The sequence below is a fragment of the Tachyglossus aculeatus genome, chromosome 2 (assembly GCF_015852505.1).
Source record: "Tachyglossus aculeatus isolate mTacAcu1 chromosome 2, mTacAcu1.pri, whole genome shotgun sequence".
Lineage (NCBI taxonomy): Eukaryota > Metazoa > Chordata > Mammalia > Monotremata > Tachyglossidae > Tachyglossus > Tachyglossus aculeatus.
The window spans coordinates 51340572-51628929 of record NC_052067.1 but is presented as its reverse complement, the minus strand read 5'-3'; the positions used below and the strand labels follow the sequence as shown (position 1 = coordinate 51628929).

The following is a 288358-nucleotide window of genomic DNA, read 5'->3' as shown; positions in this document are numbered from 1 at the left end:
TATTGGGGTAGCGCTCTCCAAACAACCAATTCAGCCGTGGGTGCTGAGCAAAATCAACCTTCCCTGCTGATGGAAATTCATGGGCTCCCAGTCATTTCAAAAACAAAAATACTGGAAATTAAGATGAAGCCTTGACGTCCAGACTCAATCAAGTTTCTACCACATTTCCAACCCTCCCATCGCTTTACTGTTTACATCACCTCCTTCACAAACACCACCTTACCCCTCAACCACCTTCCCATCTCTAACACACCCATCACTCCTTCACTTCCCAAACTTCCCTCACAGCCACAACCTCACACCGCTATAATCTCCCCACAGCTATTACCCCCACCTTCCACAACCCTCACCATTTTCACCATTGCCATCAATGGTATTTATTGAGCACTTCCTAGGTGCAGAGCACTTCACTAAGTGTTTGGGAGAGTACAACAGAGTTGGTAGGTACATTCCCTGCCCACAATGAACTTCCAGCCTCCCATTTTGCCATCACATCTCCAGCCCAATCACCTTATTTGCTCCCTGATGTAAATGGGTTTGTATTTGGAACCAGCTCCACAGACTTAAGTGAAAGAATCAAGGTTTCTCCACACTTCCACTCCTTAGGCTGAACCCTATGGAACCATATAGGGCAGGTCACTGTTCCATATATTACCTCTGCTAATCTGACAAAGTTAGAGAGGGCAATCTCAAGTAAATTTGCAAGTCTCTATGCTGACCCAAGTTTGGGCTTGAAATAGAAGAAAGGCATTTGTATTATCTGTATTAAAGTGTAAATTTCTGCCCCCAGATTTTGATGATTTCCTATTTTCTTTTTAACCTTATTGATGGAGAGGGTTTATACACTGACGGGGGGTGTCCAAGAACAAGTTTAAGGGTGAACTGAAAAGCAAATTAGGATCCTAGTCATCATCTTTTAATTAAAGTTATCAAGCTGAATCAGGGGAGGGTCAAGGTCCTATAAAAATGTGTGGATACATTCTGGGCACACTTGTGCAGGGAAATGAACAGCCTATGCATAAAGGACCACATATATCACAACAACCTAATGCATTTCTCAAAGTAGGGATGACCAAGGAAAGGAGAGAGAGGCAGAGAGAAGGGCAGAACCAACGTAAGGCAAGGGCCTCTGTGACCTCCACTCTGTATTAATGTTTGATTGTTTTATTGACTGATAATGGAGTAGCCAGAAGAAAGACTTACACAACATGTGCACAAGGAAACAGGAATCTGGATACCTCCATGACTCCAATGGTTCAACCAAGAAAGGCCGTCAGACTCCCCTTTTCCTACAGATGTATGTTTGGTCAGAGGGGAGAACACTAAGAGTGGAGAGAAGGTGAATGGAAAGAGGAGGTCATCTCACAGAAGGGGATATTATAGGGGGCAGGGGAACTCTAGGGATGGGAACAGATTTTGGGGAGATAAGAAATTGGGGTCAGGATGCTGGGTTGCTTCAGGGTCACAGGTTTAACAGGAGGGCAAAGAAACAGAGGATTCGGCCAGACTGGAGAGAGGATGGGGTGAGGGAGGATTGGGAAATATCAAAACGGCTTCCCTGGGTGACAGACAAAGATGACAGGAAGATTTTCAATGCCTCGTTGAAGCAATTTAGTGAAGGCAACCAGCTGACCCTTAAGTGACCAGGTTGTAACTTTTACCAGGCTGTAGTGGTAATAAATATTAGTTACATAGTTACATAAGGGCAAATACCTGTACATAATATAAACACGCACACATATATGTGCATATATATATAAATATACAGGGAGTTGTCTGTCCTACTTGCAGCATGCAGCCCTGATGGTGAATACATTACAGGTACGCACGTAAGTACTGTGAGTCTGGAAGGCGGAATCACTACAGGGAGCAAGTCATGGCAACACAGATGGGACTGGGAGAAGAGGAAAGGAGGGCTTAGTCAGGGAAGGCCTCTTGGAGGAGATGGGCCTTCAATGAGGCTTTGAACTGGGGAAGAGTAATTGTCTGGCAGATATGAGGAAGGAGGGTGTTCCAAGCGAGAGGCAAAGACACGGGCAAGAGGTTGGTGGTAATTAGATGAGCTTGAGGTACAGTGAGTAGGTCGGTATTAGGGGAGCAAAGTGTGTGGGATGAGTTGTACCAAACTAAGGTAGGAGGAGGCAAGATGATTGAGTGCTTTAAAGCCAATGGTGAGGGATTTCTGTTTAATGCAGAGATGGATGGGCAACCACTATAAGTTCTTGAAGAGAGGGGAAACATGTCCTGAACTTAATAGTAATATGAAGATTAGAGGAAGAGAGAATGCTTGGGGCTGGATAGCCCCCAAACCCACTCTTCCTCTCCTCCTGGATTCACACATCCATCCCCCAGGACAGGACCACAGGCCACAGAAATCACTGGCAGCCAGAGCTTCTTGGAATGTTTTAGAATCATTTCAGGCTGCTAGAGAGCATAAATGGTGTATCTGGCATTTGATAGGCCCTGGCTTCCCTGGCTCAGTCCAGCTTCAAATGCAGCTAAATTGTTCAGAATGGATTTCCTCCCATCTTTGAGGGCCAGCTCCCTCTTGCATATAGCTCACGTCAGCACGTCTAGGCTTTCTGCAAGTCTCCACCTTAAATCGCTAAGCTACTTTCTGGCTCCGCTAGTGGAAAGTGAGTTGGATCTTGTTCGGGGCAAGAAAGAAGCGGTGCTTCAGACACCACCTATAATTAAGGATGTATTAGAGCAGGGTAGTACTCCCAGTTAGACAAAAAGTGATGTTTACCTGCTTAGGGCTTAAAAACAAATTTCCGGTTGGATGGCTAACCTTGTACAGAGAACAAAGAAAAGGATTAAGGAAATGAGTGGAAAAGGGTTAACGCTAATTCATTCGACAGCCTGTGATGGAATTGGATTTGACTGCATTCTGTTCACTAGTCTTCCGTGGGTTCCTTTAAAAGACTAGAGCCAAGACAGAGTTCAAATCAAGCCCAGGTTTTTGAATACACTGTTGTGGAGAGAATCCACAAAGGAAACCCTGAAACTATCTCGGAGTTTGGTGTATGAACATTCCTGAAGGCAGTGTTTCCAAGTGCACTGGCGGAGCCTCAAGTTTACCAACTTATAAAGTGTCACTCAGTTTCCAACTTTATAGCTTGTATCTAATCCAGTGCTTAGAACAGTACTTGGCACATAAGTGCTTAACAAGTACCATAATTATAATTATAGGGTGTAACTCAGGGTTTCTTAGTGGAAAGGGCATCTCAGTTTTCAAGCTTATTTTGGAGAGCAATCAACTCAATCAATTGCATTAATTGAGTGCTTACTATGTGCAGAGCACTGTACTAAGCTCTTCAGAGAGTATATTACAACAGAATTAGCAGACTCATTCTGTCTTTAGGGAGCTTATAGTCTAGAAGGGTGATACTTGAGTGGCTAAAGACAAATAAGCAGCTTCCCCCAGTTACTATACTGCCCCAACGGGAATAGCTAAACCAAGGGATGAAGGGATGACAATTCCGCTACCTCACTTGTCTCCCGGGCTGGTGTTCAGACCCAACCTCCTCCCCTGCCCAGATGTTCCCCATTTCTGGACAGACTACCAGGTCCTCTTTGTCTGGGATTCCCCTGGATTTTATAAGCTACCCCTGGAACGCCTACAGAAAAATACAAATGTCCTACACTTTTCCAGCTGATCTTGGAAAACATTTATGATAAATGCTTGGACAGCCTTACCAGAGCTAAAGTATGCTCAGTTTGTTTTCGGTTTAGGTTCCAGAGCATTCTGGGACTTTTAGTGTAGATGGCCTTAAATGTACGGTGGCTTTAACCCAACCTTTCTTGCTCTCCCTGATCTGAAAAATAAAGGATGGGCAGGCAGACTTTTGGCAGTGTTTTAGTGCCCCAGAAGAAAGAAAGAAGAAAGAGAACAGCCCACTGGTGTCACACCCAAACCTCCCGGGAGCTTGAGATTCATCACTCTTGGCTCTTCTTCTGTGGAAATTGGAAATTTCTTCTCCTTCCTCAGTTGGGTATACTGGAAATCCTGGGAGGAAATCCTGATTGCCTCCCTTTCTCTATGTTCGAGGTTTCAAAATCCTCTACCAGCTTTCAGTGGAGATCTTGGTATTTTCCTTCACTGTCTTTGGAGGCTCTAAAAGGTTTTTTCCCCCCCTAACCCTTTCATAGTGTGGCAATCCACATTGGCCATGGTGCTCAATTGAAGACTTGACTAATGCTGAGAATGGGGAAAAGATTATTGCTGTAGGCTGTGCTCCAGTTTAGTAGGCTGTAATCCTATTAGAGCATCCTGAGGTAAAATCTGAAAACTTTTTTTTTTTTTAAAACCAGAAACACTTCATTGTTTATGCTCAATTTGGGCTCTAATTTAACATTCCCTCATCTTCTTTTGGTGCCTGGCAAGTTATCTTCCATACTTTATCCCTGTAGTTCATTCTTGATATCCAAATTCTTTAGCACCACTCCATATTTACAGATCATTCCTCTGATTTTCCAACCCAGGCATGACAATGGCCAGAAGCCAGTCAAACCACACAGCTCCTCCAAAGCTGTTGACTGCACCAGCTATAATTTCTGGAGTTCATTGAGCCAGAAATGTCACAGCTCTGTGCCTGCTCATGCAGAATAATTTTTTAATGGTATTTAAGCATCTATTACATGCTAAGCACTGTTATAACCTCTGGGGTAGGTACAAGTTTATCAGTTTGGATGCAGTCCCTGTTCTACACAGAAATCACAGCCTAAGTTGGAAGAATGAGGGTAATAGTAATAATAATAATGATGGCATTTGTTATTTGCTTACTCTGTGCCAAGCACTGTTCTAAGCACTGGGGTAGCTATAAACTGACCAAGCTGGACACAGTCCCTGTCCTACATGGGAGCTCACAGTCTTAATCCCCATTTTACTGATGAGGTAACAGGCATAGAGAAGTGAAGCGACTTGCCCAAGGTCACAGAGCACACAAGTGGTGGAGTCAGGATTAGAACCCAGGTCCTTTTGACTCTCAGACCCGTGTTCTATCCATTCATTCAATTGCATTTATTGAGCGCTTACTGTGTGCAGAGCACTGTACTTCCCAAGCGCTTAGTACAAGTTGGCAACATATAGAGACGGTCCCTACCCAACAGCGGGCTCACAGTCTAGAAGGGGGAGACAGACAACAAAACATACTAACAAAATAAAATAAATAGAATAGTAAATATGTACTATTTACTATTCCCCTATAATTTATTTATAATAATATAGGTCTCCCTCTCTAGACTGTAAGCTTGTTGTGGGCAAGGAACATGGAAACCAAGTCTGTTGTATTCTCCCAAGGGCTTAGTACAGTGCTTTGCAGACAGTAAGCACTCAGTAAATACCATCAATTCATGGATTGATTCTTACCATCATTTTATTACAATCTTCTTATATTTTGGTATTTGGTAAGCATTTGCTATGTGACAAGCATTGTCTTAAGCACTGGAGTAGATACAAGATTGTCAGGTAAGACACAGTTCCTGTCCCACATGGAGCTCACAGCTTAAGAAGAAGGGAGAACAGGCATTGAATCCCCATTTTACAGATGAGGAAACTGAAACACAAAGCAATTAAGTGACCAGCCCAAGATCACACAGCAGGCAAATGGAAGAACCAGGGTAAGAACCCAGATTCTCTGATTCCCAGGCCCATGCTCTTCCTATTAGACCATTCTGTTCCTCTTCAATAGATACAAGATAAACAGGATTGACAGTCCCTGTTCTACATGGGGTTTATGGTCACTGCACATAATTAATGATGGCATTTATTAAGCGCCTACTATGTGCAAAGCACTGTTCTAAGCGCTGGGGAGGTTACAAGGTAATCAGGTTGTCCCATGGGGGGGCTCACAGTCTTAATCCCCATTTTACAGATGAGATAACTGAGGCCCAGAGAAGTGAAGTGACTTGCCCAAAGTCACACAGCTGACAAGTGAACCCAAGACCTCAGACTCCAAAGCCCGGGCTCCTTCCACTGAGCCACGCTGCTTCACGTAATCAGTCATAATTAATGAGTGCATACTATAGGCAGAACACTGTACTAAGCACATGGGAAAGTACAACAGAATTAGCAGATGTGTTCCCTGCCCAAAATGAGCTTACAGCCTAGAATGGGAGACAGATATTAATATGAATAATTTATGATACATAAAGATATGCACATAAGCACTTTGGGAGACTATCAAGTGACCAAAGGTCACAGATTAAGCGGTCAGTCAAGACCATAGACTAATTGATTGACTTGCTGGTGAATCATTTTTACTGCTGCTTCTTCCTTGGCTGGAAACATAGTCATGTTGACTGAGAAGAAAACTAAATCAGTCTGACATCCTAGTTTTTCCCAAATGACTTCCCCACAGATAACGCCCTAAAGGAGTAACTGGGTTGAATTGCTGTTATAAAGTGTCAACATAGGGTTTGTGGCCTGGGTCTCCCCAGGGGGTGGGGGGGGTTTGGGGGTCTTGGCCTGGATTCCCAAAGACCCAGGAGACCATTTTTGGAACCAGCTCCAATCTCATGCAGAAGGAGAAAACCAGAAAGGGTAAGCCTCCTCTCTCTCAGACTTTCTGTTTTTTTCCTGGTGTAGTCTATTTTCTTTGGTTAGGAGGGATGAGAAGCCTCTTGGTCAGAGATGTTAAATGAGTTGAACAACTCATATTGGTTCTGCATGAATAATACTAATTGGAAGCTGATTTTCTGTTGCTCATCTAAGATAACTGATTTTCAGTTTAAACTGAACATTAAAAAAATTCACTCTAAGTTCTGTACAAGTGGTATCTTGTTACAGAAATAATAATAATAATAATGGCATTTATTAAGCACCTACTATGTGCAAAGCACTGTTCTAAGCGCTGGGGAGGTTACAAGGTGATCAGGTTGCCCCATGCGGGGCTCAAAGTCTTAATCCCCATTTTACAGATGAAGGAACTGAGGCCCAGAGAAGTTGAGTGACTTGCCCAAAGTCATACAGCTGACAATTGGCGGAGCCGGGATTAGAACCCATGGCCTCTGACTCCAAAGCCCGGGCTCTTTCCACTGAGCCACGCTGTTAAGCCCTTTTGGCTTAGTAAAAAGAGCACAGGTCTTCGGAGTGAGAGGATCCGAATCCTGACCCTGGCTCCACTACTTGCCTGCAGTGTGACCTTGGGAAAGTCACTTAACTTCTCTGTGCCTCAGTTTTCTCATCTGTAAAATGGGGATTAAATGTTTGTTCACCCTCTTCCTTAGACTGTGAATCTTATGTGGGGAAATAGCGTGTTGTAGTATATACAGCATGGGTTTGTGTGATTCTTAACCTTAGTACTGTCCATGGCATAAAGTAAAAAGCTTAACAAATAGCAATTATTGTTATTATTAATCATAACGTTTACAAGAATTGGGGTGATTAGAAGATAATCAGATTGCCACAGTCTCATTCCACATGGATAAAGCACTTTGTGAAGTGTTTTCCGTCTTATCTCTGTTTCAACTCACTCTGCGCGCCATGAAAGTATAAAAAATTTGCCAACAGAAAGCAGCAGGATGATGCTTGCAGTGCACATATTCAATAATGATCTGACGTATCTTTTCATGCATGCATCCTGGTTGGGGAAACAGGTGTGTCTGACAGCTCAGGCTGACTCCAGCTAGGAGGAACGTTGTTGGTGAGATCAGGGTAGCGTGTGGGTGGGACCAGACAGTAGGTCTACAGAATCCAAAAAGGAGCCAGTGATGCAGAAGGCCACACCCCTGCAGCAAGAGCAATATGTTCTACCAGCAGATGTGCCAGGTTTGTCCAGGGAGGCTGACTAGTCAATGCCCTTGCCTTCTCTGTCACTGGTCCTTTTCAGAATTTCCTTCTGCCTGTCTTTCCTCCCCAGTAGCTCCCTGTGGATTTAAACTCTCAGTCTCCAGTCCCTTCCCTCTTCACATTGTTCAGCCTTCCTCTCCTCCCATGGTCCAGACCTCTTAGCCGATCTCTACCCAGGAGGTGGGTCTCAGACAATTAAAGCACTCCACTTTCATCTAGGTGGAGACAACTTCCCCTTCATCTTCGTTCTGCACATAAACCGCATGGCTTAGTGGATAGAGCACAGGCCTGGGAATAAAAAGGTCACAGGTTCTAATCCTGGCTCTGCCTCATGTCTGCTGTGTGACCTTGGGCAAGTGACTTCACTTCTCTGGGCTTGTTACCTCAACTGTTAAATGGGGTTTAAGAGTGTGAGCCCTCTTTGGGACAAGGACTGTCTAACCTAACTTATATTTACCCCAGTGCTTAGCACACTGGTTGGCACATAAGGACTTAAGTACCATAATTATTATCTCACCATTCCTCAAAATCCCTCAGTAGTTTCCTATCCCTCTGCAACAAGCAGAAACTCCTTGCCATTGGCTTTAAAGCACTCCATCAGCTCTCTCCTTGCCCCCCTTCTCTCCCAACACGTCCCAACCCACACATTTCGCTCCTCAAACACTAGCCTACTCACCGTGCCCCCATCTTGTCTCTATCAACCACTTGTTCATGTCCTCCCATCCCCTCCTTATCCAACAGTCTACTGCTCTTATCTTCAAAGCCCTACTAAATAAAATCTTATCTCCTCCAGGGAGCCTTCCCTGAATAATCATTCCCTGCCTCCTGAAGTTGACTCAAGTTGGGACTTTTGCTTTGGGCCTTGAAGTCTTGATTGGGATGAGTTCCTTTGCTTCTTCCACTTCCTGAGGAGAGAGTCTGCGACTGACTGACTCTTCTTCAGGTATTGGAATGCCAAAGCCCCAATCAACACAACTGGCTAGGCCTCTGGCAGATAGTCTCCCTTTGAGCTGGACTTTCTCTGCTCTATTTCAGCCTAAGAAAATCACTCTCAGTCTTGGCTGGACCAAACTACAGCGCAGGTTTTCTAATCCAAGCACTCAACCATAACTGGGGAAGGTTCTCACATTCTCTCAGCCTCGTCACCGCAAATACCAAGAACATCAGCAAAAGCAGCAGTGTCTGTGCAGTTATCCTTGGGTGAGTAGAATGAACTAGAGTTTTATCTAACCAAAATGGGCTCCCTCAAAGTACAGGCTTTCGAGTTCTTAAAGGTGAATATGTACCCAGAGATGCACCATGCAAAAGCAGGTGAAGTGCTTTTAGGATTGGTTCCTTTGGACACTCACAAGAGAAGATATCCTTTAATTATGCTTCTAAAACCCCATTAGCTATTCTATGTGACTTTTTCATGACAGGCTCAGCCCATGGAGCTGCAGAGAAGCACTGTGGCCAAGTGGAAAGAGCACAAGTCTGGGAATCAGATGATTGGGCTCTAATCTCAGTTCTGCTATTTGTCCACTGTTGGATCAATTAATCAATCAGTGGGATTTACTGTGTGCAGAACACTGTACTAAGAAGAGCACAGTATAATAATAATCATCATAATAATAAACAGCATTTATTTAGCACTTACTATGTGCAAAGCACTGTTCTAAGCACTGGGAGGATACAAGGTGATCAGGTTGTCCCATGTGGGGCTCACAGTCTTAATCCCCATTTTACAGATGAGGTAACAGGCTCAGAGAAGTTAAGTGACTTGCCCAAGGTCACACAGCAGACATGTGGCAGAGTAGGGATTAGAACCCATTAACTCTGACTCCCAAGCCCGTGCTCCTTCCACTGAGCCATGCTGCTTCTCCCCTAAGAGTTGGTAGACACATTCCCTGCCCATAAGGAGTTTACAGTCTATACTATAAATTGTGGATATATATGTAAGTGCTGTGGAGTTCAGGGTAGGAGGTGAATATCAAATGTTTAAAACATACAAATGCAGGGGCATAAGTGATGTGAGAGGGAGTAGGAGAAATGAAAGCTAAAACAGGGAAGGCCTGTTGGAAGAGATGCAATCTTAGGCAAGTCAATTTCTGTATCTTAGTTTCCCCATCTGTAAAATGCGAATGCAATATCTGTTGTTGGTTGGTAGCAGGCATGAGGAGGATGTGGGGGAGAGGAAACAGGGATTGTATCTACTAACTCTCTTGTACTTCTCCCCTGGTTCTTAATACACTGGACTGCATAAGCTGCTACTGACTGAGTGATTGATTTCAATATGTGTCTGCCTGATAGGAGGAGGATTCATTCATTTATTCAATCATATTTACTGAGTCCTTACTGTGTGCAAAGCACTGTACTAAGTGCTTGGGAGAGTACAACATAACACATTCCCTGCCCCCAATGAGCTCACAATCTAGAAGATGGATTGTACGACCCTTCCTGTACTAGCATTCTTTTTTTTTTTTTAAATGGTATTTGTTAAGCATTTACTGCTCCAGGCGCTGTTTGAAGTGTTGGAGAGATGTCATTTTCGCTGATGGTTTCCAACAGGAACATAGCAATCAATACAGATCCACCCCTGACCTCAGAAATGGACAGCAGGAATTATGATCGGTAAAAGCCTAACTCCTCTGTCTCCCCATCTAGAAGGTAAGCTCCTTATGGGCAGGAAATGTGTCTGCCAATTCTATGTTATTCTCTCCCAGGGACTTAGTACAGTGCTACGCATACAGTAAGAGCTCAACAAATTTGATTGATATCTCCTCCAAGAGGCCTCCCTCAATAAAGTACTTCACCCGCCCCTGCCCCCCCACTACTTCCTCTCCTTTATACTTCATCTGCACACTTGGATCTGTACCCTTTGACAATTTGATATTCATCCAACCCTCAGTCCACAGAAGTTACATGTTGATGGTATTTGTTAAGCACTTACTATGTGCCAAACACTGTTCTAAGCCTTGGGATAGATACAAGGTAATCAGGTTGCCCCTTGTGGGACTCACAGTTTTAATCCCCATTTTACAGATGAGGTAACAGGCACAGAGAAGTTAAGATACAAACAAAGCAGGTTGAACACGGTCCCTGTCCCGTATGGGGCTCACAGTCTTAATCCCCATTTTACAGATGAAGTGACAGAGAAGTGAAGTGACTTTTCCAAGGTCACACAGCAGACAAGTGGCAGAGCTGGGATTAGAACCCACACCCTGACTCCCAAGCCCATGCTCTTTCCACTAAACCAAGCTGCTTTTCAATTTATGTGCACATCCATAATAATTGTAGTACTTATTAAATACTAAGCACTGTACTAAGTGCTGGGGTAGATACAAGATAATTGGGTCCCACATGGGCTCACAGTTTAAGGAAAAGGGAGAACAGGTAATGAATTCCAATTTTGCAGATGAGGGAACTGAGGCAATTTATATTAATGAGTTATTTATCTTTATCAAAGTCTTTCTTCCTCTCCAAACAGTAAGCTCTTCATGAGCAGGAAACGTGTCTACCAAGTCCATGTATTGTAATCTCCCAAGTGCTTAGTAGAGTACTCTGTACACAGTAAGAGCTCAGAAAGTAACATTGATTGATTCTCATTCAAAATTCTGTAGGAGAATGTCTGATTCAGTTTGAGGTGGGATTTCAAGAAGAAAGACTGCCTACAAGAAAGGATCCAAACTAAAAAACAATCAACCAAAACAACTTTTCCACGTGCCTTCTTCGGCACTGAAAGACCTACAGTATCTACTTGTGGACAGGAAAATGAACAGCTGGAAATAAGGCCCACGAAGGATTCTGAGTTCACCTCGTCCCCTCCTACCTCACCTCCCTTCTCTCCTTCTACAGCCGAGCCTGCACACTCCACTCCTCTGCTGCTAACCTCCTCACTGTGCCTCATTCTCGCCTAACCCACCGTCGACCCCTGGCCCATGTCCTACCTATAGCCTGGAATGCCCTCCCTCTGCACATCTGCCAAACTAGCTCTTTCCTCCCTTCAAAGCCCTACTGAGAGCTCACCTCCTCCAGGAGGACTTCCCAGACTGAGCCCCCCCTTTTCTCCACTCCTCCCCTCCCCATCTCCCCTACTCCCTCCCTCTGTTCTACCCCCTTCTATGCCCCTCAGCACTTGTGTATATTTGTACATATTTTTTATTCTACTTTTTATTAATGATGTGTCTATATCTATAATTCTGCTTATTCTGATGGTATTGATACCTGTTTACTTGTTTCATTTTCTGTATCCCTCTCCTAGACTGTGAGCCTGTTGTTTGGGTAGGGACTGTCTATGTTGCTGATTTGTACTTCCCAAGCACTTAGTACAGTGCTCTGCACACAGTAAGTGCTCAATAAATACAAATGAATGTGGAGAGGCCACTACAGTTGGATCAGCATTTCAAGCAAGATGGCCCTGAGCGTTGGGGAATTCCTGCAATCTACCACATGCCCTCTCTGGGCAGTGGGGAGGGGGCACGGTGGGGGTGGGGGGGTGGAGAGAAGCAAAAGACCGAGTGAGCAAGAGGAAAAAAGAACAGTCAGTGTTTGGAAGTTCCAACACCTCTGACACAAACCTGTCATCTGTGAAATGGGGATTAAGAGTGTGAACTCCATGTAGGACAGGGACTGTGTCCAACCCAATTTGCCTGTATCTACCCCAGTGCTTAGTATGGTGCCTGGCACATAGTAAGCACTTAAATACCATAATAATAATAATTATTAGCAGCATGGTAAGGGGGATAGAGCATAGGCCTGGCAGTCAGAAGGTCATGGGTTCTAATCCCAGCTCTGCCACTTGCCTGCTGTGTGACCTTGGACAAGTCACTTCACTTCTCTGTTACCTCACCTGTAAAATGGGAATTAAGACAGAGCCCCATATGGGACAGGGACTGCCTCCAACCTGATTTGCTCGTACCTACCCCAGTGCTTATTATAGTGCCTTGCACACAGTAAGCGCTTAATACCACAATTATTATTATCATTATTACCAGACACACCCATCGTAGCTGCAACTATGACTTTGGTCTTTTGTGGCCATGGATCTTCTGTGGCCACTCTCTGGAACATATCACCCTTTGTCTTTATTACATTTTTGTTTGTCTTTCCTCTTGGGTCTGTCACTCCCCTCTACCCCCTACCTTAGTCTTAGATCGTGAGCCCATTGGGGGACCAGGGACTGTCACTACATCTCATCCCTCTACAGTGCAGTGCTTTGCACATAGAAAGTGCTCAGTAAATACTGCTACTACTAATGAATTCTGCAAGAGAAACAGGGATTCAACTTCCATTGTTTAGATGACAGTAACTTTAGGTTACTGGACTTTTCTAGGTCTAACCCATTTTTCATATTTCTTTTTCTTGTTATTTTCTATTTGTTAATGGTATTTGTTAAGCACTTGTGTGTCAAGCATTGTTCTAAGCACTGAGGTAGATACAGGTTAATTAGGTCAGACACAGCCCTGTCCCACATGGGATTTGCAGTCTAAGTAGGAGGGAGAATAAGTATTGAATCCCCATTTTACAGTTGAGGAAACTGTGATATAGGAAGTTGTTTGCCCAAGGTCACCTAGCAACTAATTGACAGAGTGGGAACTAGAACCCAGTCCCTCTGACTCCCAGGCGTATGCTCTCTCTCCTCTAGGCCAGACTGTTTATCTGTTTTTTTAACCTTTACAACTTTCTGCACTTTGTTGTTATTGTACCTGTAGAAAGATCCTTTTTTTTTATTAAGTCGTTCACAGAGACAAAAGAGTTTGAAAAGGGATTATTATTTTAAATTAGGCTGCCCTCAAGATGTTATGTTTAGCAGATACAGATTGAGATGAAGATAGATGGAGAAAGTTCATCTAGCCTTGAGCTGGAACAATGGCAATGGAGCATAAATTTTTCTAAACCCTTTGTTATGTGATGGCATCTGGCTGCCAGTAAGATCACTGTGACAACAAAATTAGGGTTTGCACATATGAAATACAACCTTGGGAAAAGAACACACACCAAACCCATCCCAAGGAACCTAGAGGGCCTGTCTGCCAAGACCAACCCCTCAGTGGGTTAGAAATAGCTGCCAGAGGCCTGGATTTACCTTCACAGATGCCATGGGTCCACCATCAGCTGGGTCTGGGTTGGTGGAAGACTTCTCAGGCCTTGTGATGGTCACTCATTCTAATCCCGCACATAGCGGAAGGCAGGAGAGGGAGAAACTGGAGAGAAGCTTACTTGAAGAGGAGGACAATTCCCTCTTGATGGCTACCCCCGCAGAGGGAATTGGATTAGGGCCAGGTGCTTCACTGATACCTCCACCTGGAACATAGCTCATCAGAGAGGACTGGAAGAAGAAAAGGCACCCAGTTAACCAAGGCAGAGAATCTTTCCACCCTGTTAAGTAGTGAGCTGGAAAGCAGCCCTAGAAGGGTATCCACCTTGGGGCCCAGAGGTTAGCATCTCAGAGGAGTGAGCCTCCTACCTCTGAGTGGAAAAAACAATCCTAGCAATTGACACATTTCACCTTGGATTTTTATGTTATTCGTTAAGTACTTACTATGGTGCCAGCCACTGTACTAAGCACTGGGGGAGATACAAGATAATCAGGTTGACCATACCATTTGACCCCACAAGCAGTAGCATGTTGAGCAGATTAGAGCACAGGCCTGGAGTCAGAAGGTCATGAGTTCTAATCCCAGCTCCACCACTTGTCTGCTGTGTGACCTTGGGCAAGTCACTTCACTTCTCTGGCCTCAGGTACCTCACCTGCAAAATGGTAATTGAGACTGTGAGCCCCACAGGGGACAGGCACCGAGTCCAACTTGACTTGCTGGTATCCACCCTGATGCCTAGTACAGTGTCTGGCACAGAGTTAGCACTTAAAGACCATCATTATGATTATTAGGGCTCATAGTCTTCATCCTCATTTTGCAGATGAGGTAACTGAGGCATATAAAAGTTTAGTGGCTTGCCCAAGGTCACTCAGCAGACAAGTGGCAGAGCCAGAATTAGAACCCGGGTCCTTCAGACTCCCAGGCCTGTGCTCTGTCCACTAGGCATTGATGCTTCTCTTTAATAATAATAATAATAATAATAATGGTATTTGTTAAGCACTTACTATGTGCCAAGCACTATGCACGGTGGAGGCTCCCAATTCTTTCTTGTTCCCAGAAGGGAACATGAGGGCTTTAAGACCAGACAGACACTGTCAGGTGGTTTGAAGTGTCTCCTTGGGGCTCCTAGGAGCCCTTCCTCTTTCACTGTCCTGGCAGCAGGACTGGCGAGTGGGTAGGACATTTTTAAGAGCTGCAGAAGTCTTCCAATAGGTCCTGGAAATTGGAATGAATTGGAGGGGGGCAGAGGGAGATGGACAGAGCCCTCTCCAAGAGCACAGAGCTGCGACAAGTCCAATGTCAAGAAAACCCAGGAGGATTCCAGGCCCCCTGCCTCCATGCTGCCCAGTTCTTCCACAAGTCCAGTCTTCACTCTGCATTTTGGACAGAGGGCTATTAGGGAACGAGGGAATGATCCTTCAATAATGCAATGCACGTCTGTCAGAATCCGGCAGAGTGAGATGTTGGGAGAAGCGGTTAATTGCACTCTGGGCAGGCATATGCAATTAAAGTTCTCCGTTCTAGAACTGTATCACCCTAGCCCCCCGAAACCAGAACAAGGTGAAGAGTTTGCCACAGAGGAAATACGATTGAATGAATGAATGAACTTATACAATTTCACCGACAGTTTCAATGTACACTTGTTCTAGACGTAATTGGATCTCCAGTTTTTATGATGAGCAGTTTAGGCCTGAAAAATCCCAGAATGGCATCATTGTTGCTTGTTACACCTAACCTTCTTTAAGTGTTTTTGAACACTGAACTAAAGGCTGGGGTGAGGCTGCTGGTTTTATTCTGATGACTTGACACCTGTCCACATATTTTGTTTTGTTGTCTGTCTACCCCTTCTAGACTGTGAGCCTGTTGTTGGGTAGGGACCATCTCTATATGTTGCCAACTTGTATTTCCCAAGCGCTTAGTACAGTGCTCTGCACACAGCAAGCACTCAATAAATACGACTGAATGAATGAATTGAATGGTGTAAATTCAGGTGTCAGTTGACCATGTCCATCTCAAACTCATCCTCACCTGCCTTATTAACTCTACCCAGCACCAAAACTTCTCCATCTCTTGATTTTCATGCCCACACCAACCTTTTCAAAAACTTAATTCCTTCCTCAAACTCTCTGGCTCCTGCCTCCCCTTCTTCTGGGCCTAATGATCTGGCTATTTCACTGATAATATTGAAACCATGAGGCATGATCTCCCTAAAATATCCCCTTCACCTCTCCTAAGCCACCTTCCTCCTGCTCCCTCTTCTACTCTCCCATCCTTCCAAGCAGGATCTCAAGAGGACATCTCCCACCTCCTCTTAAAATCTAGAAAGCACTTAAATACTGGAATCATCATCATACCCCTTAAGCATTTGGTATTCACCCCATCCTTGGCCCAATACCACCTAGGTACATATCATTGTACTCTGCCATTTCCCCTGTCTGTAATTTATTTTAATGGCAGTGTCCCTCTGTAATAATAATAATGATGGTATTTAAGCGCTTACTATGTGCCACACACTGTTCTGCGTGCTGCAGTAGATCCAAGGTTATCAGATTGTCCCACATGGAGCTCACCATCTTAATCCACATTTTACAGATGAGGTAACAGGCACAGAGAAGTTAAGTGACTTGCCCAAAGTCACAGCAGACAAGTGGCCTAGACGGGATTAGAACCCATGACCTCTGACTCCCGAGCCTATGTACTTTACATTAAACCACACTGATTTTGTAACTCTAAGCACTTGAGGGCGGGGATCATGTTCACCACCCCTGTTGTACTCTTCCAAGCACTTCAGTGCTCTGCACATAGTAAGGGCTGAATAAATACCACTGTGAGTCGCTGATCTATTTGTGACATTTTAAATGGAGGAAGGGCCATATTCTGCAATAAGTGAAAACAATCAAATTAAGCCATAAGAACAATTTTAAAATATACTGTATATACAGGGCCAAGAGAGGGCAGTCCAAAGGTCCTTCTGGGCTCCAGGCAAACAGTCCTTTTGCTCCCTTCAGAAAGCTGGGAGAGCAGCTTGGACTGTGTCATGGTGGGTGGGAGTCTGGACAGTGGAGGGGAAGCAGTGTGGCTCAGTGGAAAGAGCCCAGGCTTTGGAGTCAGAGGTCATGGGTTCAAACCCTGGCTCCACCAATTGTCAGCTGTCAAGTCACTTAACTTCTCTGTGCCTCAGTTACCTCATTTGTAAAATGGGAATTAAGACTGTGAGCCCCCCATGGGACAACCTGATCACCTTGTAACCTCTCCAGTGCTTAGAACAGTGCTTTGTACATAGTAAGCGTTTAATAAATGCCATCATTATTATTATTATTAATAAATACGATTGAATGAATGAATGGGCCTGGGAGTAAGAAGGACCCGGATTCTAATCTCTGATCAGCCCTTTATCTGCTGTGTGACCTTGGGTGTGGCACTTCCCTTCTCTGGGCCTCAGTTACCTCATCTGTAAAATGGGGATTCAGAGTGTGAGCCCCATGTGGGACAGGGAATGTGTCCAACCTAACTTGTATCTACCCCAGCATTTAGAACAATGCTCGGCACATAAGTGCTTAACAAGTACCATAATTATTTTTATTAGGTTACCTCCTGGTATCTGGAGCTCTGGAGGCTTGGGGACTCCTGGGTACAATGGCCCCTCACTCCTGCCCACCCTGCTCCTCTCTGGATGGGGGTGGCCTAGAGCATAAGTATGAGAGCCAGAGGAGCTAGGATCTCAACCTAGCTCTGCCACTTTCCTGCTGTGACCTTGGGCAAGTCACTCACCTTCTCCAGGACTTAGTTTCCTCTTTGGTAAAATGGGGTTTAAATACCTGTTCTCCCTCCTACTTAGACTGTGGATCTGATGAAGGACAGGGACTGTGTCTGACAGAATTATCTTGTATCTACCCAGAGAGACAAGTACAGTGTTTGGCTCAAAATAAGCACTTAAATACCGCTCCTATGAAGTAAACTCCTTTGAGTTCCTTAAGGGAAAAATACCTTCCAAGGGCCAAAAGCATCTTTCTCTCTCTTTCTCTCTCACCCTGCAGTCATCACTGATAAACCATTCAAAATTCAACAACCTCACCATCTACTTATTGATTCGGCTTTTCTGAGATCTTAAAACTAATGACGCAGAGAGGCCTACCTGAAGATTTACTTTTCAGGTCAGTACATTTTCATGTTTGCTGCAGAACAGTCAATACCTCCGCTTCACGACAACTCAGGGTGGCCTTAGAGAAGATTGAGGGATTTTTCTGCTTTCTTCCCAAGGCAGAGTCATTCTTCAATCCTGCCCTGAGTGTCTTTATGAAATGAAGCTCTGATAAATGATCCTGCCTCTTTCACTATTAAGATACAGGTCATTGTCTGCCTTCCCCAGCAGTATATCTTTCTCCTTCATTTGGAAGAGCCTTGTCAAAGCTGGATTTCTTTCCTCCACTTTCCCAGTGGGCAGGCCTTGTAATAAATATCACTCGTAAATGATCTCTCTTGACGAGAATGGACTTGTTCCTCCTCTGAGTCATGTGTGGTGAAAGCTGGCAAGTCGTGTTTGATCTGAGGAGGTAGAGCACCACGCAGCATCCAGAATGGACATGATGAACCAAGACAAGGTTTGGGGAAAACTTGTTTCACTCAGCCAGCTCTCTCTGACCTCCTACCACAGCCCAGCCTGCACATTTTGCTCCTCTATCACCAAACTACTCTCTGTACCTCAGTCTTGTCTCTCTACTGACCCCTTTCTCACAGTGTGGCTCAGTGGAAAGAGCACGGGCTTTGGAGTCAGAGGTCAGGGGTTCAAATCCCCGCTCCACCAGTTGTCAGCTATGTGACTTTGGGCAAGTCACTTAACTTCTCTGTGCCTCAGTTACCTCATCTGTAAAATGGGGATTAAGACTGTGAGCCCCCCGTGGGATAACCTGATCACCTTGTAATCTCTCCGTGCTTAGAACAGTGCTTTGCACATAGTAAGCGCTTAATAAATGTTATTCTTCTTATTATTATTATCCTCCCTCTGGCCTGCAACTTCATATCCAGCAGACCATCACTTTCCCCATCTTCAGAGCCCTCCTATAATCACGCCTCCAAGATGTCATCCGGGACTAACCCCTCATTTCCTTACCAGATCAGTGCTTAGAACAGTGCTTGGCACATAGTGCTTAACAAATGCCATCATTATTATTATTATTCACCCTCCCCTCTCTGTCACCTATGCCTTGCTGCAGTTCAGTGAAAGAGCTTGGATTCAAACCCAGTTGCCCTCACTAGATATTGACCCCACCCCCACCACACTGATATACACATCCACATACTCTGGAAATTCCTCTATCTGTAATTTATTTTAAAGTCAGTCTCCCCTACTAGACTGTAAGATTCTTCTGGCAGGAATTGTATCTACCAACTCAATTATATTGTGCTCTCCCATGGCAAACAAATCAGACACTGTCCCAGTCTCACAGGACTCACAGCCTAAGGAGGAGGGAGAACAGGTATTTCATCTGCATTTCAGATCCGAGGAAACTGAAGCATAGAGAAATTTAGTGATTTGCTGCAGGTCATTGAAAGAGCTTGGATTAGAACTCAGTTGTCCGGACTTCCGGGCCTGCGTTCATGTCAGCAGGACACAATGCTTCTTGAAACAATCCTTGTTTTAGTCTGACCTGTTCAGGTTGACCGGAGGCCTGTTTACCCAGCTCAGTGCACCTGGGTGATTTGGGGCAGCCAAGCGAAGAACATGAGGACAATCACATTCTGGGTATCATCTGCCTTCCAGAAGCACCCTTCATCTTACTCCTAATAGAGGAGTACTGTCCCTCTAGACTGTAAGATCATCGTGGGCAGGGAAGGTGTCTGTAATATTGTTGGGTTCATTCAATCATATTTACTGAGCACTTATGTAGTGTGGAGCACTGAACTAAGTGCTGGGAGAGTGCAGTGCAACAATACGCAGACTTTCTCTGCTAACAACAAGCTTATGGTCTAGAAGGGAGACAGATGGACATCGATGCAAATAAATGACAGATACGTACATAAGTGCTGTGGAGTAGGAAAGAACAAAGGGAGCAAGGTAGGGTGACACAAGGACGTGGGAGAAGACTAGCAAGACTAGGCCTCTTGGGGGAAATGCTCTCTCAATAATGTTTTGAATGGGAGAGTATTTGTCTGTCAGATTTGAGGAGGGTGGACCTTCCAGGCCAGAGGCAGGATGCAGGTGAGGGATCGGCGGTGAGATCGAGGCACAGTGAGAAGGTTAGCATTAGAGGACCGTTGCGTGTGGGTTGGGTTACAGAAGGAGAGAAGTGAGGTGAGGTAGGAGGGGGAAAGGTGGTGGAGTGCTATAGAGCCAATGGTGAGGAGTTTCTTTTTGTTGTGGAGGTGGGTGGGTAATCACTGGAGTTTTCTGAGGAATGGGGTGACATGTCCGGAGCATTTTTGTAGAAAAATGATCCAGGCAGCAAAGTGAAGCACAGACTGGAGTGGGGAGAGCAGGAGGCTGGGAGGTCAGCAAGGAGGCTGATGCAGTAATCCAGGCAGGACAGGATGAGTGATTTTATTAACTCTCCCAATTGCTTCGTACAGTGCTCTGCACATAATCAGCCCTCAATAAAGACGGTTAATTGACTGAACCAAGGCAGACCCATGGGAAAGAGAGAAAGAAGCCAAAGTAGAACCAGGTGAGGAAGTCAGGGTCTGACCAGAAGTCTTGTGGGCTTTGCTCCTGGAGCAGGGATCTGGCCCCCACAGTGCTGAGCCTGGCTGGATTCGAGACAGGTTCAGTCAGGTTCCCTTCCTTTCCAAGCCCTGTAGCTGCTGCCCGCTACCTGACTCAGCAGCAGGAGGATGAGGGGGTGGAGAAAGGGCTAACTGCACACAAACATTTATTCTTCATTTTTGGTTCATTCTGTTGTATTTATTGAGTGTTTACTGTGTGCAGAGCACTGTACTAAGTGCTTGAGAAGTACAAGTTGGCAACATATAGAGACAGTCCCTACCCAACAACAGGCTCACAGTTTAGAAGGGGGAGACAGACAAGACAAAACATGTAGACAGGTGTCAAAACTGTCAGGATAAATAGAATTATTGCTATATGCATATCATTAATAGAGTAATGAATACATACAAGTAAAATAGAGTAATCTGTACAAATATATGCAAGTACTGTGGGGAGGGGAAGGAGATTAGGGGGCGATAGGGAGGAGGAGAGGAAAAAGAGGGCTCAATCTGGGAAGGCTACGTGGAGAAGGTGAGCTCTCAGAAGGGCTTTGAAGGGAGGAAGAGAGCTAGCTTGGCAGATGTGTGGAGGGAGGGCATTCCAGGCCAGGGGAAGGATGTGGGCCAGGGCTCAACGGCTGGACAGGCAAGAACGAGGCACAGTGAGGAGGTTATCGGCAGAGGAATGGAGGGTGCAGACTGGGCTGTAGAAGGAGAGAAGGGAGGTGAGGTAGGAGGGGGCGAGGTGATGGAAAGCCTTGAAGCTGAGAGCACCACCTACTTCAAAGGACACCTTGGCCCCAAGCAAATTCTATTCTAAACTTGAGGTTTCATTCATTCAATCATATTTATTGAGCATTTTCTGTCTGCAGAGCACTGTACTAAGCACTTGGGACAAGATAATACAATACGCACTTACTATGTGCCAGATACTGTACTAAGCGCTGGGGTAGATACAAGCAAATTGGGTTGGACACAGTCCCTGTTCCACATAAGGCCCACAGTCTCAATCTCTATTTTACAGATGAGGTAACAAGCACAGAGAAGTGAAGTGTCTTGCCCAGGGTCACACAGCCGACAAATGGCAGAGCCGGGATTAAAACCCATTAACTTCTGACTCCAGGCCTGTGCTGTATCCACTACACCATGCTGCCCGAGTGCAGAGCACGGTACTAAGCACTTGGGAGAGTAGGCTCCAACTGAGTTGGTAGCTCACAAGAAGCTTACAGTCTAGAGAGGGAGACAGACAATATAAATAATAAATTATGGTTATATACATAAGTGCCAAGGCTTAGAACAGTGCTTGGCACATGAGTAAGCACTTAAATACCATCATTATTATTAATAAAGGATACAAATCCAAGTGCAAGGATGATGCAGAAGGGAGTGGGAGAAAAGGACATAATGGCTTAGTCAGGGAAGATCTTTGGAGGAGATGTTTCAAACTAGGAGAAGGCTAGACCAGGGAAGAAGTCAGTTTCATGGAGAAGAAGGGGTGGATCCAGGAAATGTGTGGAAAAAAAAACTGATAGGATTTAGCAAAACCCGGGATATGAAAGTTGAGAGTGAAGAACCAAAGACAATGTCAAGGCTGTGGGCTTTGGAAACAGGAAAGTTAGTGGCAATGTCAATTATGTTGAGAAAGTTGGGTGGAGAAGAGAGTTCAGGGGAAAGGTGAAGAATTTGGTTTGGGGAGCACTGAGTTTGGGGTGCTCGCTTCACTGCAGTGCCCCAGGTTGCACTTGTAATGTGGAAATTGTCAGTAGAGAACGCTGAAGCCAATGGTCAGGAATTTATGTTTGATGCGAATGAGATGAGCAACCATTGGCAGTTTTTGAGGGGAGACAGGTGCCAAGTGATGATGCAAGATGATCACCTTGGATGGTAGACTGGAGTCGGGAGAAGCGGAAGGCAGGGAGTTCTCAGGGAAGACGGGTGCAGCAGTCTAACCAGTTGGGTGAAGAATCAGTAAGGTTTACTAGCTGATTAGATGTGAGGCCTGAAAAAACAGTGAGGAGTCAAAGATAACCCAAAGCTTATGAGGCTTCCAGGACCAGGGGAATGATCATGGGATCAACAGAGGCAAGATAGGAGGACGGCTACTTTGGGGAGAGAAGTTTATAAATTCCATTTTGGACATGCTAAGTTTGAGATGGCAACCAAACATTTCAGTGGTTCTGCCTTCCTGAAGGCAGAAGGAAAGGCAGGAATACAGATAGGTGAGAAGTCAGGGCTGAAAAGATAAACTCACCATGAGAATGAGGGTAGAGAAAGAGGAGGGGATCCACAATGGAGCCTTGTATGACCTCAGGAGTTAAGGATGAGAGATGGAAGAGGAGCCAGTGAACAAGGTAGAGAAGGAGCAATCAGCAAGGTAGGAGGAAGATCAGATTAATCAATCAATAGTTTTGATTGAGCATTTACTCTTTGCAGAGAACTATATTTGGCTCTTGGGAGAGTAATAATAATAATTATTATTCTTATGGCATTTGTTAAGCGCTTACTGAGCACTGGGGTGGAGACAAGCAAATTGGGTTGGGCACAGTCCCTGTCCCACATGGGACTCACATTTTTAAAGATTAAAACCCCCATTTTACAGATGAAGTAACTGAGACATGGAGAAGTGAAATGACTTGACCAAGGTCACACAGTAGACAAGTGGCTGTCAGGATTAGAACACACAGCTTTCTGAATCTCTACCCACTACACCTACAAAATAATTAGTAGCTGCAATTTCTGCTCTCAAAGAGTTTAGAATCTAGCAGGGGATTCAGGCACCAAAATAAATTACAAAACATTTTAAATTAGATTTTCTAATGTGTATATATGTAAATATTAATGTTCAAAGTGTTATCTATCCCAACTCAGAATTGAGTTGTCTTTACAGTATCTAGTGCTAAATAGATGTCATTACCTCCTGCTAAATTAAAATAGGTTTTCGGTTCTCTCTCTAAGATGGAAATTAAATACTTTTTCTTCATCTTAGACTCTGAGGCCCATGTGGGACAGGGACCGTCTCTGACCTGATTATCTTGTATCTTCTGCAGTGTTTAGCATATGGTAAGTGCTTAACATATATCATTTTTAAAAAGCAGCAAAGATTAAAGAGTGCATTTGTTGCATATGTTCTATTAGGGATAGGGTGCTTAGGGGGTGAAAACTCAAGTCCTTAGGAAGTACTGAAAGGCAAATAGGGTGGGGAGATCATATAGTAGCAAGAAAAGACCCCCTGGTGGAAATGTGATATTAGAAGGACTTTAAAAATGGGGAGAGAGTGGTCTGTGGGATATGAAAGAGGGATGGAGTTCCACACAGGAGGGAGTGCATGAGAAAGAGGTCAACAGTAAGAGAGATGAGAGCAAAGCACACTGAGTAGAGAAGCAAAGCCTAGGGGCTGGGTTGTAATGGGCAAGAGGTGAGGAAAGTAGAGTGAAGAGAGCTGACAATGGGAAAGGACAATGCGCTGAGCACACAGTTTCCAGCAAGTTTTTCTTTGATGATCAGCTTAGAAACATTATGGCCCAGTGGGTAGAGCCCAGGCCCATGAGTCAGAAGGACCTGTGTTCTAATCCTCGCTCTGCTGTGTGACCTTGAACAAGTCATTTTCCTTCTCTGTGCCTTAGTTGCCTCATCTGTAAAATGGGGATTAATACTGCTAGCCCCAGGCAGACAGGAACTGTGTCCAACTTGACGAATTTCTATCTACCTCAACGACTAGTACAGTGCCTGGCACGTAGCAAGCACTTAAATACCAGAAATAAACTGGCTATCTCCTTAGCACTGCTCTCCCAACAAATAGTAGCAGCAAGAGGACAAACAAGGGTATTCATTCATTCAATCAATCGTATTTATTAAGCACTTACTGTGTGCAGAGCACTGTACTAAGCGTTTGAATATTTAATGAGCACTTACTTTGTGCAGAGCACTACACTGAGTTCTTGGGAGAGTTCCTAAACTGTAAAATGGGGATTAAGACGGTTAGCTCCACGCAGACAGGGATTGTGTCCAACCTGACAAATTTCTATCTTCCTCAGCGACTAATCCAGTGCCTGGCACGTAGGAAGCTGGCCATCTCCCTAGCTCTGTTCTCCCAACAAACAGTAGCAGCAAGAGGATCAAACAAGAGTATTTACTGAGCACTTACCCTTTGCAGAGCACTATACTGACTTCTTGGGAGAGTTCCTCTAAACTGTAAACTCCTTGTCGACAGGGAATGTGTTTCCCTGGGAAACTCCTTCTGGACAATAAGCCTCTTGTTAGTAGGGAACATATCCGTCAACTCTGCCGTATTTATTCTCCCAAATGCTTAGTACAGGGCTTTGCATACAGAAAGCACTCCATAAATACCTCTGATTGATTACAATAGAGCCCGTTGACTTAATTCCTGCCCTCCGGGATTTACAATCAAGAGGAACAGAGGAAAGCAAAACGCTCCTTACAACCCTTGACATCCTGCAGCCCCAAACTACAAGGTGGTGGTTAGAGCTTCTGAGCATTCCCAGGAACACCCCACTCTCTTCCCTGGGCCATCTCTAGGGGCTATGCGGCAGGACCACGGAGCAGGACAGTGTCTGTGAACAGAACCTGTCAACATGGGGAAGCTAAAGTCAGCAAATGTCCAGAGAAGCAGAGTGGCCTCATGAAAAGGAACACAACCTAGGCATCAGAAGGACCTGGGTTCTAATACCACCTCTGCCATATATGTGCTGTGTGACCTTGGGCAAATCGCTTTCCTTCTCTGGGCCTCAGTTAACTGTAAAATGGGATGAACTCCTCCACCCTCCCATTTAAACTGAGGGACAACCGCATTATTTTGTAATGTTGGAGAAGCAGCATGGCTTAGTGAAAAGAGCATGGGCATGCTGAGTGAAAAGAGCATGGGCATGCTGAGTGAAAAGAGCATGGGCATGCTGAGTGAAAAGAGCATGAGTCAGAGATTGTGGGTTCTAATTCCAGCTCTGCCAATTACCTGCTGTGTGACCTTGGACAAGCTGCTTAACTTCTGTGCCTCAGTTCCCTCATCTGCAAAATGGGGATTGAGTGTGAGCCCCAAGTGGGGCAAGCTGATTACCTTTTATCTACCCCAGCACTTAGAACAGTGCTTGGTACATAGTAAACGCTTAAATAACATAGTTATTATTGACACCAGAGCTTAGTTCGGTAACTAGAACGTAGTATAAGAGCTTAACAAGTACCCTTACAAAATATGATTGGGGTGGTGACTTGTGACAGCAAATTAAATTGAAGAAGGGTCTGAGCCCCTATCCCTAAACCCTCATGGTGTGTCGTAGTAGCTCTAGAAGGCGGCCTGACTGCCGTGTCTTGCTGCCTTGGGAGAACCAGGATGCAGTGATCAGTCAGTTGTATTTATTGAACACTTATATGCAGAGTACTGTAATAAACTCTTGGAGGAATACAATATATCAGTAAACAAACATATTCTCTACCCACAACAAACTTGGTCAGTCATATTTATTAAGTGCTTTCTTTATGCAAAGCACTATACTAAAGGCTTGGGAGAATACAACAACAGGCAAGGTCCCTGCCCAAAATGGCTCCAAGTCTAGAGGAAGGAGACAGACATTAAAATAAACAAATTACAGATATGTACATGAGTGCCGTGGGGCTGGAAGGGGCGGGGTGATGAATATAGGGGGCAAGTCAGGGTGATACACAAGGGAGTAGAAGAGGAAAGGAGGGCTTAGGCAGCAAAGGCCTTTTGGAGGAGTTTTACCTTCTATTAGAGGAGAAGAGTCATTTCCTGAAGGTGTTTCTCCACCACTTGCAGCGTCCCAAGTGTTTGTGACCCACAAATGGGCACCTGAAGGCATTACCCAACCCGGACATTCTCTCAGAGAGAATTCTTGGGCACCAAAAAGCCTTACTTTGCCTCAACTTAACCTCCAGTCCTGGTACCTCCTCTGAGGTCCGACTTCACTGTCCAGACAGTAGAGAGGCCTGAAATCAGGGTCCACAAAAATCAAACTACCTAGTTTGAAGCTGTAGAGATTATTTTTACCCTGAGTTCTCACTCTGACCCTTCTCAAAAACGCTTTTTTATCTTTCCCTCTCTCCAATCATGGAAAAAACAGTCAAAGGTAAAACTTTACTTACCCCACAGCAACCTGCAGAATCAGTGGGCACTCGCACACAGTTTTCCTCATCCTTATGAGAGATTTATCCACGCAACCCCCGTGCTCTCTGCTCACTGCTCCAAAAGCAGGAAAACTCTTCAAGGATGTTTTAAATTACAGTGATTGGTCTCTGACTACTCCCAGGTGTTAATGGCCGTAATTACGCTACCTATTGTAGGATATCAGGTGAAGATAATTAGCATTTGTTGCCTGCAAATCTGTTTACCTTTTATTGTTTCATTTTGAGCAATTGGCTGGATTATAAAAACTTGACCTTTCCCCCAACAGACTCTTAATAAGAACCTAATCACTCTTCTTCTTCGTTCTACCCTTGTCATCCACCCCTTTTTTAAAAATGGTAGTTATGAAGTGCTTACTATGTGCCAGACACTGTTCTGAGCTCTGGTGTAGATACAAAGTGATCAGGTTGGACACAGTTCCTGTCCCACACGGGGCCTCACAGTCTTGATCCCCATATTATAGATGAGGGAACTGAGGCACAGAGAATTCAAGTGACTAACCAAAGGTCACACAGCAGACAGGTGATGGAGCTGGGATTAGAACCCAGGTCCTTCTGACTCCCAAACCCTTGCTCTATTCATTAGGCTACCTAACTCACATTCTCCCTCCTATCTGGATCTCCGTCTGCCTTCACATCGGACAGACGGCCATTCTGTCCATTTTCAAAGCCCCACCAAATTCATTCCTCCTTTAGGAACCTTTTCTGTCTAATTTCTTATCTCCCCATCCTATTCTCCTCCCTACTGCATCACTTATAAACTTGAGTCTGTACCCTTTAAACACTTAAGTACTCACCCCAACCTCATAGCAATTACAAATGCATCTTTATACTCTATTGCTTCCCCTTTCTTTGCAAGATCCTAAGCTCCTTGAAGGTAGAGATCATGCTCGTGACTCTGCCGAGAAGCAGCGTGACTTAGTGGATAGAGCACGGGCCTGGTAGAAGGATCTGGGTTCTAATCCCGGCTCTGCCTCATGTCTGCTGGCAAGTCACTTCACTTCTCTTTGCCTCAGTTCCCTCATCTGAAAAATGGGATTGAGAGTGTGAGCCCCATGTGGAACAGGACCTGTGTCCAACCTGATTAACTTGTATCTACCTCCAGTGCTTTGAACAGTGCTTGGCACGTAGTAAGTGCTTAACAAGTAGTATTATTATTATTACTATTACTTTTCAGCCTTAGCCCCACAGCAATTGCACAAATCCATAATTTATTTCTTTATAGTAAGGTCTCTCTCTCTCTCTCCCTCTGGACAGTAAGCTCCTTGTGGTCAGGGAATGTACCTACTAACTCTTTTGTGGTGTGCTCTCCCAAGCGTTTAGTACAGTGCTCTTCACACAGTAAGCGGTAAATAAAAGCAACTAATCTATTCTATTGTACTCTCCCAAGCTTGTAGCATAGTGCTCTCCACAAAATGAGATTAATTGATTGATCTTACTGCTTCTTAATTCTGAAATAATAATAATGGTATCTGTTAAGCACTTACTGTGTGCCAGGCATTGTCCTAAGCACTGGGGTGGATATATGCAAATCGAGTGGGGCTCACAGTCTCAATCCTCATTTTACAGATGGGGCAATAGAGGCTCCGAGAACTGAGTTGACTTGCCCAAGGTCACACAGCAAACAAATGGCAGAGCAGGGAATAGAAAACATGACCTTCTGACTCTCAGGCCCGTGCTTTATCCACTATGCTATACTGCTGGCATGGTATGCCCTGCCTCTCTACTGGACTTCCAGAACCCAATTTGGTTCTGTTCCTTGCCAATGCACGCCCTTTCCACACAAGAGGAGATTGTATCTGAAGGTTTTTTTTACCAATCTCACCTACTGTTTCTTGTTACTTTATTTCCTCCTGCTGCTAGCAGCCAGAGTCTACACCACAATTATTTTAAAATGCATGAAGCAGAGATAAGGAACTAAGACATCCACAGCCCAAAACTGAACTTGCTAAGTGAGTTGGAAGCAGGTCACTATTTTTTGTGACCAAATTAACTTCGATCCTTTCAACACTTCAACATCTCCAAGCTGCAAATTGTAAGTAAGAGCCCAAGAATCTGCAAAGGAAATACTGGTCTCTCCCTGGCCAGCTTTCCACCGCCTGTCCTAAAGGAAATTTCAGTCCTAACAGGACATTTCCACTCATTGTAAATCTTTCCATTTTGTTAAGCGCAAGTATGTCTGGGGCCTGATGGAAAAAGCTTTGGGGCTTCTGTGTCCCAGTTCAGGTAGCTGACGCCTGTCATTTAAAAGAAAAAATCAAGACCCAACTTTGCACGTAGTCAGAAGAGAAATGTAATCAATGACCTCATTTTCCAGGATAATAAAAAATGAAACATCAGTATTCATCACAAGCAATTTAATATAATGTAATGTTGCAAGATTAAAATAGGATATAGGGTTCCTTAAAGAGGTGTGTAAAATCTCAACCCCGTAGACATTCCTGTAGCCATACTAATCTCTGGGTGGAACAACTCCTGATACTAATTTACAGAGTTTCTGAACAAAGTGGCTGCCACTTATTTCACACCCATTTTCTTGGGAAAAAAAAAACAAGCACACCTTAATCCAGTAAACTCATAGAGGGAGCTGCCAGTTGAAGTGCTAACACTTAATGCCTCTGTGTAACACTTAATGCCTCCGTGATCAAGGGATTAGAAAACCCAACACCTGCATTGTATTTAAACAGTCTGAGCCTGATTTTCAGTTCCAGCTGCAGTAAAACTCCAATCAAATAATAATAACAATAATGTTAACTTGAATTGGTGGAGTGCTTTCATTTATCCAAAGTACTAGTATGTTAATTATCTCCTTTCATCCTCACAACATCTCTGGTGAATCATAATCATGCCCTCTTTACAGATATGAAAACTAAATCCCAGAGAGGTTATTATTAATTATTGTGGCATTTGTTAAAGTCCTTACTATGTGTCATGCATTGTCCTAAGTGCTTGAGTAGATACAAGTTAATCAGGTGGGCACAGTCTCTGTCCCACCTGGGACTCACAGTCAAAGTGTAAGGAGGAAGAGGCATTTGATGCCCATTTTACAGTTGAGGAAACTGAGGCACAGAGAAGTTGAATAATAACAATTATTATGGTATTTATTAAGCATTTACTGTGTGCCAGGCACTGTACTAAGTGCTGGGGTGGATACAAGCTAATTGGGTTGTACACAGTCCCTGTCCCACAAGGGGCTCACATTCTTGGTCCCAAATTTACTGATGAGGTAACTGAGGCACAGAAAGGTTAAAGTGACTTGCCCAAGGTCACACAGCAGACAACTGGCAGAGCTGAGATTAGAACCCATGACCTTCTGACTCCCAAGTCCACACTCTATCCACTACATCATGCTGTTGACTTACCCAAGGTCACACAGCAAGCAATTGGCAGAGCCTAGGTTAGAACCCAGGCCTACCCATGCTCTTTCTCCTAGGCCATACTGCTTAAGAGATTTGCCTGATTATCTTTCTCCTAGGCCATACTGCTTAAGAGATGTGCCTGATTATTCTTCTAGAGAAGCAGATGGAGGGTGTAGGAGCACGGGCCTGGGCATCAAAATGTCATGGGTTCTAATCCCTGCTCCTCTACTTGTCTGCTGGAGGACAGACACTTACCTTGGGCAAGTCACTTTATTAAGCCCTGGGGTGGATACAAGCAAATTGGGCCAGACACAGCCCCTGTCCCACGTGGAGTTCACAGTCTCAATCCCTATTTTACAGATGAGATATCTGAGGCCCAGAGAAGTTGAGTGCTTGGTACATAGTAAGCGCTTAACAAATACCATAATTATTACTATCTTGTACACGGGGATTGTGTCTATTGTGTCTACCAACTGTATTATACTTTCCTGATCACTTAGTACTGTGCTCTGCATGTTGTAAGCGCTCACTGAATACCATTGATTGATAGACCTAGAATCAATACAGGAGAGTATATCAGTCCGGCCTAAATCTTGTCAGATAAATTTTGGTGCATGGGTAGAACCTTCCCATCAAAAGCACCATCTTTGAGTACAAAGGGGAGCTATATGCGCTCACAGATAAAGAACATTTCCTTGTGTTAACCTGGAAAATGAGCATCAGTTTTGCCCCACCCATATTACCAGGGAGTGACTATATGAGTGGAGGCTTTCCATTTCACCATTCGTGATGGAGAGAGGGGTCCGGGAACCCTAAGACCAGACTACCCAGGATTGGCTTCCTTGACTCACTCTCTTCTTCCAGTCTCTGTCATGAATTGCAGTATCATTCCTGTAGGCGAGGGGCATTTTTTTGCCGCCCCACCCCGCCCCAGCCCCACCATTCCTCTCTGAATGAGCTTAGGTTATCTTAAGAAAATTAGTTTATCATAATAATAATTGTGGCATTTTTAAGTGCTTACTATGTGCTAGGCACTGTTCTAAGCGCTGAGGTGGGTGGATACATGCAAATCAGGTTGGACCCAGTCCCTGACCCACATGGGACTCACAGTCTCAATCCCCATTTTACAGATGAGGTAACGGAGGCTCAGAGAAGTGCAGTGACTTGCTCAAGGTCACAGTGCAGGCAAGTGGTGAAGCCAGGATTAGAACCCATGAACTTCTGACTTCAAGGCCCGTGCTGGATCCAATAAATCATGTTGCCTCTCATGACTGGGTGTTCTAGGTGGGACAGGGACTGTGTCTGATCTGTTTATCTTTTCTAATCCAGTGCTTAGCACAGTACTTGGCATGTAGGAAGGGTGTAATAAACAACCTCAATATGATGCTGGTACAGCTGGGTGCTCTTAATCCTGTCCCGATTCTCTTAGGAGGGTCTGGTGTTTGGAGAGAATCACACACTCCCTCCTGCAGGCAAGGGCTTCTCTATCAAGAGAAGCAGCATGGCTCAGTGGAAAGAGCAGGGGCTTTGGAATCAGAGGTCATGGGTTCAAATCCCAGCTCTGCCACTTGTCAGCTGTGTGACTTTGGGCAAGTCACTTCACTTCTCTGGGCCTCAGGTACCTCATCTGTAAAATGGGGATAAGAGTGTGAGCCCCCATTTGAGACCGGGACAGTGTTTAACCTGATTTGCTTGTATCTAACCCAGTGCTTAGAACAGTGCTTGGTACATAGTAAACACTTACCAAGTATCATTATTGGTAGTATTATTAGGTGCCAGGTCACAGGACCTAGGGGCTTCAGTATCCCAAGTAAAATCCCGGCTGGCCCAGGAGTACTCCTGTCTCACCCTCTTGTCCCCTCTGAGCCTGTTAATTCATCTTGAAAAGTAATTAAAGAAGTCAGAGCTCCATGGAAAACCAGATGGTTTTCTGAACTATGTGTTCCTGGGAAACTTCGTTCTCATCTGTATTTTGGTCCCAGAAAAAAGAATCCATCGTGGAAAAGCATGCTCGATTTGAGCTTGGATTACTGCATCCTGTTTATAACTTCCCGGATCCATTTCAGGGAAAGATTTTTCAAATAGACACATTCATCTGAAGCTGTTATAACTGGAAACTGATTTAAGCTCTTTGGAGAGAGGCACCGGCTTCTGCTGTTCAGAATCATTTAGCTCAATTGGCAAATTATTGACCGTCGTATTTCATTGAAAGAACAAGAGACACCCTCAAGCAATTAATCCAAGGTATTTATTGAACACCTACTGCCTCTGCAGTAGGCCCTAGCACTGTAAATAGCTCCTTCTGCCTGCCTCTTATAGTGCCGTCACACCTGGTCTCTGGACCTCTGCGGCTTCCTTGCCCCTAGGAGCTGATAGAAGTGGAAACTGAGGCAACAGTGAATGGACGAGGAGGAAGTAGCTCTTTTAGTAAGAATCTCAATGATGTTGCATCAACATTCCTGTGTTTTCTGAGCCAGAGACTTGACCACCATTATAACAAAATGCAATCCACCCTCTCCCGCCCACAGAATTTATGTACATGTCATTCTTCTCAGATTCTTCCCCTACAAGTAATCTACCTCGATGTCTGTCTCCCCTACTTGATTATATTATTAGGATTTTTTAGGCATGTACTATGTGGCAAGCACTGTACTAAGCTTTGGGGTAGATACAAGTTAATCATGTTGGACACACCCTGCCCCACCTGAGGCTCACAATCTAAGGGGAAGAGAGAATAGGTATTGAGTCCCCATTCTACAGATGAGGAAACTGAAACACAGAGAAGTGACTTGCCCAAGGGTACAAAGCAGATAAGAGGCAGGGTCGGCATTAGAACCCAGATCCTCTGATTCCCAGGCACCTCTGTAGGGATTGTGTCTGCTAACTTTGTATTCTCCCAAGCACCACTTAATGCAGAGTAAGCGCTCAATTAGTACCGGTGACTGATTGATTGCTCCTTTATCCATCTTAGAGTCCGAGGGTTAGAAAGCAGGGTTTGGCATTGTGCGTAGTTGCAAGTTCAGTTTCTTTGGAATATTTGTAAACTGAAGTCAATATTTCTCTGATTTGACAGGAGTGTCTTGTTACAGTAATTAGTACACCTCCCCCAGGATAGCCAACTTTGCCATCCTAAGCTTATGCCTTTTAAGTAAGAATGTTTGAGTGATGTATTGACGCTGTTGAAAAAAAAAAAAAAGGACCTTCCTTCCAATGGGTTGAAAGAAAAGCAGTGGCAAAGAACACATTATCACTGCCACGTGGAATGATTTGTAATATTTTCTGTGCTAAACCTCCAGACTTCACTGCCAGATAGGAAGAGATTCAGAGTCTATAATTTAAAGAAATGTGGGTGGCCAAAAGAGGGTTCAGTGAGGTGTCAATCCCAGAAGCCAATCTCCGCCCGCCCCCAATTCACAGCAGCATGGCCTAATGGATAGAGTACGGGCCTGGGAGTTGGAAGGACATAAATTCTAATCCCAGCTCCACCGCTTCTCTGCTTTATGACCTTGGGTAAGTCACTTCATTTCTCTGGGCCTCAGTTACCTCATCTGTGAAATGAGGATTAAGACTGTGAACCCCATGAGAATCAGCATGGCTCAGTGGAAAGAGCACGGGCTTTGGAGTCACGGGTTCAAATCCTCTCTCTGCCAATTGTCAGCTGTGTGACTTTGGGCAAGTCACTTTACAGATGAGGTAACTGAGGCCCAGAGATGTTAAGTGGGGATGAAGACTGTGAGCCCTCCGTGGGACAACCTGATCACCTTGTAACTTCCCGAGTGCTTAGAACAGTGCTTTGCACATATTAAGTCCTTAATAAATGCCATCATTATTATTTATTATAGGAACTGTGTCCAACCTGATTTGCTCAGATCTAGTGCTTAGTACAGTGCCTGGCACATAGTAAGTGCTTAGCAAATTTTATTATTATTGCATGTTGATATGAAAGAAGCACCAGAAGGAGCACTTAGTAAAGAGTCATGGAAGAAGTTAAAGAAGGGAAGGGCAAATCTTTTGGGTTTGGAATGTTTTATAAAGGTCTCAAAAGAAAGCATTGCCCATTTCCCACATATTTTCCAGTTGTGTTGTCCCAATTTTCAGCTGGGTTTGGGAAAGACCATAGCACTTCAGATGCAGTTATTCAAATGTAATCCTTAAATCCCTCTGTAAGAATTGTATAATGGCAGTTATTAAGCTGAAGTGGTGTACTAAGTAGGCAGGGTGGGTTTTAACTTGGGTTAAACGTTATGATGTTCTGACAAAGGTATCTTTGCTGCTGTTACACCAGCAAAAGTGCCCATTTAAGTGAGCACCCAAAAGCTGCATATGTGAAGAAGCAGCATTAATTAGTAGAAGGACTGCAGAACTGGGAGTCAAAAGACTTGGGGTCTAATCCTGCATCTGCCACTTACTTGCTGGGAACCTGAGTTTCCTAATCATGGGGATAAATGGGGATAAAATATCTCTTCTCCTTTGTCCATGTGGAACAGAGACTCAGTCTAATCTGATTCTCTTTTATCGACGTGATTAGTGCAGTTCTTGACACAGCCTAAACACTTAACACATACCATTACTAATTACAGTAAATATGTGCGTTTCTAGATGGCTGCATACTTAATTACCCAACTGGCAGGCTCGGAAGCAGTGTTCTGTGAGGTCAAAGGATACAGATCTCCCTGTTATTTGCTTTTTATGTGAGCAACACATGGGTTCTTTAGGGAGGAAAACTTTCATTCTTGGAGTCAAAGATTATCATATAAAATTGTGAGCCAGGATAGAGAACAGGAGAGACTTTATTCAGCAGCAAATGGATAGCAAATGTGTCTGTTATACTGTGTTCTCCCAAGGGCTTAGTTAAGTGCTCTGCACAGAGTGCTCAACAAATGATTGAATGGATGGGACTTTTTACTGAAAGGTTTCAAAGTGAAAATCATGAGAGCAGTGTGAGGGAATCTACCATGCTGATACCAAAGGCCCAGACAAGGACTCTAAGGGAAATATGCCTGGCGAGCACAACTTATCCAGGTGTCCCCTTCAGCTGGGCAAGGAGAAGCCATGGATTGCAGCCACGAAGGTCAGAGGAAGACTATAAAATCACTTGACAGACAGCTCTCCACGGAGCTCAGGTTCAACCAGCTGGCATTATTATTATTATTATTACTGAGTGCCGTCAAGTCGTTTCCAATTCATAGAGACTGTGGATATATTCTCTCCAGAATGTTCTGTCTTCTGCCATCATCTGTAATCTTTCTGATGGTTCTTCCGTTATCGTTGTTATGGTCTCTATCCAACTAGCTGCTAGTCTGCGTCTTCCACATTTTCCCTGGACTTTTCCAATAATTAGTGTCTTCTCCAGAGAATTAGTCCAAAATACACTAATATAAATTGAGTCATTTGGCCTTCCAAAGACCACTTTGGCTTAATTTGCTCCAAAATCCAGTGGTTTGTTTCTTTTCAGGCAGTCCATGATATTCGTAAAAGCCGTCTCCAACACCACATTTCAAAAGAATTGACGTTCTCTCTATCCTGTTTTTTCCACTGTCCAGCTTTCAGATCCATAAACTGTCACTGGAAACACCATAGAATTGACAATTTTTGTTTTTGTGGCAATTGTTACATTAGCACATTTCATGACTTTCCAGCCTCTTCCTGACATTAATCTTCAGCATATTCCTTGACTAGTTCCTTTATTGTTGACTATCATTCCCAGGACTCTCCATTTAAGAGTAGCAACAGGTATTCATGGAGGAAGTATGTGTTGGTCACTTGCCGTCTTCAGAGGTACTGCATTTGCACTAATAAAATAAATCAATCAATTAGTCAATCAATGGTATTTACTGAGAGCTCACTGTGTTCAGAGCCCTTTACTGAGCAGTCAGAGGAGACAATACAACAGAGTTTGCAGACATGTTCCCTGCCCACAACAAGCTTACAATCTAGCGGGGGAGACAGGCATTAATATAAATAAATTATGGATATGTACATAAGTATTGCAGGACTGAGTGACTACCAAGTGCCCAAAAGGAACAGATCCACAAAACTGATATATTCCTTCAGTCAGGAATTGAAAAAGAGGCATGAGGTATAACATGGTCTTGTAGAGAGAGCATGACCCTGGGAGTCAGAGGATGTGTGTTCCACTCCCAGCCGTGCCACGTGTCTGCTGGGTGACCTTGGGCAAGTCACTTAACTTCTCTGTGCCTCAGTTCCCTCATCTGTAAAATGGGGATTGAGACTGTGAGCCCCATGTGGGACAGGGCCTGTGTCCAACCTATTTTACATGAATCCACCCCCGTGTTTCGTACAGTGCCTGGCACATAATAAGCACTTGAATGCCATAATTATCTTTCTCTACCCATGTAGACACAGTGTTCTCCCATGTCTCTTAATGAGTGTGAGACACAACCCAGACATTTCCAGAGGCTGGTTGTTTGAGATGATGGATCATTCTCTGAGTGCCAGACTGCATGTACCTTTCACAGTTTTGTCAAAGCCAGACGCCCTGGCAGGGCTAGCCCGGGATTAATAGCATTAAAAACCCCGTTGTTCAGCAGAAACGAAAAGCAGCAGAGATTACGGTGTGATCTTCCTTCTCGTTGGCCAGCATAATCCACCACACATCTATGCCAATGTTTAAAAGGTTCTCATCAAAAATGAGTTGGGGTTTAGCGTGGGTTAGTTAGGACTTAGAATTCAAAGCAATCCTCCCTTGAGTTTACTGAGGAGACTTGTCTCCTCATCCCCTGAGCTGGCATGAATGTGATCCCCTGACTGGGCAATCCTGGTGGATGGTTCTGCACTTGAGTATTCATTCTAGACTCTGAATCCGTTGTTGGGTAGGGACCGTCTCTATATGTTGCCGATTTGTACTTCCCAAGCGCTTAGTACAGTGCTCTGCACACAGTAAATGCTCAATATGAATGAATGAATGGATGGATGGGCAAAGCACTGTACTAAGTTCTAGAGAGTACAATGTAACATAAATAGACATGTTTCCTGCCCACAGCAAGAGTGGTCATTTTGGGTGAGAGTCTAATATTCCAGTTTGCTTTCACCCTCATCCAAGTAACTGAGAAGGAGATGCAGGGTTCTCCGCAAAGAATCAGACTATCTTCTCAAGTACATATCTTCTATTCCTTTCTTCCCCTCTTCTCTATAATTGTTTAATATTTCCATTTTACCATGTCCCCTTTCTCCCCGCACCCTGCTGCTAGACTGTAAATTTCTTGAAGGTGGACCAATAATAATATTAATAATAATAAGAAGAATGACATTTGTTAAGCACTCACTATGTGCCAGGCACCGTTCTGAGCACTGGGTTAGATACAAGAATATGAGGTTGGACAGAGTTCCTATCCCACATAGGGCTCACCGTCTTAATCTCTATTTTACAGTTAAGGGAACTGAGGCACAGAGTAGTGAGGTGACTTGCTCAAGGTCACAGAGCAGATGAGTGGCGGGGCTGGGATGAGAATCAGGAGAATGAGGAGGAGAACAATTAGGAGCACGATATGCAGGCTCAAAGGAATAACCACTCTTCATTTCTTTATTTGATCTTACTGGATCTTGTTTCCCAACCAGGCTTGGCCCTGGCTTTGGAAATTTGGTCATCTTCAGGCAGTGGTTAAAACACTGCCCCTTCCAACACAGATTCATCACACTCGAAACCCCGAACCCAGAGCAATTCTTCAGTGGGCACCTGGACCAATCCCCAAGGCTTAGAGGCCTTGGGCAACTCTTCCCAAAGCCCCCACCCACTTCCAACCAGACCAGGAGCTTTGCCATGCTCATCACCGGCTCCTCCTGACATTAATAATTAATAATAACAACTCTGATACTTGCTAAGTACTTACTATGGGCCAAGCAGTGGTCTAAGCAGCAAGATCTAGTGGAAAGAGCACCTGGGAGTGAGAGGACATAGGTTCTAATCAGAGTTCTGCCACATATCTGCTGTGTGACCTTGGGTAAAACTGGGATTAAGACTATGAGCTCCATGTGGGAGAGGGACTGTGTCCAACCTGATTATCCCAGCTCTTAAAACAGTGCTTGGAACATAGTAAATGCTTAAGAAATACCAAACTTATTATTGTTTTATCATTATTATTATTATTATTATTATTATCATCATCATCAAGTGCCAGGGAACACTGCCAACTCTTCTGACTTTGTGCCCTGAGGGAGTTGCTGACTGAAACCAGCCATGCAACTCTTAATGGTTTCACAAAATAATTCAACTTCCAGATCAGTATTATAGAATATATGTCATTATTTGCATTAGTACTATTACTACCAACACTGACAAAAATAGTATTTGTTAAATGCTTACTATGTGTAAAGCACTGAGGTAGATGCAGGATATTCAAATCAGACATAGTCCCTGTCCGATATAGAGCTCACAGTCCAAGGGGAAAGGAGACTGGACATTGAGTACCCACTCTACTGATCAGGGAACTGAAGCATAGAAAAATGACTTACCCAAGGTCATCCAGCAGGCAAGTAGTGGTTCCAGGATTCAGACCCAGGCCTCCTGACTCCCAGTTTTGTGCTGTTTCCATGAGATCACTCTATGTTGTATTTCAGGGCAGGCCACAGAGCTTGAGAAAAAGGTGCCACAAACTGGTTTGTTTAAAAAATTGAAAAGTTATCTCTGGGTTTGACCTGGCTTTGGAAAATAGCGATATTTTTCTCAGTCAGGCACATATTTTCACACATGCATGCCGCCACCTGCTCCTACAAAAGTTCTTGCATTGCTAGGTCTTCCTAAAAGATCTTTTAATCCCAATAATCACAACATGCATGATAGCTGGCACAACTATTGCACTTTCATTCCTGATCCATCCACAAAAGCAAGCTTGAGAAGATTTGTTTCCCTTGAGATGTCTGCTCTGTGAATGGATGGGTAGGAACCTCTCCAGGCTGAATAAGGAGGGAAAAGCAATGACTACATGATGTATAAATTCCATCCGAGTGAAGATACCCCAATGGAAGTTCAGGAGATCACAATGGTTTGGAGAGAAGCTATAAAATAAAACTCGCATGTTCAAGATGGAATCTATGAAAATGCTGGGGAATTAGAGACAGGGAACGCACCTTAAGGAAAGATTAGGGCAACAGCTTCAGTGTTGTGATTTGCTAAACAATAGCCAGCATATGATCATAAAAGAGAGATTTAAGTTCAGACAGGAGGAAGCTGAGAACATTAATCTCCAAGATTGGAAAGAACATTTTTAGAGCATACAGTTATTTAGAAAAGACTGTCTCATGGAGTCAGTAAAGGTTACCTGAACTCAAGGAGATCTCAAACTTCTACGGAGTAAAAGAGGTGGTCAAAGGTTTTAGGAATGTGTCAGCATCCACTACTGACTCAAATATCATCCATCGGACCCACAGAATCTGAGTGGTCTTCTGAAGTTTAAATATTTTCTATAAACCAGCCCAGTGGGGTTCAAGACCCTCATGGAAATATAGAGCAGGCCACACTTTTGTCTGAAATGTTCCCCATGGTGGGGAATATTTAATAGGTATCAAGAAAGGCCGTGATCTTTATTTTTCATAAAAGCTCCAAGAGACATGATGGGCAACCAATTTGAGCCTGTCAGCAGCTGTCGAGGTCATTTCTGAGCCCAGACTGAGCCCCCTCCTTCCTCTCCCCCTCCCTATCCCCCCGCCTTACCGCCTTCCCCTCCCCACAGCACCTGTATATATGTTTGTACATATTTATTACTCTATTTTACTTGTACATATTTATTCTACTTATTTTATTTTGCTAATATGTTTTGTTTTCTGTCTCCCACTTCTAGATTGTGAGCCCGCTGTTGGGTAGGGACCGTCTCTATATGTTGCCAACTTGTACTTCCCAAGCGTTTAGTACAGTGCTCTGCACACAGTAAGCGCTCAATAAATACGATGGAATGAATGAATTTCTTCTCTGGCTTTCTATGAAATGGCTTTGGCCTGTCACTCTCCCCCGTTCGATTTTAAGCTCCTTGAGGGCAATCATTCTGATTCGGTCAAGCATTCATCAGTGTTCTGCACACCTTAGGCCCTCAATAAATGCTTTGGCTTGGTTGATTACTATGGCCACAATGAGGAATTCTGTTTGGCTGAGCACTGGAGGGTTGACCTGCATTTAAGTGGCCAGTAGCCACAGCAACTGGCATGCTGGAAATAAAAGTAAAATGGCGCACCTCTGTGCATAAGCCTTGTCAGTTAGAGCCATGTGTAGATTCAAAAAAGGCCTGCAGCCCTGTAGATCCCAGGTCCCCAGCAAACAATCGCTCCAACGATCAATGGTATATTTATTGAGAAGTTTCTGAAGCCCGAGCACTGTACTCTGCATTTGGGAGAGTGCAGGAGTTGGTAGACTCGATCCCTGTCCTCAAGGAGTTTATTAATAATAATAATGGTATTTGTTAAGTGCTTACTAGGTGTCAACAACTGTTCTAAGCACTGGGGTAGATACAAGGTAATCAAGTTGGACACAGTCCCTGTCCCACAAGGGGCTTACAGTCTTAATCCCCAGTTTACAGATAAGGCAACTGAGGCACAGAGAAGTGAACTGACTTGCCCAAGGTACACAGCAGATGCTTGGCTCCGCCACTTAACAATAATAATATTTGTTAAGCACTATGTGCCAATGTTCTAAGCACTGGGGTGGATACAAGGTAACCAGGTTGTCCCATGTGGGGCTCATACTCTTTTCCCCACTTTATATAGATGATGTAACTGAGGCACAGAGAAGTGGAGTGACTTGCCCAAGGTCACACAGCAGACAAGTGGCAGACATGGGATTAGAACCCACAACCTTCTGCCTTCCAGGCCTGTGCTCTATCCACTAGGCCACACTGCTTCTCATTTTTAAACAGTGGGGTGGGAGTGATAGACACCAGCCATTCCCAAATAGCTGGGGAAGAAATGAACAGCAGCCAGCACAGAGCTAACACCAGGGAGGTCAATCCAGACTCTGAAAGCTGGGCAGCTGCAGAACTGGACTCTGCCCTGGTACTCCCAGAAATCCTTGGGGAACCCTTATTTGCCCCTGACAAGGAGTTTCCATTCACTTTTGTTTCGGCAGGGCTGGGGGTTGGGCTACCATATACAAGACAAGGGCCATTCCAAGGTTTAAGCTGGCATGGGCTCCCAAATGTTCGCCCAGTGGAAGGCTCAGTGGCTCAGTCCTGCTCAGTGGAAAAGAATGGTGTAATGTTTATTGTCTGATCTGGATGACACTAAACCATGTGTTCTCTAAATTTGCTTATAAAACCTCCCCAGAGTTGGCATAATGTAGTGGAAAGAGCACAGGCTTGGGAGTCAGAGGACCTGGATTCTAGTCCTGCCTCTGCCACTCAGTAATAATAATAATTATGGTATTTGTTAAGCACTATGTGCCAAACACTGTTCTCGGTACACAGTTGTCCCACGTGGGGCTCACAGTCTTAATCTCCATTTTATAGATGAGGTAACAGGCACAGAGAAGTGAAGTGGCTTGCCCAAGGTCAGACAGCAGACACATGGCAGAGCCTGGATTACAACCCATGTCATCCGACTCCCCAAACTGCGCTCTTGCCACTGAGCCATACTGCTTCTCTAAAGGCTAAAAGAACTGGAGGATGAGGGGGACTTTATAATGAAATTCAAGTTCATGTAGAACTGATCAGCAGAGCCTGCTGTGAAACATTCAAGCTTCTATTGGAGCAATGGCTCTCCCCTCCTTCAAAGCCTTATTGAAGACACACATCTCCTCCAAGAAGCCTTCCCTAAGCCCCTTTTTCCTTTTCTCCCATTGTCTTCTGCATCGCCCTGACTTGCTCCCGTTATTCATCCTACCTCCCTCCCAGCCCAGTGGCACTTAGGTTTATATCTGTAATTTATTCATTTATTTATGTATAGTAATGTCTATCTCCCCCTCCAGACCGTGAGCTCATTTTAGGCAGGGAATGTGCCTATTTATGGTTGCATTGTACTCTCCCAAGTGCTCAGTTCAGTGGTTTGCACACAGTAAGTGCTCGATAAATGATTGAATGAATGAAAGGAAAGAAACAGGGAAAGCTAAGAGGAAAGTCTCACCTGGGAATGACTTGGCAAATAATACACACAATAATAACAATTTAAGTCGTTTCTGATTCATAGAGACCCCATGGATATAGTTTCTCCAGAACGTCCTGTCCTCTGCCATAATCTGCAACCTTTCTAATGCTCCTTCTGTTATCGCTTTTATGGTCTCTATCCATCTAACTGCCAGTTTGCCTCATCTACGTTTTCCCTGGACTTTTCTTAGCATTCGTGTCTTCTCCAAAAAATTAGTCCTCCTGATTATGTGTCCAAAACTTATTTTTGCATTTAATAAATATCATTCATTAATTATAGAGGGTAGGTGAAGCCATGTGCATGGAAGAAGGCAATGGTAAACCACTTCCATACTTTTACTGAGAAAACTCTATGGATACAGTACCAGAATGAGTGCAGATGGAGGTGGGGAGCATGGGAGAGATGTGTCCAAGAAGGGGCTATCGGTCGAAAAAGACTTGACAGCATAAGACAAGACAAGATGAAGCCATGAGAGTGGGAATTCCCCAAGAGAGGCCATGTAGGAGGGGAACAAAAGCAGGCTCAGAGTGGTGGAACCTTTCATAATGTCCATGGTGAGGGCTCGGGAGGTGGCAGAGGAGTCGGAAAATGAAACAAAACCCAGATGAAATGTTTGGAAAAGGAAGAGGAGAAGCAGGAGAGCAACGAGTCAAAATCAAGATCCGATCGTGTTCTAAGAAGAAGGGTAGGGTCCATGGAAGGTGGCTGAGAGGAATAGGGCCACCCGTTACATATGGCTATGAGGAGATCATTGGTGATTTTAGAGAGTGTAACCTCAGTAGAGTGGAGGAGATGAAAATCCGAATGTAGGGGGTCAAGGGAGGGAGTTGGTGGGGAGGAAGTGAAGGCAGTGGATGGACAGAACCCTTTTCAAGGAGTTTGGATAGGAAAGGAAGGAAGAAGATGTAGACAAAGCTGGAGAGGAAAACTGAATCCAGAGAAGGTTTCTTCAGGAAACTCTGGAAAATATCTTGCCCCCTCCTACCTTACCTCACTGATCTAATAGCACAGCCCAGCCCTCACATTTCACACCTCTAGTGTCAGGTTTCTCACTCTGCCCTAGTCTCATCCATCATATCACCAAGCAGCATGGCTCAGTGGAAAGAGTGCAGGCTTAGGAGTCAGAGGTCAGGGGTTCGAATTCCCACTCAGCCACTTGTCAGCTGTGACCTTGGGCAAGCCACCTCATCTGTAAAATGGGGATTTTACATGAGCCCCATGTGGTCACCTTGTATTCCCCCCCCAGCGCTTAACAAATACCATCATTATTATCATTATTATTCCTACATCCTCCCTCTGGTCTGGAATGCCCTTCCCCTCCACATATGCCAGACCACCATTCATTTCACCTTCAAAGGCTTACTAAGGTCACATCTCCTGCTTCGTGAGAAGCAGCATGGCTCATGAGAAGCAGCATGGCTCAATGGAAAGAGCCCGGGCTTTGGAGTCAGAGTTCATGGGTTCAAATCTCTGCTCTGCCAATTGTCAGTTGTGTGACTTTGGGCAAGTCACCTAACTTCTCTGGGCCTCAGTTCCCTCATCTGTAAAATGGGGATTAAGACTGTGAGCTCCCCGTGGGACAACCTGATCACCTTGTAACCTCCCCAGTGCTTAGAACAGTGCTTTGCACATAGTAAGCACTTAATAAATGCCATCATTATCATCTCCTCTAAGAGGCCTTCCCCAATTAAGCCCTCTCTTCCCTAAAGCCTATGTGGAACAGGTATTAGGTCCAACCTGATTATCTTGTATCCATCCAGTGCTTTGCACAAAGTTCCTTATGGACAAGGATCATCTCTACCAATTCTTTATTGTACTTTCTCAAGAGCCTAGGACAGGGTTCTGCACACAGTAAGTGCTTAATAAATACCATTATTTGATTAACAGTAAGCATGCAATGAATAAAATTATTATTATTTCTTCTTTCTGCAATTTATTTCAGTGCCCATCTTCCCCCCTAGATTATAAGTTCCATGTGGGAACTTATATTATCTCTATTACACTTTTCCAGGTGCTTAGGACAGTGTTCTGCACAGAGTAAGTGCTCAATAAATACTATTGATTCCAAGCTGGAGTAACAGCCTAAACAAGGGGACCGAAGCAGGCTAAGGGAAAGCAAGGTGACTCCCTGAAGAGTTACAGTTTAATTGTTGAATAGTATTTATTAAGCACTTACTGTGTGCGGAGCACTGTACTAAATACTGGAAAAGAGTGCATAAGTGGGAATTAGACACGGAACCTGTCCCTTGAAGGATTCACAATTTATGATTAAGTTGGAGAATGTGCTCAGTCACACTAGGAACAGTAAGAATGGCCTCCCAGCTCCTCATCCACTTACCAAAATTCTCCAGAAATATGAATATTTAAGCCAAGAGGCCATGAAACTTGTCTTAACTGTATCATTTGAAGCCTTATTCTGCCACCTGCTGGAGTTGGATCTGTGGTTAAAAATTTCAACTTTAGAAAAGGGTGCATTTTGCCAAAAGAACATTGTTCCAATCAACAGCATTTAACACTGTACTGAACACTTGGGAGGGTACCGGCACATGTCTGCTGTGTGACCTTGGGCAAGTCACTTAACTTCTCTGAGCCTCAGTTACCTCATCTGTAAAATGGGGATTAAGACTGTGAGCCCCACGTGGGACAACCTGATCACTTTGTACCCCCCCCCCCCCAGCGCTTAGAACAGTGCTTTGCACATAGTAAGCGCTTAACAAATGCCAAAATTATTATTATTATCATAACATTATTAGTAGACAACCTCTGCACTTCAGGAACTTACAATCTACTGGAGGAGAGGGACACTAAGGTAAATTACAGGTATGAGAAAATGATCCCAAGCATTTAGTACAGTGCTCGGCACACAGTAAGCGCTCAATAAATACAATTGAATGAATAAGACTGTAAAAATATGTACATAAAGTGCAATGGGAGGTTATGATAAGTGCTTAGGTGATGTAAATGTGGCAGTTGGGAAAGTGGCAGTTGGGAAATATAAGTTGGGGAAGAAGATAAGAGTAATCAAGGAAGACCTACTAGAGGAGATGTAATTTCAGAAGAGCAGATGGGAAGAGAAGGGAGCAGGGATCAAGATTGAAAATTCCTAGAAGTCAAGCTACTGCATTATACTCTCCCCAAGAATTTAGAATCGTACTCTTGAACATAGTAAGTGTTCAATAAACTCCATTGATTGACATGAGGGGGTGGCTATGGGAAGGAAGGAAGTAGTATCCTATGGAAGGGAGGGAGGGAGGTGTAGAAGGAGGAAATGGAGGAGGAAAAGGAGGAGGAAAAGGTAAAAAGGAGGAAGAAAGAAGGAGGAAAAGGTAAAAAGGAGGAGGAGGTAGCAGTGTAGTCTAGTGGAAAGAGCACAGGCCTGGGAGTCTGAGGTCATGGGTTCTTATCCCAGCTCTGTCACTTGCCTGCTGTTTGACTTTGGGCAAGTCACTTCACTTCTCTGTGCCTCAGTTCCCTCATCTGTAAGATGGGGATTAAGACTGTGAATTCCATGTGGGACAGTGACAGTCTCCAACCTGATTTGCTTGTATTCACCCCATTGCTTAGTACAGTGTCTGGCACATAGTAAGCACTTAGGAAATACCATTATTATTATTATTCAGCTATGGTTTCAGCTGTTTATACCTCCCTGCCACCAATTTGGGGTAGTGAGCTTGCTTGGTAGAAACAGAGACTTCAAACATCAAGTAAGAGGGCAAGGGTCCTGTCTATCCTCTGTACTGTACTCTTTCAACTGTGCTTCAACCTGTAATCATTCAAGAAATATCACTAATTGTCGAAGGGGAAAAGGTTTGAGCCCTGTGCGTCTTTGTGATACTGCTCTACTGGAGTCACAAGAGGGAGGCAGAGGATAAGAGGTAGAAAAGCATCTTCTAGGAAGCTCTTGGACTGTTCTGGAGAAAAGGTCAATTTTACAGGCTGGCCTCTCGTAGGCCAGAAGCAGCCTGGCAGAGAAGCAGTATGCATAGTGGATAGGGAAAGGGCCTGGGAGTAAGAAGGTCAGGGGTTCTAATCCCAGCTCTGCCACGTGTCTGATGTGTGACCCCGGGCAAGTCACTTTACTTCTTGGTGCTGCAGTTCCTCATCTGTAAAATAATAATAATAATAATAATAATGACATTTATTAAGCACTTACTATTTGCAAAGCACTGTTGTAAATGCTGGGGAGGTTACAAGGTGATCAGGTTGTCCCACAGGTGGCTCACAGTTTTCATCCCCATTTTACAGTTGAGGTAACTGTGGCACAGAGAAGTTAAGTGACTTGCCCAAAGTCACACAGCTGACGAGTGACAGAGCTGGGATTTGAACCCATGACCTCTGACTCCAAAGCCCGTGCTCTTTCCACTGAGCCACGCTGCTGAGGATGGAGACTGTGAGCCCCACGTGGGACAGGGACTCTGTCTAACCTGATTCGCTTGTATCCACCTAGCGCTTTAGTACAGTGCTTGGTAAATAGTAAGTGCTAAACAAATACCACAATAATTACTATTAATCGGGAAGAAACCTGAGAGCCATTCAATAGTATTTATTGAGTGCTTATTAGTGAGAGGAAATAAGAGTTTGCAAGGTAGCAGAAAGAAAAGTAAAAGTGGTCTAAACATTAAGGAGAAAAGCAGAACCTTGAGGTTTGGGGCAGTGAGCGTGATTGTCTTTGAGGGCCGCATACTGAAGGGCCAAAGAATGAACAAGTGAATGATGCCATGGCCTCATGGAAAGAGCACAGGAGACCTGGGTTCTAATTCTGCCTCTGCCACCGGCGTACTTTGTGACCTTGAGCAAATCGCTTGAATTCTCTGTGCCTGTTTCCTCATCTGTAATAAAAAATGGTATTTGTTAATTTCTCTGTGTTAAGCACTGTTCTAGGTGCTGGGGGAAGATACAAGATAACCAGGTTTGACACTAGTCTCTGTCCCACATGGGGCTCACAGTCTTAATCCCCATTTTACAGATGAGGGAACTGAGGCCCAGAGACATTAAATGACTCATCCAAGGTCACACAGGCAGTAAGTGGCAGAATCAAGATTAGAACCCATGACCTACTGATTCTCAGGCCCCTCTAGACTGTAAGCTCATTGTTAGGAGGGAATGTGTCTGTTCAGTGTTGTATTGCACTCTTCCAAGAGCTTAGTACAGAGCTCTGCTCACAGTAAGAGCTCAATAAATGATTGAATGAATGCTCTATCCACTAGACCACACTGCTTCTCCAGCCAAGGGAGCCTACAGCTAGCCCTCTTACATCGGACCCTCAGGGCCTTCCACCCAGGAGACAAGCTGCCTCCCCACTCCATCATGCCATTGGAGAATCAGTGTATCCTAGTAGAAGCAGCAAGGTCCTGGGAGTTACAGGACCTAGGTTCTAATCCTGGATCCGCCACTTACCTGATGTGAGACCTAGGTCAAATCATTTAACTTCTCTGGGATTCACTTTCCTTATCCGTAAAACGGGGATTCAATTTTTGTTCTCCCTCCCAGTTAGACTATGAACCCCATGTGGGACAGGGACTGTGTCTGAAAGCGCTGGCTCTACCCCAGCGCTTATTACAGTGCTTGGTACACAGTGCTTAACAAATGCCATTATTATTATTATGTCCTCTCATCAGCACTTCATTTCTCTCTGCCTCAGTTACCTCATCTGTAAAATGGGGATGAAGACTGTGAGCCCCCGGTGGGACAACCTGATCACCTTGTAATCTCCCCAGCGCTTAGAACAGTGCTTTGCACGTAGTAAGCACTTAACAAATACCATTATTATTATTATCAGCCCCTGCTCCAGTCCAGGGAGGACTCAAACACCAGCAACAATCCACCTACTTAGAGAATGGCCCAGCTGTGGCTGTGACTTGAAACTGTTGGACAGAACCAGGAGGAGTTTGAAACTCTGCTCCTCTAGGCCCAAAGCCCAGCTGCCCTTTGTATAATGATGATTGTATTTGTTATGTGCTTACTCTGTGTCAAGCACCATTCTAAGCACTAAGGTAGATACATGCTAATCAGCTTGGACACAGTCACTATCCCACATGGGGATAGTGACATCAGAAGCAGCACGGCTCATTGGAAAGAGCCCGGGCTTTGGAGTCAGAGGTCATGGGTTCAAATCCCTGCTCCGCCAACTGTCAGCTGTGTGACTTTGGGCAAGTCACTTCACTTCTCTGGGCCTCAGTTCCCTCATCTGTAAAATAGGGATTAAGACTGTGAGCCCCCAGTTGGACAACCCAATCACCTTATAAACCTCCCCAGCACTTAGAATGCTTTGCACATGGCAAGTGCTTAAAAAATGCCATTATTATTATTATTATTATTATTATTATGGGACTCCCATTCTTAATCAGTCATCACTGTCTTTGTCTCATATTTTTGGTTTCATCTTTCCTTATGTGTCTGTTGCCAGCCCATTCCCTGTTCAGATTTTTTAGCTCCCTTAAGGTGCTCTACACATAGTAGGTACTTAACTTCCACTACTACTACTACTAATGATGCTATTTGTTAAGCACTTACTCAGTCTCTTCTTTCTTCTATCCAGTCAGCCCACCTGCTGGAGTGGTGATTAACACAAATCCACTAAACAAGGCCCCACAACCCAGCTCAGCTGAGTGCCTCCATGAGGAATCCTTTGGGTTTATTTCTTGGTCAAAGATGTTACCAGATAGTGAATAGAACAGGAATACCGGTAGGAAGAGGGAGTGGGATGAGAGGCTACCAGGAAACACCTCAGTCCCTGCAGGAGGTCTTTTGAATTCCCATTTCCCCTCCCCACAAAAAAGGCCTGCCACCCATAGCTCTCCTACACCTCTGTGACACTCTGACTGATATCATCCAGTGAGAGAAGGCACCATTAGGTATACCTCCAGGCCCCAGCCAAAACCTCTCTGTCAATTAGAACCCAGTCACTGACTTAGACAAGGGTCCTGATTTCTCCAGTGAACCACCACATACTATCCACCACCACCTGACTCTTCCCTCTCCATCCCTGACTCTCCCCAATGACCCAGCATTGACAATCCAACACACCTCATTCTCCTCTTTGGCCCTCTTTTTTTTTTGAATAGTACCTGCACCATGACCTTCAGGGCAGACAAGAGCTCTCAGGCTAAGGTCAGGGCAACATGGAGAGGAAGGCTTAAGGGAACCCCTGCCCCAAACTGTTTGGGACACTGGCTGTAGGTCTTAGGTCTAACTCTAACTGTCTGTGACCCCAACAGGTCATTCCTACCTGTTCTCAGCTCAGAGATTTTGACTTGGCAGAAACCAAGTTATGGGTTTGAAGAAGATCATTTACTTACCCTTTTTTATCCTCCTCCTCCTTTTCCTCCTTCTAACCCTCTACTTCCTCCTTCTCCTCCTTTTCTTTCTTCTACTCCTCCCCTTCCTCTTCCTTTCTAATCCTGTTCACCTGAGTTTAAATGAAATGAGAGTCAGCTGTTCCTCTCTAACTAAATGAGATCTTTGGCTCAGTCTCTTCTTTCTTCTATCCAGTCAGCCCACCTGCTGGAGTGGTGATTAACACAAATCCGCTAAACAAGGCCCCTCAACCCAGCTCATACCAGTGCTTCCATGAGAAATCCTTTGGGTTTATTTCTTGGTCAAACCCCTGAGTCTCATGACTCAGACCAGTGGCGTTATATGGAGAAGTTATTTAGAGAAACAGCGTGACTTGGGCGTGGGAGTCTGAGGACATGGGTTTTAATCCCAGCTCTGCCACTTGTTTGCTGTGTGACCTTGGGGAAGCTGCTTAACTTCTCTGTGCCTCAGTTACCTCATCTGTAAAATGGAGATTAAGTCTGTGAGCCCCATATGGTACCACCTGATTATACTGTATCTACCCCAGGGCTTAAAACAGTGCTTGGCACATAGTAAGCACTCAACAAATACCCTAATTATTTTATTATTTATATGGGCCAGTGAGGCGGGGGGTCACTCTGGATAGGCCCCTGCACATCTGATGGAGTTACTGCTTTTCCCAAATCAGATCCTTCCCAAGCTGGATTCAGAACCCAAATCTCTTGGGAAGGCCGTTCCTTGGGCAGAGTTCTAGAATTTACCCTGTGTCCCTGGGAGAAGCAGGCCCTGAAATGTGCAGGTTATCATCATCATCATCAATCGTATTTATTGAGCGCTTACTGTGTGCAGAGCACTGTACTAAGCACTTGGGAAGTACAAGTTGGCAACACATACAGTCCCTACCCAACAGTGGGCTCACAGTCTAAAATGCATGCATATGTAGTTTATTTATATGAATGTCTGTCTCCACCTCTAGACTGTAAACTCATTGTAGGAAGGCAGTGTGTAGCCCACTGTTGGGTAGGGACCGTCTCTATATGTTGCCAACTTGTACTTCCCAAGCGCTTAGTACAGTGCTCTGCACACAGTAAGCGCTCAATAAATACTATTGAATGAATGAAATGAATGTGTCTGTTTATTGTTATAGTATATTCTCCCAGACCAGGAGCTAGATGGATAGGGACCATAATAACAAAAACAGAAGAACCGTTAGAGAGCTTATGGATTATGGCAGAAGACAGGACATTCTGGAGAAAATATATCCATAAAGTCACTATGAATCAGAAATGACTCGATGGCACTTGATAATAAGAATAATATTTTCACAAGTGTTTAGTACAGAGTTTACGGATTATGGCAGAAGACAGGATGTTCTGGAGAAAATATAACCATAAAGTTGTTATGAATCAGAGATGACTCGATGGCACTTGATAATTGGAGTAATATTCTCACAAGTGTTTAGTACAGTGCTGTGTACACAGTAAGCACTCAATAAATATGAATTAATGAATGAGTTTGGAAGTTCAGCTCAACCCCATAGTCCTAAAGGAAAAGGGAATCTAGAGATGCGGCATGTTTAGTGGAAAGAGCCCGGCCCTGGGAGTCAGAAGGTCAAGGCTTCTAATTCCGGCTCAGCCACTTGTCTGTTGTGTGACCTTAGGCAAGTCTCTTCACTTCTCTGGACTTCAGTTCCCTCATCTGTAAAGTGGGGATTGAGGGGACAGGGGACCATGTCCAACCCAATTTGCTTGTATCCACCCCAGCTCTTAACACAGTGCCTGGCACATAGTAAGCACTTAACAAGTACCAGTATTGTTATTATTAGTGAGTCACCAGCTGCATTTAGCATATCAGCACTCCTTCTGTAAAATGCATCTTGTATGTTCTGAATTCAGGAGTGTCAGTGAAAAAGGAAGAGGAACTGGGAAGTCTCCAGGCCCTGATTGAGGGGAGCTGGATTTGCAAATCTTTAGGGATCCATCCTTTGCCCAATTACTTGGGCATTCTGTGACCACTGTCCTATGTCTCCCCCCTAGACATTCTCAGCAGCCACAGGTTATGTCAGTGGAACAAAAAACTAAGCTAGTGGGCAATTCTCTTTCCTCCTTTCTGACCTGACGCCAGTCCTCTAGACTGTAAGCTCACTGTGGGCAGGGAATGTGTCTGTTTATTGTTGTAGTCTACTCTCCTAAGCGCTTAGCCCAGTGCTCTGCAACTCAGTAAGTGCTCAATAAATACGACTGAATGAATGGAAGGGGAAGCAGGGTTAAGGATCATGAGCATCAGGCTTAGAGTAGTGGCTTCAAAGCTCTCCAGCCCCTCGCCCCCTCCTACCTCACCTTCCTTCTCTCATTCTACAGCCCAGCCTGCACACTCTGCTCCTCTGCCGCTAACCTCCTCACTGGGACTTGTTTTCTCCTGTCCCACCACTGACCCCTGGCCCATGTCCTACCTCTGGCCTGGAATGCCGTCCCTCCACACATCTCTTCCTCCCTTCAAAGCCCTGCTGAGAGCTCACCTCCTCCATGAGGCCTTCCCAGACTGAGCCCCCCTTTTTCCTCTGCTCCTCCTCCCCTCCCCATCATCCCTACTCCCTCCCTCCGTTCTACCCCCTCCCCACCCCACAGTACTTGTGTATATGTGTACATATTTATTATTCTATTCACTTTATTAATGATGTGTATACATCTATAATTCTACTTATTTATATTGATGCTACTGATGCCTTTCTACTTGTTTTGTTTTGTTGTCTGTCTTCCCCCTTCTAGACTGTGAACCCATTGTTGGGTAGGGATTGTCTCTGTTGCCGAATTGAACTTTCTAAGTGCTTAGTACATACAGTGCTCTGCACACAGTAAGCACTCAATAAATACTATTAAATAAATGAATTAATGAATGGTGAGAAGTCTTAGAGTGGCCGGACCTCCTGGCTTGCTTGCCCTCCTCCTCCTCAGACTTCAGGAAATGGACACCCTCCCCTCCTACCAGCTGGACCCCTTACTTTTACCTACCAGCCACACCCCTCCCTCCCAGCCCTTTATTTATTTATTTTACTTGTACATGTCTATTCTATTTATTTTATTTTGTTAGTATGTTTGGTCTTGTTCTCTGTCTCCCCCTTTTAGACTGTGAGCCCACTGTTGGGTAGGGACTGTCTCTACATGTTGCCAACTTGTGCATCCCAAGCACTTAGTACAGTGCTCTGCACACAGTAAGCGCTCAATAAATACGATTGATTGATTTAGTATTAGCCATAGTAGTATTAGTAGCACTAGTAGCAGAAATAGTAGTTGTAATAATATTTATTGAATGTTTTCTGTGTGCAGAGCATTGTACTAAGCACTGGGAAAGAATACATAGGTGGGAATTAGAGCCTCTGGCTATTACTGACACCATTTCTCTGATCCCCGTGGCAGGGGGAGGGAAGAACAGAAGCAGCAGTGATGATGGCGTTCTTTGCCCACTCTCTGGTCACTCTGCACATCATCAGAATGGCCACATCCTCTGGGTACTGGAACCAGACTGTATATGTCACCATTCAATATGAATAAACATCGACGATGCCCGCAAGCACGCACACACACTGGTGTCATTGTGGAGGTGGGGTGAAGCAGCCAGAATTAAAGGAATGCCAGCTTGGATTTATATCCTTAGTGGTAGATGGTTTTGATCAAAGGACTGGCCCAACAGAGATCCATGAAACATCTGGGTCATGTGGGCAGATGCCTGGTAGTTTGTGACCCAATATGGCATGGCGTCGGCCCCAAGCGGTGGCCACTTTGGCTGTCTCTGCGTTTTGTAAGTCAGCTTTGCAATAAGATGCACCCCGTCCTCCGGTCCGCTTATTGAACCCCATCGCTCTGGCAGGAACATGAGAGAGTGGGAGTGCTGCTGTGCTAAACTCTCGCTCTACAATCGATGTTCCCCCCTCATGTTCTCGGTCCCCACATCTTTGTGGTGGGACCCAGGCTTGTCACCCTGATAATGGGAAAGTCCTCCCATAGCCTCAGGAGAAGCTCACCGGCTTGGAAGTCAGGTGACCTGGGTTCTAATCCCGGCTTTGCCACGTGCCGGCTGTGTGACCTTAGGCAAGTCACTTAACTTCTCCAGACCTCAGTAAAATGGTGACTCAGTACCTGCTTTCCCTCTTACTTAGATTGCGAGTCCCACGAGGAACTACATCCAGCTGATTATCTTCTATTTATCCAGGCACTTGGGACAATGCTTGGCACATAGAGAGTGCTTAATGGATACCACAATCATTATCATCATCTTCATGTCAATAACTGTGAAAGACTGAGAAATGTGGAAAAGAAAAAAGCCATCACACAAGGAACCCAAGTCAACAATGGTTTCATTCTCTGGTTAAGCTCCGGTGACCAATGGCTTCTTGGGGTCAGTCGGCCAATCAGACTTGGAGTGTTGCCGAACTGTATTTTCCGAGCGCTCAGTAAAGTGCCCTGCACACAGTAAGCGCTCAATAAATACGATCGAATGAAAGTTATCGCATCCAACAATTATTGGATAAAGAGCGCTTTCTCGGCACTGCCAGAACCAGCTAAGACTCTAGCCGGTCTCAGAATCCCTTTCCTTGACTTGGGAACATGGAACACCCCTGGATAATCCTCAGTTCCCGGGAGGGCGGTTTTAATCACTTTCAGGGGGAAGAACGCCGTCTCCTGCACCTCCATGCTCCCCTTACCAAATTAAAGAGGTCTGGTTTATTCGTACATTCCTCCAACGGCTTACAGATTAAGGTCCTAGAAATAATACATAAGCCTTTAGCAAAAAATAAACATATAATAATTCATCCTTCTATGGTTTATAGAAACGCCGTATGTCTTTGTATAGATATCTGGATTATGTATATACACATTTACGTATATATGTTCTGTGCGTGCATGGCAGACTCTGCCTACAAACACGCAGTCCTTCATTGGCGGTGAGGAGTGGGGTTCTGGGAGTTCCCAGTCACCGTTGCGGGCAGAGGACCGGCTTGATACACCTCCCTTTGTGATGGACGAGGTTCGCCGGGCAGTGGCACCCGGCCACACAGGGCTGGTTGCACGGACCGATCTCGTTCCAGTTGTGGCACGTCTTCACGCAGCCAGGGCCGCACGTGTCATACGTGGCGCCGTGTCGGCACTGGGTGGCTGCAAGGCAGGAAAGGAGGCCAGAGATGTGTTACCGGGCAGCTTGCGCTCACCTAGACGTCCACACACCCATTTCTCCCCTTGTGGACCCACTGCTGTGGGAAGGAAAATGGTACAGAGCAGAGGATGTGGTGGAGAAAAGTCCAGCCTGGGATCTGCTGTTGTCATAGGCGCGGGGCTGCAGGCTCTAGACTACTAGCTCCGTGTGGGCAGGGATCTGGTCTACAAACTTCCAAGCTACAGTGCTCTGCCCACAGTAGGCACTCAATAAATACCATTGATTGAGAGTGCTTTACCATGTGACAAATGCTGTGCTAAGCACTCAGACTGATACAAGTTCATTAGATTGGACCACAGAGTCCACAGGCAATGACGGGGCTCGCTCTTCCCTCTCACGGACTTCAGGGCCTTGGTCTGCTGAAGGCAGATATCCCAACATCTAGAATGGCTTCTTCCTCCAGCAAACGTGAGCTAGACCAGGAATGGGCATAGGACACCAGGAATGGCAAAGTGACAGGAAAGCTTATGCCCCTGAGGGATTCTGGGAAACATAGTTCCAGGATCCCTAGATGCATGCTAAGCATTTCTTTGAGTATCCTCAGGGTCCATTCTCACACTGTCTCCTGAGCAGAAGGTCAGAAATTCCCCAATTTGGCCTACCATGTGGGCATTCATTCATCCTGAATCCAGTGCCGTCATGGTTCCTGGTGACCACCGAGAGGTAGTCCCCACTGTTAAACACAATGGGGTAATCTGAGGGGTTAGTGGGACTGTCCTCCAAGGGGAGGTGAGACCGAGGGGGCCGTGGGACGGCCCTCCAGGGGACTGTGGGGCTGAGAAGGTTGTGCGACTGAGGAGATGTAGTACTGCCTTCCAGGGGACTGTGAGAATGAGGGGGCCGTGGGACTGCTGCCCTCCAGGAGATTGTGGGACTGAGGGGACTGTGGACTGTGAGATTGAGGGGGTTGTGGGACCATGAGACTGAGTGGGCTGTGGGACTGAGGGGACATAGAACTGCCCTGTAGGGGACTGTGAGACTGGGGGGACGAGGGGGCCATGGGACTGCTGCCTTCCAGAGGACTGCTGGACTGAGGGGGGTGGGGACTGTGAGACTAAGGGGCCTGTGGAACTGAGAGAACATAGGACTGCCCTCCAGGGGATTGTGAGACTGAGGGGGCCACGGGACTGAGGGGACATAGGACCACCCTCCACGGGACTGAGGAGAAGACCATGGGGCCTCCCTCTAGGGGACTGTGGGATGGAGAGGACCATGGGACTACCCTCCAGGGGACTATGGTACTGAGGAAGCTGTGGGACTGCCCTTCAGAGTATTTAGTGACCACTTACTAGGTGAAGAGCACTGTACTAAGCTCTTGGGAGAATACAACAGAGTTAGCAGATACGTTCCCTGCCCATGATGAGCTTAGAGTCTAGTGAGGGAGACAGACGTTAATGTAAATAATAATGATGCTCAAAGCCCATTTAGTTGGAAGTGTTTCCCAGAGAAACAGAAGCATCTATTCTATCACCTCCATCCAGGTCTCTCGTCTCACCTTCCGGCATGGTCATGGAGAATAAAAAGAACAAGACTAGGACAACTATTGCACTCTATCCCCTGGCAGTGAGGAACGGATTGGATGGGGCATTGTAAGTGTCTCGATTGTAAGTGCTTCATGGGTGGGTTATGTGCCTACCAACTGTCTTGCATTGTACTCTCCCAAGTGCTTGGTACAGCGTTTGACTTAGAAGCAGAGTGTGGGAGTCAGAGGACGTGGGTTCTAATCCCAGTGGGTTCTAATTCTGCCACTTGCCTGCTGTGTGACCTAGGGCAAGTCACTTCATTTCTCTGGGCCTCAGTTACCTCATCTGGAAAATGGGGATTAAGACAGTGAGCCCCATGTGGGACAGGGACTGTGTCCAACCTGATTATCTTGAATATACCCAAGCCCTTAGAACAGTGCTTGAGACATAGTAAGCACTTAACTAATACCATAATTATTATTATTACAGGGTTCTGCACAAAGTAAACAATCAAGAAATACCACTGATTGACTGATCAGTTGGTCTCAGAATCTTCAGTGAACTTTAACAGGGCAACAAACTACTAAGTCTTTTCAGAGAAGCAGCGTGGCTCAGTGGAAAGAGCACGGGCTTTGGAGTCAGAGGTCATGGGTTCAAATCCCGGCTCTGCCAATTGTCAGCTGTGTGACTTTGGGCAAGTCACTTAACTTCTCTGTTACCTCATCTGTAAAATGGGGATTAAAACTGCGAGCCCCACGTGGGACAACCTGATCACCTTGTATCCCCCCCAGCGCTTAGAACAGTGCTTTGCACATAGTAAGCGCTTAACAAATGCCATCATTGTTATTATTATTCCAGTGTCCAGATCAATTGCTTGTGTCAAATAAATCTCTCTGTAAGGTCTAGGGAAACTGAATCGAGATCTTGTTGCTCCTCCCTCAAGTTTTCCTGGAAATGGCGTGCTGTAAGGATCATGTCCACAGCTGGCCCACGCTGTAGCCTGAAGCCCAGTCAGTGATGATCTTCAGTATTTGATCCAAGGAACCTCTAGCTAATCAATCAATTAATAGTATTTGTTGAGTGTCTGCTCTGTGCCGACCATCATCATCATCAATCATCAATCGTATTTATTAAGCACTTACTGTGTGCAGAGCACTGTACTAAGCTCTTGGGAAGTACAAGTTGGCAACATATAGAGACAGTCCCTACCCAATAGTGGGCTCACAGTCTAAAAGGGGGAGACAGAGAACAAAACCAAACATACTAACAAAATAAAATAAATAGAATAAATATGTACAAGTAAAATAAATAAATAAATAGAGTAATAAATAGGTACAAACATATATACATATATACAGACCACTATATTAAAAACTTGGGAGAGTAAAATAGAGAGCCAAGGTCCCCGCTCTCAAGGAATAAAATAATTCTAAAATAGTTTGCTGACAGGAGGAAGAAGGAAGAGGGGCTATGCATATGAATTAGTAAGTAAGCAGAGAAGCAGTGTGGCCTAGTGGAAAGAGCATGGACCTGGGAATCAGAGGACCTGGGTTCTACTAAGACTGTGAACCCCCCATGGGATAGGGATTGTGCCCAACCTAATCATTTTGGGCCTATACTAGGGCTTAAAACAATGCCTGACACATAGTAAGTGTTTAACAAATACCATCGAAAATGTAAGATAGATAATAATAATAATGTTGGTATTTGTTAAGCGCTTACTATGTGCAAAGTACTTAAGTGCTGTGGGAGATTGTGCTCAGATGGGACTGAAGTGCTGAAGGAGGCAACTGAGGGGTAGAATCCGAGCCAAGCAGAAATTAAATATGATAAGCATTGTGAGCTAGTGGAAAGAGCTGACCCTGGGTGTGCCCAAAGCACCTGTCCTGTAAATGCTTCCTGTTCGACCCCATTGGCATCTGATCTGGTAAAGACTTCCTGGAAGCCTGGAGGAAACATTTCCTCTTGAGGAGATTGCCACACCGGTTTCCGCTTCGCCTCGGGGTGGACAGGGTTGGATCGACATGCCTCATGTGGGTAAGTAGGGTGGAGGCAGGGAAAAGACCCTGTGGGTAATCTCTGGGGTGCTCAGCGCTGAGAAATGTGCTTTGCAGATGGTTTCTCCCAGGTGACAAATCCAAAGAGGGGAAGAGGTATGGGCCTCCAGGTAATTAGGAGACGGAGCCAATTTCTGAGGGATAAATCCAATCTGGGGGACAGAAGTTGAATCCCTTTTACACATGTGTGGGCTCTGTTGGTTTATCACAATTCCCCATGACTCTGCGGCTGTGACACCCAAAGGGACCGCACTTGCAGGCCTTGAATTGGTATTTGGTCATTTTTAATCCAGCCCAGGAGCAACGAGGCAGCCATCTCTTTGAGGCCCACCATTCCGGGCCTGAATTTGGCAGCCTGGTGAATCCCTCAAGGCCTCTTACCGGCGCAGGTCTGCTCTGGCTTCCAGGATACTTTGACTCCCTCCCTCTGACAGGCTCGGGCGTATGCGAGGAATGATTCACAGTAGCAGTTTTTATGAACCGGACATTCACACATGTCTGTCACACAGGATCTGTAGGACCCAGAGGGGAAAAAAGAAAATGAAATTTCCCATGTCACCACCCTCAGAGCCTCCAACCCCATCCTCAATGTCTCCACACCACTGTCACCACCATAGTTATCCCCACGACCACCACCGACACCATTATCACCAGTACCATCTTCACCATTATCGTCATCACCATCCCCCCCCATCATTGTCACCGTCGTCATAGCCTTCAGCTCTATCATCATAACCTCCCTGACCGCTATTATAGCTTTCAACATCACCGCGGTCATCGACCCCATTATCACAACTACTATCATCATCAGGTCCGCGATCACCATATATCTAGGAAAGTTTTCACCATCACCATAGTCATCAACATCATCACTGTTTATCCGTGTTTGGTACCCACAGAATCTGGAGCTCTGCTCTAGGTGCCAGCTTGCTTCCAAAAATTGAAAAAAAGTCCAAAGGTGAGAGGTGAATCCTGCCCCTAAAGAGTCTTACCTAATGATAATAACTGTGGTTATTCATTCAGTCGTATTTATTGAGCACTTACTGTGTGCAAAACACTGTACTAAGTGCTTGGGAAGTACAAGTTGGCAACATACAGAGACGGTCCCTACCCAACAATGGGCTCACAGTCTAGAAGGGGGAGATAGACAACAAAACAAAACTGTGTTGTTTGTTAAGTGCTTATTATGTGCTAAACACTATACTAAGCACTGGAATAAGTACGGTGTCCATCAGATAGGAAACAGTCCTCATCCCAGATGGGGCTCACAGTATGGGATTGTAAAATCCTTATGGGCAGGGAGTCAACCCTATTGCACGGTACCCTGAACATAATAAATTCTCAATAAATAGCATTTATTGATCAACTGAAATAAGAGAAAGAACAGGTAGGGACTGTCTCTATATGTTGCCAACTTGTACTTCCCAAGCGCTTAGTACAGTGCTCTTCACACAGTAAGTGCTCAATAAATATGACTGAATGAATGAAAGGTTTGGGATCCCCATTTATCAGATGAGGAAACTGAGGTCCCCAAAAGTAAAGTGACTTGCCCAAGGCCACACAGCAGGCTCGTGGCAGAGGCAGAACTAGAACCCAGGTCCTGGCTCATCTCTCTACCAACCTGAGAGTGTTTCAGAGGCAAAGACCAGAGTGGGCACTGGATTACTGGGATGGGTCATGGTGCTGGGCAAGGTGGGCAGATGAGGCGGGGTGGGTGGTGGGGGGGAAGAGGAAGGTGCTCTCTTTTCCCTCCCAACCCAAATCTACCCTATGCCCACCCTAAGCACCTCCCTCCCCAAGTGGACAGCCTGTTTCCACCAAGAGAAAGTAGAACCCGCGTCAGAAGGACCTGGGTTCTAATCCCGCTCGGTCATTTGTCTGCTGAATGACCTTGGGCAAATCGTTTCACTTCTCTGGGCTTCAGTTAGCTCACCTGTAAAATGGGGACTAAGACTGTGAGCCCCTTGTGGGACAGGGGCTGTGTCCAATGCAGGAAACTTAAATCTACCTCAAGGCTTAGAACAGTACCTGGTGCATAGTAAGCACTTAACAAATGTTACAATTATTATTATTATTATTGTTATTAAGTAATGTCTTGCGTGGGAACCTCAACATCCTGTAATGGCTCCCAGGATGTCACTATTTATCACTGCTATAGCATTTATCAATGCTATGTATATATGTTTGTACATATTTATTACTCTATTTATTTATTTATTTTACTTGTACATATCTATTCTATTTATTTTATTTTGTTAATATATTTGGTTTTGTTCTCTGTCTCCCCCTTCTAAACTGTGAGCCCACTGTTGGGTAGGGACTGTCTCTATATGTTGCCAAATTGTACTTCCCAAGCGCTTAGTACAGTGCTCTGCACACAGTAAGCGCTCAATAAATACGATTGATTGATTGATTATTATTATTATTATTATTGTTATTAAGTAACGTCTTGCGTGGGAACCTCAACATCCTGTAATGGCTCCCGGGATGTCACTATTTATCAATGCTATAGCATTTATCAATGCTATGTATATATGTTTGTACATATTTATTACTCTATTTATGTATTTATTTTACTTGTACATATCTATTCTATTTATTTCATTTTGTTAGTATGTTTAGTTTTGTTCTCTGTCTCCTCCATCTAGACTGTGAGCCCACTGTTGCATAGGGACTGTCTCTATATGTTGCCAACTTGTACTTCCCAAGTGCTTAGTACAGTGCTCTGCATACAGTAAGCACTCAGTAAATACGATTGATTGCTATCCAACTTAATAATAATAGTGGTATTTATAAAGCACTTACTATGTGTCAGGCACTGCACTAAGTGGGGGGTTGGTTACAAGCAAATCAGATACAGTCCAACTTGCCTGCGACAGGAAGCCGATTATCAAGTTCAGTGACAATCTATAATGCATTTCAATGTCTTGGCTAAAAGCAAACTGCCTTTCCGAGCCACATTCAGTGGAACGCAAGGGAAGGACTACCAAAGGGCTTGGGAACTCTGTCCTCTGACCAAGTTCCTTCAGGAAGTGAGCACTGTCATAGTATCAAACCTACAAGTGCAGTGGGGACACAACTTGATGCATTCATTCATTCAATCGTATTTATTGAGCACTTCAGCGTGGCTCAGTGGAAAGAACACGGGCTTGGAGTCAGAGGTCATGGGTTCAAATCCAGGCTCCGCCGCTTGTCAGCTGTGTGACTTTGGGCAAGTCACTTCACTTCTCTGGGCCTCAGTTCCCTCATCTGTAAAATGGGGATTAAGACTGTGAGCCCCACATGGGACAACCTGATCACCTTGTATCTTCCCCTGCATTTAGAACAGTGCTTTGCACATAGTAAGCATTTAACAAATACCAAAATTATTATTATTATTATTATTACTAAGCGCTTGGAAAGTACAATTCAGCAATAAGAGAGACAATCCCTGCCCACATTGGGTTTACAGTCTAGAAGTGGGGAGACAGACATCAAAACAAGTAAACAGGCATCAATATAAATAGAATTTTAGATATAGACACATCAAAACAAGTAAACAGGCATCAATATAAATAAATGGTATCTTAGCTATGCACGTATAGACACAAGTGTTGTGGGGTGGGGAGAGGGGAGTAGAACAAATGGAGTGAGTTGGGGTGATGTGGAGGGGAGAGGGAGCTAAGGAAAAGGGGGGCTTAGCCTGGGAACGCCTCTTGGTAGAGGTGAGACTTCTTTCCATCTTTGCCCATCCTGGTTCTCTTACAAAATCTGAAAGATTTGACTTTCTGGACTGCTAGTTCTCTGAAGTCTGTCATCAATCAAGCAATAAATGACATTTATTAAATGGCTATTCTGTGCAGAACCCTAAACTAAGTTCTTGGGAGAACACAATACAATAGACTGTTGGCAGACTGTGACCCTGAGAAGCAGCGTGGCTTAGTGGAAAGAGCCCAGGCTAGGGAGTCAGAGGTAGTGGGTTCTAATCCCAGCGCTGCCACTCATCAGCTGTGTGACTTTGGGCATATCGCTTCACTTCTCTGTGCCTCAGTTACCTCAAATGTAAAATGGGGATTAAGACTGTGTGCCCCACGTGGGACAACCTGATTACCTTGTATCTATCCAGCATTTAGCACAGTGTTTGACACATAGTAAGCGCTTAACAAATACTATCATCATCATCAAGGAGCTTAAAATCTAATGGAATTTACTGAGATACCCGAGGGCAGGGATCATGTAGACGAACTTTTGCCCTGTACTCTCCCAATCACCTACTACAGTGCTCAGCACACAGTAAACACTCAAAAAATACTGCTGATTGATTGAGTGCTACTGTGTGCAGAGCACCGTACTAAGTGCCTGGGAGTGTACAATAATCTATGTAGACATGATCCTGCCCCTCAAGGAGCTCACAATGTAGCAGGGGAAATAGACTTTAAAATAAATTACCGACAGTGGGGACAACCAAGTATAAAGACATGCATATCAATTCTGTGGGGGTGGGTTCTAGTCCTCGCTCAGACATTTAGTACTATTCTGCAAATAGTGAGTGCTCAATAAATACCACTGAGTGATTATATGTTGTGTGACCTTGGGCAAGTCACTTAACTTCTCTGTGCTCCAGTTATCCCAATTATCCCCTTGGTAAAATGGGAATTAAAGATTATAAGCGCCAAATCTGATTGTCTTGTGTCTACCCCAGCACTTAGTACAGTGCCTGGTGCATAGTAAATGCTAAACAAATAAGAGTTTTGGGGGGTTATCTCAAGATAATGAGCGATGCAGTAGAGAGAAAAAAATAGCTGTTTCCTCCTAGTCCCCATATCCACTAACGTCCCCGCCTCTTTCTTGTCTCTGTCATACAATAGGGATGGTGTCTCTAAAACATGACGCAGAGCAGTGTACGGAAAAAGCAGATAATTTGGGGGGAACAAAAGCCTAGTAAAGCAGCTTCCTCTGGTGGCTAATTTTGCACATGCCATTCTGTGAGCACTCATGCAGGCATGTTTTCTGGCAAATTCCCTCTCAGCCAGTCAAAGGTATTTAATGACCACTTTAAGTACTAAGTGCTTGGGAGAGTACAGTACAACAATATAACAGACACAGTCCCTGCCCACAATAAGCTTAAAGTCCAGAGGGGGAGTCCGACATAATTATAAATTAATAGAATTACAGTTATGTACATAAGTGTTGTGGGGCTGGGAGGTGGGATGAATAAAGGGACCAGGTTCAGGGTGATGCAGAAGGGTGTGGGAGAAGAGGAAAGGAGGGCTTAATCAGGGAAGGCCTCTTGGAGGAGATGTGCCTTCAATAAGGCTTTGAAGCATGGGAGAGTTTTTTCTGTTGGATATGAAGAGGGAGGGTGTTCTAGGCCAGAGGCGGGATGTGAGCGAGACGGCGGCGGCGAGATTGACGAGATCGAGGTACAGCGAGAAGGTTGGCATTTGAGGAGTGAAGTGTGCGGGCTGGGTTTTAGTAGGAGAGAAGTGAGGTGAGGTAGGAGGGGGCAAGATGATTGTTTTAAAGCTGATGGTAAGGAGTTTCCTTTTGATGTGGAGGTGGATGGACAACCGCTGGAGGTTCTTGAGGAGTGGGGAAATGTGGCTTGAATGTTTTTGTAGAAAAATGATCTGAGCAGCAGAGCGAAGTATGGATTAGAGTGGGGAGAGACAGGAGGCAGGGAGGTCAGCAAGGAGGCTGATACAGTAATTAAGGGGGATAGGATAAATGACTGGATTAACAGGGTAGCAGTTTGGATAGAGGGGAAAGGGAGGATTTTAGTAATGTTGTGAAGGTTGAGCCGACAGGATTTAGTGATGTATTAAATATGTGGGTTGAATGAGACTTTCCCCTGACTCTCCCATCACTTAGACGGCACACCACCCTTCCTGTCTCACAAGCCAGTAACCTTGCCACTATCCTTGACTCCTCTCTGTCATTCAACCCACATATTCAATCTGTCACCAAATCCTGTCAGTCCCACCTTCACAACACTGGATTGAGAGGAAAGGGCAGAATTTAGCAAACTGCTTCCACGTTAGCACAATCACTCATCCTATCCCACCTGGAGGAGAGGGAGTGGAGCGGAGACCCCTCTGCCCTTACAGCCTCTCTCAGGTTTCCCATAGTCCCTTGGGATGACTTTGGAGATCCTGATGTGCTTCCAGGCTCCAAGGGAATAAAAAAACCCCTTCTCCTCCCCTGCTGATGGAATGCCCGGGGTGAGGCAGAGTAATTGGTGGGTGGGCCCACGGTGGGTGTGGGGTGGGGAAATCCATGCCAGAGAGGGCACTGACTCTGCCAGGCGGGCACACCCCGGAAGCCTGCCTGGGCCACCTCATCCCATAGCTTCGGAGCGGTTGTTGCCTCTCACCACAGGCCTCGTCGGCATTCCATCCTGGCCTGGGCCCAAGCCACAGAGGGAAGGGAGAGGCCTGCCAGGCCAGAACTAATGAGAGGGCCAGTGGCCATGGCTGTGGTAGTGGTTGCCCTCACAGGATGCGCTGTGGTGCAGAAGAGAATTAGCAGATGCTTGGCTTTCCGGCAATATCTGCAGTTCCCTTCCCCTCTAAACAAAGCGTTCCACATCAGTGCCTGGGAAACAGGGGCTGGGGTCCGGGGATTAAGGCAGTCTGGAGTCCCGGGATCGGGGTAGACCAGGGATGGAGGAGGAGAAAGAGTAGCAGCATTCTCTGGACCAGGAAGGGCAGAGCCATCATCCCACTGAGGAGCTGGAGAAAGGTCTGAGGTAAAATCAGAGCACCCAAGGCAGATGAGCAGCGAACGAAGAGGAGTGTTAGAGTGGACAGAAGCCCTTGGGTTGGTTGAGCCGAGAGGAAGACTGAGTGTGGGTGGGCATTTTCAGGGAGAACAGCGAATTAATTCCCTCAGCAACCATATGTGTGGGCTGAGGTTGACTGAGGAAGGGGAGGGGGAAATGAACTCTAAGGCAGGAAACGGAAGCCTCCTGTGGAGGAGTATTGGTCTCTAGATTGGAATGGGAGAGGAGTGAACTCTGCCCAAGGCTTCAATCAAAGATGTCAGCGTGCGAGAATAACGGGCAAAATTCAGTCATGGGAAGATCTGATCCAACAAGTCCTGGGCTAGATCCATGCCAACACAGTGGAGAACCTTCACCTTAATGAAAGTTGCCAACCTTGCGGCAGGAGATGGTAAAAAGAAAGGTCTTCTGGTCCAAGCTCTCATCATTTCCTGTTGGAAGACTGTATCAATCTCCTCACTGGCCTTCCTGCCTCCAGCCTCTATCCTCTTTGGACTACCTAAATCGTATTTATTGAGTGCTTATTGTGTGCAGAGTACTAAGCACTTGGGAGAGTACAATGTAACAGACACATTCCTTGGCCACAACGAGTCTAGAGGGGGAACAGACAGTGTAAAATAAATACATTACGGATATGTATGTAAGTGCTGTGGAGCTAGGAGGGGGGATGATTAAAGGGAGCAAGTCATGGCAATGCAGAAAGGAAGGGAAGAAAAGGAAAAGAGGCTTAGTTAGGGAAGGCTTCTTGGAAGTCTTTGAAAAGATTTTGACATGGGGGAAAGTGTCAAATATGAAGAGATCAAGATGCTGTACTGTTATCAAGCACTTAGTACAGTGCTCTGCACACCGTAAGCGCTCAATAAATTCTGTTGACTGATTATCAAGAAAGGAGTAGCTCTTTTTGAGCAAAAGTTCTGTAAGGAACAACAAACAAGGAGAAGAAAGAGAAAACAGCCCCGGATGCTGCAAATGGAATACAGTAGGTGCCCAGTACAGTGCCCTGAACAAAACAGACACCCATTACAGTGCTCTGTCCAACAGTTAGTACCCAGTATAGACCACAATTAGTGACCATTATGATGATGATTTTTAGAAAGGGGTTTTTATAGAAAGGAATTCCTTTTCTGGCTGAATTTATTTGGAACAAACCTTGGAGAAGCAGCGTGGCTCAGTGGAAAGAGCCTGGGCTTTGGAGTCAGAGGGCATGGGTTCAAACCCTGGCTCCACCAACTGTCAGCTGTGTGACTTTGGGCAAGTCACTTAACTTCTCTGTGCCTCAGTTACCTCATCTGTAAAATGGGGATGAAGACTGTGAGCCCCCCGTGGGACAACCTGATCACCTTGTAACCTCCCTAGCGCTTAGAACAATGCTTTGCACATAGTAAGCGCTTAATAAATGCCATTATTATTATTACTCCAAACACCAAGCCCAAGTTGGCCATGACTGCCCATGGAGACACGGATTTGGTCATCTTGGACACTAAACTCCCTGAGATACACTGTGAGAACCGCAAAACAACACATACTATCGACTTTAGGGCTTTCAGTTTCCATCATGCTCTCTTTGATTTCCTGCTTACCTTCCCCTATAATAATAATAATATTAAGGTATTTATTAAGTGCTTACTGTGTCCTAGGTGCTGAGGTAATAATAATAATGATAATTATGGTATTTGTTAAATGCTTACTATGTGCCAAGCACTGTTCTAAGGGCTGGGGTAGATGCAAGGTGATCAGGTTGTTCCACATGGGGCTCACAGTCTTAATCCTCATTTTACAAATGAGGTAACTGAGGCACAGAGAAGTGAAATGACTTGCCCAAACAAGTGGCCTAGCCGGGATTAGAACCCATGTCCTCTGACTCCCAAACCCGTGCTCTTGCCACTAGGCCGAGCTGCTTCTCAATTAACCGAAGGAATTGTTTGAGTGTCCCCTGTGGACAGGGCACTGTGCTAAGCACTTGGGAGAGTGCAACAAAAAGAGACAAGAGCAGGGTCTGGTGATCCTTCTTGCCTCATGATCTCTTGTGCCATTAAAGATTACTTTCCTGGCGAGGTCTCCAGAGATCCAGCAGATCTGCTCTGGATCTGCAGAGATCTAACAGTAAACAGAGGATACCTGGCTAGGTAGCATGGATCGGTCAAACAATCAAGGGTATTTATTGAGTGCTTACCATGTACAGAGCACTATACTAAACACTTGAAAGAGGATGACGACCAAGGAGGTCTATTCTCCCAGGTTTACTGAACCCTCTCACCAAGGACCTATATTGAAGTCTGTTTATTTGTATCAGTGTCCATCTCCCCTCCCCCTGCCCCAGAGAGCGAGCTCATTGTGGGCAGGGATTGTCACTCTTTATTGTTGTATTTTACTTTCTCAAGTGCTTAACAATGCTTTGTGCACAGTAAGAGCTTAATAAATACATTTGAATGAGTGAATGAATAGCCATCATCCCCCTTAGTGAAAAGCAGCATGGCTTAGTGGAACTAGCATAGATCCTGCAGTCAGAGGACCCAGGTTTTAATCCTGGCTCCACCACCTGCCTGTAGTGACCCTGGGACAGTCATTTAACTTCTCTGTTCCTCAGTTCCCTCAACTGTTAAAGGAGGAATCAATTCCTGTTCTCTCTCCTACTTAAATTGTGAGCTCCGTGTGCGACAGGGACTGTATCTAAGTTGATTGGCTGTATCTACCCCAGTGCTTAATACAGAACTTGGCACATAGTAAGTGCTTAACAAAATTATCATCATCATCATTATTAATATAAGCGGTGTGGCCTAGTGGAAAGAGTATGATCCAGGGAATCAGAGAACCCAAGTTCTAATCCCCGCCCCTCCACTTGTGTGCTGAGCAACCTTGGTCGAGTAATTTAAATTCTCTGAGCTTCTGTAGCCTCATTTTTAAGGAGGACATTTGTAAAATAAGGGCTCAATGTCTGTTTGCCCTCTTTCTTAGACTCTGAGCCACTGTGGGACAGGGACTATGTCTGACATAATAATAATGACGACATTTGCTAAGCGCTTACTATGTGCCAAGCACTGTTCTAAGCACTCATTACAAGGTAATCAGGTTGTCCCACATGGGGCTCACAGTCTTAATCCCTATTTTACAGATGAGGGAACTGAGGCACAGAGAAGTGAAGTGACTTGCTCAAAGTCGCACAGCTGACAGGTGGTGGAGATGGGATTAGAACCCATAACCTCTGACTTCCAAGCCTGTTGTCTTTCCACTGAGCCAAGCTGAGATGATTATCTTGTATCTATCCCAGGACTCAGTAGAGTTCTTGGCACTTAAATACCACAATAATTATATCTCTATCATTGTTATTATTATTAATAATGATAATATTCTACTATCGTACGATAATATTGCCAACTTGTACTTCCCAAGCACTTAGTACAGTGCTCTGCACACAGTAAGTGCCCAATAAATACGACTGAATGATAATATTAAGTGTGGTGTGGAGAATAACTTGGGGAGAAGAAGAGTGAGAGGCCCAGGCAGTGACTGCCTCCTGCTCGGTTTAAGGGCTGAGCGAGACAGTAATGTCTCTGGGGGTTGGGAAGAGGATTCTATGATGAGAACAACAGCTGGGCTCCGGTACTAGAAATCACAAAAGAAACATGTCTGTTGCTTTTCTCATCCCTGGCGCATGCACTTTCGGGGTTTGCACACAGACCGTTCCCGTGATATTTGGAAGAAGCTGAGGAAACGGATTGAGCGGGGAATGGCTCCGTTGTGCTGAGGCTCTTTGGAATGTGTTCCACTCTCCGATGGTTTTCTGGGATGGAGGTTGGTCCCGGAGCCGGAGGTGCTGGCTTCATACCCTGGGAAGTCCGCAACACCATCTGGACTGGATTTTTCTACTACACTGAAAGTGTTGTAAAGAGAGGGATCCTCTGGGAAGATTAGGGAGCCAAGTGGCCCCTGTGTCTGTGAGGTGCTGACCTTTGCTGTCCTAAGGGCAACTAGTTAGGGATCTAGGGAATCTTGCTGTGGACACATATGTGTGTGTCTGAGCCATGGAACATGGTGGCAGGAACTGAGGCATAGGGCCGTGGGCACTGAAAATAGAAATGATGGACAGAAAGAGGTCAGGCATCATATCCGTTATAGAGAATAATAATAACAATTATGGTACTTGTTCAGTGCTTATTATGTGCCAAACACTGTTCTAAGCACTAGGGTAGATGCAGATTAGTCAGGTTGAACACAGTCCCTGCTCACACTCTTAAACCCTATTTTACAGATGAGGTAACTAAGACCGAGAGAATTGAAGTGACTTGCCCAAGGTCACACAGCAGACACGTGGTGGGATTAGCACCCATGGCCTATTGACATCCAGGCCCGTGCTCTATCCACTATGCAATGCTGCTGGATAGGAGACAGACCAGCTGGAAGCTGAACTGACGAATCTAAGTCCAATATAAAATGACAGGGGAGGTAGCTCTACTCTTCAGTGGTGCTGTGACAGCGTGTGAAGCAGTGTGGCTTAGTGGATAGAGCACGGGCTTGGGAGTCGGAGGACGTGGGCTCCAAACCCAGCTCCACCACTTGTCTGTTGTGTGACCTTGGGCAAATCATTTCACTCTCTGTGTCTCAGTTCCCTCATCTGTAAAATGGAGATTAAGACTGTAGGCCCACGTGGGACAACCTGATTACCTTGTATATACCCCAGAGCTTAGAACAGTACTTGGCATTAGAGTAAGTGCTTAACAAATACCATAATCTTTAGTATTATTAGTTGCATTTATTAAATGTTTAGTCTACGCAGAGCACTGTACTATGCACTTGGAGAGGATATACAGATGGGAATGAGACATGGTCCCTGTATCTAAAAGCATCGAAGAGATGGGGAGGAGGCATTGGAGGCAGTCACATCGAGATGAAGAAACATTAAAACACAACACAGATATATACACAAAATTTAAACAATAGCAGTAAGGTGCTGTGTCTAGAGCAGCAGAATTTCTGGTCTATTTTCAGTTGTGATGCTGTACTGTCTGAGGCTTAGTTTCACCTTGTCCTTAGAACGCTTCCTCTGTCCTCCTTGTTTTTGGCTTCCTAATTCCCGCTCTTCATATAATAGTGGTTTGGGTACCCTGCTCCTCCTCATTTTCTCCCCTGTCTCCTCCCCACCAGTTTAGCTGTGTTGAGGTAAGCCTACCTGTGATTTTAGGAGACTGGCTCCATTCCAGAACTTTGTAGTTAATCATTTTATATTGACATACAATATTGAGCATGACCCATAAATGATACTGATGGAACTGCTTAAAAAGTCAGATGTAGTACCCAGTTAGAAAACACTCCAGCTCTTTGGGTTGACATTTGGTCTACAACTTGATACTATAGCCCACTACACTCTTTTTGACAGTCTCCCGGACGATGTGCTGGCTTTCGACTTCCTTGTCTTTTGTTGCACCGTGGGTCAGTGTTATGCTTAGACAACATAATTCTGTCACAGCATTTGACTCTGTGTTGCCTATGAACATTTTTGGTCATTCGTATGACTTCATTCATTCATTCAATCGTATTTATTGAGCGCTTACTGTGTGCAGAGCACTGTATTAAGCGCTTGGGAAGTACAATTCAGCAACAAATAGAGACAATCCCTGCCCATGACGGGCTCACTTCCCTGGGGCAGGCTGCTCCGTCATTTGGTTTTCTTTAGACATAATCAGCCCTAAATGTCTGGTTGGCTCAGTAAAGTGGTATGAAATCAGTGGTGAGTCCTCCTGGGTGTGTACTTTCAGGGCACAGAAATCTGCATGTAGCAATTTTTGAACAAATGTTTCTAGGATTTTGGAGGGCGCACAAAAACAGTTAAGTTGGATTAATTTCCTGGAGGGACGGAACATACATCCAGATCTCATTTTTCTAAAGACTTATCTGGTACACGTCTCCCCACTCCTCAGATACCTCAAACCCACCCATCTCTACAGCAAGCAGATGCTCCTTAACAGTGGAATCAAGGCACCCCATCGACTTTTCCTTCATTTCTCCTCCATCTCCTGCTACAACCCAGCCCGCACACTTTGTTCCCCTGTGCTTTACTCTCCCCTTGACCACCACTGACCCCCTGCTCAGTCCTTCTCTCCAGCCTGGAACTTTCCTTCCACTTCATATCTGACAGACCATCACTCCCCCCATCTTCAGATCCCTTCTAAAATTGAATCTCCTCCAGAAGCCTTCCTTGAATAAACTCTCATTCTTCTCCTTCGTTTTCCCTCTCTACTGCATCACCTACACAGTTTTCTTTCCCTCCTAAGCACTTTGATACCTTATTCCACACCACAGCTCTTATGCATACATCCTCATAATCTGATGCTTCCCCTACCTGTAAGTTATTTTCATGTCTGCCTCTTATCCTAGATTGTAAGCTCCTCAAGGGCAGGGGTCATGTTCATCAACTACTATACTCTCCCCCAAGAGCTTAGAACAATGCTGTACATTCAGTAAGCACTCAATAAATAAGATTGATCAATTGATTTATCAGTCACTCAGTCAATTATATTGATAAGAGTACTTACTGTTTGCAGAGCACTGTACTAAGTGGATACATTCCCTGCCCACACCAAGCTTACAGCCTGGGGGGACGAGGACAGACATTAATATAAATAAATAAATTACAGATACGGTAAGTGCTGTGGGGCTGAGAGGGGAGATGAATAAAGGGAGTTAGTTAGGGCCACGAAGAAGGGAATGGAAGTAGATGAAGTGAGGGCTTAGTCAAGGAAGGCCTGATCATTTTGCAACCTCCAACTTGGCTGTGTAGACTAAATTGAACAGCACTGGATCTACTAGCCGTCCCTGCTTCACTTCACTGGCAATGGAAAATGCCTTAGATAAAGCACCCTTGATGATGATGATGGTATTTGTTAAGCACTTACTGTGTGCCAAGCACTGTTCTAAGCACTGGGGGAGATACAAGGTCATCAGGTTGTCCCACGTGGGGCTTCATCCCCATTTCACAGATGAGAGAACTGAGGCCCAGAGAAGAGAAATGACTTGCCCAAAGTAACCCTACCAGGCAGGCCAGTGTGAAATAGTCTCAGAACTTTGGTGAACATTTTGAGGAGCCAAATTTGGTGAGTAATTTCCAGATCTACAGATGGCATCAAATACTTTGATTAGGTCTAAGAAAAGTAGGTAGAGACCACAATATTGTTCCCTGAACTTTTCCTTGTATCTGACATGCGACAAAGATACTGTCCCCTGCAATGTTGTGGTCTGAAGCCACATGGTGACACTGTGAATGTTTGATCAGCAATACTCTTCAGAAGACAATCCAGGAATACTCTGGCTGGGATCTTGCCAGAAAAAGAGAAAAATAAGACAACTCAGTGATTTCTGCAGTCTTAACATTTTGTGTTTCTTCTTGAAGATGGTGATGGCTGTGGTATCTTTGAGAATCTGTAGCATTTCGTAGTGGTCCAGATTTGAGGAAGTTTGTGAAGGCAAGATGACGTCTTGGGAGAGTACAATAAAAATTAAACACAGGCTCCCTGCCCTCAAGGAGTTTGTAATCTTCTAGATACACCCGATCATTAGTCCAACCAATCGATGCTAGAACTAAAATCCATCAAGTAAATGAAAATGAATGCAGTATTCCACTGCAGAATACAGATTGCCCAGCAATGCGCTGATGTTGTTGGGAAGGAATCGACAGTGGGTTATGTGGGATATTAGTCATGAAGCACTAGAATGATCCCTGGACACGGACAGGTGAAGTGAAGAGAAGGATTGAGTTGGTGAATCTGGTGAATATGATTTGTGTAGAAAGCTAGCCTGAGAAATGTGACCCATCTTTCCTTCTTTCCCTCTCACTTTTTTCTTCAAGGGTGAATTAGCCTGATAATTATCTTTGGCCAAATAGATACATTCTATTGGCAAGGAAAAAGAGGTCCCCTTCTCCCCAGGGCCTGGACAGGGCCATGACTGTGATCTGACTTCCTGTCCCCAAATTTCCAGCTCAGCAAACTGGAATGGGAAAGGGTCATTAGGGAGTGGTGGTGGATTAGCTAGTGGGAAAGATTTGCCCTGAGCCATCCCCAAATGTGGCATCGCTCAAGAGATTGGGGAGGGGAAGCTGAGGGGTGGGATTCATTCATTCATTCATTCAATCTGAGCACTTACTGTGTGCAGAGCACTGTACTAAGCGCTTCCGCAAGGGTCACTGTTCTGTTTTCGAAGCTGGAGATGGGCAAATGTCTCAAGGCATGCTCTACGAGGGTCTGGGCATACCAGGCTAATGTAGACCAGACAGAGAGAGAGGAAGGCTTCCACGTGGCAGAGGGGCAGTATCACAAAGGCAGCGGCCTGGCACTCGGGGACAAACACCAGAAAAATGAGAGAGAGAAACCCTGGGGGTGAGGCAGGACTGTTTTTCCATTTCCCTTCCATAAAGCTGAACTCTAAATTCAAGGGACAGAGAGCCAAGCCCTCAGCTTGACCTCTGCTTTCAGACCGAATCAGCATCTGCAGGATGACAGATGGCACGGGCGCTGAGGCTTTGGCAGATAATCGCAGAGTGTTTTTTTCAAAAGATTAGGAAAATGGCCACGAGCATCCGGCCCTGATTCTGTTAGAAAGAAGCCAGAGCAGAGGACCGCTCGCCTAAAAGGGAAAAGCAGCTTGTTCCTTATGTGGTTGAAAGAGCTCTGTCACTCATTGCCTCCCTGATCACTTTCCCCGAAATGCAGCTCTTTGACCCCTGTTTCTTGGTTCTTCGCAACATTGCCAAGATCCGCCCTTTCCTCTCCATCCCAACCGCTACCCTGCTCATTCAAGCTCTCATCCTATCCCGTCTGGACTACTGCATCAGCCTTCTCTCTGATCTCCCATCCTCGTGTCTCTCTCCACTTCAATCCATACTTCATGCTGCTGCCCGGATTATCTTTGTCCAGAAATGCTCTGGGCATATTACTCCCCTCCTCACAAATCTCCAGTGGCTACCAATCAATCTGCGCATCAGGCAGAAACTCCTCACCCTGGGCTTCAAGGCTCTCCATCACCTTGCCCCCTCCTACCTCACCTCCCTTCTCTCCTTCTACAGCCCAGCCCGCACCCTCCGCTCGTCCGCCGCTAATCTCCTCACCGTACCTCGCTCTCGCCTGTCCCGCCATCAACCCCCGGCCCACGTCATCCTCCGGGCCTGGAATGCCCTCCCTCTGCCCATCCGCCAAGCTAGCTCTCTTCCTCCCTTCAAGGCCCTGCTGAGAGCTCACCTCCTCCAGGAGGCCTTCCCAGACTGAGCCCCTTCCTTCCTCTCCCCCTCGTCCCCCTCTCCATCCCCCCATCTTACCTCCTTCCCTTCCCCACAGCACCTGTATATATGTATATATGTTTGTACATATGTATTACTCTATTTATTTTATTTGTACATATCTATTCTATTTATTTTATTTTGTTAGTATGTTTGGTTTTGTTCTCTGTCTCCCCCTTTTAGACTGTGAGCCCACTGTTGGGTAGGGACTGTCTCTATATGTTACCAATTTGTACTTCCCAAGCGCTTAGTACAGTGCTCTGCACATAGTAAGCGCTCAATAAATATGATTGATTGATTGCAGTAGGAGAGTAGCAAGGTGAGGTAGGAGGGGGCAAGGTGATTGAGTGCCTTAAAGGTGACTGATGAGAAGGACTTTCTGTCTGATATGGAGGTGAATAGGCAACTACTGGAGGTTCTGGAGGAGTGGGGAAAAATGGCCTGAACATTTTTGTAGAAAAATGATCCGGGCAGCAGAGTGAAGTATGGACTGGAGTGTGGTGAGACAGAAGGCAGAGAGGAGTAATCAAGGCAGGCTAGGATAAGCGCTTGGATTAATGTGGTTGCAGGGATTCATCAATTAATCACTGGTATTTATTGACTGCTTACTGTGCACTGTACTAAGTGCCTGGGAGAGTCCAAATTCAACAGAGTTGGTAGACACATTCCCTGCCCACCAAAAGCTTATAGCCTGGAGGGCTAGAATGACATTAAAATAAATTATGGATAAGTACCTAAGTGCTGTGGGGCTGGGAAAGTGAGGTGAATATTAAGTGCTTAAAGGGTACAGATACAAGTGTATAGGCAATGCAGAAGGAAGAGGGAGTTGGGGAAAAGAGTGTTTTGTTGGGGAAGGTGATGAAACTAAAAGGGAATCAGTAAAGGAGCCTGTCTCTTCTTTCCCCAAGAAGAGGGTCTGACCCTTTCCTAGAAACAAGCCCAGATTTTAGAGCTCCCCCTTGTCCGAAGTTGGTAGGCCAGGCCTGGTGCTGACTCTCCAGTGTGAATTCTCTTTGCGCAGAAACAATTATCTCTGCAACACCCCGGGGCAATATTCTGGCTGTTTTGCTTTGGAAGCGATATCCTCATGAACTCTGGACCAGCAGGAGCGGGGAAGGAAGGAAGGACCAATAGCAGCCGCACTCCCGAGCCACGCCTGGGAGAGTTTGGATCAAGAAAAGGGCACTGATTTCAACAGTGCACGCGCAATCCAGCCCCAGCTCTTAAGGATGCTTCAGAGCCGCATAAAATTCTCCTGACAGTTTCACTACTCTGGCTTTCCTCCCATCCAGCAATTCCTGTCTCTCCTTACCATCACCTCACTATTGGGACTAAAGCAGAGCACGTTGGGAGTACAGCTCCACCAGGCTTTGTGCCAAAACAGAGGCTCCCTCAGAGTCGGGCTGCCACACCACCACCCCCTATCCACCCCTTCTCTCACCCAGACACCCACACAGGGGAAACAAATCCAGAAGGCAGACTAGCAATGCGTAATTAAGACAGCCGACATCAGCCGCACGTGGTTGGGATCACCTCTGAGGAATCCCTCAGGTCCAGTGAGCCTCCATGGCAGATGTCGACAAATCAACTGCTCACATCCCCCTTTGATCCACAATATGGTTTTCAGCCGCCAGAGCCCAGCCCAGCCGAATTCAACAGCTCTTCTCCTCCTTTCCCAGCCCCAGGCCCTATGCCGGTGGGGAGTGTGGAAAGGCAAGCCACTTAACTTCTCTCTGGGGGAAGCAGCACGGCATAGTGGATAGAGCACAGGCGTGGAAGTCAGAAGGTGGTGGGTTCTAATCCCAGCTCCACCACTTTGCTGTGTGATCTTGGGCAAGTCACTTCACTTCTCTGTGCCTCTGTTTCCTCTTTAGTAAAACAGGGATTGAGACTGTGAGCTTCACGTGGGATGGGGACTGTGTCCAACCCGATGTCCATGCCAAAGCTTTGTACAGTGCTTTGCACAAAGTAAGCTCTTAAATACCAGAATTATGATTATTATTTGTAAAGTGAGGGTTGAATACCTGTTCATCCCCATACTTGTCAGCTCTCTGTGGGACAGGGATGGTGTCACATCTGATTGTCTCACACACCAGAGCCTAGAACAGTGCTTGACTCATAGGAAGCACTTTACAAATACCATTAAAAAACCCCAGAAAATTAAAAAAGAAACAGGTCAGCCCTTCAGGTGGGTGGGGATCCCTCCACATGGGACTAAGGACATTCAAGGAAGTGACTTTTTGGGCTAGACTGAAAGCGCACTGTGGGAAGGGAATGTGTCTGTTTATTGTTATATTGTACTCTCCCAAGCGCTTAGTACAGTGCTCTGCACCCAATAAGTGCTAAATAAATAGGACTGACTGACTGACTATTTTCTGGTGCTGCTGCCCCTAATTACAGCCCCATATGAGCAGCGGTAGGTTGGACTGCTGGGAAGTGCCACACTTCCTTTTCCTAGATTAACTGGAATCCCTGTCACCACAGAGCCTCGGGCACATAATAATAATACTAATTATGGTACTTGTTAAGTGCTTACTATGTGCAAAGCACTGTTCTAAGCTCTTGGGTAGATAGAAGTTAATCAGGTTGGACACAGTCCCTGTCCCACATGGGGCTCACATCTTAATCCCCATTTTACAGATGAGCTAACTGAAGCCCAGAGAAGTGAAGTGTCTTGCCCAAGGTCACACAGCAGACATGTGGCAGAGCCGAAATTAGAAGCCAGGTCCTTCTGACTCCCAGATCTGTGCTCTATCCACTAAGCCACACAGCTTCTCTGGGGGGGAAATGAACTGGGTCATCTTGGCCCAAAGGTCAAGGGGGAGAGCATTCCAAGGGGACACGATTTCCAAGGCAACAACCCACCAGTTGTCCAGAAGAAACACGACCTCCAGTTGTGGACACCTGTCCGCAGCTGGACACCTCCTTGGTGGTCCTCAGGGTCAGTCTAACCCCTGGATAGTTCCGTGCATTCGTTCCTGGGCCGTATTTACTACGCAGTCACTCTCATGACTCACTTTGCAAACTACCCCAGGGAAGGGATCACTCTTTCTGGCAGCCCTGTAGACCTGGAAATATATTCTCCCATGGCCGCACCTGGAGCCTACCAGCCCCGGCTCTTAAAAAAGAAAAGAAAAACGAAAAACACTGCAGTGTGTTCCCAGAGCTTCCTCGCAGATCTGTTTCTCTACAGGCCCCAATCTCCCCATCATTGGGAAAGGAAAGAGGAAGAGAGGAGACATGCCAGAATCAAGTTTACGAAGTATCGAGGGGATTGCTCCAGGTTTAAAACTCGAGGCAAATAATCTCATGCTAGACTTCATTGGAAGGAAACTCAGATGGAGTTTCAGGAGGCACTTGCTCAAGTCAAGGGACTAATGCTTCCCTAAGGCAAAAAAACCTCTTGTCACTCCTGCCCCTGAGGATATTCCATTTCTAAGTGCATTGTTTCAGGGAAAATATGAAAAGGCCTCAGAATACATACTTGGGTTTCGAAGTAAAGGACATCGTGTCCCTTCGGAATGCCACGGAGAATTCTGGGTCAGCAGACTATGGCTGGACACAGCTTATCTGGGGCTTTGTTCTTTTGGTTTTTGAAACCCTCATCCTGAACATATTGCCAGTTTTCGGGGGGAAACGCAAAGACCTGGGCATCAGGGAAAAAGTGGAATGGATCTCCTCCTGAGCATAGCGAACCAGAAGCAGAGGACTGAACAGACAGAAAATGAATGCCATTTCACTTTCTGGTTATGGTGGGGACTGATAACTGCAAACTAACTCTCCAAGGGGATTATTGCCACACCATTAGAACCATGGATTGGGGGCCCGCATTCAATTTTGCCCCAAATTGATTTAAGGGTGAACAAAAAAGTAGGCCAGATCAGGGAAGTAGCAAAATGCTGCTTTCTCTGTCCCTAGCATCCTGAAAGATCACTCAATCAATGGTATTTATTGAATGCTTACTGTGTTCAGAGCACTGTACTAAGTACTTGGGAGAGTAAAACAGAATTGGTAGACGCATTCCCTGACCATACCCAAGATCCTCCATTCCAGGGGAAAAATTCAAGTGGAAACTGAGGCAGTGCCTGACTTTTTGCATGGCTTCCATTTACAGAAACCAGACTGATTTCCACAACAGGTTTTTGTCCAAAGTGCTCACTGATCCTTAACTTTCTTTACAATTCGAGCAATTGGCCCAAGAGAGAAGTGAGACTAGTCTATAGTATCCAGGATCTCCTCTGGAGCCCTTTTCTCATAGAAGGAAGTTAATACTGGTGATTTATCTGTCTTCTGAGGGAGGGGCTGTTGGAAATGAAAGGTCACCCACTCTTTCTAGGTATCCCAAGATCTCCTCAGAAAGATTCTTTTGAATTTGCATGTTGGGGCCAAACAGTACCTGGTGATGTGTGGGCATCTAGTTTATTCACTGGGTCTAAAGCATCCTGAGTGGTCACCACAGATTGAGCCTGTTCTTTCCTAGCTGCTACCAAAGAGAAACAATTGGGATGGGTGGATTTCTCCAGCAGCTTCTTGGAGAAGGAGCACAGCCTCATGGGGAGAGCACGGAACAGAGTTAAGAGACTCAGGTTCTAATCCTGGCTCCAAAGCTTTGCTGGAGTGTGAATTTGGGCAAGTCGTTTAAATGATCTGTGTCTCACTTTCCTCATCTCTAAAATGTGGATTACATTCCTATTCTCCTTCCCCCTTAGGCTGGGAGAGCCATGGGGGTTAGGGATTGTGTCTGAACTGATTATATTGTATGTAGATATGCTCCCTGCACCATGTGAGCTTACAGTTTAGATGATGATGACGATATTTGTTTAGTGCTTACTATGTGCCAAGCATTGTTCTAAGCGTTAGGGTAGATGTTTTGTTTTGTTGTCTGTCTCCCCCTTCTAGACTGTGAACCCGTTGTTGGGTAGGGACTGTCTCTATATGTTGCCAACTTATACTTTCCAAGAGCTTAGTAGAGTGCTCTGCACAAAGTAAGCGCTCAATAAATACGATTGAATGAATGAATGAATGAATGAATACAAGGTAATCAGGTTGTCCCACATGGGGCTCACAGTATTAATCCCCATTTTACAGATGAGGTAACAGGCACAGAGAAGCTAAGTGACTTGACCAAAGTCACACAGCTGACAAGTGGCAGAGCCGGGATTAGAACCCATGACCTCTGACTCCCAAACCCATGCTCTTTCCAATAAGCCAAGCAGCTTCTCTGATTTTGCCCCGTTTTCATTCAGACTTTTGCACAATCTCCTTTCAACCAGCCTTAGGCTCTTTTAGACCCCAAAGGTCAACATTTATTTTCAAAACTAGTAATCAGTCTTAGGAAGTTTTGAGGGTTTAAAAGCACATCCTTCAAAATGCAGTGAGCTTCTTTATAAGTCAATCAACCAATCAGTGGTATTTATTGAATGCTTACCATATGCAGGAATTGTACAGAATGCAATAGAGAGGTATATTGGACTCTCCCAAGAGCTTTGTAAAGTGTTGTATGGTACAGAGTTGTGTTGCGTAAAGGAACTTTCTGTGCCAATTTTCTATTTCTTGACTTTTATCACGCTAAAGTCATTATATATGCAAAGCTGTTTAGTTTTGAATGAGCCTAGAATTTTTTTTTTCAGGACCTTTAAGAGGTGGATGATTTCAGTATTATCTACATGAACAATACTGAAATTATGGGAAGCAGCAAGGCCTAGTGGAAAGAGCATGGGCCTGGGAATCAGAGGACCTGGGTTTTCATCCCTGCTCTGCCAGTTGCCTGCTGGGTGACCTTGGGCAAGTCACTTCACTTCTCTGTATCTCAGTTTCTTCAACTATAAAATGTAGATTCAAAACCAAATCCTTCCCTCTCACCTTCATAACATTGCCAAGATCCGCACTTTCCTCTACAAACTGCTACCACCTTAGTACAATCACTCATCCTATCCCGACTGGATTACTGCATCCGGCTCCTATCTGACCTCCCCACCTCCTGCCTCTCCCCATTTCAGTCCAGACTTCACTCTGCTGTCCGGATTACCTTTCTACAGAAATGTTCAGGGCACGTCACCCCCCCTCCTCAAAAATCTCCAGTGGTTGCCTATCCACCTCCATATCAAACAAAAACTCCTCACTATTGGCCTCAAAGCTCTCCATCACCTTGTCTCCTCATCCCTAAATTCTCTTCTCTCCTCCTACAGCCCAGACCACACACTCCGCTCCTTTGGCGCTAACCTTCTCACTATGCTTCCATCTTGCCTGTCTCACCACTGACCCCTGGCTCACATCCTACCTCTTGCCTGGAATGCCCTCCCTCCTCAAATCCTCCAGACAATCACACTTCCCCACTTCAAAAACCTACTGAAGGCTCACCTCCTCCAAGAGGCCTTCCCAGACTAATCCCCCCTTTTCCTCAGCTCCCCTCACCCTTCCTAGTCACCACGACTCACTCCCGTTGCTCTTCCCCCTCGTCTTCCCACCCCCCAGAACTTACATATCTATAATTCTATTTATTTATATTGATGCCTGTTCACTTGTATTGATGTTTGTCTCCCCCTTCTAGACTGTGAGGCCGTTGTGGGCAGGGATTGACTCTCTTCACTGCTGTATTGTACTTTTCAAGGGCTGAATACAGTGCCCTGCACACAGCAAGGGCTCGATAAATATGTTTGAATGAATGAATGAAAAATTATTCTCCTTCCTACTTCGACTGTGGGCCCCCTGTGTCCGACCTGATTAACTTGTATCTTGTTGACACATAGTAAGGGTTTAACAAATACCATAAATAAGGGAAAATAAATAAATAAATCTACAAGAATGTTCAGATATTTCTAACTCCTAGTGTGTAAAGTATATTCGAATGACATAGGAAGTGAAACAAACTGTAATTGTATTCAAGCTTAATAGCAAGAGCTTAACACACATGAAATATGTAACACTTCACATCCCCAGCTGCCCAAGTGTATAATGACTGCAACATAATATTTCCGATCGAGAGATCATGTTTACAATACCCTTATCCTAGAAAGCGCAATTAAAAACGAAACAGTTTTCTTTCAGCAGCGGGCTGGCGAAGTCTGTCAGATCTTCCAACTCAATAGATAGAAAATCTTCACATCGCACAACAGTAAAAAGCCAGTATCCAGCTCCGGAAATGGTCCGTGGTCAGATGGCCAAATGCATTGTTTCAGAACTTGTACATCTGACAGAAACGTTTTTACCATCACAGTGCTACGAATGGAAATTTCAAGTAATGTTTCCACGTTTTGCGCTGGCTGACTGCTTTGCTTATAGAATGAATTTTTGACTCCGGAATGCTATCTTCATTCCCACCATCTGTGTCAACGAGCACTGTTGCTACCTGGTTTGTGCATTTAAGCTCCTTTCATTTGATTGTATTTCCCAAGGGTTTACTGCATGCAGAGCACTGTACTAAGCACTTGGGAGAATACAATAAAACAGAGACACAGTCCCTGCTCACAACGAGAACATGTCTACCAATGCATGCAAAGCACTGTACTAAGCGCTTGGGAGAATACAATACACAGACACATTCCCTGCTCACAACGAGAACGTGTCTACCAACTCTGTGCCACTGTACACTCTCAAGTACTTAATACAGTGATGTACACACAGTAAACACTCAATTAGTACCATTAATTGATTGGAAACCTGTTACCATTCTTTATGTCCTGCATTTGGCCCTGTGCAGGCTACATCAATTTCTTCTTACATTTTTGATCTGGTACCATTACCTGAATTATTGACGATGATGATGATGGTATTTGTTAAGCACTTAAAATGTGCAAAGCACTGTTCTAAGTGCTGGGGGATACAAGGTGACCAAGTTGTCCCACGTGGGGCTCGCAATCTTAATCCCCATTTTGCAGATGAGGTAACTGAGGCACAGGGAAGTTAAGTGACTTGCCCAAAGTCACACAGCCAATAAGTGGCGGAGCCAGGATTAGAACCCATGACATCTGACTCCCAAGCCCGTGCTCTTTCCACTGAGCCACGCTTGATTCATTCATTCATTCAACCGTATTTATTGAGTGCTTACTGTGTGCAAAGCACTGTATTAAGTGCTTTGGAGAGTACAACACAACAATAAACAGACACATTGCCTGCCCACAGTGAGCTTACAGTTGAGAGAGGAGCTTGCCGTCTACGTCTGGAAGGAGATGCCCAGATATCCTGCTTGAGGCTTGGCATAGCGGTTAAGGCACAGGCCTTGGGAGTTGGAAGGTCATGAGTTCTTCTCCCAGCTTCACCTCTGGCTCCATGACTTTGGGCAAGTCACTTCACTTCTCTGGGCCTCAGTTACCTCATCTGTAAAATGGGGATTGAGGCTGTGAGCCCCATGTGGGACAGGAACTGTGTCCAACTCAATTTACTTGTGTCAACCCCAGCACTTAATACAGTGCCTGGCACGTAGTAGGCACTTAATAAAAACCACATATATTATTATTATTATCTGCTGCTCCTTAGTACAGTGCAAACTCTTTGAGGGCAGGGAACACATCTTGAGCATCCACTGTATTTTTCCAAGCAGTTAGAAATAATAATAATAATGATAACAATAATTATGGTATTTGTTAAGTGCTTACTATGTGCCAGGCACTGTACTAAGTACTGGGGTGGATACACGCATATCATGTTGGACACAGTCCCTGTCCCATGAAGGGTTCACAGTATCAATCCCCATTTTACAGATGAGGTAACTGCCCACCAAGAGCGTACTGTTTTAAGGGGAGACAGACTTTAATATAAACAAATAAATTATGGATATGTACATAAGTGCTGTGGGATTCTTCCAGTATCATAACGATCATTTTATGGAGCGCCTATATGCATGGGTCTTGGGAACATGTAACATTAGTAAAAGAAACAGTACCAACCTACCCTGCCTCTACACATGAGGGAAATGAATGTTAAACTTATAATACATACAGACTGTAGCTATACAGAAATTTACTGTGAGCCCCTCGTGGACACGGTCATTTTCACTAAGTCATTTGTAATGTGTTCTTCCAAGTGTTCTGCTTAGAGTAGATGCTCAGTAAATACCATTATTGACAGATTCACATAAGTAATTTCAGGAGCCATGATGTGGCAGTTCAGACAGGTGGGCCTCAAGGAGGAGGTGGGTCTTCAATTAATCAATTATTTTTATTGAGTGTTAATTGGGTGCAGCCTGGGGTTTTTCCAGTACTCTACCAGTCTCAGCTACAAGAGGGAGAGTCAAGCAGAGGCCTACCCATTCTACTCCTGGCTTGTGGCTAGCGAGTGGAAGGCAATCTGCTACAAGTCAAAACTCACCCATGCTGGGCAACAGTGGCATGGGAGAGAATCGAGGGGGGAGACTCAAGTTTACTGCGCAGAGGGAGGAAATGGTAAACGACTTCTGGATTGTGACCAAGAAAACTCTAGGGGTACACTACCAGAACGATTGCAGTTGGAGGAGGGGCGTTCTGGGAAAGATGTGCCTTCGGTGTTGTCATGGGTCGGAAATGACTTGACGGCATAAGACGAGACAAGAAGTGGGTGCAGAGCACTGTACTAAATGCTTGGGGAAGAACATACAAGAGAGTTGGCAGACATGTTCCCCACAGTCGTACTGTGAAACGAGGGAGAGCAGGAGTCAAGACAGATGCTGGAAACTTGAGACAGAGAGAGCCAGGACCCAAGATCATCCTTGGCACATCTTCTTTGCCTCTAGCCTCCCACTCTCAAATTCCTCTTTTTTATTTTTAATGGTATTTGTTATGTGTTTACTATGTGCCAGGCACTGTACTAAGCTCTGGGGTAAATACAAGATAGGTTGGACACAGTCCATGTCTCATAAGGAGCTCACAGTTTTCATCCCCGTTTTATAGATGAAGTAACTGAAGCACAGAGAAGTAAAGCGACTTGCCCAGGTCACAGAGCAGACAAGTGGGAGAGCCGGAATTAGAACCGGGGAAACGTTGCCCAACCATCCTGGGGGCTCCTCTAATGCAAACCACCTCACTGTACCTTGATCTCATCTAACTCACCACCAACCCCTCGCCCACATCCTGCCTCCAGCCTGGAATTGTCCAAAGGACAATTACTCTCCCCACCTTCAAAGACTTACTGAAGGCACATCTCCTCCAAGAGGCCTTCCCTGACTAAACCCTCCTTTCCTCTTCACCCGCTCCCTTCTGTATTTTCCTGACTTGCTTCCTTTACTCACCCGGACTCCCAGCACCACAGCACTTGTGATAATAATAATAATAATAATAATTATGGTAATCGTTAAGCGCTTGCTATGTGCCAAGCACTGGGATAGATACAAGTTAGGTTGAACACAATCCCTGTCCCACCCAGGGCTCAAACTCTTAATCCCCATTTTACAGATGAGGTAACTGTGGCCCAGAGAAGTGAAGTGCCTTACCCAAGGTCACACAGCAGCCCATGACCTTCTGAATCCCGGGCCCACGCTCTAGGCACTTTACTGCTGCGCACATAGTAAGCGCTTAATAAATGCCATTATTATTATACCTGTAATTGATTTATTTATATGAATGTCCGTCTCCCCCTCTAGCCTGCAAGCTCACTGTGGGCAGGGAACAGGTCTGTTTTTTGTTCTATTTTACTCTTCCAAGCACACAGTACAGAGCTCTGCACACAGTAAGTGCTCAATAAATACAACCGACTGGCTGACTGGGAGAGGCCAGTGCTGCCCAGGTATGGGAGGCGGTCAGAGACTTCTGCTACAGAGGAGGCAGTTCGGATTCTCTGCTAGGACAGCCCAGCAGGTCAGCACCCACCTGTCAGCAGGGAAGTCCAACCCCACCTGCTCCCAGGAGCGCACGGCCATCACAGCAGCTGCTGACGTGCCCTGGCACGCACAATCCTCTCTGGCAGAGCCGAGCCCCTCATCTGAGACCCTGAATACCGGGATCAGCTAACGGTCTCCCCCGCTGCTCCTTCTGGCTACCCGGCCAAGAGAAAAATGCCTTTCATTAGTTGATTTTCACATATGAGCTTTGGTTTTAATGCTCGGGGATATTCTCCAAACCCAAACCAGCTCGTAGGAGGACTCAGGAATGTAGAAGCCTCTCCAGCCTTCTTCCTCTCCTTCTCAAACCTACTGTACCTCAATCTCATCTATCTCACTGCCGACCCCTCGCCCGTGTCCTCCTTCTGGCCTGAAGTGCCCTCCCTCGCGCCCTCCCTCTTCGTATCAGACAGATGATCGCTTTCCCCACCTTCAAAGCCTTATTAAAAGCACATCTCCTCAAGAGGCCTCCCCCAGCTAAACCCCATTTCCTCTTCTCCCATTACTTTCTGCAACACCCTTTGGATTTGCACCCTTTATTCACCTCCCTCAGCCCCACAGCAAGCATGCATGTATCCATTAATTTTTTAATCTACATTAGTGTCAGTCTTCCTCTCTAGACTGTGGGGGAGGGAGTGTGTCTACAACTCTGTTATCTTGTACTTTCTCCTCTAGACTGTAAGCTCATTGTGGGCAGGGAATGTGCCCGTTTATTATTTTGTACTCTCCCATGCACTTATTACAGTGCTGTGCACCCAGTAAGTACTCGATAAATACGATTGAATGAATTCATGAAAGTGAAGTGCTCTGCAAATAGTAAGTGGTCAATAAATGTGACTGATTTTCCCTCTCCTTCTCTCTCTGGCTCTCTCACTGTGTCTCTGTCGTTCTCTTTCCACTGTCAGTGCTCCATACTTCAGTTGATTTCACTGGGCTGGGCAGGAGAGACGCTCCGGAGCAGAGACCTTCCACCACTGCCTGCCAAGACAGAGACTTCAGCTCTCAGAGGATCTTCCCCTCTGAGGGGCATGCAGGTTCAGCTGCTTCCTTTAATAACAATAATTATTATTATGGTATTTGTGAAGCACTTACTATGTGCCAGGCACTGTTCTAAGTGCCAGGATGGATACAAGCAAATCAGATGGGACAATCCCCACTGTAAAGATGAGGTAACTGAGGCTCAGAAAAATGAAGCGACTTGCCCAGATCACAGAGGAGACAAGCGGTGGAGCCAGGAGTAGAACCCATTACCTTCTGACTCCAAGTCCAGTGCTCTATCTACTCTGCTGGGGGTCAAAAGAGGCTTCTCCTTCAGCAGATACCTTTGTGAATATTATCTGCTTGGGAGCCAGAGGTCATGGGTTCTAATCTCAATTCCGCCACATGTCTGCTGCGTGACTTTGGGCAAGTCACTTCACTTCTCTGGGCCTCAGTACCTCATCTATAAAATGGGAATTAAGATTGTGAGCCCCCTGTGGAACAATCTGATCACCTTGTAACCTCCAGTACTTAGAACAGTGCTTGGCACATAGTAAGCACTTAAGAAATACCATTATTATTATTATTATTATTATTATTATTATTATTATTATTATTATTACTATTATGACCTCTAGGGGTCCCTTTCAGCCTCAGACTTGCTAACCCCAGAAATTTTGCCATTAGGCCAGAGTCTCTGATGGGGTGGTTGGTCTGTTTTCATTTACTAGGGACTGAGCTTCCGAGTGACATACTGGATGCCCACAGGGTTGAGACCAACAGAGGACCTAGGTTCAAATCTTGGCTTCACCACTTACCTGCTGTGTGACCTTGGGTGAGTCACTTAACTCTTGGCTTCTTCATCTGTAAAATGGGGATTCAATACTTGTTCTCCCTCCTTCTTAGACTGTGAGCCCCATGGGGGACAGGAATGGTGTCAGACCAGTACTTACCCCAGGGATTAATACAGTGCTGGGCATATAGTAAGTGCTTGACAAATACCACGATTATTGTTATTTTTAAAATCGTGCCAGGGAGACACTTTTTACATTGTCAGAAGACGGTCGACCTCCAAATAGGAGCTCCCTCTATTTTGGCAGACACACAGATGCAAGTTGTATTTATTCAGCACTTATTTTGTGGAAGGCACTGTACTAAGTACATAGGAGAGTACACCAGGTAGTAGAAAATAGGGTACATAGAAAGGCATAGTAAATATAATATGGGGAGCAGAAAAAATGATTTAAAGACACCCTTTCTCTTGTTCTATGCCGAGTCATCTCTGACCCACAGCGACACCATGGACACATCTCTCCCAGAATGTCCCACTTCCATCTGCCAGCATTTTGGTAGTGTATCCCTAGACTAACCTAAAAATCATGCTAAATAAATGCCCCCCAGATTTTGGAGGGGGAAGGCCTGGGCCAGGGTCACTCCTGGAGGAGCGCTTAATTCAGAAGGAATCCAGATGATTCACATGATAAAAGGGAGATAGAATGGGGAAGGAAGTGGAAGCTACCCTGGAAACTCCAACACTTGATCCAGGGTAATGTCTAATCTAATTCAGCAAGTCCTCTCAGTCTCATTAATTGGTTGATCTGTCTTATTAGGAGATTGACCAGAATCTTTCTTATGGAGACCTTGGAAAACCAGCTCAAGCTTTTGACTCTTCCTCTTCTCCCTTGGGTCTATGATAGTGGGTGTTCATTTATTCATTCAGTCAGTCAGTCATAGACCATTGTGCTAAGCACTTGGGAGAGCACAATACAACAACAGACATATTCCCTGCCCACAGTGAGCCTACAGTCTAGAGGAAGAGGGAGAAGGACAGTGTGGAGTTAAAGTCCTCCAACATTATGGAATGTCATTGTACCTAGACTGAGTGGACTGAAGAAACACCAACTTGGAAATAGTGGGCGAAACATTTAAAGGGAGTAGGGGTAGTGTGTGTGTGAGTGTGTGTTTGTGTATATGTGTGTCATGTGTGTGTGTGTGTGTATGTGTGTCGGGGGAAGGGGTCAGTACAAAGTACCTGACCCATTTAGCTGGGACAGTGTCAATTCTGGAATATTTGGTACATTTTCTGAAACTTCTAGGGAAAGCTGACAGAAATCTGGTACTCTCCCCGCTGGACTGGCTCATAGGTTCAACCTGGAAATGCATTAAATATCCCTGATGGGAAGAAGAATCCTCTACCACAAGTGATGCTAATGCTGATGAGAGCCCAGCGGCTTCCAAATACTGTGGATTAGCCTAACTTCATAATAATGGGGGCGGTGGTGATATAAATCTATTGGCTTTATGGCATTTTGGATCTCAGTTGTCTGGAATTCCTGGAGGCGCAGTGCAGAGTTTATATAACAAATTCCTGAGGCAGGAGGAATATGCCTTTCCAAGCTGTATTTTTCACAGGCTCCTTGGGTCTCTCGCTCCTCTACTTACCTGGTACGCTCTCTTCCCAAAATTCCCTGCTGCTGCGAAACCACTGACGTCCCAGCCGGCAGCTCACCTTACCTAGTCCCTAGAGAGTAGCCACATGAGGGAAACTGAGGGAGCAGTCTGCTGGGTCTCTACCTCGACCCAGAATCCAGGGTCCCTTGTGTTCTTTCTTTCTGTGGGGGTGGCAGGAGAGGATCTCGATAAGGTTGGACCTCAGAGAAGCAGCATGGGGTTGGAAGTCAAGAGTTCTAATCCTGCTCTGCCACTTGCCTGCTGTGAGGCCTTGAGCAAGTCACCTAACTTCTCTGTGCCTCAGTTACCTCATCTTTAAAATGACGATTGAGACGGCGAGCCCCATGTGGGACAAGGGACTGTGTCCAACCTTATTTGTATCTAATTCAGCACTTAGTACAGTGCCTGGCACATAGTAAGTGCTTAACTAATACCATAATAATAATAATTATAATTTTTATTTTCTCTCTGGCACTTTCTGAGGGGCAGAGAATTGCCTCTTCTCACCAGTCCTTCTGTCATCTCTCTGCTTATCAGATGCTACCCCAAGGCCTAAACACTAACTTACAGGCTTCTGTTCTTGAATGAGGCCTGCGTTAAGACTGAGAGGAAGCCAGTATTTTCTGGAGTCTCCCCAGTTCTTCATCCCTGCAACCGTTGTGTTCATATCCTTATTTTCTCCTATTTCCCCGATCTGTAATTTATTTTAATGTCTGCCTTCCCTTCTTGATTGCAAGCTCCTTGTGGGCAAAGAACATGTCTACTAACTCCACAAACTGCATTGTACTTTCCCAAGTGCTTAATACAGTGCTGTGAACACAGAAAGAGCTCAATAAATCCCACTGATTCATTGACTGATTGATCGATCCAGAATGAGGAGTGGATTCAGGAGAGATGAAGGAAGAAAAAACTCAAAGAGCCTTTCACTGGATACTGCAGAGAAATGGACAAAAACTAGTCAGGTTTTCTTCTTTTTTTCAGGTTTCCCAATGTAGTCTCAGGATTATGCAGGGAAAGGGGATGAGAAAACTCTCGGTTGCCAAAGTCTCCTAAACATAGACCCTTGTCTCCAGCCTGATAGACAGGAGAGGGAGCATCCCAGCTCTTCCCTCATCTAATAGTGACCCTCAAGAGGTGCCTCAGGTTTCTCATCTGTAAAATGGGAAATTCCCCCCTCTCAGGGCTGGAGTACTGAAAAACAACAAAGCCAAAGTCATCCTTCGTTAACCAAATGCAATACATCTCCTCCAGCCCCAGGCTGACCCTTCCCAAAATGCTCTCTGGTTTTTGATGCTCAAACTTTCCCAAATGGAATCACAGATATTCCACCCCTAGTTCTCTGAGAGCCCAGAGCAGGTTCACTGAAATTCCGGGGCCTCAGCTAACTCACCTGCAAATTAGGGCCCGGAGCCTCCTAACTTCTCTGGGGAATATCGGGAAGGTAAGGGATACAATGATTGGAAAGGATTTTTCCGTAACACTGCCTGAAGGTGAGCAACCCTGAAATGACTCTTTATTGTTCGTAAATGGAACCTCTCTTGGGGCCCAGTGACAACCCAGTTACCGTTTTCAGACAAATAACTGCTCTCCTCCCCTTCAAAACCTTATTGAAGGCAAGAAGCCCTCCCTGACTAAGCTCTCCTCTCCTCTCACTCCCTTCTGTTTCATTTTCTCCCTTCATTAATCATCCCTCCCAGCCCCACACCACATACATATGTATCAGTAAGTACAGTGCTCCATAAATACAATTGAATGAATAAATGATTTCTTTCTCTTTCTTTCTTTCTTTCTTTCTTTCTTTCTTTCTTTCTTTCTTTCTTCCTTCCTTTCCTTCTTCCTTTATTTATGTATATTAATGTCTGTCTCCCCCTGTAGATGGTGAGCTCACTGTGGGCAGGGAATGTGTCTGCTCACTGTTGCATTGTACCCTCCCGAGCACTTAGTACAGTGCTTTAAACTCAGTAAGCACTCAATAAATGATTGAATGAATGACTGAATGAGACGCAGAGTGGGTAGATACGTGCAGACCAGAAGACCACTCCCACACCTCAATTACTACAGGGAATCACTACTTTAAAAGATCGAATAATTTTATACCAGATCATAATTGGAGCCCCATCAATTAGCACAGCAGGGGCTGAGTTACAGTGCAGCCAATTAGAGCTCTTACAACATGGGTGATAATGAAATTATGTGGCTCACAGTTAATTAATTAAACCAAATCATTTTCATTACATTGTCTTAAGTATGCTATTTGCAAACCAAATAAGGATGTGATAGGTGGAATTGAATGGAAACAAGAAAATCGACAAGCCTGAAAACCATTTCTTAAACATGAATCAATCGTATTTCTTGAGTACTTACTATGTGCAGAGCACTGTACTAAAGGCTTGGGAGAGTACAGTACAACAAAATAAGCAGACACATTCCCTGCTCTTAACAACCTTGCAGTCTAGAGGGGGAGAGGGGCATTAATATAAATAAATCATTTATAAAATATAATTAAAAATATGTACATAAAATATGAAAAGTGTCCTAGGCAGGTGAGTTGGCATCTGTTGTGAACACATACAGAAGCTTTAAGGGAATTTAGCTGTCCAATACTGACACTTTTTTTTCTTGCAGAGTAGAAACGGAAACTACAGTCCGCAGGAGAATCAGCAGCAAGTACCACTGACTGATTTTTGGCATTCATTACAAAACTAGAAGTCACTGTGTGATCCTAGAATTCCCCCAGATATCTTGATTTTGAGAAACGCTGAACACATTTTTCACAAATTATCAGCCAAATTATCAGACAGGGGGCCTTTCTGACCAAAGTTGATTTCAGACGCTATATAGTTCTTTCTAGACTATAATAATAAATAGTTGTATTTGTTAAGCGCTTACTACATGTCAAGCACTGTAGTAAGATAATTAGACACAAGGTAATCAGTGAGTCTCACATAGGACACATAGTCTAAGTAGGAGGGAGAACAGGTTTTGAATCCCCATTTTGCAGATGAGGGAACTGAGGCACAGAGACGTTAACTGACGTGCTCAGCCACAAAGCAAGGTCATGGCAGGGCCAGGACTACCACTCACGTCCTTCGACTTCCATGCCCATGCTCTTTCCATTAGGCCATGCTACTTGTAGGCAGGGAACATATCTACCAACTCTCTTGAATTGTACTCTTCCAAGAGCTTAGTTCTGTGCTCTGCGCACAGCAAGCATTCAATAAATACCATTGATTGTACAGCACTTGGAACAGCATTAAGGAACTGGAAGTTCTGGCTATTTCTTTGTATCACTCTCCCTGCCTCCACCAAGTTCCACCCAAGGTAGTCATCCTTCCATCAGCAGTGCCTGGGTGGGATTTACCCATTCTGTAGCTGTGCTGTCTTCCAAGGGACCTGTAAATGTTCCTTGATGACATCAGAAGAGACGCAAAGGAAAGAAGGGTGCTCCCAAGCACACTTGGACCCCTCCATCCTCGCTAAAGAAAAGTACCGTGTAAGCACTGCCTTCCATCCCATGAGCAAGGGTCCCCCTTCCCAGCAAGCTCTGGGTCTGCCAGGCCAGGGAGAAAATTGGTCAGGCATTCTCTCAAATTCCTCCATCTCCACCGAGACTTTGAGCCTATTTTGTCTATTTGCTTGGCGTTTTAATGTGTCATCATTCCTGATGTGTCTGCCTCCAATTCCTTCTTCCCACTTAAACCCTAGGATCGTGAGAATGCTCCACACCCCTACCCCCATCCCCTGTGGAATAGGGATGGAGTCTAATTCCCACCTGTTTATTCTTTCCTAGCACTCAGCAGAGTACTCTGCCCACAGTAAGTGCTTAATAGATACTAATAATGCTAATACTAGTTTCAATATTTCTAAAGGTGATTTTGCTATTTTAATGGTATTTGTTAAGTGCTTACTATGTGCCAAGCACTGTTCTAAGCGCTGGGGTAGATACAGGATAGGTTGTCCCACGTGGGGCTCACAGTTTTAATCCCCATTTTACAGATGAGTTAACTGAGGCACAGAGAAGTTAAGTTGCTTGCCCAAGGTAACAGAGAAGACAAGAGAGAAGCAGTGTGGCTTAGTGGCAAGATCACGGGCCTGGGATCAGAAGATGTGGGTTCTAATCCCAGCTCCACCACTTGTCTGTTGTGTGACCTTGGACAAGCCACTTAACTTCTCTGTGCCTCAGTTACCTCATCTGTATAATGGGGATAAAGACCGTGAGCCCCACGTGGGACAACTCAATTACCTTGTATCTACCCCAGCACTTAGAACAGTTCTTGGCACATAGTAAGCACTTAATACCATAATTATTATTATTATTAAGTGGTGGAGCCAGGATTATAACCTGCATCTTCTGACTCCCAAACCCATGCTCTTGTCACTTAGTCACACTGCTTAATTAGTCAGTCATTGGAATTTACTGAGTACTTACTTCCTGCAGAGCACTGTACTAAGCAGTTGGGAGAGGCCACTATAAAAAAATCGGTAGACATGCTCCCTGGCCCCACCATCCTAAAGGTTCGGTGAGGGAGAAGAGCATGGGGCTAGGAATCTAAGAGGTTAGAGTTTGTCCCACCTTTTCCACTCACCTTCTGAGTGACCCTAGGCATGTTGCTTAAACCTCCCTGGGCCTCAGATGATCACCTATAAAATGCAGATAGCAGTACCCTCCTCACCCTTTTTCACAGGGATGGTGTGAGGATGGGAGAGGAAGCCCCATGACGGTTCAGACTTTGGGTCTTGAACCTCTGGGAGGCCCTGAATCTCCACTGATCGGCGGAGGTGGAGCAGGGAACATCTTTTGGAAGCTGCGCTCCTCAAAGGGGAGGCCCAGGGAATTCCCCTTGCTTGGCTTCCTACTGACAGAGATAGCCCAGGTCTGAATCTGGACAGTGGTCAGGCGGGAGTGTGACCAGGATACCCACAGAGTCACGGTCTGAGGGTGGCCATCTCTGCCTTAGGGGGCAGGGGAGGCGGTGAACACGAGGATGGATTTTTGGTGTTCATCAAGGTGCTCCTTGGGGATTTTCCCCGGGGAACAGCTGCTGAGGAGGAAATCCCCAAATCTTCAAGGACCACACGGCCACCAGAAAGCTACTGCACCAGCCCTGAGGCCAAACCGCTCTCATCATTCAGTCAGTCAGTCAGTTGCATTTATTGAGCACTTACTGTGTGCAGAATACTGTACTAAATGCTTGGAAGAGTACACTATAACAATAGAAGCGGCATGGCTTAGTGGGTAGAGAATGAGCCTAGACGTCAGAAGGACCTGGGTTCTAATCCCGGCCCTGCCACATGTCTGCTGGGTGACCTCGGGCAAGTCACTTTACTTCTCTGTGCCTCAGCTACCTCATCTGTAAAACGGGGATGAAGACTGTGAGCCCCATGTGGGACAGGGACTGAGTCCAACCTGAATAACTGGTATCTTCCCCAGCCCTTATCACAGTACCTGGCACAGAGTAAGCACTTAGCAAGTACCATAATTATTATTATCACTCTAACAGATGCATTCCCTGCCCACAGCAAGCTTCCAATCTAGAAGATGAGCATACAGTTTAGAGTCTCCACCCAAAGACAACAGGAATTCTCCCTGTTTGGGGCCACAGGGAAGGGCCAGGGTTCCGGATTGCCTAGGGCAGAGCCAAACCTCCACAGTGACCCTGCAATTTCCACAAGTCTTTCACTATCAGGTCAGCCAGTCCCTGCCCGCTGGTCTCCCCAGCTGGGCCTCTCCAGGGCTGGATAAAGGGCTCGGGCCCAGACACTTCCTCTCCTCCCTCATCCCTTGCCCACCAGAGGCTGTACATACCGGTAGAAGTTAGCGTAGTCTACAGTGGAGTGGCAGGTCTGGAAGTCCAAGGCCTTGAGTTTCTGGCACTCCCTGTGGGCGCGGAGTTTGACCTTGACTGTGCCCTGGCAGAGGTCGGGCACCGGTTTCCTCTGGGGCCGGTTACAGAACTCGTTCGACTCCACCCGCCAAGACTCAGCGAAGTCGTCCACATCAAACTTGAAGTTCCCGTCTCCTCCGATTAGGTCATCGCGCTTGTGCCCGTTATAGTTTCCGCACAGCCCGCAGAGTTTGCCTTTCAGGTGCGGGGCGGCCGTGACTTCCACAAAGCTGTCCCCGTCCCAGGAGATTTCCAAGCCTGGTGGGGAAGGGAAGGGAAAAGAAACTCATGGTTTCCTTTTGGCTCATGCTTCACGGGTCCCCCCCAAGCTGCTGTCCATGACCTTACCTTCCAAACTTCTTGATAGCCCCCATCCCTGCAAGCCCTGTGATTTGGGCTGTGGACATCACCCCATGCCCAGGGGACTCAGACACCAATGATTTTTGGGTTTCCAGGAGCCCAAATAGTATAATACAACTATTTTGAATTGTACTCTCTCGAGTGCTTAGTGCAGGGCACTGCACAAAGTAAGCACTCAATAAATGCCATTGTTTAAATCGAGATGCTGGAAATCTATGGTATTTACTGAGAACTTTCAATCAATGGTATTAACTGAGAACTTTCCCTGTGCAGAACACTGTACTACATGCTTCTGCTTGAGATTGAGTGCAGAATTCACTCAATAAACACTTTTATTTTTCAGGCCAGAAGTACCTTTGTCTGATATTGCAGGGTTAGAGTTTTCAGAAGTAAAGGGATTTGGCTTTCAAAGGTCGGTTATTTCCCGGACAAAGAATCACCTCAGGGCATGGTAGGGTGAAGCCAAGGAAAATGCAGAATTCTGGTTCACCAAAACTCACAGCGTTGGCAGGGCAGCTCTTGGGGGGGGCAGGGGCATTCCAAACAAATAAAATGAAATGTTTCTTCCCCCAGTGAAGTGGAAAACACATGAACAACATTCTCTCAGGAAGTTGTGCATGCACAAAAATATCAGGAAGGGAAAAAGGAGTTTGAACAGATATATGGACAAGCAGTCCATAATAATGGCATTTGTTATGGGCCAAGCCACTGTGCTAAGCGCTGGGGTAGTTACAAACTCAGGCATAGTCCTTACCCCACACAGGGCTCACGGTCTAAGACGAAGGAAAAACAGGTATTGAATCCCCATCTCACAGCTCAGGAACCTGAGAAGTTAAGTGATTTGCCCGAGGTCACACATACACAGAGTCAGGATTAGAACCCAGGTCCTCAGACTCCCAGGTTTGTACTCTTTTAGTAATTGTGGTACTTAAGCACTTTCTACGTACCAGATACTGTACTAAGTGCTGGGGTGGATACAAGCAAATCGGATTGGACACAGTCCCTGTCCCATGTTGGGCTCACATCTCAATCCCCATTTTACTGATGAGGTAACTGAGGCCCAGAGAAGTGAAGTGACTCACCCAAGGTCACACAGCAGACAAGTGGCAGAGCCAGGATTAGAACCCCTGACCTTCTGATTCCCGGGCCTGTGCTCTATCCATGCTGCATCACTGGTGGGAAAGTTAGAGATGGAGGAGCAGGGCAGCCTAGTGGAAAGAGCCCGGGGGGTGGTCATAGGACCTGGGTTGTAATCTTAATTCTTCCACTGCAGCATGGCATAGTGGAAATATCAGGGGCCATGGGTCCTAATCTGGGCTCCACCACTTGTCTGCTGCATGACCTTGGGCAAGTCACTTCACTTCTCTGTGCCTCAGTTACCTCATCAGTAAAATGGGGATTGAGATTTGGGCCCCACATGGGACAGGGCCTGCGTCCAATTTGATTTGCTTGTATCCACCCCAGCTCTTAGTACAGCTCTTGGCACCTCATAAGCATTTAACAAATACCATCATCATCATCATCATCATTATTATTATTGAATAACCTTGGGCAAGTCACTTAACTTCCCTGTTTCTCAATGAGAAACATTTGTAACATGGGGATTAAATCCTCCTCCCTCCGATTTAGACTGTCCAATGTGGGACAGGGACTGTGTCCAACCTGATTTTCTTGCATCTGCCCCAGAAGCACTTCTGCCAGCAGAAGCACTTAACAAGTACCATTTATAAAAATAATGGAGAGGGGGGGAAAAAAGTAATGGGTGTTGGATGGATATCCAAAGCCATAAGGGCAAATGTCCAGCAAACAGCATTTGGTTAATAATAACGATAATAATGGTACTTGTTAAGAACTTTCTATGTGCTAAACACTGGAGTAGACACATGTTAATCAGGTTGGACACAGTCCCTGTCCCATGTGGGGCTCAAACTCTTAGTCCCCATTTTACAGATGAGGTAACTGAGGCCCAGAGGTGTGAAATGACTTGCCCAAGGTCACACGGCAGAGAAGTGGTGGATCCGGGATTAGAACCCAGATCTGGCTCCCAGGCCCGTGCTCCATCCACTAAAGCCACCCTGCTTCAAGTCACTGCCAGGGACAGAGCCCAGGGCCATGCGATCCGTGAGCTGTGAAGCACAGCCAGTTATGTGGGTGATCATATTCCCGGAGTTTTGTGGGACGCACTAGCTCTCTCTAAACTCCTGAGGCTCAGGGGAACACAGAGGGCAAACGAGGTGGAAGAGTAAAAGATGATTTATGCTCAAGTAGCCTCCTGCTGTGAAACACTCCCCCAGCCCCATCCCTCCGTAACCGTCACATTAAAGAGAAGTGGCCTCTTCAATATGTGATTACGGCCTGAAAAAATGGCACTTGGTTAATGGCACAGACAGTTTCTGTTCCCCACGTGCCTCTCATATCTATCCCTTTGAGATTCTCCCAGAGACAAGTCTTTCATTTTGTTCTCACCAGAGCCCAGCTGAGCCACAGCAAAGAGCGACTGGATTCCCTTTCTGGGAAGGCTTTGAGACTGCTTCCCTGGGAGATCAGGGGAAGCTGGTAATCATAAAGGCCAGGAAAGGGGAGAGAGATTGGGCCTTGAACCAGAAAGCAGGAGGCAGCTGGGGGATTTAACCTTCTCAAATGGATAGATGGCAACATCAGGATGAAACAGATCCAAGGCAGACCGCAGAAGGGTTAGCCTACACCCTGGACTCCATCAGTTGGAATGCTGATCAGGGGCTGGAATGCAATTCTCAAATCCAACCCCTGCCACTTGAATGCAAAATAGGAATCAATCACATCAGGGAAATGATGGTGGTTCAGAGACCCGAACCTCCAAAGAGCTGATATTTGCATTTTGAGCTTTTTCAGAGTATTCAAGTGAGAGTGTTATCGTATCCCCTCGGCCCCATTCAGAGTTTGGAGGGAGCAAACAGTGTAATCTAGTGGAAAGTACACAGAACTGGAAAGCCTGAGATCTTTGGCTCCTGTGTGACACTGGGCAAATTGCTTAACTTCTCTGGGCCTCCCACGCTTCCTTATCCTTACAGATTGGAGAAAAGTTACCTTTTCTCCCTCCCCTTTATCCTGTCAGTCCCGTGTGGGTAACAGACCAGCTCCAACTTGCTTATATTCTGCCTGCCCCAGTGCCTAGCAAAGTGCTTGGCACCTAACAGATGCTTAACAAATATCACAATTATTATTGTTAAATGGAGTCTCGTGCCACATGACTAAAACAGAGTTTATAGCACAGAACTTACGTGAGGTAGTTGCACTACCAACCCGATTTGTTGTGTCTGCCCCAGCACTTAGTACAGTGCCTGCCACCAAGTAAGCGCTTAACAAACACCACAATTACTGCTCAGCACTTAGTATGGTGCCTGGCATAGAGTAAGTGCTTAACAAATGCCATCAGTATTATTACTAATCCAGTAAAGCTCATTGTGAGCAGGGAACATGTCCACCAATTCACTAGTGCTCTCCCAAGTGCTTAGTACAATGCTCTACACACAGTAAGCGGTCAATTAAATAATGCTGATTGACTGGTTGATTGATATCTGTTCCAAGGAGAAGGAAGTGCTCTGGACAAGAAAGTCCAGCCACATTAACTAGTTCACTTTTTCTCTCTTCTCATAAAAAAAAAGCTCTTACCAGCTGTGGCGACAGATTGTCACAGCAGTAAAGAATGAAATAATCATTATTTATGCTTCCTTTCTTAGGATTTCCTCTACTGCTCTTAGTATTTCTGGGTTCTTCACACCCCTGTATTCAGGGAGTTCCCAAGCCACTAACCTAGCCCCATTTCCACTAAGGATGCTCTTTCCAGTAAGTCCTCTTTCCACTAAGCCAGAGAAGCAGTGTGGCTTAGTGGAAAGAGCGCAGACTTGGGAGTCAGAGGACGTGGGTTCTAATTCTGGCTCTGCCTGTTGTCTGCTGTGTGACCTTGGGACAGCCACTTAACTTCTCTGTGCCTCAGTTACCTCATCGGGAAAATGGGGATGAAGACTGTGAGTCCCATGTGGGACAACCTGATTACCTTTTATCTATCCCAGTGCTTAGAACAGTGCTTGGCACATAGTAAGCGTTTAACAAATACCATAATTATTATTACTATTATTTTCATAAAACCTATGTCTTAACTCTGTCCTGTTTGTTGAGGTAAGCGTCTTGATGGTTCCATGGGTAGATAGCTACTTATGTTCAAGATAATGAACTCGAGCTTAGAGGTTGATGCTCTGAGGTGGTCTTTAAATGAAGTATTTGGGCAGTTCACCAGGTCCACTGATCGACTGGGTCAGTATGAAAATTAAGAGGAGGCAGGAGCCAGCAAGCTAATTGGGGAAGCAGTTAAGCTGGGCATTATGGGCTCTCAAAGAATTATTCACAGAAATGAATTTGAGGGGAAAATTGAAAACTGAACATAAATACCATAATACAATCCATCTTGCCTCCCCAGACTGGATATGAATAAGATGCTTATGCGTTTGGCTTGGCTTTTTGGAGAGGTCTAATCCCTGGAATCGTGTTCCGTTTGGTAAGTCTATCCCACCCAAAAGTAGCCCAGAACAGATAATCCTTAATGAAGCAGGCTGTTCAGGTAGACAGAATCCATGCCTCTGAGCTGTGAGGGATTCAGTGCCTTCTGTTAGCTCGTTAACAGTAAGAACCTCATTAATAATATTAATAATTGTGGTATTTGTTAAGCTTGTCTGCTGTGTGACCTTGGGCAAGCCACTTAACTTCTCTGTGCCTCAGTTACCTCACCTGTAAAATGGGGATTAAGACTGTGAGCCCCACGCGGGACAACCTGATTACCTTGTATCTACCCCATCATTTAGAAAAGTGCTTGGCACATTCTAAGTACTTAACAAATTCCATAATTATTACTATTAAGCACTTACTATGTGCCAGGCTCTGTTCTAAGCGATTGGGTGGATACAAGCAAATCAGGTTGGAAATAGTCCAAGCAAATCAGGTTGGAAATAGTCCCTATCCTACATGGGGCTTGCAATCTTAACCCCCATTTTCCAGATGAGGTAACTGAGGCACAGAGAAGTGGAGTGACTTGCCCAAGGTCACAGAGCAGACAAGTGGCAGAGCCAGAATTAGAACCCAGCCCAAGCCCATATTCTATCCACTAGGCCATGCTGTACCTCCTCATTATGGGCAGGAAACTTGTCTACTAACTCTGCTATATTGTACCCTCCCAGGAGCTTAGTAGCGTGTTCTGCACATAGAAAGTGCTCAATAAATATGATTGAGACTGACCCATTAATTGATTCTGCCTCAAGTGAAGACAATTTGCTCAGCCGGCAGTCAATGAGCCCCCCCACAGGCTGTGAATGACTGTCCTGGAGTCCTGGCCTGGCTGTGTTGTTCTACAAAGGACACAAAATGTTGCCACCTCGACTCTGAAGAGGGAGAGAGGCCTGAGCTGGGCCCTCCACCCTGGGATTTTGCTTGCTGCAGGAAGGATGGCGCGGAAGTGGGCAATGGTAAACCACTTCTGTATTTTGACCAAGGAAACCCTAAGGATCCACTACCAGAACGATTGGAGGTGGGGCAATCTGAGAGAGATATTCCATGGTGTCGCTATGGGTCAGAGGAGACTTGATGACATAAAACAAGGGAGGATGGACAGGTGCCAAAAATTGCCCTCCCAAAGAAAGTGACAGAGGACAGACTCAATCACCCCCATCGGCCATCACGGTGTCATGAGAGAACAAATAGAAACTTCCGTGTCCTACAAAACATGCTGCCCGAATTCCTATTCACCAGCATTACCCCAGTCACCATGCCTTGCATTCAGCCACGATTATTATTATTATGGTACTCATTAAGCCCTCACTGTGTGCCAAGCGCTGTTCTAAGCATTGGCATAGATACAAGTTAATCAGGATGGACACAGTCCCTGTCCCGCATTGGGCTCACACTCTCAATCCCCATTTTGCAGATGAGGGAACTGAGGCCCAGAAAAGTTAAATGACTTGCCCAAGGTGACAAAATAGACATGTGGCAGAGCCTGGATTAGAACCCATGACCTTCTGATTCCCAGGCCCTTGCTCTAACCGCTAAGCTAGGCTGCTTCATGATCAGTGTTGGCCCCCAAGGTGGGACCCAGGCTAAAAACCTGCACCTGAGCCTCCCTAATGAAAGATTGATTTATTGGTCCCCACTGCACTCAAAGAGTCCAACCTGAGCCCCTGTCATCGAATGATGGATGAATTCCCCCAGAGCCTGAGGGAAGGAGAGAAGGAGCACAGCCCAGTGAAAAAAGCACCTGAGTTCTAATCCCTCAAGTGCGAAGTACAGTTCTCTGCACAAAGTAGGTATTCAATAAATATCACTGATAACGCTAATCCTGGCCTCACCACTTGCCTGCTGTTTGGCCCTGGTTAAGTCATTTAACTTAACCGGGCCTCAGTTGTCTCACCTGTAAAATGGGGATTCAATATCTTTTTTTTTTAAATAGTATTTGTTAAGCTCTTACTATGCGTCAAGCACTGTAAAGCTTGGCACACTACAAGCAAATCAGGTTCCATACAGTCCCTGTCCCACAGTGGGTTCAGAGTCTCAATCCCCATTTTACAGATGAGGTAACTGAGGCACAGAGAAGTAAAGTGATGTGCCCAAGGTCATACAGCAGACACGTGGTGGAGGCGGGATTAGAGCCCATGACCTTCTGACTTTCAAGCCCTTCATCTATCCACTACGCTATGCTGCTTCTCTGTTCTCCCTTCTACTTCGACGTGAGCTTCCTGTGGCACAGGAATTGTGTCCCATCTGCTTAAGTACTTAATAGTATATGTTCTCAACAAATACTAAAATTATTAACAATTAATGATGACGAGGTTAATAATTATATAAACACGGAACAGGAGAAATCGAGTGGCTCTTTTTTATCGTATTTTTTAACTTCTTACTATATGTCAGGTACTGTACTAAGCACTGGGCTAGATACAAACTAACTGAATCAGGTTAGATACAATCCATGTCTTCATGGGGCTCACTGTCTTAATTCCCATTCATTCATTCATTCAATTGTATTTATAATAATAATAATAATAATGGTATTTATTAAGCGCTTACTATGTGCAAAGCACTGTTCTAAGCGCTGGGGGAATACAAGGTAATCAGGTTGTCTCACAGGGGGCTCACAGTCTTAATCCCTATTTTACAGATGAGGTAACTGAGGCACAGAGAAGTTAAGTGACTTGCCCGAAGTCACACAGCTGACAATTGGTGGAGCCGGCATTTGAACCCATGATCTCTGACTCCAAAGCCTGTGCTCTTTTCCACTGAGCCACGCTGCTTTATTGAGCGCTTACTGTGTGCAGAGGACTGTACTAAGCACTTGGGAAGTACAAGTTGGCAACATATAGAGACGGTCCCTACCCAACAGCGGGCTCACAGTCTAGAAGGGGGAGGCAGACAGCAAAACAAAACATATTAACAAAATTAAATAAATAGACTAAATATGTACAAGTAAAATAGAGTAATAAATATGTACAAACATATACACATATATACAGGTGGTGTGGGGAGGGGAAGGAGGTAAGGCGAGGGATGGGGAGGGGGAGGAGGGGGCTCAGTCTGGGAAGGCCTCCTGGAGGAGGTGAGCCCTTCCCACTGCAGAGATGAAGTGGGGTACAGAAACATTACATGACTTGCCCAAGGTCACACAAAGAGACAAGAGGCGGAGTCAGAATTAGAACCCAGGCCCGTGCGCTATCCACTAGGCTACGCTGCTTCTCGGCCCTTTCTGAGGCAATGTCCTGTTGGGGCAATGGTCAAACAAGGCAAAGGCCCCACAGTGGCCGGCTTTTTCAGAAAAGCTGCTTCAGCCAACCAGAAGATCGCCTCGGTGTTCCCACACGGAAGCAAGGCGTGTTGGTCCTGCCTTGGTGGTCACACCCATACCCTCAAAGGGAGATCCTGGCTGTCGAGGCTTTGAACAGGGAGCAGGGGAACAGATGTGTGTAGACAGACACCCACAACCACACCCACAGCTGGGAAATAATTATTAGTTGCTGCGCAGACCCTGTTTTTGTTAGCCGTGGAGGGGCTTCTGGGTAATTCAAACATGGGCCCCTTGGCTTCCCGCGCCTCTTTTGAGCCCGAGGGGTGTCTCTCTGCTTGTTTGCTTGGTTTTGTGGAAAGGTGCTCACTAGACAGCATTCCTTTCTGGCAGACGGAGAACCACACGAGGCAGAGCCGGATGATGTCTGAGGCTTCCAGATTGCACCCTGTTTACAGCCCAGAATGGCACCAGGACACGGGCCCGGGCCAATCTGGGGAATGCAGTGGCCGCTGAAGCATGAGAATGAGACAAAATGTGGAAGCCATTTGGCTAGTACCCTCAGAGACAGTAGCCCATTGAGCGGGCCTGATGCAATGCCACACCCCCACAAAGCATCCCCGAGAGGCCTCTAATTACTCAGGCTGAGCACCCCTGGCCTGGTGGAAAGAGCACGTTGCCTGGGAGTCAGGCTAATCCTGGCTCTGCTGCTTGTCTGTTGTGTGACCTTGGGCAAGTCACTTCACTTCTCTGTGCCTCAGTTTCCTTACCTGTAAAATGGGAATTCAATACCCATTCTCCCTCCTACTTTAACTGCGAGCAGAGACTGATTGTTTTGAATCTATTCCAGTGCTTGGCCCACATCACTGCTACATATTTTCTATTTCCCCTGTCTGTAATTTATTTTAATGCTTGTCTGCACCTGTAGATTTTAAGCTCTTTTTGGGCAGGGATCGCAACTACCCAATTTTACTGTCTTGTACTTGCCCAAATGCATAGTACAGTGCTTTGCAGTCCAATCAGTAAATCTTATTTATTGGGCACTTAATGTTTGCAGAACACTGTACTAAGCAGTTGGGAGAATGCGATAAAACCATATGATGGGCACATTCCCTACCCGCCACAAGCTTCATAATAAGAACTGTGGTATTTGTTAATACCTCTCCATCCCCCCCATCTTACCTCCTTCCCTTCTCCACAACACCTGTATATATATATATATATATATATATATATATATTTTGTATATATAAATATACATATACATATATATATATATGTTTGTACATATTTATTACTCTATTTTACTTGTACATATCTATTCTATTTATTTTATTTTGTTAGTATGTTTGGTTTTGTTCTCTGTCTCCCCCTTTTAGACTGTGAGCCCACTGTTGGGTAGGGACTGTCTCTATATATTGCCAATTTGTACTTCCCAAGCGCTTAGTACTGTGCTCTGCACATAGCAAGCGCTCAATAAATATGATTGATGATGATGATGATGATGTTAAGCACTTTCTATGTGCCAGGCACTGTTCTAAGCACTGGAATAGATACAAGATAAACAGGTTGGACACAGTCCTTGTCCCACACAGGGCTCACAGTCTTAATCCCCACTTTATGGATGGGGGAACTGAGGCACAGAGAAGTTACGCCACTTGCCCAAGGACACTGCAGATAAATAGGGGAGTCGGCATTAGAACCCAGATCCTTTCAACTCCCGGGCCCGTGCTCTAGGCCATGCTGCTTGGCTAGAGGATGATACTACCGACCGACCGATTAAGGAAGAGGAGGAGGAGGATGGCGCCAGGCCCCCAGCGGCCTGACTCCAGGAGATCACACCTGCTTTGGTGGTCACTTTCAGCAGGTAGCCATCAAGGTCAATCTGAAACTGGGGCGTCTCAGAGGGCAGGGCAATCCGGGTTCCGTTCCACTTGACGGTGAGGTGCTGCTGTAAACTCAGCGTGCTCCCGCCCATGACGAGATCCACGGATTTAGTCCAGGAGAAGGAACGTGTCCGGCGAGCATCATTCTTCACCAGCACCTGGAAGGGCGGGGCAGAGGAGGAGCAGTCTTTCGTCAAAACGTATTGACACGTTCCCTGAAAGTTAAATGTCCGTCCGTCAAAAGTGTTGTAGTGGGGATCTCCGAACACGGTGCAAACTCCGGGCTCTGTAGGTGAGTGAGAAACAAGAGCAAGATCAAAACCGGCATGAGAGACATCGGAGAGCAGAGTTATCAAACCGGAAGGGGTCCCGTATGCCAGCCGGGAGGGAACGGTGGGGTTGCTGCCCAGGATCATGGGGAGAGACGGATGGTTTTCCAAGTCAACAATCTGATGTGCAAGGACTGAGCAGGATTCTGGAGCTTTTCTAACCACATTTTGCAAGCTCACTGAATTCTGCTGGAAATGTCTCTTCCCAACCGCATGCCCTGTGACTCTAATGCAGAAGACGAGGGCTAAACAAGGTCTCATAGCCCCCCTGGTTCTATGATCTGCCCCAGGGATTACACCAAACAGAAAACAGGGGCAGGGGTGGTGAGACCAGAGGTGCCACCCTCCCCACTCTCCCTGAGATTCCCTTGTCTGGTCCTCTACATTATACATTTAGAACCCATTGACCAAATGACCAAAAGCCCATTATTAATATTATTATTATGGTATTTGTTAAGTGCTTACTATGTGGCAAGCACTGTTCTAAGTGCTGGGGCAGATACAATATAATCAGGTTGTCACACGTGAGGCTTACAGTCTTAATCCCCATTTTACAGATGAGGTAACTGAGGCACAGAGAAGTTAAGTGGCTTGCTCAAGGTCATACAGCAGACAGGTGGGTCACACAGGCAGGGGACGTGTCTACCAACTTTGTTGTATCGTATTCCCCCAATCGCTCAGTACAGTGCTCGGCACCCAGTAAGCGCTCAATAAATACAATTAATTGGTGGAAGATAACTGCACAGGAGGACGAGTTATGTTGATGGGAGCAATGCACTTGGTTGCCTGATTTCCCTGAACTGCAGTCCAAAACTGGATCAGTGCTCCCAGATCCCAGCCTCCTGTCAATCAATCAACCAATCAATGGCATTTATTGAGCATTTACTGTGTGGAGAGTACGGTACTGAGTGCTTGGGAAAGTCCAATATAAGAGAGTTGGAAGACACATTCTCAGCCCGCATTGAGTTCACCATCTAGAGAGGAGGTCACAGTCTGACATTTGAAAATAGGGGTGTTTCAAACCCCTCTATGGGTGAGGGGAAAATGCTCAGAGGTGAAAAGTGACCAAATGAGGTCCCTTTTTCTCCAAAGATCCTTGATGTCACGTTCCTCAATTCTGCCTCCCTCGTCCAGATTTCCACCGTAGTTCAAAAGGGTCCAGGAAACAAGGAAGGAAACAGGGAAATTGTCCAAAATAGCATTACTTAATCAGACCTCTAGCACCATTTATTTTTATGGCATTTGTTAAGCGTTTACTTTGTGCCAGGTACTGTTCTAAGCGCTGGGGTAGATACAAGGTAATCAGGTTGGACACATTCCCTGTCCCACATACAGTTCACAGTCTTAATCCCCATTTTACAGATGAAGGTAACTGAGGCACAGAGAAATGAAAGTGACTTGCCCAAGGTCACACAGCAGGGAAGTGGCAGAGAAGGAATTAGAACCCTGGTCCTTTTGATTCCCAGGCCTGTGCTCTATCCACTAGGCCATGCTGCTTTACTTTTTCTGCCTATGTAAAGGAAGGGCAGGAAGAGGCAAGTAACGGGATAGGCTCAGGGAATTAGGTAACTCTCCCACCCCGTAGACCCATCTCTTTATTGTCATTTGAATGATTACGAATCAAACTTCCAAGAAACCATGACATTTAGAGATGAGTCTGCTCATCGAGAGCACCGGCAAGATCCAAAAGAAATATTTGTTTTTCATTTCTTGCATGTTCTGTAGAGCAATGTTATTTTTTGTTGTTACATCGTGGCACGTCATATGTCAACTTGATGCAACACAGTGAAAATAAGGAGAGTTTGTTTGGATATCTGGAGAGATTAATGTCTGATCCCAATTCTGCTTTCTTTGAACAAGGACACATGCAGTACAAGTTCAAAGAAAAACAGAGTTTCAGGTGTCTGGGAGAGTTTGAGTGCATAGCTTTTATTCCAGAGCCTAGGTAACCTTCTGGAGACAAAGCCAGCTGTTGCCAGCATGGTCGGATCAGGGTGGGAATTGGCCCCTCTGGCCCCGGATGCAGCCCCATCATCACTGTGGGGAACGGACCACCCTCTCTGCTCTGCCCACCGGGTGTGGGGTTAATCAACCTGCGATCCCTCCCCTGCCTGAGAGCGGACCACGGAATCTGAGCTAGCTCTGGGGCCCCAAAACCAACAGAGTTAGTCCTGGATCAGGGCTCCCCTGACTCAGCTCTGGGTCAACAGGGGAGGTTGGGGTGGGGAGATGACCTTTCTGATGCCTGGCTGAAACTGCTGGGAATGCCAGCAATCTGGCATTTGGGCCTGGTTATCTGAGGTCTCTCCCTGACAGAACCTTTATCCCTAAGAGTGGCAAGTAACAATAATTACAATAAGGATCATTGCCCCCTCCTACCTCACCTCGTTAACATCGCCAAGATCTGCACTTTCGTCTCGATCCAAACTGCTACCACGTTAGTACAATCACTCATCCTATCCTGACTGGATTACTGCAACAGACTCTTTTCTGACCTCCCAACCTCCTGTCTCTCCCCACTTCGGTCCGTACTTCATTCTGCAGCCCAGATTATCTTTCTACAGAAACTTTCTGGGCATGTCATCCTCCTGTCCCGCTCCTCAAAAATCTCCAGTGGTTGCGTATCAACCTCCATATAAAATAAAAACTCCTCACTATTGGCTTCAGAGATCTCCATCACCTTGCCCCTTCTTTCCTCACTTCCCTTCTCTCCTTCTGCATGCCAACCCCCACACTCTGCTCTTCTAGTGCTAACCTTATCTCTGGGTCTCGTTCTCACCTGTCCCACCATCGAACACTGGCCCATGTCCTACCTCTGGCCTGGAACGTCCTTACTCCTTAAGTCCTCCAATCACACTCCCCCCTTTCAAAGCCCTACTGAAGGCTCACCTCCTCCAAGAGACCTTCCCAGGCTAAGCCCCCATTTTCCTCAGTTCTCCCTCCCCTCTGTGTCACCCCGACTCACTCCCTTTGTTCTAACCTCCTTTCCCCACCCAACAGGACTTGTGCATATATGTACCTAACCATAATTCTATTTATTTATATAGATGTTACTTGTTTTGATGTCTATATATCTATAGTTCTATTTATTTATATTGATGCCTTTTTACTTGCTTTGATGTCTGTCTCCCCTCTTCTATACTGCAAGCCCGGTATGGACAAGGGTTGTCTCTCTCTATTGCTGAATTATACTTTCCAAGTGCATAGTACAGTGCTCTGCACACAGTAAGTGCTCAGTAAATACAATCGAATGAATGAATGGATGAATGGATGGATACTCTCCTTCTACAACCCAGCCCTCACAATTTGTTCCTCTAATGCTAAACCTTCTCACTGTACCTCGATCTCGTCTAACTTGCCGCCAACCTCTCACCCACATTCTGCCTCTGGTCAGAAACACCCACCCTCCTCATATCAGGCAGATAATCGCTCTCCCCCACTTCGAAGCCATGTTGAAGGCACATCTCCTCCAGGAGGCCTTCCATGACTAAGCCACTAAGAGGAGTGGAGACTCCTCTTCTCCCAAGCACTTACTTCGGTGCTTTGTGCACAGTAAGTGCTCAATAAATATGATCGAATGAATGAATGATCATGCTATTTGTGAAGCACTTGCCATAAGCCAAGCACTGTACTAAGCATTGGGGTAGGTACGAGATAATTAGATTGGGCATAGTCTCTGTCTACATAAGGCTCACAGTCTAAGTAGGAGGGTGGGCAGGTCTTGAATTCCAGTTTTACCAGTGAGGAAACTGAAGAACAGAAATGTTTGGTGACTTCCCCCAAGGGCACACAGCAAGCAACTGGCAGCGTCAGAATTAGAGCGTAGGTCCCAGGGCTCTTTCCACGTTTTCCAACTTCTGCCACTCAAAGAAGAGGATCCATTCTGCAAACAACCACCCTACATTTCCAAGACCTGCAACAGCCCCTGAGGCAGATGAGTTCCATTCTGGGGAGGAATTCTTCCTTTGCCGATCAGCCTGTTCCAGGGAATCTGGGCATTGCAAAGGAGGCAGGCCCCGCTCTCTGCCTCTCTTCTCTTTCCCCTGACAGTCGCTCATGGCTATTCCTGAGGTTGGAGTCAGAGGCAGTGGCAAAGGTCATCAAAGGCAACGCTGCCAGCTGCGGGCTAAACTAAAGGCTGAGTCCACAGCATCTGTATGAGGGTGCAGTCTATTCAGGCTGTGTGGTCTTCTAGAAAGAGCACACAGCTGGGAGATGGAGGTTCTAATCCTGGCTCCATCACTTACCTATTGGATGACTTGGGCAAGTCACTTAACTTCTCTGTGCCTCAGTTTCCTCATCTGTGTAATGGGCTTGCATACTTGGTCTCCCTCCCTAAACTGTGGGACAGGGATTGTGTCCAGCCTGATAAACCTACATCTACCACAGTGATTAGTACAGGGTTTGGCACATAACAAGCACTCAATAGATATGATAATAATAATAATAATACTAACAATAATACTATTATTATGGTGCAGCAAAGCCAGCTCCTTTCAGAAAAGCTAATGGCTTTCTATTAATAGGGTCTTGTGGTCAAGGGGCAGTAGGGGCATCCATAGAGGATGCCCTGATCATGATCTGGGACAGAGCACTGGCCTGGGGGTCAGAAGGTCATGGGTTCTAATCCTGGCTCTGCCACTTGTCCGCTGTGCGACCTTGGGCAAGTCACTTCACTTCTCTGTACCTCAGTTACCTCATCTGTAAAATGGGGATTGAAACTGTGAGCCCCACATGGGACAGGGGACAGTCTTCTAGACTGCGAGTCCGTTGTTGGGTAGGGACCGTCTCTATATGTTGCCGACTTTTACTTCCTAAGTGCTTAGTATAGTGCTCTGCACACAGTAAGTGCTCAATAAATATGATTGAATGAACGAATGAATGAATGACAAGGACTGTGTCCAACTCAATTTGCTTGTACCTACCCCATTGCTTAGTACAGTGCTTGGCACATAGTAAGCACTTAACAAATACCACAATCATTATTATTTGGATATCCCTGATGGGTGGGAGCAGAGTGGGGAGCATAGGGCAGACATCCAGACTTCTGGCCAACTTCTCCAATCACAGGGAACCCAGAATCAGAGCAGGCAGAGATCTCAGTCACTGACGGAGACATCGGGGTCACCTCAATCCATGGGAGGGATGGGGGAGAGGCAGTTAGAGGTCAGTCTATGTGAAATCCAGATCAACAAGATGATGGGTTCCAGCCCGGAATAACGCCTGTGGACTTGTGGGGATTTCACTGTGCACGTGGGCAGCTGTGTGGCCCACAAGGATTCCAATAAAAACTGAGGTGCCTGAGTGCAGCCAGTTGTTTCAGTCCCATAATCACCCCCTCCCCCAGAGCGAGAGGAGCAGGACACCCTGTTTAGCCTGCCTGGTCCCGGCTAGGCCGCCAGCCAGGTCCCCTGAGAGGAATTGAGGTTTGGGGGGGACTGGCGGGGGTGGGAGAGACGGCCTGAAATCGAGAAGCCCGGAGTTGGAAAATCTGCTTCTCTAGCAGAGGCGGCTAGAGCGGCAGTGGGAACAAAGAGAAACCCAACGCTTCGGCTTCCCGTGATCGCTCTCTCAGGACTCAGTGGAGCGAGCTGTGGCCAAGATGTCCAGATGCTGGGTCTCGCTCTCCTGGGCTGGCCTGAAGCAAGCTGGAGGCGGCCAAGCCAAACAGACCTCAGAGGAGGGAAGAAATACCAGCTTCTGCCCTTCCTTTTGCTGAAAGGAATGGATACCGCTTCCCCTTTCTGAAATTTATTTCAGGGCCCCGTAAGCTCCTTGAGGGGAGGGATCTTGTCAACCAACTCTATTGGACTTCCCCAAGTACTAAGTGCAGTAAGCACTCAATGTATGCCCTTGATTGATTGACTGATTGATTTTTCCACCCAGGAGGCTGTGTGGTTTGTTGAGCAACACCTGTGCCCTGGAAGGGTCGCTGAGCCAGGCGTTGTTCAGACCAACCTAAACTGCGGCCGGGGCCAGTTGCACAAGAAAAGTGGAGGGAAAGGGAAGAGAGGAGAGAGAAAGAAGTGTTGCCTCGTGGATAGAGCATGGGCCTGAGAGAAGTATCTGGGTTCTAATCCCAGCTTTGTCACTTTGCTGAATAACCTTAGGCAAGTCACTTCATTGCTCTTTGCCTCAGTTATGTCATGTGTAAAATGGGGATTGGCACTATAAGCCCCATGTGGGACTGGGACTATGTCCAACCTGATTAGCTTGTATCTATCCTAGCGCTTAGTACAGTGCCCCACACATAGTAGGTGCTAACAAATACCTTAAAAAAGAGGGGAAACAATTAACCTTGAACCAGTCCTGAAGATGAACCTGGTTGCCACCTCATCTGATGCCCCTGCAACCCAGGAATTGGGCATTTCCTGAAAGCTTGGCAGCAGAGGATTGTGAGATCAAGGTCAAAAGCCAAAACAGCTCTGGGGTGGCGGGGGAGAGGGAGAGGGAGAGAGAGGGAGGGAGAGGGGGAGAGAGAGGGAGAGAGAGAGGGAGAGGGAGGGAGAGAGAGAGAGAGAGAGAGAGAGAGAGAGAGAGAGAGAGAGAGAGAGAGAGAGAGAGAGAGAGAGAGAGAGAGAGAGAGAGAGAGAGAGAACCCACCTCCCATATTTATCTCTTCAGCCACCCCTCACCCGATTGTGACTCCTTCCCATTGGGAATCTTCTTCAAATAGGGATATTGCTAGGTAATGGGGATTTATATATATATATATATATATATATATATATATATATATACACACACACCTGAGGGTATAGTTTATCTATATCTACATATCTATATATTATTAATATATATTAATGTCAATCTAGACTGTAAGCTCATTCTGGGCAGGGAACATGCACACCATCTCTTTTAAATACTTAGAACCGTGTTCTGCACACAGTAGGGGCTCAGTAAATTCCACTGTTTGATTATATATACATATATATATAGATATACACACACATATAGAATGTGTGCATAATGTGTGTATTTTTTATATATTCTTAATATATAGTAATGGCATTTGTTAAGCATTTACTGTGTGCCAAGCACTGTTCTAAGTCCTGGGTGGGGATACAAGGTGATCAGGTTGTCCCATGTAAGGCTCACAGTCTTAATCCCCATTTTACAGATGAGGTAACTGAGGCACAGAGAAGTTAAGGGACTTGCCCAAAGTCACACAACTGACAAGTGGCAGAGCTGGCATTAGAACACATGACCTCTGACTCCCAAGCCCAGGCTCTTTCCACTGAGCAACCCTGCTTCTCATGTACATGAGGTATGGTTTCTATATGTATGTGTATAATATGTACAGGTGCTTGGTTTATAAATAGACATGCACAGACATACACCTCAATAGTAGGTTAGTATGTAGCCTAGTGGATAGAACATGAGTCTGCGAGTCAGAAGTAACCGGGTTCTAATCCTGGATCTGCCACTTGTCTGCAGTGTGACTTTGGACAAGTCACTTAATTTATCTGGGCCTCAGTCATCTCATTGCAAAATGAGAATTAATACTGTGAACCCCATGTGGGGCAGGGATTGTGTCCAACTTGATTAGCTTATATCTACACCAGCACTTAGTTCAGTGCCTTGTAAAGAGTAAGTTCTTAACAAATAACATCAAAAGAAAAAAAGAGGGGAAGCCGCTATATACAGACATATACCTCAACTGTAGGTATGTAGTATGTAAGTAGCATGTATATAGTATGTATGTGGAGAGGTAGTAACGAAGGCACTGTGGACTAGTTCCCTGTGGACTGCTTGACCTCCCTAAAGCCCCCAATTCCGGGTTTATTTTGGCATTGGCTGTTCAGGGCACTGGATTTCCAACAGAAGCTCTTTCTCTCTCTCTCTCTCTCTCTCTCTCTCATTTCTCTCTTTCTTTCTTTACTTTTTTTCCTCTCTCTCTTTCTCTGTCTCTCTGTTCCCTACCACAGGGCTGCTTCGTAGTCACCTTATCCCTCTGCTGAATTGAAGTGGAGCTCTGCTATTGCCTGGGCCAGAGCCAACTGCCTGAGTCTGTGCATCCTTGGTCTCGGGCTTCGAACAGAAGGAGGCTCTGGAGGTTACCAGGCACTGTGCCAGCACCCAGATAATAATAATAATGGTATTTATTAAGCGCTTACTATGTGCAAAGCACTGTTCTAAGCGCTGGGGAGGTTACAAGGTGATCAGATTGTCCCACAGGGAGTTCACAGTCTTAATCCCCATTTTACAGATGAGGGAACTGAGGCACAGAGAAGTGACTTTCCCAAAGTCACACAGCTGACAATTGGCAGAGCCGGGATTTGAACCCATGACCTCTGACTCCAAAGCCCGGGCTCTTTCCACTGAGCCACGCTGCTTCTCCACTCTCACACTTGTATCCCGGGCATCTCTGCACACTTCTGACTGGGCAGAGTTGGGGGTGAGGGTGGGTAGGGTGCAAGGGAAGGGCTCTGCTGAGGCTACTGGGGTCCCCCCAACCTCTGCCACCCCATCTATTGGGGCAGCTTTTCCTAAGGTGGCTGGCCGGACCCCGGGATGACAGGTACCCGTTCCCCAGCAGTTGATGAGGGCACCACACCCAGGCCCGGACTCCCGGATAAGCGAGGTGGGCAGGTTTTGCAGACCTGCATTCTTGCTCTGCAGGATGTCTTGCCTGCACACAAGTTTTAGGAAGTTCATTTGGATTGCTTGAAGTATTTTTTCGCAAGGCTGTTCCAACTGAACCTAATTCCTTCCATTTGGAAAAGAAAGAGCAGGGGATGGCCAGGGGGATTGGATGCCGAGAACACTTTCATAATTCCTTGGGGACAGGTCTCAGAGGGAATCTCTCCCTTTCCAAATGAAATTCCCTTCCATCCCTTCCCCCACAGCACAGTTGCCAACCACAGATAGAGCCCATTCAAGTCCCTTGATTCTGTGGGGCTGTGAGTCACTGCCAATTTCACCCTCAGATTTTTCTGACACTAAACATTTTCAGTATCCTTAAGGGGTTGTAGGCTACAGGGGTCAAGGGTCACAGCTCACCATCAGGCTAGGATATGAGTCTAGTACCCTGGTAGACTAGTCCAAGATGGTTTGAGTCTTTAGAAAGGTATAAGATTTATTGCTCTGCCTAAACCAGCATGGGGTCTGAGGATGAACCTGTTGGCCTGGGTTTGATGCAGGGGGACCGCTCACTTTTCTGGTGGACTAAGTGGGTCTCTCATTGTCTCAGCTCGGACATGGGTTCAGCCCTAGTTGACCGCCTCGGTCAGTCTGGGAGAATCGGACGGTGGTCATCACTTTGACAGGGAATGAACGGGGCAGCAGTTTGGGTCTCGATGCATCCACAGGGTTGCCTTCCTGATGAAGCCCCCAACTCCAAAATCTCTCCAAGTGTCTCTGAGCCAATGGAGGTGGCCAAAATGGTTTGGCTCAAAGAGCCTGGGAGTCAGAGGACATGAGTTCTAATCCCAGCTCCACCACTTCACTGCCGTGTGACCTTGGGCAAATCACAACTTCCCTATGGCTTCAGTTTCCTCACCTGCAAAATGGGGATTCAGTACTTGTTCTCTCTCCTGCTTGGACTGTGAGCTCTATGAAGATGAGGGACTGTTTCCAGTATGCTTGGAACATAAATACAGGGCTTGGCACATAATCAGTGCTTAACAAATACCACATTTATCATTGTTATTATCTCCCTGTAGACTGCAAGCTTCTTGTAGACAGGAAACACGTCTAGCAATTCTATCGTACTGTATTCTCCTAAGCATTCAGTACCTTGCTCCACACACAGTAAGCAAGATTGATTGATTATTATAATTAAGACCAACCAGCTAGGAAATTCTGACTTCAGCAAGCCCTGCCCAGCCCAGCCCCTGGCTTCTGCAAGGGCCACACACCTTCACCAGGTCAGACCAGAGTAATAATAATGATGGGATTTGTTAAGCGCAAAGTGCAAAGCACTGTTCTAAGCGCTGGGTACAGAAAAGCAGTGCAGCCTAGCGGATGGTGCCCGGGCCCGGGAGTCAGAAGGACCTGGGTCCTAATCCCGGCCCCTACACTTGTCTGCTGTGTGACTTTCGGCAAATCACTTCACTTCTCGGTGCCTCAGTTACCTCATCTGTAATATGGGGATCGAGACGGTGAGCCCCACATGGGACAGGGACTGTGTCCACCCAATTTACTTGTATCCACCCCAGCACTTAGGACAGTGCCTGGCACATGGTAAGTGCTTAACAAATACCATAATTATTATTATTATCATTATTATTACAATGTCTGGCACACAGTAAGAGCTTAACAAATACGACAATTATTATTCAGGGAGACCCAGCCTTGTACCCGAGGATGGCTTTTCTCCCAGGAATGAAGTGTGGTATGGCATTTTCCCACCTGGTTAGGCTACCCACCACTCCTGGCCCTTCCCAGCCCTTCCTTCTTTGAATAATCAGAGATAAATTTCTGGGAGCTCCATTTTTGGGTGCTGAGTGGCTCCTCTACCATTTACTCTGCTGACTTCCAGCAGGTTGAGAAGCTGCATGGCCTAGTGGAAAGAGTACCGGGCCTGGGAGACTAAGGACCTGGGTTTTATTTGCTGTGTGACCTTGGGCAAGTCACTCAACTTTTCTGTGTCTCAGTTATCTCACCTGCAAAATTCCTGTTCTCCCTCCTACTTAGAGCCTTGAGTGGGAGAGAGAATTGTGTCTGACCTGATTATCTTGTATCTACACCTGTGCTTAGTACAGTTCTTGGCACAGAGTAAGCTCTTAACAAATACCACAGTTGTTATTATTGAGGAGACAACAAATCTGATTAATGGTTCAGAATAGGCTGGATTCCTTCTGAAGCTTGCCTCCCTCTGTGTACCCACTGGCACAGAGACATGGAAGAGAAAGGGCGGCATGAAGTGAAGGGTGAAGCCAGGGTTTGCAGGTTGCACCCTCTGAGGAAACATCTTTAAGTATAGTGCCTGGGATCGTAATAATAGCAATAATAATAATGATGATATTTGCTAAGTACTTACTATGTGCCAAGCACTGCTCTGGGAAAAACACGATAATCAGGTTGGACACAGTCCCTGTCCTATGGGACTCACAAACTAAGTTGGAGGGAGAACAGGTATTTACAGGTACTTATCATAGCTGCAAATGACTCTGCATCTTAACACACAGTCAGGGCCTGGCCTCTTGGAATTCTCCTCTGGCCACCACAAGGCTGAATGTCTCCCTTAAACGGGAGGGGAAAATGCAGCAATCAGATTTTACAAGGTTGGAAAAACGGCCCTTCTGGGGTGCATTAGGCTGGGTTTACCAAGTCTGGGGTCTCGACTGGTCTGTCTGAAAATGCCGTTCCCCGCTGAAATGGACGTTAAGAGTTATCTCATCCTCTTTAAGATCTCATCAGGCAGTTTGCCTCTCTGACCTCCTGCAACAACAAATGCCCATAACTCAAGCTCGCCGGCAACAGAAGCTTTTTCTTTCATTTGTCTGAGACGTGTTTCTCTGGGGGCCTCCAGATTGGCTTTGCCTGGAACTCCCTGGCTGGTCAGTCCCACCCCCAGCTCCAGGAGTTAAGTGGACATAATCACCATCCTTGTAAGAGTTTGAACTTCACGACTACTAGGGAGAAAGACGACGAGAACTTACTCACTTTCAGTGCATATGGGGCAGCATCCTTTTTGGTTCAGAATTTTACCCTGGAGCAGAGAGAAACAAGAGATGGCTTTTAGTGGCAGGTTTTATCAAGTTGGCTGGGTTTGCGCTGAGCCTAGATAAACATTTGAAATCAGTTCTTGGGCTGTAGGGACAGAGGTGAGAATGAGGCCACCGCTTCTGGGAAACTAGTTCTAAACCCAGACTCGGCGATCCAGAACGTCCTTCTGAGTGAGACATTAAACTTCAAAGAACTTGGCTGGCTTTGGACTCTCACTATAAGGAAAGATGGTGACCCTTAAGACTCACATCTTTTCCCTGACAGCATCCTGAGCCCCTTCTTGTGGCACAGCACACCTCTAGCTCCAATTTTTGTAGAAATGTGGGCAGGACTGGGGATTTCCAATTAATCAATCAACCAGAAGTATGTGAAGAAGCGTGGCCCAGTGGAAATAGCATGGACTCGGGAGGTGGGCGACCTGGGTTCTAATCCAGGCTTCATCACTTACCTATTTTGTGACCTTAGGCAAGTCACTCAACTTCCCTGTGCCTCAGTTACTTTATCTGTAAAACAGGGATTCAATACCTGTCCTCCCTCCCATCTAGATGGTGAACCTTGAGTGGGACAGGGACTATGTCCAACCTGATTAACTTGTATCTTCCCCAGCGCTTAGAACAGCACTTGACACAGAGTAAGTGCTTAAAAATAGCATAAAAAAACAATTAATCAATGGTTTTTAGTGAGCCCTATTGGGTGCAAAGCACTGTCCCGAAGAGATGCAGCATTGCCTAGTGGCTAGAGCATGGGCCTGGGAGACAGAAGGACATGGTTTCCTATCCCAGCTCCACCACTTGTCTGCTGTGTGACCTTGGGCAAGTCACTTCACTTCTCTGTGTCTCAGTTTCTTCATTTGTAAAATGGGGATTAAGGCCAAGTCCCATCTGGAACAGGGACTGTGTCCAACCCAAGTTACTGGAATCCATCCGACAGCTTAGAACAGGGCCTGGCACGTAGTAAGCACTTAACAAATACCACAGTTACTATTATTGACAAATGCTACAGTTATTAATGAGCCAGGGGCTTCCAATCAATCAATCAATAGTATCAAAAGCAGCATGACCTAGTGAAGCGAGCATGAGCCTGGGAGTCAGAGGGCCCGTATTCTACTTTGGGCTCTGCCACATACCTGCTGTGTGACCTTGGGCAAGTCACTAACTTCTCTGTGCCTCAGTTCCCTCATCTGCAAAATAGGGATTATCAATACCTGTCCTCTCTCATACTTAGAATGTGAGTCTCATGTGGGCCGTCATTATCTTGTATCTACCCTAGCTCTTAGTACAGTGTTTGGCACAGAATAAGCACTAAACCAATATCTCAACCATTATTATTATCTTTAAGCGCTTGGGAGAGTGCAGATATATAAATATAATGGTGGGAAGTGAGGTGGTAGCACTTGGGAAAGCACAAGAGAATTAATAATAATAATAATAATAATAATAATAATGGCATTTATTAAGCACTTACTATGTGCAAAGCACTGTTCTAAGTGCTGGGGAGGTTACAAGGTGATCAGGTTGTCCCACGGGGGGCTCACAGTCTTAATCCCTATTTTACAGATGAGGTAACTGAGGCACAGAGAAGTTAAGTTGACTTGCCCAAAGTCACATAGCTGACAATTGGCAGAGCCGGGATTTAAACCCATGACCTCTGACTCCAAAGCCCGCGCTCTTTCCACTGAGCCACGCTGCTTCTCTAGGCATGACCCCTTCTCCTCAAGAAGCTTGCAGTCTAATGGGGGACAACAGACTTAAAAATTAAATACAGGCAGCAGAATGATAATAATAATGATTATGGTATTTGTTAAGCACTTACAAGTGCCAGGCACTGTGCTAAGCTCTGGGGTGGATACAAGCAAATCAGTTTGGACACAGTCTATGTCCAATATGGGGCTCACAGTCTCAATCCCCACTTTACAGATGAGGTAACTGGAGGACCAGAGAAGTGAATTGACTTGCCCAAGGTCACACAGCAGACAAGTGGAGGGGCTGGGATTAGAACCCAGGTCCTTCTGACTACCAAGCTCGTGCTCTATCCACACCACCATGCTGTTTAAAGATAGGTACGTAAGTGCTACCAGAGGAAGCGGGGAGAGTGAGGAGCCAATTGCTTAGGTGATGTGGAAGTACGGGGAATGGGATAGAGAGATGAGAGATGAATCAGGAAAGGCCTCCTGGATGTGATGAGCTTTCAGAAGGGCTTTGAAGATGGCAAGAATGTTGGTCTTCCGGATGTGAAGTCGGGAGGGAGTTGCAGGTGGGAGGGAGGGGGTGAGAGTGAGGTTGGCAGTGGGAGAAACAGTAGGGAGAATGAGGCCCAGGGTTTTGGTTCTATTAGCCAGCAGAGGGACTTGGTAATGAACTTCTTCCCGAGGCAATTATCCATCCACCAGTGGGATATCAGCGATTCCAACTGGGTTATTCAAATTTCCTTCCTGCGGAAAGCAGCATGTTACCCATTACGAAATCATTTCTGCCCACCAGAGCCAGGGCAGTTGTGAGTTTGGTAAAAGTGAGTAATTTTCCAGCCGTCCCTGGGTTCTCCACTATCTATCAGTAGGCATCAATACCCTAGGGGGAACGCTGGGGCAGGGGGTCACTTCATCTCCCTGACCTTTTGATTCTTCATCTGTACAATGACCGTAACAATGATAATGATAGAAATGGAATTTGTTAAATGCTTATTCTGTGCCAAGCACTGAACTAAGGTATGGAGTAGATACAAGACAATCAGATTGTTCACAGTCCCTATCCTAAATGGGGCTTGCAGTCTAAAGGGAAGGGAGAATAGGTATTTCATCCCCATTTTAAAGGTGAGAAAACTGCGACACAGAGAATTAGGTGACTTGCATAAGGTTGCCCAGCAGGTAAGTCGGAAAGCAGAATTAGAAATCAGGTCCTCCATTTCCCATATAAACCTCTCTCCTTCTCCAGGGGGAGGAGATGTAAATCACCTGCCTAAAGCAAGTTTGCAATCCTTAACCCTGTGTGATACAGTGACCAATTCTGATCTGATCATCTTGTATTTACTCCAGTGCTAAGTATCTAGTGAGCACTTAATAAATACCATCAGGATAGAAACCTCCCCTCATGTAAACACAAATCCCCAGGCTCTAGGGATTTTCCTTAATAAGAAGGTTGGGAATCTTCCCAGAGTCATCGACCTCCAGAGCTCATAGCCCAGGGCATGAAGGAGCCTGATTATGAGGGGTTTTAGGAGGCAGAATGTGGTCACGAAAGCTCTGAAGTTATAAAGACTGCTTGCCGGAATATCCGGGGACAATAAAAAGGTTTTGTGAGGCCTGGAATGCAGAATATTCATGTATTTATTTTGCTAACCATCTCCAACGGACTGTACAGATCAGGAAAAGGACAAGATTGTGAAAAGAACCATGGGCTGGCAAAATGTGGGGTCTTATCTGCAAGGTGGGTTTATGGCCCTGGCTAAATCCTCAGAGGCTAACTGTTCAGAAAGCATAGGGGGAGGGTGACAAGCTGGAGGTCGACAAGGCCAGAGGAGGGCTTTATGACAGGATGTGTGGCCTTTAAGGAGAAGCAGCGTGGCTCGGTGGAAAGAACACGGGCTTTGGAATCAGAGGTCAGGGGTTAAAATCCCAGCTCCACCAATTGTCAGCTGTGTGTCTTTGGGCAAGTCACTTAACTTCTCTGTGCCTCAGTTACCTCATCTGTAAAATGGGGATTAAGACTGTGAGCCCCCCATGGGACAACCTGATCACCCTGTAACCTCCCCAGCACTTAGAACAGTGCTTTGCACATAGTAAGCGCTTAATAAATGCCATCATTTAAGGGAGAATAAACCTCAATCAATTTATTAAGCACTTACTACATGCAGAGCACTGTTCTAAGCGCCTGGGAGAGTACAATACAATAGAGCTAGCAGGCACGTTCCTGCCCAAAATGAGCTTACAGTCTAGAGGGGAAGACAGATATTAATATGAATAATTAACTCACAGTAAATAATTTAAAGGTATGTACAAAAGTGCTGTGGGGTTGATGGTGGGACATATATAAATGCCCAAAGGTCACAGATCCAAATGCATAGATGAAGCAGAAGGGAGAGCGAGGGGGGAAGAGAGGGCTTAATCAGGGAAGACCTCTTAGAGGAGATGTGATCTTACTATTGCTTTACAGGAGGAGAGAGTGGTGGTCTGACATATATGGAGGGGGAGGGAGTTCCAGACTGGGGGAGGATGTGGGAAAGGGGTCGGCAGCAAGATAGATGAGTTAGAGGCACAGTGACGCTAGAGGAACGGAATGTGCAGGCCGGCCCGTAGAAAGAGATTCGTGAGGCAAGGTAGGATGGGACAAGCTGATCGAGTGCTTCCCTAATAATAATATTATCAATAAAAATAATATGTGTTAAGCACCTACTTTGTCCCAAACACTGTATTAAGTGCAGGGGTAGGTGCAGTATATGCAGGTTGACAGAGTCCCTGACCCATGTGGAGTTCGCAGTCTAAGGGGGTGGGAGGACAGGTCTTGAATCCCCACTTTGCAGATGAGGGAACTGAAGCACAGACAAATTAAGTCAGTTGCCCTAGTCAAACAACAGGCAAGTGGCAGAGCCTGAATTAGAACCCAGGTCCCCTCGGTCCAGGCCCGTGCTCTTTCCATTAAGTTACGCTGCTTCCATTCTTAGTTTCCCTCCACAACGCCTGGGGAGTGGGAAACCGCTCTGAGGAGGAGAGCGTCAGGGAGAGTCAAGATGGTCAAGCCCGAATTTTGGGGCAGGGAGTGGCATGGAGGCCTTGTACAGGGAAGCATCAATTTAATGGATACAATCCTACAGCCCGCACAATTTGTTCCTCTAATGCTAACCTTCTCACTGTACCTCGGTCTCACTTATCTCACCACGGACAACCTCTCCCGTATCCTGCCTCTGGCCTGGAATACCCTCCCTCCTTATATCAGGCATATGATCGCTCTTCCCCATTTCAAAGCCTTGTTGAAAGCACATCTCCTCCAGGAGGCCTTAATAATAATAATAATAATTTTGGTATTTGTTAAGCGCTTACTATGTGCCAAGCACTGTTCTAAGTGCTGGGGGAGATACAAGGTAATCAGGTTGTCTCACATGCAGCTCACACAATCTTCATCCTCATTTTACAGATGAGGTAACTGAGGCCCAGAGAAGTTAAGTGACTTGCCCAAAGTCACACAGCTGATAAGTGGCGGAGCCAGGATTAGAACCCATGACCTCTGACTCCCAAGCCCGTGCTCTTTCCACTGAGCCACGCTACTTCTCAGGAGCTTCACGCTGAGCCTTCCATGACTAAGGCCTCCACTCCACTCCTCTTCTCCCACTCCCTTCTGTGTCGCCCTGACTTGCTCCCTTAATTCATCTTCCTTCCCAGCCCCACAGCACATATGTATATACCTGTAACTTATTTGTGTATTTATTTGTATTAATATCTGTCTCCCCCTCTAGACTGTGAGCTTATTGTGAGCAGGGAATGTGTCTGTTTATTGTGTATCGTACTCTTCCTAGCACTTAGTTCAGTGCTTTGCACACTGTAAGTACTCATTCATTCATTCAGTTGTATTTATTGAGCACTTACTGTGTGCAGGACACTGTGCTAAGTGCTTGGGAAGTACAAGTTGGCAGCATGTAGACAAGGTCCCTACCCAACAACGGGCTCACAGTCTCAATAAGTATGATTGAATGAATGAATGATCATGTTATTTGTTAGGCATTTGCCATATGCCAAGCACTGTATGAAGCACTGAGGTAGATGCGAGATAAGCAGTGTGGCTCAATGGAAAAGAGCACAGGCTTTGGAGTCAGAGATCATGGGTTCAAATCCTGGCTCCACCAACTGTCAGCTGTGTGACTTTGGGCAAGTCACTTAACTTCTCTGTGCCTTAGTTACCTCATCTGTAAAATGGGGATGAAGACTGGGAGCCCCCCGTGGGACAACCTGATCACCTTGTAACCTCCCCAGCGCTTAGAATAGTGATTTGCACATAGTAAGCGATTAATAAATGCCATTATTATTATTATTAGATTAGGCATAGTCTCTGCTCTACATGAGGTTCACAGTCTAACTAGGAGGGTGGGCAGGTATTGAATCACAGTTTTACCAGTGAGGAAACTGAAGAACAGAAATGTTAAGTGACTTCCCCAAGGGCACACAGCAAGCAACTGGCAGAGTCAGAATGAGAACGTAGGTCCTCTGGCTACCGGGCCAGTGCTCTTTCCTTGAGAGGGATGTAGGCCTTGTGAAGGGAGGCACCGATTTCCCATCTGGGGAGAAGTGATCCCTGCAATTCCTCAGAGGATGGAGAGAGCTCGGGCCTGGGAGTCTGAAGGTCATGGGTTCTAATCCCAGCTCCACCGCTTGTCTGCTGTGTTACTTTGGGCACTTCTCTGTGCCTCAGTTACCTCATCAGTAAAATGGGCATTGAGACCGTGAGCCCCACATGGGACAGGGACTGCGTCCAACCCAATTTGCTTGTATCCACTCCAGCGCTTAGTACAGTGCCTGGCATGCAATGAGCACTTACAAAGTACCATGATTTATTATTATTAAGGAGCCCTTCCCAGTAGAGCACCCCTGCTTTCAGGCAAGGAGAGATACACCTTCTCTGGGTGAAAAGGAACAAAGATAACCAGAGACAGTGGGCAGGCAAGTTAACTCCTGTGGCCCCAGGAGAGAACTCCTGAGCTGAGCTCCTGGTGACAGGGAGAAAAGTGGTGTCAACTTGCTGGCACAGACTTCCGGAGCTGCCATGTTGGCACCAGCCGAAGAAGGAAGTTCATTATTGCTCCCTCGGGCAGCCAGGGTTCATTAGCTGGGAGGGTTCCCCGAGGCCGTGTGATCTGAGTTTTCCCTATGAATATTTATAAGCAGACCACGTTAGAATCTATTTATTGCTTTTCTCTTTTCCCTCCGTGTATGGGAGGTTTTCGGTTTTGTGTCTGAGCTTTCTGAAAGCAGGACTAATTAGAGTTTTTCTCTTCCCGCTCGTTCGGTTGTGCAATAGCCACAGCTGTTGTTTTTGTGTACCTCATTTGGCACTGGAGTAAAAACAGCAACTTTCCTGTCTGTAATAATAACAGATGTGAATACAATTAAATCAGACTCTACCAGGAAGGGGAGACGTAGTCTGAATATTTCTGAGATTCACCTCAAGCTTCAGGGGGGCGGGGAGGGCAGATCTGATCTGAGTCTGCGGATCAAATGGGTTCACAACATACTTTGAAGGTGTTCTCGTGTGCCTGATGAGGCAGAGCTCTGATTTTCTGAAGGTGACGCTTCCACCCGGAAGCTGCTTTGGTTTAGGGGCTGGACCGAGGCCAGCGCTATTAGAATCAAGTATGTGAGGGGGTGGGTTTGGAAGGTGGGAAAGGAAAAATGTGAGGATGGACAAGGGAGGGATGTGTTGAAGTGTGGAGAACTAGTGCTGAGCTGGACGGGCTGATCCAAGGAAGGAAGCTTGTAGTGGAAAAAAAATTGATGGAGAGGAAGCGGTAAGAGCGAATGGGGCTGGGGGAGATGATGGAGAAAAGGGCCCTCCGGAGAAGGCAGGAACAGGAGAATCAGGAAAGGGGGAAATCAAAAGAGAAACAATGTGGCCTAGTGGAAAAAGGACGGGCCTGGGAGTCCGAGGACCTGAGTTGTAATTCCGGCTCTGCCACTTGTCTGCTGTGTGACTTGGGGCAAGTCACTTCATTTCTCTGGGCCATGGTTACCTCATTTGTAAAACGGGGATTAAGACTGCGAAGACTGTGAGCCCCATAAGGAACATGGACTGGGTCCAACCTGATTAGCTTGTATCTACCCAAGCATTTAGTACAGTCCCTGGCACATAGTAAGCACTTAACAAGGACCATTAAAAAAAAGGCACAGAGGGTGGGGCTGACCCTCAAGGTGCCAGAACCCCTTAGAGTTCTGAATGGGGGGAGTTTGGTTCACGCCTTCCAAAACCAATGTAATTACTCTCCTTGAGCTCTATAAAGGATCAGACAGCGAGACGGGAAAGCCACGTATATATCCAACTTACGTGGGGACAGCTGTGGATCGGAATGCACTGCTTCTTGCGACACTCAATTTTGCCTTTCACACAAGCACAGATGGTGCAGTTGAAAGAGGACCACATCTCTCCATCCTGTAGGAGAGAGAATACGGGGCGGTGACTGGCCAGAGCCATGGAAGGTGGGAAGCAACAGTCATTATCTGACAGGAGGCAGCGCTTCTCTCTCTGAACAATGCCATTGTTTAATTTAAATTCCTCTGAGGTGTCCATCCGCACCCAGGCCCACTTCAGGCAGAGAGCAGAGGGGAGGTCTCCGATTCTCTCCGCCGGGACACAAAAAGAATTCTTCTGAGTCGACCCAACTCACATTTGCCGTTCCGCTGCCCGGCTTGTTTATTTTTGCAGCCCCACTCTGGAACGTGAGCTCGCATGAATTTTCACGTGCTGTAATTAGGAGCTGCGTTTTCCCTCCTCTGACATGACTGAGGTGTTAAACTGATTGCATGCGAACATGTTTGCTGAAGAGGCCAAGAGACAGTGAGTTGATTCCCAGATGGGACCTACTAGTAATGAAGCTTAATTCTGATTCCTCCCAGGCTGCAGTGGAGCACTGACCCTTACCAAATCTCTGCACATGCTGACCTCATACAAAAACCGCCAGATGCCTGGGAAGGTCCCTCTTGCAAAATTCACTGCCTCGGACAAGGAATCCTAGCAGGAAAGACCTCTTCCATTACTGGGTCGGCCCTGGGCCCCACCATTTTGCATCACTGAGGGCTGTAGCCAAAACTTCCCAGTGTGCTTCCAGAGTATCGTAGGGTGGGCCGCGGGGCCCTGCAAGTCTGGCTTTGGGATTGAGGACGGAGAGCAGGATTTGAGGACAGAGGTCCCAAGAATCCCCATCCAGCTTTATCATCCATCTGATCTGCACATAGCTGTAATTTCTTTATTTATATTAATGTCTGCCACCCCAACTCTAGACTGTAAGCTCACTGTGGGCAGGGACTCTGCCTGTTTATTGTTGTGTTGTATTCTCCCAAGTGCTTAGTACTGTACTCGGCCCACAGTAAGCACTCTACAACTACAATTGAATGAAGGAATGATAACTCCACGGGGCCTTCGGGCCATTTACAAAGGGCCTGGAAGGGCAGCCATTCTTTGTGCATCAGGGAGCAGCGAAATCTCCGGCTAGTGCCCAGCCCACTTCCAAGTAACATCCTCCTGGGCATCAACAGTGACCAGAAGTCTTGTCCCTGGAAGCCCCAGGCGAAGCTCTGGCTGACTTGCTGGCTGTAAGATCCTGGGATCCTTTACCACAGGACTACCAATTTTTCAGAGATATTTGTAATGCTTAATGTATGTTGGACACTGGGCTGCCCTTGCCCATTGGCCTGCATCCAGATCACAGCCTCTAATCATCATCATCATTGGTTATTTATTGAGCGCTTACTATGTGTACATCACCAGACTAAGCACTTGGGACAGTACAATACAACAGTGTTGATAGATACTTCCCCTGCCCACAAACAGCTTACAGTCTAGGGGGGAGACAGACATTAATATAAATAAATTATTTATTTATCATTTAAGTTGCCTCTGCCCTTAGGCAACCTATTTGGAAGGGGGAAAACCCTTATGGTCCCACCCACTGGCATCTTAGGCTCATGGCCAATGGAAAGAAAATAGACCAGGGAGCCTGGATATCTGGGTTCTAATTCTTACTCCCCCATTTGTCTGCTGTGTGACCACAGCTTCTTTGTGCCTCAGTTTCCTCATCTGTATAATGGGGAGTGAATACTTTCTCCCTTTCTCATAGCCCCAAGTGTGTCCAACTTGCTTATATTGTATCTACCCCAGTGCTTAACAAATGCCAAAGTTATTATTATTATTATCATTATTAAATGCATTTTGTTGACCCTTCTCCCTGAGTTCCTCTCCTCAGGACAAGCAACGGGAGAGTTCCTCCTGCCACCTGCCTAGCTACCTTATTATTTTTTATATTATTTCTTAACCTCTTACTGTTCTAAGCACCGTGGTAGATACAAGAAAATCAGGTTGGACACAGTCCCTGTCCCACATGAGGCTCACAGTCTAAGTTAGAGGGAGGTGGACTTAATCCTCATTTTACAGATGAGGTAACAGGCACAGAGAATAATGATAATAATAATTAAGGTATTTGCTAAGCACTTATTATTTGCCAGGCACTGTACTGAGCACAAGGGTAGATATAAGCATATTGGATTGGACACAGGTCTTGCCCCACGTGGGGCTCACAGTCTCAATCCCCATTTTACAGATGAGGTAATTGAGGAGCAGAGAAGTTAAGTGACTTGCTCATGGTCACACAGCAGACAGGAGGCCGAGCCGGGATTAGAACCCAGGTCCTCTGACTTTCAGGCCTGTGTTCTTTCCAATAGGTCACGGCGCTTCTCAAGAGGGATTGGTGGGGCCCGTGAGCTCCTCGCTTGACATTTACCCGAAAGATCTTGTTGCCGAACTTGCACACTTTGATGTCCTCGGGGACGGCGTGGGAGAGACACTTCTCACAGCAGGCCTCCCGGCTTTGGCTGCAAACTCCAGGCTGAGAGCACCTTTTCTTGCAAAGCACGGTGGAATCCTGGGGAAAGTCCCAGCAGAAGTAGAAAAGAGTTTGAATTTCCCAGCGTAGACACCCCTGCTATTTCAATGCTCTTCCCGCCTCACCTCGTCCCTTCTCTGCACTGATGGGAAACCCACTCTTGCAAATGGAATTCCCATTCATTTAAAGGGAAGAATGTTTCCATTCGTCCTGTTTTATTGTGTATGAGGGAGAACTGAGGCTCAAGGAGTGGACTTAGCCCAGCACCATCTAGACTGGTGGACTCCTCATCAATCAATTGTATTTATTGAGCAATTACTACATGTAGGGCACTGTACTAAGCACTTGGGAGAGTACACTACAACAACATAAGTGTTGGTAGACGTGTTCCCTGCCTAGAGTGAGTTTAGAGCCTAGACATTCTTATTAATGAGAAGCATTATAGGAGAAGCAGCGTGGCTCAGTGGAAGGAGCACGGGCTTTGGAGTCGGAGGTCATGGGTTCAAATCCCGGCTCAGCTGTTTGTCAGCTGTGTGTCTTTGGGCAAGTCACTTCACTTCTCTGGGCCTCAGTTCCCTCATCTGTAAAATGGGGATTAAGACTGTGAGCCCCCTGTGGGACAACCTAATCACCTTGTAACCTCCCCAGCACTTAGAACAGGGCCTTGCACATAGCAAGTGCTTAATAAATGCCATTATTATTATTAATGTCTGTCTCCCCATCTAGACTGTAAACTTGTTCACGAGCAGGGAATGTGCTAATTCTGTCGTATTGTACTCTCCCAAGTGCTTAGTATAGTGCTCTGCACACAGTAAATGCTCAATAAATCTGTAATTTACATATTTAATAATAATAATAATAATGATGATGATGATGGTATTTGTAAAGTGCGAACTATGTGCCAAGTGCTGGGGTAGATACAAGGTAATCAGGTTGTCCCACGTGGAGCTCACAGTCTTAATTCCCATTTTACAGATGAGCTAAATGAGGCCCAGAGAAGTTAAGTGACTTGCCCAAAGTCACACAGCAGACAAGTGGTGAAGCTGGAATTAGAACCTACGAGTCTGAACTCTGACTCCCAAGCCGGTGCTCTTTCCACTGAGCCATGCTGTTTCCATTAATTTCTTTTATATTAATGTCTGTCTCCCTCTCGTGATTGTAAACTCGTTTATGGGCAGCAAGTCTGTCCATTATTTTATTGTATTCTCCCAAGTGCCCTGCACACCATAAGAGCTCAGTAAATGATTGAATGAATAAATACGACTGATTAACTGATAGAGGGAGAGACAGACATTGATATAAATAAATGAATTACGGATATATATCAGTCAATCAATCGTATTTATTGAGCACTTACTGTGTGCAGAGCACTGTATTAAGCACTTGGGAAGTATAAGTTGGCAACATATAGAGATGGTCCCTGCCCTAACAGTGGGCTCACAGTCTAGAAGATGTATGTAAGTAATATGTATGTAAGTGTTCATCCCAAAACTCTTCCCTTCTTCTCAAAATCTGTTGGCTCTGGCAGACATGAGCAGTGCCCTCTGCTTCCTGACAGATAAGGAACACTCCCTGGGACTCAGGCTGAGGGAGAGAAGTAAAAGTTGAGGACAAGCTGGAAGGAAGATTCTGCTCCTAATAGCTGGAGGGTTTAGAAGATTTGGGGGCTAAAAGGGAGGGTCACACGGAATTTTCCATCTGCAAACATCACAGGTAGGGCTTCTACATCCAAATAGAGGCCAGACTCCTTTAGGAGAGACAGGGAACAGAACCCCTGACTAAGAGACAATAATAATAATGATAGTGGTATTTATTAAGCACTTACTATGTGTCAGTCACTGTACTAAGCACCAGGGGGAAACAAGCAAATCGGGTTGGACACAGTCCCTGTCCCCACATAGGGCTCACAGTCGTAATCCTCATTTTACAGATGAGGTAACTGAGGTACGGGGAAGTGACCTGACTTGCCCAGGGTCACACAGCAGACAAGCGGCAGAGTCAGAATTAGAACCCAAGACCTGGTGACTCCCAGGCTCATGTGGTATACACTAGGCCATGTTCTCGGAAGGTTTCCTTAGGATGTTCCCACCACCCTTGAATCTTGGCCTAATGTGGCTGTCACCTCAGGCCTCTCTGTGAATTGTCCCGGCAGACACCAGTTTCACCAGTTGTCTCGTGGGAAAGGAGGAAAAGGACAGGTTCTTTAGGGAGCCTCCTTCTTTAGCCCCTAAATCCACTCTGCCCCAGGGCTGCCCCGATGGATGTGTCCAGGATGGACAGGGTAGCGGTCAGATGTGTCCAGCTGTTGACAGTGGATGAGATTCCCAATGCTGCCAACATCACTACAATAATAATAATAATTGGCATTTGTTAAGCACTTACAAGCCATTCTGGGGCATCTAAAGGAATAGGTCAAGGAGTCCAGCCAGGTGGTGACCTCCCTACTGCGTAGCTGCAATCTGAATCCCTATGGGCAGTGATTTATTTGTGAAATTCCTAGAGGGAGAGGAGCCAAACAAAGGTCTTCGAGCTTCTGGCCAAAGTAAATAGTGTCTCGCAATATATTCACCATATGATAATACAAACCACAGAAAAGCCTTGAGAGGAGCAGAAAAACACATTCCCTGGCAGAGTGGTTACGGAGAGTTTTGTGCCAGGGAGAAAGAGTTCAGCACCCTCGCCTCCTCCCCCTCTCCCACAGCTGATGCCCTAGGAGTACCCAGTCCTTGTAAACTCTGCTTGCCCCGAAGAAATGGGGGTTCTGCTCCCAACTGACAATCTCTCTCTTTTTGTGTCTATCCATGTCCCTTTCTCCCTGTTTCCCTTCCTTGCCCCTTCTCAACTGGAAAATATAGATAATGCAGATCGACACAGATGACATGCTCTGTAATTAACAAATCACCCCAAAGTGCCATGACGAGGAGGAGGAAGAGGAAGTGGAGACGAGAGAGGAAGAACCGAAGGAGAGACAGGAAGAGGAGAGGGAGAAAGAAATCCTGATTAAATCATACAAGTGACGTGCTCACTAATTAACAAATCCTACAGTTCTATGAAGAGGGGAAGGAAGAGAAAGTGACTGATTGATTGATTGACTCAAGTATACATAGGAAGGGAAGACCAAACTCCTTTAAGTCATTTGGAGTCACTGTGAGGGCCCTGAAATGGACAAGCCAGAACAGGGCACATAGCTAGACAACCCTAGGCTTGCTTCCTAGCCTGTGGCCACTCTGAAGTGTATCAGGCCCTTCCTTCCATCCAGCTTCAAGCACATTCTCCCCGGGGCACCCCCATGGTCCCGGCCTCCCTCGAGGCAGATTTTCAATCCCTCCACCAACGCTGGCCCGCCCCACTTACTCGGCAGGTACATCTTGTGCAGTTGTCGTACAAGAAGGAGGATCCATTATCGTAGACGTCGCTGTGAAACAGGCAGCTTCCAAACGGGAGGTCGAACACTTTCCTCTGGCCTGGGAGAAGTGACAGAACAGCATAAATCTGGTGGATCCTGGGAATGAGGCTGGATATCCCCCAAGCAGGCTCAACCCCAGTGACCCCTCTCTTGTCAAACCTGCTGCAGTTTGTGAATCCCCAGACATGGAGTTTCGAGGACGAACTACGGGCTCCCACTCAACACCCCCAATCCTTGACCCAAGCAGCTTGGGAATGATCAGAAATTTGTGTGTGTGTCATCTCAGGGGTGATTTGAAGTGCCCAGAGGGTACATCCTCAGCCACCCAGCTCTAAGAGCTCTCAGCTTCTCTGCTAGACCGTAAGCTCCTTGTAGGCAGGGAACGGGTCTACCCACTCTATTGCATGGTAATAATAATAATGATGGTATTTGTTAAGCGCTTACTATGTGGCAGGCACTGTATTAAGCACTGGTGTGAATACAAGCAAACTGAGCTGGACCCATGGCCCTAAATAAGAAAGAACAGTTCTGTTTAGGAACATCTAGGAGCATTTCAGATAGGCTGGTCCCACTTCCTTCCCCTTGGATTTAGCCTGACCAAAAAAATGTCCTCTTTTCTTTGGGTTTTGATCCTCATATTTCCATAAACTTTGCTGTTCCTTCTGCGGCATGTCCTGGGACAAGACAGTCAACAGAGCAGAACTCAACACCGCAGCCACCGCCTGAAAGGCAAACCTAGGGTCAAACATGGGCCTCGGTTGTCTCTATGGGACTAGACCAGAGCCGAGGTTTGGGCTGTCCGATTTGGGAAGCACCCAATGTGAGGATGAGGTGGAGGGCAGCGTTCGCGACCATGGAAGGATCCATCTACCCACTACCGGGGCAGTATTGGAACCGTTGTCTGCCCGTCTGGGCTCCAGGTTAATTCCTGAGCAGGCGGGACTGGGGCTGGCAATCTGAACAAATGAGGAGCTCTTTGAGCCATTTTGTCGATATAACAACAGGGTAGTTATCATTCCAGCTGCCAAAGTACTGTACACCATGTAAATCCCTCATTCCTCCTTCTACCCTCCCCTATCCCTGCCCTTCTTAATGGCTCTCTGTTTACCCCTCTTGACCCCCTCTGGAGCCCAGGCTTCTAGCCCCACCCTGGAGATATACACCACCCTTTCACCCCACCAAGTTTCCCACAAGTGACTCCCACGGCGGGGGAGATATGTGTGTGTTTGTGTGTGTCTCTGATTCAAGTGTAACCTGTTTCCAAACCTGATTCTACCATTAGCTCTGGTTCTGAAGGGCCAGGTGAAGCAGCAGAGGTAGGATGAGATGGGGGAGACATATGGCTGTTACTGGGTCAGCACCAATGAGCTGCCCAGTTCCTCACGCTCTGTCCAGTGAGGAACCATTTTCTTCAGACCTTTCTTTTCATCTTTTTGTTTCCCACAACTTCTGTATCTTGGCAGGCCTCCCATGCCCTTTCCTTTGGGTGAGCTTTGTTGGCTCAGGAAGAAGCCTCTGGGGCAACTGATAATAATTATGGTATTTGTTAAATGTTTACTGTGTGCTAAGTACTGTATTAAGTGCTGAGGGGAATACTGGATAATCAGGCCGGATAAAGTCCTTGTCCCTCATGTGACTCACTAAGTATGAGGGAGAACAGGTATTAAATCTCAATTTCACCATCGAGGAAACTGAGGCACAGAGAAGTTAAGTGACTTGCCCGAGGTCACACAGCAGGGAAGTGGTAGAGTCAAGAGGCAGCACGGCGAGGTGGATAGAGAACTGGCCTGGAAGTCAGAAGGGCATGGGTTCTAATCCCAGCTCCACCACTTGTCTGCTGTGTGACCTTAGGCAAGTCACTTCACTCCCCTGGGCCTCAGTTGCTTCATCAGTAAAATGGGGATTGAGACTGTGAGCCCCACGGGGGACACGGACTGTATCCAACTCGATTTGTTTGTATCCACCCTAGAGCCCAGTACAGGGCCTGGAACGTAGTAAGCGCTTAACAAATACCACATTATTATTATTAGAGTCAGCATTATTTGACCAAATTTACTGAGAGCTTACTGTGGGCAGAGCACTATACTAAGCATTTGGGAGAGTACAATACAACATTAGAACCCAGGTCTTTGACTCCCAGGCGCGTGGTCTATTAGACCACACTGTTTCTTAAAGCAGTTGTTTGAGTGTGGGCCTGGCGCCCTGGGGTCACGCTAGCTGCGGACTGGAGGCGGCTGACCCTTCTGGGACCCCCATCTGACCACTGCAGACCCAATGTCGCCGAAAGCCGGGACTCTCCAGGCCCCCTCGCCCCCATCCCCGGTCCCCAAAGCAGCAGTGGAGTATCGCCACACAGTCACTCACCTAGACATTTGGGGCAGCACTGCCCGGGTGGAGTGTAGCTGAGATGCCGCGGGCACGAGAGAACGGGGCAGACTTCTCGAACGCACTGGGTTCTGCCTCCCTGCGGAAAACAGGCCGCGTTAGAGACTCCGCCTGGCTAGGGCTCTCTTGGCTCGCACCGTTTCTCCATGGGGGCCAGGATGGAGGTTGGGGAGTGTACTTCGGCTAGCCAGCTTCAGCCCTGGTTCACTGTGGAGACTGCTAGCTCTCTCTGCTCTCCTTTCCTGTTCATTCATTTAATCATATTTATTGAGCGCTTATGGTGTGCAGAGCACCATACTAAGCACTTGGGAGAGTTCAATACAACAATAAACAGACATATTCCCTGCTCACAAACAGCTTACAGTCTTGAGGATGAGTGCACAGTCTTTTCATGCATTCAATCATATTCATCGAATGCTTACTGTGTGCAAAGCACTGCACTAAACGCTTAAAGGATGGGCTTACAGTCTACCCTTCTGGGTGCTCAGACAGGGGCTCCAGCCCTGAGGCAGAGGGGGACACTTGGGTATGTTGTCATTTATTTATTTATATTAATGTCAGTCTCCCCCCTATAGATTGTAATCTCGCTGTGGGCAGGCAATGTGTCTTTTGTCATATTGTACGCTACCGAGTGCTTAGTACAGTGTTCCACACACAGTAAGAGAGCAATAAACACGACTGACTGACTGGCTGACACACACTTGGGATTATTGGCTCATTAGAACGACACATCCCTTCTCAGGGTCTCACCTGAAGAGTTTCTAGTACTCTACCAGTCTCCGCTACTGGGAGGGAAAGTCAAGCAGAGGCCTGTCCATTCCATTCCTAGATTGGTCAGTGGCTAGTGAGTGGCAGGCAACCTGCTACAAGTCAAAACTCACCTATGCTGGGCAGCAGTGGCCTGGGAGAGAGTAAAGGCAGTGACTCACGCTTACTGCACAGAAGGAGGCAGTGGTAAACCACTTCTGTATTTTTACCAAGAAAACACTAAGGATCCACTACCAGAATGATTGCAGATGGAGGTGGGGTGCTCCAGGAGAGGTGTGTCCATGATGTTGCTATGGGTCAGAGATGACTCGACAGCGTAAGACGAGACAAGAGTGGGACAGGAAGGCTGCTGTTTCTTTGTCGCTATCCCCACCACCCATGCCCTCCGCAGTGAGGGCTTCTCTCTGCTGCTCTCTGGACTAGAGCGAACCTCCCTACAGCTTGGGGATTTGCCCCCAAGTCAGCCACACACCTGCTACAAAGCAGGGGGTGGAAGTGGCAGGGCTCAAAGGCCTTTCCCAATCAGTCAATCAATCAATCGTATTTTCTGAATGCTTACTGTGTGCAGGGCCCTTGAATGAGAATAATAATAATAATTATGGTACTTGTTAAGCACTGACTACGTGCCCAGCACTGTTTTAAGATACAAGGTAGGCAGGTTGGACACAGTCCCTGTCCCATGTGGGGCTCACACTCTTAATCCCCATTTTACAGATGAGGTAACTGAGGCCCAGAGAAGTGAAATAATGTGACCAAACTCACACAGCAGACGTGTGGCAGAGCCAGGATTAAGTGTTTAGGGGAGTACAGTATAAAAGAGTTGCCTTACTCCCTGATGCCCTCCATTGCATTAGCTCCAGGAGCTAGACATTCATTCATTCATTCATTCAATCATATTTATTGAGCGCTTACTGTGTGTACAGCACTGTACTAAGCACTTGGGAAGTGCAAGTTGGGAACATATAGAGACGGTCCCTACCCAACAGTGGGCTCACAGTCTAGAAGGGGGAGACAGACAACAAAACAAAACATATTAACAAAATAAAATAGAATGGAATAAATATGTACAAATAAAATAGAGTAATAAATATGTACAAACATATATATATATATATATATACAGGTGCTGTGAGGAGGGGAAGGAGGTAAGGTGGGGGGATAGGGAGGGGGAGAGGAAGGAAGGGGTTCAGTCTGGGAAGGCCTCCTGGAGGAGGTGAGCTCTCAGTAGGGTTCTGAAGGGAGGAAGAGAGCTAGCTTGGCAGATGTGCGGAGGGAGGGCATTCCAGGCCAGGGGGAGGACGTGGGTCAGGGGTCGATGGCAGGACAGGCGAGAACGAGGCACAGTGAGAAGGTTAGCGGCAGAGGGGCGAAGGGTGCAGGCTGGGCTGTAGAAGGAAAGAAGGGAGGTGAGGTAGGAGGGGGTGAGGAGATGGAGAGCCTTGAAGTCGAGAGTGAGGAGTTTTTGCCTGATGCGTAGGTTGACTGATAGTCACTGGAGATTTTTGAGGAGGGGAATAACATGCCCAGAGCATTTCTGCACAAAGATGATCCGGGCAGCAGCATGAAATATAGATTGAAGTGGGGAGAGACAGGAGGTTGGGAGATCTGGGGGAGGCCGATGCAGTAATCCAGTCGGGATAGGATGAAAGATTGAACCAGCAGGGTAGCAGTTTGGATGGAGAAGAAAGGGCGGATCTTGGCGATGTTGCGGAGCTGAGACCGGCAGGTTTTGGTGACAGATTGGATGTGAGGGGTGAATGAGAGAGCAGAGTCGAGGATGACACCAAGTTTGCGGGCTTGTGAGACGGGAAGGATGGTAGTGCCGTCAACAGTGATGGGAAAGTCAGGGAGAGGGAAGGGTTTGGGAGGGAAGATAAGGAGTTCAGTCTTGGACATTTTGAGTTTTAGATGTCATCAGCGTAGAGATGATAGTTGAAGCCACGGGAGTGAATGAGTTCACCAAGGGAGTGAGTGTAGATAGAGAACAGAAGGGGACCAAGTACTGACACTTGAGGAACAGGGTGGTCTGAAGCTGGGAAACCTGACTTACAGGAAGCAGAGTGGGATAGTGGTTAGAATATGGGCATGGGAGTCAGAAGGTCATGGGTTCTACTCCTGGCTCTGTGACTTGTCATTCACTCAATTGCATTTATTGAGTGCTTACTGTGTGCAGAGCACTGTACTAAGCACTTGGGAGAGTTCGATGTAACAATAGACACATCCCCTGCCCACAGCAAGCTTACAGTCTAGAGGGAGAGAAAGACATTAATATAAATAAATACATTACAAAGACATACAGGAATACTCTGGGGCTAGGAGGGGTGGATGGATAAAAGGAAGGGAGTGAGAGGAGCAGAAGGGGGGCCTAGTCAGAGAAGGCCTCTTGGAGGAGATGTGCCTTCAATAAGGCTTTTTAGTGGGGGAGAGTAATTGTCAGATATGAGGAGGGTGGCCATTTCAGGAGAGAGGCAGGACGTGGGCGAGAGGTTGGCAGCGAGATTCATTCATTCAATCATATTTATTGAATGCTTACTGTGTGCAGAGCACTGTACTAAGTGCTTGGGAAGTACAAGTCGGCAACATATAGAGATGGTTCCTACCCAACAATGGGCTTACAGTCTAGAAGGGGGAGGCAGACAACAGAACAAAACACGTAGACAGGTGTCAAAATCGTCAGAACAAGTAGAATTAAAGTGAGATAGATGAGATCGAGGAACAGTGAGAAGGTTAGTATTACAGGAGCGAAGTGTTCAGGCTGATTGGTAGTAGGAGAGCAGCGAGATGAGGTAGAATGGGGCAAGATGACTGAATGCTTTAAAGCCAATGGTGAGGAGTTTCTGTTTGATGCAGAGGCGGATGGGCAACCACTGGAGTTTCTTGAGAAGTAGGGAAACATAGCCTGAGCATTTTTGTAGAAAAATTATCCAGGCATCAGAGTGAAGGAGGAAGAGACAGGAAGCGAGGAGGTCAGCAAGGAGGTCGATACAGTAGTCAAGATGGGATAGAATAAGTGCTTGAATTAACGTGGTAGCAAGTTGGCTGGAGAGGAAAGGTCAGATTTTAGCATCTCTCTCTCTTCTGTCTCTCTCTCACCATAATTGACTCCCTTACTCATGCTCTCCCACCTACTTGGAAGTCCCACCCCCTTCACATCTGATGACAAACCACTGCTCTTCCCATCTCCCAAGCCATTCCACCAGGGAGTCTTCCTGAATTAATAATGCCCTTAGCTCTTTAAAGGGCTTTTATGGCCAAAGCCCTTCAACATTATCTATTTCAATGTATTTCTTAGAACAACCTGAGAGTTAGGAAGAGGGGTCAGGTATTACAACTCCCATTTTACAGATGGAGAGACTAAGGCATGGAGAAGTTCGAGATCAGAGCCGGGACTGCAACCTCCAGCTTTTTCCAACATGCCTCACACACCTCCCCAGCCTCCCTCCGTTCTGTCTCACCTGTCCACTTGAGTCCTTACCCAAATCAATCAATCACTGGTATGTATTGTGTGCTCCCTTTATGCAGGGCACTGTATTAAGCACTTGGAAAAATACAATTCAGTACAGTTGTTAGACAGGATCTCTACCCACAAGGAGCTGATCGTCTACAGGGGGAAACAGACTTGAGAAAATTCCAGACCAAAGTGCTGCTGGTTCTGAGTGGAGGCGTGGGGGCTTGAGAGTGTCTGAGGAGTGTGAGTGGTTAACATCCAGGATTCCAGGTGACCCTTTCTCTGGGCAATCTCTGACCATCTCTGAGTGTGGGCCTGAGGATAACTAAGTGCCCTTCTAGTCCCCCTTCTAGACTGTGAGCCCATTGTTGGGTAGGGACCGTCTCTATCTGTTGCCAACTTGTACTTTCCAAGCGCTTAGTACAGTGCTCTGCACACAGTAAGCGCTCAATAAATATGACTGAATGAATGAATGAAAGTGCGGGCCCGCCACAGCTGCCCGATCTAAATAAAAAACCCAGGAAGTAAATGAGCAAGACCACCTGAGGGGAGAGTCGGCCGAGAATCCTGAAGGCCTCACCTGGACCACCCAGAAAAGATGTGCCAAAATACGAGGGAAAAAAAAAATGAAACCCCTCTCCTTGCCACTTAAAAAAAAAAATCAAAGTTGAATCTGTCGGTTCCACATTAACAACAAAGCTGTTGGGGTGTGCACAGACCTTTCAAAAGGTTTACCTCAGGTCTGGCTTGCTTCCAGGGAGTTGAAAAGAACAATCATTCGGGAATCATACCTCCCAAGTGTATCATCCATGCAGGGGGGTCGGAGGGGCACACTTTTATGCCTGAGATGAGTGGGCTTAATTGTCCACCAGGCTGTCTCCACTGCCCAAGCTTCAGGAGCATAGTGTGGACTGGGAGGGAAAGTCTTCAAGAGGTCCTAAACCAGCAGAGGCCCATTCACATATCCAGAAGCCCCACAGGGCATCTCAAAATTTCATGCATTCTAACAATTTTTTTCCCAGTGGGGCTCTATAAGTAACTTGAGGTTCATTATTATCACTGTTGGTATAAACAGTAATACAACAATAATAACAGCAGTAATAACTGTAGTATTGGTTAAGTGCTTACTCTGCCCTAAGCCCTGGGGTAGATACAATATAAGCAGAGGGGACAAAGTCCCTGTCACACAAGACTCACAGACCAGAGGGAATGAGTGTAGTCTAGTGGAGAGAGCACAGGTCTAGGAGTTAGAAAACATGCATTCTATTCCCGTGGGACCTAGGATAAGACATTTAACGTCTATGTGCCTCAGTTTCCTCATCTATATGATGGACATTACGTATCTGTTCTCCCTCCCCGCTAGACTCTGAACCTCATTTGGGCTAAAAACTTGGTCCAACCTGCTTATTTTGTATCTAACCACACCTGGTATACACTAGGTGCTCAGCACAAACCACAAGAATTATCATTATTATTATTCTTACCATTTAGTATTTTATCCAAACTCGACTACTGATTCAGCCACCTCACAAACCTCCCTGCCTCCAATCTCTCCCCTCTCCAGTCCAAACTTCATTCTGTAGCCCTGATCACTATTCTCAAAGGTAGTTCTGCACAAGTTTCCCCCGTTCTCGAAAACCTCCAGTGGCCCTTTCCACGTCAAGCAAAACTCTTGTTCTTCGGTTTTAAAGTCAATGCTTACCCCAGTACGGATCCTCACTCCTCTCCCACTACACCCCAGCCTGCTCACTGCTCTCTTAAGTCACTGTTCTCACTGTGCTGCATCCTAAACCTTTTTCTGCCAAACCCTTGCTGACACCCTACCATCTATCTCCCCTTTTACAATTGGTAAACTACTATGCTCCCTATCTTCAAAGCCCTTCTGAAGTTGCATCTCTCCCAGGAAGCCTTCCCTGATTAATTTCTCTTTCTCCCCCTACTATTTCCCTCCTACTGCCACATCAGCACTTCCTCATCAACTAAATACTTGGGTTCTTCCCCCCCATCCACCAAACCTCTAAAACATAGGTACATTTTTTTCTGGCATTTCTTAAGTGCTTACTGTGTGCCAAGCACTGTGCTCTATGCTAGGGTAGATTCAAGATTATCAGGTTGGACTCAATCCTGTCCCACATAAGGCCCACAGTCTAAGTAGGAGGGAGTAGGATTGAATCTCCATTTTACAGATGAGGAAACTGAGGTACAAAGGAGGTAAGGGACTTGCCCAAAGCCACTCAGAAGGCAAATGGCAGAGCCAAAATTAGAGTCCAGGTTCTCACATTCACAGACCTGTATTCTTGGGAAGCAGCATGGCCTAATTGGATAGAGCACAGGCCTGAAAGTCAGGACTTGGGTTCTAATTCCAGCTCTGCCACTTGCCTGCTGTGTGACCTTGGGAAAGTCACTTGCAGTCTCTGGGCCTCAGTTACCCCATCTGTAAAATGGGGATTAAGTCTGTGAGCCCATGTGGGACAGGGGCAGTGTCCAACTTGATTAGCTTGTATCTACCTCATTGCTTAGAACAGTGCTTGACACAGAACAAGTACTTAACAAATACCATTATTATTATTATTTCCACTAGATGACATGGCTTCTGATTTCTTTAAATGTTGTTGCTTCCCCCTACCTGTCTAGACTGTAAGCTTCTCAAGGGCAGTAATCCTGTCTACCAACTGTACTGTATTTTATACTACTGCTGCAAACCTCTTGCTTACACCCTTCCATCAACCGCCCCCTTCACAACTGGTAAACTACTGCTCTCCCTATCTTCAAAGCCCTTCTGAAATTGCATCTCTTCCAGGACCCCTTCCCTGATTAATCTCTTTTCCCCACCCTATTTCCACTTGACTGTCACTTAGTACAGTGCTCTGCACCCCAATAAACACTATTTTCTACTGATTGATTCATATCTGAAGGCAACAGGCAGGCAAGGCACCAGCTTTGTCCATCCCTGGGTGTCAATAAATCAATGAATGGTATTTATTGAACAATTACTATGTGTTTTTTTTATCACTGGGCCAGGCTTGCCCACTTGCAAAGCCAGATGAGAAAGATAGGGCTTACATGAAGAGGTCCTCTAGCCTCAGTGGAAGGATGGGCATATGGCTGGGTAGAAGAGCAGGGACACTGAATGCCAAGGTCCTTGAGTGACTTTCCACCTGAATTTATTGGAGAGCACTTCATTTTCATTGGCACCAAGAAACCTTGAAATAAAGTATTCTGGACTTAAGAGGGGTACATACATTGCTCTGGTATTTTTCAATAAGATAAACAGAACTATACTGATATTTGCACGGTGATACAATTTACAATGTGATACATGCAATGGGATGTATTGTGCACATTGCACAATTTGGTCATATAATAATAATAATAATAATGACATTTGTTAAGCACTTACTATGTGCCAAGCACTGTTCTAAGTGCTGAGCACTGTTCTAAGCACTGAGCAATATTCTAAGCACATGTTATGTGTTTAACTTATGTTAAACACATAAGTTAAACATAGATTTTATAAAATAAATCTTGCCAATGGCTGTCAACCTAAAGAGATTGTTTTAGAGACTTGGGGGATGTGGTCATAATCCCTAGGTGTGAGGCTTACGGGATGTGATCTCCTGATCACGATAATGATACTGAAACTAATAATAATAATTGTGGTATTTCTTCTTCACTCCTCGAAGCACTGGGATAGAAACAAAGTAATCCGGTTCCACAACAGCCTCACAGCCTAAATAGGAGGAAGGACAGGTATCGAATCCTAATCTGCTGATGAGGGAAGTGAAGCACAGAGAAGATAAGTGGCTTGCCCAAGGTCATTCAGCAGATAAGTGGTGGAGCTGGATTAGAACTCAGGTCCTCTGAATCACAAGCCTACGCTCTTTCCACTAGGACATGTTGCTTCTCTAACCATCTCTGGGTATGGCACAGGGGCTGGTGATCTTTCTAAATTCATTCATTCATTCAATCGTATTTATTGAGCGCTTACTGTGTGCAGAGCAATGTACTAAGCGCTTGGGAAGGACAAGTCGGCAATTTATAGAAACGTCCATTGGACATCTAAATGTCCATTCAGGGCAATAATAATGGGATGGGCCACACCATTGCTGAGCACTGTACTAAGCACTGAGGTAAATACAATATAAAGCAGATTGGACACAATCCCTATCCCACTTGGAGCTCACAGTCTAAGTAGGAGAGAGAGCAAGTGCTGAACCCCCATTTTATAGAGGGGAAACAGAGGCATAGAGAAGCAGCTGGCCTAGTGGAGAGCAAGCTCCTGGGAGTCAGAAGAACCTGAGTTCTAATCCCGGCTCCGTCACTTGACTGTTGTGTGACCTTGGGCAAGCCACTTCACTTTTCTGGGCCTCAGTTACCTCATCTGTAAAATGGGGATTAAGACTGGGAGTCCCATAGGGGATAGAGACTGTGTCCAAACTGATTAGCTTGTATCTAGCCCAGTGCCTGACATATAGAGAAGCAGCGTCGCTCAGTGGAAAGAGCACAGACTTGGGAGTCAGAGGTCATGGGTTCTAAACCCGGCTCTGCCACATGTCTGCTGTGTGACCTTGAGCAAGTCATTTAACTTCTCTGAGCCTCAGTTACCTCAGTAAAATGGGGATTAAGACTGTGAGCCCCACGTGGGACAACCTGATCACCTTGTATCTTCCCCAGCACTTAGAACAGTGCTTTGCATGTAGTAAGCACTTAACAAATGCCATTATTATTATGATATAGTAAGTGCTTAGCAAATACCATTTTTAAAAAAAATAACTTACCTAAGGTCAAAAAGCAGGCAAGTGACAGAGCTAGGATTAGAACCCAGGTCCTCTGATTTCCAAGGTCATGCTCTTTCTACCAGGACACTCTGATTACATCATTGTATTGCCATTTTATAAATATCTTTTCCCCAGAAATGCATTAATTGGAAATGCAGGCACCGCACTACACATGAGCTCAATGGCTGCTGACAAGTATGATCAATCAATCAGTCATATTAACTGAGAATTTACTGGGTGGAGAGCACTGTCCTAAGTGTTTGGGAGGGTACAATTTAACAGAGTGGGTAGACATGTTCCTTGCCCATAAGGAGCTTACAGAGTGGGAGAGCCTGGAGGTGGAGACAGGCGTTAAAATAAATTACCACTATGTATGTAAGTGCTGTGCCACTGTGAATAAAGGATATAAATTCAAGGGCAAGAGCAACACAGAAGGGAGGGGGAAAGGGGGAAATGAGGGCTTACTCAAGAAAGACCTTTGGAGGAAATGTGATTTTAATAAGACTTTGAAGATGGGGAGAGTGGTGCTCTGTTGGATATGAAGACAGAAGGAGTTCCAGTCCAGAGGCAGGACGTGGGAGAGGGGTTGGCAGTGAGATAGACAAGATCGAGGTACAGTGAGTAGGTTGGCGTTAGAGGAGTAAAGTCAGAGTGCTGGGATGTAACAGAAATTCAAAGAGGCTAGTTAGGAGGAGGCCAGCTGATTGAGTGCTTTAAAGTCAAAGGAAAGGCGTTTCTGTTTGATGCAGAGGTAGACGTGAAATCACTGAAGGCTCTTAAGGAGTGTGGAGGCTTTTTCCAGCCTCACTCAACCAGTAACCTGCATGTGATACCCACCCCTCTAGACTATAAGCTCATTGTGGGCAGGGAATGTGTCTGTTTATTGTTATATCGTCTCCTCCAAGCACTGAGTTCAGTGCTTTGCACATAGTAAGCACTCAATAAATGCAACTGAAAGACTAGGCTCCGCTGACCTCGGGGGAGACGGAACCTGGGCCTTGCCAGAAGGCACAGCCTAAGCCCGTGGTTCTGGTGCTGGGCATAGGGGACAGACTTTAGTAGCCTCATGGATGACCGTAGCCCTCCTCTTTCCCCACCATGGCACCAGTGTACTGATCACCTCAGAACTCACCTTGCTTCTCTCTTACTAAAACTGAGCCGACACGTTTCCCTCCTTTAATGCAAACCTTCACTGCAAACTTTCTCACTGTACCTTGATCTGTATCTATCTCACCACCAACCTCTCGTTCACATCCTGCCTCTGGCCTGGAATGCCCTTCCTCCTCTCATCCTACAGACATTTACTCTTCCCGTCTCCCCCATCTCTTCAAAGCCTTTATTTTTATTTTTTTTGATGACATTTATTAAGCGCTTACTATGTGCAAAGCACAGTTCTAGGTGCTGGGGAGGTTACAAGTCATCATGCTGTCCCATGGGGGGCTCACAGTCTTGATCCCCATTTCACAGATGAGGTAACTGAGGAACAGAGAAGTTAAGTGGCTTGCTCAAAGTCACACAGCTGACAATTGGCAGAGCCGGGATTTGAACCCATGACCGCTGACTCCAAAGCCCATGCTCTTTCCACTGAGCCACGCTGCTTCTTTATTTAAGGCACATCTCCTCCAAGAAGCCTTCCCTGACCAAACCCTCCTTTCCTCTTCTCTCATCCCTTCCACATCACACTGACTTGCTCCCTTTATTCATCCCCCCGTCCCAGCCAAACAGCATTTATGTACAAATCTGTCATTTATTTACTTACATTAATGTCTGTCTCCCACTCTAGACTGTAAGCTCATGCTGGGAAGGGACAGTTTCTGTTTATTGCTGTACTGCACTCTCCAAAGCACTTAGTACAGTGCTCTGTAAGCACTCAATAAATATGAATGGATAATAAATACTATTAGTACTAATCAAAATATCTTCCTCTGAACTCCTCATCTTCCCTCCCAAATCCACACCTCCACCCAACTTGTTCATCACAGCTGCAGACACCACCATCCTCCTATCTCAGAAGCCTGTGACTTTAGTGTTCTTCTTTGAGTCCTTGCTCTTTTTCAACTCCTATATTCAATTTCTTGCTAAACCCTGTGGGTTTGTCCTCCACATTTCTCCAAATTAACCTCTTTCTCTCCATCCAAACCATTACCACCCTGGCTGGACCAGGCAGCTCTCCTCTCTCCAGTCTGTATTTGACTCTGCTGCCCAGATCACATTTCTAAACCATAATTCTGTCCATGTCTCCCCTCTAGACTGTAAACTCATTTTGGGCAGGGAACATGTCTACCAACTCTGTTATACTGTACTCTCTCACGTGCTTAGTACAGTTCTTTGCACACAGTAAGCACTCAATAAATATGATTAATTGATAGTTGCCCCATATTTCAACCACCTTCAGAAACTCCTGACCATTACCTTGAAGGGATTCTGTCTGCTCTCTTACCTACCCACTCTCTTCTCCTATTTTGATCCCGGAATCATCCTCTTACTCCTGCCTGGAATTCCATCTTCTTTCCTTCAAATGTTCCAGGTTCCCAGCTCACCCCATCTTCAAAGCGCTTCTGAAAATTCCACCTCCCTCTGGAGGCTTTCCATGATTAATTTATTTAATCTGCTGGTTACAACTTCCCTAATCTCATCTCAATCCTACTGTTCCTCTTTAAGATTAACATAGTTGCAACCTCCTCTACCATGTTTATACATGTCCATTTAGAGCAGGGGCTTAGGAGTCAAAGGATGTGGGTTCTGATCCCGGCTCTGGCACTAGTCTGCTGTGTGACCTTGGGCAAGTCACTTAACTTCTCTGTGCTCCAGTTACCTCATCTGTAAAAAATGGGGATTAAGACTGCGAGCCCCATGTGGGACAACCTGATTACCTTGTACCAACCCCAGTGCTTAGAACAGTGCTTGGCACAAAGCAAGCGCTTAACAAATGCCATAATTATTTTTATTATTCACGTACCCTACTGCTGTAGTGCTTCTTCCTTCTCTCTAAAATATTTTGTGTGTCTCTTCCATTATATTGAAGTGAAGAATCCCATTAGCCTGTAAACTCTTTGAGGGCAGGGATTTTAGCTACTAGAACTATTGACCTCTCAAGTGTTTAGTATAGTACTCTGCACACCATAGGCACTCAGTAAGTATTATTGATTGCCTTTATGTCATTCACTCATTCTCAGGAATGTCTGATTTCAATTTCTACAAATAGAAAACACAGGTGCGTAAACTATGCTTATGTTTCAAAATTCAGCAAATTGTGTGCTTTTGTCTATCTAAAAGCAACCTTGCCTGCTCTAATCTCAAAGTTTCAACTACAGAAATGTTCCACGGGCCCCTGTGGAAACAAAACATTAGCAAACCCAAAGACACTCTTGCAAAAGCAGCTGTCCAATTTGGCCCTGCCTGTTTCACTCTAGGTCATTTGATAGCAGCTAGTATGGTAGAGTCACAAATTCTAATGGAAATATTTCCACAGAACTGGAATTCCAGCACTGGCGATTGCTCCGGATTTGTCACTATTGCTATGACATTCTCGTCCAGGTATGAGCCTGTTAAACAGTAGAAACATTTCCACATTTCCCCACTGCCTGGGCTGGGGAGGGGGCCGCCCAGTGCTTGGCACGGGTTCTGAGGTTGAGCTGGGCGATAAGCCTGGAGAATCCCAGCTGGAAGAGCAGGGACTGGCACCGGGGGAATGACACCCTGGCATCACACCCAGCTCTGTACCAAGGTCTCTGGGTGGCCGTCAGTCGGAGTGGCTGGATAAAAAAAAGGGCAGGGCAGGGTGAGGGCTTCCATATTCATCTCTCCTTCCCTGTGCCCGTGAGCCAGAGGCCCAGCCCTTAGTACAGAGATGTGCTCAGCAGTGGAGGCTGCTTGGGGGGCATGAAAGTTTCACTCCCGTCAAACATTCATTCATTCATTCATTCAATCATATTTTTTGAGCGCTTACTGTGTGCTGAGCACTGTACTAAGTGCTTGGGAAGTACAAGTTGGCAACATATACAGACGGTCCCTACCCAACAACGGGCTCACAGTCTAGAAGAAGGCAATCTGCTCACCACCATGGTAAAAAGGCTCTCATCGGTTCCTAGGGTAGATAGATCTCCAGTGGCTACCAGTCAACCTACGCATCAGGCAAAAACTCCTCACTCTCGGCTTCAAGGCTGTCCATCACCTCGCCCCCTCCTACCTCACCTCCCTTCTTTCCTTCTACAGTCCAGCCCGCACCCTCCGCTTCTCTGCCGCTAACCTCCTCACTGTGCCTCATTCTCACCTGTCCCGCTGTCGACCCCCGGCCCATGTCCTCCCCTTGGCCTGGAATGCCCTCCCTCTGCACATCCGCCAAGCTAGCTCTCTTCCTCCCTTCAAAGCCCTACTGAGAGCTCACCTCCTCCAGGAGGCCTTCCCAGAATGAGCCCCCTTCTTTCTCTCCTCCTCTTCCCCCTCCCCATCCCCCCCACTGTACCTCCTTCCCCTCCCCACAGCACCTGTATATGTTTGTACAGATTTATTACTCTATTTATTTTCCTTGTACATACCTACTATTCTATTTTATTTTGTTAATATGTTTTGTTTTGTTGCCTGTCTCCCCCTTCTAGACTGTGAGCCCGTTTTTGGGTAGAGACCATGTCTATATGTTTCCAACTTGTACTTCCCAAGTGCTTAGTACAGTGCTCTGCACACAGTAAGCGCTAATAAATACGATTGAACGAATGAATGGATAGCTGATAGTTCATGCTTAATTGGGCTATCTGATCATAAAAAGGAGAAACCTGAAATTCTGTTCCTCAAGCCACAGGGCCCTAGAGATCTTTGTTTTCATTTTTCTATCTTTCTGAGTCTCTATGCTGCCTTAGTGTTTTGCTTCATCTCTTTTATATGTCTGTTGCCAGTTCATTTTCCTGCCTTATATTCACAGACTGTGAGCCCCCTGAAGGCCAGGGCACTCCCACTTCTATACTCTTTTCCAGTGCATATTACAGTGTTCTGCACACAGCAAGTACTTAATAAATACAATTTCTACTCCTCCTCCTACTACTATTGAGAAGCAACGTGGCCTAGTGGGAAGACCATGGGCCCGGGAGTCAAAGGATCTGGGTTCTAATCCCAGATCTGCCAGCTGTTTTCTGTGTGACCTTGGACAAGTCACTTTATTTTTCAGTGTCTCAGTTTCCTCTAGAGTGGGGATTAAATCCCACACCCTTCTACTCAGACTGAGAGCCCCATGTGGGACAGGGACTGTGTCCAACCTGATAAACTTGCAGCTACCCCTTAGAACAGCACTTGACACATAGCGCTCAACAAATACTGTAAACCAAAACAAACCAAACAATCATCTTGCCACAGCTGATCTGCTCCCTGTGCTGCTTGACCCAGGTGTACAGATATGTTTAGGGGAAGCAAACCATCTCCCCTTCTCCTGAACCACTGTACTTGGAATTGGTGGTTGCAGCTGCCAACCTGAAACGCTTTGATGCCACTGTGGCTGTCACCTAACATGGGTTAGCCACTAAATCGCCAGCTGCGGAAGACTCAAAGAACAAACGTGGTAGACCATATCCGCTTATCTTGCTTTCTTCTTCTTATTGTTATTATTAATCATACAAATTGAGCTCTTACTGTGTGCAAAGCACCATATTAAGCACTTGGGAGAGGACAATAATAATACCAGACACAATCCCTGCCCGCAAAGAGCTCACAATCTAAAGGGGGAGACAGACATTAATATAAATGAATAGATAAAACATTTTAATGGTATTTGTTAAGCACTTTCTGTGTGCCAGGCACTGTACTAAGCACTGGAGTAGATGCAAGATAATCAGAATGGACACAGTACATATCCCACATGGGGCTCACACTCAGTCCTCATTTTACAGATGAGGTAAGTGAGACACAGAGAAGTTAAGTGATTTGTCTGAGGTCTTACAGTCAATCAGTCAGTCAATCATATTTATTGAGTGCTGTGTGCTGAGCACTTAGGAGAGTACAATATAACAGATGCATACTCTGCCCACAATGAGCATATAGTCAAGAGGGGGAAATAGACATCTATATAAATAATAATTATAATTCATTCATTCAGTAGTATTTATTGAGCTCTTGTGCCAAGCACTGTTCTAAGCACTGGGTACAAAGTACAAAGTAATCAGGTTGTCCTACTTGGGGCTCACAGTTTTATTCCCCATTTTACAGATGAGAGAACTGAGACTCAGAGAAGTGACTTGCCCGAGGTCACACGGCAGACAAGTGGTGGAGCCGGGATTAGAACTCACATCCTCTGACTCGCAAGCCCGTGCCCTTGCCACTAAACCACGCTGCTTCTCTAAAGTTACAGATATGTACATAAGTGTTGTGGGGCTGGGAGGGAGATCAAATGGTGGAGCCAGGATTATTACACAAAGTCCTCTGATTCCCAGGCCTGTGCTTTATCTACCTAGCCATGTTGCTTCCTTCCCTTGAGAGCTAATCGCCTGTTAGCCTCGGGGGTTTTCCTGAGGTGTAAGCGTTTATCCCTCAGGTAGCACTGTCATATGTATCTTTAAACCCCAGTTGCTTCCCCCTATCTGTAATTTATTTTAATAACTGTCTCTTCCACTGAGTTTTAAGGTCCTTTAGGGTAAGGGCCCTGTCTCTTGACTCTACTGTACGTTTCCCAAGGGCTGAGTACAGTGTGAGGCACACAGTGATGCATGATGGCTTGATGATGATGATGGCATTTGTTAAGCGCTTACTATGTGGAAAGCACTGTTCTAAGTGCACATCAATCCACAGACAGGAGGGCCTGACTCCCAAATGCCAGAGCCATGGGCAGAATTCCCTCTCCCCTTTGCATCACACCAGCTCTCTCCCTTTGCTCTACACCCCCTCCCCGCCCCACAGGCACTTGTATATATATGTACATATCTAGAATTCTATTTATTCATATGAATGTCTGTTTACTTGTTTTGATGTGTACATAGCTATAATTCTATTTATTTAGATTGATGCCTGTTTACTTGTTTTGATTTCTGTCTGCCCTTCTAGACTGCAAGCCCAGTATGGGCAGGGATAGTCTCTCTTTATTGCTGAATTGTACTTTCCAAGAGCTCAGTACAGTGCTCTGCACACAGTAAGCACTCAATAAATACCATTGAATGAATGAATGAATGAGAAGCCCAGCCAGCCCTTGTTAATGTAGAGTGGGACTAGTTCTAGATGTTAAACTCGCTGTGAGCAGGGAAAGTGATGGCCAAGTCAGTGGTTCCACACTCTCCCAAATGCTTATAGTACAGGACTTGAACTCAGTTAAGTGCTTATTAAGCAACACCGATTGCTTGACTGTTAGCTAAATCACCATTTGGACTTTAGACATTGTTGATCCCCTTGGCATTCCACTTTCCTAATAATAATTCATCATAATGGTAGTATTTGTCAAGCAATTTCAATGCACCCAGCATAGTACTAAGCAGTGGGGTGGAAATAAACCCATCAGGTCGGACACAATCCCTGTCTCATATCTTCATGCCTCACTTTCCCGAGGTTACACTGAATAGTGGCAACTCTCTCTGTGCCTCTGCAGGGACGGGTTTCCAAATGAGCACTCCTCACTGCCCACATCACTGAACTCAGCTTTTCCCCCATGTTCCAATGCCATAGAAGGGAAAGAGGAGGGCTATGGTCATCCACTAGGCTATTGAAGTCCAGCCACTACATCCTGCCACGAGAGCCAGAACTGGTGTCAAGCCATAAAAATGTCAGGCCTCAAAATCAATCATTCCCACCAGGATTTTTAGACTCTCTGCAGGAATAAAAAACTCTGCCAGGGCGAAAAATGAGGTGTGAATTGAAAGCCTGAGCTGAAACAGAGCAGAGGCTGATTTCTCTAGAGGTCATCTGTTGCCTTAAAAACAGATCTGGGTGGGCCTCCACTCCGAGGGGCAGCAGGACTTTTTCTAAATTAACCTGGCGGATCTCCATCGCAGGACAAGTGTCTTTCTAACAACTCTTCAGAGACATACTGAACTTCAGAGACACACGTGGAGTCGCTCACATTTCTCCAGACCACAGCACTACTTATTTTTGGCATTTGGTAAACATTTCTTCTACTAAGCGCTGATGAATATACAGGTTAACCGGGCTGGATGCAGTCCTTGTCCCTCATGGAGGAGACAGTCTAAAGGAGGGAGAATAGATGATGAATCCCCATTCTGCAGATAAGGAAACTGAGGCACAGAGAAGTTAAGTGACTTGCCCAAGTTCACACAACAGGAAAGTGGCAGAGTTGGGATTAGAACCAGGTCCTTTGCCTGGTCCGTGCTCTTTCCCCTAGGTTACACTGCTTCTCTGTGCTCCTGTATGTGATGACATCCTACAGATACCATTTCTGCAGAAGTCTGCTTGATTTCCTTCATCTAGGCCTGAACCTAGGGCATTTTTCCAGAGTACCTCATCCCTCCCAATGCTTCCAGGATCTTTGCTCTCCATTCCCAGGTCCACATAAACTTGGACACTGCATCTGAGCCATGGAACTCAGCAGATGAGGAAGGCTGTAGGCTAAAAATAAAAATGGCAGATATAAAATTTTCTGGATTGTAGCTTCATGGAAAGGGCACGGGCTTCGGAGTCAGAGGCCGTGGGTTCTAATTCTGGCTCTGCCACTTAGCAGCTATGTGACTTCGGGCAAGACACTTAACTTCTCTGTGCTTCAGTTCCCTCATCTGTAAAATGGGGATTAAGACTGTGAGCCCCACATGGGACAACCTGATTATCTTGAATCTATCCCAGCACTTAGAACAGTGCTTGGCACACAGTAAGCGCTTTACAAAAACTATCATCATAAGTAGATCTATAATTCTATTTATTTATATTGCTGCCTGTTTACTTGCTTTGATGTCTGTCTCCCCCCTTCTAGACTGTAAACCCGGTGTGGGCATGGAGTTTCTTTATTGCTGAATTGTACTTTCCAAGCACTTAGTGCAGTGCTTTACACACAGTAAGTGCTCAACAAATATGATTGAATAAATGAATGAATGAATTGTGCAGAGATCATGTCTACCAACTCTGTTATACTGTACTCTCTCAAGTGTTGCTTCGTGGAAAGAGTACGGGCTTGGGAGTCAGAGGTTGTAGGTTCTAATCCTGGCTCTGCCACTTGTCAGCTGTGTGATTTTGGGCAAGTCACAACTTCTCTGTGCCTCAGTTCCCTCATCCGTAAAATGGGGATTATGACTGTGAGCCCCACGAGGGACAACCTGATTACCTTGAATCTACCCCAATGCTTAGAAGAGTGCTTGGCACATAATAAGAGCTTAAAAAATCCAATCATTATTAAGAGCTTAGACTGTGAGCCCATTGTTGGTTAGAGGCTGTCTATAACTGTTGCTGAATTGTACTTTCCAAGTGCTTAGTACAGTGCTCTGTACACAGTAAATGCTCAATAAATATGATTGAATGAATCATCCCCATCCTCTCCCCATCACCCCGCCCTACCTCCTTCCCCTCCCCACAGCACCTGTATATATGTTTGTACAGATTTATTATTCTATTTTACTTGTACATGTTTACTATTCTATTTATTAATGATGTGCATCTAGCTTTATTTCTATTCTGATGACTTGACACCTGTCCACATGTTTTGTTTTGTTGTGTCTGTCTCCCCCTTCTAGACTGTGACCTGTTATTGGGTAGGGACCATCTCTATATGTTGCCAACTTGTACAAGCGCTTAGTACAGTGCTTTGCACACAGTAAGCACTCAATAAATACGACTGAATGAATGAATGAACAATGCTCTGCACACAGTAAGCGCTCAATAAATACAATTAATTGATTGATTCCAGGATCCCATTCATACCAGACAGGGGCAGACCTGCTGAAAATCAGAACGTCCAGTATACAACTGGACAAACGATGACCTTTTCCATCTCAGAGGCACAAAGGCTAATAGGAGGTGGCAGAGAGACAGCAGGAGGGCCAGTCCAGATCATTTCTGAACAAACATCCTCCAGTGGCAGAAGTGAGTCTGGGAGGGAAAGCCAATAGCCCCCTTCTAGACTGTGAGCCCAGTGTTGGGTAGGGACCATCTCTATATGTTGCCAACTTGTACATTCCAAGCACTTAGTACAGTGCTCTGCACACAGTAAGCACTCAATAAATACGATTGAATGAATGAATAGCCCAGAGCATTGTGAGATGGAAGAAGATGGGAAAAGTTATCAAGACGGAAGGAAAACAAAACAACAGCCTGGCTCCAGTGATGCTGCCCTGCAGGAAGTGGCAAGGAAAATGTTCCCAGATCTTAGCTCCGTCATTAATGCCTTCCACTAGCTGGTGGAGGGGTGGGGGGTGGGGGCTTTTAGTACTATTCAGTTGAGCTATAGAAGCAGAACTATGGTTGTTTGGGCTGGAGTTGGGTGAGAGGGTCTTTAATAATAAGCATGAGAGCAGCACTGTATAGTGGAGAAGAAAGCACAGGTCATGGAGTCAGAAGGTCATGGATTCATTCAATCGTATTTATTGAATGCTTACTGTGTGCAGAGTACTGTACTAAGCGCTTGGGAAATACAAGTCAGCAACAGATAGAGACGGTCCCTACCCAACAACGGGCTCATAGTCTAGAAGGGGGAGACAGACAATAAAACAAAACATGTAGACAGGTGTCAAAATTGTCGGAACAAATTAAAGCTATATGCACATTATTAACAAAATAAATAGAATAGTAAATATGTATAAGTAAAATAAATAGAGTAATAAATCTGTACAAATATATACACGTGCTGTGGGGAGGGGAAGGAGGTAGGGCGGGGGGGATGGGGAGAAGGAGAGGAAAAAGGGGGCTCAGTCTGGGAAGGCCCCCTGAAGGAGGTGAGCTCTCAGTAGGGCTTTGAAGGGAGGAAGAGAGCTAGCTTGGTGGATGTGTGGAGGGACGGCATTCCAGGCCAGGGGAAGGACGTGGGCTGGAGGTCGACGGCGGGACAGGCAAGAACGAGGTACAGTGAGGAGGTTAGCGGCAGAGGAGCGGAGGGTGTGGGCTGGGCTGTAGAAGGAGAGAAGGGAGGTGAGGTAGGAGGGGGCGAGGTGATGGACAGCCTTGAAGCCGAGAGGGAGGAGTTTTTGCTTGAACCGTAGGTTTGACAGGCAGCCACTGGAGAATTTTGAGGAGGGGAGTAATATGCCCAGAGTGTTTCTGCACAAAGATGAACTGGGCAGCCGAGTGAAGTACAGATTGAGGTGGGGAGAGACAGGAGGATGGGAGATCAGAGACGGGTATCATGGATCATGATGGATCAGAGATCATGGATAAGTAAGTAACAACTCTGTGCCTCAGGTACCTTATCTGTAAAATAGGGATAAAGACTATGAGCCTCATGTGGGACAAGGACTCGGTCCAACTTAATTACATTGCACCTACCATAGTGCTTAGAACAGTGACTGGCATATAGGAAGTGCTAAACAAATACCACAAAAAAACCCCAACAAAATAAAGCAAGGAGAACTGCAGTCAGGACGAACGACCCTGGCCAGCCTTTCCTCAAGAAGAAGTTGTCCTGGGAGTGTCAGGGGATATTGGGGAATGGGGAGGAGGGTTGGAATACCTCCTAGTACAAGGATACTCCTGATCTTGGGAGCACCATAAGTTATTTGCTCCCCCAATTTTCTAGCAATGTCCAGGCTGCCAGAAGGGAGATGTTTGCCTGTATCAATCAGATAGGTGATGAGTGATTCCCCACGGGTCCAGCTGGCTACCATCCCCCATCCCATCCCCACCCCCAGGTGGAGATGCTAATAGCTTTGTCAATGAGTAAGTTGGGCTCCTGAGCCAGCCTGCCAATGAGAAGCCAAAGTGGCTACCCAATTCCTGCCGGGGATGATGCCACCCACAGGTCCTCTTTCCCAGAGATACTCCAGGTGGCAGACAGCCACAGCAGACGGGCCCCTCTTTGCTCTGGGACCAAGAGGGCATCGCAGCTTCCAAACACAGTGGAGAAGGAATCATAAATCGGTCCTTTTCTCGTGTTCCCTCCGCCAGATTCCCCATAGCCCCTTGTGCCTGTGCTCCGATGGAGCAACTCTCTCCATATGCCAAACCTTAGCCTTCGTTAAGACGTGAGCCAATTAAGAAGAATGAGGCCTTTTAACTGAGCCCTCCTTCTTAGCCTCAGCCAAGAGTTATTTGGTGAAGGAAATGTACTTGATAACAAAGGCCAGCATTCAGGAGGTGAGAATCCTTTTTTCCTGCTTGGAAAAGCCTCTGTGTCGAGGCCAAAACCCCTCCTGATTCTCCCGGTGGGTTCCTCCAATCTCTGTTGCCCCCGAGAGTTGGACTGATCACGGCCGCCTTCTCCAGCCTGTCTAGAAGACCCCTCACCTCGTGAAACTCCTAGGCCAGAGCACAATAGCAGGGACCACAGGAGGGATCGGGGCTGGTGTTATTTGGAGGCCAGTAGGCGGGCAGGAAGGCGGCCGGACTAGGCTGAGGGCAGGCTAGGGGACGGAAGGGCAACCGAGCCAGGTCTGAGGTGCCAGTGACTGATTCCAGAAGCCCGGTGAAATCACTCCCTCAAAATCAGAGGGTTTAGTGACGCGAGGCCCCGGCCCAGCCTACGACACGTGCAGTCCAAAAGGCTTGGCTCTAATTCGCAGTTTGTTTCCTTTCCATAAACTCCTCATAACCAGAGAGTCACAGTGGGAAAGCCCATTTCCTTCCAGGCCTGGTCTCTAACTGTGATCCATCTGAGGATGTGAAAAATGTTTTTATTAATTTCCTTCTTCTCTGATTCCTGTCCACGTTCCTTCCTCAGTTCCAGACCTACTCAGGGTGGGATTAGGGAAGAGAGAGAGAGGGACAAAGGAGGGGAAAGGAGGAAGAGGAGGGAGAGTATGGCCTAGTGGAAATAATAATAGCGATATTTCTTAAATGCTTACTATGTGCCATGCCTGTGTGAAGCACTGGGGTGGAATCAATCAAATTGGGTTGACCCCAGGCCCTGTTCCACATACGGCTTACAGTTTTAATCCCCATATTACAGATGAGATAACAGAGGTACAGAGAAGACGAGTGACTTGCCCAACGTCACACAGCAGCCAAGTGATGGAGCCAGGACTAGAACTCAGGTCCTTCTGGCTCCCAGGCCCTTGCTCTATCCACTAGGCAACACTTTTTCTCGAGCACAGGCCTGGGAATCAGTGGAACTGTGTTCTAATCCTGGCTCTGCCACTTGCATGCTGTGTGGCCTTGGGCGAATCATTAAGCTTCTTTGTGCTTCCATTTCCACATCTGTAAAATGGGGCTTCAATGCCTGTTCTTCCTCCTACTTAGACTGTGAGCTCCATATGGGATAGAGACTGTGTCTGATCTGATTACCTTTATATCTACCCCAGAAGCAGCATGGGCTAGTGGGTAGAGCACAGGCTTGGGAGTCAGAATGTGCTGGGTTCTAGTTTTGGCTTCGCCACTTGTCTGCTGTGTGACCATGGGCATCTCACTTCACTTCTCTGGGCCTCAGTTACCTCATCTGTAAAATAGGGGTTAAGATTGTGAGTCCCAGGTGGGAGACGGTCTGTGTCCATCCTGATTTGCTTATATCCACCCCAGTGCTTCAAACAGTGCATGGCACATAGTAAGATTTTAACAAATACCATTATTATTATTATTATTTCCACTAGGCCATACTCTCCCTCCTCTCTCTCCTTGCACAGAGTAAGTGCTTAACAAATTCCATAATTATTACTATTATTATGATTATTACAGTGCTTGGCACAGAGTAAGCACTTAAACCCCATCAAATATAGGAAGAGGTGGCAGAGGAGGAAGAAAAGGAGGAGGAGGAGGGATGAGGAGGAGAACAATGAGAAGAAGGAAGCCCCCTCTATTGAGTGGGAAATTATAACAAAAGCATGAGAGAAATCCCTGCCCATGAGAAGCTTACACTCTAATGAGAATGACACGGGGTAATTAGAAAAAATTGACCATGTCACCATATACGTAGATAAAAACAGTGAGGGAGGGTAAAAAATACATGACTATATAAGGATTAGAGGCGGGTTGACAGGGGTCGGATTTGGGGAGAAAATCTGGGAAGGTGTGTTGGAGGAGGAGGGATTTTAGGACAACTTTGGAAGTCGGGAGAGCTGTAGTCCGTGAATTTGGGGAGAGGGAGTTCCAGGCTGACGAAGCAGCTGATTGGAGGGATTGAGGGAGGAGAGCCAGAAGTGAAGTCCAGCTAGAAGAGGAGTCTGGGGGGCGATGAAGAGAGCAAGCTAAAGAGGAGCAGATTAAGACCAGATATGTAAGATGGAGCTGGGAGCCACACGGAACAAGGCGGAGACTGCTCCTGAGCACTGTCTGCAGTGTTGGCTCCTGAGCACTGTCGATAGTATGGAGCACTGTTTGCCGTGCAGGTTCCTTTCACTGTCTGCAGTGTTAATTCCACCAGGGGTCTCCAAGGCACCCAGCTTCCTCTTTGAGAAATCTCAGGCCCCACTGGAGCCCCAGTGACAAAGCCAATCTGCAGTTCCCCCCAGTCTCTGCATTCTCCAGCCTCAAGTCACTGTCTATTGCCTGGGGCAATCCTCCCAACCCTCTCCCTGTTATTTAATAATAATAATAATAATGATAGCATTTGTTAAGCGCTAAGTGCAAAGCACTGTTCTAAGCACTGGGGAGGTTACAAGGTGATCAGGTTGTACCACAGGGGGCTCACAGTCAATCCCCATTTTCCAGATGAGGTAACTGGGGCCCAGAGAAGTGAATTGACTTGCCCAAAGTCACACAGCTGATGATTGGTGGAGCCGGGATTTGAACCCATGACCACTGACTCCAAAGCCCGGGTTCTTTCCACTGAGCCACAGTGCTTCTCTATTGCACTGAGATCAATCAATCAATCAAATTAATCCTCGGTATATACTGAGGGCTTACTGGCTCTGAGATCTGGTGATGAGGTGTGATCAGCTGCTCCGCTCTGGGTGGGCTTCTAGACTGCAAGCCCGTTGTTGGGCTGGGATTGTCTCTATTTGTTGCTGAATTGTACTTTCCAAGGGCTTAGTACAATGCTCTGCACACAGTAAGTGCTCAGTGAATACGACAATGAATTGAATGAATGAATGAATGACTGGGGAAGAATGAATGAATGAATGACTGGGGAAGCTGAGCTGACAAAATGTCTTGTTACCTGTAGAAATTATCAGCCTCCTGTAACCCTTCATTCATTGTTCAATCCTATTTATTGAGTGCTTACTATGTGTTTACTGCACTAAGTGCTTGGGAGAGTACAATATAACAATAAACTGACACATTCCCTGCAATGGAGAGGTGGGGAGACAGACATCAATACAAATAAGCAAATTAAAGACAGTGCTGTGGGCCTGGGAGGGGGGATGAATGAAGGGAGCAATTTATAGTGATGCAGATGGGAGTGGGAGAAGAGGAGTCAGGGAAGGCCTTTGGAGGAGATGTGCATTCAATAAGGCTTTGAAGTGGGGGGAGTAATTGTCTGTAGGATATGAGGAGGGAGGGCATTCCAGGCCAGAGGCAGGATGTCGGGGAGAGGGCAGTGTGAGACAGAAGAGAGAGAGGTACAGTGAGAAGTTGGCACTGGAGGGTTGTAGTAGGAGACTAGTGAGGTGAAGTGGGAAGGGGCAAGAGAAATGAGTGATTTAAATGATGATGATGGTATTTGTTAAGCGCTTACTATGTGACAGGCACTGTACTAAGCCCTGGGGTGGATACAAGCAAATCGGGTTTGATGCCTATCTACTTGTTTTGTTTTGTATCTCCACCTTCTAGACTGTGAGCCTGTTGTTGGGTAGAGATTGTCTCTATCTGTTGCCGAATTATACTTTCCAAGCACTTAGTACAGTGCTGTGCACACAGTAAGTGCTCAATAAATACGATTGAATGAATTGAATGAATGAATGGGTTGGACACAGTCCCTGTCCCACATTGGGCTCAGTCTTAATCTCCATTTTATAGATGAGGTAACTGAGGCACAGAGAAGGTAAGTGACTTGCCCAGGGCCACACATCAGACAAGTGGCAGATTCAGGATTAGAACCCATGACCTTCCGACTCCCAGGTTCGTGCTCTATCCATTATACCATACTGCTTCCGCAGATGGGGTGCTGGGCCTAGTCTCAAGATGGAGACACCCCAGGCCTCTTAGGCAGTTCTTTTCCAGGTCTTACCCTGCTAGCCACGAAGACCAGTCAAATTGTTCCTGCTCTGGCTGAATGAAAACCCATTTCACTTTGTCCAGGCTGCTGTAGACATAGCCAACAGCAGAATCCCACTCACAAGATCTGTCCATTAATGTGTATTGATGGTCCTGTAACATGAAATGGCCTCACAGAAGTGGCTGGGCAACCACTGGAGTTTCTTGAGGAGAGGGGAAATGTTTTTGAATGTTTCTGTAGAAAAATGAACCGGGCAGCAGAGTGAAGTAAAGAGTGGAGTGGGGAGAGATAGGAGGCAAGGAAGTCAGCAAGGAGGCTGATACAGTAATCGAGGTAAATAGGACAAGATATTGGATTAACATGGTAGCAGTTCAGATGGAGTGGAAAAGATAGATTGTAGCAATATTGTGAAGGTAGAACCAACAGGATTTAGTGATGGATTGAATGTGTGAGTTGAATGAGAAAGAGGAGTCAAGGATAAGGCCAAGGTTATGGGTTAGTGAGGCAGGAAGGTTGGTGGTGCTGTCTAAAGTGATGGGGAAGTGAAGGAGGACAGGGTTTGGGAGGGAAGATGAGGAGTTCTGTCAGACATATTAAATTTGCAGTGACTGGAGAACATCTAAGTAGAGATGTCTTGATGGTAGGAGGAAATGCAAGACTGCAGAGAGGGAAAAGATCAGGGCTGGAGATGTAATAATAATAATAATGATGGCATTTATTAAGCGCTTACTATGTGCAAAGCACTGTTCTAAGCGCTGGGGAATTTACAAGGTGACCAGGTTGTCCCACGTGGGGCTCACCGTCTTAGTCCCCATTTTACAGAGGAGGTAACTGAGGCCCAGAGAAGTGAAGTGAATTGCCCAAAGTCACACAGCTGACAAGTGGCAGAGCCGGGATTTGAACCGATGACCTCTGACTTCAAAGCCCGGGCTCTTTCTGCTGAGCCACGCTGCTTCCCAACTTCCCAAGCGCTTAGTACAGTGCTCTGCCCTTAGTAAGTGCTCCATAAATACGACGGAATGAATGAAGCACTGTTCAAAGCGCTGGGGGGTTACAAGGTGAACAGGTTGCCCCATGCGGGGCTCACAGTCTTCATTCCCATTTTACAGTTGGAACTGAGGCCCAGAGAACTGAAGTGACTTGCCCAAATCAATCAATCGTATTCATTGAGCGCTTACTGTGTGCAGAGCACTGTACTAAGCACTTGGGAAGTACAAGTTGGCAACATATAGTGACAGTCCCTACCCAACAGTGTGCTCACAGTCTAGAAGGGCGAGACAGAGAACAAAACCAAAGATATTAACAAAATAAAATAAATAGAATAGATATGTACAAATAAAATAGAGTAATAAATACGTACAAACATATATACATATATACAGGTGCTGTGGGGAAGGGAAGGAGGTAAGACGGGGAGATGGAGAGGAGGATGAGGATGTAGATTGGTTATCGTCCACATAGAGATGGTAGTTGAAGCCATGGGAGCAAATGAGCTCTCCAAGGAAGTGGGTATAGATGGAGAATAGAAGGTGACCCAGAATTGAACCCTGAGGGAAACCCACAGTTAGAGGAGGAGCCCACAAAGGAGACTGAGAATGAATGGCTAGAGAGATAGTAGGAGAACCAGGAGAAAGCAGTGTCGGTGAAGCCAACGTTGATAATGTTTGCAGGAGAAGGGGGTGATCTACAGTGTCAAAAGCAGCTGAGAGGTCGAGAGGGATTAGAACAGAGTAGAGGCCTTTGGATTTGGCAAGGAGATGACTGATAACCTTTGAGAGGGTGGTTTCTGTGAAGGAAGGGGAAGGAAGCCAGATTGGAGGGGGTCACGAGGAGAGAATTGGAGAAGAGGAACTTGAGACAGCAGGTGGAGACAACTCGCTCAAGGGGTTTTGGGAGAAATGGTAGGAAGGAGATGAAGCGATACCTGGAGGGAGCTGTGGGGTCAAGGAAGGGATTTCTTTCAATAGAGGAGTCCCGGGAATGTTTGAAAGCAGTGGGGAAGAAGCCATTGGAGGGTGGACAGTTGAAGACGGCAGTTAGGGAGGGAAGAAGACAGGGGCAAGTGTTTTGGTAAGGTGTGAAGGAGTTGCAGATGGAGTGGGTGGATTTTGAGAGAAGACAGGAGATCTCCTGTAGAGAAATGGCTGGGAATATGGGAGAGTTGAGAAAGGGGCAGGAGTGGGCAGGGGATTTGGGAGGGGCAGAGGAGATTTTAGGGAGATCACACCTGATAGTGTCAATTTTGTTGAGAATTTAAAGCAGAGTTAAAGCACGCAAAAATAAACCTGAAGTTGACTAATTTGGCCTGATATCTAGACTTCTGCCAGCAGTACTCTGCGGCTTGTGCACAAGAGCAAAGGAAGCGGACTGTCGAGGTGATCCAGGGCTGTGGGTTAGTGGTACGAGATCGACGAAGGGATAGGGGAGTGAGTGAGTTGAATTCAGTAGAGAGGGTTGCGTTGAGAGTGTCAGTTTGGTGATCAAGGGATGGTAATTTGGGTGTGGAGGCTAAATAGGGCATGATGAGTTGAGAAAATTGGATGGGGTCAAAAGATCTCTCCCTCCTTCCCTCCAGGCTCATATCTCCTCCTGCCTTCAGGGCATCACCTGGATGTCCACCCGCCACCTAAAACTCAACATGTCCAAGACTGAGCTCCTTATCTTACCTCCCAAACCCTATCCTCTCCCTGACTTTTCCATCACTGTGGATGACACTACCATCCTTCCCATCACACAAGCCCGCAACCTTCGTGTCATCCTTGATTCCACTCTCTCATTCACCCCACACATCTAACCCATCACCAAAACCTGCCATTCCTCCCTTCACAACATCACCAAGATCCGCCCTTTCTTCTCCATCCAAACCACCACCTGCTGGTTCAATCTCTCATCTGATCCTGACTCTATTACTGCATCAGCCTCCTTTCTGATCTCCCATCCTCTTGTCTCTCCCTGCTTCAGTCTATACTTGAATCTGCTGCCCGGATTATCTTTCTACAGAAATGCTCTGGGCATGTTACCCCCCTCCTCAAAAATCTCATGATTGCTTATCAACCTTCGCATGAAGCAAAATCTCCTCACTATTGGCTTCAAAGCTCACCACCACCTTGCCCCTTTCTACCTCACCTCCCTTCTCTCCGTCTACATCCCAGCCTGCACACTCTGTTCCTCTGCCGCTAACCTCCTCTCTGTGCCTCATTCTCACCTGTCCCACCGTCGACCCCGGCCATTGTCCTACCTCTGGCCTGGAATGCCCTCCCTCCTCACATCCTCCAAGCTGGCTCTCTTCCTCTCTTCAAAGCCCTGCTGAGAGCTCACCTCCTCTAGGAGACCTTCCCAGACTGAACCCCCCTATTCCTCTGCTGCTCCTCCCCTCCCCATCACCCCTACTCCCTGCCTTTGCACTACCCTCTCCCCCCCTCAGCACTTGTGCATATCTGTACATTTTTATTACTCTATTTTATTAATGATATATATATACACATATATATATATAATTCTATTTATCTATTTTGCTGGTATTGATGCCTGTCTACTTGTTTTGTTTTGTCTGTCTCCCCCTTCTAGACTGTGAGCAGATTGCTGGGTAGGAATTGTCTCCATCTGTTGCCAAATTGTACTTTCCAAGAGCTTAGTGTAGTGCTCTGCACCTGGTAAGCACTCAATAAATACAATTGAATGAATGATTGAATCAGAGGTCTCTGTGGGGGAGGAGTACAGATTTACGGGGAGGAGGTGTGTGGGAGAGAAGGTAGGTGAGAAGGCTGTGATCCGAGAGAGGGAGTTCAGAGATAGGGAGGGTAGAGATAGAGAAGTGACTAGAGATGATGAGATAGAGTGTGTGTTCAAGTTAGTGAGTGGGTGAATTGGGTGGAGCAGGAGGTCAGTGGAGTTGAGGAATGATAGAAGGAGGGCAGTGGAAGGGTCATCGGGAAAATCTATGTGGATATTGAAGTCCCCAAGGATCAATGTAGGCATGGAGAAAGAGAGAAAAAAGGTGACAATGGGAACAAAATGGTTTAAGAAGTTGGAGATGGGACACATTAACTTATATGGCCCATTAATACTATTACTAATAATAATCATAATAATATTTGTTAAACGCTTACTATGTACCAAACACTGTACTAAGCACTTGGGAAGATGCAAGGTATTCCCGGTGGACACAGTTCCTGTCCCACTATCTTAAGCACTTGCCTATATACAACCCCACATTTTCCTCTTCCTTCTACCTGCAATCTGTCCTGTAAGACTGTACATTTCTTGAGTGCAGGGACCAGGCCTACTAACTGTATTTTACTGTTACAGTGCTCAGAACAGCAACACGACAGGTGCACAATAGATACGACTGGTCGATTGCCTGCTTGGAATCCAGGGCATCTTTCAGAAGAAGCATGGTGTCTCGCATAGAGCACAGGCCTTGGAGTCGGAAGGTCATGGTTTCTAATTCCAGCTCTGCCACTTGTCTGCTGTGTGACCTTAGACAAGTCACTTTGCTTCTCTGTGCCTCTGTTCCCTCACCTGTAAAATGATTATTAAAACTGTGAGCCCCACGTGGGACAGGGATTGTGTTCAACCTGATTACCTTGTATCTACCCCAGTGCTTAGAACAGTGCTTGGCACACAGTAAGTGCTTAATAAATACCATTTCAAAAAAAAAAATCTCTGGCTAAATTTGGGAGTGTGATGGATAGTGGACAAAAGTAGAACTGAATCGCAGGAACTTAGGGCCGGGTGACAGAGGGCTTAAAGGAATTTCAGCCCCACATCCTCCTTATTGCTCCAGGCAAACCCTTGCCTGCTTCTAAGCTCCAGGCAGCCCGGACTGGCCCACATGGGCCCACACTGGTCCACTATCTCCTGGGGCTCAATCTGGCCCTATCCATGGAAAGATGTAATTATGGCATGGCAATGTCCAAGAACCTAAGGGGAAAATGGCTGCCCTTTCCTACCCCCCTGGGCCTGCAATCAACCCATTGTATTTATTGTGCGTTTACTGTGTGCAGAGCACTGGGGTCCCTGCCAGAAACCAGCTGAGATGGACCATCCAACACCACAGCACTTATATCCATATCCTCATACTCTGCTGTTTCCCCAATCCATAATGCATTTTATTGTGTCTCCCTAACTAGATTGTAAATTCCCTAAGGGCAGGCAACGTGTCTATCACCTCTCTTCTGTTGTACTCTCCCAAGTGCTTTGTACCGTGTTCAAAGCACTCGATTGATTGATTTGATTTACTGATCATTCAACTTTCGATCGATTCATTTATAACACCTCTAAGTTTCCCCATTGCATCCTTAATATCCCACTGGTGAAACAAGTCTTTTCAAACACATTTTCAACCTTTAGGGAAGGTGACTCTTTTATGCAATTTCCCCTAAATCTTCATTTGAAATCTGTCCCTTCACCTTAGCCTTGTTGACTGCCAACTACCTCACCTGGCCCTGTGGTAATGGGAAGGAAGAATACGCAATACTTACATGTGAAACAGCCTGCACTCATTAGCAGATCTGCCTGAGGGCTCCTCAGATGGGACAAGAGGGCCACCCTGGCACTGAACTGTGCCAGTCATCATCTCACATCTGTCAGCAGAATGTTCAAGGGCATTGCTTCATCAATTTTGGCTAGCCCTGGGATTGCCAGCCTCATCTGTCTCCGCTTGAGGTTACTCTGAGCTATAATTTAATGCACCTTATATTAATCTTGTCCATTTTGTGGCCTAGCGATTATAGACTAAGACATGCAATTATATTTAATACTATTTTTATCATTAATAGCAATAACGATGAGTATTTATAATACTGCCACCCTACATTTCTGTCACATCTCTCTTTCAAAAGAGCTCAGTTTTCTTTCATCATCACAGATCCAACAGGTCCATATTGCAAAACGTTCTTTAAAAGAGAAAAAATGTCCCACCTATATTTAGAGATAACCTAAAACTCATCCCGTCTATTCTATCCATTTACTTTGCAATTTATTTTTTCATCATTTGATCAAGAGTATTTATTAAGCACCTATTTAATAATAATAATAATAAGGATAATAACTGTGCTATTTGTTAAGCACTTACTATGAGCCAGGCACTGTACTAAGCACTGAGGTGGATACAAGCAAATTGGGATGGATGCAGTCCTCGTCCCATGTGGGGCTCACAGTCTTAACCATTCATTAATTCAATCGTATTTATTGAGCGCTTACTGTGTGCAGAGCACTGTACTAAGCACTTGGGAAGTACAAGTTGGCAATATATAGAGATGGTCCCTACCCAACAACGGGCTCACAGTCTAGAAGAGGGAGACAGACAACAAAACAAAACATGTGGACAGGTGTCAAGTCATCAGAATAAATAGAAGTAAAGCTAGATGCACATCATTAACAAAATTAGTAGGATAGAAATATGTACAAGACTTTACAGAGGCACGGAGAAGTGAAGTGACTTGCCCAAGGTCACCCAGCCGACAAGAGGCACAACCGGGATTAGAACCCAGGTTTTTCTGATTCCCAGGCCCGGGACTTAGAGAGGCAGCATGGCTTAGTGGCTATTTGTGTGCTGAGCGCTGTACTAAGTGCTTGGGAGACTACAAGTCCTAAGCTTGTGCTTCTAGAAGAGAAGACAGATACTAAAATAAGCTACAGATAGGAGAAAAAAGAAAAACTGAATAAGTACATATGTTCTTGTCTTATGTTATTGTCAGGGTCAGCGTGGCTCAGTGAAAAGAGCACGGGCTTTGGAGTCAGAGGCCGTGGGTTCAAATTCCGGCTCCGCCACTTGTCAGCTGTGTGACCTTGGGCAAGTCACTTCACTTCTCTGGGCCTCAGTTCCCTCATCTGGAAAATGGGGATGAAGACTGTGAGCCCCTCATGGGACAACCTGATTACCTTGTATCTCCCCCAGCGCTTAGAACAGTGCTTCGCACATAGTAAGCGCTTAAGAAATACCAACATTATTATTATTACAACAGTGCCAGCACTTAGAACAGTGCCAGCACTTAGAACAATGCTTTGCACATAGTAAGCACTTAATAAATGCCATCATTATTATTATTATGTTGTCAAGTCATCTCTGATCCATAGCGACACTATGGACACATCTTTCCCAGAACACCCCACCTCCAACTGCAATCCTTCTGGTAGTGTATCCATAGAGTTTCCTTGGTAAAGAAATACGGACGTGGTTTACCATTGCCTCCTTCCGCACAGTAAACTTGAGTCTCCACCCTCGACTCTCTCCCGTGCCGCTGCTGCCTAGCATGGGTGAGTTTTGACTTGTAGAAGACTGCCTGCCTCTCAATAGCCATTACCCAAGCTAGGAATGGAATGGATATGCCTCTGCTTGACTCCCCCTCCCACAGTCGGGACTGGTAGAGTACTGGAAACTCTCCAGGTGCGACCCTGAGAGGGGGAAGTACATATGATATACATATGATAGCATACATATGATAACGCTTAATAAATAAATAAATAAATGCCATTATTATTATTATTAATAGGATGGCAGATTATGTACAAAAGTCAATCAACCTATCATCTATCAAGGCAGCATGGCCTAGGGGAAGGAACACAGTAACAGGAGTCAGGAAACCTGGATTCTAGCCCCAGTTCCACTACTGGCCTACTGTGTGATGTTGGGCAAGTTACTTAACTTGAGTGAGCCCCATGTGGGGCAGGGACTGTACTTGATCTGTTATCCTTGTATCTACCCCAGCATACTCTATTATTATCATTAATAGATAATATCTTTCTATAATCTAATGATAATCATTAATTATCATTAAATGCCATGATAAATAAATCAAACATATTTACTGAGCACCTTTAGTGGGCAGAGTTCTATTCTAAGCACCTGGCCTACTGTGCGACGCTGGGCAAGTTACTTAACTTGAGTGAGCCTCATGTGGGACAGGGACTGTACTTGATCTGTTATCCTTGTATCTACCCCAGCATACTCTATTATCATTAATAGATAATATCTATCATCTAATGATAATCATTAATTATCATTAAATGCCATGATAAATAAATCAAACATATTTACTGAGCACCTTCAGTGGGCAGAGTTCTGTTCTAAGCATTTGGGAGAATGCAACATAATTAGTAGTCATGATCCCTGCCTTCAAGGGGATGATAATCTAGTGGCAGAGACAGACACTAAAATAAACTGCAGGTAGGATGAATCAATAGAGCATAAGAGGAGGAATGTCAATCAATCAACTGATCATATTATTGAGCATTTACTGTGTGCTTGGGAGAGGACAACAGAACAGAGTTGGTAGACACATTCAGTCAGTCAATCCTATTTATTGAGTGCTTATGGTGTTTGGAGCACTGAACTAAGTGCTTGGAAGAACTCAATTTAACAATATAATAGACGCGGGAGTGGAAAGTAAATATTCAAGTGCTTATGGGACATGGAACTGCTGAAGGGACAATTAAGGGGATACAGGATGGGGTGATGAACTATTATTCTGGTAAAGCCTCCTGGAAGGGATCTGATTTCAAAATGGTTTTGAAAAGAACTGTGGTCTGTTGGATATGAAGTGGGAGGAAGTTCTGGGCAGGAGAGAGCAAGGAGTTTACCGTGGCAGGAGCGAGGCCCAGTGAGTTGGTTGGCACAAGAGGAATGAAGTGTGCGGGCAGAGGTGTAGTAGGATGAAGTAGTAGATAGGCAAAACAGAGAAAGCTGATCGATTGTCTGTAAGTCATGTCAGGGGTCAAGAAAATGATAATAACAATTATGGTACTTGTTGAGCAGTTATTGGGAAGCAGCATTCTAAACTGTGAGCCCGTTGTTGGGTAGGGACCAGCTCTATATGTTGCCACCTTGTACTTCCCAAGCGCTTAGTAGAGTGCTTTGCACACAGTAAAGCGCTCAATAAATACGACTGAATGAATGAAAGAATAGTGGCAAGAGCATAGGCTTGGGAGTCAGAGGACATGGGTTCTAAATCCTGTCTCTGCTACTTGTCTGCTGGGTGACCTTGGACAAGTCACTTAACTTCTCTGTGCCTCTATCACCTCATCTGTAAAATGGGGATAAAGACTGTGAGCCCCATGTGGAGCAGGGACTGTGTCCAACCTGCTTACCTTGTATCTACCCCAGTGCTCAGAACACTGTTCAGCACATAGTAAACACTTAACAAATACTATTATTATTATTACTTACATGCCAAGCATAGTTCTAAGCAAACGGGTAGCCACAAGTCAATCAGGTTGGACACAGTCCCTTTCCCAGATGAGGTTCACAGTCTTAATCCTCATTTTACAGATGGGGGAACTGAGGCCCAGAAAAGTTAAGTAACCCACCCAAGTTCACAAAGCACACATGAGGCAGAGCCAGGATTAGAACCCAGGTCCTTCTGAGTCCCAGGCCCATGCTCTATCCCCTAAACCATGTTGCTTCTCATGTCTTTCAAGGGAAGTCATCACCTTCGAGTCAGCCATCGGATCAGGAGTTTCTGCCTGATGCAAGGAGGAATGAGAAAACATGGGAGGTTTCTCAGGCATGAAGAGAATGACATTTTAGATAAAATGATCTGGTGCTTAACAAATGCCATTTTAAAAAATTCAGTATTTGGCAGCAGGACTGAATATGGGGGTTAAAAGAGAGGGAGGTCACAAGGATAATGGCAAGATTGTCGGCTTCAGAGATGGAGAGGATAGTGGACCTGTCAACTGTTGGAAAGGTTAGGTGAAGTCAACTAATCAATTCATGGCATTTATCGAGCACTTATTGTGTGCACAGTACAGTACTAAACACTTGGGAACTCCTCACTATTGGCTTCAAAGCTCTGCATCACCTTGCCCCTTCTTACCTCACCTCCCTTCTCTCCTTCTACACCCCAGCCGACACACTCTTCTCCTCTGGTACTCACCTTCCCACTGTGGAATCCTGGCCCACAGCCTACCTTTTTTTTTTAATAATGGTATTTATTAAGCGCTTACTATGTGCAAAGCACTGTTCTAAGCGCTGGGAAGGATACAAGTTGATCAGGCTGTCCCACCAGTTTTAATCCCCATTTTACGGATGAGGTAACAGGCACAGAGAAGTTAAGTGTCTTGCCCAGAGTCACACAGCTGACAAGCGGCAGAGCAGGGACTTGAACCCATGACCTCTGACTCCAAAGCCCGTGCTCTTTTCACTGAGCCATGCTTCTACCTCTGGCCTGGAACACTCTACCTCCTCACATCAGCCACAATTACTCTTCCCCCCTTCAAAGCCCTATTGAAGGCACACCTCCTCCAAGAGGCCTTCCCAGACCAAGCCCCCCTTTTCCTTAGCTCCCCGTCCCTTCCACGTCACCTCTACTTGCTCCCTTTGCTATCCTCCCCTTCCCCTCCCCACATTACTTATGCATATATCTATAATTCTATTTATTTACATCGATGCCTGTTTACTTATTTTGATTGTGTATATACCTGTAATTCTATTTATTTAATACTGATGCCTGTTTACTTGTTTTGATGTCTGTCTTCCCCCTTCTAGACTGTAAGCCCGATGTGGGCAGGAATGGCCTCTATCGCTGAATTGTACTTTCCAAACACTTAGTACAGTGCTCTGCACACAGTAAACCCTCAGTAAATACCATTGGGGAATTGGGAATGAATTGGGAAAGTATAAAAGAGTTGGTAGATATGATCCCTGTACATAGGGAGCTTACAATCAAGGATTTGGAAGGGAAGGGAAGTTTTGGACATACTGAGTTTGAGGTGAATGTGGGCTAGAGATGTCCTAGGGGTAGGAGGAAATGAGAGAATGCAGAGAAGGAAAGAGGTCAGAGGAAAGGTGGTAGATTTGGGAGTCATCCACAGAGAGGTGATAGTTGAAGCCATGAGAGAGCATGAGCTCCCCAAGGAGTTGCAAGATGAGGAGAGAAGATCCAGAACAGAGCTTTGAGGTGCCCTCCCGACCTGAGATGCTCCCTCCTAATTTTATGAAATCCCTTCAAACTATTCCATTTCTCACAGCCATCTCATTTGCATGAGTCACAGGCCTTTAGGCCTTCCCTCAGCTCTCTCCCCACCTAATATTCACACTGAGTTAGATGGCACAAACTTTCTGCCCTTCCATGTATCAGCTGGGGAAACTGAGGTCTGAAGAATTCTGGGGTGGGCCGAAGATCATTCAGTAGGTCAGTAGCAATTTCAGGCAGAGAAACCAGGTCTCCCGGGCCCTTTCTACTGGTCTTTTCGAATATTCATTCATTCATTCAATCGTATTTATTGAGTGCTTACTGTGTGCAGAGCACTGAACTAAGTGCTTGGAAGGTACAAGTCGGCAACATATAGAGACGGTCCCTACCCAACGACGGGCTCACAGTCGAGAAGGGGGAGACAGACAACAAAACAAATAATAATAATAATGGCATTTGTTAAGTGTTTACTATGTGCGAAGCACTGTTCTAAGTGCTGGGGGGATACAAGGTGATCAGGTTGTCCCAAATGGGTCTCACAGCCTTAATTCCCATTTTACAGATGAGGGAACTGAGGCTCAGAGAAGTTAAGTGACTTGCCCAAGGTCACACAGCAGATGTGGCGGAGTCAGGATTAGAACCCACAACCTCTGACTCCCAAACTCAGGCTCTTTCCACTGAGCCACGCTGCTTCTCCACAAAACATGTAGACAGGTGACAAAATCGTCAGAACAAATAGAATTGAAGCTATATGCACATCATTAACAAAGTAAATAGAATAGAAAATATGTACAAGTAAAACAAATAAGAGTAGCAAATCTGAACAAATATATACAAGTGCTGTGGAGAGGGGAAGGAGGTAGGGCGGGGGGGGATGGGGAGGAGGAGAGGAAAAGGGGGGCTCAGTCTGGGAAGGCCTCCTGGAGGAGGTGAGCTCTCAGTAGGGCTTTGAAGGGAGGGAGAGAGCTAGCTTGGTGGATGTGTGGAGGGAGGGTATTCCAGGCTAGGGGAAGGACGTGGGCAAGGGGTTGATGGTGGGACAGGCAAGAACGAGGTACAGTGAGGAGGTTAGTGGCAGAGGAGCGGAGGTGCAGGCTGGGCTGTAGAAGGAGAGAAGGGAGGTGAGGTAGGAGGGGGCGAGGTGATGGAGAGCCTTGAAGCCGAGAGGGAGGAGATTTTGCTTGATTCGTAGGTTGACAGGCAGCCACTGGAGATTTTTGAGGAGGGGAGTAACATGCCCAGAGCGTTTCTGCACAAAGATAATCCAGGCAGCAGAGTGAAGTACAGACCGAAGTGCGGAGAGACAGGAGGATGGGAGATCTGAGAGGAGGCTGATGCAATAATCCAGTCAGGATAGGATGAGAGATTGAACCAGCAAGGTAGTGGTTTGGATGGAGAGGAAAGGGTGGATCTTGGTGATGTTGTGGAGAATACTCCTACAGGATTCTTATGAAGAAAGAAAGCATTGTCCAACAGGCTCAAGAAGGCCTTGAAGCAGTGTTGGGTCAGGATGGAGATCGGGGATTTATCCAGTCCACAGAATATGTATTTCAGATAAGTTCAAGAGGAATGAACATGTTAAGGCCTAATGCTCAAATTCAATCCACACCATCATCTATAGGCAATTAAAGTTCTAATGAGCATGGTTGCTTCACTGTGGACATTTTACAATTATCAGACCATTAGACTGATGTATTAACCAACAACCTTTAATAAACCTGTCCTCTCCTTCCCCTCACCCCAGCCCCTGAAACACAGAAAACCCCAACCCAAATCCAGGTCAGGGAAACCAAGGAGGCCCTGGGAACTGATTATGGAATTGGCCTGGGAAATTCCGAGTTTTCTGGCAGTCTACACTGAAAGTGATATTTTTTACACCTTCCACACAGAGGAAATCAAGCTAAAATGAGAGGCAAACCTTTCTCATTTTCCAGGACTTTGCTACCCTTTCAGCAGTTGTGTCTTGACTTCTCTTCCAGCTGTTTCTCCATTTCAAACCCTCTGCCATACAACGTCTTAGTCTGGGGTTTGGATAGGGCAGTGGTATTTTCTTTTTAATTTCCCTCTTCTTGTGTTCCAGTGCCCCTTACCATTTCCATCTTAATGATGAACAGATTCCATTTGGCTTCGTTTATTTAGATGTTACTATTTCGAGCCACTTTCAATTACTGCATGACATTCAACTCTGGATGCATTCTTGGGGCTTTTCCTTGCAATTAAATGCTTCCAGAAACAGAATTTCTGCAAATGGGTTTACCCCAGCTGACTCAGAACTGAACACTCTTCCAAAGAGATTTTACAGGGGAAAAAAAATCACTGGCTCGAAACTCTGCTGGGTTTTGAGTGAGATTTGATTCTCATTTCGTTTCCCTTTTCACAGCTATGATACCTTAGAATTCCCACTCCCGCAGCCCCATTGTCCGCTGACTGCCTGCACCTCTGGAATTCATTTTTTTTTCTCTTTTTTCTCCCATTCTTCCCAAGGAATCCCAGTCTATCATCCCCCAGGCTATACTCTGACCCACCTCTTTGCCGTGGCCAGCTGGAACGGGTAAGGACTTAATTCATGCCCTCATTTAAAACGTTTTCCGTTTTGTGCTTTCTCTACGGAAAATGTTACCTACCCTCCATGAAGAGGGCTTGAGAGGAGGAAAAGCTTTTGGTTGTGAAATAGGTTGAGCTGTTCAAATGTCAGGGAGTGAGTAAAGGATTGCCCTGGAGCAGCCTCATGAAAAAGGTCAGAGGCAAGCCTCACCCTCCCTGGGCATCAGAGAGGGTTTTCCAAGGATGACAATTTGGTTTGCTCAAAGTTCATGAACAGGAAGAAGCTTTATCTGGATGAAAGACGCTCTCCAGGAGAGATGCACATATTCTCCCGCACCTGAAAATACCGTTGCCCAGGCAGATGAGGAAGGATATTTCTCCCAAATGTTTTTTCTAGGGTCTCTGAAAGCCATGTTCATTTTTCAGCCTTCAATTTCTCCTGCTGTTAGTACCCCTTTCAGAAAATGCTAAAGTAAGCGCTCAATAAATATGATTGATTGGACCCTTTGTCTCAGGGCACACTGGGAAAATGTCCCCCCCTTCACTCTGACCTTTTTGGTTTTCTATTGGTGCCTTACTACAGCCACAGGAATGTTCTCTTCTGTTCTTTCCTTTTCCTCAAGGGACACAGTTAGGCCCCAGAATTGATGATCAATTACCCAGATATCGTACTCTCCCGAGTGCCTAGTACAGTGCTCTGCACACAATAAGCACTCAATAAATACGACAATGATTGAACGAAGTTCATCTTGCTGGCTCAGAGCAATCAGCAATGTCCAATGACGTGATGACTCTAGGATTGCAATATTTTCCTACCATCAATACAAGCAGTAGGACAGGAGGTCTGACAACTCATAGTCAGTGGACGATCACTGAGGCAGGGCTCAGAGCAACACAGGTCGTGTGAGGAGAATGGACGGCAGCAGCTACTGAATGCTGAACCCCAAAAGGGGGAAGGAGGGCTGAATAAATCTTTTTAAGAAACCAGTGAGGCCCACAGTCAAACCTTCAACGTAGCCCTGGGCTGTTTGGAGACATATTCAGAGTGGGATTGCTCTCCTTGAACAAAGGATACAGGGAGGTAGGAAGTCTGGAGGAAAGGGTGGAGATGGCTCAAGAACAGAGAGTGGGCCCATTTGGGACAAAACCTATCAGAGCAGAAAGGAGCTACACTCCGAGACATCCAGTGGTCCAGGCTATGTTGGTCCAGCATAGATCAGTTCATTCACACTCCCACACATGGATAGGATCTTACAGTTGTTAATGTTATCTTCCATTGTGAATCCACAAATTAAATCAACCATAGTTATTAAGTCCTTACTATGTGCAGAGCACCGTGCACTTGGGAAAATACACTATAATAGAGTATATTAGCGAGCTTAGAGTCTACAGGGGAGACAGATATTAAAACAAATTACGGATATGTACGTACATTCTGTCACTCCTATGAATCAATGCCTTATCGTGGCAGGAGAGTTTGCATACACTGATGAAGTTTAGAGTTACTCCATATAGGGCTACCCATAACAGAAAGGTCTAAGCTGAAGCATCAGCTAATCTGATGCTAATCATAATCTGCGATGGGAAGCAGAGGCGTAGGGAAGAGTCAAAGGCGGATAATCAAGTGATCAAAACATTGATTAAAGACAACAGCAGGGACTCAAGTCTTTTACTGTGTGGAAGAATGCAGTGGTAAATCAGTTCCACCTCTTTACCGAGAAAACTTTATGGTTACTCATACCAGAATGACCACATGACTGAATATGGGATGTTCTGAATAGGGCGTGTCCACGGAGTCACCATGGGTCGGAAACGACTCGACGGCATTTTAAGAGACGTAAGTTCTGGGGGGCTGGACGTGGGGAAATAAAAGGTGCAAATCTAAGCTCAAAGATGGTGTAGGACAAACAGGGAGTAGGGGAGATGAAGGCTTAGTCAGGAAAGGCCTAATTCCAATTACGTAGATAGATAGAGGTAGATAGATGTAGTTGTGACCAGAGAACTGGTTTTCCATTGAAGCTTGGAGGAAAAGTATCTGAAGAACTAAGACATATAGGACTGAACTGTGGATGCCTGGGAAATCCCCCACATTCTAGAGATGTACTAGCTAGGGATCAAAATTGGATTCCAAATCCCTAAATATAAGGAATCGCCTTCAATTCTCCCAACTAATGGCTCATCATCCAGTCTTTCCCTCCTACTTAGAGTGTGAGCCCCATGTGGGACAGGGACTGCATCTTCCCCAACTTGGCTAAATTTATTTATTTATACATATTTATTCTATTTATTTTATTTGGTTTATATGTTTTGTTTTGTTGTCTGTCTCCCCCTTCTAGACTGTGAGCCCACTGTTGGGTAGGGACCACCTCTGTATGTTGCTAACTTGTACTTCCCAAGTGCTTAGTACAGTGCTCTGTACACAGTAAGTGCTCAATAAATATGATTGAATGAGTGAATGAATGGTACAGTGCTTGGCACATACCAAATACCACAATTATTACTACAACTGCAAAAGTTTCACCCGCTGGGGAGTTTGGAGTCATGAATCCTCAACAAATTCAGCATTAACCACCTGAATGGCTTCCACTTCAAGGTTTAGCGATGCGGGCCAATGTTGATACAACTATTGTCTGTCTCTTCTTGCTGCATAAGCATAGCTTGTAGCACACAGTGACTTCAAGCATTCATTCTCACTCTGTAAAATAAAACCTGCTTAATTATGTGAAAATGATCCTGGCTAAAAACCTTCCTTTTCAGACTTAAACCACGAAGGATGTAAAAGCCTGGCGTTTGGAAAGGTTTACTTGTGTTGCTCGTTAGCATTTTGAAAAATAAGTCACAACTAACATCCCAAGAGTAATAGTAAGGGAAGACGGTGTAGTAAAGAGCACTGGTCTGGGTGCCATAAGGACCTGGGTTCAAGTTTGAGCTCTGCCAGCACTCTTTCTGTGAGGTCTTGGGCAAGTAACTTAACCTCTCTGAAACTTGGTTTCCCCACCTGAAAAATAGGGGCAAAAACACCTCACACAGTTGTAAGTGCAAAAATAAGAAGCTATGTTAATGCTTTGGGAATAAAAGCCTTATTATCATTACATACATTGAATGATCGTTTTGATTTATTACTCAAGCTTTGTGTTTCTGGAGGTGGTTGCTTAAGCCCCTTATTATCACACAAAGGTACAGGCTTATGTGATGTCCTCATCTGCCTCATGAGAAGCAGTGTGGCTCAGTGGAAAGAGCATGGGCTTTGGAGTCAGAGGTCATGGGTTCAAATCCCGGCTCCACCAACTGTCAGTTGTATGACTTTGGGCAAGTCACTTAACTTCTCTGTGCCTCAGTTACCTCATCTGTAAAATGGGGATTAAAACTGCGAGCTCCCTGTGGGACAACCTGATCACCTTGTAATCTCCCCAGTGCTTAGAACAGTGCTTTGCACATAGTAAGCACTTAATACCATTATTATTATTATTATTATTATTATTATTATCTGCCCCTCCTCTAGCTATTCCCTGCAAGAAGGAGTTTTCCATTTTCTAAATGGGTGATTCAAGAAAATGGGGTCCAGGGAAACATGTCTCTAGATAGAGTTCCCTCCTTTTTAAAACCCTCAGCACCAGACAAGCACTAGACTGTGAGCCTGCTGTTGAGTAGGGAGTAGGGACCGTCTCTTTATGTTGCCAACTTGTATTTCCCAAGCGCTTAGTACAGTGCTCTGCACACAGTAAAGCACTCAATAAATATGATTGAATGAATGAAAAGCACTAGAATAGTCCAGCCTGTAGAAATTAGAAATCATCTCAATGGCTCAATGGCAAGTCAAGTGGAAAGGCTACATGTGTGCTCAAATCCCTTCATTTTCCGATCTTTAGGATCATTTTTTTTTCCAAGTTGGTGTCTATTTCTAGGTGACCTTTGTGTTCAGAGGTGACGTTGCTGATGGTGAGATCCTATCCACAAGTGCAAATGTGACTGGAAAGGTCACTGGTTGGCCCACAGTCCTTTGCGCATTGTTGGCATTTAAAGATAGCTTCTTGTTGCCTGGCCACAGGCAGGCTGCACGTGGGCCAAGGAGACCGCACTCCCCCACTCGGGCCTTTCTCTCTTTTCCCTTGAGTTAGGTTGAGCCACTCCTAGCAGGAGAGGGATGAAATATTCCCTGATCCTTCCAGGGAAAACCTCCCAGTCCCTGGCATCCATCTAAAGCCAACTCAAAACCAGGGGCCAGTGTGAACAAATCTGCGTCGGACCTTTTTATGTCCACTCCCAAGAGCTTGGGAGAAGCAAAAATGATTCCTGCCCTCAATCAATCAATGGTATTTTTAAAGTGCTTACTCTGTGCAGCGTACTGTACTAAGCATTTGGGAGAATACAACAGAGTTGACAGACACTTTCCCTGCTCACAACAAACTTACATTCTAGGTTGGGGGACTGACACTAAAATAAGTTTCAGAGAGGTGGAAAGGCAGACATGCGGATGAATAAGTCCTTAAATATTAGCAATGTAAAGCAAAGATCAATTGATGGTATTTACAGTGCACCTACTGCATGCAGTGCACTGTACTAAGCGCTTGGGAAGTACAATATGGCAGAGTGGTAGATAGGTTCCCTGCCCACATGGTACCAAAGGGCTACGAATGGTTGAATGGAAAAGGTGGTCTCTGATTTCAGCTCATTAGTTTGCCCAGGGCGAGAGGATTTTATCCCGATTCCCAATAAAAATGGTGATTCAAATGCAGGCAAGTCCCCTGAGATCCTGGAGCCAAGGGCTCCCAATTACCTCAATCTGTTTTTGATGCCGGTGCTTCATTTCCCAAAGGGCTCATTTTATTTTTCGGTCTCAGCTGCTTATCAAGGTTAAATCTGGACCTGGGCATGGATATGGATATCCATGGGAACGGTAAGAAATAAGCTCTTCTTGCTGTTACTGGGAACAATTTAGGATGAAATATTTTCTTCAGTGATTGCCAACTTTCTGCATGGAGTGAGGGGATGGGGTGGTAAAACCTCTCTCTCATTGCACTGTAACAGACTATAAAACATTTGCAGACCCTCACCACCGACTGGAAACTTCCCTCCCAGCAAACATTTGAGGACACCACTCTCTAATAGAATTAAAAAACAAAAGGAAGACAAAAGAAAATTGCAGGAGCTTGGCTTTCAAAGCTGGCTGACCTTTCCCCTGAACATGCCGGTCTGTGCTACAGAGCCAGGCTCTTTCGCCTGCTAAGATTTAGGCAGCTGAACAGATCGCATAACGCTGCTTAGCTGGCCCAGCCAAACAACAACCTCCTGAGCTTCTCATCTCCTCCTTGACCACTCCTGCTGACATAGCCCTGAAAATCTGTATTGGTCATTGCTTAAGACCTTTCGCCCGCGCGTTGGTAGCTATCCTTGCTGAATATTACATTTTCAGCCATAAGTGAGCACTTTAAAAACAAACCAGGGGATTTCCAGTATCTGGGGCGGTTAGTAAGTCAATCTGAAAAGCATGATCTAAGTAATCCAGACACCTGAGGAGCACTAAAACCCCACCCGCTCTGGCCTGGAAATGTTCTTGGGGCTCATCCAGAAAGAACCTGGAAAGGAGCCTCCTCCCCTCAATCAGACTTTCCCCACAACACCCAGTTTTTGGTGTGACTAGATTTGGTCTCCACACAAATGCAGCTCACAAATGTGTTCCCATTAAGCTGTGGTTGGGTGATTTGGCCCACACGGTTGGAAGGGAAAGACAGAATGATCCCTGGAATTCCTACCCACCTTTATGATTCTCTGAGTGCACACCTTGTCCAGACAGTGGAAGACGTAGACAGAGACACTGGCTGGTTTTGACCTGAACAGACAGGGCCTGGTGCAGAGATACGACCATGACCCTTCACCGAGACCCTCCCCCAACTCTCCCGTTGACCCTTTCCTCTTTCTACTCCTCACTCTAAGTGACAACGAAGGACAGGAAAATAGATATCAGCCTTTTTCCTATTCCCTATATCAGCCTATAGAGAGCAGACTATTCCCAAGGAGCTTCAAACCCTAAGAGTTCGACAGGGCCACCAGATTGGATAATAGCCCTCAAAGAGCCCTCTAGACTGTAAGTTTATTGTGGGCAGGGAATTTGCCTAACAACTCTGCTATACCGTATTCCCCCCGGCACTTCATACAACGATATACACATAGTAAATGCTCAATCCATACGAATGATTGAAACAAATCCTAATTCTCACATGCTTTGGTCCTCCCAGCAGTGAATCAATCAATGGTATTATTGAGTTCTTCCTGTGTGCAGAACACTGTACTAAGCAGGTGTCAGCAAACAGTGAGCAGACAGCTTCCCAGATTTCCTGACCAACCACTTTGTGGTCAATGCTTTCTCTTTGCAAATCAGAGGAGGAAAGGTCACTCTCTCTCTGATTAGTTTGCTGTGATTACTTTTGGCAGCTGGTCAAATAATCCTTTTGGAGAAGAAAACTAAAGATTTTTCTGGGATGCTCATTAAGAGCTACCAGAAATTCTGGCCAACTTTTCCCAGAGCACTGTCAAACATTTTTATCCTCTGATAGAAGCTTATGTTAAATTTACAATTAGGTCATTACTAAACAGGGTCTTGCCTCACTATGAAGAAACCTCCTTGGTCTTAGGAGAATCTCCCTGTGGGCTGTTTGTGTTTTCTGGCACACACCCTGTGCCCTTTCGTTTACTGGATTTTGTTATTGAAGACAGCTGTGTCTATTGTTTATGAATATTATAGATGCTGCAAAACTAATAAGAAAGCCAAAAAGCCTCATGGGTCCCTTCCTTCTCCTTTCCTTGAACTTAGAGCTGCAAAAAAACACTTTTTCCCCAAGTGTTACAAATAGCCTTTCCTGTCATCTGCCCATCACAGTCAGAAAAGCAGATTTTCAAGGACAGTGAAGGTAACTGAAAAAACAATATGACTACCCAAATGACTCTTTAGAAACTGACAAAAATATTCAAAGAAAGATTTACCAGGACCCACAAATTTTTTTTAATGGTATTTACGTTAAGGTTCTAATCCCAGCTCTGCTACTCGTCTGCTGGGCGAGCTTATTTAACTTCTCTGAGCCTCAGTTACCTCATCTGTAAAATGGGGACTAACACCGTGAGCTCCATGTGGAACATGGACTGTTTCTAACCTGATTAGCTTGCATTTACCTCGATCCTTAGTACTGGGCCCAGCACATAGAAAGCGCTTAACCAACACCATTTAAAAATAACAAAACACTTTACTATGTTACTAAGTGCTGGGGTAGATACAAAATAATCAGGGTGGACCCAGTCCATGTACTGCATGGTGCTCACAGTCAATCTCCACTCTACAGATGAGGGAACTGAGACTCAGAGACGCTAAGTGACTTGCCCAAAGTCACAGAGCAGACAAGTGGCAGGGCCAGTTTTAGAACCCACTTCCTCCAGACTCCTAGGCCCATGCTCTATCCATCAGGTCACGCTGCTTTTCAATGTCATGTGGTATTTTGAACAAGTAATTCCACTGCCCAAGAGAACCTTTCCACGCCTAACTTAGGGCTACTTGATCACTGATCCAGAACGGGTGTCAGTTGCAAAAAACAAAGTCATTTTTAACACAGTCAAATGAAAAATTGATGCTAATTTGGTTCTGTGTTCTGTCATCTGCTTAAAAGGACAAGAACCATTTTAGCTTTTTTCTTTAGAAAAGTTATCTTGGAGGTTGACTCACCATTTTAGGCAAAGATATCTGATTCCTGGTATAGGTCTAAAACCTTAGCATCTGGAATATTTTGAAAATATAAGAGGATCAGTCAAACCAAATTTCTAGTTCCATTGCACGCACACACGCACACACATCCATACGTGTATGTAAGAGAAAGAGACAAAAAGAGAAAAGTTAATGAAATATAATTGGGGTATTTGCTAAGCATCAATACATGCCAAGTACTGTATTCAGAGTAGATACAAGATAATCAAGTCACCCCCTCTCAGGGTCGCACCTGGAGATTTTCCAGAACTCTACCAGTCTCGAATATGGGAGGGAGAGTCAAGCAGAGGCCTACCCATTCCATTCCTAGCCTGGCCAGTGGCTAGCAAGTGGAAGACAATCTGCTGTAAGTCAAAACTTTGCTGGGCAGCAGCAGCATGAGAGAGACTCAACGGTGGAGACTTAGGTTTATTGCGTGGAAGGTGGCAATGGTAAGCCTCGTCCATACTTTTAACAAGAAAACTCTGTGACTATACCACCAGAACGATTGCTGATGGAGGTGGGGCACTCTGGGAGAGGTGTGTCCATGGCGTCGCTATGGGTCAGACATGACTAGACAGCATAAGACAACAGCTCTCCAAAGCGCTTAGTACAGTGCTCTGCACACAGTAAGCACTCAATAAATACGATTGAATGAACAAGTGAATATATGAACTTGGGAGAGAGTGCCAGTCAGTCATATTTAGTGAGCTTACTGTGTAGTAATAATAATAATCATAGTAATAATGGTATATGTTAAGTTTTTACTATGCCAGGCACTTTACTAGTTGCTGGGGTGGATACAAGCAAATCAGGTTGGACACAGTCCACGTCCCACATGGGGCTCACAGTCTTAATCCCCATTTTATAGATGAGGTAACGGAGGCACAGGGAAGTTAGGTGACTTGCCCAAGGCCACACAGCAGAGAATTGGCAGAGCCAAGATTAGAACCCATGACCTTCTGACTCTCATGCCTGTGCTCTATCCACTACACTGTATACAGGAGAAGCTGCGTGGCTCAGTGGAAAGAGCCCAGGCTTTGGAGTCAGAGGTCAGGGGTTCAAATCCTGGCTGTCAACTGTGTGACTTTGGGCAACTCACTTAACTTCTCTGTGCCTCGGTTACCTCATCTGTAAAATGGGGATTAAGACTGCGAGCCCCCCATGAGACAACCTGATCACCTTGTAACCTCCCCAGCACTTAGAACAGTGCTTTGCACATAGTAAGTGCTTAGTAAATGCCATTATTATTATTATTATTATTATTATAGAGTATTGTACTAAGTATGTGGGAGAGTACAATTAAACAGTATAGCAGTCACATCCCCAGTCCACAACCAGCTTAAAAGGTTCTGTTGCCAGAGGAAACAATTATTGTGGCAGACCAAACTATTGCTTGAAAAGTCAACCCAAGTAGAATGAGGAGCTGAAAGAAATCTTCAGGGAGGAAGGAAGTTCCCTAGCATCAGTGGTTTGGAAGCCACTCAGTGGGGTTGCCTATGGACTCATCACCATCACCGCGTCCCGCAACCATCTCCTGAGCACCTGCTATGTGCCAAACTCTGGATTGGGAGACGTGAAGGGACACAGAGGAAGAATAAGACATGGCTTCAGCCCCTTGTAGACCAAATCCTAGGGCTTGAAGTAAACAGGAAGGGGGTGGAACCTGATTTCCTTGCCCCACCTGGGGTTCCATCTAAGTAGGAGGGAGAACAGGGATTGAATCCCCTTCTTTAGGGTTGAGGAAATTGAGGCCCAGAGGAGTTAACTGACATGCCCAAAATCACACAGCAGGCAAGTGGCAGAGCTGAGATTCAAACCCATCTTCCGCTGACTCCCTAATCCAGCTCTTTCCCCCAACTCCCTAATCCAGCTATTTCCCCCGGCCGAACCAAACTACTGGAGGTCGGGGGTCTGGGGGAAAGCACAGGCACTGAGTTGGGAGTTGCAGACAGTCCCGCTCCAAGAATGGCAATTCCCAGGCTTCCTCTACTTTCCTGGCTCTCAGCACCACCACTCTGCTGATGTGACCATTCTGAGCCCTTCGAAATTGTCATTTCACCTACGAGAAACAGTTGTGATAATTGGTCCCAATCCATCTTCTCATGGTGCTCTGACTTGCTCTCTCCAAGCCCTTTCCCTGGTGATGGGATGACCTCCCCCCCACGCCCTTCAACACGACAAAGCTGCTCCTTAGGGTTCCTTGGTGGGTATGAGAGAGGTTGGCAACTGGGAAGGGGAGGAGAGTCCATCCACTAGGAGCCAAGAGTCCATCCCTCTGGAGCTCCTGGGTCTTCCTGTGGACATCTTGGAATACCCATCCATTCTTGGATGGAGGGGAAGGCTGGGAGAGGTGTGGGACATGTGCTCAAATTTAGCAATTAACCAGAATGTGGATAGAAAAGTAGCAGAAGCAATGGCACTACCTGAGTGCCCACTGGGGGTGAGTGCATGGTACAAGGACTTGGTAATTTACGACAGATGTCCCAAAAACATTCCTTGCCCACAAAGTGCTTTCACTCTAATGGGAATCCAGATTCCTTTTGCCTGACTGCTCTTCTCTGCAGTCTCATCTTTCTCCCTGCTTTCAGAGTGTCTCTACTTGGATGTACTTTATCTCTTTCCTCAGCTGCAATAATTTTGGTGTCTGTCTCCCCATCTGGACTGTAAGTTCCTCAAAGGCAGGGATCACATCTACGAAGGATTTAATACTATACTGTCTCAAAAAGTTAGTACAGTGCTCTGCAGACAGGGAGTACTCAGTGAATACCACCGACTGATTGGTTAGCACAGCTTGAGGTGGGTTTCTGTTGTATGACCGCAGAAATGGCAATCCTGCCAACAGAAGAGTCTCCTCAAGGGGTCCTATCCAAGGTAATTAGAGGAACTGTACCCTAACACGTCTCCAGAAATTTAGACAAAAGTTCCCTAAAGAGGAGGAAGTGATGGAGCATCTTTTTCCACCAAGGCCAAATCACCCCCAACTCTGCTGGAAAATTGCGGGAGACTTCCTCCAATGGGGCCTCACTACCACCCCCAGCTAATTCCCTCACAAGAGGGCAGCCCAAAGAACACAGCCTAGAATAGCAATGATCAAAGAGCTAGAATGAAACAAGGGAGATTCTAGCAATTAATGACCCGACTGGGTTCAGCTCCATTCTTCCATCCTTCCTGACTCAGAGCCTCAGTTCTCTACTCATCATCATCATCATCAATCGTATTTATTGAGTGCTTACTATGTGCAGAGCACTGTACTAAGCGCTTGGGAAGTACAAATTGGCAACATATAGAGACAGTCCCTACCCAACAGTGGGCTCACAGTCTAAAAGGGGGAGACAGAGAACAAAACCAAACATACTAACAAGATAAAATAAATAGAATAGATATGTACAAATAAAATAGAGTAAAAAAAAAGCAAGCACATAAGAGCTTAATAAATAAAATGATACTAATGGTAATAATGATAATAAGAATCATAATAATATTAATAAAGGGAGGGCTAGGCCTCCTGTCATTTCTCAGATATTTCCTTCTCTCTTCACTGAACTTCCAAGATCTCAGAGAAGATCAGGCTTTCAGTCCAGTTGAACAGAGGAGGGGCTTATTCATTCATTCATTCATTCAGTTGTATTTATTGAGCACTTACTGTGTGCAGAGCACTGTACTAAGTGCTTGAGAGCACAACAATAAATGGACACATTCCCTGGCCACAACAAGCTTACAGTCTAGAGGCATTCCCGGCTGAATCTGATTCCCCCATTTTAGTAGCCAAGAGCCACCGATCCCAGCCTGCCTGCCACCTGCCTACATTGTCCCTGTGTCAGAAACCCCCCAACCCCACCCCAAATCCCCACTCCCTCTGGGGTCTCCCCACAATCGTCTCCCCACTATCCCACAGCACAGCTCTACTACTCTCCGGAGAGGAAGCTCTGCATCTGCCACTCCATTCTCGGCTCTCAGCCACCACCCTGTCACATCCCCAAATGGCACCTGGCCATGCTCAAAAATCATCTTGAGATGCAGCTGGACCAGGGATCTGAGGATAATCAGAACTGGACCCTTGTAAGACCAGCCCTGGAAGTGTTTTTCTAACATCCTCTTCCCCGCCCTGCAAATCAAGCAGCGACTCATGCGACCCTACGGTGTGGAGAAGGTCCTTACTGCCCATTTGGTTTATAGGAAATGAAGAGAGGTTCCGGGCTAAGGGCCTGCACCCCTGAGAGAGCCATCAAGGCAGAATGGATGCTGAAATTTCAGCATCCAGAACCTGACCCATGCTAGAGGTGGGGAAACTTTGTACCCTCCCGCCAACGCGGAATATGAACCCTGTCCCCTCCAGCACCCAAACCGAGGGCCAAGAGAATGGTCCTGTATGTCAAAATGATGTGATCCCTTAGCAAATTCACCAGATTTCAGCCCTCTCCAACTTTAAATTCCTCCTCAAAATGCATCATCTCTAATAAATCGCCCCTGGCTCACTCTCAGTTCACTGAGTTGCATCAGTCTATTGGTCATCATTAGCACTTTTTATGCTATTTGTTAAGTGCTTATTGTGTTCCAGGTACTACGCTAAGCACTGGGATGGATACAAGCTATCAGGTTGGACACAGTCCATGTACTACATGGGGCTCACTGTCTGAATCCTTATTTTACAGATGAGATAAGTGAGGCACAGAGATGTTAAGTGATTTGCCCAAGCTCATATGGCAGGGTAGGGGAGCCGGGATTAGAACCCAGCTCCTTCAGACTCCCGGGGCCATGCTCTGGGAGTCAAGTCACAGACTCTCAGATCAATCAGTTGTATTTACCAATCATTTACTGTGCGCAGTTCACCGTACGATGCATTTGGGAGACTGCAATTAAAACAGGTTTGGTAAATATACTCTGTGCCCACAAATATCTTAAGTCTAGAGGGAAAGACAGATGGGAGCGGGAGTAGAAGAAATGAAGGCTTAGTCTGGGAAGGCGTCTTGGAGGAGACGTAATTTTAATAGGGATTTGAAGGTGTGAAGAGTGATTGTCCCTTGAATATGAAGGGGAAGGAAGCCTGAGAGCCTCAGTTGTCTCATCTGGTAAAATGGGGTTAAGGTATTTGCTATCTTCCTCTTTGTACAGGGACTTTATCTGAAGAAGAAACAGCATGACTTAGTGGAAAGAGCAAGGTCTTGGGAGTCAGAGGTCATGAGTTCTAATCCCAGCTCTGCCACTTATCAGCTTTGGGCAAGTCACTTACCTTCTCCATGCCTCAGGTATCTCATCTGTAAAATGGGGATTAAGATTGTGAGCCCCAGCTGAGACAACCTGATTACCTTGTATCTACCCCAACACTTAGAACAGTTCTTGGAACCTAGTAAGTGCTTAAAAAATACCATCATCATCATATTCTTATCTCCAAGTTACAAACAATGTGCTTAGCTCAGTGCTTGCCACATAAAATATCAAAACTATACAACAGTATGGAAGAGAGGAGCAGCACTGCCTAGTGGGCTGGGGGCCAGAAGGACCTGGGTTCTAATCCCAGCTCTGCAACTTGTTTGCTGTGTGACCTTGGGCAAATCACTCATCTTCTCTGGGCCTTCATTATCTCATTTGTAAAATGGGGATTAAGACTGTGAGCCCAATGAGGGAAAGGGACAGTGCTCAACCTGATTAGCTTGTATCTACCCCAAGCACTTAGTACAGTTCCTGGCACATAATAAGTGCTGAACAAATACCATAAGAAATTAAAAGAAAAACAAAAACAAGGAGAGATTCAGGGCAGTAATGTTCAGGATTTCATTGCCTTCCTTCCATAGCAGCTTTTATTTTTGTTATTATCATTATGTCTGTTAAGTTCACCCACGCTGGGCAGCAGCAGCTTGGGAGAGAGTCAAGGGTAGAGACTCGTTTTCTCCGTGGAAAGAGGCAATGGTAAACCACTTGCATATTTTTACCAAGAAAACTTTATGGATCTACTACCAGAATGATGGCAGATGGAGAATGGGGCATTCTGCGAGATGTGTCCATGATGTCACTAAGGGCTGGAAATGACAGAATAAGACAAGACAAATCGATTAAGTGCTTACTATGTGTCCAGCACTGTTCTAGGGGCTGGGGTAGATTCAAGTTAATCAGGTCAGAAACACTCCCTGACCCAGATGGGGCTTATAGTAAGTGGCGGGGAGAATAGGTGTTTCATTCTCATTGTACAGATGAGGAAACTGAGTCACAGAGAAGTTAAGTGTCTTGCACAAGGTCATTCAGGAAACAGTGCTCTGCACGCAGTAAGCGCTCAATAAATACGATTGAATGAATGAACGAAAGGGGTAGGGCCAGGATTAGAACCCAGGTTCTCTGACACTGAGGCCCATGTGCTCTTTGCATTAGGCCACACTACTTCTCCACAGGAGGTCTCTGTCCATCCTGGTCTCTCAGTCTGAGGCTCTGTTCTGGGTTCCACTCTCTCAGCTCTCTGTGTGGATGCCATCCTTTACCCAGCTCTTGCCATGACAGAGAAAGAGAGAGAGAGAAGAAAGAGAATGGACCATCAGCACTTAAAACAGTGCTTGGCACATAGTAAGCACTTAAAAAATACCATCATTATTATCAAAACCTAAACCCTACCAGGTTCTCCCAGAGTCCGGGCTCCACCTTCCACAAAAGCCTTTGGCTTTCAAGCCACCTCAAAAACCCAGGTCTCCTAGACGATTTTTTTTTCATGATATTTGTTAAACACTTATTATGTGTTGAGCACTGTTCGATGTGCTGGGGTAGATACATATTAATCAGGTCAAACACAGTCCCTGTCCCACAGTATGAGAGAGAAGAGGTACTGAATCCCCATTATGCAGGCGAAGAAATTGAGGCACAGTGAAGTTAATTGACTTGCATAAAGTGACAGGAGGAAAGTGGCAAAGCCAGGATTAGAACCCAGAAGCTGGGGAGAGACACAGTTCTATCTTTCATTCTGAGTGTAAATACGTATTTTCAATCATATTTATTGAGTGCTTACTGTGTGCAGAGCACTGTACTAAGCACTTGGCCTACGTGAATTTCAGCCTGCGATTCAGCAAGATCAGAGGTGTCCAGCTGGCTATCCCCAAAGGGGCTTGGGGGTTAATTAGCAGATGGGCAAGCTGCCATTCCTAACACTCTCAGTGAAACAGGAAAGTCAAAATAATAATAACAACAGTACTTGTTAAACGCTCACCAGAGCTGGATACAAGTTAATTAGATTGGACACAGTCCCTGTCCCACATGGGGCTCGCAGTCTTAATCCCCATTTTACAGATGAGAGAACTGAGGCCCAGAGAAGTTAAGTGACTTGCCCACGGTCACACTACAGACACATGGCAGAGCCGGAAATAGAAACCAGGTCCTTCTGACTTCTGACTAAAATCACTTAACTAACTCATGTTTTCCCACTACTCTACACCAACATCTATTTTCTCCCTGGTACGAGTGACACGCTCTAAAGCTTAATCAGGTTTTGGTTGTTCGTATAATTTTCATGACATACCCTTTGGAGGAAGACAAAACCAAAAACACTGGCCAGCCCCAAACTTTATACTTAACACTGCTTTGGGCTACAGAGCCCTCAAGTTCCAAATTGGTGAAACCACAGAGAACCAGCATAAGAAGTCATATCAGCTGAAGTTTCCCTGGATTCTCGTTAAGCAAAGCATCCCTAATTCACAGATGTGGTGAAAAAAAGGATGAAATTGTCCATCTGCTCTTTATTCCTCGCATGGAATATTTTTACAATGAGGTTGTTCTCTGCCCCTGAGGTATTTAAAGCACAAGATAATTTTGGGGTGTTCAGCTTGTCCTCTGAAGGACGGCAGCCACGTGGAAGAACAGGGTGGAAGGCAAGGGTCAACCACAAGTGGTTAAAATAATCCAGTTTATTCCCTAGTGAAATGAAAGCGCCATGAATATACGGGAGACACTGAAAGGAGATTGAAAATAAGAAGCAGTGTGGGCTAGTGGAAACAGCCTGGGGGTCAGAGAACCTGGGTTTTAATCTCGGCTCCGCCACTTTCTCTGCTGTGTGATTTTGGGTGAGTCGCTTAAACTTGTTTGTGCCTCAGTTCACTCATCTGTAAAATGGGGATTAAGACTGTGAGCCCGGTGCCCAGCCCTTAGAACAGTGCTCGGCACATAATAACTGCTTAACAAATACCATCATCATTATTATGTGGGACAGGGACCGTGTCCAACCCGATTTGCTTGTATCTGCCCCAGCGCTCAGATCAGTGCCTGGCACATCGTAAATGCTTAATACCATAATCATCATCATCATCACTGGTGTATGGGAATTCTCCTGGGCCGGGACAGACAGAGATGGGAGGAGGATGAAAGAATGGATGAGACATGGGAGGAAAATGGACGACACCAAGGTGCCAAGCAGTAGTATATGGAATGGTATATACTACCACTGAGAAGCAGTGTGGCCTACTGGACTGAGCACAGGTCTGGAAGCTGGGTTTTAATCCCAGCTCTGCACTTGTTGCTGTGTGACCTTGGGCAAGTCACTTCACTTCTCTGTGCCTCAGGTATCTCATCATGTAAAATGGGGATTAACACCATGTGGGACCTGAACTGTGTCCAACCTGATTGTCTTGTATCTTACCCCAGTTCTTAGAAAAGTGCCTGGCACACAAATGCTTAAATACCATCAAAAAATGGTAGGGTTAAGCCAAAAGACAATTTAACAAGCCAATGAAGTACAATTTCAAGCAGTGTGTTGTAGCAGTAGATTACTGGAAAAATGGTAGCAGACATACTAGGACCTGGCAAACAGTATACCAAGATGAAGAATTTAAAAAATAGAGACAGACTCTGCACTGGAAAAGATGAGAAATTCATTAGCACACCAAGGATCTATTCTATCAGGCATACAATAGTCATACATCTATCTTTTCATTCACACAGAGATGAATTTCAACATTTGTGGTATCTTCTTCTACTGTGAAAGACAACTATATAATTAGATCTACTAATTAGATTCTATCCATTCCTCTCTCTCTCTCTCTCTCTCTCTCTAAATATATATATATGATTGATTGCACCATCTTTGAAAAAAACATTATGTGCATAAGTATATATTTATTTACATGCATTCATATGCATATTATATAAATGTATGTGCATGTGTTTGTATACCCAGAGATATATAGAAAGAAAAGAGAGGTTGAGCTTTCCTTTATTCAGAGTTTGAATTGGAATCAGTAATTAAAACCTAGGGGTCCCCACTGTATACTTTGGAAATAAGTCAACTTCCATTTTTAACCAAGGTCTCAAAATTTCCTAATCCACAATTGTCAGCTGCCTGTTTTACAGCTGGTGGTGTTTTAGCATTTCACAAGGTTTTCCTCTTTTTTCTTCTGGTCACGTTAATTTGAGACCATATCTCCGGTTCTTCTTTTCCCAACTCTCACTGTTCTGTTAACCCGTGGTTAAGCCATGGTGCTGAAACGCTCTCAACTCCAAGTTGCTGTTTTGGTGAAAAACTGCTCATCAAATTTGCTAACCAGAGTGAATGTCGCTTGCTTTTTCATCAACCCTCCCCAGTAGTTATCGAGATAAATTTTCAGTGACTTGCCTGCAAATTCAAGACCAACTCAAAACTCCCAACAGCATAAATTTGCTTAGCTTTCTGAATCTTGAATGTAGGGCAAACCCTTTTCTGTTATTTATTTTTGAAGGTGAGGGGCAGGAGTAATGCAAGAAGGTAGAACTGAAATGACTAATATACCGCCAACACCCCCCCACAATTCAACATTGTTTACATGTAAAGACTGAGCGACCTGTATGTTCGAAAATCAAAATGGTTGTTCAGCGTTCTCAGTGGTGGCCCCTCTATGGGACAAAATCAAATTTCACTGAAAAGCTGACTGTGGGTGAAGGAAGGATTCAGTCCTGAGGCCGAAGTGACCTAAGCCAAGCTGTCCAGAGGCTCCAAGATTTAGGCCCCAAACTCTCCAGGAATGTTGCCTGCCATCAAAGTCCCAAGCCCTGCCCTTTGCCAGCAGTTCCTATGGGTTCATCCCTCCTGGAAAACATTGGGGAGATGGAACAATTCCTGAGGAGAAATGGGCAGGCATAATCTCCTGAGGGCCACTTCCTCACAAGCTGCATCTCCCATAAACACCAATGGTTTGCCCCCGGAAGCCACGGGGACCCTGAGCCTTGGCAGTGGTAGGTGTTTCCCAACAGAGCAGAAACACACACCAATCAATCCTCTCCATCTCCACATTTTGGGTTTCAATCAATGGTACTTATTGAGCACTTACTGTGCTCAGTGCTTCATACTAAGCACTTAGCACCAGACTTGGAAGTACAATAAAACAACCTGATTCTTTCCGAGTTTTTCTGTCTTCAGAAAAATACTTAGCTTCCCAAGTATGATCTCAGATTGTAGGCTTGTATGCTATATGTTATTGTATCACCTCACTACAGAAACATACCAATGTAGACACAGCCCTCCTCTGAAAGATTTTATGAGTAAATCGCAGTGAGACTTTCCTTCTCCGCACTTCTCTTGCCATCTGAAGTAGTGGGGATCTTTGAATCTTTGCAGCACATTTCGGCAACATGCTCTCCCAGGAGGAGCTCAACACATTCCTTATGAAGGAATTTATAGCAGGGGCTCAGCAGATGAACATAATTCCATCACCCTTTCTGGGCTCAACCACTGTGCTGTGCATCCATTCCATTATCGATTTTGGATAGAGAGATGGATGGGTCAGGGAAAAGGAGGAGGAAGAGCAGAATAAGGAGGAAGGGAATGGCAGGGGGAGTGAAGGGAGAGAGAGGGTTCTATTTTAAAGGAGATCTCCATGAAGCAGCATTTTATAGTGGCTAGAGCATAAACCTGGTAGTCAGAAGGTCATGGGTTCTAATCCTGACTCCACCGCAGGTCTGCTGTGTGACCTTTGGCACATCACTTGATTTTTCTGGGCCTCAGTTACCTCATCTGTAAAATGGGGATTGAGACTGTGAGCCTCACATGGGGCAGGGATTGTGTACAACCTGATTTGCTTGTATCCACTCGAGCACTTAGTACAGTGCTTGGCACTTAGTAAGCTTAACAAATACCGTTTTTTTTTGTCCCTAGGAGACATACTTTGATTTTTGCTCAAGCAAGTGTTGAAACAGAGGTGTTTATGGACTCCAGGACCTCTTCCAAATAAGCCTACCTTCTCCAGCTCAGAATAGCCCATTTAAGTCAGCAAAATCAGTTGCTCTCAGCTAATTAATTGAGCTGATTTTACAGGGGAAGTCTCACCTCCTGCGGATCTATCTTCTGGTCTGGCTTCAGTATCAATCAATCAATGGTATTTACTGTAGACTGTGAGCCCATTGTTGGGTAGGGACCGTCTCTATATGTTGTCGACTTGTACTTCCCAAGCGCTTACTTAGTACAGTAATCTGCCCACAGTAAGCACTCAATAAAGCAGCGTGGCTCAGTGGAAAGAGCACGGGCTTTGGAGTCAGAGGTCATGGGTTCGAATCCGGCTCTGTCACATATCTGCTGTGTGACCTTGGGCAAGTCACTTAACTTCTCAGAGCCTCAGTTACCTCATCTGTAAAATGGGGATGATGACTGTGAGCCCCACGCCAGACAGCCTGATCACCTTGTATCCCCCAGCGCTTAGAACAGTGCTTTGCACATAGTAAGTGCTTAACAAATGCCATTTAAAAAAATAAATATGATTGAATGAATGAATGAATGAATTGAGCACTTACTGTGCACAGAGAACTGTACTAAGCACTTTGGAGAGTACAGTAAAACAGAGTTGGTGGACACATTCTCTGCCCACAAGGACCTTATTGTCTAGAGGAGACTTGTGGAGGCAGATACAAATATAAATAAATTACAGATATGTACCTAAGTGTTGAGGGGCTGAGAGTGGGCTGAATATCAAATGCTTATAGGGAACAGATCCAGGTGCACAGGAGACACAAAGATTGGGGAAGTACAGAAAAAGAGGGCTGAATTGGGGAAGGCCTCTTGGCGATGATGTGATTTTAGGAGAGTTTTGAAGATGAGGAAAGTGGTCATCTGTCGTACCTGGAAAAGGAAGGAGTCCCAAGCCAGAAGAAGAAAATGGGCGAGTGAAATCAGTATAGCATAGGGGATAGAGCACAGGACTGGGAGTCAGAAGTCCGCGGGTTATAATCCCGGCTCCACCACTTTTCAGCTGTGAGACCCTGTGCAAGTCACAAGTTGCTTACCTCATCTGTAAAATGGGGACTGAGACTGTGATCCCCATGTGAGGTAGGGACTTCATTCAACCCGATTTGCTCGTAGCCACCCCACCGCTTGGTACAGTGCTTGGCACACAGTAAGTGCTTAACAAATACCACGACTATTATTATTATGAACACTCAGCCCAAGGAAAATGAAGGGGAATGTACTGCAGCCTCACCCCAACGAACCTGGGGGGGGACCAGCTTCCAGGGGTCACCTTAGCTCCGTCCACCACAGTACCAGTGCCCCATTGCGTAGATGGCCTCTTCGTGGCAGAACGTACACTCTCATGCTTCCCTCCCAGCTCCGGTCTGCTCCACTGGGGATCGGCAGTAAGACGTCCCCAGCCCCAAGCTCTCAGCACAGCTCAGTGGGCAGCACTTTCGGACTCCACATAGCTCTCATGCCAGAGCGCCCACAGCCCACCGTCGGGGCAACAGCAGCGAGACCTTGTGACCGGCTCATAGGAGCTCGGGCCGAGAGCCTGCCATTCTGCACCCTGAAACCGCCATCTCTATGGTTACCATTCTCCCCCAAAGTCATCGCTCGCCAAGACTTTCCTTTTTAGCTCCCCACATCAAAAGAAAAGAGCATTTTGGAACTTGAACAGCCGGCTCATTCTCATCAGCGCCTGTGAGAACAAAATCGCCTAAAGTTCAATTTTTCCACTTTCAGGCCTACCTCTCCCCTCTTTCTATCTGTTCCTCCCCACTGAGAAGAAATCAGTCTAAGAATGTAACCCCACGAAAGTCCACCGGATTTTCTTTAGCTGAGTGGATAGAGCCCCATTAAAGTCTTTCCCAAGGTCGGGTCTCCTCCACGTTTTCTAGGGCCCAATTTCACCAGTTTTCACGCTACTCCTTTCCCCTGTCCCCTCTCTTATGAGTTACAAAGAAGTCTGAGCTCTTCCACACTCTGTACCACTCCTCTAAAAACTCCAGTGGTTGCCCATCCACCTCCACATCAAGCTGAAACTCCTCACCATTGGCTATAAAGCAGTCCATTACCTTGCCCCCTCCTACCTCACCTCACCACTCTCCTACAACTCAGTACACACACTTTGTTCCTCTAATGCTAACCTTCTCACTGTGCCTCATTCTTGCCTATCTTGCTGAAGACCCCTCACCCACCCTCCTCAAATTCACCTCCCTCCTTCAAAGCCTTATTGAAGGCACATCTCCTCCAAGAGGCCTTCCCTAAGACCCCCTTTCCTCTTCTCCCACTCTCTTTTGTGTCACCCTGACTTGCTCCCTTTGTTCTTCCCCTATCCCAGACCCACAGCCCTTATGCACATATCTGTAATTTATTTATTTACATTAATGTCCATCTACCGCTTTCCAGATGGCAGGCTTGTTGTGGGCAGGGAGTGTGTCTGTTTATTGTTGCAATGTACTCTCCCAAGCACTTTGTATAGTGCTCTGCACATAGTAAGCGCTCAACAAATACGATTGAAAGAATGACTCTGGGTGGAGCAAGGTAGACCATGGTCTAGTCTTCCCATGGCCAGGGCTGTCCCAGCAGAAGGGAGTCTGGTAGGTAGCAGAAGCCCACCAATCCCCACAGCCTCCCTCTATTCCTCAAACAAACACCTATCCTGAAACCCATGGTCATCCAAGGCAATGGAAAACTCTAGCTTAAATAAGGACAGAGGAAAATCACTTTTCCCTTGATCACTCATGTCAACTGCAGACTTTCAGTGGCCCTAAGGCAAGGAAAAATAGGCTATCCAATCCCATCGTAGGTGGCCTTACCTTATAATAATAATAATAATAATTGTGGTATTTGTTAAGAACTTACTACATGCCAAGCACTGTTCTAAGCACTGGGGTGGGTACAAAGTAATCAGGTTGTCCCACGTGGGACTCACACTTTTAATCCCCATTTTCCAGATGAGGGAACTGGGGACCAGAAAAGTTAAGTGACTTGCCCAAGGTTGCACAGCAGACAAGTGGCAGGGCCGGGACTAGAACCCACGTCCTCTGACTCCCAAGCCTGGGCTCTTTCCACTAAGCCATGCTGCTTCTCTATGATTGAGCTTATGCTCTGTCTATTCACAGGAAAATAATATGATGTCAGAAACAATATTCGGTGAAAGTCTGACTGAAGAATTGCATTCTGTTGCCAACCCACCACGCTCATGAAGCCATCATGGACTGAAAACTCCGGACAGCTCAGGTCTAAAACCCTGTCATCACCCAACTAAAGGATCGCTTCCACCCACCATCTTTCTGAGAGCAGTTCCACCACCATATTTGAGGGGTAGTGTGGTTGTCCCCACTACCTGGTGCCCTGGGACAGTGGCTTACCTTATTTTTCACCTGATGGCCACTACTCAACAAGAAGGCATAAAAACTGGAAATGATTGGGTTTAGAGCATGGGGGATCAGTGAGAAATCCCCCTTTCTGAATATTCTTCCAACAACGTTCTCATCACATGAGGACCAACATACTGTCTTTAGCAAAATTAATTTCTAGGAAGGTGTTGAATTTTTCATTCCAACCTGACAGACCTACCATTCTCACTCACTTTCAAAGTTAAGCATTTCCAAGGAGATTTTCCTACTGGAAAATACTCTTGATGTTAAGAGTAAAATGTGTCATCATTTATGTCACCTGGAATGGTCTTCTTCCTTTTCCCATCCTGTCAGAGAAATAGCCTAACCAGGGTGTGTCCTGCTTTCCACACGAACCTATCTTCCTACAAGGAACTGATCCAAACTATCAGCACAAACAAGACACTCCACCTTCACATGGTTGGATAACAGGTCTAATAATAATAGTGATGATGATGATAATAATCATGATTACATCATTAATAGTAATAATAATATATAATTGGTTAAGTGAGCTACTGGGAGCTCACCTCCTCCAGGAGGCCTTCCCAGACTGAGCCCCCTCCTTCTTCTCCCCCTTCCCATCCCCCCTGCTCTACCTCCTTCCCCTCCCCAAAGCACCTGTATATATGTTTATACAGATTTATTACTCTATTTTATTTGTACATATTTACTATTGTATTTATTTTGTTAATGATTGCATCTAGCTTTACTTCTATTTATTCTGATGACTTGACACCTGTCCACATGTTTTGTTTTGTTGTCTGTCTCCCCTTCTAGACTGTGAGCCCATTGCTGGGTAGGGACCTTCTCTATATGTTGCCAACTTGTACTTCCCTAGCGCTTAGTACAGTGCTCTGCACACAGTAAGTGCTCAATAAATACGATTGAATGAATGAAAGTGTTTACTATTGTAACAAGCATTGTCCTAAGTCTGCAGTAGATTCAAGATAATCAGGTCCCACATGAAGCTTACAGTAGGAAACAGAACAGGCATTGTATCCGAATTTTGAAGATGAGGTAAATGATGCCCAGATAAGTGACTTTTATTTAGGATACTTGTCAAATGCTTACTAGGTATCAGGCACTGCACTAAGCGCTAGGGTAATTACAGCTAATCAGGTTGGATATGGTCCCATGTCCCACATGGGGTTTATAGTCTTAATCCTCATTTTTCAGGTGAGGTAACTAAGGAACACAGAAGTGAAATTGCTTGCCCAAGGCCACGGAACAGACAAGTGGCAGAGCTGGGATTAGAACCTAGGTCCTTCTGATTTCCAGGCCTACCCACTAGGCCACACAGGCTTCTCAAGCAAAATTGGGCCAATGCAGTGGCTGGAGGCGGGGAGCATTACCCAGAAACCGGGTGTGAGGGTGTTAACCCTCAGTCCCTTCCAGGGCTAAATGGCTTCTACATTTGTTTGGATTTTTTCCTCCTCCCTTGTAGCCGGCCCCCGCTTCTTTCCAACGCAGGCTGCCCCTTCTGCTCCCGATAGGGTCTGTTTCATCCTGGGACCTCTCCAGAGGGTGCATAGGGCTGGGGAGAGCCCTACTGCCATTTACGATGTGCCACACGTCATTCTGGTTTCATGAGACGGGCTGCTGGAGCTCCGTGTGTGTTTTCTTTAACATCCTCAGGAACATAACCGAGACAGGAGTGGCTCTGGATTCGTCTGTTATTTATTAAAGGGATTAAAAGCTTTTTTAAACTATCGCTGAGCTCTCTCACTACTGTAACTCAGCTGGATTCAAGTGCATTCTGAACAGCTGGTGGAGGATGGATCTTTTTTCCCCCCATAATTTCCCTCCTCTGTTTTCCTTAAAAAAAACAAACAAACAACCTAACAGCTTTTAAACATTTCAAAGACATCCAAAGTGGCATTAGTAACTCACACTAATAATTCTTATCTAGGCCAGGACTTTGATTCTGACAGGGTCCTAAGATGCAGGGAGAACCATATACAGGTCATCGACATGGTTAGGGATTCATTCATTCAGTCAGTCAGTCACATTTACTGAGTGCTTACTGTGTGCAGAGCACTGCGGAGAGTACATTACAAAAATAAACAGACACATTCCCTGCCCACAACAAGCTTACAGTCTAGAGCAGGGGAGGAACATCTAATTTTTCCTCTAGCGACCCAGCAAGGACTACTTCTCCATTAATTTACCAAAACTCCTCTTGAACCTAATGGTATTGTCTGCCTGCACATCTAACAGCAGTAAAACTTTCCATATGCTTACCACCCACTGTGTGAAGAATTGTTTTCTTTTGTTTGTGTTGAAACTCTCACCCTCAAGCTTCAGTGGGTGCCTCTCTGGCCTGGGACTGTGGGATTTGTTGAACAATAATTTTAAATCCTCCTATCCACAACCTTGGAGATTGTGTAGACTGCAATCAGGACCTCTCTCAGTATACCATTTCTGGAAGAGTCCCGATTCATGAGGAAGCTTGCCCATTCCTTTGACCATCCTGGCTGCCCTTTTATGTCCCTTCTCCAGCTCTATTGTGGCAGTTCGTCCTAAAATGTAGTAATCTGAATGAGTATTTCAGGAATGGGTGTGCCACGGTTTTATAGAGGGGTAAAATTGCACCTTTTGGATCATTTTCTCTCTCTCCCTCCTAGTACTCGTTTGGTGTTTTTCAGCTCTAGCCACGCATTGTATTGAAAATTTTGAAGAACAGTTAACTCATAAATTGTTTTCCTGAGTTAATCTATGGTAGTTTTTGAGGGCTCACTGTGCGCAGAGCACTGTCCTAAGAGCTTGGGGAAGTAAAGTTAATAGACATGATCCCTGCCCTCAAACGTTTTCAGTCTCAGTCTTGCTACTGGTAGTTCTGGATCCCTCATCATGTAACTGTAATTTATATTAATTTTTCTCTAGTTGCCAATGCACTGATCTCATCGTACAGTTTACACACCTAGCACCTTTGGCCTCAGCTTTCTGCCTAGTGGAAAGGGCACAGGCCTAGGAGTCAGAGGACCTGGGTTCTAATCCTGACTGCCACTTGACTGCTGCATGACCTTGGGCAAGTTACTTCACTTCTCTGTGCCTCAGTTTCCTTATGTGTAAAATGGGGACTAAATGCCTGTTTTTCCTCTTACTTGGATTTTGAGCCCCAAGAGACCGTGTCTTACCTGATTTTCTTATAGCAACTGCATTTAGTGCAGTAGGTGGAAAATAAGACATCCTTAACAAATGTTGCAATTATTATTATTAACTGTTAATAGTTTTTAGTTTGCCACTCAGACAACTTTAGTATCACCTGCACCTTGGGAGATTTTCCTGTAGATCCCTCTTCCAGATAATTACAATAAACTACAAATATAGGAAGCGGCAGGGTATAGGGATACGTACATAAGTGCTATGGGGCAAATATCAAAGGGCTTGAAGAGTTCAGACCTAAGTGAATATCTACCCCAGTGCTTAGAAGTCCTTGATCATAGTAAGCATTTAAAAACTGCCATCATTATCGATTATTCTGTTAAACAAAATCGATCCATATTCATATCCCTGGGGGATCCCATTACTTACCCTGCTCTATCCTGAAATGTGTTCACATTAATTCCAATCCTCTGTTTACTATTTTTCAGACAGAACATTCCCACTAATCCCATGATGACTCTATTCTTAAGCTTAATGATGGATTCTACTCATTTGCCGTGTTTCTTTTCTCCATTTCTACATTGCTCCACATCCTAATTGTAAAGAATGTTGTTGAACCCTAAACTTTATATCACCTTTTCATTCATTCATTCAATCATATTTATTGACCGCTTACTGTGTGCAGAGCACTGTACTGTACACTGTACTACTATTACTTTGGCTTCTTGAAACCCAGACCCCCCTGCTTACTGTTTCTTCAAGTCAATAGTAGTAGTCAAAGCGCTCAAAAATAAACCTTCCATCATCCTCATGGTGATCAGTATTCATTGAGAGCCTACTGGTTGCAGAGAAATGTACCAATCACTTGGTAAGAATATAACCAAATAAAAAGAAATGGTCCCTGTTCTCACAGAGATTAAATCTAATGGGGGAGACAGACACAAATCATTTCAAAGAAAAAGGATTCAGCACGTGGAAGTAGCATGGACAATGTAGGGTAAACTACATCAATATCATTGATTGGCTTAGTGGAAAGAGCACGGGCTTGGGAGTCAGAGGACATAGGTTCTAATCCTGCTGCCATCACTTATTTGCCGTACAAACTGAGCAAGTCATTTCACTTCTCTGTGCCTCAGCTACCTCATCTGTAAAATGGGGATTAAGACTGTAAACCCCACATGGGACAACATGATGACCTTGTTTCTACTGCAGTGCTTAGAACAATGCTTGGCACATAGTAAGCACTTAATAAATACCATTACTATTATTACACATAAGTATTAACTATAGTATAAATTTAAAAGTGCTAAGCTTTTGTAAACTATTGCTAAGCTCTCTCACTACTGTAACTCATCTGGATTCAAGTACATTCTGAACAGCTGGTCAATAATGGATTCCCCCCACCCCCACAATCTCCCATAATTTCCCTCTTCTGTTTCTCTTAAAAAAAAACCAAATTAAACAACCTAATAGCTTTAAACCATTTTAAGGGCATCCAAAATGTCATTAGTGACTCACAGTGGTAGTCCTCCTAGCTCAGGATTTTGCTTCCGACAGGATGCTTGACAGTGATCGACAGAGTTAGGGATTCATTCATTCAATTTGTGCGATTTTAGGGGTATAAATCAATCAGGGAAGGCTTCCCAGAGGAAATGGTATTTCAGAAAGATGGGGAAGAGCAATGATCTTGTGGATTTGAATGAGGAAGGTCTTTTAGGGCATGAGGAAGGTGGTCCATGACATAAGTACAGTAGATAAACCTGGAGGAGTGAAGATCATGAGTTGGGGATAGCAGATGAAGAGAATAGATATGTAAGACTAACAGAGTGTTTTTGGAGAGCTTTTAAGCCAGGAATTTCAGCTTGAGATGCAGCAAAGAGAATTGAGACACAGCATGGCCTAGTGGACAAAGCTCGTTCCAGGGAGTCAAAAAGACTTGGGTTCTAATGTTGGCTCGCTGACTTGTCTGCTGTGTGACTTTGGAGAAGTCACTTCACTTCTCTGTGCCTCTGTTATCATCTGTAAAATGGGGATCAAGACTGTGAGCCCCATGTGGGACAGGGACTGTGTCCAACCTGATTAGCTCGTATTCACCCCAGGGCTTAGTACAGTCCTTGGTACTCAGTAAGCACTTAACCAATACCACAAAAAATGGGAGAAATCATTAGAGCTTTCTGAGAAGCAGACAAACAAGAGCAGAAAGATGATCTGGGCAGAGCAGAAGTCAGTCAGAGGAGGCCCCCAAAATAGAAAGAAGATTGATATGGTAATCTCTCCGGGAGACAGTGAGAGTTTAAACCAGGAGGGAAGCCTATGGGTGAAGCGATAGGGGGAAGTTGGAAAACGCTGTGGAAAAAATAACAGCAGCGTGAAACAACAGACTCAATGTGAGAGGAAAAAAAACAGCGAGGAGTCAAAGACGATACCAAGGTTGTGGGATGCTGGGTCAGGAGGCCAGTGGCCAGCTGCTACTCATGTCTACCAATGAGCAGAAACCTTTCCAACAGTGATGAGGGCTACACAGTCTTTTAGACTGTGAGCCCACTGTTGGGTAGGGACTGTCTCTATATGTTGCCAACTTGTACTTCCCAAGCGCTTAGTACAGTGCTCTGCACACAGTAAGCGCTCAATAAATACAATTGATTGATTGATTGATTACAGCAGACTCCGACCAACTCCACGAAGGTGCTGAGCACAGATCATGCCGTTAGAACCTGGGGTTTGCCAGAAGGCCAAGCTCACACACAAACCTCCCCCTCCTGCACTGATTCACCCCTTTGCACAGCTGACCTCAGCTCTCTCCATTTGTGTCCAACATGGCCCTTAGAGGAAGGAGAAAATGGGAGTCACTGAGGCGGGAGGGGTTCCTAAAATGCCGGCCCAGCAGGAAGCAGTTGCCACACCTGGGCCTGGTAGTACTTACGAGACAAGAACACTTGGTGCATCTGTTGCCTTCAGGCTGAAACTCTTCCCCTTCCCGGTAATGGACCCCCTCAAACACACAACCTGGAAAGAAAAACAGAGCCAGGTCAAGGCAGTCCCTGCAGCTGGGGGGACTGCCCCTCCCAGACAACTTCCCTGGCCCCCACATAGAAAAGGTCAGGTTTTCAGACACCCCTAAGCCTTGGAGAAATGCATTCCTTCTCACTGTACCTCCATCTCATCTATCTCACTTCCGACCTCTCGCCCACGTCCTGCCTCTGGCCTGGAATACCCTCCCTCCTCAAATCCAACAGACAGTTACTCTCCCTGCCTTCAGAGCCTTATTGAGGCACATCTCCTCCAAGAAGCCTTCCCTGACTAGGCCCCCCTTTCCTCTTCTCCCACTCCCTTCTGTGTTGCCCTTCCTCCCTTTATCCACCCCCCGCCCATCCCCACAGCACTTATATACCTGTAATTTATTTATTTATAATGATGTCTGTCTCCCCCTCTAGAGCGTAAACTCGCTGTGGGCAGAGAATGTGTCTATGTATTGTTAAACTGCACTCTCCCAAGCACTTAGTAGAGTGCTCTGTACTCAGTAAATGCTCAATAAATATGATTGATAAATATGATTGATAAGTAGGACAAATACAAACATCACGTGTGGAAAGAGGCAGAAAAGGAATGAAGAGGTCCTTGTGACCATCAGGGACCACCTTCCATCTCTCCCCTAATGGTCTGTTGTAATTTAGCAATGGGGAAGGACTTCCTGAATTTGGGCAGGGGGCAGGGACGGTGCTCAGCATTTATTCCTCGGAAGGGATTTCATTGGAAACAGTAGGACAGTCATATTGTTTCTATCTTGTACTCTCCCAAATGCTTAGTACAGGTGCTCTGACATAGTAAGCACTCAATAAATACTGCTGATTGTCTGACTGACAACCAGGGCAGGAGAGTGGGGTTCTTCAGGGACACTGTCCCTATCCCCTCATCATTCAGGGAAACTTTGCGCTTGATTTTTCAAGAAAATAAACCCTGGCACCCCTGTCCAGGAAAAGCACTGAGGAACCACAAACTACTCTGAGACCACTGATTGAGCATTAATAGCAATTGGGTGTGAGTTTCAAAGCCTATACTTAAAAATCTTCACCATACCTCATTAAAGAAAATGACATAATAATAATAATGGCATTTATTAAGTGCTTACTATGTGCAAAGCACTGTTCTAAGCGCTGGGGAGGCTACAAGGTGATCAGGTTGTCCCACGAGGGCCTCACAGTCTTAATCCCCATTTTACAGATGAGGTAATTGAGGCACAGAGAAGTGAAGTGACTTGCCCAGAGTCACACAGCTGACAATTGGTGGAGCTGGGATTTGAACCCATGACCTCTAACTCCAAAGCCCGGGCTCTTTCCACTGAGCCACGCTGCTTCTCTATGCTTCTCTAAGCCATGCTTTGGAAGCCTTAATCGGGCCTACCTAGTAATAGCCAAGCATCAGGAGATTTGTTTGTGGGCTAAAACCTGCTGAAAGGTTTTGGTTTAGTATTCACTTATTATTCTGCTAATACCTGGGCAAGGACTCCCCACAGTAAGATCTGGCCAGGTGCTTTAGCTCTGCCCCCTCGCCCATGTCCTGCCTCTGGCCTGGAACACCCTCCCTCCTCAAATCTGATGGACAATTACTCTCCCCACCTTCAAAGCCTTATCGAAGGCACATCTCCTCCATGAGGTCTTCCCTGACTAGGCCCCCCTTTCTTGTAATAATAATAATTATTATTATTAGGGTATTTGTTGAGTGCTTACTATGTGCCAAGCACCATTCTAAGTGATGGGGTAGATACAAGGTAATCACGTGGGGCTAAAAATTTTGTTCCCGTTTCACAGATGCAGAGCAGTTAAGTGGCTTGCCCAAGGTCACACAGCAGACAAGTCCCATTGGATTCAGTACTCCCTCCACTTGTTGGTAAGTCAAGCTGATTGCCACCTCCTCAAAGAGGGCATATGGGATGGCAGGATGGGAATAGGTAAAAGGCAGGGGAGAAGTTGGAATCAACTGCAAAAATGGCTCTGTTCATTTTTCTGAAGGTCTGGATAAATCAACCCATCAATCAGTGGCACTTATTGAATGCTTCCTGGGTGTAGAGGAGTGTGCCAAGTGCTTGGGAGAGTACACTAGAACTAGGAGAAATGATACCTCCCTTCAAGAAGCTTACAGTCTAGCAGGGAAGAGAGATATTAAAATTAATTATAGGTAGGGAAGGCAACAAAATGTAATAATAATAATAACAATAATGGTATTAGCTAAGCACTTACTATGTGCCAAGCTCTGTTCTCAGCACTGGGGAAGATACAGGGTGATCGGGTTGTCCCATGTGGGGCTCATACTTTTAATCCCCATTTTACAGATGAGGTAACTGAGGCACAGAGAAGTTAAGTGACTTGCCCAAGGTCACACAGCAGACAAGTGGCAGAGTGGGGATTAGAACCCACGTCCTCTGACTCCCAAGCCTGTGCTCTTACCACTAAGCCATGGGACACGTGCTGGAGAGGGAAAGGGTGGAGTAAAAATAATAATAATGATTTTGTTATTTAAGCACTTACTGTGTTCCAGGCACTGAACTAAACGCTGGGGTGGATATGAGCAAATCGGGTTGAACCCAGTCCGTATCCCACAGGGCGTCATAGTCTCAATCCCCATTTTACAGATGAGGCAACTGTGGCCCGGAGAAGTAAAGTGACTTGCCCAAGGCCACAGAGCAGACAAGTGGCAGAGTCAGGATTAGAACCCAGGTCCTTCTGACTCCCAAGCCCTGGCTCTATCAATTAGGCTATACTCCTTCTAAGTGCTTGGCAAGCAGTAGGGAGGGAAAATAGGGTGGGAAGTTGAGAGATTATTCTCTCAATTGTATTTATTGAGTGCTTACTTTGTGCAGAACACTGTACTAAGCACTTAGTTAGGAGATAATATGTTCGTAGCGGTTTGAAGATGGTAGAGTGGTGGTCTGGCAGATATGAAGGGGGAGGAAGCTCCAGGAAGGAAGGAGGGTGGAAACAAGGGAGCAATTGAGAGAGAGATGCGATCACCGTAAAGTGGGCAGGTTGATATTTGAAGAATGAAGTGTGCGGATTGGGTCATAGTGCGAAAGGAGTGAGAAGCAGCATGGCTTAGTGGAAAGAGGATGGGTTCAGGAGTCAGAGGTCATGAGTTCTAATCCCAGCTCCGCCACTTCTCTGTTGTGTGACTTTGGGCAAGTCACTTAACTTCCCTGTGCCTCGGTTACCCCAGACTGAGCCCCTTTTTTCCTCTCCTCCTCTGCATCCCCTCCACCCTACCTCCTTCCCCTCCCCACAGCACCTGTATATATGTTTGTACAGATTTATTACTCTATTTTACTTGTACATATTTACTATTCTATTTATTTTCTTAATGATGTGCATCTAGCTTCATTTCTATTTATTCTTATGACTTGACACTAGTCCACATGTTTTGTTTTGTTGTCTGTCTCCCCCTTCTAGACTGTGAGCCCATTGTTGGGTAGGGACCGTTTCTATATGTTGCCAACTTGTATTTTCCAAGCGCTTAGTACAGTACTCTGCACACAGTAAGTGCTCAATTAATACGATTGAATGAATGAATGAATAAAATGGGGATTAAGACTGCGAGCCCCACTTGGGATAACCTGATTACCTTGTATCTACCCAAGCATTTAAAATGGTGCTTGGCACATAGTAAGAGCTAAAAGAAGACCATCATCATGATCATCACTTATCTGCTGGGTGACCCTGAGCAAGCCATTTAGTTTCTCTGTGCCTCAGTTCCTTCATCTTAAAATGGAGATGAAGACTGTGAGCCCCACATGGGACAACCTGATTACCTCGTATCTACCCCAGTGCTTAGAACAGTGCTTGACAAATACCATGATTATTATTATTACTGTTATTAACAGGGAGATGAGAAAGCTGACTGAGGATGAGAAAGCTGACTGAGCGCCTTAAAGCCGACGATGAGGAGCTTGTGTTTGACTCAGTGTTGGATAGGCAACCACTGGAGACTCTGAAAGTTAAAACTTGGGAATGTGGGGAAAGTGCAGGGAGAACAGGGAAGGAGACGAAAGAGGTGAAGGAGCAAAGGAAGAGGGTGGGTGAGAAGGAGGGCAGAGGAGAATGAGAGGGAGGAAAAAGATGAGGACAATTCTAGGACTGGCCTTCCAAACCAAAGGCCCCTCTCGAGATGGCCAGTTATGGAACCACCCAGTAAAGGAGATTGGGGTGGCCCAGGGCCCCAGATCATTTCATGGATGCCTATTCACAATATCAGGAAGAATTTCTAACCTCAAAATTCCCTTTTCCACCCAAAGGAAGGGCAAGGAGCTAGGGGCCCCCTGAAATTTTATTTACACATGAGCTCCCAGGGGAGCATCTCCGGCAAAGCCAGAGGAAAAACACGACGGTCTACAGTCTAGAGAGATCCCTCTGGATGTTTCCAAGCTGCCGTCTAAAGCAGTGAGCACTCCAAGACACGTGGTCTCTCCAATTCATTCCACGCTCCAAAAAGAGCAGCAGAGAGCAAGCTCTAGTCTCTGAGGGAAGCAGCTCTCAATTTCCAGAAAACATCTGGTCACCTCATCACCAAACCCAGCTCAAGCCAGGGGATTGCAGCATTAAGCACTAAAAAAGCATCTCTGAAAACACAGACAAGCCGCAGTTGAGACCGTCCAAAATAATCTCTACCTGTAGCCCTCCCGAGTGGAAACCCGTCTCTCAAGTTTGCGCTCCGCCAATGCCAAGACCTACAGCATGTATTCGCAGAGCTGGGCCAACAGGGGAGACCACAGGCGGGCAAGATGACCTGCTGGGCAAAGAACGCTTCTGCAGGAGGTCCTCAAACCTGCAGGGAGAAGAATTCCAGCCGGGAAAGGAAAAGGGCAATGCTAGTTGTGTTCTGCGAGCCTCTACAGAGTTGCTCTGAGTCAGAGACTTCCTGATTCTCCCAGAGAGTGTTACCTGGACAGGTGGGGCAGCAAGCTCCTGGATGTTTGGAAGGATTCTTACAGTGGACCACACACTGCACTTCTGATTCGGTCACCACACCTTCCTGAAAAAGAGAGGACCCACAGGAGTGAATGATAATAATGATAATTGCTGTAGAATTGGTTACTGTTGCTGAGAGCCTCATGTGGGACAGGGACTGTGCCCAACCTGTTTATCCTGTATAATAATTATAACAGTAGTATTTGTTAAGTGGTTGCTATGCACCAAGCACTGTTCTAAACGCTGGGGTACATCCAAAGTAATCAGGTTAGACACAGTCCCTATCCCACATAGGGCTCACAGTCTTAATCCCCATTTACAGATGAGGTAATTGAGGCACAGAGAAGTTAAGTGACTTGCCCAAGGTCACACAGCAGACGAATGGGGGAGCCGGGATTAGAACCCAGGTCCTCTGACACCCAAACTCATGCTCTTGTCACTAGGCCGTGCCGCCAGGACTTACTATAGTGCCGGACACGTCGTAAGCACTTAACAAATGCTACCCATTATTACCATGTGCCAAGCACTATACAACACTCTGGGGTTAATGTCAGGTAATCAAGTCAGACACAGTCCCTGTCCCACGAGGGTCCCCGACCTGATTATCCTGTATCTGCCTCAGAACTTACTACAGTCAGTCGTATTTATTAAGCACTTACAGTGTGCAGAGCACTGTACTAAGCACTTGGGAGAGTACAGTGTAACAATATAACGGGCACATTACCAGCTCACAGTGAACTACAGTGCTGAGCACATAGTAAATGCTTAACAAATACCACACATTACTACTATGTGTCAAGCACTACATGAAGCACTGGGGTTCATATGAGATAATCAGGTCTGGTACAGTCCCACAAAGAACTCACGGTCTAAAAAGGAGAGAAAACTGGTATTGAATCACCATTTTATAGATGAGGAAACAGAGGCCCAGAGAATAATAATTGCAGTACTTGTTAAGCACTTAATATGTACCAGGCACTGTACTAAGCACCGGGGTAGATACAAGCAAATCGAGTCAGATACAGTCCCTGTTCCATATGGGGCTCACTGTCTCAATCCCCATTTTACATATGAGGGAACTGAGGCCCAGAGAAGTGAAGTGATTTGCCCAAAGTCACACTGCATGCAGTGCTCTATCCACTTGCCCAAGATCATACAGGTGGCAAATGATGGAGCCGGGATTGGAACTCAAGTCTTCTGACTCTCAGGCATGCGCTCTTTCCATTAGGACCTGCTACCCAGCGGGAGATGGGAGAACATGGGGCTACCTTAAGTTGCCTCTGAGCCCTAGTGCTCAACTGGTAACTGGAGGAGGTGGGGAGTGGGGAGGGATAGTCCAGGGTTTTTTTTCTATATTTTGTAAGCACTTACTATGTGTCAAACACTGTTCTAAGCACTGGGTTAGATAAAAGTCAATCAGGTTGGATACAGTCCCTGTCCCGCATGGGGCTCACGGTGTAAGTAGAGGGGAGTAGGATTTAATTCCCACTTTACAGTTGAGGAAACTGAGACACAGAAAAGTTAAGTGACTTGTCCGAAGGTCCAAGGCAAGCAATTGGGAGAGCTGGGATTAAAACTCAGGTTCTCCAACTTCCAGGCCTGGGCTCTTTCCCTTAGACCATGCTGCTTCTCAGCTAGGGATTCTGGCTGGAATAGAGTCTTCGCTTCCTCCCTAATATTTTTTTCTGGGTATCCTTGCCGCTTGCCTCTGTACTCAAACGTGGTGCAGACTCAACCTCGACTTTAACCTCATGTCCTTCCTCAAGCACTCAATCACTCTGCCACACACTTCGCTCCTCTGACGCCAACCTTCTCACTGTACCTCAATCTCATCTATTTCACTGCCGACCCCTTGCCCACGTCCTGCTTCTGGCCTGGCACATCCTCCCTCCTCAAATCTGACAATCACTCTCCCCCGTCTTCAAAGCCTTACTGAAGGCACATCTCCTCCAAGAGGCCTTCCCTGACTTTGCCCTCCTTTCCTCTTCTCTCACTCCCTTCTGCATTGCCCTGACTTGCTCCCTTTATTCATCCCCCCACCCAGCCCCACAGCACTTATGTACATATCTGTTATTTTTTATATCAACGTTTCCCCTTCTAGACTGTGAGCTCGTTGTGGGCAGGGAAAGTCTGTTTTTTGTGACTGTGAACTCTCCCAAGCACTTAGTACAGTGCTCTGCACACAGTAAGTGCTCAATAAACACAACTGAACGAATGAATTCTCCCATCACACATTTCCCCACAGTCTCCCACTGAAACATTTCAGATCAAACACTGAAAAAATCTCACGCACCCTCTCTGCCAATCACCTGCCCAGAGAAACAGTTTCCTCTCAGCAACAGGGCTACGTCTTCACTTGCACAAAGGAGACCAGTGAGTGTGTTGCATTCTGGGCCAACGGCTGTTGGATTATCACTGCTCTCACTTGCTCCAGATCCAACGGGCCAGCTGAGATTTTAAAAAATCAAATTTCACAGACTTCTCTCGAAGAGGTTTTGCCTCTGAATCCCCCACAGCACCAGGCTAGGACAAATGGAGAGAGTAAACCTGGAATGGAGTTTGCCTCCAGGATTTTCACTGGGGCTCTAGCTCTGGGAGTCCTCTAATTCTCTTTCAGATGAGAAGCACAAGCACTGAGAAGGCTGATGTGGACCAGTCAATCAATGATTAAGTGTCTACTGTGTGCAAAGTACTGTGCTAGGCACCCGGGAAAGTACAAATCAATAGAATTGATTTGGTAGCTCTCCTCTAAGTCTTCCTCGGGCCACCGCTATGCATATGGGCTCCTACCAGAGCAGAAGGGAATATTCTACAGCAGGAGCCTCAGTGCTCATCAAATAACCAAGCCAATCCCCAGGGAACGGGGGAGACCACCACAAGTGCCCTGGATTCTAATCCAGACCCCACCACTTGTCTGCTGTGGGACCTTGGGTAAGACACTTGACTTCTCTGTGCCTCCACTTCCTCATTTGTAAAACGGGAACTAAATATCCATTCTCCCTCCTACTTAGACTGTGAGATTGGGAATGTGTCTGGCCTAATTATCTTGTATATCTCCCAATGCTTAGGACAGTCCTTGGCACATGGTAAGCACTTAATACCACAGTTATAATAATAATAATGGCAGCATTAAGTGCTTACTATGTGAAAAGCGCTGGGGAGGTTACACAGTGATCAGGTTGTCCCATGGGGGGCTCACAGTCTTAATCCCCATTTTACAGATGAGGTAATTTAGGCACAGAGAAGTGAAGTGACTTGCCCAAAGTCACACAGCCAACAATTGGCAGAGCCGGGATTTGAACCCATGGACTCTGACTCCAAAGCCTGTGGTTTTTCCACTGAGCCACGCTGCTTCTCTATCAATTAGTTATCATCAATTGCCCCCAAATTATAAGTAACTCCCCATTCCCAGGGGCACCCCTAGGGACATGCTATAGGCAGTGTCTTTTTTAGTGGGCTCAGTGACACAAGACCAGTTAGATTAATTCAACTGTGGCATGAAGTCCCTTCCCAGAATCTTCAGCTCTTCTTGTTGATGAGACAGGAAAAAAAAAACTGCACAGGATTTTAGAGTAGGCAGTAGTAGTAATAATGGTAGTAGTAGAAGTAAAATGGGTAGAAACAGATTGACCAGATTTGTTCAGCAGATCCATGATAAAGAAGTTTAGGAGCTAATCCCAAATGATCAGCAAATGGGTTGACCTGTTAACTAAATGTACATTCATTTATATTGATTTCTCTGTTACGCAAATATTTTTGTCTTCCCCTCTAGTCTGTAAACTACTTGGGGGCAGGGATTGTGTTTATCATCTCTGTTGTATTGTGCTGTCGCAAGTGCTTAGTACAGTATTCTGCACACAGCAAGCGTTCTCGGTCAATACCATTGATTAATTGCTTGAGTAATCACAAGAGTAGTAGTGTTAGCAGTAGTAGCATTTTTTGAACAGCCTCTTGGTGCGATGCACTGTACCAGGTCCTTGGAAATTACAGAATTCACTGCCCACAAAGAGCTTACATAACAAAAGAGATAAACATATTTAATATTAATTTAATTTAATTTAAAGGTGTAATCATATTTAAACCTACAGTGGTCGACATAGATGAGCAGACATACATACATCAGTGCTAAGGGGGATGCAAATCAGATTTGCGTGTACCGCAGTGCTTAGTATAGAGTTTGGCACATAGCACTTAACATATACCCTAACTAAAGAATAAGTTTGTTCCCAGAATTGGCTGAAGAGGTGATATCGCTCAAGGTACTGGGAAAGCTTGTTGGGAGAGGTAGAATTACAGAAGGGCTTCGGGGGGGAAAGAACAGATATCCAGCATGGCTATGCTCTTCCGTGACAGGAGAAGCTCTTAGAGAAGAGATATTCCAGAGTCTGGAGGTAGTTTAGGAGCCCCTTATCTCTGAACGGCCTGTTGGTTCCTGATTATTCCATCCCCTTATCAGTAGAGTCACAGTCCCACTGCTGATGGCAAGGACAGAGAGGAGGTAGCTCTTTGTTAAAGGAATTATGGTAGACTCTGTTTTTAATCAATGTTTTTAAATAGGCTAAAATCCTCACCTCCTAACCAGCAAGGACTCTGGAAGAGTTCCTTAGAAGCTGCAGTTCAGAAATTATATTTCAATCAATTGTATTTATTGAGCTCTTACTGAATGCAGAGCACTGTATTGAACACTTAGGAGAGTACAATATAACAGCGTTGGTAGGCGAGTTTCCTGCTCACCAGGAGCTTACAGTCTAGAGCTTGAGACAGACACTAAAATATATTACAGACATGTACTTTCATATTCATGTGAATGGCTTAGTGGAAAGAGCAAGGGCTTGGGAGTCAGAAGTCATGAGTCCTAATTCCGCTCCTCCACTTGTCAGCTGTGTGACTTTCGGCAAGTCACTTAACTTCTCTCTGCCTCCGTTACCTCTTCTGTAAAATGGGGATTAAGACTGTGAGCCCCACGTGGGATAACCTGATTACTATGTATCTACCCCAGTGCTTAGAATAGTACTTGGCACATAGTAAGAACTTAACCAATGCCATCATTATCATTATTATATCCCCAGTGATCCTCTTCCTCTCACTTCACAACTCTAATGACCTCTTGCTCCATCCCACCTCACACACTCACCAACTTGGTCACACACTTGATCTTAAAATCTCCCATAGCTGTTCACTCTCTACCCTCACCAATTCTGGAATTCTTCTCTGTGACCACAAGCTCCTCACCTGTTCTCTTTCCCATATACCCACCCCCCAACAAATCTGTTCTTTTCCCCAACAGAGACCTCCAGTTTTTTGACCCGCTCAAGTGTTCTACAGCCATCCTACCCGAATTTGGTCTCCAAACCCAAACTACCTTCCCCTGACCTACAAGCAGATATACTCAACACCATACTCTCTGCTAAATGGAACTCCCTGCTACCCTGTTTCTCCACCATTCTTGTATCACTAACCTATGGTCCTAGATTACCTCCACAATATGTTTCCTCTCCTTCTGTGCTCAGGCTGCAGAGTGATGTTGGAGAAAAGCCAGTCAATCCCCTGACCTTGTCCACCTTAAACTCATTCTTATCTGCTTCAATTCAGCCCTCTCCTCTATCTGACAAACAATTCTTCCCCTTCCAATTCACTCCCATACTTACTGCCCTTGCCAGACATTTAACTCCCTTCTCAAACCTCCCATCCCCCCACCCCCACCATCTCTTTCCCCTAATCACCTGGCCACATACTTCATCAACAAAATTGAAAACATCAGGCATAATCTCTCTAAAATCTCTTCTGCTTCTCTCCAACCTTCCCTTCTCCTCCAACCTTTTCAACTCCCCTTATGTAACCTGCAGTAACTCAAAATGAAATCTATCGCTTCCTCCCTAAATCTACCCACTGAACCTGTGCTTCTGACCCCATCCCTTCATATCTTTTTACAGAACTGTCCTCCTCCCTTCTTCCCTCCTTGACTGCCATCTGCAACTGTTCACTTCCTAACAGCTTCTTCCCCACTGCTCTCAAACATGTTTATGTACTCCTATCCTAAAAAAACCCCTTCCTTGACCTCACAGCTCCCTCTAGTTATCACCCCAACTCCCTCCTACCATTTCTCTCCAGACATCTTGAGAGAGCTGTTCACATCATCTATCTCCATTTCCTATCATGCAATTTTCTCCTAGGTCCCCTCCAACATCACTCTCCTCCCTACCTCACAAGCCTGTAACATTGGCATAGTCCTCCACATCTCTCTCGTTCCACCCACATATTCAATTTGTAACTAAATCCTGTCAGTTTTACCTTCATAACATTGTTAAAATCTGACCTTTCCTCTCCACCCAAACTGTTACCATGCTGATCCAAACAAGTTATTTCATCTATCTCGCCACCAACCCCTTTCCCACATCATACCCCTAGCCTGGAATTCCCTACCTGCCCATATACGCCGGACCACCACTCTCTCCACCTTCAAAGCATTACTAAGGTCACATTTCCTCCAAGATACTTTCCCCATTAAGCCCTCTTTTCCCCAGCTTGCTCTATCTTCTGCATCATCAAGCAGTTCAATCTGTGACCTTTGGACATTTGACAGTCCTCCCACCCCACTCCACAGCACTTATTTACATATCTTTAAATTATATATTACAAATTATTCATTCATACTCATTTTTGTCTCCCCCTCTAGACTGTAAGCTCATTATGGGCAAAGAATGTGTCTGCTAATTCTACTGCACTGTACTCTCCCAAGCACTCAGTACAATGTTCTGCACATAGTAAGCAATCAAGAAATACAATTGATAGATTGGTTACATAACTACAGAGAAGCAGCGTGGCTTAGTGGAAAGAGCACAGGCTAGGGACTCAGAGGACATGGGTTCTAATCCTGCCTCCACCATTTGTCAGCTGTGACGTCGGGCAAGTCATTTAACTTCTCTGTGCCTCAGTTACTTCATCTGTAAAATGGGGATTAAAAGTCTGAGCCCCACATGAGACAACCTGACTACCCTGTATCTACTCCAGTACTTGGTACACAGTAAGCACTTAAAAAATACCATAAACATTATTTTTATTATTATAACTGCTGTGAGGCTGAGGATGGAGTGAATAAAGAGTCCAAATCCAAGTGCAAGGGCCAGGCAGAAAGGAGAGGGAGAAGAAATCAGGGCTTAGTTGGAGAAGGCCTAATGGAGGAGATGTGATTTAATAAGGACATTTCTCTGTACAAATGCCATGCTTTTGGAAAGCTAGCTAATGCCATTGCTAAGGAGATGCAAGGGGCATAGAAACCAACCGTTAAAGGCATCTGCCATTTTCCATTCCACTCCTCGCTCTGCACTTGGCATTTCATTCAGGAGAGAAAACAAATCCTCCTAAATTAGCTTCGTTAGTGTCCCAAGCAGGTGGCAAGCAACCACCAATCACACCCGAGGGGCCAATCTGGGATTCCACCACAAGGCAGCTTGCCAACTGCAACACAAATGAAGTGGGCTATTTATGGCCCTGAGAAATGGGCAGTGGGCTCAAGGGGGTGAGGTTGCTTTGCATTCAGATTTTGACACAATTCCCAACTGATTCTCATAGGGTTATGTGCAAATGTGAAGTGTTCTTCCAACCCTTGAGGAGCATCACCAGAAGAGCTAACCCTGGCCAGGGCAAGAGGGGAGAGACAGGCTTCCTAGCTCCCTCTGGAGAGAAGGGAATAAAGTAACACAAATCTACCTATTCCAGACTGCCTTAAGATCAGCTCCCTGGTGCAGGCTTCCTTCCCCAACCAAACTCGTCTTGTTGCATTTAGGAACAGGAAAACCAAGCGTTCAGGAAACAACCCCATTTAGAGAGTTCAGCAATGTTCGGTCCGAATGGAAAAGCCAGGGGTTTAACTTGCAAGGTCCCTGGACCCGCCAGATGGAGTTTCTTGAGGTTACTCTGTACTAATTGCCTGGATTGAATACAATTTGCAGATTGGCAGGCTTTCAGAACAGTCCTAAATTTTTTTTAAAAATATATGTTGCCTTAAACAAAACCCTCTTTTCTGCCAACTGGAATCCAATTCACGCTCAGAGCTGACTTTACAGGAAGATGAGAATCTCCCCAAGGGACAGATGCATCTTACAACAGTTTTTCCAAGGTAAAACTTAACCAAGGTGAACGATTTAGTTGTGTGCTTGGAGGTCTACTGGCTCCATCCTCCCTCTGTTTCCCGTTCTAACTAAGATGAATGTTGCTTAGACACATGTGAGCAATCGGCTCTCCCTGGAGGAAGGGAGTGTCAAGAAAAGCACGGAGATTCCTTGATGGGAAGAGCCAAGTCACTGGTCCTTACCTGACACTGGTGTCTGATGCAGGGGTGAGCCGGGACCTGCCATTGCAGGGAACTGTTGTAGATGTTCCCTTCATAACTGCAGCCTGGAGGGAGGGGGTGCAGGAGAAAGGGGGAGAGAGAGACAGAGAAAGGGAGGAAGAGAGACACAAACACAAACAGAGAGGGACACAAAAAGGGATCTCCATTAACTTCAAGGTGGCAGAAATCAAGATTATAATGAGCAGCGCATTCTAGGGGCACGGAAACATCTTCCTGTCCCTTCCCAGGACCCCCCTGGCCTCGTGGCCAACAGACCCAAAGGACTCTTGCCAGTCTCCACATTGTAATAATAACTGTGGTATTTATTAAGCACTTAACTAGCTGCCAAGCACCATGCTAATCACTGGGTAGGTACAATGTAATCAGATCAGAGTTTTTTCTGACCAGCATAGGGCTCATAGTCTAAGAGGTAGGGGGAACAGGTATTTTATCCTCAGTTTAAAGATGAGGTAACAAAAGCCTCTAGGCATTAAGGTACTTTCTCAAAGGTCACACAGCAGGGAAGTGGCAGAGCCAGGATTAAAGCCCAGGATTGTGCTAAATCAAACAATCGGTCATACTTATTAAGTGCTTACTATGTGCAGAGCGCTGTACTAAACACGTGGGAGAGTACAATACAACAGATTCGGTAGATATGTTCCCACCCCACAAGGATCTTAGAGTCTAGAGAGGGAGACAGACATAGAAAGATACTTTGATCTGTATGTAGGTGCTGAGCTCTTGCCACAAGGCTGCATTGCTTCTCGGGGCTTCACATTTATTTCTCCAAAAGACTTCTCTTTGGGGAGTGTTAAGGAAATGCTCAGCTCTGTCAGAGGAAAGAAAGTGCCGGGTTTTGAGGCTTTCAAAAGACCTTGCAAGGAGGGATCAGGAATATAAGGAGCCGAAGACTTCTTGGTAGGGCCTACAGAAGGCATGGAAGCAGTTCTATCCAATGCAATGGAAGCAGCGTGGCCTAGTAGATAGAGCACAGACCTGGAGACAGAAGGACCTGGATACTAATCCTGGCACCACGACTTGTCTTCTGTGTGTCCTTGTCCTTGTCATGAAACTGCCCTTCAGTTTCCTCACCTGTGAGCCCCATGTGGGGCACGGACTGTGCTCAGCCTGATTTCTTTGTATCTACCCCAGGGCTTTGAACAGTTCCTGGAACACAGTAAGTGCTTAACAAATACCAATGAAAAACAAAGCAAGTTAAAGGAAGAGGAGAATAGGTGAATGAAACCATTGACTAGGTGGCTGAATCCAGTTCCAAGCAACCAATGTATGGTTCTGAACTCCCTGGATTCAGGCCCTGGACAAATGTCCCAGAAAAAGGCCTTCATTCTGGACTGGTTAAATCCCACCGATTCTGACTGGTGAGTTGGTAGAGCATAAACCACAATCAATTCTTGAGCACCTCAGTTTTCTCCCTCAGAAACTCAGGTCAAGATCCAAACCGCTATTTGGAAATGACAGTAGAGCATCTGATCCATTTAGAATAAGCAGGGCACAGAGAACAGTACCAATGTAATAGAAGAAAGATAACATTATATTAAACTTAGAGGTCAGTTTTGAATACTCCAAGAATGGTGAATGATTGAAAATCACTCTGATATGCTATGTTTTACCATCTTACAAATTAAATTACCAGAGATATAGCAGACTGGAAACATATTGAGAAATATGCTCTTGTTATTCAACCATTCATTCAGTTGTATTTATTGAGCACTTACTGCATGCAGAGCACTGTACTAAGCGCTTGGAAAGTGCAATTCAGCAACAAATTGAGACACTCCCTACCCAACAACGGACTCACAGCCTAGAAGGGGGGAGGTAGACATCAAAACAAGTAAATGGGCATCAACAGCATCAGTATAAATAAATAGAATCATTTCAATTCCTTTTTATACTATCTGTGGCAGAGATAGAACATTCAATCTCAGAGAAACTTACTAACATCCTCTCTATTTAACCAAGATTGAATAAGGAAGTTTCAATAATAAAAATCAATGGAAAACAATTTGACATCACATGAGCCATTTCCAACAAACTCTTCGGCTACAGAATGGCTTTGCCCAAGTCTGACCTGCTAACACATTTGTAATTTGCTAATAAACAACTTGTTTCAGAGGTAAAAAAATAATAAATTCAAGTCCAAGTAAATGTGAGATTCTGTCGATTCAGTGAGCAGCCAGTCCAAATTCTTCCTGTGTTTTCCACATATGGATCTTCAGAAGTATCTCAAAAGAAGCCAGCAAAGTCCTCTCCTTATTTCAGAGGAGGAAGCATTTTTCAGAGTGATTATTTGTACAATGATTGTTGCCCCCTGAAACTGAGAAGTAGCTTGGCCTAGTGAAAAGAGAATGGGCCTGGGATTGGGGCCTGTTTTCTAATTCTAGCTCTATCACGTGCCTGCTGTGTGACCTTGGTCAAGTCACTTAACTTTTTGGGTCTCTTGTAAAACTGTGACCGTGACTAAGACTGTGAGCCACATATGGGATGGGGACTATGTCTTAACTGATTATTTACTTCAGTGGAGGGCACATAATAACAATAATGGGAATAATAATGATACTACTACTACTACTACTACTAATAATAATAAAAATAGTGGTCGTGAAGTGCAATGAGCTAAGCACTGTACTAACTGTTGGGTAGATACAAGATAAGTACTTAGTACAGTGCTCTGCACACAGTAAGTGCTCAATAAATACGATTGAATGAATGAAGAGGTTGGTGTGAGTCCCTTACCGATGTGGGGCTCACAGTTAAAGTAAGTGCTTAACAAACAAGTGCTTAACAAATAGCCCAATTATTGTTATTGCTACCAGGGAAATCCAGAAAGTTTTTTTTTTTCTTTGATGATTGTGATAACCAAGCCTCTTCTATGCCTGAGGGTCCTTCAGGAAAGGTGAGTACAGTATCTCTGGATTCTCCAAAAGTCCAACCCAAATCTCACCTTAATGCAAGAAGGGGGTGAGTATTGCAGCCGCTAGAAGTAGGAGAAGGCCTACTGGGCCTATCTCATCAGGGCAGAGCATTTCTGACTGAAGAACCACCATTTTGGGAGGTGGAAAGCCCCAACAGGATTCCTCAAAAACAGCTGGCTAATACAGGTGGTAAAGACAACAGCAGCTGCTGGTTCAAGGTGCTACAGCAGAGCTTTGAAATTATATTGTGCTCATTTTGCCCAGAAATGGCTTCTCCATGTACAAACTCTTGTGTGAACTTCCCCAGGCAGTGTTACCTCATGCCTAGCATGAACTGAGCTGGCAGGAGGTAGAGCGTGGGTGGCACTGCATAAACCATTTTCACCTTGGTCTTGAAGTTTGAGGTCAAGATTTCTGTGTTGATGGGTAAGCAGGGAGGGAGGCAAGTGGAGAATGCTGCTGGTAATAATAATGGTTATATTATTATAATAATAATTATATATATTATATACAATTATTATTAGTAGTAGTAATATGCGAAGCAGTGGGGCTCAGTGGAAAGAGCATGGGCTTTGGAGTCAGAGGTCATGGGTTCAAGTCCTGGCTCTGCCAATTGTCAGCTGTGTGACTAACTTCTCTGTGCCTCAGTTACCTCATCCGTAAAATGGGGATTAAGACTGTGAGCCCCCCGTGGGACAACCTGATCACCTTGTAACCTCGCTAGTGCTTAGAACAGTGCTTCACACATAGTAAGCACTTAATAAATGCCATTATTATTATTAATAATAATAATTGTGGTATTTGTTTAGCATGATCACCTTGTAACCTCACCAGTGCTTAGAGCAGTGCTTCACACATAGTAAGCGCTTAATAAATGCCATTATTATTATTATTATTAATAATTGTGGTATTTGTTTAGCACTTACTATGTGCCAACCACTGTTCTAAGCACTGGGGAAAACGCAAAATAGGTCGGACACAATCCCTGTCCTACACGGAGCTCACTAAGTAGGAGAGAGGAGAGGTACTGAATTCCCATTATACAGATGAGGTAATTGTGGTCCAGAGAACTTAGGTTACTTGCCCAAGGTCACATGTGGTGGAGCTGGAATTAGCACACAGGTCCCCTGGGTGCCAGGCCTGTCCTCTTCCCACTAGGACACACCGCTTCTCTGTTGGTGGTCCTTAATCACAAGCCTGTCAACAGAGGATGCCAAAATGAGGGTTGTTCATCATTGACCAGAAGTGACTACTATGTTCATAGCCTTCTCATGTGGACCAGCAGCCCTGCTCCAGAAAAGTGTTGCTATCCCAAGTGCAAGGAAGGAACAGAAATCAATTGCTGACAATTGCTTTGGTGCAGACTCGCTCATCAGCCAGAGACAACTGTTCTACCATCTCATCGATAAGAAATCAAACAAGCAAACTCTTGTCTTCTGCTTTTTGGGATGGTCATATCCTGTCAATTGATAACACAATTGGCCCAGCAATCATTCAGTGGTATTTATTGAGTGCTTACTGTTTTCAGAGCACTGTCCATTCAGTCTATTTCTCCTCACTCCTCAAGAAACTCCAGTGGTTGCCCATCCACCTCTGCATCAAACAGAAACTTCTCACCATTGGCTTTCATTCAATCAATCAGGTCGCCCCCTCCTACCTCACTTCACTGATCTCGTACTACAGCCCAGCCCTAACGCTTGGCTCATGTAGCACCAGTTTGCTCGCTGTGTCCTGATCTCATCTATCTCGCTGCCGACCCCTTTCCCACATCCTCCCCCTGGCCTGGAATTCCCTCCCCCTCCATATATGCCAGACCACAACTCTTCCCATCTTCAAGGTGTTATTAAGGTCACATCTCCTCCAAGAGGCCTTCCCCGGTTAAGTCCTCTTTTTCCCGCCTCCTTCTCCTATGCATCGTCTGTGCAATTGAGTCTGTGACCTTTGGAAATTTAATATTCACTCCACCCTCAACTCCACAGCTCTTATGTACCTATCTTTAAATTATACATTATAAATTATGTATTTATATTAATGTCTGTCTCTCCTTCTTGACTGTAAGCTCATTGTGGGCAGGGAACATATCAGCCAACTCCATGGTATTATACTCTCCCAAGTGCTCTGTACAGTGCTCTGCACATACTTAGTGCTCAATAAATACTATTGATTCTATTGAGCACATGGGTGAGTTCAATACAGCAGGGTTTGTAGACTCTTTCCATAACCACAAGAAGCTTACAGTCTAAGGTGCAGAGACATAATAATATGTTGCCAACTTGTACTTCCCAAGCTTTTAATACAGTGCTCAGCACACAGTAAGCGCTCAATAAATACGATTGAATGAATGAATAATGATGGAACTTGTTAAGCGCTTACTATGTGCCAATCACTGTTCTAAGCACTTGGGTAGATACAAGGTCATCAGGTTGTCCCATGCGAGGCTCACAGTTTTAATCCCCATTTACAGATTAGGGAACTGAGGCACAGAGAGGTCAAGTGACTTGCCCAAAGTCTCACAGCTGATAAGTGGCGGAGCTGGGATGAGAACTCATGACCTCTGTCTCCCAAGCCCATGCTCTTTACGCTAAGCCAACTGACTTCTCTGATGTCAGACATGATAGCTGTAGAGTGGGGTTGAAGGAGATGTAGTGTTACCCGACTAATCCAGCTTGGAGGCAGTTGATGCTCGAAGCATTTTTTCTGGGATAAGCCAACTGCTTCCGCAGGGCAGCAGATTGATGGTGAATTTGCCAACAAGGTGTCTCTCCTCCAAATATTCAGGTCAGTCCCCTAATTGATGGTCCCAGGCCTCAGCCTAATGCAGTCACACAATTCTTCCATCAACAGGAACACATACACCTAAACTATGGCCCACTCTGATGACAACAAGAAACAGGACTGGGACAATGCCATGTTTATCAACCCACAAAAAAGCAAATACACCACTTTAGGCCTTTTTAATGCCGGAGATAGCTGGCATTTTGAGAACTGGCCCAACATTTAAGCTAGACATGATGTAGATGAAGCAAAAAGAAACAGCTCTCCGCTTCTCGATAGCCATAATTGTGGTATTTGTTAAGGGCTTCACTACATGGCAAGGACTGTGGAAGATAAACGATATTTGGATTGGACAGAGACCTCACCTACATCGGGCTCATGGTCTAACAGGGAGGGCATTCGATCCCCATTATGCAGTTGAGGAACCGAGGCACATATAAGTGACTTGCCCTAGGTCATACAGAAGGTATGTGGTGAAGCAAGGATTAGAACCCAAGTCAACTGACTCCCGGAGCTCTGCACTTCACAGCACGCCACCTGCTTCTTTAATAGGCTGCTACTTTAATGTGTGTGTGAATACCCTGTTGATTTACTCTAGCAATGAATTCCAGCTGGAAGCAAAACATAAAGCCCCATGGATACACCCTATCTTCATCCCTCCCATCTAGTGGATCATGTCGTTGTTTGGCAACCGGACATCCATTCTGTTTGATCAGCTAAGCCAACAGAACGGGTCAGGTTTTTGACTCTTTCTCATCTTCTGACAGCACACAACTGAAAATTGTCTGGTCAGGATTCAAGAACATCTTAAGCCATGCATCTGCAGGCATTCTTGGCTTCAGCAGGAGACAACATTAAAACTGAATCAATGGAAATGAGAGTAGGGGCAAGCAGTGGCTAGAGACGATGCATAACCAACCATGGCACATGAATCAAGACAGCACCCTTCTGTTAGAAAAGTGACCTGCCAGAGTACTGAGCAGCTGGTACTGATACTTCCCTGAATACATCCTATGAAGGAGAAGTGGTGGACGATGAAATCCTAGGAGCTGCTGCTGACAGCAAAGACAGCAAGAGGTTTTTCCAAGAGCCTCTGGCAGTCTAAGGAACAAAATCCCAAGCCACTGAACTCATCCTAAATTCCAAGTCTCTACTCTTGACCAATTATGCTGCAGTCTTGGATTGGTGGCTGCACACAGGTTTCTTTTTTATTTTTATGGTATTTGTTAAGCACTTACCTATGTGCCAGGCACTGTCCTAAGCACTGGGGTGGATACAAGCAAAATGGGCTGGACAAAGTCCCTCATGGGGCTCACAGCCTCAATCCCCATCTAGTGCTTAGAACAGTGCTTGGCACTTAACAAATGCCATCATTATTATTATTATTTTACAAATGAGGTAACTGAGGCACAGAGAAGTAAAGTGAGTTGTCCAAGGTCATCCAGCAGACAAGTGGTGGAGCCAGGATTAAAACCCATGACCTTCTGATTCCCAGGCCCCTGCTCTATCCCCTACACCATTCTGAGTTTACAGTCTAGTGGAGGAGCTTGCAATTATCCATTAACATTTCCAGTGACCTGGAGCAGTTTACTATCTCAGGACACCTCCCATCAACTTCTGCTCACCAGAACTACTGAAGATTATAAATCAAGCTTCACCGTCACTGCCCTATATAGCATTTCACTGAATTTTAAGTTCCTTGAGTGCAAGCGCTGGGGTGGATACAAGCAAATCTGGTTGGACACAGTCCCCTGTCCCACATGGGGCTCACAGTCTCTATCTCCATTTTACAGATGAGGTCACTGAGGCCCAGAGAAGTGAAGCGACTTGCCCAAGGTCACACAGCAGACAAGTGGTGGAGACAGGATTAGAACCTATGACCTTCTGACCCTCAGGTTTGTGCTCTAGCTACTACACCATGCTGTTTCTCTGAAAGGGAAGGGGTGTCAACCTGAAGATAGAGCTCAGGATCTCCTGTCATCACAATACCACTTTATGACTGCACGACCAGGAAAACACATTGAAGGTATAGCAAACAACGTGGCCAGTCCATCTGATGTCTGAAGCAAACAGTCAAGAACTAGTACCAAGTACCAAGGGTCCAACAGAATTCCCGGATCACAGTCACCAAGGCGATGACCTTCAGAGCTCCATGAGAGTGGTGCAGTCTTCTGGTAGATTTGAGTGATAAAAGGATGCCCGAGGTGATCTTTGACAGAGAGCTAGTACTTGTGCTACAGAGGTGGCCAGAGGGAAAGAACAGAGGCACACAGAAGGCCTGTGTCAGATGTGTGCCCCCCTCCATGACCTCGGCAAACATCGAACAATCCACTGGATGTGATGAGGGTAGGGACCTTTCATCATTCTCTGAAGTCAATCAATATAATTCCATGTAGCACTTGGGAGAGAACAATGCACTAGAGTTGATAGACATGATCCCTGCCCACAAGGAGCTTAAAATCCAGATAAAAAGTAGGGGAAGCAATCAAGTATAATGATATGTACCCAAGTGCTGTGGGAGTGATGAAAACTTAGCAGGTAGGGACTAAGTGCATAGGGAGGCAATAACCAGGGGGAATAGGGTGGGGAGATAGGAAATTCTATCAATCATCATCATCAAGGGAAAGAGACACAGAAAAGAGCCCTTCCCTAACTAAGCCTTCATTTTCCTCCTCTCCTACTCCTTACTGCATCGCTCTTGCACTTGGATTTGCTCCCGTTAGTCACTCCTTCCTCAGCCCCACAGCACTTATGTACATATCAGTAATTTATTGGTTTATATTAATGTCTGTCAACCCTCTAGACTAAGTTCGTTAAACTCTCCCAGGCACTTAGTACAGTGCTCTGCACACATAAATACAGTTGACTGATTGACGCAGGGTCCTGACAGAGAAAGGCCTTGTCAGAGAAAACATTTCCTGTGGAGGATTCCTCCTGGTCTGACTTGATGGGGGTAGAGAAGGAGGCACCAGACTCCATTCCGGAAACCAAGCCTGCCTTTCCCACTACACTGTAAGCTCCCAGAGGGCAGAGATTGTGTCTACCAAGTCTTCTGTATTGTGTTCTCCCACAATAGTACAGCACTCTGCACTCAGCAAGAGCTCAATAAATGCCATTGCTCAATGGAATCTTCTGGGAAAGTGATGAGCTCTGCTGCTCTTGTGGGGGAACTTGGACCCCAGATCTTTTCCTTTGCCTCCTGTGACTCGGGCACAGGAGATGGGAAAGGAGTGAGAGTCGGGACACCGAAGATGGCGGGGAGGGGGGAACCAGAACAATAATATTGAGAGGGTTAACATTTCTGTAGACATAAAGGTGACTCTCTTTTCAGAGGACTAGGAAGAGTTTACTTCTTCCTATACTGTTATTGAGGTTCCTGAGCTAGATCAGATTGGAGTTTGTGATCTCCCTCTGATCCAGATGAGAAAAGCTGCCTTTTGGATAGAGAGCCACAAGGTCATTACAATCTGGTTGCAGGAAGAACAACCACAACAAATCCATCCTTCAAGCACAGACAACAATTTCACCATTTAAGAGACAGCGAAAACGGGGAAGAGATTTGGGGGAGAAAGGGGTGAGAAAAGAAATTCAATTCCTCACCCCCTCCATCGCCCCATCTCTCTCTAGAGCTACCATATCTGATTTCAACTTTTGCTGCATTTATTTCCCTGGCCAATCTGAGACAGGTGGGATGCTATGTTTTACTCACTTGATCCTTGTTTCAGTAATTACCTTTCCGCGATAGCAGTTCTGAGCCTCCCTGGCTTTCTCCTAGGGAAACTGCTGCTATGATTCAGTATATGTCAACCCAGACATTATACCTGGAGGATGTGATCGTCTGTTTTCTGATAAATCCACTGTGGTGGGTTTAAATCAACCATTCAAATTAGCTCATGCCTAGAACTCTACAGCCTAACAGAAATCTGGACATGCTTAAAGGAAATTGGGCAATGCACCCAAAAAACACTGAAATATATCTCTTTTTTCCTTTCCAACACATTGTTAGACTTTCACAGACATCTGTTTTAGTGGATAAATGCTGAATGCATGAGTGTATTTCATACAAGGATACTGTCTTTGGCTTCACTTGGCCCCTTCTTCCAATAACAAAGCACAGAGAGAATGAATGATTAGGCATAGATAATTAATCCAAATCCCATTTAAATCAATAATTTCATTTCTTTCTCCACCTGGCTTTTTTGACCAGGGCCTCTGGCCAATAATGAACTGGTTGGGCTCCACTCAAAACCGGGAAGACACTGACGATCATTGTAGCCTGATAGATGAGGTCAGCAAGGGCCCCCAGAAGTCTACATCCCGGATAAGCAACTCCAAGGCGGGAGAAGGAGACAGGAATACGGAATTCTGAGAATAGGGTGCTTCACTAAGAAGCAAAGCAAAAGCTGCCCTGCTTATACATAAGCCTGCCGGATGTTGCTCAGCTCCTTTGAGGCATGCTGCCTCCCTAGGGGCATCTGCAGGAAAACGGATTTGGGCTCATCTCCCCTGCCTGTCCCTCCGGTATCATGGAAGTCAGCTCTCAGGAAGCAGCTTTGGAGATCACATCACCCTCCCAGAATGGACTCCCAGGAACATTCAGAGGGAATCAAGGGCTTGAGAGTGACAAACAGGAGGGAGTTCGGGAAGACCATGGGGATTCCATTTCTTCATCATCATCATCATCAATCGTATTTATTGATGATGGGGATGATGGGGATTGATTGGGGATTGGGGATGATTGGGGATTGGGGATGATGGGAATTGATGATGGGGATTGATGATGGGGATGACTGGGGAAGGATTGATGATGGAGATTCCATTTTGTTGCACCAGCAGATTTTAATAATAATAATAATAATTGTCATATTTGTTAAGCACTTACTATGTGTGAGGCACTGTACTAAGCGCTGGGGTGGATACAAGCAAATCAGGTTGGACACAGTTTCTGTCCCAGGTGGGGCTCACAGCCTTAATCACCATTTTACAGATAAGGTAACTGAGGCCCAGAGAAGGGAAGTGACTTGCCAAAGGCCACACAGCAGACAAGTGGCAGGGCAGGGATTGGAACCCATGACCTTCTGACTCCAAGGCCCATTCTTTATCCACTGAGCCATGCGGCTTCCCCATAAGCCCGCTGGTTTCTCTGAACTACCTAACCAGCTGCACTCCACAGTGAGCAGCTTCCTGTACTTTGCTAGAATTTTGGAGCTCTTCTTTGCAGGGATGGAATAACACTCCTTTGATTCAATTTTCTGGATCTTAGTCAAGAAGAGTCTTTAACTGTCCTATCTTCAGTCTTCTGTCAGTGATTCCAGCCCCAGCGCCTCTTCTGAGGAGTGCAGTTTATGCCCTAGCTGATGGGGCTGTAGATTTCACCTCCTCCCTCATGAACGGAAAGAACCGGTTCTCTCTCCCAGCCAAGAGGGCTGGCTGAAGGGGAGACCTGAGCCTGTCTGCAGATAAACATCTCGAGCCCTTTAAGCGCTACGTTCCTGGCAATGAAGTGATCTGCCGTTCAGGCTATAGCCCGGCTCCTCTGCCCACCTCTTTGGTTGGCATATCAGTGCCTTCAGACCAATAGGGAAGCGAGTCAGGAGCTATGTCGGCAGACCCCAGAGACAAAACGATTTCACTTTCCCCACTCAGTTAACTCCCCAAATAGAAAAAACAATTCGTGTTCCCTCTAGACTGTAAGCTCACTGTGGGAAGGAAATGTGTCTATCAATTCTGTTATATTGAACTCTCCCAAATGCTAAATACATACTCTGCACACAGTAAGCACTCATTAAATGCCACTGATGAACCAAGGAATGATAATTATTAATCATTTACCCAAGGAATGATATTTATTAATCATTTACTGTGTGCAAAGGACTGAAGTATTGTATGATGTTCCCTCCCGCATCTCTGCCTCCATACCTCCCTGACCTGAGAGGGTATTTCGGGTGCAAAGGAAGCTAATGAAGTTTACATCATTCTAACAGCAGGCATAAAATGGTCTAGCACCCCATCAAAACCTCAGCTCAGTAACCGTCCTGAGAAGCAACATGGACTCATGGGAAAAGCCCAGGCCTCGAAGTCAGGGAACTTGGGATCTAATCCTGGATCTGCCACTTACCTGCTGTGAGACCTTGGGCAAATCACTTAGCTTCTCTGTGCCTCTTCTCTTCTGTAAAATGGAGTTGAAAAACTGTTTGCCCTACCCCTTACACAGTGAGCCCCTTGCGGGGCAGGGTCTGTGTCCCATCTGATTATATCATATCCAATCCAGTGCTTTTGGCACATGCTAAATGCTGAATAAAGATCATAATTATTATTAGGTGTCCTCTCTAATGCAACTAGCATGTGGACGTTTGCAGAGAGGCCCACTCCAGTTCCGTCCACATGTTGGCTATTTTTCTTATGGGTTGTTTCTGCTGTTACTTCTGTGTGGAAACTTCTGGCTACGATTGGCTCTAAAAGCGAGCAGCACGTGGGCAATTTTGGCAGGTGCGGGTACCAGCAGAGGTCATCTCATTTCCATAATGAGACGTGAACCGGGGTGGAAAGAGCATGTGGGTGTCTGGGAGGGTCTGCTTGAAGCAGGGTGTGTCATTTAGGCAGTGAAACTGGACCACTGTGCCCAGTCAAAGGCAGAAAGCTGGTGAAGTTTACATCATTCTAACAGCTGGCATAAAATGGCCAGAGCCCCCCGTCAAAACCTCAGCTAAGAAAACTGGGGTTGGGTGGGCCTCCCCCTCAGGCTGACCTGACAATCACTCTAACAGTCAGGCTGAACAGGATGCTCTGCCACTAAAGCATCTGAATAATGATCATAATCGTGGTACTTGTTAAGTGTTTACTATCTGCGAGGCACTGTTCTAGACTCCGGGCTGGATATAAGCAAATCGGGATGGACACAGTCCCTGTCCCACATAGGGCTCACAGTCTTAATCCCCATTTTACAGAGGAGGTAACTGAGGCCAGAGAAGTAAAGTGACTTGCCCAAGGTCACACAGCAGACCTGAAGTCCTCCATGTGGCCTTGTGTCCCCATTCGCCAAGATGTGCCAGCGGTCAGGGGCTGGGGCTGAGCTCTGCTCGACTCTGGGGGCGGGCAGCTAAATCTTGCCCTCCTGGGCCTTGTGGTGCCCAGGCATGCCCTTGTCCCCAGAGGCCAGGAGGTGGGCATGGACACCGCTAGCCCCCCTTCCCCCGGTGGTCGCTCTCCCCCTGCTCAGAGGGGCTGAGTTTTCTCTCCCCTTGGCGCCCAGCATACATATCCCGCAGATATATTCCAGGGCTCCATACCTTCACATTTCCCAGTTTACGGTTGGAGGCAGAGAGGCATCAATCAGTATACTTGGGAAGAAACAATTGAGTTGGCGGACATGATCCCTGCTCTCCAGGAGCGTCCGGGGTAGGACATCCTCAGCTCTTTTCATTAAGAAAGGAAAAGAATAAAATCCTTACAATGGAAAGCAGCGTGGCCTAATGGAAAAAAGTTCTGGGAGTCAGAAAACCTGCGGTCTAATCCTGGCTTCGCTACTTGCCTGCTATGTGACTTTGGGCAAGTCACTTCACTTATCTGTGCCTCAGTTTCCTCAACTGTAAAAATGGTGGTTTAATAGCCATTCTATCTCCCACTTAGACTGCGAGCCCTATGGAGCACAGGGACTGTGTTCACCCTAATCATCTTATAGCTACCCCAGTGCTTAGAACAGTGCTTGACACATAGTAGTAAACACTTAATATATACCATAAAAAAACCTCAGTGGAAATGGTGAAATGAGGAAACCAGAACTTGTGGTGAGCTGTCATTTACCCTGTCTTCCTGGAGCCTACTCAATTCAGAAAACTCCCTGACCTATCTGATTTGCATAAATTTGACTTTTAAATTTCCATAGAGGTTTTAGCTACCAGAATAATGTTTCCTAACGTTTGATTTTAGTCTCGACAAGGTCCCTTCACGTGATTTGGGCCATTTTTATTAGAATAGCAAAATCGGCTGGTTCATATTTTGCGCATGCAGCCTATGAAACATCACTTCTTATTCACTCTTTTTCACTTAGGGAAGTAAGAAAAGAACAGAAATCCTGCTAGAAAATTATTTTTTGCTTCTCTTTCTTCGGACAAAAACACAGAAAACCTCTAAAGATACTGAATCAAATTATCATTAGGCACTTAAAACAGCATTCTGCATACAGTAAGTATTCAATAAATACTATCGATTGGTTTTTTGAGGCTGGAGGGAGAAGATGAGGATAGGGGAAATCCGATCTTACCACAATCTCACAACCTGTAGCTGGAAGCGCAATGGAAAAGATGAGAAAAATGACTTGGCGGTTGTGATGGTAATAACAGCAGTCTCTTACGTCCTGTAACTATATGTAGAGGGAGTATGAGTATATTACTATACTAGTAGCAGTAAAAAGTAGTAGTAAAAGCAGCAGCATGTATTGAGAACCCTTTGGGATGAAGCATTGCACTCGGTATTTGGGAAGAACAGAAGAAAGGAGTGGCATGTGATCTGTCCACAAAGCGCTCACAAACTACTGGGGGAGATTAACATAAAACTATTTATAATTAGAGTGGTCAAAATGATTAAGTCAACATACATTCATAAGAGGGTTAACTTAATGAGTTCATAAATGCTAAGTTCTTGAAAGGATAATATGGCCGAGACAGGTGGGAGATAAATCTGGGAAGACTTGGAAGAAGTGGGATATTAGGAGAACTTTGAATGTGAGGATAGAGGTGGTTTGATGTAGGGTGGGAGGGTGTTCCAAGCTGGTGGAAACGGAAGGAGAAAGGGGACAAAGGTGGGAGAATCTAGAGTGAGATACAGCTGCAAAGGTGGGCTGGGGAGGAGCAAATCAATCAATCAACTGATCAACGGTTTTTTATTAAGTGCTTACTGTATTCAGAACACTTTACAAAGCACTTGAGAGAGTACAATATAGCTGTGTTGGTAGACACATTCCCTGCCCACAAGAAGCTTAGAATCCAGAGGGGGAGACAGACAGCAATTTATCCCCTCTCAGGGTCACACCTGGAGAATTTCCAGTACTCTACCAGTCTCAATTACAGGAGGGAGAGTCAAGCAGAGGCCTATCCATTCCATTCCTAGCTTGGGCAGTGGCTAGCAAGTGGAAGGCAATCTGCTACAAGTCAAAACTCACCCATGCTTGGCAGCAGCGGCGTGGGAGAGAGTCGAGTTTATGGTGCGGAAGGAAGCAATGGTAAACCATTTTTCTAGACTTCTTCACAGTCTTCTAGACTGTGAGCCCAGTGTTGGGTAGGGACTATCTCTATATGTTGCCAACTTGCACTTCCCAAGTGCTTAGTACAGTGCTCTGCACACAGTAAGCGCTCAATAAACATGATTGATTGATTGAAACCGCTTCCATGTTTTTACCAAGAAAACTCGATGGATACACTAACAGAGTGATTGCAGATGGAGGTTGCGTATTCTGGGAGAGATATGTCCATGTTGTCGCTATGAGTTGGAGACGACAACAGCATAAGACAAGAAATTTATAATATATCATTTAAAGATACGTACACAGGTGCTGTGGAGTCGTGGGTGGGGAGAATATCAAATGTCCAAAGGTCATTTACCCAAGTGCAAAGTTGACACAGAAGGGAGAGGGGGTTGGGGAAAAGAGGGCTTAATCAGGGAAGGACTCTTGGAGAAGATGTAACCTTAGGAATGGTTTGAAGGTGGTAAGAGTGGTGGTCCAGAATATATTGAGTGGGAAGGAGTTCTAAGCTAGGGGGTGAATTTGGGAAAGGGGATGGCAGCGAGATAGACGAGATCGGGATACAATAAGTAAGCCAGGACTAGAGGAGCGGAGTGTGCGGGCTGAGCTGTAGTAGGAGATTAGTGAAGTGATGTAATAATATCAAATGTTAGAAAACCTTATTCTGGTTGCTTAAACACTCTATGGAAATATAAAAGTCAAATTTATGCAAATCAGATGTCAGGGATTTTTCTGAATTGAGTAGGCTCCAGGAAGACAGGATAAGTATGGAATTTCTTCCTTCCTTCCTTCCTTCATTCATTCAGTTATATTTATTGAGCCCTTACTGTTTGCAGAGCACTGTACTGCTTGGAAGAGTACAATACAACATTAAAGGGACAAATTCCCTGCCCACAACGAGCTTACAGTCTAGAGGGGAGAGACAGGCATCAATACAAATAAATTACAGATATGTACACAAGTGCTGTGGGGCTGGGAGTGGGGAAGAACAAAGGGAGAAAGTCAGGACGATGTAGAAGGGAGTGGGAGGAGGGAAAAGGAAAAGCTTAGTCTGGGAAGGCCTCTTGGAGGAAATGTGCCTCCAACAAGGTTTTGAAGAGGGGAGAGTAATTGTCGTCGAATTTGAGGAGGGAGGGCATTCCAGGCCAGAGGCAGGATGTGGGCGAGTGGTTGGCGTTGAGATGGGCGAGATACAGGTACAGAGAGAAGATTATTAGCACTAGAGGGTGAAGTGCACTGGCCAGGTTGTAGAAGGAAAGTAGTAATAGTAGTAATAATAATAATAATGATAATAATAATGGCATTTGTTAAGTGCTTACTATGTGCGAAGCACTGGGGACAGGGCAAGGAGGTGGACTGCTCTATAGCCAATGGTAAGGAGTTTTTGTTTGATTCAGAGGTGGATAGGCAACCACTGGAGTTTTCCAAGGAGCGGGGTGACATGTCCTGAACGTTTTTTTTTTGAAAAAACGGTCCTGCTTCTTCTCTCTAATACACACTTGATTCTGCTGTCTTGATCATTTCTTTAGAATGTCAGTCTGCACACATATTCCCACTCCTCAACTTTCAGTGGTTTCCCATTTCTCTCCCCTCAATCAGGCAGAAACTCTTGACTATTGGCTCCAAATCAGCAGTTCCCCCCTACTTATCCACTCTCTTCTCCCTCTACATTCCAGCTCACTCTCTTCATTTCTCTCAAACTAACCTATTTACTGAGCTTCATTCTCATCTTTCTCATAACCAACCTATTGTTCATGTCCTCTCATCTGTCTGGAATTCCTCCCCCAACATATTCGGCAGACAACTGCTCTTCCATCTTCAAAGTCCTCCTGAGATCACATCTCTTCCAGGAACACTTTCCCAAGTACATTTTACTCTTCCCACCTTATATTCCTCAACAGATAAGTCAACTCTTACATGCTACTTAAGCACTTAAGTCCTCTCACATTCCAGAGACTTATGTTCACACTTTGTATACTCTATTATTCTCTGTACCTTTGATCTATTTGTCTGTCTCTCACACAGGACTATTATTATTATTAATATCAATAACAATAAGCATGGCATTTGTTAAGCATAAGTGCCAAGTACTAAGCACTGGGGTAGATACAAAGATAATTAAGCCCCATATGAGGCTCACAGTCTAAGTAAGAGGGAGAACAGGTATTGAATCCCCATTTTGAAAATGAGGGAACTGAAGCACAGAGAAGTTAAGTGACTTGTCCAAGGTCACACAGTAAGTGGCAGAGCTGGAATTAGAACCCAGATCCTCTGACTCATAGGCCTGCAATCTTCTCCCTAGGCTGTGCTGCTTCCCCACTGTAGGGGTTCAAAAAACGTTATTGATCAGCTGACTCATTTAAGAAGGTTGGCAGTAATATTACAGTTGTGACTGAATTTCTCAAATATTTTCTTGGTGCTCAATTTTTACCCAATGAGCCAGACAAACATAAGACATTCAACCCAACTGCTCATGGTGGAGAGAAACACAAAGAAGCAATTTCACTCAGGAAAATGAAAACAAGAGAAGTCCGCAGAACTGATGTGGCCTGATGAAACAGGCATGGGAATCAGGGGATCTGAGTTCTAATCCTAGTTCTTCCTTTTCTCTTCTGTATGATCTTGGGCAACTTAGCTTCTCTGTGCCTCAGTTTCTTCATATGTAAAATGGGGATTAAATAGCTGTTCTCCCTCTTATTTTGACTGTGAACCCCACGTGGAATAGGGACTGTGTCCAACCTGGTTACATTGTATCTACCACAGTTACATTTACCAAATACTGCAATTATTATTACTGGGGAGGGCTCTCATGGCCATCTCCAATCCAGAAATCTCTCCCTTTAGACCCCCACTACTGCTGATGTAGGAAGAGGTGTGCCACGGTTCACAACCCCAGAAAGGTTGCGAATTCCCCTCTAATCTTCACGACCTCAAACGCCTCCCGACACAATGAGCAGGCGACCGTTCACACTGGAGCTCAAATGAGCCAGGCACTGTACTAAGCACTGGGGTGGATACAGACAAATCAGGTTGGAAGTAGTCCCTGTCCCACATGGGGCTCCCGGTCTCAATCCCCATTTTCCAGATGAGGTACGTGAGGCCCAGAGAAGTGAAGTAACTTGTCCAAGGTCACCCAGCAGACAAGCGGCACAGCAGGGATTAGAACCCATGACCTTCTGACTTCCAGGCTGGTGCTCTATCCACTACACCACACTGCTTCTCATGCTGGAAACACATAATAATAATAATGGCATTTATTAATCACTTACTATGTGCAAAGCACTGTTCTAAGCGCTGGGGAGGTTACATGGTGATCAAGTTGTCCCACCTGGGGCTCACAGTCTTCACCCCCATTTTACAGATGAGGTAACTGAGGCACAGAGGAGTTAAGTGATTGCCCAAAGTCACACAGCTGACAATTGGCAGAGCAGGAATTTGAACCCATGACCTCTGAATCCAAAGCCCGTGCTCTTTCCACTGAGCCATGCTGCTTCTCACATGGTGAGACAGGCTGCACATACGTGTCTTGAGCTCATGGGGTTCCATCAGACAGGGCCTGATGAACATAACCAGAACAAAGCTTGCACCTGGCTAGAGTCCCAGACACAGGTCACCTCTTTCCAGAGCAGCCAGAGCGCTAAGGCCAGAGGGCTGGCCCCCACCAGAAACTCCAAAGCCGAGGGGGGAGCCACTGCCTCTGTTTCACTCTCCTGGCTTCCCTTTCGATTTCTGAAAGCCTTCTAATGAAGGTGGAAGAGAAATTGTGAGAACCGTAAAAATAGCTGGCCAACACAGATGGCGGGGACCACGGTGCTCGTGGCACCCTCCTACTGGTCTATGGGCCTCTGCCACTGCATGGCACTGAGCTACGTTGACCTCGCAATGTACTGCACCTCTGCCCACCCACTCCCTACCCCTGAAAGGATACGACTGGCAGAGGGAGAAGCAGTGTGGCTTAGTGGAAAAAGCATAGACTTGGGAATCAGAGGAGGTGGGTTCTAATCCCAGCCCCACCACTTGTCTGCTGTGTGACCCTGGGCAAGCCACTTAACTTCTCTGTGCCTCCGTTTCCTCATCTGTAAAATGGGGAGTAAGACTGTAAGCCCACGTGGGTCAACCTTGTATCTACCCCAGTGCTTAGAACAGTGCTTGGCACATAGTAAGTGCTTTACAAATACCATTATTATTATTATTATTGTTAGGGAAGAGACTGCATGTGGCACAGCGCAAACCATTAGAATCCATTCCTTCCTGTAGGTTCACGATCCCAAGGTCTTCACAACTCGACCAAGGGTTCTTCTACTACTGACACATTAGGAGATTTCATCACTAGCATTCTCATATATATTCATATTCTCTCTCTCTCTCCCTCTCCCCTATCCACACCATCCCATCCCATCTCAACTAGTCTGGAGGCAGAGGGGTATTTCCTAAATTCCAGCTGTCAGATTTTGACTGGGGAGTAAGATCATCGTGAAGGACAATTTGGAGTCAGAAGGGTCTAAGCCTCTACTTGTGCTCTAATCCCACATGTAAAGGGTTGGATCTCTGACAAACCCCAGACCCAAATTTCCTTAGGGGAGACTCGGGTGCATTAAGTTTCACTCTAGGAAAGCTCAAGCAGAATGCATTCAAATTCGAAGCCACACATCTTCCGTCCATGGAAACACACCAAGACCTAAAGAAATCTTGGCATTAGACAATCTGTTCCTTTCCCATTAAGTGGGAAAACGGAAACCCTGGTGTGTGAGCTTGATGGTTTGGGGGAGGAGATCCTAAAAACTGAAATGCCAGAATTTCTGTCCCAGCCTGCTGCCGGGTTTCTTCCTCAGGAAGGAAGGGGGAAGGAAGGGTTATGGAGAGGCTGTCCGATTCCCCTGGATTCATTTCCAGTCGACTGCACCAGGATCTCTTTTCCAGCGCTGCTTGCTTTCTCCAGTAGTAAACTTCAGCTTTTATCCTTTTATCTTCCAGCATTTCCCTCCCCACTGCTCCTGTCTCCTGCCCTAGTCTTCCCCATCCCCTTTGAGCAACCCATAGTCCAGACAACTGGGGAGACAGGTGTGGGAGGGCTCCCAGAGACCCTCCAAGCTTGGGTGGGAGGAAACTTGGCAGTGGAGGTGGGAGGAAAATTAAGTAGCTCTCAAGCAAGCGCAACATAACATCTCTCCCAAAGAACTGGGCTGACACATATCAAGTTGACACTGATGCTCTCAGGAGTAGAAAGAGAAAGTTTCTCCAACTTGTTGAGGGTTCAGCTCTGCAACTCTCCTGTCACCTCGTCAATGGGGGGCATTGGGGGAGAAAGGGAGAGAGGCAGCAGGGTGAGGAGGGGAGAGGAAATACTCAGTGTGGGGGTGAATTGGTCCCTGGGGTTCTGGGAGAGCCAAAAGCAGGGATGAGGGAGAGAGAGCAAAGGCCTGTTTTCAACCACCAGGGAAATCTGGGGTGGGAGGTGAGACAACTGAGCCAATGAGACACAGCATGGTTTGTCAGCACCAAGAAAGACTCCTGCTCTGATGAGACCATTGTATAAACTCATTTCAATGCATGTCTTCCCCACCTGATTGCAAGCTCCTTGATAATAATAATAATGATGGCATTTGCTAAGCGCTTACTATGTGCCAAGCACTGTTCTAAGTGCTGAGGAAGATACAAGGTAATCAGGTTGTCCCACGTGGGGCTCACAGCCTTAAGCCCCATTTTACGGATGAGGCAACTGAGGCACAGAGAAGTGAAGTAACTTACCCAAAGTCACACAGCTGAAAAGTGGTGGAGCTGGGATTATGGCAGGGATAGTGCCAACCTTCTGTATGGTATTGTCCTAAATGTTTAGTACACTGCTCTGCACACATAAATACCAGTAAATACTACTGATTGATTGATTGATTAGAGCTGCTGTCTTGAATTTTTTCGAGGCTGACAAAGCCAGGCTTTCTTTTCCAGGCAGGGGCTGTTTGCCTTTCCCCTCACCATCCCCTTTTCTCCTGATTTTGGAGGATAAATCTAAGAATCCACAACAATAAAGGAATCAAAAGCAATAACCCACCTGACAGAAAGTTTCTCTGTAAGGTCAATCGGTGGTAATTTAGGCCCAAACCAGCTTACTCACATGGTTCCCATCGGCACAACATTATCTCCCCACCCATTTTCTAGATTTCCCTTCAGTGCTGGGAAATCCCATGTGGGGCCAACAGTGCTGGGGATGGAAACTGTTCTCAGTTGCCATTCTTGGATGCCTAGACCCAGCGGGCATCTAGGCATAGTGGGGTTGGGGGGAGGAGAGGGGGTGCCATTGTGGAGACCTGCTCTCATCTGCCCCTCCGGGCCTACGGCACCAGTTCCCGCCAGGGTAGGACTGAGGAGGTTGAGGCACGAGACAAGCTGCAGAGGCAAACCAGAAAAGGGGAATCCCAAGGGGAACTGCACCTTTGCATCGCTCACAACACGCTCCCTGCTGCTTGATCACTAGAGCGCAGTCTGGAGAAAGCAGCGGACACTTCTCTCGTTTGCAGGTCACCTCTTTATTCTAGGCAAAGACAGAGACGAAATGCGTTGAGAATCAGATCCCGATCCAGCCCGCCGGACTCCGGACCTTCAGAGCGCTTTAATCCCCGGGGATGCCCACACACCCCCTCCCCCATCGCCCCAAACAGGGAGCTCTGTTGCCTGGAAGCTGAATTCTGTTTCCGGGACCCAGCTCAGTCTTCTCCTTTTGGGAAAACAAGCTCAGTGTGGGCAGGGAGCATGTCTACCAGCCCTGTTGTACTGTAATAATAATATAATATAATATAATATAATATAATATAATATAATATATATAATATAATATAATATAAATGACGATTAATATAATATAATATAATGTAATATAATATAATATAATATAATACAATATAACATATAATATAATATAACATGATATAATATGATATAATATAAAACATAATAGAATATAAATGACAATGATTAATATAATATAATATAAAATATAATATAATATAATATAATTGACCATGATTATTACAATATAATATAAATGACAATGATTATTACAATATAATATAAATGACAATGATTATCATATAATATCAGATATGACATATATCATATATCAGACATATAAAATATATTATCTCATAATATTTTATATAATATAATAATCATTGTCATATAATATTATTATAATGACAATATTATAATTAATAATGGTATCTGTTAAGCGCTTACTACGTGCCAAGCACTGTTCTGAGCACTGGAGTAAATACACATTAATCAGGTTGGACACAGCTCCTGTCTTTCATGGGGCTCATGGTCTTCATCCCCTTTTTACAGTTGAGGCACTGTTGGGGTGCCGTAGGCCTGAAGGGGCAGGTGAGATCGGGACTCCACAACTGTCACCCCCTCTCCTTCCCCCAGCACCCCCATGCCCCAACAGAGGCACAGAGAAGTTAAGTGACTTGCCCAAGGTCACACAGCAGACCAAGTCCATGCTCTATCCACTAAGCCATGCCGCTTTTCTAATAATAATCATGGCATTTGTTAAGCGCTTACAGTGTGCCAGGCACTGTACTACGCACTGGCGTGGATACAAGTAAATTGGTTTGTCCCACGTGGCTCTCAGTCTCAATCTCCATTTTACAGATGAGGAAACTGAGGCACAGAGAAGTGAAGTGACTTGCCCAAGGTCACACGGCAGACAAGTGGTGGAGCCAGGATTAGAGCACATCATCTCCTGACCCCCAGGCCAGTGCTCTATTCACCACATCATACTCTCCCAAAAGCTTAGTAATAATAATAATAATGATGGTATTTGTTAAGTGCTTACTACGTGCCCAGCACTGTTCTAAGTGCTGGGGTAGATACAAGGTTATCAGGTTGCTCCATGTGGGGCTCAGTCTTCATCCCCACTTTACAGGTGAGGTAACTGAGGCACAGAGAAGTTAAGTGACTTGCCCAGGGACACACAGCAAACAAGTGGCAGAGTCGGGATTAGAACCCACGGCCTCTGATTCCCAAGCCCGGGCTCTTGCCACTAAGCCATGCTGCTTCTCATACTCTGCCCACAGTAAGGGCTCAATAAATACTACTGATTGATTGATTTGATTGAGTTGGAGAGAGAGAAAATCACCTCTTGAAAGGGTGGTCTAACTAAAGGAAAGACTTACTACAGTGCTCTGCACACAGTAAGTGCTCAATAAATACGATTGAATGAATGAACGAATGAAAGTCAGGGGAAATGTGCAGCCGCCCCCCACCCCTTCTCTGGTTGTAGGGTTCCCTTTCAGGATAATGTAGAAATGATAATATTTGGGTAAACCGTATTTCAGCCAATAAGCCTACCTGGCTCGGGACTTCCTTGTGTGAGCGAAAATATTTGTACTTGACTGTCCAACAGTCCTGCATAGTTCAGTGCATTAAAATGCAACAATCTAAAGTTCCAACCCAAATAATGACAAAGTTGGGGCTTGAACAGGCTCAGCAAAGGGAGAAATAATAATCTTCATGCCAAGCATGGACACATTAATCAATGGTCTTATAGCAGCTGGACAGCTGCATGATATTAGCACTCCTCTGTTAATGAAAGTGCAGAGTGTGTTTGTGTGCTCCGCTTATGCTGAAAGGTTAGTGGTTACAGAAAATTTTCTACAAGAATATTAGACCAACTTGATATAGGTGCATGTACTTGTTCGACAAAGATATACATATCTGCTGTAGGCCTGGGGATTAAAAACACCAACGCTGTCTCTAAACCACGTGGTATATGCATACATCTATATGCCCACAGTTGTAGGATATGGTCTATGCACACACATATAAACAGATATGTGCTTCAGTAGAATGGAATTAAATATACCTGGCTTTCACTTTTGAAGGTAACTGTACACATGGAATACACACACATATACACACACACACACACAATACACATACTACAAGAAGCAACATGGCCTGGGGTAAAGAAGATGTGACTGAGATTCAGGAAACCTAGATTCTCATGTTGACTCCACCACTTGCCTGCTGAATGACCTTGGGCAAATGACTTCTCTGTGCCTCATTTTCCCCATCTGTAACATGGGGATTCAATACCCAATTTTTTCATGGCATTTGTTAAGCTCTTATTATATGCCAGGCACTGTACTAAGCACTTGGTGTAGATACAAGCTAATCAGGTTGGACACAGTCCACTTCCCATGTGAAGTTTCATTCTTAATCTCCGTTTTACAGATTATGTAACCAAAGACACGGTGGCACAGAGAAGTTAAATGATTTCCTATTTAAATACCTATTCTCCCTCCCCTTTAGACTGAATCTCATGAGGAACAGAAAATGTGTCTAACCTGATTATCTTGTATCTATCCCAGCACTCACCATAGTTCTCTTCTCGGCAAATAGTAAGCGCTTAGCAAATACCACACTCATTATTATTATTATTATAAGCTCACTTTACCTCATTCTGTCCTACCGATAATCTCTCTCCCACAGCCATCCCTCTGTCTAGAACTCCTTTCCCCTTGACATCCAACAGCCTTTCCAAGCCCTCCTGAAATTGGGAAACTGTGAATAAATACCTATCAATTGGATGGCCCTAGGTGAAACAGGTAGTTGCCCTAACGGGGAATAGAACTGGGGAATCTATGTTATAGGGAGGAGTAGAAGACACATTTTTAGAAATATTATCAAGTGAAACCATAAATCATGAGAAGTAGCATGGCCTAATAGAAAAAGCCCAGGCCTAGGAGTTGGAGGACTTGGATTCTAATCCTGACTCCACCACATATCTGCTCTGTGGTTTTGGTCAAGTCACTTAACTTCTCTGTGCCTCAGTTTCCTCCTCTCTAAAATATGGATTGAGTCCTACTCCCTCCTACCTAGGCTGTGACCCACCTGGCTGTGAAGCCATGGGGTGGCAAGGTTGACACGGGCACAGCTTCATGAGGCAGGTGTAATGTCAGAGAGGGTGGGCACAAGTTTCCACTTAGCTGTTTGAGGGCAGGAGTCATCTCTTCTTTCTACTGCCTTAGTACCCACAGTAAGAGATTAATAAAAACCACTGATGGATTGGCTGATTGACCATAATGATGATGGAAGGAAGAGGAGAGAGCAGCAAATTTATCCCCCGCTTCAGAGCCGGAAGCCGGCTCTGTCTTCACCCATGGAAAGTAGAGGCAAACTGAATTGGGATTCATGCCCTTTTACTAGAAGCCCCGTGGCCCAGCCCCTTTCTCGGCACAACCGGCTGGGTTGGCCTCAACAGTGCACGGGAAAGTCTGTTAACCAGAAGTTTCCAGAAGCCACTGCTATTCCTCAGTCTATCCTCGTGATTGCAGCTTCACCTCAGGACTTCAGCCTGCGGAAGCTGGTCCACCCCTGCTGTCCAGGGGGGAAGACCTGCATGCGTGCATGTGCGTGAACATGTATGTGTGTGCGAGCGTTTCTGTGTGCACGTGTGCGGGTGGGTAGGTGTGAGTGCATGTGTGTGCGCTCGCGGAGAGCGCTTATGAAAAGTCATGCAGTCTGGATCTGATGAAAGCCAAAGAGATATTTCTGAATATAGAAACAAGACCAATTCCCGGGAGTCAGTCAGAATCCATAATAGGATCCCACGATTCATAATAAATAACTGGTAATTATCATCCAGCACTGCAGTTATTTTAACCAGATGGTGTATAGTCACATCTGGATTTCTTTCTTTTTTGGTAGATGCATACACATATATGGATGCACTCAGACACACAGACTTACATACGCAGTGAAAAGAGCAAAGCTCCATCTGAGCTACAGGAGACATCTGCAGTCCCATTGGTCCAGTCCAACTGGAATCTGCCCTAGGTTTTCTTAACTTGCAGAAAAAATCCCAAGCCCGGATGACAGGCGAGGAAACTCGGGAGAGAGTCTGAATCGTCTGGCTCTGCTTGATGGCATCCGGGTGCCCAGGTAGCGGCTCTGTGGGGGTCGGTCCAGGGGAATCGGCACCTGGGGCTTTGCTCATCCTGTACTTTGCCACTAAGCCAGGATTGACAAACGCTCAGCTGAGAGGGAGAAAACTCAGGGCCAGGGAGGGCTTGGCTCAAGGCTTGGCTTAGTAGAAAGAGCACAGGCGTGGGAGTCAGAGGACTTGGATTATCAACCCGGCTCTGCCACTTGCCTGTTGAGTGACATTGGGCAAGTTACTCAATTTCCTCATCTGTAAAATGGGGATTAAATACCTTAGATTTAGCCCTATGTGGAACAGGGACTGTGCCCGACCTGATTAGCTTATATTACCCCAATGCTTAGTATGGTGCTTGGTATGTAGTATGCATTTAGGAAATTTTTATAATAGGTCTTTTAACAGGTTTTAATACCTCTTCTCCCTCCTATTTAGACTATAAACCCCCTGGGACTCCTCATATCAGACAGATAATTGCTCACCCACACTTCAAAGCCTTATTGAAAGCACGTCTCTTCCAAGAAGACTTCCTTGACTAATCCCTCCTCTCCCCTTCTCATCACTCCCTTCTGCATCACCCTGACTTGCTCTCTTCATTCATCCTCCACCATCCCCACAGCACATATATATATATATATATATATGTGTGTATATGTATATATACATGACCTCTGACTCCAAAGCCCGGGCTCTTTCCACTGAGCCACGCTGGGTAGGGACCGTCTCTATATGTTGCCAACTTGTACTTCCCAAGCATTTAGTACAGTGCTTTGCACACAATAAGTGCTCAATAAATACTTAAATTACAGATATATATATCTGTAATTTAAGTATTTATTCACTGAAGTCTCCCCTTCTAGACTGTGAGCTTGTTGAGGGGAGGGAATGTTTCTGGTATATTTTATTCTCCCAAGCGCTTAGTACACTGCTTTGCAGACAGGAAGCACTCAATAAACACCACTGAATGAATGAATGAGTGACAGGGGCTGCATTCAATCTGATGAACTTGTTTCTTCTCCAGTGCTTAGAACAGTTCTTGACGGGTCTGGGAGTAAAAAAGGCCATGGGTTCTAATCCCAGCTCCACAACGTATCTGTTGTGTGACCTTGGGCAAGTCACTTCACTTCTCTGTTCCTCAGTTACCTCATGTTTGAAATGGGGATTGAGAATTTGAGCCCACGTGGGACAGGGACTATGTTCAACCCGATTTGCTTGTATCTACCCCAGTGCTTAGCAAATACCGTTATCATTATTATTGTTAATAAGCACTTATCAAAAGTAATACTACTAATAATGATAATAATGATGACGATGGGGGGGAGAACAGGCTTTGAATCCCCATTTTACAGGTGAGAAAACTGAGGCACAGAGAAGCCAAGTGATTGGCCCAGAGTCCAGCAGCCAGCAAGTGGCAGAGCCAGGGTTAGAATTCAGGTCTTTTGAGGCCCAGAGCTGAGCTCTCTCCCCTTAATCACATTGCCTCCTTTGCCAAACTTGTTCTCTAACTTTCCACAATACATGGTTCTCCTTCCAAGACATTTTTAAGTCCTGCTGAAACTGTGTTTCATGCACGATTGCCAGAGAAAAGCTGACAAAAGTCAAATTTGCAGGCAAGTGGAAATAGCCAGGACCACATCCGCATTTCTTTTCTCCTTTCCTTCATTCATTCCATCAAATTTATGGAGCTCCTACTGTGTGCAGAGCACCATACTAAGAGCTTGGGAGAATAAGATACAACAATAAACAGACACATTGCCTGCCTATAACCAGCTTCTTTTTCTCCACTGATTCATTTCCCCTTCAGAGTGACCTCTAATCTCAGCAATTTCACTAGAAGGAGACTGTAAGCTCCTTGTGGACAGGGAATGTGTCTACCAACTCTACTGGATTATACTTTCCCAAGGGAAGCAGCCTGAAAGAGAATTAAACTGGGAATCAGAGGACGTGGGACCTCATCTCAGCTTTTCCATTTGTCTGCTGTGTGACCTTGGCCAAGTCACTTCACTTCTCTGTACCTCAGTTGTCTCATCTTTAAAATGGGTAAAAACTGTAAAATTAAATCCTACTCCTTTCTACTTAAACTCTGAGCCTCATGTGGGACAGATACTGTTTTTTACCTGATTATCACACATCTTTTCCAGCCCTTAGAACAGTGCTTGGCATGTAGTAAGTGTTTAACCAGTGCCATTTAAAAAAAATGTGCTTAGTACAGTGCTCTGCATACAGTAATTGCTCAATAAATAACATTGCTTGATTGATTGACTGATTGGTAGGGGCCACAAGACATTGCTAATGTAGGAACCTAGACCACCTTGGACAAAACTCTAAAATGTCCCTTCTGGTTAGTCCATGAGTATGGACCATCAGGCTATCAGTAGAAAAGGGAGAAAACTTCCACCTCTCAATGTCTCCCAAGAAGGCTCATGGCTTTGGGGCAAACCTCAGCTCCAGACATTAGCCAAACCCTTTCAGGAGTCCCAGCTGGCTCTAGACTGGCCAGCCACGGAGTGGCCACAGGGAGCCCCCATTCACAGAGTCAGGATGTGGCCAAGGCACCTTCTCAAGACTGAGCATTTTCCCGGCAGCAGAAGAGGCAGGATAAACTGGACAGTGAGGGCAGCCAGATGCTTCCTGGCTGGGCACAGTTTGGTGGTGATGGTATTTGTTAAGTGCTTACAATGTGCCAAGCACTGTTCTAAGCGCTGGGGTGGACACTCACCTGGTGCTTTTCTCTAGGCAAGAAACCCAAACGAGAGTGATAGGTCTCCTCCTACCCTGCCTCTCACACACCTTAAGAGGTTGGGCTGTGAATTTTTCATTTTTTATGGTATTTTTTAAGCATTTACTATGTGCCAGGCATGATGATAATAATAATATTAATAATAATTGTGGTATTTGTTAAGTGATTACTGTATTTCAAGTACTGCTCTAAGCGCTGGGGTAGATATAAGATCAGCAGGTCTCACATGAGGGAACTGAGGCACAGATAATTAAAATGACTTGCCCAAGGTCATATAGCAGACAAGTGGCAGAGCTGAGATTAGAACTCTGATTCCAAGGACCATGCTCTAGCCACAAGGCCAATACAAGGTTAGACACAGTCCATTTTCCTCACTGGGCTCACATTAGGTATGGTAACTGATAAAGTAACTGAGGCACAGACAATTAAAGTGACTTGCCCAAGGTCACACAGTACCTACATGGTGGAGCTAGAATTAGAACCCAGGTCCTCTGACTCCCAGAGGAGTAACTGACCACCGGTCAACCAATAGTAGGAATGTGGCACAGTGGAAACAGCACAGGCCTGGGAATCAGAGGAACTGGGTTCTAATTCTGGCTCCACTGGCTAAGGGCTGCTCAAACTTGGGCAAGTCAATAAACTTCTCTGTGCCTCAGTTCTCTCTTCTGCCAAATGGGTACTCAATACCTGTTCTCCTTCCGACTTACTCTATGAGCCCCACGTGGGACTCAATTGTCCTGTAGCTACCCCAGTGTTTAGTACAACGCTTGGTATATAGTAAGCAAATATCACCACTATTTTTATTAGTAGTAGGGGGTCATTGGGTGGCGAGGAAGGGGTGGATCAGGGAAATGTTGAGGAGGAAAAAATCGGCAGGATTTAGAATATCTGAATATGAGTGTTGAAAGAGAACAAGAAATCAAGGAGAAGTCCAAGTTTCCAGGCTTCAGAATGGTGGGGCTATGAACTGTGATAGGAATATTAGGTGGAGGAGAGGATTTGGGAGGGAAAATGAGTTCAGTTTTAGACATATTGAGCTTGATGAACCAGTGGGGCATCTATATGAAGGAATCTTCCAGACCAGGATGGGGAGAGAGGTTGTGGCTTGTTAGATAGATGTCAGAATCATCTGCATCAGGGTGGTAGTTGAAGCTATCAGGGCAGTCTCGCATTTGTGTTGTTCTTTAAGGGTTTAGTATTCATTCATTCAGTTGTATTTATTGAGTGCTTACTGGGTATAATGCACTGTACTACAATATAACAACAAACAGCCACATTCCCTCCCCACAATAATCTTACAGTCTAGAGGGGAAGATTGACAATTAATGTAATTACAGGGCATTGAAATCTGTAGTTGCTTAGTACATATCATTACTACTACAATTCAATTACAGCTAATGGGTGAGGCTTGGCTCCACAATAAATAATTATAATAATGTGCCAAGCACTGTATTACATGCTGAGGTAGATTAAATTACTATTTGTCAGGCACTGTACTAAGCAGTGGGGTGGATACAATATATGAACATATCTATAATTGTCTGTACATATATATATATATATGTATATACGTACACATCTATAATTCTATTCATTTATATTAACGCCTGTTTACTTCTTTTGATGTGCATATATCTATAATCCAATTTATTTACATTGATTTCTGTTTACTTATTTTGATGGTTGTCTCCCCCTTTCTAGACTGTGAGCCTGGTGTGGGCAGGGACTGTTTCTCTTTACTGCTGAATTGTACTTTCCAAGCACTTAGTATAGTGCTCTGCACAAAGAGCTTGTAAATACAATGAATTGCATGAATGAATACGAGCAAATCAGGTTAGACACAGTCCCTGTCCCACGTGGGGCTCACAGTCTCAATCCCCATTTTACAGGTGAGGTAACTGAGGCTCAGAGAAGTGAAGTGGCTTTCCCAAGGTCACAGATCAGACAAATGGTGGAACCAGGATTAGAACCCACAACCTCCAAATTTCCAGGCCCTTCTCTAACCACTACACAATGCTGCTTCTCTACACGCCATGCTACTTATGATAATAATAATTCCACTTGCTAAATGCTTACTATGTGCCATGAACTGTGCAAAATGTTGGCTTGGCACAGAAAGAGAAGAGTGTTGGCCTAGAAGAAAGATAATTTCCGTCCCATCAGTCCAAGTTAGGATCCAGAAATCATTTTTCAAATGCTTTGGTCTCTCTCCGAGAGACGTGGGGTTGTTGAATGAGGTCAGAGGTGAAAAGCTTTCCAGAAATTGGCTTCCTTTCCAAAGAGAGACCCTGGGTGGGGCTGGCTTCCCATCCTGAATTCCTAAGAGCCCCAAGAAGTCTCTGGCTCACACACACGTGAGCACCGCCCATCCTGGCAGGCTCAGGGACATGCTGAGCCACCTCCGCTCCTCAATGGTCCATCCTGGTGGATGGGCCGTTCTCCACAGGCCAGGCCCTGTCAGAAGAGTTTCTGGCCACAGTAGCCTGGTCCAGACTCAAGTCCTTTGCCCAGGCCTCAGCTCTCAGCATGTATTGGGACAGGGTTAAATCTGGCAGGTTTCCGGAGTGACCCACCACAACTCTGCTCCTCCTTGGGAGGGACTCCTCGACATTTTCCAGCTTAGATAGAAGCCTCCTGGAGCCTCATGCCAAACAGGCCACAATCAATCAATCCATCAATAAATCCTATTCATTGAGCACCTACTGTGTGCAGAGCACTGTACTAAATACTTGGGAGAGTACAACAGAACAATACAGCAGTCACATTCCCTGTCCACAGTGACGGCCCCAGATCCAAAACAGCCTTTTTTCCCCTTGGGGCAAAAGCAACTCTTAAAAGACTACTGAATTGCTCCCGGCTGAGCCCCACCACTGGACCCCTGACCTGCGGGTGGACAGGAGCCCTCAGACTGGTTCTCCTCAACTGGGGCTGGGCTGGCAGCTTCGTTTCCCCAGCCCAATCACTCCGGACCTCTTATTGCTCTCTGCCAACCCCAAAGAGCCCTGCACACTTCAGCTGGCTGAGTCCGGGACTGACACTGTCCCCAGTGTCCGTTAGATACTGGACATGGTTCTCCCTGACCTCTGAGGTGGCCCTGATTGACCCAGGGGCCCGCGGTTCAATTGAGCAATGATTTTCAGCTTGGATGAAGCTGCTCTTGAAACCACGCTGCTTTAAAAGCTTTTACAAATCCCAGTGCCCCTCTCCCCAGTCCCCTAACTGATTTTGCACCGAGTTACGTAGAGAAACTCCCTCTTCTCGAACACAAACCCGAGTCACATGAAAGTAAAAGTCAAGGGGGCAGGGAGGGAGAAGCCAGATCCCCTACTGGGCCGTCTGGCCAGAGCCATGTATTTTACTACCCTATATCCTCCCCTGAAACAATGTTCTCATGATAGATGACCCTCATACATCACCGCGTGACAGTGCGCTCACGATACGGAATCCTTGGAAATGGGGCACGTGCCAGAAGGGGAACCAGGGGACCGGTGAGATCCCTTCACATGCTCCAGAAGATGTTTACATTTCTCTTCTTTGTTAATGGCCTTCAGAGTGCTGGAGTTTTTTAGTTTTGATTTGTTTCATTTTAAGAGAAGGTTTATGCCTGGGTTTTATATGTAGGCGGGAGGGTGGGTGTGTGTTTGTGCATATGTTGAGGAGCATGTGTAGACGTGTGTGCGCGCACACAAATGCATGCACACTCACCGGGAACACTCAGAACAAAGCAGCCCACGTCACTATAATTTTCCGGTGAAATACAGCTGTGATCTAAACCAGGACAGTGTCGAAAGTCTCCTCGGTTTGTTTAATCATATTTTGAAATTGGACCAAAGCATTGGAAATGGCAGAGCACAAAAGGAATATCACCAAATAAAAAGAGTAGCCCTGAGAAAGGAGGGCCTGCCTGCTTCGCATTACCCTGGACCTTGAATCAGCAAAGAGGGCTCCCTCCCTGTTCAAACACAGCTGGGCCAGAACTCCATACCTCCCCAGCCTCCCCATCTGGGGGACGAAGCTGATCCCACCCTTGTCAGAGGCGGAGAGAGGCAGTACGTGAGGCCCTGAGACCTCCCTGCCTTTAACGCTGCCCTTCCAGCTGCCAGCCAAGGGCCAGGAGATCGGGTACTCATGGGAAGCTGGAAAATGAGAGGATGTGATTGAGATTTTCCTTCCAGTCCCAGTTCCCAATTCCATCAATCCTCAGGAGCCCTAGTGGGGATGAGTCCTGGATCTGGGCATTCCGGCGGAGATGGCATTCCTAGTGATACGGCCTGGGGAGCCAATCTGCCCAATGGGACAACAGACCCCAGTCGGCTTGCCAAGATGGCCCTGTCTCATACTTCGCACCAACCTCCCTAAGCGTTTAGGCACTTGATGAAAGATGTCAAGAGCATTGGAGACCCAGAGAAACCTAGCGAAGACCATGGGCCTGGGAGTCAAAATCCAGGCTTGCCACTTGCCTGCTCTGTGATCTTGGGTAAGTCATTAACTTCTTGGTGCCTCAGTTTCCTCATCTGTAAAATGGAGACTCAATCCTTGTTCTCCCTCCTACTTAGTAAGCCTCCCATATGGGGCAGGGGCTACATATTCCAGAATTTGGCAAATTCTCCGTGCTGCAGTTTCCTCATCTATAAAAGAGGGATTCAATATCTCTTCTCCCTTCCTCTTACCCTGTGAGCCCCATGTGGGACAGGGCCCATATCTTACATGATTATTTTCTATCTACCCCAGCCCTAATAACGGTTATTATTATTATTATTTCTCCAAAGGGCTTGGTTCTCTGTTTTTTCCAGGGCCACACAGCTCTGGAAGGATGAGATGGACTCTCAATCCACCAATCAATGGTATTTATTGAGCATTTTCTGAATGCCAAGCACTGTACTAGGCACATGGGAGGGTACAGTGCAACAGAGAAGGTAGACGTGTTCCCTGCCCACTTGCAACTTAAAGTTTAGAGGGGTGAAATGGACACAAAATTAATTACAGGTATGCACAGAAGTGCTCTGGGGGTAAGGGCGGGGTGAATTACAAGTGCTTAACAAATACAGATCTGAGTGAATAGGTGACCGAGAAGGGAGAGACAGTAGGGAAGGTGAGGGCTTGATTGGCGAAGGCCTCTTGGAGGAGGTGTGATTTTAATAAGGCTTTGAAGGTGAGGAGAGTGTTGGACCATTGGATATGAAGGGGGAGGGAATTCCAGGATGGGGGAGGATGTGGGTGAGGGGTAGGCGTGAAGACAGATGAGCTCGAAGAACGGTAAATTGGTATTGGAAGAGTGAAGCAAGACTATCCTTTGTTCCCTGAATCATCCTCAAGATCGGAAGCTGAGCTCCAGCAGCAGTGAACCCACTAGGGGTGACATGGGAATCGGAAGTTGACCAGCTGGACTTCTCAGTCTCTAGCAGAGGAGATGACACTGCCACAGGCTATAAAATGGTGTTTTATCTCCTCAATATGAGCCCAGCCCTGGATGATAAGCCATAAGTTGTTTGAAGAAAAAAAAACACTGGCCATAGAGCCCAGACTCTTATGTTTTTCCTGCCTCCCTGCCCCACAATGAAATAGGCCCCTAAACTCCAAAAGGACATAGAGAAATCAAATGGATAAACCAGATTATAAAAATACCATTCATTAATTTATTGACTTATCTGCTTCAGCGAAGATATGATCTCCCTGCACATATCACTTCCCCCATTAACTTGTAATCTTCTAGAGGAGAGCAGGGATCTGTCTACTTGCCCTATTGTATTCTCCCAAGTGCTTAGTGCAGTGCTCAGTACACAGTAAGTGCTCATTAAATACCATTGTTTGTCCATTCGTTGTTGTGTACTTCAGTGGCTCTTGGCTGTCCCTTGCTCTTGACCCATTCCACCTCTGACATAGTTCACACCCCTCCTCCTGATGGAGACACCTTCTCCCCTAGGCCCACTAAACTAGCTTCCCTCCTAGAAGATCCCCCCACCCAAAAAAGTGCTTGGCACACAGAGGGGCTCAATCAATTTTATCGATCCTGAGACTGATACAACAAAGTCAGTTCCAAAGGATAAAAGCCTGATTTTCTCTCAGCTCTCAGCAATCAATAACCACTCCCAAGTTCTGCCTCTGGTCTGGAATGACCTCCCATCTCTAATCTGACAGACAATGACTCTCCCCACCTTCAAAGACTTATTGAACGCATATCTCCTCCAAGAGTCCTTGCCTAAGCCCCCTTCCTTCTTCTTCCACTCCCTTCTGCGTCACCCTGACTTGCTTGTTTGTTCTTCCCTCCTCCCAGCCCCACAGCACTTATATACATATCTGTAATTTATTTATTGATATTAATGTTTGTCTTCCCCTCCTCTAGACTGTAAGCTTGTTGTGGGCAGGGAATGTGTCTGTTTATTGTTATATTGTCCTCTCCCAAGCCTTTAGTACAGAGCTCTGCACACAAAGTGCTCAATAAGTACGATTGAATGTATGAATGAATATCCTTAGCCTAGGAAGTCGTGATGTTATTAATGATCCTCTGAGTTGAAGGAATGAAGCTGTTTTCCTGAGCTGTTCCTTAGGAGTGCCGGGCCACAAGCCCCAGAAAGCCCGCTCTTGACATGAAAACACGACCTGAGAGCCCAGGGTGGCGACCAGGGAAAGAGGCTGCCTCCAGCCATCTGTCATTTTGACAAAGCAACTTTCTGGTCGCCAGCGGGACACCTTTAAAGACATCTGCACAAACGGCACCAACAACCTTATAACCCATCAGAGAAGTCTCAGGGGACAGAAAGAACAATCTGTTTCAGGGTCAGTTTTTGCACTTCTGTTTCCAGTTAGCCATAACGCCAGCATGAAAGATCAGGTGCTGAGAAAAGCCTCCCTGGCTGGTTATATTTACACTGGTCTTGACTCCAGATAGAGTCTTGTTTGCCTGATGAATGAATGGTCTGTGGCATCAGGAAGGAGAATGAGAGGCGGAGAACCATGCCCTAGTAAAGAGCTCCAGCCTGGAGGAGGACCTGGGTTCTAATTCTGCTTCCACCACCTGTCTGCTGGGCGACCTTGAGTAAGTCACTTAACTTCTCTGGACCTTAGTCCCTCCATCTGAAAAATGGGGATTCAATACCTGTGCTCCCTCCTACTTCCACTGTGAGCCCCACTGGGGACCTGATGAGCTTGTATCTACCCCAGCACTTAGTTCAGTGCTTTGCACATAGTAAGCACTTGACAAATACCTCAATTATTATCATCATTGATCACTCGGCAAGAAGTCCCTAAAACTGCAGAGCCACACATAGACGATTTACGATGAAGGACAGTTTTGCTTAACTTCAGCACAACACCCTATATCCATTCCTAGCAACCCACAAAATGTGTGAAGGGGTTATGAAGATTGAAGAGTGTACTTGTTGGTGATTCGAAATCCAACAGCATAGTGACCTGGTGGAAAAGGTATAGGGCTGGAAATCAGGAGACCTGGCTTCTAATCTATGTTACTTACCTGCTATGTCACCTTGGGCAAGTCAATTAACTTCTCTATGCCTCAGTTTTCTCAGCTGAAAAAAAGGAGGATAAAATCCTTGCTTTCCCTCAGAATGTGACCTTCCTCTGGGGTAGGAAATACACAATGCTTGGCACATAGTTAGTGCTTAACAAATACTATTACTATTATTATTACAGCAATAATTGTGGCACTTGTTAAATGCTTAATTTATGCCAAACACTGCCCTAAGCACCAGGGTAGATACAAGATAGGTTGGACACAGTCCCTGTCCCACATGGGGTGAAGAGTCTACAGCCTTTCCAAACATTTTCAATAATCATTTGATGCTCAAATGCTTCACATAGCACCCTGGTCCTGATCACAAATAACTTAGTCATCCACTCTCATCCCTACCCAAACTTCCACTGTACCCACATCCTGTAGCCAAGAGGACATGGGTGTTTCTTGGGAATGGAGGGATGGGAAAAGAGAGGCCAAGGTGGGTAAATGCCCACAAATACCTGTGTACCCTTGCTTTCCACTTGCCTTTCTCCTTGGTTGCCATGAGACCGGCCAAGATCCAACTTGGGCCTGCTGACCAATGTCCATTTCCATGACTAACCTACAAAGGCTAACACACTTCTCAAGTTTAACCTTCAAACTACCAGCTCCCCTGAAGGTGGTTGTTTCTTGGTGGAGGACTCTCTCTCTCTCTCTTTCACAGATGGGCTTTGGTGGCTCAGCTCCAGCAGAATTAGGGAGCGAAGCCTAAGGAGGGAATGGGAGTAGAGAGCAGGTAAACAGGGTCAGACATTCCACGCACCCGTTTCTAAGAGAAATACAATAGAAAGAACCTCCAGGAGAGTGAGAGGACACAGCTGCCTCAAGCCAGGGAACAGACAGCGTGGCTCCGTGGAAAGAGCCCGGGCTTGGGAGTCAGAGGTCATGGGTTCCAATCCCGGCTCCACCGATTGTCAGCTATGTGACTTTGGGCAAGTCACTTAACTTCTCTGGGCCTCAGTTACCTCATCTGTAAAATGGGGATTAAGATTGTGAGCCCCCCGTGGGACAATCTGATCACCTTGTATCCTCCCCAGTGCTTAGAACAGTGCTTTGCACATAGTAAGCACTTAACAAATATTATTATTATATCCAACCCTTCACACTAGTAGGGAAGCAGAGGCCTCAGACCTTTAAGAGTTCCCTTTAGTTGGTATGCTCAACTGCCTGAACTCTGCCGAGATCCTTTTTCTTGGCTCTGGTCTCTCTCTCTTTGGCTTGGGAAAACCAGCACTGAGCAGGAGGGAAAAGACCACTAGAGCTCCCCTTTTCCTTGTCTGACTCCCCTCAGAAAGTCTGGACCAAACCCTAACCCTCCTATCATCTAGCAGAAATGGCACTAGAATCTGCCTGGCAGCTGCTTTCTGGCTTTGGGAAGCAGGGAGACCAGTTTTCCCACAATGCACAATGCACTTCCTCCATCTCCGAGCCCGTGTCCTATTCTGTGAGGGAAGTTAGGCTGGGTCTGCATGCCCAAGTGACTCCCTCCCAGTGGATGCGCCAATCCCCACACACCTTCTGATTGTCCGACTCCTAGAAGCCTCCAGGAAGTGGCAGGGAATGCACTCTGAAGGCTTCGCTGGAAGCCTGAGCCCCCCACTTAGTCTGGACCCCCTCCAAACATCACAACCTACAAAGGCACCATCCTGGCTTTGAAGTGGCCCATACTACCCTCCATAAGGGAGAGCCTAGGGGTCATGAATCAATAGATGTGAAGACAAGCGTGATGTTTGGCTTCAGTTAATCAGTTCACCCTCTCCCCTCCTGGGCTTCTTTCCTTCCTCTTGCCATCACTTCCCCGAGGAACAGTGAGAGGCCTCTCAAGGGAACAGCAGAAAGGAAAAGAGGAAAGCAGCATGGCTGTAAAATAGGATTAAAGTCTGTCAGACCTTTGCGGGACAGGGACTGTGTCCAACATATTTTGCATCTACCCTAGTGCGTGTGACCTTGGGGAAGTTACTAAACTTCTCTGTGCTTCAGTTACTTCATCTGTAAAAGCCTGTGAGCCCCTTGTGGGGCAGGGGCTGTGTCCAACCTCACTATTTTTTTATCTACCCTAGTGCTTAGTATAATGCCTAGCAAATAGCAAGTGCTTCACAAATACCACTAAAGGAAAAAGAGAAAAGGGGAGCTTATATCATCCCCAAACTTGGGGTTTGACCCCAGATATATTAAAAAGAATTCTGAAAAAAATCACTCAGCAAGATTCAGGAAACAGTTGTCTCAGCCTGTTCTAATAGAATAACTATATTTCTTAAGGATTTACTTTTAGACACACACTGTACTAAACACTGGGGTAGATTCAAAATGCTCAGTTCAGACATAATCCTTGTCCCTCCTGGGGCTGAATAAACCTTTAATCCCCATTTTAGAGGTGAGGAAACAAGGTCAGAGAAGTTTAGTTACTTGCCCAAAGTAACACAGCAGGCAAATGATGGGGCAGAATTAGAACCCAGGGCTCCTGAATCCCAGCCTTGGATCTTTTCCACTAGGCCACGCTGCTTCCTGGAAACACAACAGTCCAGATAGATTTCCCCAGGAAACCAGCCGAGGGCACTGAGTAGGATACTGGAAGACTGAAAAATAGCAGAAGCAGCATGGTGTAGTAGATAGAGCATGGGCCTAGGAATCAAAAGGACATGGGTTCTAATCCCGGCTCCACCATGTGTCTGCTGTGTGACCTTGGGCTAGTCACTTTACTTCTAAGTGCCTCCGTTACCTCATCTGTAAAATGGTGATTGAGACTGTGAGCCCCATGTGGGACAGGGACTGTGTCCAACCTGATTTGCTTGTATCCACCCCTGCTTGGCACAGATTAAGTGCTAATGAATACCACAATTATTATTATTGTTATTATTATTAATAAATATTGTACCACAAAAGTCATGGTGGCAAGCAATCAATAATCAGTCAGCAGTATTTATTTTTTATGGTATTTGTTAAGCGCTTCCTGTGTGCCAGAACTGTGTAAGCACTGGAATAAACATAAGATAATCAGGTTGGACACAGCCCCTGTCCCACATGGGCTCACAATCTTAATCCCCATTTCATGTAAGAGGTAAGTGAGGCCCAGAGAAGTGAAGTGTCTTGCCTAAGGCCCTGCAACAGACAAGCGGTAGAGTTGGAATTAGAACCCGTATTCATTCAATCAATTGCATTTATTGAGCACTTACTGTGTGCAGAGCACTGTACTAAGTGCTTGGAAAGTACAATTCAGTAACAAATAGAAACGATCCCTGCCCACAACAGGCTCACATATCCTTCGGACCCCCAGGCCTGGCTCAATCCACAAGACCATGCTGCTATTGTGTACTACAGAGCACTGCAGTAGCATTCAAGACAGGCCACTGATCTGGCGAAGAGGGGGTGTGAACCCTAGGGTGTCCATGACTGTGACATGCTGCCCCCCAAATCTTTGTGGGATCAACTGTGAACAGCAGGCACTCCAAGAGACGTCAACATCTCATTCTCATTAACGAGCAGCTGTCTCTGCATACGTGTGTGCAAAAATTAATCTTTATGTGGTGCTCGGGGAGTTTACTGACTACAGTAAATCATCAGCAGTAGCAGCAGCAGCATCCTCATCCTACAACAATTGTGGAATTCATTACGAGCTTGCTATGTGCTAAGCTCTAGGGAAAATACAGGGTAATCAGGTTGGAGATGGTCCCTGTCCCAGTTGGACTGCTCGCCCATGTGCTGCTTCTGGCCTGGAACGCCCTCCCTCCTCATATCAGACAGACAATTGCTCTCCCCTCCATCAGAGCCTTATTGAAGGCACATCTCCTCCAAGAAGCCTTCCCTGACTAAGCCCTCTTCTCCCACTCCCTTCTGCCTCACCCCGACTAGCTCCCTTCCTTCATCTCCCTTCCCAGCCCCACGGCACTTACATATAGATCTGTAATGTATTCATTTATTTACATTAATGTCTGTTTGCCCCTCTATACTGTGAGCACATTGTGGGCTGGGGATGTGTCTGTTTATTGTTATATTTTACTCTCCCAAGAGCTCAGTACATGGTACTGCACATGGTAATTGTTTAATAAATAGGACCGAATGACCCCTCACCAGAGTCCTTCCTTTGCCCTGGAACTCCCTCCCCCTTCATATTCAACAGACCATCAGTATCCTCACCTACCTTTATTAAAATCTTATTTAAAATAGTCTCTGCAAAGCCTTACTCAAATCACATTTCCTCCGAGTGGCCTTCCCTGATTAAGCCCTCATTTCCTCTCTTTTCTCTCCCTTCTGCATTGCCCTTGCATGTGGATTTACACCTTTTATTCATTCCCCCCTCAGCCCCACAATACTTAAGTACATATCCATAATTATTTTAATGTCGCTCTCCTCCTCTAGACTGTAAATTCCTGATGGGCAAAGAACTTGTCTACTAACTCTGTTGTACTGTACACTGCCAAGTGCATATAGTTCAGTGCATATAGAGTGCACACAGTAGGCACTCTATAAATACCACTGATTGATTGGCAGGTCTGAGTTAAGCCCTGGGAGTCCCAGTCCTTTCACTATTCCCAGTCAATACAGCAAACTCATCTATGGAGACTTCAAATTTTGTTCAATCAGATGGCAGGATCAGGTGGTGTTTGTGAAATAAACAGCCAGGGCTCACATTCCCAGAATCAAGGAGAGCTTGCCCATGCCATGGAACCTTCTCCTAACGTGTGTTGCTGCTGGCTGGTGGGTCGGGGGGTGGGGAGAGTGTGAGTGTGAGTGTGTGTGTGTCTGTGTGTGTGTGTGTGTGTGTTTTCAAGCTGAGTCAGAATGAGGGTCTGAACAATCGAAAAACAATGCAAGCTGCTGTGGTTTTATTTGGAAAAAAAGGAAAAATTGGAAAGATAATCCCCCTGGCCCCTGTGACTTTTAATTATGATTTAAATGGCTAATGCAGCTATCCAGTTTATTTTTATGCCTGTGTGGAAGCTACAGGAGAACCTACAATCTTTGAAAGCAGAAGGTTATGGACTGATGAAAATCAAAACTGATGCAAGATGAGCTACTTGGAGTTAGGATCAGGGTTTTCCCAGAAGCCCATTTCTCCAAGTTGGCTTAAGGAGGGGCTCAGAATGGATAGATTTAAGAGCATCCTTTTACTTTCTGTAGAGCTGACTTTCAGGTTGGAAGACTGGAGAAGGGCCAGCAGGTTCTCCAACCTGCCCCTGTCCCTGCACCTCCTTGCCCTTCTCCCTGCCCTTGACCCATAGTGCCCAAGAGTCAGTACGGAAGGGCAGCCAGGGAGGCTTTAAAGCACTCAATCAGCTCTCTCCCTCCTGCCAATTCTCACTCATCTCCCACTACAACCCAGCCCAAGCACTTCACTCCCCTAACACCAGCCTACTCACTGTTCTTCACCCTCTTGTCATCAGTCTCTTATCCACTCCCTTTCACCCGCCTGGAACTCCCTCCACCTTCATATCTGACAAAACACAGCTCTCCCCTTCTTCACAGTCCTACTAAAATTGTATCTCCTCCATGAAGTCTTCCCTAACTTCTCATCTCCCTACCCTGTCCTCCTTCCTTTCTGCGTCACCTATGCATCAGCCCAGAAGGGATGAAGAAGGATGGATCCCACCAGAAGAGTCTCCCACTGGCCACAAAGACACATGAAAGGGGATTAATGGTCACCTTCTCATTGATTCCCACAGAGCAGGAATTGCTCCTGAAGTGGGAGCTGGGAAATCCCATTCTCACCCATGATCCCTCTGTCCTTGGGGCTTATTATGTCAATCAATCAATGGTATTTATTGAGCACTTTCTCTGTGCAGAGTACAGGGAGAATACAACAGATTTGCTAGTCCCTTTCCCTGACTACCAGGAATTTACAATCAAGACTGCAAACTCTTCTCTAGACTGTACGCTCATTGTGGGCAGGGATCATGTCTATCAGTTCTGTTGTATTGTACTCTCCCAAGCACAAAGTACAGTGCTCTGTACTCGATAGGCAGCGTGACCTAATGGACCTAAGGCCTAGGAGTCAGAACGATCTGGGTTCGAATCCCCATCTTGCCACTTGTCCACTGTGTGACCTTGGGCAAGTTGCTTAACTTCTCTGTGCCTCAGTTACCTCATCTGTAAAATGGGGATTAAATATCTGTTCTCTTTCCTACTTAGACTGCAAGTCCCATATAGGATCTCTAGTCTGAAAGCTCCCTGTAAGCAGGGAATGTATCCACCAATTCTGCTGAACTGTACCCTCACAGGAACGTAGCACAAGTAAGTGCTAAATTCCATTGATTCATTGATTGGTTACATCCATCCCAGGGCTTAGGCCAGCGCTTGGCACTTAGTATGCACTAAATAGAATACCAAAATTATTATCAGTATAGAAATGTATCCACCTCCTCACCAAGACACAGTCGAGCACTAGGGTTTTTTGAAACACAAATACCCAAGGACCCGTCACAGCCCAACCCAGCATGTGACTTTGGGCAAGTCACTTAACTTCTCTGTGCCTCTGTTACCTCATCTGTAAAATGGGGTTTAAGATTGTGAGCCCCACCTGGGAAAACTTAATGATCTTGTATCTACCCCAGCGCTTAGAATAGTGCTTGGCACATAGTAAGTACTTAACAAATACCAATGAGAAGGTGACCATTAATCCCCTTTCATGTGTCTTTGTGGCCAGTGGGAGACTCTCCTGGTGGGATCCATCCTTCTTCATCCCTTCTGGGCTGATGCATAGGTGACGCAGGAAGGTATCATTATTATTAATATGTGTCAGGGAGGAACCCGAAGTCATGGTTCTGAGCATAACTGCTACACTCCTGACATATCTGAAGGCTATCTATCTATTATTAGATAGCTAATAGGAGAAGCAGCATGGTATAGTAGATGGAGCATTGGGAGTCAGAAAGTTAGGGGTTCTAATCCTGGTCCTGCCACTTGTCTGCCGTGTGACCTTGCTCCAGTCACTTCATTTCTCTGGTCCACAGTTACCTCATCTGTAAAATGGGGATTGAGGCTGTGAGCCCCACATGGGGCAGGGACTGTATCCAACCCCACTTCCTTGTATCCACCCCAGAGCTTAATACAGTGCCTGGCACACAGTAAACGCTTAACAAATACTACAATAATTATTATTATCATTATTATTTTTGTTATTATATAACAATAAGCATAGTATTTGTATTTAGCACTTACCAGGTGCCAGGTACTGTGCTGAGTCCTGGGGTCTATACAGGATAATTGCATTGGGCAGTCCCTGCCCCACATAGACTGCCCCACAGTCTAAGTGGAATGGATCACTGTCCACAGTTTATCCCTCTGACCAGAATTCACAAGACCCTTGGAGAAAGACTTCTTTTCGAGTGACAATCACCATAAGGGAGGAGTTCCCCTATAGTGTACCCCTAAACAGACGATCCCCACATCTTTTTCCTCTAAAGGTGCCTTCTGCCTAGCGTTTTACAGAGAAGTACCCATGATGACCTGAGGAAACGGGCCCCTCCTTTGGGGTACCTGTTTGCGGACCTGGCCCTGAAATTTTCTGACCCCTGAACCCTTCCCTCTGTGTCTCAGGGAGGGCCACCCATTACCTGACATTAAAAATGTCAGAAAGCACCCAGGCACACAATAAAGCCTTTGTCCCTGAAAAGGAAAACACCATTTTCAACAGCGTCAGCTCTTAGGAGCCAGAGAAGCTGACATCCAAAGCCAAACACGAATGCTGGCGCCTCAGCAAAGCCTCGGGAGTCAGCTCCCCAGAGGATGGGGGGTGGGGGGAGAACACGGCTGCATTTTCTCCCTCGTTTCTGTCGTGGCCGGGACGTGCCAAAACCTAGGTCGTTCTCTGGTTGAGGGCTTCTGCACTTACAGCGCACTGATTCCCGCTTCCAGGCACGATTTCTGGAATGGGCGCTGCTTCCGTTCATATTAGTGAGAGCCAAAGTCTTGCCCTTCAGTCTCTGCCTCCCCTTCCAAGTAGGAATCCATCTCCCTTCAAGACCAAATTTCCTCGGGAGAAAGGAAATCTTAGCAGTGGCCAAGACTGGGTGGCTTTCCTTCCAAGCGTCTCTGGGAGAGTTCTGGCTTGGGAAAATGGAGTCCCAATTGTTGGGGAAGTTTTTCCAGGAAGTTATATGCCCAAGCCTCTGAATCCAGTCACTGCCAAGTCCGGCACCAACCATTCCCGACCACAGGATCCACCGCCCTGACCCTCTCAGATTCCCACTGCCAAAAGGAAGCCCGTCATGGGAATTATCCTGGCACTCTCTGGCCCAACCACCCACCAGTCCCCATAATCTGGGGCAACGGGGCAAGGTGGGCACATTTGCCAGCCCCTTCCAACCCACAAAGGCACCACTGAGCAGGCTCCAAGCGCAGGCCTCAACAGCCCCAATCCATCATTGAGCCAGCAACAGTCAACATCTGAAAGACGGCCCTCTCCCAGAAAACGTTTTAACAAGTCATCAAGCACCGTGTCCTCATCTCAGCACAGAGATGTGTGTCCTGAAACTGGGAGACAGAGGAAGACAGAGAAAGAGATATAGAAGAAAAAAGGAAAGAGAGAGGGAGAGAGAGAAGCAGCTTGGCCTAGTCGAGTCAGAAGGACCTGGGTTCTAATCCTGCCTCGACACTTGTCTTCTGTGTGACTTTGGGTAAGTCACTGAACATCTCTGTGCCTCTGTTACGTCATCTGTACATTGGGGATTAAGACTTTAAGCCCCATTTGGGACATGGACTGTGTCCAACCTGAATAGCTTCCAACTATCCTTGCACTTATTATCATGCCTGACACACAGTAAACGTTTAATAAATACAGAGAGAGTGAGAGTAAGAGAGAGAGAGTGAGCTGGAGGCAGATTCATATGTGGCCAAACACCAGTGTTGGAGACGATTTGCCAAACCCACAATGCCACCAGACTTTCCCATTCCTGACAGAGAGGACAACCAGCACTTCGACAGTAGTTTCATTGTGCAACCTGTGAAAAATGTAAAAAACTCCCATGTTGCCTACATGATGAAAAGTAAATTGCACTTTTTAAATTCTTTCAGTTTCAATAGTCTATAGAAACCCTGGAAAGCTACAGTGTTTCATGTATGCACAAATCTACCTCTTCTGACTGGGCCTCATGAATTTTGAGGTCAAAATTGGTTTAGGCTGCTTACTTTAAAAATTAAGCTTAAGTTTTTGTTCTCTGCACCCAAAAATTGGCACTGCAGACATAATGGGGAAAGAAAACTATTGTTGTAGAAAAAATATTTTAATTTCCCAAGCCACTGCCAAACACCAGATACCCCTGATGTTTTTTTTAAGATCATAATGTTTAAAAGGATCATTAGCAACTCAATGGAAGAAACTTGAAAGCTTATAAAAGTCAGTGTTCAGGTAACCATATGCCTTTACAACTCCATTTTGATTCTGGACCAGCTCTTTAATAATGTTGTTCTTATTGGCAATAAAATGAGCTTGCAGATACACAGATCCATTTTGCACTTACTGTAGAAACATTCCAAAGAAATCTGCAAGTTATATTACATTTTTCCATTAAACTTTGGCATTTGGGTACCTGTCCCAATTTCACTGACTAAGATCCTTTATAGTCCAAGTTTGGAAGTTCTTCATTTTACCAAAAATGGATTATCCTCCTCCTGGTCACTAACCTGGCCTTTCAGCACTAACAGCCATTCGATTTTTGGTTTCCTTGGGGCTGGGTTCTTCCAAGGGCTATAATCTGGTCATTACATGAAAAGAGACCACAAACTCAGCACTGAAGAGGGACAAACTCAAGGTTATTCACTATCTCAAGTCATCGGCAAAGGCTACGCAATCCCTATTTTTGTGACTCTCTCAGGCAATTCATTTTTAAAATGGAAATTCAAAACCTGTTGTCCTTCCTCCTTAGATTGTGAGCCCTATGTGGAAACAGGGACTGTCTGACCTGATTATCTTGTATCTCCAGAACAGTGCTTGACACATAGTAAACGCTTACCAAAAACTACAGTTATTATGATTAGGAGAAGTACAACAGTGTATCTAGTTGGTTGTGACTGACAATTAATTTGTACCTACCAGTGGTTAGAACAGTGTTTGACACGGTAAGCACTTAACAAATACCACTAAAAAAAAACAAAAAAACTTGAAGGTCTGAAGCTCTTAAGTTCTTATCCTTACCCACGGTGTGGCTTGGACAACTCTCATTAGCTGCTCTGTGCCTTATTCTTGTCATCTGAGGCATGCCACATGTACGGAAAAGCTCCAATATTTCCCAGAGAATCAAGTAGTATAAACTTTCTCCTAAATCCATCCTCTGCTATTGCAAAACATACAGAACCTTCCAACTTGCAATGATATGGCACTTGTCACATCTTTTGAGGTAGTCCCCAGAGCAGCCATGTCATACCCACTGAGATCTGCAAGTGAGGACCTGTCTACACTGACTGTACCGTGACTTCATCTATAATCATTAATGATAATAATGGCATTTAAGTGCTTAATATATGTCACGTACTGTTCAAGTTGAACTGGAGAAGATAAAAGGTTATCGGGATGGACACATTCTCTGCCCTGCATGGGGCTCACAGTCTAGGTAGGATGGAGTAAGATTCAATCCCCATTTTGCAGATGAGGAAACTGAGGCACAGAGAAGTTATATGACTTGCCCAAAGATGAGAGGCAGAGTGAGGATCAGAATCCAGGTCCTCTGAATCTCAGGTCCATGCTCTTTCCACTAGGCCGTTCATTCAGTCGTATTTATTGAGTGCTTACTGTGTGCAGAGCACTGTACTAAGCTCTTGGGAAGTACAAGTCAGCAACAGATAGAGACTGTCCCTACCCAACAATGGGCTCACAGTCTAGAAGGGGGAGAGAGACAACAAAACAAAACATGGCCATGCCACTTCTCTGCTTCTCTTCTCTGTACCCTGACTGTATACACAGCCTGGCTATGCCTACCCCCTGGCTATACCACTTACCCTTCTGTGTGTACCCCACAACTACTGTCAACACCCAAATGTTCTCTGGAGGGCTCTTCATTAATTCATGAAATATTTAGACTGTAAGTCTGTTGTGGACAGGGACTGTCTTCCAACTCCGTTGTACTGTACTTATGGTGATCTGCACGTATTAAGTGCTCAGTGAACACTAATGATTGATAGATCTAGAAATACCACCGGCCCTCCAAGATTTTACCATCCTCACCATTTTCAAGATGAAAGATCAGCTTGAGGAAGAGCCTTCCCACTAGTCCCCAATTCTGGCAGGTCTAAACAGAATCCACCTGGACTGGCTACTGGAGAATATAATAATACTAATAAGAATAACGATTATGGTACTCTTTAAATGCTTACTATGCGCCACACACTTTTCTAAGCACTGGGGTAGATACAAGTTAATCAGGTTGGACACAGTCCCTGACCCACATGGGATGCATGCTCTTATCCCCATTTTACAGATGAAATAACAAGCACAGAGAAGATAAGTGACTTGCCAAAGGTCACACAGAAGACATGGGTCAGAGACAGGATTAGCAGCCAGGTCCTTTGACTCCCAGGCCTATGGTCTATCATTCATTCATTCAATCCTATTTATTGAGTGCTTACTGTGCGCAGGCTATCCACTAAGCCACGCTGAATTGTGTCACCTGCTTCCAGACTCACAATGTGTTTTGGGGCCACAGCATGACATGGCCGACATGGTCTTTGAGGGACGTTGATTATGGGGGCGAAACAGGGATAGCAGTGAGACCTCAGGGAAATGACACCATCACTGGAGCCACATTCTGGAAATTGCCTGGAAAATTTGGCAGCCCCAGAGAGTTAGATTCTGAGACTGCTTCATGGCGTGAGGCTGTTTGTGTCCAAACTGAGGAACTGATTCCCTGGCTGGCTCCTCCTCACATCGCTAATAGGGGTCAACAGGGATGAAGTGTTAGGCTGAGTCCTGGTCAGTTTATTCCACACAGCTATGCTGGAGGATGCAACAAGAGACCTGGAAGCAGACATTTAGTAGGCTTTCTCTCCTCCAAGGAAATCTCCCAAGTCAGGCGGCTATGAGTATTCATTCATTCAATCGTATTTATTGAGCGCTGAGTGCAGAGCACTGTACTAAGTGCTTGGGAAGAACAAGTCGGCAACATATTTATCTACAGTCCTAAAGACAGTCATTCAAGAATTGTCATATGCAAGTGACAAGCCTTTAGAAGCACACAACTAATTATAATAATAATAATAATAACAATAACAACAATGGTACTTGTTAAGCACTTACTATGTGCCAAGCCCTGTTCTAAGAGCTGGGGTAGATACAAGTTAGGTTGGACATAGTCCCTTTCCCACATAGGGCTCACGTTCTTAATCCCCATTTTACAGATGAGATAACTGAGAAGTGAAGTGACTTGCACAAGGTCACACAGCAGATATGTGGCAGAGCCGAGATAAGAACCCACGACCTACTGATTCCCAGGTTTGGGCTCTCGCCACTAAACAACACTGCAGAGGACCAGAAACCACTTTATAAAGTCAGCCAGGCCCTATGGGCAGGTCAGAAGGCAATGAATGTGCCATTTCAGTCTGCACCTGGAAACCCAAGGCGTAGCCAAAGTCCTACCGTGGTCAAACTGAATTATAGAGTTTTCTGGGCAGCACATTAACCAGCAGGGCCAAGAGGGACAAGATAGTGGAAAATAGAGCTGATGGGGTTGGCACATCCATTGGAATATTGTCAGAGAGCCCTACCCCAGTATAACACCACATCTAACTTCCTGAACAATTCTGTCAGCATCACCTAAAGGCCGTGCTCAAGATTGGAGGGCAATCGAGGATCTTGTCTTGCCTTATGCCATCGAGTTGTCTCCCACCCATAGTGACACCATGGACACAACTCTCCCAGAATGCCCACCTCCATATGCAATCATTCTGGTAGTGGATCCATAGAGTTTTCTTGAAAAAAATATGGAAGTGGTTTATCATTGCCTCCTTCTGTGGAGTAAACTTGAGTCTCTGCCCTCGACTCTCTCCCCTGCTGCTGCCTCCCAGCATGGGTGAGTTTTGACTTGTAGCAGATTGTCTTCCATTCCCTAGCCACTTCCCAAGCTAGGAATGGATGGGCCTCAGCTTGACTCTCCCTCCCATAGTCAAGACTGGTAGAGTACTGGAAACTCTTGAGGTGTGACCCTGAGAGGGATTGAAGACCTTAGGTAGAGAAATAAAAGCTGGAGGTTGTTTGCGTGAAGCAAATTCCTCCTGGGTCACCTCAAATATTCCCTTTTCTGGCCTGGAAGACCTGAGAGAAAAAAAAAAAAGCTGGAGGTTGTTTGCATGAAGCAAATTTTCTCCTTTTTCACTTCAAATTCACAAAACACAAAGTCCTCAAATAAAGTCACTATCCTACATTGAGGATCTGGAAGTTGTGAGGGAAATCAACAGTAGGATACCCAAACAACTGCTACAAGGTGAGCTAAGTCTGAGCAACTGAAAACAAGGCAGATATTTCAACTGAAAACTGGGAGTCAAATGTGAAAGGCAGCTCAACAGAACACAAGGCAATCAAGAAAGGAAGGGTTCTTTTTGAGTAGATCCTGAGGTAAAGAGGGGGAAGCAAAAACCTCACTATACCCTCAGGACAACAAACATATTAGCACAAGAAAGGACTGCCTTTGTGTGTGTATAATGTGGTTACGACTGTGAATCCTAAACACACACACCTCTCTCTCTTTCTCCTGCAGTGGCATCTTCTTAAAGTATGATAGACTGTAAGCTAACATGGTCATTACAAAGATACTGACTCCATTCATTGTCTTTCTCTCCTTGCCCCCCTCAAATGATTTTTAGCTTAGGATCTCCTTGATTTAGCCTCAATCCCCTTGGGTGAGAAGAACACCTATATGCCAGTAGAGCATTACAAGTTTTCATAATGGTAACATAGCCCTTCCCTCTCAAGGTGGCACCTCTACCAGTCTTGGCTATGGGAGGGAGTCAAGCAGAGGCCTACCTATTCCATTCCTAGCTTGGGCAGCAGCTAGCGAGTGGAAGGCAAACAGGTAGAAGTCAAAACTCACCCATGCCGGGCAGCAGCGGCATGGGAGAGAGTCGAGGGCGGAGATTTCAGTTTACTGCGCGGAAGGTGGCAATGGTAAACCACTTCTGTAGTTTTACCAAGAAAACTCTATGGATACACTACCAGAATGTTTGTAGATGGAGGTGGGGTGCTCTGGGAGAGATGTGTCCATGCTGTCTACATGGGTCAGAACAAATCGACAGCATAAGACGAGACAACCCTGCAGGGACAACTCAGGTCCACAGTGAATATCCAAGGCCAAAGGCACCAACTCGGATAGCTGTTTCTAGCAGGACTGTACAATCCCAGTTCGGCCTCCCTAGATCTACTGTTTGACAACAAGAGAAAATGAGGTCTAGGGATTGAATGACAAGAGTGGCACAGGATGGCTCAGAGGAATTAAGTAGGAATGGCAACAAAATATCCAGCTGCCCCTTAAGAGTCCAGGGTTTCCCTCCCCAATTGCATTTCCTTCAGTTTGGCAAAGCTAGAGTCCAGAGGGCATAGAAGCCAAATTTGAATAGCTCAACTGCCAACTGTGTCTGAACCATAGCTATGCCTAGGCCCTAAATAGGCTTTCACCCTGACTACACACTGGGTTGGCACAGTGACTATACCACAACTTTATCTAAATTCTGAATTGTGTTTACACCTGACCGTGCCTTCCCCCTACTCTTCTAAATCCCCAACTGTGTCAATACCACACATGCTCTCTGTTGGACTCAGCAATACACATTTGTACTCTAATAATAACTGTGATATGTGTTAAGCCTCTACTATGTGCCCAGTATTGTACTGAGCACTCGAGAATGGACAAGACATTTGAACACAGCATTTGGGAGGGAGCGTGGCTCAGTGGACAGAGAACAGACCTAGGTTCATTCACTCACTCATTCAAGAGCTCGTATTTATTGAGCTCTTACTGTGTGCAGAGCACTGTACTAAGTGCTTGGAAAGTACAATTCAGCAACAGATAGAGATGGTCCCTACCCAACAACGGGCTCACAGTCTAGGAGGGGGAGTCAGACAACAAAACAAAACAAGTAGACAGGCATCAGTAGCATCAAAATAGATAAATAGAATTATAGATATATACAAATCATTAATAAGTTCTAGTCCCGGCTCTGCCACTTGTCTGCTGTGTGACCTTGGGCAATTCACTTAACCTCTCTGTGCCCCAGTTACCTCACTTGCAAATGTGGATTAAAACTGTGAACTCCGTGTGGGACATTTGTGTCCACCCTGATTACCTTGTATCTTCCCCAGAGCTTAGAACAGTACCTGGCACATAGCAAGTGCTTTACAAATACCCCCCAAAACCCCAAAACAAAGCAAAAACACAGTCTCTGGCCTACAAGGGAAGTAAGGCCGAGGAGGAGGGAGAGCAGGTTCTGGATCCCCATTATACAGATGAGGAAATGAGGCCCAGAGAGGTTGAGGAAATGAGGCCCAGAGAGGTTAAGTGACTTGTCCAAGGTCATACAGCAGGTTCTAACTGCCCTTGCCCAAGGTCCAGGAGTGAGGATGAACCCACAAAAAGCAAGTTCCCTAGGGAAGACTTACCCCAAGTTCCTCCCACTATTTTGAGAAGATCCTTTTACATTTTCAGAAGACACCTAGATAAAGTAAAATGGACCTTCATGCCTGGTGTATGACATGGAGTGATGAGTCAGTATGTCTGCAAGGGATCCTGGGACTTCTCTATCAAGTCACTTTTCAAAGCCAACACTACGTGTAAGGGCCTCATTCAGTGGTCTAAGCTATCAGTGCTTAGACCAGTGCTTGGCACATAGTAAGCACTTAAATACCATCCTTATTATTATTATTAGTATTATTATTATTGTTGTTGTTGGGATAGAGAAAAGCTACACTCTCCAAAACTCACCCAAGGGATGTGTTCGTAGTCCCTAACAGGGCAATGGGATCCATTATCTTCCAGGGGGCCACAGAGAGGCTGGATAGGATTCAGTGGTGCTATTTAAAACAAGAATAGGTACAGAAGATATGTTTGGTGGTTTTTTTCAGGCATGTGCTATTTCTCCAAAATTCATCTGGGCTTCACTATATTTTGTCACCAAAACACTGGATTCTCATGCTCTTTGAACACGCTCTGAATATGCTAAGAGAAAAGATTTAGCCCATCTCTGACTGGCAATTCTGGGGATCAGGGAACGTGGGCAAAGACCCTCTGAAAAGCCGATGGGAGCAATTAGTTAGTGATGAGCTGTTTTAAAAGTGTATGAACCCACACAAGGTCCCTCTGTTTTCAGGTTGGTTCAGGCTGGTGGGCTGGTGGAACACCATTTCTTATAATACCCAATTGCACATTGCTTTTATGAGCAAAGGTCAAATTCTTCATTGCCCATTTGGGTTTAAAAGAGGAAATTCAAACTAGAGAATGATGTTTTGTGCTGAAGAAATCCGGGCCAAGCAAAGCTCTGATTTCCAGTTTCCTGACTCCTGCCTTCAGGCTTCTCTTAGCTTTCCACTGTTGGGGCTGGATTTTGGAGCTTTCATCCACTTTATCCAGCTCTACATTTCGGCGATAAAAGGTAGAGATGTATCATCACCACTTCTGGTGGCAGTTGACACCTTGGATGGTGCAGGCGGGGAGAGAGGAAAACAGAACTGTCTTAGTTGTGGTTTTTACAGAGCATTGCTGGCTATTAGCTGTTTCTGTGGAAATGACATGATTTTTCTCAGGGGTTATGGGAAAAAAAGCACTTCAGAATGAGCTAGAATGGATGGGAAACAAAGGGAAATGGAGAGAATACCTTTCACAAATGTGACAACTTTATTTGCTTCTGCCTTTTTAAGAAATGGGGTCATAGGAGAGGCCAGAGCTCAAGGACAGAAGACCTGTTACTCGCTTTGGGATAAGGGTTGGGTTTTTTTTTGGTATTTGGTAAGTGCTTACTACGTGCCAGGCACTGTACTATGTCCTGAAGTAGATACAAAATCATTGGTTGGAAAGATTCCCTGCCCTCCAGTGTACAGTAAACTCCCAGTGAGCAGGGAACAGGTTTTCCTTCTTTGGTACATTTCCAAGTGCCTGGTACTGTTCTTGGTAAATGGTAGATGTGCAATAAATATCTTTGATTATTTTTTTCATGGTATCTGTTAAGCGCTTACTTTGTGCCAGGCACTGTATGTACTATGCACTGGGGTAGATACAAGGTAATCAGGTTGTTCCATATCCCACAAGGGGCTCACAGTCTTAATCTCCATTTTACAGATGAGATCACTGAGGCACAGGAAAGTTAAGTGACTTGACCCAGGTCACACAGCAGACAAGTGGCAGTGCCAGGATTGGAGCCCAGGTCCTCTGACTACTCGCAGACATGTGCTCTATCCACTAGGCAATGTTGCCTGAAAGGTTGGCTCACCAGGGCCTTGTTACTAAGGGCGATTCCCCTACGCCTCACCTGCCCCTTGGTGCTGGTAGATTGGATGTTTCATCAATCGTATTTATTGAGCGCTTACTGTGTGCAGAGCACTGTACTAAGCGCTTGGGAAGTACAAATTGGCAACATATAGAGACAGTCCCTACCCAACAGTGGGCTCACAGTCTAAAAGGGGGAGACAAAACCAAACATACTACAAAATAAAATAGAATAGATATGTACAAGTAAAATAAATAAATAGAGTAATAAATATGTACAAACATATATACATATATACAGGTGCTATGGGGAAGGGAAGGAGGTAAGGTGGGGGGGATGGAGAGGGGGACGAGGGGGAGAGGAAGGAAGGGGCTCAGTCTGGGAAGGCCTCCTGGATGAGGTGAGCTCTCAGTAGGGCCTTGAAGGGAGGAAGAGAGCTAGCTTGGCACATGGGCAGAGGGAGGGCATTCCAGGCCTGGGGGATGACGTAGGCTGGGGGTCGATGGCGGGACAGGCGAGAGCGAGGTACGGTGAGGAGATTAGCGGAGGGTGCGAGGTGGGCTGTAGAAGGAGAGAAGGGAGGTGAGGTAGGAGGGGGCGAGGTGATGGACAGCCTTGAAGCCCAGGGTGAGGAGTTTCTGCCTGATCATCATCATCAAGGGAAAATAGGGCGAGGACATTAGAGGTTAGCCAGAAAAGGCTTCCTCCTATCTCTCTGGCTGTGCATTCTCAGTCTCACGGACTCATTCATTCATTCAATCGTATTTATTGAGCGTTTACTGTGTGCAGAGCACTGTACTAAGTGCTTGGGAAGTACAAGTTGGCAACATATAGAGACGGTCCCTACCCAACAACGGGATCACAGTCTAGAAGGGGGAGACAAGACAACAAAACAAAACATGTGGACAGGTGCTTGTGTCCTTCACCTTAAAGCTGGATCCTTCACTTGCCGACCAGCAGATTTTGCCTGGGCCCCTGCTGGCTTCTGGCAAGAAACATGGTTTTATGCCAAAAACAAATGAGAACTGCCTCGATTCCCCACGCCGTCCCCAACCATCACTGCCATCCCCATGGCAGCGAACTCATTCCTCTTTTGAAACATTTCCCAGCACAAACGCTTAAATCGGGAAATGCTGATTTGGGAGGCTTTCAAAGGTTTACCCCTTAATTGTAATCAGGTCTCCATGCCACCTATATCCTCCAGACTATAACATTTTATGTCTTTTTTTTAGGCTTAAGTTGAGGTTGGACTTTTTTTTAGTACATGTTATGAAATAAGATATGAGCTTATTTTGAGCTTTACTTATCTTTCTGCCAAAAAAGCTAGACCAACTTCAAGTAAATTGGATGATTTTCATCATCCAAAGTGCAGCTTAGACTCTTTCAAAGCCTTTCAACCTACAGACCGAAAACGAATCGCAGTTTACGTCTCCCGCTGGGCCAAGCGAAATCACAGTATGTTCTGCGTTTGTATGGCGCTTTCGGACTTCGGCGCAACTGAAGAATGTTAACTACTTGGGATACTCCTAAAAGACTCAAAGAAAACACGTTAGAACTTGGGAAAGGGCAGAAGGTAAAATAACCTAAAGCACCTTTTACAGTCGCTCCCTTTCCCTCTCGTATCTGTAATGAAACATTGGTCAATTTGCTCACTTCCTCCACGATCCACTTTGGTCTCCAGTCTTTCCCTTGGCCCCGTTGAGCAACCTAGAACAGTGATGGATCTTGAACAGCTGGACAATGACACTGTGCTTACAATGTGCTAAGCAGAGTACTAAGTGCTAGGGGACATACGAGATAATCGCATTGGACACGGTCCCTGTCCCACATAGGCCTCATGCAGATGGGGACCGAGATGGGACGATCTTTCACCATCTTTGGCTGCACCGATAGACATGGTTGCATTCAAGCATGTATGGCACAAGTGTGTTCTGAGGAAGAAAGGAAACAGAGATGGGAACCACACACAAGAAGGGTCCCAAGACGAAAGGAGATGAAAAAACAAAGCAAAAGTTGTCATTCCGTTAAGGGCAGAGAACGCGCCTACTAATTCTGTTGTATTGTACTCCCCCAAGAGCTTAGTACAGTGCTCTGCACATAGTACAATCTCAATAAATTCCATTGATTGATTGATTGCTTTTGATAACTGAGGCATTTGTTTAGTGCTTACTTTTTTTTTTTCCAAGCACAGAACTAAGCATTCATTCTAAGATAGATTGGCGAGCCCACATGGGGCTCCTGGTCTAAGAGGAAAGGAGGACCGGTATTTAATTCCCATTTTAAAGATGAGCAAAATGAGGCACAGAGAAGATAAGTGACTTGCCAGAGGTCACACAGCTGACCAGGGGCAGAGTCAGGATTGGAACCCATGCCCTCTGACTACCAAGCCCATGTTCTTTCCACTAGGCCACATGGCTTCTCAATGAAAGCACTTGGAATTTTGCATACAGTTCTAGCCACCAAGTCGAAGAAAGGACATAAAGAGCTGGAGAATCAATCGATCAATACATCAGTGATATTTATTGAGGGCTTACTATGAATAATAATAATAATGACGGTATTTGTTAAGCGCTTACTATGTGCTGAGCACTGTTATATGCTCTGGGGTAGATACAAGGTAGTCAGGTTGTCCCACGTGGAGCTTACAGTTTTAATCCCCCTTTTACAGATGAGGTAACTGAGGCACAGAGAAGTTAAGCAGCTTGCCCAAGGTCACACAGCAGACAAGTGGTAGAGCTGGGATCAGAACCCATGTCCTCTGACTCCCAAGCCCATGCTCCTTCCACTAAGCCACAAGACCTCTGTACTAAACGAATGGGAAAGAATACATTCATTCATTCATTCAATCGTATTTATTGAGCGCTTACTGTGTGCAGAGCACTGTACTAAGCAATAAAGTTGGTAGACAAATCTCTGCCTCCAAGAGCTTACAAAGATTGGAAGGATTAGGATCCTTCAGTCTGGCAAGATGCAGACCGAAGACATGATTGATGTTCACAGGATCATGAAGGATGTAGACTGGGGAAGGATGAAATTGTTGTTCATGAGACCCCAAAGTGCCAGGATGAAGGAACACCCAGATGACTCTTGAGGGTGACAGGTTTGGAAAAAAAAAAAAAAAAGAAATGCCCTATGACATTCAGAAACGTTCATGGATGATTAGACAAAAAAAACTCAATGAATGGGTTTCCAGGTGGGCAACCATCACGTGGTTTTTCCCAGGCCTGGGTCAAAGATAAAATCTTAGAATGGATGGTCCAGAGATGGTATGACTGAAGTTTTTAATACCAGAATGAAGTATGGAAGGCTGCAGATTAACACTCAGTGCAGGTGACAGTGGAGCAGGTGAGGTGAGAGCAGAGGAACACGTACAGAACCAGGGCTGGGAGGTGAAGGGGAATCTCTAGTTCTCAGGAAAGAAACATGGTGAAATGGATAGAACATAGGCCTGGGAATCTAAGGCCCTGGGTTCCCATTCCAGATCTGCTGAGTAACCTGGAATGGGAAGCAGATCTGCTACTGGTCCGCTGAGTAACCTGGGGTAAATCACTCAACTATTCTGTGCCTCTGTTAAATCATCCATAAAATAGGGATGCAATCCTTGTTCTCCCTCCTACTTAGACCGTAAGCTTGGACTGTGTACAGCCTGATTATCTTGTATCTATCCCAGATACACACAGTGCACGGAACATAGTAGGGCTTAATAAGCAACATTATTGTTATAATTATTATCATTATCATTCTCTATGAATCCTCTATAAGGTTCTACTAGTCTTTATCCAACTTTATCCAACACGGAGAAGCAGCGTGGCTTAAGGGATAGAGCACAGGGTTGGGAATCAGAAGGTCATGGGTTCTAATCCCAGCTCCACCACTTGTCTGCTGTGTGACCTTGGGCAAGTCCCTTCACTTCTCTGGGCCTCAGTTCCCTCATCTGTAAAATGGGGATTAGGAGTGTGAGCCCCATGTGGGACAGGGACTGTGCCCAACCTGATTAACTTGTATCTACCTCAGGGTTTAGAACAGTGCTTGGCACATAGTAAGCACTTAACAAGTACTATTAAAAAAAACTTCAGTCTGTCAAGCTGTGTGGTCTAAGTGGATACAGCACAGGCCTGAGAGTCAGAGGACCTGGGTTCTAATCCAGTCTCTGCTGCTTAATAATAATAACAATAACAATGGCATTTGTTAAGCGCTTACTATGTGCAGAGCACTGTTCTAAGCGCTGGGGAGCATACAAGGTGATCAGGTTGTCCCACGTGGGGCTCACAGTCTTAATCCCCATTTTACAGATGAGGGAACTGAGGCCCAGAGAAGTTAAGTGACTTGCCCAAAATCACACAGCTGACAAGTGGCAGAGCCGGGATCAAAATCCATGATCTCTGACTCCCAAGCCCGTGCTCTTTCCACTGAGCCTCACCTGTCTGCTGTGTGACCTTGGGCAAGTCACTTAACTTCTCAGTTACCTCATCTGTAACATGGGGATTGAGACTGTGCTCCCAATATGGGACATGGACTGGGTCCAACTTGATTAGCTTGTATCTACCCTTGTTCTTAGTATAGTGCCTGGCACATAGTAAGTGCCTGAAAAATTGCTCATTCTTTTCCAAGTGGAAATTCTGAAATGACCATATTCTCTTATGTTCTTATTCTCACCAGCAGCATTAATTGAGAGCTTTATCCTTGATACCGAGCGGTGGCTCCAGAGAAGGGGAAGGCAAATAATAATCATTATTATCATTATGGTATCTCTTAAGCACTTACTATGTGCCCGGTGCTATTCTAAGCAATAAAGTAGTTACAAAATAGTCAGATGCTGTCCCTGTCCCACCTGGGACTCACTGTCTAAGTGGGAGAGAACAGGTATTGACAAGGAAGACAAACATGTACTGGTTTTCCAGGCTCCAGTTCTGGCAAAGAGAAAGAGAATTCTTGCTGCAGTGGCATCGCAGGGGGACTTAAAGACCCGGCGACCATAAGACCACTGCCCCTCAGAATTTAATCACCTCTTGCCTAGAGTACAGACAATTCCCACACGAATTTAGGGCAGGGGAGTGTCCCTCATAAAAACACCAGAGTGTTTCTCAACGAACGCTAGTTTCACAGAAAGGCGCAACTTTAGTGTTATAAAAACCAACTGAATGGTGGGCAATTTGTCTCCGGGTTGGGGGAAGGATAGGCGGTGTTGAACTGTCTCGATTCAAGTAAGGAAACTCAAGACTTGCGGGAGGGGGTCTGCATGTACACACACAACCACACACACATACAAACATACATGTCCAATGCAAGCCCACTGTGCAGCAGAGACTCTGGGGGAAGGGTCCTGAACCTCTCAAGAAAGGAGGCTGAAAATGATGAAAATGATGAGAAGCAGCATGGCTCAGTGGAAGGAGCACGGGCTTTGGAGTCAGAGGTCAGGGGTTCAAATCCCAGCTCCACCAGTTGTCAGCTGTGTGACTTTGGGCAAGTCACTTAACTTCTCTGTGCCTCAGTTACCTCATCTGTAAAATGGGGATGAAGACTGTGAGCCCCCCCGTGGGACAACCTGATCACCTTGTAACCTCCCCAGCTCTTAGAACAGTGCTTTGCACATAGTAAGCGCTTAATAAATGCTATTATTATTATTATTATTATTAAGACAAGGTATTAATTCTCTAGAGAAGATACTAATGCTAGGAACAGTCCAGGGAAAACGTGTAAGAGGCAGATCAGCAGCTAGATGGATAGAGACCATAACAATGATAACGGAAGAACCACTAGAAAGGTTACAGATTATGGCAGAAGACAGGACATTCTGGAGAAAATGCATCCATAGAGTCGCTATGAATCGGAAATGACTGGATGGCCCTTAATAATAATAATAACAATAATAATAATGACACCATGGTAGAAGCCTGGGGTGGGGGGATGGTGGAGACCAATAAGAGGGCTGACTGTGTAGACTAGAGAAACAGCATGGCCTAGTGGATAGAGCATGGGCCTGGGATTCAGAAGGACCTGGGTTCTAATCCCGGCTCTGCCAAGGAGCTGCTGTGTGACCTTGGGCAAGTCACTTAATTTCTCTGTGCCTCAGTTACCTCATCTGTAAAATGGGGATTGAGACTGTGAGCCTCATGTGGGACAGGAACTGTGTCCAACCCAATTTGCTTGTATCTGCCCTCAGCACTTAGTACATTGCCTGGCACACAGTAAGCACTTAACAAATGCCACAATTATTATTTTTACCTACCCAGCATATCTGCCAACAGTGCAGTCACCCCTAGGTAGCACCCTTTGGACATCACCTTAGCAGGCCTAAAGGAGGCGGAGCAGGGGAGAGGAGGTCATGCTAGCAGAAGTGGATTGAAGAGTGATTTTTGGCTGTAAAAATAATAATCACACCTTGAATTTCTATGGCGCTTTTATTTTCCCAAAGCGCTTTCACAACAATGATCTCACTTTGTCCTTGCAGCATCCCAGTGAGGTAAACGGAGGCAGAGATTACTATGTCCATTTCAGAAATGAGAAAAACAAAGCCCACAGAGGTTGGGTGACTTTTCTGAGGTCACACAGCAAGCCAGGCACAGACCTTGGGCAAAAACCACATTTTCTTGATTTTTAGAGTTGTGCTCTTTCCACTAGACTTTGCTATCTCCCCAAGAAAATGTACCTCACCTTCAAATCAGAATAAGAGAGGGAAAGAAGGAGTCAGCTTCTTCACTCCTAGCTCTTGCCAGGGGACAGTGGTAAGGCCCTCTGGGGTTCTGGACATGGGGCTCTGTTTTATACATCATCCTTATTCAGCCCCTAAAGTGACCTACTGGAAAGGGCCCAGAAAAGAGACTGAGGAGACCTGGGTTCTAATCCCGGCTCTGACACTTGCCTGCCATGTAACCTTGGACAAGTCACTTTCCTTCTCTACCTCCATTTCTTCATCCCCAAAATAGAGATGAAATATCTGTTCTTCCTTGGACTGTGAGGCCCATGTGGGCCAGGGACTTTGTCCATTCCAATTATCCTGCACTTGGTGCTTATCACAGCTTTTGGCACATGGTAAGTGGTTAAATACCAACAGCAGTGTTTGTGGGTGTGTACATACCATCACTCTGCATTTTAGCCTTAATTAACAAGGCTCTGGAGTTAAACATCTTCTATTATCCTTTATTATCCTTGGGGGTCTACAAGCCTTTCACAGGCCTTACCTAATTAACTTCTACTAAAACCTCCCACTCACCCTGAAGAATCGTTCACCCCCAATTTAGAGAGGAGGGACAGTGGCTGGGGCCGCATGGGGCAGGGTTAACATTTAATGGATTTTTCCAGGGGAAAAATGTATTTTTAATTCACGGGGCAATCAGCCTGCAGCGTCACGATAACGTCGGTAGAGATTGCTGGGAGTTTTTCACGCCCGAATTAAGCTCACCCCAGAAACACCACAACCAGCTTGAGAAGGAGCATGGCTTAGTGGAGAGAGCACAGGCCTCGGAGTCGGAAGGACCTGGGTTCTAATCCTGGCTCCGGCACATGCCTGCTGGGTGACCCTGGGAAAGTCATTTGACTTCTCTGGGCCTCAGTTACCTCATCTGTGAAAAGTGGGGACAAGAGTATGAGCCCCATGTGGGACAGGGACTGTGTCCAACCTAATTAACTTGTATCTACCCCAGGGCTTCGAACGAGCACAAGTACCCTAATTATTATTATTACCAATGAACTATAAATGCCACTGCTTGCTTCTTCCCCCTAATCCCACCCCCATCCCCAGTTCTGTTTCCTCACCCAGCTGCTGCCACCCTAGACTTCAGGGACACTGGCAGCTCCAAGGGCAGACTTGTGGCCTAATGGAAGTAGGGGGCAACCTTGGTCTTGATGCCCACCTGGATCACGGCAGAGAAGACAAGGCTGGCGACAGCAGGCTGCTGCCACCCTGGATTCTGCTTTTCCCTTTGGCGCAAAGCTGGAGGGTTTCAACAAGAGCTGTTTTGTCTAACAAAACTCAAGACTGCCGCGGAGACTGGAGAATTAAATTACAAATCCTTAAAATCCTTAGTAGATAGGAAGAATTACCCTGGCCAGAAGCTGTCAATCTGGCGGCTCCTAGGCCAATCAGGAACCATCCCCAAGGGTTCAATCTCCCAAGAAAACTGTCCGCAGAACCACAGCGGATGCCAATCTTCGCACGCTAACACACAACAAAAGAGCCGGTTGCAAATCCCCCTTTCCTTCCGCAAAAAGGAGGAGGTAAACACGCAGCCTTGATGAAATGCTCTACATGGAGTCCACAGTTTTGTTTTTTCAAAATAGACTTGTTTAGCCTCTTGCGGGCTCAGCCAGTAAATCAGGGGAAGAATCAGGATTAAGACCTCCTGACAACCAGTTCTGTGTACAGGTCATTAAATAAAATTTATCTGGCAATGGGGCTCCCCCAAATGCAGTCTAAACAGTGCTCTACCCTGTTAAAATTGGTGGCAACATTTAAAATCCTGGGGATGGTAATAAATTTTCCACTTCTGTACCTATTGATTTACTTAATCCCAGGATCCAGCTGATAGACACATTCACCTTCGCCCATTTATCATTTCTGCATGCTAGCCCTGCCTTTTTCTTGACAACCTCTGCTTCACAGTGTAAACACAAAAGCCTGCAGGCTGAAACTGATAAGAATCCCATTACTTTCTCCATTTAAACCTGGAACCCCCCTGCACTAAACAGTAGTAATTAATCACTTGCAATTAATCACCTTTATGCCTTTCCTGCCAGGTTTTGTGAACTTCTGGGGCACTTTAATTTGGTTTGTTAACCATGATTAGATCATAAGGCAGTACTTAAAAAATCAAGAGACCCTCCCCCCTACTTAGGAACCGTTATTTCTCTTGGAGCCTACCATACGGAAACTCTTGTTTCTCTACGTTTCCTTCATTTTCATTCAGCCTCTCTACTTCATGACTCTAGACTGTAAGCATTCAATGGGCTAAATGGCAGAACTGAAAGACGATTCAAAACGAAAATTGATGTTTGAACTACAGCTGGGCCGTCCTTTAAAATCCTCTACATTGAACTTCCAAACTGTCAATCACCACCAAAGCTAGAAAAATATAGAGTCTTGTCCTTGGGACAAGGGACTTAGAAAGTCTAACAATTCTGGAAAATTTTCTGCTCATATCTTTCATTCTGCCCGGTATTTTTTTCAACCACTCTCCCCTCCCAAAGACTTGGTCTTCTTTTTCAACCTCAGCTTCTAAGAAGTAACAATGGAGAAAGATCCACCTTGGGGCATCAGTGACTGAAAGCACCTGTGACCAGTTACGGGCACTCACCCTGTAACATATAATTGTCCAAAAAGCTTACAAAATCAATCAACCAGAAGATTACTTCTGAGAGCTCAAGGTCAAAAATATGATTCACCAGACTGAGGAATGGAATTTTTCTTTTTAAGCAGCAAACCTCAGAAATCACCTTACATGATCTGACTGCATGGACTATCCCCTCCTCATTCAACTCCTACCACCAAGGACCCAAGTGCTGTGAGTATCTGAAATCCAAACTTACCAGGCAGATGCACATGATACACGGGTTGTCTGTGATAAACGGGATCTGTAGAACTTCCCCTTCATTCTCACATTTTGCAACTGATCCTGGAGCAGAAATAAAACATTTTTTTTAATTTAATGGTCTAAAATTTCCAGGTACAGATACTCGGTAATAATTTCTTCCCGGAAAGTACAGGCACCCTTGCTATTTATTTCTTAACTGGTTGGCTTTAAACAACTAAAGGAATCAAAATCAGACACCCAGAAACAATTCCATTTCCAAAAGAGCAAATTTTCATGAGATCCAAAGAAAATTCTGTAAATGACTGGCCTTTTCATTCTTACACAAATGAAAGTAGCTCTCTTTGTGTGTCATATCACTGCACTACTTTAGTGCAATATTAAGCATTTTATAAGAAACTAAATAATTCTATAGCTGTGCCGGCATTTTCAACTCACATCTTTTGTGATCTTCCAAGATCAGGCATCCCACCAGACCGCTTTCAAAACGAAGGAAACATTAAAGATCTATGCAAATGGGCCTTGTTCTGATCAGCCACATATAATCTAGTGTTTGAATCACTTTTTGAAATATAACACTTTTTGCTTTTACTAGAAATTGACAACATTTTCCTTTACACACCAGGTGTCAGCAAAGTATGTACTTCAGAAAAAAAAGCATGTATCTTCACCTGTCTGAAAACATGTAATTACACCCTACGATCATTATCCTTTTTAAAAAATATATATTTTCTTTAAATTCAAGGTGAGGCGTCGGGGGGGAGGGGGAGAGGGGACAGAGCCCAGGATGAATTTTGGAATCCTGCAGGTTCGGTGGAAAATGGGGAAAACCTTCAGCAGATTGTCTAGTAGTGAGTCGGGAATTGCGTGGTGGATGGAGAGGTGCTCCCAGGCTTCAGGTGAGAAGGGCTGGTATTCCCAACTCTCTCTACCTTGCCTGCTCCCAGATCACCCTGAGAACCACCCGGGCTCTGGGTTTTCCACCCGTGCCAAGCAGTTTTGCAGATTGGGGGGGTGAGCTCGGCTCCCTGCCCCTTTCCCTTCTCACGGTGCCCAATCCTGGCCAGTCCAGCCCTCCCCTCCTCTCCAGGTACCCAGCTCCGGGAGGACCTTTGGGGGGATGAAGGAGGGAACCAGCCCAGGATCTGGGAATGAGAAGCAATCCAATCCAATGGGGGGTGAGGAACAGGCTGGGGGGTGAAGGATGGGGTTGAGGAGCCTGGGTTTGGGGAGGACAGCCCCTACCTGTCAGGAAGGAGGAAGCCAGAGCCATGTGGACGCCCAGGTTGCTGAGCAGCAGCAGCCAGACGCTGACGGTGATTCCGGGCCAGCTGAGCCACTCCAGATGAGCCAGACCCCTGACCCCGGGCAAGCCGACCATCGTCCCCTGGAGTGGGCTGGAAGTCTAGCACGTCCTCTCCCTCCTCCTCCTCCTCCTGGTCCTCCTGCTCCTGCTGCTGGCTGCTAATGCTGCTGCTGCTTTTCACAGAGCCAAGGGGTTCTCCCTGACTGGCGTGTGCAGAAGGGGACAGGAGGAGGAGGGGGAGGAGGGGGAGGGAAAGGGGAGAGCTAAGCTGGGCTGGGCGAGGAGGAGGGGGTCTTGGCTCCTACTGCTGCTGCTGCCCCCTCCTCCTCCTCTTTCCCCTCCTCCTTCTCCTCCTTTCCTTCCTCCTCCCCCCCTCCTCCTCCTCCTCCTTTCCTTCCTCCTCCCCCCCTCCTCCTCCTCCTCCTTTCCTTCCTCCTCCTCTCCCCCCTCCTCCTCCTCCTCTCCTTCCTCCTCCTCTCCGCCCTTCTTCTCCTCCTTTCCTTCCTCCTCCTCTCCCCCTCCTCCTCTCCCCCACCTCCTTCTCCTCCTTTCCTTCCTCCTCCTCTCCCCCTCTCCCCCTCTCCCTCTCCTCCTCCTCCTTTCCTTCCTCCTCCTCTCCCCCTCCTCCTCCTTTCCTTCCTCCTCCTCCTCTTCCCCCCCTCCTTTTCTTCCTCTTCCTCTCTTCTTCCTCCTCCTCCTCTCCCCCCTCCTCCTCCCTGAAAGGTTTCTGTGGCTTTGAGGAGCCGCCGGTCCCGATCCTTTTGAGCGTGCGGGTTAGAGACGGGGAAAGATAGACGGGGCAGAGAGAGACTGGGCAGGCGGGGGTGGATGCGAGGGACCGGACACAGCAGGGAAGAGTGTGTGTGTGTGTGTGTGTGTGTGTGTGTGTGTGTGTGTGTGTGTGTGTGTGTGTGTGTGAGTGTGTGGTGTGTGACACACAGAGGCAGGGAGAGTGTCTGAACGGGGGAGGGCGAGCATCTCCTGTCCCCATGGAGACAGCCACCTCCATCCCCACCAACATACACAACACACACACACAAGCCACGCCCCACCCTTTCCAGCAGCGCACACACTTACTGCACACTCTACCCATGGTCACACACCCTCACTGCACACTCTACACATGCTCACACTCCTCGCACACTCTGCACATGCTCACACTCCTCGCACACTCGGCACATAATAATAATAATGGCATTTATTAAGTACTTACTATGTGCAAAGCACTGTTCTAAGCACTGGGGAGGTTACAAGGTGATCAGGTTGCCCCACGGGGGGCTCACACTCTTCATCCCCATTTTACAGATGAGGTAACTGAGGCCCAGAGAAGTGAAGTGACTTGCCCAAAGTCACACAGCTGACAATTGGCAGAGCTGGGATTTGAACCCATGACCTCAGACTCCACAGCCCGGGCTGTTTCCACTGAGCCATGCTACTCCTCACACACACTACACATGCTCACACTCCTCACACACACTACACATGCTCACACACACACACACCCTCACTGCACACTATATATATGCTCAACAAACTCTCACTGCATGTTCTACACACTATATCATTGTTATTATTATTATTATTATTTATTGTATTTATTGAGCACTTTGTGCAAAGCACTCTATTTAGCTCTTGGGAGAGTACAATATAACAATGCTCACACACACGCACACACACACACACACATATCCTCACTGCATACTCTACACTTGCTCATCCATTCATTCAATCATATTTCTTGAGTGCTTACTGTATGCAGAGCAGTGTACTAAGCACTTGGGAGAGTAATAATGAGAGTACAATATAGCAATGCACACACACACACATCCCCAATGCATACTCTACACTTGCTCATTCAATCATATTTTTTGAATGCTTACTGTGTACAGACCACTGGACAAAGTGCAAAGTACAATTCAGCACATGTACACCCTCACTGCACACTCTACACATGTTCATACATACACACTCACAACCCTAAACTCCCTAAACACACACAGCCTCACCAAACTCCCTCCAAATGTTCACACACACAGCTTTGCTGCACGCCCTACAAATACTCACAAGCACACACACACACAGCTCACTGCATACCCTATACAGGCTGACAGGAATACTACTTGACTCGTATTCATATACAGGCACAGCATTCACACAGACTGGTATGCACCGAATGCACACACTTTCACACACAGGTTTATACTCACATAATACACAGACTCACACATTCACAACCGACACGCTCACTCTTGCCCTCCTTCTGACCTGATGAAGCCCCTTTCCCAGGTCCACAGAGCAGAAGTCTCCCCAAGCCATCAGGGAAGGGGAAAGAAGGTGGAGCCATTGGGATGGGGAGGCCTGGGGTGACCTCCACCCTGAGCCAGGGCATGGGTGGAGGGGCTTTGCCTCAGTCACCCCCAAGACCTGGACCCTCCCAAGTGGTCCTCCCTGACTCAGCAGCCCAGATGCAGGATTTCCAGCTGATCTGGCTCCCCCATCCCCAATCTCCACAGCCCCCCTTGAGTGCTACCACCAAATATCCACCAACTAACGTCCTTCCCTCACACCCCAGCCCCAGTCCTAGCTGGGCCCATCGGAGGATGCGGGTAAGAAAAGCGCAAGGGAATCAGCCTTCTGAGAGGTCTGGCAAGAGCCCCACCCTGTTGCCCCCTCTCCTCCTCTCCCACTAGTTCCTGGCTCCAGGAACGTCCCGGCTCATTGATCCTACTTGGGCCTGGGGCTCAGCAAAGTTGGGCTAGTTCTACTTTAATGGTAAATCTGCTGAAATCTGTGTTTACAAACAAAATGCTTTGTGCAGTGCACATTAGATTAGGGTGCTGACAACTGCTCCAGGGGGCCTGGCCAGCTGCTCTGTTGGCCTTAGCGCAAACCAGCCTGAAAGTACCAGCGGCCGGTGCATTCCGTCCTGCTCGCAAGCTCTCATCCGCCTCCACCGCCACTTTCTCTCCCTGATTGTTTTTGTCCTACCATCCCCTCCTCCCACCTTCCAGCCCCCCATCAGGTCTGGAGTCTTCATGAGAGGAACCCAGGAAAGAGAGGAATCCAGTTGCTCAGACACCAAACTGTCTGCCACTCTAAAAATCTCATTCAGCTGAAAAAAATAAAAATAAACTCTGTGGAACGTACCCAAATGGTGAAGATGATGATGGTGTTTGTTAAACACTTACTAGGTATGTTGCCAATTTGTATTTCCCAAGGGCTTAGTACAATGCTCTGCATACAGTAAGCGCTCAATAAATACGATTGATTGATTACTAGGTACCAAGCACTGTACTAAGCGCCAGAGTGGATACAAGTAAATCAAGTTGGACACAGTCCCTGTGCCATGTGGGGATCACAGTCTCAATCACCATTTTACAGATGAGGTAACTGAGGCACAGAGAAGTGAGGCGACTTGTGCAGGGTCACACAGCAGACAAGTGGCAGAGGCAGGATTAGAACCCATGACCTTCTGATTCCCAGGCCCGTGCTCGATCCACAAGGCCACACTGCTTCCCCCGTTCCTCCCCTTTGGAAGCTGCTGAAGAGTATTTACCAGTGAAGAAAGAGTTGTTGCAAACAGGAGGGTGTGTGTTTTTGAAATAAATTTGCCTGTAATCCCTCAATAGCCAACATCCAGAATCTCATCACCAGATAAATACAATCAGTTTAAACCACTATCATCGACTTCCCAACCTAAACCTGAATAGGCTTTTTAGATAGGAATGCTAATCCCAGCTTCATTTAGGGAACATTTAATTAGAGAGAGGTGGGGCTGCTGGGTTTTCTTGGAGCTTCATTAATAAACACATGCATGGCAGAGATTAAGTAAGCATCTGAAGAATGTATATATACCCTATACTGCTACGTATCAGGCATACATAATATGGTAGGTTGCATACCAAGCGTCTTCTTTATAAATAGAATCTAGGCAGTGTGTATAAGGTGTTTTTTAGTGATTGGCATGTTTCTTTGTGGTTCGCTGAAGTTCTAACTATAGATCTCCCTGTAGGTGTAATTCTAAAAACCACAGTAGAAACAGCTTTCATCTTTCTGGAAGTCAGCACAATGAAAAGATGTACAGAAGTTTCTGGCAAAGCCAACGGTTCTCCCTTTTTGTGAAAACAAACTGCTCACACTGTTAATTCCCTCCTCCCCACTTTCCTCACAGAAGCGGGCTTCTCCTCGTTTATCAGAACATCTTTATGGGACATCGCCTCGGTGACAACTCCTCCCTCCCATCTGCCGCCAGCTTGTCTGCTTCCCGACCCCAGCATCAGAAATCAGTAAGGACCTCCGTGGCCTCGACTTGCACTTCTGGAGAAGCCCATTGGCAGACTCGTCTCCAAATCTTGGGCGACTCCTCTTGGGTGGAGATCAAAGGTTTAGTTTGCCCAATCATTCAGAAGGAAGGAGCTGAGGAGGCTGATCGGGAATAGCCCGCTGAACTAACTTATTCAGGCTGAATATGGAAGCAACCAGGCCTCTTCTCCAAATCACCTAATCGCAGAGTGGGAAAGAGAATCCTCTATCTAGCTTAAGGCATTGTTGTCTCAGACGGACAGCCTGATTAAAGAACTGTTTACCTGAACGTCAGGATTCAGGTCATGGATCAGAACACATTGTTCAGAAACCAAACCTCCACCTCCATCTAAGAAAAAAAGATCCACTGGACTCTCTACTAATGTAGGAAACCCTAAATGCTGTGGGAATAGAGAGTCTGGATGCAAACCTAACTCTAGACTGTAAGCTGCCCCTCTAGACTCTATGTTCCTTGTGGACAGGGAGCATGTCTGCGAGAAGCAATATGACTTAGGGGAAAGAGCACAGTTGGGGAGCCAGAGGTCTTGGGTTCTAATTTTGGCTCCGCCACTTGTCAGCTGTGTGACTTTGGGCAAGTCACTTAACTTCTCTGTGCCTCAGTTACCTCATCTGTAAAATGGGGATTAAGACCGTGAGCCCCGTGTGGGACAACCCGATTACCTTGTATGTACCTCAGTGCTTGACACATAGTAAGTGCTTAACAAATACCACCACCATCATCATCATCATCATCATCATGTCTACCGACTCATATTGAATTCTCTTAAGTATTTGGTGCTCAATAAATTTGGCTGATTGATTGTTTGACATGACGTGGTCAAGACATTTTGGCTGGAAACTATTGAGCCGAATTAGCCTATGAACATTAGCAAGTTTCTGAGAATGTTTGCTGGTTTTCCTCTGGACCTCCTCGATGGTTTTAAAATGTCAGATGAATGTCAGATAGATAAGCAGCGGCGTGGCATAGCGGAAAGAGCACGGATGTGGGAATCAGAGGGCCTGGGTTTTAATACAGTGCCATGGCATAGCATGGACCTGCGAGTCAGAAGGTCATGAGTTCTAATGCCGACTCTGTCACTGGTCTGCTGTGTGACCTTGGGCAAATCACTTCACTTCTCTGTACCTCAGTTACCTCCTCTGTAAAATGGGGATTGAGATTGTGAGCCCCCACATGGGACTCCTGTGTCCAACCTGATTTGCCTGTATCTACCCCAGCAATTAGTACATAGCACATAGTAAGCATTTAAACACCACAATTATTATTATTATTCCTGACTCCGTCACTTGCTGGCTGTGTGACCTGGGGCAAGTCACTAAACTTCTCTGGGGCTGATTTTTTTCATCTGTGAAATGGGGACTGAATACCCACCCTCCACCTTCCTTAGACTATCAGCCCCATGTGCAATCCCTAGGAAGACCAGAGGATGGAAAATCATATGTGCGGGAAGATGAGGCAGGAGGTCAGCTGAAATGACCCTTCCATTCTTCTGAACCCCCATTTTAGGAAATGATTCTGCACATCATCCAGTAAAATAATGATAATAATAATTAGGACTAATAATAATAATAACTGGGAAGTAGTGCGGCCTAGTAGACAGAGTGCGGGCCTGGTCGTCAAATGACCTCAATTCTACTCCCAACTCCACCACTTGTCTGTTATGTGACCTTGGGCAAGTCACTTAGCGTCTCTGGGGCTCAGTTACCTCATCTATAAAATGGGGGCTAAAACAGTGAGCCCCATATAGGGCATGGACTGTGTCCAACCTGATTTCCTTTTATCTATTCCAGCACTTAGAACAGTGAGTGACACATAGTATGTACTTCACAAATACTAGATTATTATTACTGTGGCATGTTACAGGGTTTACTATGTGCCAATCACTGTACTAAGTGCTTGGGTAGAAAAAGATAAATAGGTTGACACAGTCCCTGTAAATATGAATATGAAGGGTACATATGAAGGGGAGGGAGGACAGGCATTTAATCCCCAATTTACAGATGAGGAAACTGAAGTCCAGAGAAGTCAAGTGACTTACCCAAGATCACACAGCAGACAGGTGGTAGAGCTGGGATTCGAGCCCAGGTCCTCCGACTCCCAGGCCGTACTGCTTTACCCAAGCTTCATTTTACCAGCTGCATTTCCTCAAAGTAAAGCCTTTTGCCCCCTTCTGTGGGGAGACCATGGGGCAGCAGGAATATCAACTTCACCTCTGCTTCCCACGGAATGTGACAGAACCATTTTTCAAGGTGAATATTAAAAATCGCATCTCTTTGCAGGCTGAAAAACCTAAGTCCCAATTGACTTTGGTATGGTATTTGCCCTGGACAAAGGGACTGAAAGGATATTTAGGGATAAGGCAAAGCAGAAGCAGAGGTAAAATCACTGAGGGAGGGATGGGGCGGATGGGGGGGCAGCCTTGCTGAATGCCTGTAATGCAGCAGGAGATTTGGGGTTCAAGAATGGGCTCTAACTGTTCTGCATTTGGTCCAGGGGAGGCTAAGAGCCCAACATGCAGAGACAATCCAATTCCACCCCAAAAAAGACACATGGGTCTGTGTTGGGGAGAAGGATTGGGGGTGGGATTTATTTTGATATCAACCCATCAACCAATCAATCAAATTTATTGAGTGCTTTCAGAATGCAGAGCACTGAACTTAGCACTTGGGAGGAAACTCCAAAGTGCCACATATAACCCATATTGATGCTATTGATGCCTGTCTACTTGATTTGTTTTGTTGTCTGTCTCCCCCTCCTACACTGTAAATCCATTGTTGGGTAGGGAATGTCTCTGTAGCTGAATTGGACTTTCCAAGTGCTTAGTACAATGCTCTGCACACAGCAAGCGCTCAACGCTCAATAAATACGACTGAATGAATGAGGGTACAACATAACAGAGTTGGTAGACACGTTCTCTGTCCTCAGTGAGCTTAAAGTCTAGAGGGGAAGACAGATGCTAATATAATTAAATAAACTGCGGAGGTGTACGCAAGTGCTGTGGGGCTGAGGGAGGGGTGAATAAAGGTTGCAAGTATAAGGATGACACAGAAGAGAGTGGGAGAAGATAGTGTCTGTCACTCCCTCTAGACTGTCACCTCCTTGCGAGCAGGGATCACGTCTACCAATTCCAATGTATTGTACTTTCCCAAGCACAGCACACAGTGAGCACTCAATAAATCCCACTGTTTGATGGATTGAGAAGGAAGCTACAGTAATGAAGGTGGGCTCCTCAGCCATTTCTCTCTGCACCCCTGATCTGAGGGCAACCACCTCGCCACGGCCACAGTGAGGGGAGACCTGCCTTTTTACACTCTAATGTATGCCTCCTATTATCCAAAATCCAAAAAGCAGCTTTTCAAAGAGGTGCCAGTCAGAGCAGCAAATTTATCTCTGCCATCAGGCAAGGCAGGAAAAATGAGGTGTGATACAGTAGTCCTACCCACTTCTGCTGGATATAAACTCGGCCCTTTCTCCCTTTCCAAATCTGTCTTCATTGTCCCCCCCCTCCAGGTTGCCCTGCCCTCCCCATTTTATTCTACTTCTAGGCTTGGGACTAAGTTAATCTTTTACAGCCCCAGTGCTGCTGGATTCCATGCAGGACATTTCTTCTGCTGCCATCCCCTTCAATACTCAACCAACCGAGCCACTTCTGGGCCCAGGAGAGGGGCAAGCCCCGATGGGATGGCGGGCAGATAGCAATCTGCATGTTGTCCTCTCAATTTCCCTTGTGTCAAGCCCAGAACGCCGGTTCATAGTTGGAGCCCATTTGCAAACCCCAATCTGATCAAAATATATCTAACCAAGCACTTAGACGAGTGGTATATAAGAAGCACTTAAAAACATTTCAGTTATTATTATTGGACAGAACTAAAAGCCTAGAGTTAAATTTCTGAAAGAGTCCCCAAGGATTTCTGAAGGATTCCCAGAGAGATTCCTATAAAAAGACATAGAAGGCCCAGGTATATTGACTGTTTCAACCCCTCTCCTGTCCTGATACACATTTCATAGTATTCCCCATGGTAAGGAGTGAGTTCACATCTTTAGAATTTGTCAATTTCTTCCTTTGATTTGTCTCCAAGATTTTCAATTCCACTTTTCCTCATCTTCCACTCACTTCTGGCTCACTCTGACCTGCTCCCTTTGCTCTTCCCCCGTCCAAGCCCCACAGCACTTATGTACATACCTATCTCCCACATTGACTGTAAGTTCAATGTGGGCAGTGAATGTCCCGGTTTATTGTTGCATTGTACCTTCCCAAGAGCTTAGTACAGTGCTCTGCACAAAGTAAGCGCTCAATAAATACGATCAAATGAATGAATGCTTGAATGAATTCCCTTTAAAGGCATTTGCAAGGGGGGAGATAGAGAGAGCAGAAGCCCTTGATGCCTAGACATATCTCAACAGACCAACTAGAATGCAGAAAATATGCAAGAATAATAATAATAAATAATAATGATGGCATTTATTAATCACTTTCTATGTGCAAAGCACTGTTCTAAGCGCTGGGGAGGTTACAAGGTGATCAGGTTGTCCCACGGGGGGCTCACAGTCTTATTCTCCATTTTACAGATGAGGTAAATGAGGCACAGAGAAGTTAAGTGACTTGCCCAAAGTCACACAACTGACAATTGGAGGAGCTGGGATTTGAACCCATGGCCATTGACTCCAAAGCCCGGGCTCCTTCCACTGAGCCACGCATGATTCAGGCTCAGTAATAGGTTACTGATAAAAAGCAACTCTGGATCCCAGGCCTGTGCTATTTCCACTAGCCATGGCTGCTTCCCAGGACCTGCATTTGAATCCCAGCTCTGCCACTTGCCTGCTGTGTGACCTTGATGAAGTCACTTAACTCCTCTGGGCCTCTGTTTCCTCATCTGCTAAATGAGGATTCAATACCCATCCACCTTCGTACTTAGAATGTGAGACTTGTATGGTACAGGTATTTTGTCTGACCTGATTTACTTGTATCTGCCCCAGCATCAAACCTGGGGAGTTTCCAGTACTCTACCAGTCTTGGCTACAGGAAGGAAAGTCAAGAAGCAGCATACCCATTCCATTCCTAGTTTAGGCAGTGTCTACAGAGCGCAAGGCCATTTACTACAAGTTAAAACTCACTTGTGCTGGGCAGCAGCTGCATGGAAGAGAGTCAAGGGTGGAGACTCAAGATTCCTGCACTGAAGGAGGCAATGGTAAACCACTTCCTTATTTTTTACCAAGAAAACTCTATGAATACATTACCACAGCAATGGCGTTCTGGGAGAGATGTGTCCATGGAGTCAGTATGGGTCAGAGATGACTCAGCAGCATAACACGCAAATTTGTGAAGCATTCCATATTTTTCTGTAATTTTATGTATTTGTATTTATGTCTGTCTCCCCAGCTGTAGACCATAAGATCGTTATGGGCAGGGAATGTGACTGTTTATTGTTGCATTGTACTCTCCCAAGTGCTTAGTACTGTGCTTTGCACACAGTAATCAGTCAATAACTACTTTTGAATGAATGCATAAGACCAGACAAGTCCCCACCACTCAGAATGGTTCTTGACACATACTAAGAGCTTAACCAATACCATACTTATAATAATACTCGAGGAATCATCACTTCTGTGTTATTCAAACTGCAGGTAAACTTAAATGGCTATCACTCAGTCAATGGAATCTATTGAACGCTTACGGTTAGCACTGAAGGGGAGTGTACAATTCAACAGAGCCCACAGCGAGTTAACAATCCGGGATACCCCTCCTGTTTCCAAATCCCCCCTGCCCCGTTGTCTCAATCCATCCTCTCCTTCAGGCATTCAATCGTATTTACTGAGCGCTTACTGTGTGCAGAGCACTATACGAAGCGATTGGAAAGTACAATTTGGCAACAGAGAGAGACCATCCCTACCCAACAACGGGCTCACACTCTCTCCTCTTCCCCTCCCTCCCTTTTCTTCCATCCAGAGTGAAGTCTGCAGTCCTGTCTCTGCCCTGCTCCTGCCCTGATCCAGCTGGATTCCAGGATCCTGGTCACTCAGGCAGTGCTCCAAGGATCCAGTAGATGGAGCTCTGTGGAGGTGTCAAAGAATTCCAATATCAACTGTGGGATTTGTCCAGCGATTACTACGTGCTAAACACTGTACTAAGCGCTGGGGTAGAGACAACGTATGCAGATGAGACACAGTCCCTGTCCCTCACAGGGCTTACAGTCTAAGTAGGAGGGAGTTATGTACATATCTGTAATTTTTAAAATTTATATTATTGTCTGTCTCCCCTTCTAGACTGAATATGGTATGGTATGAATATGGTATGAATGATGGTATTTGCTAAGAACTTACTATGTGCAAAGCACTATTCTAAGCGCTGGGGGGAAACAAGATGATAAGGTTGTGAGGCTCACAGTCTTAATTCCCATTTTACAGATGAGGTAACAGGCACAGAGAAGTCAAGTGACTTGCCCAAAGTCACACAGCTGACAAGTGGCGGAGCTGGGATTAGAACCCATGACCTCTGACTCCCAAGCCCGTGCTCCTTCCACTGAGCCACACTGCTTCTCTAAAAGTCTGTTACTGGTAGGGAGCGTGCCTGCCAACTGTTTTGTGTTGTACTCGCTCCACACACAATAAGCACTTAGTAAATAAATATGATTGATTGATCGAAAAGGGATTGAA

General features: G+C 45.7%; 1 protein-coding gene and 2 non-coding genes across 3 annotated transcripts; 2 read left to right on the top strand and 1 right to left on the bottom strand.

Moving 5' to 3' along the window:
• Window positions 1-53570: 53570 nt before the first annotated feature.
• Window positions 53571-277514, bottom strand: BMPER (BMP binding endothelial regulator). The gene is made up of 15 exons (XM_038770108.1): window positions 277323-277514; window positions 276076-276161; window positions 234400-234499; window positions 213004-213086; window positions 204663-204753; window positions 199658-199740; window positions 132708-132807; window positions 130292-130401; window positions 126836-126976; window positions 124387-124491; window positions 116303-116348; window positions 104320-104649; window positions 94241-94577; window positions 58573-58703; window positions 53571-54613 (listed from the first exon to the last, which is right to left on the bottom strand). The coding sequence occupies exons 1-15, from the start codon at window positions 277456-277458 to the stop codon at window positions 54432-54434; spliced, it is 2061 nt and encodes a 686-aa protein (XP_038626036.1). The 5' UTR covers window positions 277459-277514; the 3' UTR covers window positions 53571-54431.
• LOC119924731 lies at window positions 179294-179431 on the top strand. The gene has a single exon (XR_005449427.1). It is a non-coding gene; the product is annotated as a small nucleolar RNA SNORA7 (small nucleolar RNA).
• LOC119924934 lies at window positions 227742-227879 on the top strand. The gene has a single exon (XR_005449612.1). It is a non-coding gene; the product is annotated as a small nucleolar RNA SNORA7 (small nucleolar RNA).
• Window positions 277515-288358: the final 10844 nt, after the last annotated feature.

What these genes read in the sequence shown, in the direction of transcription:
- BMPER (XM_038770108.1), bottom strand. Translation starts at nt 277,458, where the DNA reads ATGGTCGGCTTGCCCGGGGTCAGGGGTCTGGCTCATCTGGAGTGGCTC. An exon ending in TCGGCAACAAGATCTTTCGG is followed by an intron (nt 124,492 to 126,835) that starts GTAAATGTCAAG and finishes TCTCTCCTACAG; the next exon opens with GATGGAGAGATGTGGTCCTC. An exon ending in GAAAGTGACCACCAAAGCAG is followed by an intron (nt 94,578 to 104,319) that starts GTGTGATCTCCT and finishes CTTCCCCACCAG; the next exon opens with GCTTGGAAATCTCCTGGGAC.